This window comes from Dermacentor andersoni, chromosome 1 (assembly GCF_023375885.2).
Source record: "Dermacentor andersoni chromosome 1, qqDerAnde1_hic_scaffold, whole genome shotgun sequence".
Taxonomy (NCBI): Eukaryota; Metazoa; Arthropoda; class Arachnida; order Ixodida; family Ixodidae; genus Dermacentor; species Dermacentor andersoni.
This window is the reverse complement of record NC_092814.1, coordinates 183,173,669-183,382,800: the sequence shown is the minus strand read 5'-3', so window position 1 is coordinate 183,382,800 and position 209,132 is coordinate 183,173,669. Positions and strand designations below refer to the sequence as shown.

At 44.8% G+C, this 209,132-nt stretch overlaps 2 protein-coding genes across 5 annotated transcripts; both read right to left on the bottom strand.

Annotated features, from left to right (window-relative positions):
- Nucleotides 1-13,419: 13,419 nt before the first annotated feature.
- On the bottom strand, nucleotides 13,420-73,551 carry Nubpl (NUBP iron-sulfur cluster assembly factor, mitochondrial). Of its 3 annotated transcripts, none has more exons than XM_050195235.3 (11): nucleotides 73,339-73,550; nucleotides 69,936-70,089; nucleotides 69,821-69,855; nucleotides 55,468-55,558; nucleotides 47,127-47,166; nucleotides 46,477-46,567; nucleotides 44,490-44,583; nucleotides 23,615-23,821; nucleotides 18,664-18,746; nucleotides 16,086-16,169; nucleotides 13,420-13,697 (listed from the first exon to the last, which is right to left on the bottom strand). In XM_050195235.3, exons 1-10 carry the CDS (start codon nucleotides 73,462-73,464, stop codon nucleotides 16,116-16,118), a joined length of 975 nt encoding a protein of 324 aa, XP_050051192.2. In that variant the 5' UTR covers nucleotides 73,465-73,550; the 3' UTR covers nucleotides 13,420-13,697; nucleotides 16,086-16,115. The 3 variants fall into 3 exon arrangements, with proteins under 3 accessions (XP_050051192.2, XP_054918817.1, XP_072144522.1); XM_055062842.2 differs by lacking the exon at nucleotides 13,420-13,697 and adding an exon at nucleotides 13,705-13,966 and having other exon boundaries at nucleotides 73,339-73,551; XM_072288421.1 differs by lacking the exon at nucleotides 13,420-13,697 and having other exon boundaries at nucleotides 15,535-16,169; nucleotides 73,339-73,549.
- A 5,667-nt stretch (nucleotides 73,552-79,218) lies between these two features.
- LOC126547243 (uncharacterized) lies at nucleotides 79,219-174,932 on the bottom strand. Of its 2 annotated transcripts, XM_050195193.2 has the most exons (13): nucleotides 174,721-174,932; nucleotides 148,330-148,376; nucleotides 145,488-145,634; nucleotides 143,755-144,004; nucleotides 138,638-138,951; nucleotides 138,094-138,171; nucleotides 134,493-134,600; nucleotides 125,045-125,136; nucleotides 114,423-114,710; nucleotides 105,466-105,642; nucleotides 104,908-105,028; nucleotides 99,125-99,209; nucleotides 79,219-82,345 (listed from the first exon to the last, which is right to left on the bottom strand). In XM_050195193.2, the coding sequence occupies exons 1-13, from the start codon at nucleotides 174,863-174,865 to the stop codon at nucleotides 82,062-82,064; spliced, it is 2,136 nt and encodes a 711-aa protein (XP_050051150.1). In that variant the 5' UTR covers nucleotides 174,866-174,932; the 3' UTR covers nucleotides 79,219-82,061. The 2 variants fall into 2 exon arrangements, with proteins under 2 accessions (XP_050051150.1, XP_054918813.1); XM_055062838.2 differs by lacking the exon at nucleotides 174,721-174,932 and having other exon boundaries at nucleotides 148,330-148,717.
- Between the last annotated feature and the right edge of the window lie 34,200 nt (nucleotides 174,933-209,132).

The window sequence follows — 209,132 nt, the reverse complement described above, 5'->3', positions numbered from 1 at the left end:
ACGTGGCGCGAAAAGCCTTCACCAGTGGTTCAGCAAGGAATTTATACTTTGAAATTGAGCCTTTAGGCCACGCGTTCACACGCGCCAGTGCGTTCCGACAGGCTGCGCAATGCTTTGAACAAGTGAGACGCAGAAATAATTTTTTTGTTTTTGCGTAACAACTGTTGACGGACGAATGATGACGGAATATAGAGCAGCTATACAAAAGCGATGACGGCGGTTTGTCACACGGGGGAAAACAGCAATCATCACATACAGTGACAGTTCTTTTGGTTTTAGATAAACTTCCGGCTAAAGCATATGGTTCTGTGTTTTGTTCCTCGACTGATCCAACAGTAGTAATTGGAGTGAATTATGAAATCATAATCAAATTTATTCTCACTATATATGCGGGTGCGCATGCAATGACCACTAGCTATTATAAGAATAAGAGTTAGCGGAGACCAACGTGGAATTAGGAGGAAGAATACATGTGGCGGAAGTATCACATTTCCTTTACGAAAAATGACAAGATTTCAATACTTCGAAAACGGATATGTTTTTAACACTGTTACATCGTTCATTATTGCTTTCTTTTTTTTTCTAGCTGTATACTATCGAGAAAATAACTATTTAACGGGGAACAAAATTTAATCAAGTGGATATTGCATTAGACAGTTCTCGTAATAGTCATCTGAACTGCGGAAAGAGTCAAGCAAAATTGTTCGCGAACGGCGTGTTAATTGTAAACGGCCCTGTCGCAGCACAGCAAAAATCGTCAAACGATCTGAGCGCAGGCGACTCGTGGACTGTACAGTTCTAGGAAAACATTTCAGTTGGATGTTTTCACTGGGGAGGGTGGAAGAAGCGATTATACGAAGCCGAATTGTGAAGATATGTCAAAATCTGCAATTTTTGTAGCTATTGTCGATTGGTCTGAGAATAATTAAGGCTGCATGCCAATCATAAAATGGAGCATTTCTGCTGTCGACGTGGATTTGATTGGGAAGAACTAGAGTTAGATCAAATTCTTCCAATTTTTGCTCAATGAACTAATGACATTCAACAATCAAGCAGTTAAGAATTAATAAATTCACGGTATATCATGAGTGTTTTTTCAAGCGCCGTCTCCTGTGAAGCATATCTACCATTTTCGTGCAAAGCTCCCTGGAAAGCGTATTGACTGTGTATGTATGCACGCACCTATCGAACTTTGTGCACATATAGACGTGATGCTTTGACGACAAACATTTATTAAAATTCAAATTATTTATTTCTGCCTTGTAAAGGTACAGATAGCGGAGTGTTAAGAATGGCCATACGGGGTGGCAACGTGCCAGCTTTCAGCCCGCTGCACGTGTTCCAAGCCCACCAGTCGAAGCGCCCTTCCGAGAGCTGCGGTCGGCAGGCAGCCACGTGGCGCACAATCAACTCCGGAAATTGGTACTTGGCCGCACCACCCGAGACGGAGCAGTTCTACGAAGCCCTCTGACGTCGGCACTGAAAGCTGGGCGGTACCGAGAACTGCGGATGACCGGCAGCCACGTGGCGCGCGATCAACTCAGGAAATTGGTACTTGGCCGCACCACCCGAGACGGAGCACGGTTCTACGAAGCCCTCGGTCGTCGACTCCGGAGCCTTTGTGTGTATGGGTTCGCACCTGTGTGTTTGCGTGTGTGTGGGCGTAAACGATAGTGTGGGGCGGCGGCAAGTTTACAATGCTTGGACGAACCTTCCCGACCATTCGTGCTCCGTCCACGTCCGAACGATGACGTCGAACTATGACGTCAAGCGGAGAGCTTATAAGCAGCGTTTGCCGGCTGCTAGGGTGTGCTCGTGTCGTGCTCGTGTCGTGATCGTTGTCGGGAGCTGAGTGCTCTGTCATGCTCGAAATGCAGTAGTGAGCTGTGTGCTCGTAAACTGTTTGCTCTATGTTAGTTTTGCGGGCTCCATATGGGAGTCGCGCTAGTCTGCCAATGTATCTTGCTTAAACTGTTAATATGTAAATAAATCCTGTTCACCGAGTTCCTGTCTACGACCTTCATCTCCTTCAAATGGTGGCAGCGGCGAGATAGTCCGACGACTCCTACATCTGGTTGACAGCGGTAGGACCGTCCGACAGACAGACAGACAGAAAAACTTTATTCATAGCAAGTGAGTTTGGACTCCTCTGGGTCCCTGGACCACCGCACGGTCCCGCACTATGTCGAAACGTTCATGCTCCTTTTGTTCATGACGTCGGCAGCCCGAGCCACCGCAGTAACCTGCGATGTCGGGTCCGTCGACGAGAGCAGGACCTCCCAGTCCTCCCAGCTTGAGATGGCGGGCTGTCCCTGCGGGGGAGGATCGGCAGGGCAGCCAAAAAGGATGTGGGAGAGTGTGGCGTGAGGGTCTCCGCATAGGGAGCATGTAGGGGAGATGCCACAGTAGTGGGATAGCAGCTGAGGGGATGGGAGAGAGCGGGTCTGGAGGCGTCTCCAGAGGATCTGTTGGGAGTGCGTCAGGGAGGGGTGGGGAGGAGGGTAAGTCCGACGGTCCAAACGGGGTATTTGCGTGAGCTCCGCAAAGCTGTGTACCCGCTCCCTCGAGAAACCCGGATCGAGGCTGTCCTGAGCCCGGCAAATTAAACCTCGGGCCAGTTTATCGGCAGCCTCGTTTCCGGGGTTCCCAGAGTGAGCCGGCACCCACCGGAGCTCAACCCTGCGTGGTAAATTCTGGGTGGGGATGTTCAACAAGTTCCAGGCAGGGCTGTGAATTCTGCCTCTGGCAAAGTTGGACAAAGCAGTCTTTGAATCGCTAAAGATGTATTCAGCATCCGAAAGGGCAAGGGCTAAGGCGATGGCGGTCTCCTCTGCTTCCTCAGGTGTAGAGCCCGAGGGAAGATGGTGAGTTAGGGGTTGGGGTAAGGTTGGGTTGTAAGCAACTGCTACAGCTTCATGCGTTGTACATGCGGCGTCCACCCAGATGGCTTTCTCGACTTGTCCGTAATACTTGTGGAGGGCATTTGCGCGAGCTACGCGGCGAGAGATGTGATATTGGGGATGGACGTTTCGAGGAAGGGGTTTCACTACAAGGGGTGTATGAATGTGTCGAGGAATGGCTATAAGGGTTGACTGATTAGCGGGTATGTTGATGCGAAGGGAGGCGAGGATATGGCGGCCAGTGGCGCTCGCGGCAAGTCTTAAATACTGCGTCTGAAGGTGCGCCTCAACTAGTTCAGGAAGCGTGTTATGCATGCCTAGTGCAAGGAGTTTCGCTGTGCTAGTGCTGCGAGGCAGGTTGAGGGCTGCCTTAGTTGCAAGGCGGATCATGGCGTTCACGCGCTCGGTTTCCGTGCAGTTCAGCTTGAGATATGGAGTGGCGTACAGAATGCGGCTAAGCGTAAAAGCATGTACAACTTTCATGTTGTCTGCTTCGTCTAAACCCTTGTGCAGGGAAGATACGCGGCGTAGAAGCTGCAACACTGATTGCGTGGAGGCCTTCAGTGTTTTAAGGGTATGGTCATTGCGTCCGGAATCCTGCAGGTAGAGGCCAAGGATGCGCAGGGTGGGAGTGATGGGGATAGGGGATCCTTGTAAAGTGATTTGGATGGGTGAGTTAGCGGCAGATTTTGGTCTAATTAGGAGGAGCGCGGACTTAGAGGGGGAACATTCGAGTCCGATAGATGATACGTGAGCGGAGATCGTGTCGACTGCTAATTGTAGAGTTTCCTCAATTTCCCCGTCTGAGCCATGAGTGGTCCATGCGGTAATATCATCAGCGTACAGAGTATGTTTTAGGTGTGGGATGAGATTGAGCTTCTGGGCTAAGGGGATGAGAGCAATGTTAAATAAAAGGGGGGAGAGGACCGCGCCTTGCGGGGTTCCAAATTCACCGAGTGTATAAGAGGGTGTGCTGAGCTGATCAATGTGCAAGGAGGCAGTGCGGCCAGAGAGGAAGGCGCGAACGTAGTTGTAGGTCTTAGGGCCTACCTGTAGTTCCTGTAGTTCCCGTAAGATGGCAGCGTGTCGAATTCTGTCAAATGCCTTAATGAGGTCAACCGCCAGGATGGCTTTAGTAAGATGGGGGATGGTATCATCAAGCACATCGTGCGTAATTTGAAGTAGAGCATCCTGCGCAGATAGATGCGCACGAAAGCCGACCATACTGTGGGGGAAAAGGTGATTTTCTTCCATGTACGTTGTCAGTCGGGCAAGGATTATGTGCTCAAAGGTCTTGCCGAGGCAAGATGTAAGAGAAATGGGGCGGATGTTCTCGAGGGTGATGGGCTTGTGAGGTTTTGGGATAAATATAATTTTTCCATGCTTCCAGGGGGCAGGGAGGGTACCTGCCTCCCAGCACTCGTTAAAGTAGGTAACGAGGTGAGATATGGAGACATCATCAAGATTTCGGATGGCAGCATTCGTAATTTGATCTTCCCCGGGTGTGGTATTGCGCAATTTCAATAGGGCTGCGCGAAATTCAGATTCTGTAATAGGAGCGTCAAGCTGTGGTTGGGGTGAGCCCGTGTACTCGGGATGTTTGCAAGGAGGACCTGGGGTGGTATAGGTGCATTTCACCTGCGCGAGGAAGGCGTCGGTGTCCTGCCGATGATTATGAGTGAGGCGGCGAATGCTAAGACGCGTCTGAGTTTTAGATTGCGTGGGATCGAGCATATGGCGTAACAGGTGCCAAGCACGGGTTGTGGAGAGATTGCCTCGGAGGCCGTCACAAACCTGAGCCCAGTTAGCTTTGCAAAGAGTGGCACTATGTTGCTCTATTTGGGATTGAAGCTGGGTGAGTTTTAGTTTTAGTTTCCTGTTGTGCTTTTGAGTTCTCCACCTTCGCGTTATGTTCTCTTGAGCTTCAAGAAGGTGGACGAGCTTACTGTCGATAACGGGGGTGTCTGGGGTAGTATCGAGCGTTTGGGTATGTTGGCGAATGTCTTTCTGTAACTGAGTAGTCCAGGTGTCTAGGTCGAAGGGGCCCTGTGCTGGCTGCGCTTGCCTAAATTTACGGAGCTGATCCCAATTAGTGTGCCTAGCGGTAAATTTGCGCTGAGGTCGGCGATAGTTCACCGCTATGCGAATCATGTGGTGGTCGCTGCCTAGTGTGGCTTGCGTTCTTTCCCACTGTAGGTGAGCCAAGTTTCTACCAAGCGTGAGGTCTGGGCTAGTATCGGCAGTAACACTGTTACCAACCCGCGTAGGTAGGCTAAAATCATTAAAGATGGTCAGGTGAAGTAATAGCGTATTATTGTATAAAACTGTGCCTCTGTGGTTGGTGCGTCGATAGCCCCAGTCCACGTGAGCGCAGTTAAAGTCACCGGCAACCAGTAGGGGGTTTGATCCGGCCATTTGGGTTACGGATTTGAGGAGTGGAGCAAGTAGGTGAATCGGCTGTCGTGGGAGAAGATAGCAGTTAAGCATGAACAGGGGAGATTGTGCAGGGGTGTGGGGTAAAATTTCGATGAAGGTGTGAGCAATAGGAGAGGTAACGTCGTGCTCCGCGTAATGCAAGGTGTTACAGACGTATGTAACCACCCGAGGAAGATCAGTGGAGTCAGAGGGGATAACAGCGTATCCTGGCAGTTGCCTGCAAACATTGGCATCCTGGATAGCGATAATGTCTGGTGGGGACAAAGAATTGGCGATAATCTGCTGCAGAGGGTCGCGCTTTCGCCGAAAGCCCCTGCAATTCCATTGAATAATTTGTAAGGAATTATGGTGCCTCGGAGGAGCCATGTTGAAGGGTGGCGGGGCGAAGGAGGAGTGCAGAAGGCGGGACTGCGGGAGGAGAGGCCGCTGACAGTCCAGATATAAGGTTAGCTAAACGCTCCTCAACCTTGGCCATGATGCTAGATATGACCCTATCTATTATACCGGTAATGGTAGCTTCAATCATAGTCTGGCACTGTGCAGTGACCTGCGCAGTAATGCGCTCTGTGAACTTGGATTCTAGGTTTTGGGCGAGGTCCTGAAATTTGGCTTCCAGGTCTATAGGTTGGACTGGGCTCTCATCAGGCCTCCTCTTTTTCTGAGGAGGTTGGTCGGACGGGTTGGATGAGGAAGATGGGGATGGTGGAGTGGGGGGTAGAGCAGGGGTGGAGGTAGAGAGGGCTGCCTTGAGCTGCCTTACCTCATCCCGCAGAGCCTTCACGTCCAAGTCCTGGGAAGTCATGATGTTCGTCTTGGCAACCTTGGAAGCCCATGTAGAGGTAGACTGGAGGGTCGTGCTAAGCGGGGGAAAGTCCTTCTTGGTAGGGAACTTTGACTTCTGGGGCGGTGGGCTAAGTCGTTTGGTGGCGGTATTTCTTGCCTTGCACGAGCCTGTGCCCGTGAGGTGCTGCCCCCCACAGAGAATGCAGATCGGGATGCAGGAGGGAACATCTTGCAGCTCATGCTTATCCCCGCACCGCGGGCAGAGACCACTCTTGGGGTGGGGGCACACGTCGTGTCTGTGGCCCGGTCGACGACAGTTTGTGCACGCGTCTGGACTTCCCTTGTACGCCGTGCATCTATGCACTACACTCATGTAGCGTATGGTGTGAGGGACTGGGCCATGCGCAAATGTAATCAATATGGAAAGGGTCCTACCCATTCTGCGGGCTGCGATGATATCAGCTTCCGGGTTGCGAGTCTGGAGGTCTTGTAGCATCTCTTCCGGTGTTTCCGCCCAGTAGGCTTGCGAGATGACTCCGCGCGCAGCAGCGGGCGGCGGTGCGATGTAGGCGGCGACGGGGTAACTGGTTTCTTGAAGGATCACTTCCTTGATTTGGACGAGGTGAAGGGCCGTTGACTCGTGAGGTGTAGCGACCGTGAAGGTGTTATTCGTCGGGTGAATCCGGAGGTGAAACTCTCCTAGGTCCCGGTCAGCGGCGGTGACTCGCAGAGCTTTCATGAGTGGCTGCGCCATGGCTCCGTTCAAAGCGAGGCCTCCTCTTGGTCGGAAGACTACCCTTATGGTGCCGGGAGGGAGTGAAGCAAGTTGCTTACTTCGCAATGCGATTGCGTGCGTCACGCGCAGCTGTTGTTGTTGAGCACGGTATGTCGGCTTGAAGGTCGCAGGGGCAGTGTCGGCCGGAGCACCGACGGCGGGCGCGGCAGGCTTATCTCGAACAGGGGCTGCATGAGGAGGCACAACCAGCGTTTCCGGGCTTGGTTTGCCTCCCTTGTACGCGCGGAGTATCGTGGTCCACTCACTGGGTCTGAACGTTGTCGGGTCGAGGTCTTCGCCTTGCGATTGCACCTCCATGGCTGTTGGGGGTGGGTGCGCTACCAGTGATTGGCCTAGCCTCTAGCGAGGCAATACCCAGTGCGGCGGCTGGCCAGGAGCAGACTTTCCGACATCGATACGGTCCAAAAAAGTTCGGATGTAGGTTTAGCGGTCGGCAGCGGCGCAAACGGAGGGGATTCGTGCGTATTCCGTGGTGACTGGCACACACAGCGCACGGCACCTCGGGAGGCCCGGGCGGGGGGCGACGGGCAAAGCTCGCGCCTCGGGAGGCCCGGGCAGGGGGCGACGGCCAAAGCTCACGTCGGATCGGCTCGGAGTGCGCGCCGACGGCACGTACGTTCTCTTCGGGCAGATTTCGGGGTCCGGAGAGCGCCGACGGCACGTCCGCTCACTTCGGGTGGCTGTGGTCGAGTCTCCGACCGTCCGACGAATCTAATAGGAGGCGCAGAAAAAGCTGTCAGGTATAGATTGACAAAGCCGCAGCCCCCCTTCGCTTGGCAGAACCTTTACAGCGAGACTTTTAAAACAAAGATAATTGCACACGGTAATAACAGTTATACAATAATGAGCAAGAACAAAGAAAACAAAACAAGATTAGACAATATTTAGACAATATTCACAAAAAGGAAAACAGAGCCTACGTGGTAACAAACATAGCACTCAAACTACTATTCGACGCATTGAAGAGGTCAAAATTATTATATATATTAGCTATATACATGTTCGTATAGAGCTACCAATCCCTGCAAAATATAGAACGCAGATTTTCATTACACACACGCACGCACGCACGTGCACAACACACACACCAAAAGGAAACAGTGACGCGCTCACATGAGGCGCCTGAAAAAAAAAAAGAAATGGAAAAGTGTGGGGAACCGCGGTCGTCTTGCGCGGTCGCATCTCCTTCTCCCAGAAGAAATGAAGAGGTTCTTGGAAAGCAGGGACGGGCGATTCTCTCCGTCAGCATCAGCTCCCACCAGCGAGAACGGGGCGAGAAAGCGAAGCGGGACTTTCTTTGCTGTCTATTTTTTCTTCGTCAGGCGCAACGCCGCCTGCTCGCTGGGGCGCAGGCGAGTTTCCGCCAAATGGCGCGGAGGCGCAAGCAGGGGCGCGAGTTGCAAGTTGTTCCTCAATTTTTCTGTTGTTGCATTTTCGTAGTTTACGTGTAATACTTTGTCACCGCGGTCTCGACGTTATGTATACCTATACATTTGTCTCGTGGCAGTCTGCGTGCTATTTTGTTTGTGCAACAATGTGTTGTATTAATTTATCGCGCTGCCTGGGTGTTTCTTTTTTGTTTCTTTGCAATGATATTCTGAGCCAAGTCAGTAAATCTATCCTTCCTGTCCTCATGTTTCCTTGGGCGGCTCTAAAGCGTGAATCACGTGGCAGAAGTTGAACGCACTAATTTTCACTGAAAATGCATGTGCAACGACAAAATAATTATTTTGTGTGTGGCTGTGTCAGGATCGGGATTTCTTGCACACGAATGTAAAAAAAGCCCACTGTAAATCATCTGCATGGTTCACAGAGTTATTCATTACTATATTATTTGTTTGTTCGTTTGTTTCAGTTTTTATGAGCACTGTAACTATCCAAGCTTCGCTCTCGACGGTGACAGAGAAATGCCAGAGCAAAGAACATGGGAACGGCTGAAACAGAGCCTCCCAGGCAGAGCAGACCAGCTCTGTCCTTTAGCTGTATAATACTATTTCAGGGAACAAAGACTACTTGCAAATTGTTAACACTGCTGCACGAAAAAATTAATGTATTTTATGATTGCAAAATAAACACCTAAAAAGAGAAAACATTGCTTCACGCGCGTTTCTTTTGTTGCGTGTTGCGTATTTACACTAACGAGTACAGAGAGGCATTCAATTATGTTTCACTTGTGAATTGCGCGCATATCGCGTATATTAATTGGCAGCGCGAGTTAAATGTCTCTAATAAACTATATATCGTTGACCTGAAAACGCAACACACAGCAAAAAAAGAAAAACCAGATGTGTTTTTAATATAAAAAATAATAAAAAACACCGTCCGCACCCGACCGATGGCCAACGGCAAACCGATGCTTACGAAATATCGAGCCGTAGTCGGCCCGCATGCAGTGTGCACTCGGCCACGTCGGCTGCAGTGGTCGAAGTCACTTGCCGATGGTCGGCGGACGTGAGGCCAGTGTCATTCCCCGATACCGGCCCTCCATCGGGCGCCGAGGTCGGGCCAACCGTTTTGCAGTCGACGTCGGGCCGATATTATAACGGGGACTTTCTGTTGCTTGAGTAGAGAGTGACAGCATCGGGCGATATGGTTTCAGCCCATCTTGACATAAAACATAGTTCTGCGTCACTCGTGGAATTTTGCAAAGGCACTCAGGGAAAACCTGGAAAACCTAGGGAATTTGGAAATATCAACTTGGTAGACACCCTGGATGTAGGACAACATATTCTGCCAGAAATTTCAAGTGCACAATAAACTAGTTCCACTGTACACAACTAAATGAAACAATGACACCCATGGCTCATTGTCTGTTGGCTTTGTTTTAAACGATAATGTGAGCTCTTCGATTTCCTTTATTCTTGCTAGTTCCTGTTTATATACATAGAATGTGCTTAATTACAGCTAATTAATAATAATGTGTTACTAAAGAACTAGATTATTCTTGCTTTTGTCTTCTTCAGATATGGTAATTTTTACTGAATTGTATACCAAAGTGCTTGTCTGTTGAATAGCTTAAGCTCTGCAGTATGATGTGTGTGTATAATTATAGCCACAGCATGGCATATTCTATGTCAGATGCTTCATCATAATCTATATAGAAGGAAATGCAGTGGTGATCTTTACTGGGACCACTACATCAATCTATGCATTAAAAAAAATGTCTTATTTGTGATTAAGTCATTCCTTGTCAAGATTTCTGCCACTGCAGCACGTGTCAACCACAGTCACCTGTATCTTAATTGTCCCTCAAGCAACCTATGTGCAGCAAAGACCATTGCTTGTGTACTCTAAGCTACCTAAAAGCCATGATTTATAAATCTGCATTGTGAAAACAAACTGGTATTCTTTATTTGGTCTCTCAAAATTATTCTGCCTCATTTTGGGAAGTCCACCGATTGTAAACACAGAGATATATGTAACAAGTAAATTTCAAGTGTCAACCAAGTTTGTTCCACGTACTTCTAATGGCTGTAAAGAAAAAAGTACTTTGTTTCTGCTTATTTAGTTGTGAATAATATCGGTATGCCACCATAATATCGGTGATGCATAACTTGAAAGCATAATGTATAGCATGCATGCCTTAATTGCTGGAGTAGGTGCCATAATGTTATGAAGGATTTTCTTCTGGATAGGAGAAGCTACATCTGCAGCACTGCGGTGCTGGTTTTTTGATGGTTAAGCTCCTCCAAACTAACTCGTACTTTTGTAGTAGATATGTCGCATTTTTTTTTCAACTGCATCTGCCATTTTAGTGCAGTGGCTATGACATTGCACTGCTAAACTCGAGGTTTCGGTTTCAATCCCGGCCGTGGCAATAACATTTCACAAATTCTGAAGCTAGCGAAGGGCCATCGGAGTCGGACGTAGTGATGAGGTAGGGGCGAAATGCAAAAGCTCTCGTGTACTGCGGTTTAAATGCATGTTAAAGAAAGCCAAGTAGTCAAAATTAATTTGGAGTCCCTCAGTACGGCGTTCCTCATAATCATATAGTGGTTTTGGTACCTGAAACCCCAGAATTACAGTATTTTAATATGTACAGTTTTTATAGGTAAAGTTTCAGAGACTGAAGTGGTAATTTGCTGTTGCTGCCTTTTGGCAAGGCCACCACATTTTTGTAAAATTGAAAATACTTGCTACTAGAAGCCACTAGTTAACTTAGAAATTTTCCTCTAGCATTGTTACATCGACAACTTAATCAGACGGGATCGATATTCACCCGGGTGCTGATGAGGCACGTGTGTCTGAGTGTTTATGTGAGTGACCTGTGTTGTGTGTGCCGAAAGGAAAGAGCCACTGCAGCTCACATACTTTGGGACTGTGCCAAGAATCCGCACGAAGCTACAACGATGACAACGATCCCGCCGCGGCTCGAGGCCGCAACGAGGTGCTATGATCAAGAGGTTCAAGCCCAGGCCGTCGAGCAGATCTCAGCGGCCCCCGAAAGGCAACGACCGAGCGAAATCGGAGGGAGGCCGCCACCCCAAAAGAGGGGGGCGGAGTAGAGGCGCCACACGCCGGGAAGACGTCATGGCCACATCACGGTGACGCCTCCCTTACAGGGGAAGGCTAATCGTTCTGAAGGCATTCCTAATAAAGTTGCTTCGCACGCTCGCTCGCTCTAGCATTTCATGGAGCCTGCCAGTTATGCTTTTGCTTCTTTTTTGGTTCTATCTTCATTGTTATGATTTGTTGTACTATGCACTAGCGGTAATGCTGGAACCTGCCAGGCAATGTTGTGTTTGATTCTCCCATTTTCTTCATTGGCCTTGCAGATTTTGTAATTGTAACCAAGAGATGCTTTCATAATGTGCATCAAACTAATCAGCTTCCAAGTTTCAAATTTCTCTAATGTTTTCTCTTCTTTCTTTCTTTTGTTCCTCATTTTTATTATTTTCTACAGCATCACGCGTGTCACACATTTTAGTGACACACGCTTTAAAAGAAATAGCAACACATTGGAGTGAAGGGTGGGTGGCATCCCATGCTGGTGGACACCTGTCTCCTTTGGTTCGGCTAGGTTCCTGGACTGCTCTGTTGCAGAAAAGTAGCCATCAGTGCTCGGTGTTCCCAGGTGGCATGCCTCCAAATGACTGACTGATCTCAAGGCTGCTTAGCTTTAGCGATCTGATGAGATCAAGTGTATATCATGTGACATGGATGGGGATATCCAGAAACGAGAAGCTGTGTCTGCAGTTTCATTGCAGTTTGCTTGTAAATAGAGCACAAAGCATGATAACACTGCATGTAGTCTACTTTGCGGCAAAGTTAGTATAAGCTACTAGAATCAGTCGTAAACCTGGACAGAACAGTTGCAGAAAGTTCACACAGACAGGAATAAGAACCTGCACCCAATGCAAGAGAATCTTAAAGTTGGTGGATGGAAACTTTGCAGGTATGATGCGATGTACGATATGCAGGCAATATTGTGGAGATATATAGCATAATTGTGCAAGTCACAGAAGTCGATAAGTATGTAACTTCAAATAATGCTTACTGAAATGTTGAAATAATTGTTTGAAAACTAAAATGTAGCATATAATCAAAAAGTAGGAAATATGTTAATTGTGGATGAAAATTTCAGTGTTCCATTAATTGCAGCATGCTGCACAGAGTTAATTGCAATTCATGTTGCAAGTTGAATACCTGGCAGGTACTATTTTGCGAAGCTGCAGCGAGCACCAGAAAGCTTCAAGTTTGAGGCACTTATGTATATGGACTCCAAAACAACTCTGTTGTGTTATTTGCACCTGAAAAGGCATTCAATGTGAGGCTCAAATCTTAACTTCCAAGTGTGTTGGTTAATGCTTCTGACATGTTTTATCAGGTTTAACTCTCAAGGTATAATCAAGTGAGAGTTTTAGGTGGTCCACAAACAGTTAAAACATTGGTGTGTCAAATGAATGCAGTGAAATGGTCAAAGAAAGAATAGTTTGTCTTATCCTCATAAAAGTCAAAATGGCTACATTTCATAGAGTGAAAAGGGGTGGCTAAATGCTCGTCTGTTAAATACACTGCACAAGGAGCTGCTAATTCTGCACACGTGGATGTCATTTCTTAGGTTAAAATCTGTATCTCAGCCCGAATACACTTGACTTATTTAAGGGCATTCGAATGCTCTTCACTCAGACGCACCGAGCAAAGGCAGCTAATTTGGCGAGCTTGAAAGCATAGCAAAACTGCATCATTTAAACGAGAATCGGTGGCATACGCATGGCGCAGCAATCACTTCTCAGGTCTCGTCCAGATAGCAGCTAGAACCGGCTGCACCCTGCGACTTCTACAACACCAGTCAGAACCTTGCCACTAGAACCACTATCGCCTACCACTGGATAAGGACGATATCCCAGAGCCCACGTCGTATGGCCAATGGGCCCAGTGTGGATCGCGTGTGCAGCATTGCCGCCGTCGGGCCAAGGGTGTTTCCAACTGCTGGCCCAAAACCACTATATCGACATGCTGTAGCGCAAGTGTAGTTCGCGACAGGCGCAGCCAGGCAACACCACCTAGGAAACTGTTGTTGAGCAAGGCAACAACAACAAAAAGCTTTATTACCACTGGCAATGTTGCCGCCCCCCACTACCTTGACACTTGTTTGGCCTGCTGACAGTTCTGACACCTAGAACGACTCTTGTCGTACGTCTTGGCGATGTTGTAAAGCTTGTCCAGCACACCCTGGTTAGCATCTTCCAATATACAAACGAGTTTGGGGGCACACGTCCAGTCGTGGCGAGTCACTAAGGTGACTGCCTCCCCTAAATGTCCTGCTTGGCCGGTCCTTCCTACACGGTGAACATAGTTTTCAATGTTGCGAGGAAAGTCGAAGTTGAAGATGTGAGTCACATCCTTGATGTCCCACCCTCGGGCTGCGACATCTGTAGCGATCAATACTCGCACTTTCCCACTAGATGGATGGATGTTACGAGCGTCCCCTTTAGAATGGGGCGGTGGGTTGCGCCACCAAGCTCTTGTTATTTTATTGCCTAATGTCTGACCTATGATGAACTTAAATGAACTTTTCTGATGCATTCGCTATATACAGATTTGTTATCTGCAATGGAGAAAAGTTAAGAAAAATACAATTATGAAGACGATTATGCACAGTAGGCAGTAATTTTTGCCTATGTGTTGAAATGTTTCCCAGCATCACTAACAATGACATTGTTGATGTGCGAGATTGAGTAGATCTGTTCCAGTCCACTGCCCTTTATAGTTTTATGGCAATGCCAGCAGTCGCCTTGAGTTCAATTATACAACGTGCAGTTCATCGTGAGGAAGGTATTTTACGTGAGCATTGGTCACTAAGTTTTGCGTGTTCTATGTAAAGAGTAATTTGCTTTATCCACGTTCATTATATTTGGGTTTGACTGTATATGAGCTAATGTAATGAAGCGAAGCCAAGCAAAAGGCATCATACAGCTCCAGCAGCATCTGCTAATAGCACCTACTGTAGAGTATCCCCAACACTTTGTTCATGGTTAGGTTATATTAGAAAGTCATTGGGACCACAAGAAGTATAGACAGGCTTTTTTTTTCAACTCGCACCTATAAAGAAACTAGCACAAAGTCCATGAAACATGATATCTGAACATGGGTTCATGGCACATGGTCCATGAACATGGGTTCAAATTTTCAGAAGGAAATGAATATCTTAACTGTTCTTTTCAACACAACACTGATACATTTGCCCTGCATTTCAGGGGCAGACCTCTCACAGCCGCTGCCCATCTGAAGATTCCCAGTTTGTAATATACCCATTTAATGGTTGTCTTCTTGAACTATGGGTACTCTAAATTTTAAAATTTAAAAGTTAGTTATTATATAGCTTAACTATTGAGTTTCCACTGGTTATGTCTTACTTATGATGTTCATTGGCATGTTACTGAGGAAGACTATTTTTTAGACAATATATTTAGGAATATATTGAAGTCATACCCGAAACAACTGGTAAATTGGTGACTTATCAAGCATAAAAAAAGAAAGAACCAAACTTAACAAGACATTAAAAAAAGGGGGGGGGGGGTCAAGAAATCCAACTGCTCTTCATGTTTCCATGCAGTGTTTCAACAATTAACGATGACAGCTGCCATCAAATAATTGTATATACACATATACAAGACATTATTATATAAATTAGTCTTATAGTCTTTCTTGAAGACAAGTTGTCCCTTGTGCACCAATTCCATCATCCTTCCAGCTAGTTAACTGTAAAAACAACTATGAGAAATATATGACTGAACAGTGAAACTGGACGAGCTCTTTAGCTGTCACTACCCTGCTGCGGTTTCTCAGTGACTATGGCCTTCTGCTGCTGGGCATGACGTTGAGAGTTTCAATTCCTAGCTGCAGAAGCTGCCTTCCAATGGGGGCGGAATGCAATAACGCCCACATACCAAGCATCAGGTGCATATAAAGGATTCGGGTGGTCAAAATAAATACGGAACCCTCTGCCACAGTGTATCTTGCATAGCTCCTGTGTTACTTCGGGGGGAACATTAAACCCCCCCAGTCAATCGTTAAAATTTGCATTCACAATGCAGAGCAGAATATAGTAATCTAAGATTAACGAATTTTGTAAACGTCTTGGTTGAAGCTTCAAAAAGAAAAATAGTTTCCTGGTAAAGTTCTTGAAGACTTTATTGGAGAAAAAGAAATGGAGGGCCCTATCCGAACCCGTTGATCTGACAAATTCCTGTATTAGCCATAATGATTCTTTTTTGTTCTCAATTGAGCTAGGCTACTGATTATCCACTGCAAGCACCGCCACATTAACATACAGCCTTGTTCACTAGCATTGACATGCCACTCCCTAATGACACACTCACATCAAGGTAAAACACGGGGAAGGCGGGAAATGAAAATTCAAGACGATGAGCAAAATGTGAACAAGGTAAATGCGGGAGCCTTGAAAAGCGAGTCTTTTTCAAGGCCTTGAAAAAGACAAGTCCACTTGTCGAAATGTTGGCTCCCGCTTTTACCTTGTTCCCATTTTGCTCATCGTACTGACACCAAGGTGCCATACAGCTTGGCAAAATCATGCAGCTGAAAAAGCAGAATTACTGCTCCAGTTGCAGCTAATGGTTCCAGAATATGCTATAAATTCTGAATACCCTCTACTGCCTTCTACAAGCATGACACATTTGTATACTTGTTGGCCCAGTGATAATTACATGCTCAAATCATTCCTAGTTCAAGGTGACTCAAATTGGTAACTTCTGGATAACTTTTTGGGCCATGTCCTTGTAGGCTTGAGACTGCAAAAGAAGAGAAAAGATTGTGTTAATGATGTCAAAGTAAGGCAGATGATTGAACAGCAGCAAATATGAGTCAAACAAGATAATTAAATACAACAAATTTTAGCTATTAAAGTTGTGCTTACAAACAGACACAGATATTAAAAAGTTTTAAAATTGTTCGGACAGTTCTCTTCGTGATTAATTTTATTTTTCTCGTTTCATGAGGAACACTTGATTAATAACATTATTAATGATTGGTTTAAATACTCTTTTTCTTTTTCCCAAGAACTGTAAGGGAGTGCAATTCACTAGCAAACCAGCAAGTACTGCAACCTTCATTGTCTATGTTCATGTTGATTTTACAGATATGACTTATGCCTATATTGTTCTGTTGTCATCTTATTTATTGGATCAATATTTATGCATTTGTAATGTTGAGTTGCATATGTCACATAATGTCAGATTGTCTTCATTCTGTTCGTGTTTACCTAATATGTTCAGTCTACAAAAGTTCTATATAATTCTTGTTGTATATTTTTCCAAAATGTGAAATGCCTCTATTAGGTGTATGTATTTTCTATGCCAAATTTTTTTTTTAACATCTTGTATCTGCCGATTCCCACACTACTAAAATTTCAAACAGGGATTGTAGTATTAATAAATACTAAATAAATACTACATAAAGTAAACAAACATTCTTATAAAGTGGAAAAGCTTGTTCCACAGATCAGCTCCAGGCTTTGACTTCACACTGAAGTTATGATGTCATTACGACAGTTGAAGATAAGTGGTGGAAGAAGCAATCTAGATGCCATGACATGTGTTTATGTTTGTATCTGAGACAATGCTTAAAAGCACTTCAAATGCAAGTTTCACACAAAATGAGTACAGAAGAAGGTCTACTTGAGTAAGACCGAATTTGTAAAAATCTGATGCTTTGCATAACAATCAAAACAGAGACATTTGGCAAGTCCTGTACCAGGGATATTCAGTAAATTAAAGGAAAATATCATACACTCAATAACTATTCCAAAGTGATCTCTATATTCCCGACATCATAGTGCAGAGGTAATATTATTATTTTTCTTTTATTTGCCTGGTTTGCCACACCGTATAACCTTAGGATGAAATTAAATGTAAGCATAAAGGCTAGCTTCATGCGAACACAACAAAAGCAACTTGTAGAATATTGCGTTGTCCATGATCCACCTTTCATAGTCTTCAGGTTAATCAGTTCTTAACTTCACACCTCTAAGTACCCTTTCACAGACTGTCTTTATTCCAGGGACTGTCTAAAGTAGATGGCGGGCATCTACCATCTACTTTGGACGTGTCCAAAGATTGCCGTGGAGATGCCGTCTGCAGCGACAAGCCGTGTACAGTACTTTGTCTGTGTACAGGTCGGTTGTGATTTGTGTGAGAAGATACTACCTGACCCGCCTCCCTGCAGACGTCCCAAAGCCTTGGTTTGGCTGCTCGGGATGCTGTGGGTATTTCCAGATTAATTTGGACCACTTTAAATTACCCTACATGCACCAACATCTCATTACATGAGCATATTTGCATTCCAACGCTGCTGGAATTTACCCGCCATTGGCAGACATAGAACTCATGACCTTGTGTTCAGCAGCAAAACACTACAGCCACTGATCCAACAGAGTGAGTATTAGTTAGGAACGTTTTCTACTGTTTTCATGCGCTGTGTTATTGAATATAGCATGGTATCATCAATTTCAAGAAGGAAATAGCATACGGTGATAAAAATTCAAGTCAAGGAATATTCAAAATAACCACTAAGATTCATCACTCACTGATCAAACTTTAACTGAAAACTTGGCATCAAGCCTACTAACATTCAATATCTGTCTTGCTCGTTTAGAAAGCAGCCCCAGCACTATTGTCAGTGTTCAGCCAGTATAACTGTTTTCATGGCACTTGTGAATCTTTGAGGAAGCTCCCTTGATGATATTGATGACCATAAAGATGACTGTGAAGGTAACAAAAGTGAAAGGCCACAAGTGTGGCCTGTAGGAGGCAGTCAAAAAAAAAAAAAGAAGAAGAAAAGCAGGTAATGTAAATGTTGGTCACCACATCATACTAATCTCTCATGGACTTCCTGAGGCGATTCACAAGAAACATGCACAACTGTCTAGTAATGCGTACTCTTCTCCAACACACTGATGCAAACCCTATATTGGCTGTCAAACTTGTTCAGTTATTGAGGCACTGAACTGTTATGCCATGACAGTTCAAGGGAAAAAAAAAGAAGAAAGCCCTGTAGAAACATTCTCGATCTAAAAGCACTTTGGAGTGAATGTATATAACATCTTGTCTCTACCACTTCTGTGATGTGAGGCATCTTTGACAGTTCCTCTGCTATTGGGGGAAAGTTGCAAAGCTTTCAAGCTATGGCTAAAAAAGAACAGCCAAATACTGATATTTTGCAATGTGCTTTCATTCCACTATAGAACTCTAAAATACGTGTTCAAGGCACAAATGTCACTCCACTTGCCTGAGGGGAGTTTGCATTAGACACCACAATTGGCTGGCCATTGTCAGAGCTCTCTCTTATCTCTATGTCAAGTGGTACGTCGCCTACAAAACAGAAAAATGTGGCTTATTGTCACGATTTCCAAAGAGCCAATTCAAGAAGATGTGATTAGCATGCCAGAATAGAGAAGTGCATTGATGGACATCAAGTGAAATCAAGCCTATTTTCTTTGCAACCATCCAATAAATACAGTGAAATGCCTCATAATGAAACACTTGGGACCTCGAAAATTCTTTACACAAGTCTCTTCGTTGTAAAGGTTGCACACTGTACTGCTAGCAATAGAGCAGGCCAAGCCCATTCAGCAACAGGAAAGCATTATTTAGTATGAATTCAAGAAATAGTTAGTAATTTAAGTAACTTGTTTTCTTCTGCACACTTCATTTGTCAGAATGTGCTGCTGCAGCCGATGCTGTGACAATGTGCTGCTGCAGCCGATGCTGTGACAATGTGCTGCTGCAGCCGATGCTGTGACAATGAGGTCTGCAGCATGCTCAGCAGTGAAATAGAGTAGTGACCCAATGTACCAGTTAGAGAGCATCGAATACTGCCTCGTCAAAATTCTTGGTTAGTCTACAAGCTTGATCTTCATCACTACTGCCTTTGTCAACCTTTGCCTCCTTCCTGTCCTTGATGACCTTTTTGTTTCAATCAATCAATCAATAAAGTTGATTTCACCAGAAAATTCTGGATGGCCTTCAGGGCTAAAAGCTGCTCTAGGCAGCTTGACTGGGTCCCTGAAGACCCTTACATTGGCAGCATACGACGTTCACAGCACATATACGCATATCGGATCATAATTATAACATATGTGAGTAATACTGCTTATACAAAGTTTATGTAAGGATCACTTGAAGTTAACAAACAGAGTTACAGTAGGATTCACATTAAATGTTTAATACAGCATAAAAATCATCGTATGAAGATTTTTGACTGCAAAAAAAAAAAAAAAAAAAAAGTAAATAAAAATAAAATTCTGTTTATTTAACAGGTTTCACAAACAATAAAGAGTAAAAATAACAGACTGATGACAGCACTGATAACAGATATCGCGCAACGATGACAAAACCAAAACAGAATGCAATAAGTACAGGATAGGCAAAAGCCACGCAAACAAGACACATGCCTGCCATTCCAAAGATAACTATGCAACAGCTATTTGCAACATTGATGTGAAGAACTGACATAGCTGCCATTGTCTAGCAGTAGTTAGTTCAGGAAATTTGTTTAGAATGGATGGTAAATTGAAGTGGAGTGCCTGTGAGTTGTAGGTGGTCCGGTAACGAGGAACAGACCATGTTAAAGTATGTCGCTTACGCCTATTAAGGTAATTAGGTGTTAGGTTTGATATAGTTACGAGGAATTCTTTATAAGTGTTGGAAAAGAAGAAGGATCGCAAAATCCGAAATTTGTATAAGTGCTGTACCCATATGATACTGTATTCCTGAAACACCATTTCAGTTGAAGCTAGGTAGGAAATGTTTGCAACATGGCGAAGAATCTTTTTTTGCAAAAGCAAGATTTTATTTAAGTTCTGTTTAGTTGTGGTAGCCCAGACTAGACTACAGTAGTTAATGTAGGATGCGAATAGTGCGTAATACACTTGAAGTTTTACCTTCGAGGGGAGTAAGCGTTGACATCGTGATAATGCTCCAGTAGTTGGTGACAGTTTCCTACATAGCTCTTCCACATGCGAGTTCCAACTAAGGTGAGCAGAAAATGTAACGCCAAGTATCTGGTGTTCGTTTACAACAGCAATAATCTGACCTTCATATACAAAAGGGCTTAACTTGGAACTACTTTACTCCTTGCACAAAATATAATAATTTTAGTTTTTAGAGGATTAATCTGTATTTCGTTAAGGCTTGACCACGTGGATAGCTTTGAAAGTGTGTTATTACATTGAAATACTAGATCATTTATGTTTGGCCCAGAAAATAGTATGCTACTGTCATCGGCATATATGACAAATTTTGCTGATTTTTCAATATTTACGGGGTCATTGATGGACACATTTAACAAGAGGGGACCCAGAATCCTCCCTTGTGGCACACCTCTTGAAATAGGAAGAAAAGGCGATTGGAAACCCTGTAAACATACATTCTGCTGGCGGTTTTTTAAGTAAGATTTCAACAAATCCAAAGGTTTCCCACGAATTCCACATGCAAACAACTTGACCGCAAGAATCTCATGACTGAGGAAATCGAACGCCTTGGAAAAGTCAATAAAAAGGCCTAAAGTGTGAAATCTGTTATCTATGTTGTAAACTATAATTTCTTTCATTGTTAGTAGGGCTGTTTCTGTCGACCTTACGAAAGCCAAATTGCGCATCTGATATGATATGTTTGTTAGAAAAAGAAAAAAGGTTTACACGTACAAATGATTTTTTCTAAGCCTTTGGAAAAAAACTGGGAGAACGGATATTGGCCTATAGTTTTTCATGGACTGATGATCACCTCCTTTGTGTATTACAGAAACGCTTGCTATCTTCATTTCTTCGGGGAAGGCGACAGAAGTTAGTGCAAGGTTGAATATATGCTTTAGCACAGGAGAGATACATGCAATGATGTATTTTACTGGATTTATCTGCAAGTCATTTATATCTAAGGCCAGTCGTCATTGACGACTTGACAGTCAGTCGTCATTCGTCAGTTCCAGGAAGGAGGGGTTGCCATAGATAGTACAGTGTCCGAAGTTTTCCGCACAGTGGCCCTTTCTATGTGCACCGCCACTCTGTGGTGGCTATGGAGCGAATTGGTGGTGCCAATAGGTGCAGTTGTTGTAAAACAACAACAAACGCATCCTCACTCCCTTCTCTAAAAATAAAGGAATTTCTGTAAACCAGGGATGAACCCACCCACATACTCCGATGGTCAAGTGCAAGCCTCTGCCACTGAAAAAAATTACTGGCTACACCACTGTTTGAAGCACACAGTATGAGAGTCATCACATTGCAGAATACATACGTGGAATATAGCACTTTTGATATTGTTCACATGATGCAGGATTTCATAGCCTGTCCAACTTCTGTATATGGGAAAGACCGACAATTTTTCAGACTACAATTTTTATTACCAGCATACAACAGGAGTTACAGTTCCGACTTGTCCAAAATTTCTTATGCTACCCACTGCACAAGCTCTTCTTTTTACATGTCAAGCCAATCAATTTATGTTTCCTGCTCACAGTACACAGTCAAAAATTTTATGCATTGCTATGCCAGTCTGAAAGGGCATGTTGAAGTATACTTTCAAGCCTGTGCTCTTTTGATCTTACACACTAATATGTGGGCATAGTTATATTTAATTAATGATCAATGCTATTCCTCCAGAACAAACAATAATCTTTATTACGAGAATGGGTGAAAGAAGCGCAATGCCATCTCAGCCATCTGTGATTCATTGAGCTGAATTATGGGGTTCTACTTGCCAAAACTACGATCTGATTATGAAGCACGCCGCAGTGGGGGGACTCCGAATTAATTTCCACCACCTGGGGTTCTTTAACGTGCACCTAAATTTAAGCACCACGGGTGTTGTTGCATTTCACCCCCATCGAAATACGGCTGCCATGGCCGGGATTTGATCCCACGACTTTGTGCTTAGCAGCGCAACACCAAAGCCACTAAGCAACCATGGCGGGTCAGCTGTGATTACTGGCCCTCTTTGTTATTTGCAAGGTTCCATCAGTATAGCTAATCACTAAGGGATACCATTCTATCATTGTGGAAAGCAAACGATGTGAGGTGATTTTCAGTGATAGATGAAATGCACATAGAAAAACTACATTGCAACAGTGAATGATGACACCAACATATCACACACAAAAAAAAAACATACCACTCTTCAGCTTTGTAATTGTTGGCATCATAAATAACTAAGTTGTAATTCTTTAAAAATTTTATGAAAGAAGACACTTTAGTAGCTTTAAGAGTGCTCCAACAGCTTAATAAAATGTGTGGCTTCTGCAGAAGTTGCTTCACAAACATTGGCATCATATAAAATACGCACTATCTTAAGCACAGCTGATGGATTATGCTAAATCTGATGCACTTTTCCATGGCTGAGAACTCCATGACTTGCTTCACCAATGCGTTCGTCATGTTAAGAACAAGCTGCCATAAATACAGCAAGACACCTCTACAATGAACGCCTCTGCAACCCAATGACCTGCAAAACAAAAGATCCCAGATTCCTATGTCTCAGCCAAATTCTTATTGTTTGCATGTATTGCGGACGCCTCTAGAGTGAAGACCCTGACAATGAATTTGCTTGTACATTGGAGAAATTTATGCCTCCCTGAAGGCTGATTTGTTGCTCTACAATGAATGCACATAGCTGCACTGCCACTACCCTCTACAGACACCACTGAGATGCGGCGCATAGTGAGCACCAGTCGACACCCCAACAAAAAGGGAGGGTTTGGACTCCACAGTTGCAGCTATGGTAGCCCACCCATTTTCCAAAAAAAAAAAAAGAAAACACAACAAAACAAACAAACAAAACGCAGCCTAAATGGCCAAACACTCTGACAAGTAGCCGTGAACCTCGATGTCATAGTGTCAGCTGTAGTTGCACATTCCATTGGCAGAAGTGTGCAGAAAAAAATTATTGTCTTCTTTCACGAAGTACTATCTCTTGAATTTATGTTAAATAAAATTTTTTGGTGAATGTGCTTAGCCTGCTCTCCTGAGAGCAGTATGGTCAGCAATATTTACAACACAGTGACTTGTGTAACCAAGGGCTTTGGAGGTCCCAACCACTTTGTTATAAAGGCATTAGACTATGCACCACTAATTTTCCAATCATAGTTGCTCACACAGCTAATGTTCACACCAGACATGCATGCACTAGGTTAAAAGATTCGATCTCCTAACTGCACAGAGTGACACAAAGACATAGTAACAACACACCCAAAATGTCGAGTGCCATCTCCCTGGCAAGCTCAGTGGCACCATCCTTGCCAAATATGTGCGACTCGTGGCCACAGCTTGGACAGGCTAGCCGACTCATATTCTGCACCAGCCCAAGGACAGGCACGCTGACTTTTCGGAACATCTCAGCCCCCTTGCGTGCATCGATAAGTGCAATCTCCTGAGGTGTAGTCACTACAATGACCCCTGCATTGATAAAGATAGAGTATATCAATGCATGAATGCCCCTCAATGCATGAATGCCCCTCAATAAGGCAAGCAGGTGCTGCCCTACACAACTTTCACAAAATATGTCCACACATTTTACTGTGCCAGGGTCAGTTTTCTTTGGTGTCATGACTACAATAAACAGCAAGATGAAGTTCCCGGTAAAATATATCAACATCAGTGACTAACAACATGACACAATGGCAATAGAACACAATGACAAAATGGCCACCACAAGACAAAAACACACTAATACTCAGATTTCAGGCCACATCCATTCTTTGGTATTTAAAGGTCAAGGAGAGATAACTGGTTAAGCACCTGTTATTGCTAGCAAGAATTTATCTTCTTTTTCTTTTGAGGAGCACTCTGCCTCTCAAGGCTACAGGTGAACCTTGGGATAGTTCTATAGTCTTTCGAGTAACATAATTGACTATTTAAGAACTTCAAATTTAAGAATAGGGTGACTCAGTGTGGCTCCCTCACTTCTGCTCGGTTTACGGAAGAGGGGTAAAGACATTCCTTAAAAGGGCATCTACCACCTCTGCTGCTAGCCAAGTGCATCTGGTTGCTGTTAGTGGAAAATGCTTGGGTTTGGTCATCCCCGTGAATGATGGATTCTAGAGATGGCCGGAAACCCACAAAACCCAAAAGAAAGTCCAATGGATTGCAAAAGTCAAGCAGTAGTACAGATAGTACAAATTTTATTCCATATCACTCTCTTCAAGCAATGAGTGCTTCACTTGAGGCCTTGTCTAGCTTTCTTCTGTCTGATAAAAGTGCTTTTTGATACTGTCGCACTATGTATTCACTGTTGAGCCATGCTACGAGTACAATCCACTTAAATATGCACCTTTTCCCTGGCACTACAGCATGGCCTACACAGTTAGTATTGATTCTCTTGGCATTCAGAACATGTTTAGGGGCCCACAGCTATGACAAGCTTTTGAGTTTTTCCGTGTAATATTCTTATTTTGGCACTAAAGGTTCAACATGTAATTTAGAACTTTCAGACCACAGGATAAACTTCACAAAGACCAACGCTGAGTAAAGTCAGGTTGAGGGTTGAAAAATGAAGCTAGAGCTTATACCTAAGCTAAAGCATATACCTTAAACACAGCTGTCTGTTGTATTTGAGGTATGTTTTGGTTGTATATATAAAGTATACTGGGTGTTGGACTGCCCTCAAAGCATTCAAATAATTAAACAAAACATTGCAATAGACATGAGAAACATTCTTTATGTGGCAGCATTCTATCTACACTGGTGTAAATTTACAATGCAATAGTGATAGACTCAATGATAATTTATGCAACATTTATTAATTAACTTCCTGACTGTGCTGTATTTGATGTATGTTTTGGTTGTATATATAAAGTATACTGGGTGTTGGACTGCCCTCAAAGCATTTAAATAATTAAACAAAACATTGCAATAGACCTGAGAAACATTCTTTATGTGGCAACATTTTATTTACACTGGTGTAAATTTACAATGCAATAGTGATAGATTCAATGATGACTTATCTAATATTTATTAATTAACTTCTCGACTGATTGCTTTAGGCCACATGCTGTAACAGCAGAATTGAGGCTGAATAGTGCTAAAGGCATGTTCAATTAGTAGAGACCCTAAGAGTAGCACCAAAGTCAAAAAGGTTTGTCCCCAAAGTTAGTTGCAAAATCCATTGATGCACCATATGCAGCTGACAGCATACATTTTCAAAGCACAGAATTAAAGAAAAAACATAATTTTGTTACATCTCCACCAATGAACCTGTAATTCAGACGTACAGTGTGATGGTAGCACTGAATTTTTTGCTTCTTGGGATGATGTGTTATCAGACAAATTTCTGTGTTTTTGCGGATCCTTTGTGGTTGGGTGAACTTTTATGGTTGGGTGTGCCTTTCCCCCACTGTACATAAGGAAAGCTTTGTGGGGAAATGACATGTGGAATGCCTTTCATCGCGAGGTAGGGAACATCTCAAAAGTGGTGCTAGACTCGGGACTCCTACTCGGTGAACATGCCTTGAGCAGTTACTAGCCTCAATACTGCAACCAAAACATGCACCCAAAAGATATTATTTTGGAGGTTAAGTAATAATTATTACAAACTTAATGAGTCAGTTAAATGATTATTACATAAATTATTATATCCGGCAGCATGAATGTGTCCCTCCCAAAAATGAACTCTTTTATCGCTAGTGCACTGTTTTATATAACTGCTTGAAAATATTTAGTGAAACACACTGTCTGTGGCTCCTGTAAACATGAACCAAGACTTGTCAACTAGTAGTACTGGTTGTTTGTGCCGTACCAGAAAGCTGGGAAAGCTAGTGAGTGCTAACAAGAAGATAAGACCAGAGAAAAGTGTTAATACTTATGAGACTATAATGCCAGGTCTATAATTTAGGTTTTTATTTCTGCATGTTAAACATCATCATGAAAAAAGAAAATAAAAAAAACTGTTTCAGTGACAAGCAAAAATTTGGAGGACACTTAAGCTTCGCCTTTAAGAGTGGAACACGACAGCATGTAAAGATCCCTGACTGCTCCTCACGCTTCCCGGCAACTGCAGCATATCTAACCGTAATGTTTGGGCTGCCTTCGTGCATACTGTTTGCCACGAGCGTTTCTCGTAGAAATGCAGCCTCTTGCGTGGGCCGCGATGCGCCTCCGCGCGCTGCTGAACTCTGAGCGGGGCGTGACTCTGAGGTGGACTCTGAGCGCTGCGTGAACGGGCGCTGCTCAGTGGACTCTAAGATATTCACGCGCCGGCACGTGCAAATGGCGGATGCCGTGGCCGGTCTATTTATTTTATTTATTTATTTATACAATACTGCAGGCCCAAATGGGGGGCCAAGCAGGAGGGGCAGAATACATAAATATTTACATATGCACGTATATATTGTTACGTGTGGAAAGACACAGACGAGAGATGCTATTTACACGCTATTTACACTGGAGCCAGGCAGCCAGGCTGACACTCGCTCGTGCCGAGGGCACCGACCAACTTCTTCGTCGTTCTCGCGGCTGCTCGTCTCTCGCGGAATCATATCGTAATATTACCCCCCGGCGGCAAAAGCACCGTCACGGCGCTGTTAAATATCCAAGGGGCATGGAGAGTTGTAGGGCTTGAGTCGGGCAACGTGGACAATGTCACTGGTTGTCACAGCGGAGGACGTCGTGGGCGTGGCTAGAACGATTTCATAGGTGACATCGGTCACTTTGCGTATCACGCGATATGGGCCTGTGTAACAGAAAAGCAGTTTTTCACAAAGGCCGACTTTACGCGATGGGGACCAAAGCAACACGAGGGCTCCGGGCACAAAATGGACATCACGGTGACGGAGGTCGTAGCGCTGTTTCTGCTTGTCTTGAGACACTTGTAGACGAGCGCGCGCAAGTTGGCGAGCATGGTCAGCATGGGCGATTGCATCACGGGCATAATCGCTAGTTGAAGCTGTGGCGGACGGAAGCACAGTGTCCAGTGGTAGCGTCGGTTCGCGGCCGTACAAGAGGTAAAACGGGGAAAAGCCAGCAGTTTCGAGACGGGAAGAGTTATATGCAAAGGTAATGTAAGGTAGAGCCAGGTCCCAGTCACGGTGGTCGTCTGAAACGTATTTGGATAGCAGGTCTGTAAGGGTGCGGTTCAAACGCTCAGTGAGGCCGTTCGTTTGGGGGTGGTAGGAGGTGGTAAATTTATGCTGTATTGAGCAGGCACGCATGATGTCGTCAATGACTTTGGCCAAAAAGGTGCGGCCGCGGTCTGTAAGCAATTGACGCGGAGCACCATGCATCAATATAATATCATGTAGCAGGAAGTCCGCAACATCAGTTGCACAACTGGTCGGAAGAGCACAGGTTACGGCGTAGCGGGTCGCGTAGTCCACCGCGACTGCAACCCACTTGTTTCCTGATGTAGATTCCGGAAATGGGCCTAGAAGGTCCAAGCCGACACGATGGAAGGGCTCGGCAGGGATGTCGAGCGGCTGCAGGTAACCAGCGGGGAGCTGGGAAGGCTTCTTGCGTCGTTGGCAAAGTTCACAAGCGGCGACGTAACGTCGTACGGAACGGGCAAGGCCCGGCCAGAAAAAACGGCGACGTACACGGTCATAGGTTCGAGATATGCCGAGGTGTCCTGCCGTGGGTGCGTCGTGAAGCTCTTCTAGAACGGTGGAGCGGAGGTGTTTAGGTACTACAAGCAGGAACTCAGAGCCGTCTGGATGAAGGCTACGACGGTACAGAGTACCGTCGCGGAGGACGAAGAGGCGTAGAGTAGCATCTGCCGGAGATTGTTCAAAACGGTCGATGAGTGCTCTGATGTAGGCGTCACGGCGTTGCTCGTCGGCGAAATGAAGCAGCTGGGATACTGAGAATACGCAAGAAGCACTGCAATATTGGAGGAGTCAGAGTCGTCAACAGGGTAACGCGACAAACTGTCAGCGTCTTGGTGCAGGCGGCCAGACTTGTACACCACGGAATATGAAAATTCCTGTAGCCTCAAAGCCCAGCGACCAAGCCGGCCTGTAGGATCTTTTAGCGATGAGAGCCAGCAAAGAGCATGATGGTCAGTGACTACGGAATAAGGGCGACCGTAAAGGTAAGGACGGAACTTTGCAACTGCCCAGACAACAGCAAGGCATTCGCGTTCCGTAATGGAATAGTTGCGCTCCGATGGTGCTAGGAGGCGGCTCGCATAAGCAATAACGCGATCCTTGCCACGCTGACGCTGGGCTAAGACGGCACCTACGCCATGACCGCTGGCATCTGTACGTAATTCTGTAGGGGCATCAGGGTCGAAGTGGGCGAGAATGGGTGGTGAGGTTAGACGAGTGACGAGACGAGAGAAGGCGGCGGCTTCTGCAGTACCCCACGAGAATTGTACGCCTTTCTTCAAAAGATTAGTTAGGGGCCTAGCAATTGTCGCAAAATCTGGAACAAAACGACGAAAGTACGAGCACAGCCCTACAAAACTTCGAACGTCTGCGGCTGTCTTCGGAACCGGAAACTCTCGGACAGCGCGAGTTTTGTCGGGGTCAGGCTGTACTCCGGAAGTGTCAACTAGATGGCCCAGAAGAGTAATTTGTCGGTGGCCAAAACGACATTTCGATGAGTTAAGTTGCAGCTTCGCCTTTCGAAATACATCAAGTATAGTTGTGAGACGCTCAAGGTGAGTGTCGAACGTTGGCGAGAAGACGATGACGTCGTCGAGGTAGCAGAGGCATGTGGACCATTTGAAACCTTGGAGCAAGGAGTCCATCATACGCTCAAAGGTGGCAGGGGCATTGCATAATCCAAACGGCATTACTTTAAATTGGTATAGGCCATCAGGTGTGATGAACGCGGTTTTTTCTTTGTCCATATCGTCAACAGCAATCTGCCAATATCCCGAACGAAGATCAATAGACGAGAAATATCTGGAACCGTGCAGGCAATCAAGGGCGTCGTCTATACGTGGGAGCGGGTAGATGTCCTTTTTTGTAATGCTGTTCAGGTGACGGTAATCAACACAGAAGCGCCACGTGCCGTCCTTCTTCTTAACCAACACCACAGGTGACGCCCAGGGACTCGATGAAGGCTCAATGATGTTTTTATCGAGCATTTTGTTCACTTCATCTTGAATTACTCGGCGTTCCGACACAGAAACTCGATACGGTCGTCGGTGAATAGGCACAGCATCGCCAGTAAGAATGCGATGCTTGACCGCGAGCGTCTGGCCTAAAGGGCGATCGTCAAAGTCGAAAATATCGCGGTAGGACGATAATACTTCGCAAAGGTCTTCAGCCTGCGTAGAGGACAGGTCCGTCGCAACCATTTTCTTTATGTTGGGATCGACGCCCGAGGCTGGCGCGATGGGCATGCTAAGGTCGCGAGAACCATCGGTCGATAACGCTGCCACGTATTGGTTGTCGAGACAATCAACGGTGGCAAGGCAACCTTGCGGTAGAATTTGCTTTGCCAATCCAAAGTTACAGACAGGCATTCGAGTGCGGTTCCCAGTAATATTAAGTATACTGTGAGGCACTGTAACGTCATACCTTATTGGAATGTCGGGCAGAGGAGTGACGAGGTACTCGCCATCAGGAACTGGTGGGAAAGACAACAGTTCAATGTAGGCTATTGACTTTGGCTGCAGGCGAAGAAAACCGGTGGGACGTAAGCGGCAGTGGGGTGCGTCAGAAGGTTCTGCGAGCATCGGCAACTCAAGGCGAAGGGTACCGGAAGAGCAGTCAATAAGAGCAGAATGTGCGGAGAGAAAATCGAGGCCGAGAATGAGGTCGTGGGGGCAATGAGCAATTACGGTGAAGAGGACAGGAGTGTGGCGGCCGGCGATGCTGACGCGTGCTGTACACATGCCGATGATAGGCACAGTACCGCCATCCGCAACGCGTACGACGCGGGCCGACGCTGGGGTGAGGAGCTTTTTGAGTCGTCGTCGGAAGGCAGCACTCATGATTGAAAGATGTGCTCCTGTATCGATGAGTGCCGTGACAGGATAGCCGTCAACGTCAACGTCAAGAAGGTTTCGGTTCGTGGGTAACGTGAGCAGAGGATTTGAGGGCAGGGTCGATAATGCAGCTTCACCTCCAGAAGCTGCAGTGCCTAGTTTTCCGGCTGGATCCGGGAGGCGATAGGCGGCGAAGAGAAGCGACGGGGTTGGGGCGAACGAGACTGGTGGTGTCGAGGTGAGGGCGAGCGGCTGTAGCGAAGGGTCGGAGCAGGGACATCAGCAGTAGTAGGTTCATGGCGGGTGGCATAGGGTACAGAAGGTCCAAAGGTGCGGGAATAAGTGGGGGCGTAAGTCTGAGGAGGTGGTGGCCATCGGTTGCGGCAGTGATGGGCGACGTGGCCGATGCGACAGCAGTGGAAGCAGATCGGCCTGTCATCAGGTGTACGCCATTCGGACGGGTTGCGGCGAGATGTGGCAGAAAAGGACTGCCGGGGACGAGGAGGGCCGCTAGATAACTGGGGAACACTGGGTCGAGACGTGGAACACACGGTGTTCAGACCCATGTTTTCAAATTCCTGTCTGACGACAGCCTGAATCATCGCAATGGTGGTTGCTGGCGGATCGGGATGCGGCGTGGAGAAGGCTGGCAAAGAGGCGGCCTCGAGTTCGCGGTGAACAATGCGGGTGACGTCGTCACAGGTGGTAGTCTGACGTGGTCGACCCTCACATGTCGACGTAGCAGCAGTGTTGGGTAGGCGCGCAATGTGGTTTGAGATACGGCGGCTCTTAGCCTGTTCAAGGCGACGGCATTCTTTTATAATGGCATCGATAGTCGACACGTTGCCGAAAACAAGCAAATTGAAAGCGTCGTCGGCGATGCCTTTTAGCACATGTGCCACTTTATCTCCTTCGGACATATGATCGTCAGCTTTACGGCATAGAGCCAAGACGTCGAGGATGTAGGAAACGTATGGCTCTGTACGTGACTGAACACGAGATGCAGGAGCCTTTCTCGCGGCAGCCTTGCGCGCAATGCGGTCGCCGAACAGTTCCCGCAGTTTTTCTTTGAAACTGTCCCAACTGGTTATTTCGTTATCATGTGTTTGAAGCCACACGCGTGGGATGCCGCCGAGATAAAAGATGACATTGGCGAGCATAATCGTTGGGTCCCACCTGTTATTAGCGCTGGCATGTTCATAAAGCTTGATCCAGTCGTCGACATCCCGTCCCTCCAGGCCAGAGAACACACCTGGGTCACGATGTGGGGTAACCGTGACGACTGGAGCAGTCGGACAAGCCGAAGCCGTTGCGGAGGCGGGTTCGTCACCGGGAGGCATGGTGACAAGCTCGGTGTGCCGACCACTTCGGAGTTCCGTGGTGAGGACGGGGATCGCTGACCTCCACCAGAAATGTTACGTGTGGAAAGACACAGACGAGAGATGCTATTTACACACTATTTACACTGGAGCCAGGCAGCCAGGCTGACACTCGCTCGTGCCGAGGGCACCGACCAACTTCTTCGTCGTTCTCGCGGCTGCTCGTCTCTCGCGGAATAATATAGTAATAATATATACATACACACATGAAAAGAAAATACAAAAGCAATGCAACATATGTAAATATCAGAAGAAAACAAAAATGAAAGTGACGACTAATAACATTAAGAGAAGGTACACTTAAGGAAGACAACTTGACAAACATTAGAACAGTATCACACGCATATATTGTCACGTGGTAGTGACGTTAAAGAACACAGTAGCAGTACTGTGAAAGACAAAACTAGCTTTTATTGGGCGAACCTGTGCCCACAAAACAGGCTACACTTAAAGCACAACGATAGCGGCGAACACAGTCGGCAATCGTCGAAAATCTGATCAGCGGGTCAAGTGCGTCGGCTTTTATAGAGCAGTCATCGAATGTTCCTGACTAATCGTTGGGACCCGCGTGCCTTCCACAGAGTTCTACACCATTCGCGTCAGGCGATGAAATCAGATAACACAAGGTTCGGCGACAATAGACCGCGGATAGAAGCATCGATAACTTTCCAGAAACTTCGGATACATGCAGGCGCGTCCCGCGCTGTGTGATAGCATTCGTTAGGCGGAGAAGCGTGGTCGCCCGATAAAGATAAGTACACGTGTCAATACCCCCCTCTTAAAAAAAGCATCGACCCGATGCTCCAACCAAACGAAAGTAATAAACAAAAGCACTCGTAGCAAAGAAAACAACAAAAATAACGAAGCTCGTCAGCGTCCGTAAAAGGGTTTAAGGCGCACCACGTGGACCACTTCAGATCGTGCGCGGCGCCGCTGTGAATGCGAAATGCCGTCTGGCGCGACCTCATAGTCCAGAGCGCCAATACGTCGGATGACCTTGTAGGGTCCGAAATAGCGTCGCAGTAGCTTCTCACTAAGTCCTCGTCGGCGTATCGGGGTCCATACCCAAACACGGTCGCCGGGCTGGTACTCGACGAAGCGTCGTCGGAGGTTGTAGTGTCGGCTGTCGGTCCTCTGCTGGTTCTTGATCCGCAGGCGGGCGAGCTGGCGGGCTTCTTCGGCGCGCTGGAGATAGATAGCGACGTCAAGATTGTCCTCGTCAGTGACGTGGGGCAGCATGGCGTCGAGCGTCGTCGTCGGGTTTCTGCCGTAGACCAGCTTAAATGGCGTGATCTGTGTTGTTTCTTGCACCGCCGTGTTGTAAGCGAATGTCACATACGGCAGGACCACGTCCCACGTCTTGTGCTCAACGTCGACGTACATCGCTAGCATGTCGGCGAGGGTCTTATTCAGGCGCTCCGTGAGACCATTCGTTTGCGGATGGTAGGCAGTTGTCCTCCTGTGGCTTGTCTGGCTATATTGCAGAATGGCTTGGGTGAGCTCTGCTGTAAAAGCCGTTCCTCTGTCGGTGATGAGGACTTCTGGGGCGCCATGTCGCAGCAGGATGTTCTCGACGAAAAATTTCGCCACCTCGGCTGCGCTGCCTTTCGGTAGAGCTTTTGTTTCAGCGAAGCGGGTGAGATAGTCCGTCGCCACGACGATCCACTTATTCCCGGATGTTGACGTCGGAAACGGCCCCAACAAATCCATCCCAATCTGCTCGAATGGTCGACGAGGAGGTTCGATCGGCTGTAGTAACCCTGCTGGCCTTGTCGGTGGTGTCTTCCGTCGTTGACAGTCTCGGCATGTCTTGACGTAACGGGCGACGTCGGCGGTCAGACGCGGCCAGTAATACCTTTCATGTATCCTCGACAGCGTCCGGGAGAATCCGAGGTGCCCAGCAGTTGGATCGTCGTGTAAGGCGTGCAGTACTTCTGGACGCAGCGCCGACGGAACAACAAGAAGGTAGTTGGCGCGGACTGGTGAGAAGTTTTTCTTCACGAGTAGGTTGTTTTGAAGCGTGAACGAAGATAATCCACGCTTAAATGCCCTAGGGACAACGTCGGTGTGCCCTTCCAAATACTCGACAAGGGCTTTTAGCTCCGGGTCCCCTCGTTGTTGATCGGCGAAGTCTTCCGCGCTTATTATTCCAAGGAAGGCGTCGTCATCCTCGTTATCTTGCGGCGGCGGGTCAATGGGGGCGCGTGATAGGCAATCGGCATCTGAGTGTCTTTGTCCGGACTTGTATGTTACAGTGATGTCGTATTCTTGTAGTCTGAGGCTCCACCATGCCAGCCGTCCTGAAGGGTCCTTTAAGTTAGCTAGCCAACACAACGCGTGATGGTCGCTGACCACTCTGAATGGCCTGCCATATAGGTAGGGGCGAAATTTCGCTGTAGCCCAAACGATGGCGAGGCATTCCTTTTCCGTTGTGGAATAATTGCCTTCCGCTTTTGACAACGACCGGCTAGCGTAAGCTATCACGTGTTCATGTCCATCTTTTCTCTGGACTAGGACGGCACCGAGGCCTAGGCTACTGGCGTCAGTGTGGATTTCGGTATCGGCGTGCTCGTCGAAGTGCGCAAGTACGAGCGGCGACTGCATGCGTCGTTTCAGTTCTTCAAATGCATCGGCCTGCGGCGTTTCCCACTTGAACTCGACGTCACATTTAGTTAGCTGTGTCAGCGGCTCAGCAATGCGTGAAAAGTCCTTGACAAATCGCCTGTAGTAGGCACACATGCCAAGAAATCTACGCACTGCCTTCTTGTCGGTGGGCTGCGGGAACTTTGCGATGGCAGCGGTCTTCTGCGGGTCGGGGCGGACTCCAGACTTGCTGATGACGTGGCCTAGGAACAGAAGCTCATCGTAGGCGAAGCGGCACTTTTCTGGCTTCAGAGTGAGGCCTGATGACTTGATGGCCTCTAGTACTGTTGCAAGCCGCCTAAGGTGATCGTCGAAATTTCCGGCGAAGACAACGACGTCATCCAAGTAAACGAGACAGGTCTGCCACTTCAATCCTGCTAAAACCGTGTCCATCACGCGCTGGAACGTTGCAGGCGCCGAGCACAGTCCAAATGGCATAACCTTGAACTCGTAGAGGCCGTCTGGGGTGATGAAGGCGGTCTTTTCGCGATCTCTTTCGTCGACTTCTATTTGCCAATAGCCAGGCTTGAGGTCCATCGACGAGAAGTATTTAGCGTTGCAGAGCCGATCCAATGCGTCGTCTATCCGTGGGAGGGGGTATACATCCTTCTTCGTGATCTTGTTCAGTCGACGATAATCGACACAGAAACGTAGGGTTCCGTCCTTTTTTCTTTACCAGGACAACAGGGGATGCCCACGGGCTTTTCGACGGCTGGATGATGTCGTCGCACAGCATTTCGTCGACTTGTTCTCTTATAGCTTCACGTTCCCGCGTCGAAACTCGGTAAGGGCTCTGGCGTAGTGGTCGAGCGCACTCTTCGGTTATTATGCGATGCTTTGCGACTGGTGTTTGTCGAATCCTCGATGACGTCGAAAAACAGCCTTTGTATCGTCGAAGCAGACTTCTGAGCTGTTGCTGCTTAATCGCGGGGAGACTTGGATTTATGTCGAAGTCTGGCTCGGGAACTACGGTCGTCGGGGTAGATGCAACAGAATCCGAGAGGGCAAACGCATCGCTGGTTTCCTGAATTTCCTCGATGTATGCGATCATCGTGCCCTTGTTGATGTGCTTGAACTCCTGGCTGAAGTTAGTCAGCAACACCTTTGTGTTTCCTCCGTGCAGTCGAGCGATCCCTCTTGCGACGCAAATTTCACGGTCCAGCAGTAGACGTTGGTCGCCTTCGATGACGCCTTCTACGTCAGCGGGTGTTTCGGTGCCGACCAAAATAACAATGCTGGAGCGAGGCGGGATGCTCACTTGATCTTCGAGCACACTCAAGGCGTGGTGACTACGAGGGCTCTCCGGCGGTATCGCTTTATCTTCCGACAGCGTTATTGACTGTGACTTCAGGTCGATGATTGCGCCGTGTTGGTTCAGGAAGTCCATACCGAGAATGACGTCTCGTGAACACTGTTGGAGGATAACGAAAGTGGCAGGGTAAGTCCGGTCATGAATGGTTATTCTTGCCGTGCAGATTCCAGTCGGCGTGATGAGGTGTCCTCCAGCTGTGCGAATTTGAGGGCCTTCCCATGCAGTCTTAACCTTCTTCAACTGGGCGGCGATGTGTCCACTCATGACGGAGTAATCAGCCCCTGTGTCCACTAAGGCGGTAACTGCGTGGCCGTCGAGAAGCACGTCGAGGTCGGTGGTTCTTTGTCTGGCGTTGCAGTTGGGTCTTGGCGTCGGATCACGGCTGCGTCGTGTTGAACTGAAGCTTGAACGTCGCGTCGTCAAGTAGTCTTTCGTCGGTGTAGTCCTAGTTTCCTGACTTCGTCGGGGCGGCGGCGTGTCGTCATTAGGTCGTCGAGATGGTTGCTTCGTCGTCTTCGTCGGCGGCGGAGGATCTTCGTCAGTTCGACGAACAGCAACCGCACCTCCATCGGTTGCTGCTTTTAGTTTTCCGGATATGGGCTGACGGACCGGCCGCGGGCTGGGCCAGTGTATGGTCGGCGCTGCGGCGACAGGTAGCGGCCTGGTGACGGCGAACGGGAAGCTCGTCGAGGGCTCCACTGAGTGGCGGCGAGGTAGTCGGCGATATCGCAAGGTCGTTCGCCAATCTGTGGCCGCGGCGCGTTAACGGCGAAACCTCGCAGTCCCATCTCCCGGTATGGGCATCGGCGGTACACATGGCCGGCTTCCCCGCAGTGGTAGCAGAGCGGGCGGTGGTCAGGAGCGCGCCAAACGTCTGTCTTCCTCGGGTAGCTGCGCTGGGCGACGGGTGGTCGTGCGGGTGGCGGCGGCGGCGGACGACGGAATTGCGGCCTGACAGGGCCCTGGCGCGGTCGCGGAGGGGGACCTTGACGGCGTGCGACGGCGGCGTAGGTCATCGCTTGCGGCTCAGGCTGCGGCAATTCAGGGGCTACTCCAAGTTGTTGTTGGAGTTCCTCACGCACGGCGTCGGCAATCGAAGCCACTTGAGGCTGTGATGATGGGAACAGCTTTTGTAGCTCCTCCCGCACGACAGCTCGGATAGTCTCGCGTAGGTCGTCGGTGGCCAGTGACTGAACTCCGGCGTAGTTTGTCGCGTTCGTGCGGCGGTCGAATTGCCGGTTTCGCATCTCGAGTGTCTTCTCGATGCTAGTGGCCTCGCGAAGAAACTCGTCGACGGTCTTCGGTGGGCTTCGTACCATACCGGCGAAAAGTTCCTCCTTTACACCACGCATTAGTAGCCGGACTTTCTTTTCCTCGGACATTTCCGGGTCGGCGTGGCGGAATAGGCGGCTCATTTCTTCTGTAAAAATCGCGGTGGTCTCGTTAGGCAGCTGCACTCGGGTTTCGAGTAGTGCTTGGGCTCGTTCTCGGCATACGACGCTTGTGAATGTCTGCAGGAAGCCGCTTCGGAAAAGGTCCCAGGTTGTTAAGGTGGCTTCTCTGTTCTCGAACCACGTCCTGGCAGCGTCTTCCAATGCGAAGAAGACATGTCGCAGTTTGTCGTCGCTGTTCCAGCTGTTAAATGCAGCGACCCTCTCGTACGTCTCGAGCCAGGTTTCCGGGTCCTCGAATGTTGAACCGCGGAACGTGGGGGGCTCCCTGGGCTGCTGCAGCACGACGGGGGATGCTGGGGCTGCCATTGGGGTGGACTTGGTGGCAATCTTCCTGTTCGTCTCAGGTAGAAGTCCGTGGTCTGGGGGCAGTCCTTGCAGTCGGCGGCTAGCACGCTGGTCTTGGGCGACGTTGGTTTTGTCCTCGGGCTTCGGGCTTGGATCGCGGCTTTGCGGGGGCGTTCTGTACATGAACGCACAAGCACCTCCACCAGATGTCACGTGGTAGTGACGTTAAAGAACACAGTAGCAGTACTGTGAAAGACAAAACTAGCTTTTATTGGGCGAACCTGTGCCCACAAAACAGGCTACACTTAAAGCACAACGATAGCGGCGAACACTAGTCGGCGATCGTCGAAAATCTGATCAGCGGGTCAAGCGCGTCGGCTTTTATAGAGCAGTCATCGAATGTTCCTGACTAATCGTTGGGACCCGCGTGCCTTCCACAGAGTTCTACACCATTCGCGTCAGGCGATGAAATCAGATAACACAAGGTTCGGCGACAATAGACCGCGGATAGAAGCATCGATAACTTTCCAGAAACTTCGGATACATGCAGGCGCGTCCCGCGCTGTGTGATAGCATTTGTTAGGCGGCGAAGCGTGGTCGCCCGGTAAAGATAAGTACACGTGTCAATATATATGAGCACTTGCAACCACTATCGAGAGAGGGAAAAAAAGAGAACAAGTACCAGAAGTTGAACGAGCGACCATTGCAAAATACTGAAAATAATAGAATAAGGAAGATGTGGAAAGTATCAAACAAAATTCATGTGTAAAAAAAAAAGGAAAAAGAAAACAGTAACAAAAAGGCTTGCCGACATGGCAATACCCCTAGTATTAAAGACACATGCGTTCAATAGAATCGGTGTATATCAATTGTGATAATGGCAGGCTGTTCCAATCTGTTACAGAGCTCGGGAAGAAGGAAAACTTAAATAGGTTAGTTCGGGTGTTATAAGGAGTTAAAGAATCAGCGTGACGATGCCGTGTTCGGCACGCTGTAAGTGGTTTAACATAAGCCTGTTTTTAAGCAAGAAAAGAAATTTCAATTGTATTTTCCTTCGTAGTTGTAGCGTTTGAATATTATGCTGATTCATTAGGCTAGTAGGAGAGTCACTCAGTCTATATTTAGAAAAAATAAACCTGACAGCTTTACGTTGGACCATCTCTAAAGAGTTAATGTTAATTTTCTTATAGGGATCCCACACAATGCATGCATATTCTAGTTTCGGTCGGATGAGTGAAGTGTAAGCCAGTAATCTAGTACCAGAGGGAGTGTGCTTTAGTTTGTGTGTGAGGAGACAAAGCTTCCTGAAAGACGAGTTACATACGTTAGAAATGTGGCTATTCCAGCTGAGGTCACTGGTTATTGTGATTCCAAGATATTTATATTCGCTGACCTTGGTCAGCAGTTCAGAGCTGAAGTTATAGACAAACGACATTTTTTTTTTTTTGTTATGGACATGTAAACAGTTTTTTCTCTGTTCAATTCCATGCCCCACCTTCTGCACCAGGAAAGAATGTTTTGAAGGTCAGAGTTCAGAATTAATTGATCTTCGTGGCAAGTAACCTCGTTAAACAACACACAATCATCAGCAAATAGTCTAACTTGAACAGGATGAGAAATTTCGTTAGTGATGTCGTTTATGTATATTAGAAATAGTAAAGGTCCTAGCACGCTACCTTGAGGCACTCCCGAAGGTTACTGAAAGTTCATTAGATGAGGAATTATCAATTGAAACAAACTGCTTGCGATTATAGACAGATAAGCCGCCACCCAGTTAATAATAAAGGGTGGTAGGTCTATTGACTGTAGTTTTTCTATAAGTTTATTATGAGGAACAAGGTCAAATGCTTTCTTAAAGTTTAAAAATATTACGTCAATTTGGCTTGACTTGTCAAGAGCACTTGCAAAGTTGTGTATAATTGTGGTTAATTGTGTCACAGTAGAGAAACCCTTCCGGAAACCATGCTGATGAGGAGACAGTACGTTGTAGACACTTAGGAATTTGGTTATTTCATTAGCTATAATATGTTCGATTAACTTGCAACATGATGAAGTTAATGATATCGGACGATAACTAGTTACTAGGGTTTTGTCACCTTTTTTTCGGTATGGGAACGACACATGCAGTTAGCCAGTCTGTAGGAAGATTAGCCGAAGATAACGAGGAACGGAAGATAACAAGAAAAGGGGCTAATGCTTCAGCATATCTGTGCAGGAAAGCGTTCGGTATGTTGTCTGGTCCTGGAGATGATTTAACTTTGAGGTTCAGCAGCATCGACACTACACCCGGTCGCGAAACAATATCAGAGGTCGAGTTGCATGACATGCAGTTAAGGTTTATACCACCATCAATATGGGAAAAAAAAACACTCTGAAAATAATTATTGAAATACCCTGCAATACGTTGTTTTTCGACAATGACAGGGCCCTCGTGAACGATTTGGTCAATTGACTTGGTTTTTGTGCTTAGAAAAGCCCAAAATTTTTGGGGTGCCGTTTGAATGAAATTTGGCAATTTATGGTGAAAATACCAGCGCTTAGCTTGCCGTACTTCTTGGTTTAGTTTATTTTGGATTTCGTGAATTGAAACACGTGAGGCACATCGTCGTCTTAAGCGCTTAACTTTTCTTCTAAGGTGCAAGATTTCTCTCATTGTCCAGGAAGTAGTCTTGGAAGTTTTTTTAGTTTTATTAGAAATAAAGTTGCTAAGGCAGTGAGTAATAATTTCTTTAAATTTATCCCAAAGCACAGTAGCATTGTTACTGTGAAAGTTATCAAGGCATTGTTCAAGATAATCCAAGACACTTTCGTCTCTGGCACGAGAAAAATCTTTAACAGTGGTTGTTTTACATTTGTTGGTGTTTAGCCACTTCCAAAGAACAAGAAAAATATACCGGACTTTGATCAGAAATTCCAGGTTCAACCGAAACAAAGAAGTTTTCTAATGAATGTCTTACAAAAACGAGGTCAAGTATGGTTGCTGACGTACCATAGGTGCACGTTGGCTGTCTTACAACCTGTTGTAGATTGTGAGACAGAATGATGTCATGCAAGTAACCTAAGTGTGAATTAATCCCAGTGCAGGGAAACCCGTTCTCCCAATCAATATCTGGTAGGTTAAAGTCGCCTATAAGTAGCACTTTATCGCTAGTGAATGAAACCATGTGTTCAAAAAGATCACGAAAGAATTCTGGGGGCGAGTCAGTGCTCGATAAACTGCAAATAGCAAAAATGATTTATCCCAGCAAGTAAGCTTTATTGTAACATATTCCAAGTTATCGGCCTGACATAACAGAGTAGCGGATATAGTTTCTTTTACCAAAACTGCTACCCCGTCCCCTCTAGTACACTTGTCATGGCGATATGCTTGATAAGATGGAGGAAACACAACAGCATCTTCAATATTGTCATGCAACCATGTTTCTGTTATCACAACTACATGGAGATTGTAACCCATGATAGTTGCCTCAAGGCTTTCTGATTTATTAATGACACTGCAGGCATTGATGTTTAATATTCTCAGTTCTTTAGCACCAGGGGAAGTGTCAGCGGAAACAAGTAAATCATTTTTCAAAGTATTCACATGGCCGTCAATTTTGATCCTCAAGTTCTTACTGTTATCCCATGTGAAAAGCTAATTGTTAATACGCATCTTATCATTAATTAAGCCAACTTTCTTGCCTTGTTCTCTTTCACATTTAGCACTATCCCACAAGAGTTTACGTTTCCTTAGTGTGCTGCGCAAGTAATCGTTTTGAATCGATATTCGACTACCCTTTAATCTGTACGCACTTTTTAAGACAAGCTGTTTTTCGGTAAAATCCTGGAAGTAAATAATGACTGGTCTCTTGTTACCTTTGTTACCAAGACGATGAATTCGGCCGACAGATTTGCAAGGAACAGCAAGCTTTGAAGAAAACACCTCGTCAAGAACTTTATTTTTAAGAATAGGTTCAGTTTCACCGGCATCCTCCGGAATGCCAAAGAATTGGTAGAAACGCTGGAAAAGGGGTTTGTTTCAGTTTTCGCGTAACAGAATTATGTTTTCTCGTATATTCAAATTACAATCTGATGCTATCATGTCTGTAGGTTATGTCCAAGTCTTTACGATTTTTCTACATATTTTACCTTGAGAAATACAATTAGTTCAGCAACTTCCTTGTGCCACATGGAGGGCCTGGGTATGGGTGGTTCAAAAATCTTTTTGCCGAAACGACGTCCAATGCTGGATTTTCTGCAACACGGGGCCCTTAATGCTCTCGCGTTAACAACACACTTCAGTTACAGACATCGAAGTTTTGCTACTACATATTACTTGAAGAAAATAAAGGGGGCGGGGGGGCGGGGGTGCTAAAGTTTATTGACTTTCTCAGCAATAGGGTATGCAGACATGTCACACCTGCACCTTTAATGAGCAGCCAATTTATGAAAACGCAACAGTGCAGATGGAATCGACCTGCATAAAAGGAGGCAATATGCTGGGCAACCAAATGAATATACCATCATGCTGCACTATGGTTAGTCTTATTATTTTTACTTTTTCATAATGCATTGTGTAACTCATCCAACACCATCAGCTGCTGTTGTAGAAATTATTGCTTTCTGAGTTTTTTTTTCTCTGGCACCAATCACTTTAACTTGAGACCATAGCCATAACACTTCCATTAGCTGTGTAGTACCCTGTAAAAAGTGGGTAATGACAGCTCTGCTGCAGCTAATGACAACATAATCCACAACATGAACAAAATGGGGGTGAGGGAACACATCATCGCCCTGAGGTGGGATAGTCTGGATATAACCATCATCACTTTCATGCAGTGCAGTGCTACATGCTGCAATAGGACTACTCTAGTCAACGGTCACTTGTACTGATATATTTTACTGACAATTAAAGGTACAACATTAGCAAGGAAATCAAGCACAAAAGACCCAATAACTGAAACACCTGCTGTTGTGCCCTTTCCAGTCTTCGATAATGACCTAGGACAGAAATGAAAGATCATAATGTGGCAATAGAGCAGCAAGATCCTTACAAGTTTGGTGGTATTGGTCAAGCACTCGCAGATGTCACCCTCCAGTCACTTTGAAAAATGCAAAACTGTTTAGGCACTCCACTTATCTGGAATGTGTTAAAGTTGATGTGGGTTACATTCCTTAACAAAAAAATTATAACTGTCTGCTCGTAAAATTATGCTTGGACATTCTGATTTTATAGTAAAGTAGTCAAATCAAAATCTGTGCTAGAAGATACAAAAGGGCACCTAATGCAGTGATGGCGCCTTGAAGCACGACACATTTCACTACACTTGAGCATCTGCACAAAGGCGCTATGGCCATCCCCTACAGGCTGCAACTCAGTTGAAAAGAAACCTGCTTTCTATAAGATGAAAATTTCATCAGTTTTATATTCCAATACAAAATAAAATAACAAATGCACATGTTTTTACAAACTCAGCATTCCTGCCTGATCTACGAGTGCATCTTTCTTCTGTTGCAATAGTAGTTGGTTTCAAAATGTCATGTTCTTTTTTTTTTTTTTGGTTGCTGAAAAATAGTGAAAGTTTGCACACATACTTTTTGATGCATGCATAGTGTGAGAGAAGTTACTTATTTATATCTACACTCTCCTTAATAGGGAGTTATAAAAAAAAACTGTACAATGTATCACATCCATGTCATTAATCAGGTTATCGAGAAATCCGCAGAGTACAATAAGCCTCTCTATATGGCTTTCATAGATTACTAAAAAGCATTTGATTCAGTAGAGACACCAGCAGTCATAGAGGCATTGCATAATCAAGGAGTACAAACTGCTTACGTAAATACCCTGGAAAATATCTACAGAGATTCTATAGCCACCTTAATTCTACACAAGAAAAGTAGGAAGATACCTATAAAGAAAGGGGTCAGACAAGGAGACACAATCTCTCCAATGCTATTTACTGCGTGCTTGGAAGAAGTATTCAAGCTATTAAACTGGGAAGGTCTAGGAGTAAGGATCGACGGCGAATACCTCACCAACCTTCGGTTTGCCGATGACATTGTTCTATTCAGCAACACTGCGGACAAGTTACAACAAATGATTGAGGACCTTAACAAGAGTGGGGCTGAAGATTAATATGCAGAAGACAAAGATAATGGTAAATAACCGGACAATGGTACATGAGTTCAAGAGTCTGTGAAAGAGTGCGTTTACCTAGGTCAACTAATCACAGGGAACCCTGACCATGAGGAGGAAATTCACAGAAGAATAAAAATGGGTTGGATCGCATACGGCACAGATTGTGAGCTTCTGACTGGGAGCTTACCGTTATCATTGGAAAGGAAAGTATACAATCAGTACATTTTACTGGTGCTGACATATGGGGCAGAGACTTGGAGATTGACAAAGAAGCTTGAGACCAAGTTAAAGACCGCGCAAAGAGCGATGGAACGAAGAATGCTAGGCATAACGTTCAAAGACAGAAAGAGAGCGGTTTGGATCAGAGAGTAAACGGGTATAGATGATATTCTAATAGACATTAAGAGAAAGAAATGGTGCTGGACAGGTCATGTAATGTGCAGATTAGATAACCGTTGGACCATTAGGGCGACAGAATGGGTACCAAGAGAAGGGAAGTGCAGTAGAGGACGGCAGAAAACTAGGTGGTGTGACGAAATTAGGAAATTTGCGCGTGCTAGTTGGAATCGGTTGGCGCAGGACAGGGGTAATTAGAGATCGCAGGGAGAGGCCTTAGTACTGCAGATGACATAAAATAGGCTGATGATGATGATGATAAAAAAAAACATTTTTCACAGAGGCAGCTTAAAATACAAGCACATGAAATTGTGAACATACTTGAAATTGCAACCTTTGAGATAAATTCCACCGGCTGAGTTGCAGTCTAAAGCAATGAATTAAGCGGTAAAATAAACTACGGCATGAAATTCGTTGCAAAAGAGTAGCATGTGAAAGAGTAAACAAAAGATAAAGAAAAAAGAAACGGTAATTTTATGCTCCCAAGAATAAAAGGTCCTGCCCCAAAATAAATGGTAATTTTTGAAAGAGCATACAAAACTCTGTCAATGCCTGTAATGTTATAACAATATCAATAGAAACCAAAGACATTTTCAAAAGCATTACCTGACACTGGAATGTTCTGAGAGATGGAAAGCTGCGTGTCTCCAGTTCCTGGTGGCATATCAACAACAAGGTAGTCCAATGGGCCCCATGCTACCTGAAATATGTTAGGAGTCAATCAACACTACAGAAGCAAAATTTTCATTTCAGTTTTTAAAAGCATATATACTGAAGGCGCACAAACATCAATAACTATGAGATCAAAACTCTTCTAGCTTGTTCACACTAGCGACTCGCATAATTGCGCGACTGAATTGGTCACAAATGATTGCCTTGGTTGAAAAGCTACTCTTTTGGGTCAGTTTTTCTCTGCTTGATTTTTTAGTCATGCAACTGCAGTCACAAACCTACTGAACCAATCAGTGGCACAGAACCAGGATGTCTCTATATGCTGATGCTTATTTTATGTGGCGATGGCAGTGCGAGCAGGTGTAAAATGGAATCAATGGAGAGACATTTCTGTGTGATTACGGGCAGGTCGGCTTAGTTGTTGTTGTGGACATCGGTCGCCGTGAGGCGCTCCTTCGTCACCAGTCCGTCAACTGCACAACCTCTGTCAAATGCCGATCTCAATGAGCCCTTAGTGGTGCTCCATTACATGTCCACTTAACCTGCAAATGCAACATCAGCAGCAGCCTGGCAGCCTAGGCCTATGATGCTGAGATGTTTGGAATGTCATACCTTCCATAGTCAACCAGCCCATTGTCTGCTTATCTTGCATTGTCTAGCATCATCTGCCACCTCTCACTACTTCCGATGAAAGGATTAATAGCATGAATATGTCATAGTGTTTGCGACACTTTAAACTACACAACATGCAATAAAAACTAGAAACAAAAGAAGGAAACACATTTATGCTTGAGAGGTGTTTATCATACTTGGAACCAATGCTGAGACTGGTCCAAATGGACATAAAAGAGCAATAGAAAACTCCTCAATAAATATGCACCAACAATAATGGTTCTCATGTAGGTCTTTGGACATTCTGGGGCCTGCAATAACAATCAGGGTGTCAACAAAGCCCTTCTTTCTCAGTGAGCACGCTACTTCGTTTCCTTTCTTGTTGCTTGTACCAGATACTGTAAGTTGTCCCCACACACCAAATGACATGCAGGTGTAACTAAATAGTAATTTTTTGCAGGAGCAGCGGCATTTTCCCTTTGCAAGACTGCTGAACCTGCACTTTTTGTAAGCACTCCTTTTCACCAGTTGGTGAAGTCCCCTTCACTTTCCCAGGCCAATAACAGGACCCATTATGGGTCAAACAACAGGGTCCACTAAGTAATGAAGGATATTGGGCTCACCCACTAAAGACATTTGCATTTACTAGCCTCAGAAAAAGAGGAAGTGCTCACCTGCAACTCATGGGACAAAGTGATTTAGTGAGTGCTGTGTCATATCTTTCATGGCCAAATAGCAAGAAATGCCACCTACGCTTTTCCTTTAAGAGGGTTACCTACTCCCCTCCACATACTTAAAGCTATATAGGTATGTGCCCATCCTGTAATTTCAACATGCTGGAAGATGTTTGCCCAGGGACATGCAAATTCTGTTAAGTCTTCCCCAACCCTCCACCTTAAACAGACAAGAACAAAAAAATCCTCACTATGTTTATTTGCCCTACAGCATATTTGCGATCTACTCGCTATACAAAGTATGTCCCATATGCCTGAAAATGTGAAAATGATGTGAAACTTTCAAATAAGTAATCTACTTGCTACACTGAGCATGTTCCATATGCATGGAGATTTGAGCAATCTACTTGCTATGCTGAGTATGTTCCATATGCACGGAAATGTGAAAAGGATGTGACACTTTCAATTAAGGTCAAAGTGAGTACTGTGATAACATGTAGCAGTGTTTTGAAAGCTAGAAGCAAAACAAACAACAATATCTGCCTCCAAAGACAACAGAGCTGAAGGGTGCCACATAAAGTTGACTAGAGCTCACTACACGGAACACAGGAAATTTAAAGACAATTTGAACATACCTGCCTAAGCAGTTTCTCAATGGCAGACATGACCATAAGTCCTCGCCACACAATAGGCATCTTGTTGTCGACCAAAAACCCCATGGACATGCTGTATTGACCAAACAGAACAAGCTCATAAACATATAGTAATGCAATGAAAGCAATCAGTTAAGCTAACTAGTCTAACAATGAATATTACAAAACATTTAACATAGGTCATTACATACTGGCAAAGAAGCAGACATCACAGCCAACAAGTGACTTTAGTCTGAACACCATAAAGAAATGTAAAAGTGGACAACAGGGAAGGGTAAGGTAACAGCACACATTCACTAGCGTCTAACAGATGAGGTAAATTTACCATTGTGCTCTGAAAATATGCTGATGAGATACGACCTGATATACTTAAACGGCAAGAAATTCTAGAGAATGTGAAATTCTAGATAACATGGAATACTAGGCTTCATGCACTATCATTGCAATGGTCTGTGGACATTATACGATGATGTATGACAAGATGCATGCAATGAAAAGTCACTCTCCCCATTCATCCATTATATGTTCTACAGCATCTGAAGAGCCATTACATCTCACTGATAGCACATGATGATGCCACATGCTTCTGTGGAAGTACACTACATAAATCATCGAGACAAAATATGGCTCACCACTTAATCCCATAATTGACCAGTGGTTTCATGAGGTTTTCTGTGGAAAAAAATAGAAAATAGTCACTTGTGTGCTACAAAAAATCATTGTAACACAACTGTTGAGGGGAACTAGCACAAAACAAGGTACACACTGAAGAGCGGATAAACACAAGCTCTACTTTCAACTATTTAATAGCAGGAAGAGGTGTATGTGTGTGTGTTATATCTTGCCACATGTGCACACAAAGGTATTCAACACTATCACACGATGATGCATGCACATCAACAGCGGGTGCTCAAGAATACAAATTCTGTGGCGTGCAGTGCAACTGACAGCCCACTTGTGCAAGAGTCTCTGTTCTGTTCAATAAAATAGACTTCCAGCACAAATATTAAAAATTGTTGCCGCTCTTGCCTGAAAATGCTGTCCATGAGAAGCGAGCCTCCCAACCACATGCAGTAAGCACTTCAGAGGAGTGGTTTATGCTGTACCTATGTCTTCCAGTAGAATGTATATCAGTGAAACCAAACGTTGCATGAACGACAGCTTATGGCAGCATGCACAAGAAAGAGGACAAGGATGCACATATGGTGACCAGCACGGATTACTGTGTGTTGCTGCGAGGTTCACATATCGGGGACAACCATTTCAATGGCAGGAGTGGTAATACCTCTTTCGAGACCCACGTTGGAAGCCCATCTTATTGAAAAGAGCAGACTATTGCACAAGAGAGCCATCAATTGCACTGCACACCTCAGAATATGAATTCTTGTGCACCTGTCTGATGTAGACACATCATCATGTGATATTGCTGTATACCTTTTGTGTGTATGCATGGCGATATTATATATATATATATATATATATATATATATATATATATATATATATATGAGAAGAAAGGAAACTGAGGGGCCCAATCTTTATTTGTCATATCATAAGAAGCCAACAGACAGACACCAAGGACAGCATAGGGCAAATTACTTGTACTTATTAACTGAATTAAAGAAATGATAAATTAATGGAAATTAAACTGGATGAAAAACAACTAGCCGCAGGTGGGGAACTAACCCTCGTCTTCGCATTACATGTACGATGCTCTTACCAATAGAGCTTTCCAATCCACTTTCTGAGATATTTGTTTTTCTGCTAGAACTAAACCTGGCAGCGTTAGCCAGTGCCACCACTTACAAGCCTTGGCGGCGGATATGGAACATCCTTTCTGCCACATTTACTTTTTGGGTTAAGGCAACCAGTCGATAAACTCACACGTGCTACCGAAGGCATCAACACTGCCCGGTTTGAGACCCTCGCTATGTGATGAACGAGAAGAAAACGAACCAAGCGGCCCAATTTTTTTTAGTCGCATCATAAAAAGCCAACTAACTAAGACACCAAGGAGTGCATATGGGAAATTACTTGTACTTATTAATTAAATCAATGAAATTATAAATTATTGGAAATGAAATTTCCTTCTATTTTTCATCCACTTTCATTCCCATTAATTTATTAATTATTTAATTCAATGAATAAGTAGAAGTAATTTCCCCTATGCCGTCCTTAGTGTCTTTGTAGGCTTCTTATGATATATATATATATATATATATATATATATATATATATATATATATATATATATACTTCTTTTTTTTCTTCTCTCGAAAGAAAAAAACCGTTACAAAGACGCTGACTAAAAGAAGAAGATGTGCAACGGACTGGCCCTGTTCATCATACATGTTCTTTTATTCCGCGTGTTTGTAGCACTGTTCTTTCTTCAAGTACGTTACACCAACTCACCCACATCAAGCTTTGTTTTCCCTCTGTGACGCACTTCCATCGGCAATTTTTCACGTTCTACAGAAAACTGTAGAAACATTGTATCCAGGCATTACATGCACTGACTGTCTTAATTGTAAAATTAAGATGTAGATAATGATGTCCTTGAAAGCATGCCTGCAAGAGGGCACCAGCCATTCCAATTCAGCTGCTGTTTAATGTCTAAATATTTTTGTGTTTTAATGACATGTTCAACAATTGTTTTACATTACAAAGGACTAACTCTTGGGGTAGTTGACCTTGCAAAACAGTTGAAGGGAATTAGTGCAAAAAAGACGCACACACAGAAGAGCACAAGTGTTACTTTCAACTTGTTAATAGTAACAAGAGCTTGTGGAGATCTTTATATATATATAGTTAAGGTGTTTATTTGATCGGACTAGGAGCAGTGCAGCGGCGACAGTCTAGGCAGAGTATGAACTCCGAGCACAAGCGGCATTCACGAGCAAAAGCGCTGGAGAGGACAACCCACTATATCGTTCCAATCCTTCTCTACAATTACCCCCGGGAACGAAAAGGGAGCCACCTGACAACGTAACAGCTTGACACTGAGTGGGTCATAGTAGGTCTTGAGGCGGTTGATGTTGACAATGTCTCGTCCACGACGGCACATGTCCGAATAGGGTTCAATGGGCTTGATCACATAATTGACCGGAGATGTGCGTTCAACGACATAGTAGGGGCTTTCATACTTGGGCAGTAGTTTCGACAAGAGACCAGGTGCAGTGGAAGGGACCGAGAGCCACATAAGCACTTCGGGGAGGAACGTTGGCGCAGAAGTTGTGTCACTATGAACGTTCTTCTGGCGCACTTGGTCATTTGAAGTAAAGGCCCGTGCAAGATCGCGACACTCTCCGGTATGTCTGGCTGTGGCAGAAATAGGCGCACATTCAGATGCATACGGCTTCTATGGAAGGATTGTGTCGATTGTGTGCAATGGGTGCCAGCCGTACAATAAGAAAAAGGGTGAAAAGCTAGTAGTGCTCTGAGTGGCGGTATTGTAGGCGCGGGTTGTGAAGGGCGGAATGGCATCCCAATTTGTGTGCTCCAGGCTACGTACATTGTGAGCATGTCGCCAAGCGACATGTCGTAGCGTTCTGTGAGGCCATTGGTCTGTGGATGGTAAGCAGTAGTTGTGCGGTGCACAATGTGGCACTCTTTGAGGATGGCTTCGACGACTTCCGACAAGAAGACATGTCCACGATCGCTGAGCAACTCCTGTGGTGGACCATGACGCAGTATGAATCGGCGAAGCAGGAAGGAGGCAACATTGAGTGCTGTAGCCGCTGGGAGGGTGGCAGTTTCGGCGTATCACGTGAGGTGGTCAACAGCCACGATGGCCCAGCGGTTACCAGCAGATGTCAGGGGAAGTGGCGCACACAAATCAATTCCGACGTGCCCGAACGGCCGGGTAGGGCAAGGTAACAGTTGCAGCCCGGCTGGCGAGAGGCGTGGTAAATTCCGGCACTGACGATTGGGGCACGAGCGAACAAACTTCTGAACATAGCTGTACATCCCGCATGAGCAGTACCGCAGTCGAATGTACTGGTATGTTTTCAATACCCCAAGTGTGCGCACTGTGGATCAGAGTGAAATGATGCGCATATTCCAGAACGCAGCTCGCAGGGTACTACTAGCAACCATTGGCGGCCATCAGCGGTGTAATTGCGCCGGTGGAGTAGGTCTTCGCGAATGGCAAAATCGTTGGCTTGACGACACAACGCGCGAGTGGTTGGTTCCACTGATGGATCAGAGAGCAAGTCTATCAGCAAGGCGATCCAGTGGTCCTTGCACTGTTCGGAAGCGATGGTGCGAAGGTCAATGGAAGAAACGGCAAACTGGGATACATAGCAGCGGAGGTGACATCAGCAAACGGCGCAAGGTTGCAAACGCCTCACCGCACTCTGACAACCATGAAGTGAGGGCCCGCTGTTTCCAAGGAGCTTCGTAAGGGGCAATATGATGGTGGTGAAGTTTTGGATGAAACGTCTAAAGTAGGAACACAGACCTACAAGACTGCAAAGGTATTTGACGGATGTAGGTTTAGGAAATTCAGCAACAGCTTGAAGTTTGGCTGGATTGGGGAGAATTCCATCCTTCAAGACGACGTAACCTAGCGTGGTCATCTGCCATGCTGCAAATTGGCACTTCTTTAAATTTAGTTGTAGCCCGGCATTTCTCAAGCACGTCAAAACACGTCGGAGGCATTGAAGGTGCGTGGGGAAGTCCGGAGCGAAAACAACGTCGTCAAGGTAGCACAAGTATGTATGCTATTTCAAGTTGCGCAGAACAATATCCATCATGGGCTCAAAAGTTGCGGGTGCATTACAAAGTCCAAACGGCATGACGTTAAATTCGTACAAGCTGTCGGGCATGACAAAAGCTGTCTTCGGTCAATCGTCATCTGCCATGGGTACTTGCCAATACCCTGAATGCAGATCGAGAGGAGGAAAAAATTCTGCTCCTTGTAGGCTGTCAATGGCATCGTCAATCCACAGTAGTGGGTAAACGTCCTTGTGAGTAACTTTGTTGAGGTGCCGAAAGTCCACACAGAACCGTACAGAACCGTTTTTTTTTTCACAACAAAGACAACAGGTGATGCCCATGGACTGTTCAAAGGTCGAATCACTTTGCATCGAAGCATGTCGTCGACTTGCTCGTTAATTACACGATGTTCTGGCGGAGACACACAATACGGGCATTGCCGCAGTGGCGGCTGGGAGCCAGTGTCGATGCAATGCGTAAGAGTGGACGTCCCGCCCAGGGAAGTTTGCCTGACGTTGAAAGAATGAAGCTCTTCTAACAGACCCAGAAGCTGGGAACGTTGGGCTGGCGTCAGGTTATCAGCAATGGAGGAAGTGTACTGTACTGTAAGTGGCGCAGTGTGTGTCATCGGGCATGCCCACAACTTGTGTGGCTTCAATGGCTTCCATGCTGCCAAGACATTCCCCTCGCAGCAGCATCACAGTGCATGGAGACAGGTTGCTAAAAAAGATAGCGCTGGATCCCTCAGTGACTTCTACGGTCGCAAAAGGTAGCAGCAGACCTTTTTTGGGTGCAAAAGCGGTCGGATGGAGAAAGTAGTGCAGTGGTGCCGGAGAGGCTGCTGCAATAGACGGACACAACCGTTGACGATTTCAGGGGCACTGTGGTGTTGTCTTTGATGAGTAGCTTGTTCAAAGCCGAAGGACTGTCAGCCAGCGCCAAATCTGACACTGGTGAGAGTTTTCTTTTGGCGCGTGCGCAATAAATCACAGCATTGTGGCGGGAGAGAAAATGCCAGCCTAAGATGAGGTCACGCGAGCATGAGGAAATAATGATGAATTTGACGATGTATAGAATGTCCGCAATGACAACACGACCGGTTCGTGCCGCTATGGGATGAATACGCTGGGCGCTGGCTGTACGGAGGGATAGTGCAAAAAGTGGTGTCATCAATTTTTGAAGCAAATGGCTAAGTTGCGTAGTCATAACGGATACGGCGGCTCCAGTGTCCACAAGCACAGATGCATAAACACCGTCCACAAACACGTCTATCACATTCGATGGGCTTCGTTGAGGGCTTGCAGACTTCGATAGTGCTGCAGCTCGTGCCTTGTTGACTGCGACTAGTTTTCCTCCTCGCAACCGAAGGGACGAGGCCGCACAGGCGATAGTGAGCGACGACGTGGAGAAGGTGAATGGCGAGTGACAGGCCTTGGGCATACTGTCGGTGATGTGTCAGAAGGTGGGTCATCCTGTGCGTGGGGAGAAGCGACAAGATGACTTGTCAGGTACGATGCGGCGCTAGAAGGCTGCACATGATTGCGAAAGCATGCCACGTGGCCGGCGCATCCACACGCAAAGCAGATGGGTCGACTGTCCGAAGTGCACCACCTATTCGCTGTGGCAGGTCCCATCCATAACGCAGGAAGCATTGGACGGCGTGGCTGGTAGAATGGTTGCGCGGCAGACTGCGGTCGCGGTTTAGACACGACGTCGGCGTAGTTGAGAGGCGCACATTGTGGAAGTAGTTGGGGCCAGGCGATGACATCGGCGTAGCCGAGTGGTGCAGGCGCATGGATCTGTGGGGGCCAGGTGACGATATCTGCGGAGCTGAGAGGTGCAGCCGCAGGAGCATTTTGGCAGAGCTTAGGCGAAGCCACGTTGATCTCCTGCTCAATGGCACGGCAGAGCGAAGGCACAAAACGTGAGGAGGGCTCCTGCATGTGCTGCGGCTGCGCAAATGTCAGCAATGATAGTTGGCGGGCAACCTCCTCACAGATGAACGCCTTCATTTTCTCAAGCAATGCAGAGTGGTCCGAAATTGTAGCCAAACCAGCGAGAGGTTCGTTGTGCGATGAAGAGCGATGGGTCAATGGCCACTGCCACTGTAACTCTTCATAGCTTTGGCACTAAGTGATGATTTCAGCCACGGAGCAAGGATTCTTGGCAAGCAATACGTTGAAGGCGTCTTCGATACCTTTCAGTACATAACTGATCCGCTCAGACTCCTCCAGGGTCGAATTCGCTTTCTTGCATAGGTCCAGGATGTCTTCAATGTAGCTGGTGAATGATTCACCCAGCTGCTAAGAGTGCGCCCGCAAACGCTGCTCAGTACGCAGCTTACGAACAGCGGGGCGACCAAATACATTGACAAGGGCGGTCTTGAAGGCGGACCAGGTCGGGAGATCTTTGTGGTTGTTATACCATAGGCTGGCGACACCCGCGAGGTAGAACAGCACATTGTTCAGTTTGGCTGGTTCATCCTACTTGTTATGCGTGTTGACCCTCTCGTATGTGGAGAACCGGTCCTCCACATCGGTGTCAGCCGCGCCAGTTAAGGTGGCAGGGTTGCGGTGACGAGGTACACAAGGACACGTGGTTAGTGCAGGAGGAGGTGTTTGCTAGGAGGCGTCCTGAGGCATGGTAGATGGCAGGGTTAAGGTGTTTATTTGATCGGACTAGGAGCAGCACAGCGACGACAGTCTAGGCAGAGCATGGACTCTGAGCACAAGAGGCATTCATGAGTAAAAGCTCTTTCACATTCCTGAAGAATGTGAAAAAGTGCCACTGGAAGTGCATCAAAGAGGAAAAGAAAGGAGAGAAGAAAAAAAGAAGACAAGGCCCTTATGGCATAAACATGATGCATTCCCTTGGGTAAGGAAGGGAAGGAAGGAAGAAAAGGCAGGGAAGGAACGTCGCTTGCTTACGCTAGTTGAGAAAATGGGGGAAAGTGTCCATGTTGGCAGTGAAGCTCACCTCCTGGCAGCATGGGCATAGAAACATTTCAATTTTTCCCATCTCCTCTAATAATGAACCAGTCTGAAAAATCCTTGCAGTAGAACACTCCTTAGATGGTGCTTAACAACTTTCAGTGTATAACTGAAACTTTCTGTGGGGCCTGGGGAGGGGGCCTTTTAAGTGCAATGTTCTAGTAGACCTTGACATGGCCTGCCAAATGTCTGTGTGCATACAGTTGTATTTTATTTATTAATGACTGTACATGGGACACTACTGAAGTCCACATGAATTCAAGCCTTGACGGTTGGCCACAATTTATATATCACCCATTTAAAAGAATTCCCAAATTTGAAGGAACTGTTTCTCAAATCTCATGATGCAAGTGCCACAATTACACTGTCTTGTCATGTGTACCTCCATGAACAAATAAAATGTGAATGGGACAATTCAAACAGATCGAGCAAAATAACACGATAACAATTTACATACAACTAAACAACAGTGTGGTTCGGTTTAACTCGCAAGAAGTGCTTCATCTCACACTGAAAGTTAAAATTAAATATTTTGCTATATTGCTCTCTGCATATAAATAATTGCATTTGCATTTAGTTTGTCCTTAACAGCACAAAGTGCAGTCCAATGTGACTACACATTTCAGTAAAATACAGACAACATGTCTACATAAAATATCAATAAAGCTGGCATATAAAGCATTAGCTATATATGCTGAAATCAAGGAGACAGGTACTCATTAGTAGAAATCAAGAAAAGGGGTGAAGGACACTAGTAATAGCACAGTAATATGCAGCCATTAAAGATGCACTTCAGTATGGAACACATGATATCCTGCTCACACTCATATGGCAATTTGTAGTAGTCAATGAGTGTCTCAAATGTAAACGAACAATTCTGTTGTTCCTTTGCTACCACTAAATATGAGAAATAGCAAAGCAGCTTGTAGGTCACCAGACAGCGAGCTAAGCCCTTGGCACATTAAATGTAGTAAAAGGAATGACAAAGTGGCACTAATACAACAAAGACTACCTTACTAAAGACAAAGACTAACGCAATGTTAACATGCCACACGGTCTATTTCATAAAACATAAACATTAAAGTAGTCTATTAAACATTAAAGTAGTCTATAGGCTCAAAATACATGCAAGCATGGAAGTGGAAGCATGCAGTCATTATCTTGAACAGCAGAGGAAATAGCAGCTCCCTCTGCTAAACACTGACACAGCAATGGGAACTTCCTTTCATTTTTCGTATGTGCAAGAAAGAAACAGCTTTCAACGCACGTTGTGTCAATTCTGGTTCACCACTCAGGTTCATCATGCGTGGAATGGAGGGTCCATAGACATCTGCATCGAGCAGCCCCACAGTTGGCCTCTATTGAAACCAAGAAAACCAAGCAGAAAGTATGCCAATTGAAATACTGTGACCAAGCACTAGACTTATATTCAGCCAGATAGGCCACACTCACAAAAGAAGAAAGCAGCAAACAAACATCATTGTTCAACAGTACAATATACATAAACGTTCCTCAAGGACCGAAAAAATTATAAACATTAAAAAATTTTATACCTCCATGCATTTCCTAAAAGATTTAGGTATACTGTACTGTCTTCTGCAGTATCACACAAAATGAAGTGCTCACCAAGATGAAAATAATATAGCTATAAATTAAATGACAAGTCTCAATGCTAATTCTATTTGCCAGCATATCCTGAATGAGTTATTCAGGATATTCAGCTATCAGCTATTTCCCCGCACATACTAAATTAGTTCCCAAAATGCTGCACTTTGCCAATCATTTCACTGCTGTGGCATGCAGTGCCTGTGCCACACCAGCCATTCGATGCAACTACGCACACCATGCAGGCCCAGTTCACCATACTCCCCACACTGACAGTGCAGGCTTTGTGCAGAAATATGCCAGGCATATTGTACACGAGCAAGAACCTCAAACTGGGCTGGTATGAACCCGTTTATATCTAACCCAGGAGTAATTTAGATCTTATTATTCTCTTACACTGCCACTCTGCTCCATGTCGTATGCAAAGACATGTGAATATCAAAACAGAAGAATCTGTTTGAACCATTATTTGTTCATAGAATTAGGGTTCAGTGTTCGAACTTTTTATTTTCTCAAAATTTTGGATATTTCTTTTGTCTTTATTTACACATGCAAGTATTTTTTTCACTGGATATATTTTTCTAAATAATTTTTCCCCGAAAATTTCTTGCATCGAGCTTACAGCTTTTTGATTATGTGAATGTCTGGTTTACTAATTGATGCTGCGACATGTATGGTTGTGCATACTGCTCTTCAACACTAGCTGTATCTAACATGTGTAATAACAAAAGTTTTCAAGCAGCCTATGGAAAGGGACGCAATGCCGTACGATGATATCAATATACAAGAATTCAGAAAGAGTATTTGATATTCAAACAGAAATAGATTTGTAACACTATGCAGAAATATGGGATGGCAGGCACAACCCCATGTCACCCTCACTGAGTTCATATACCACAGTGACTGCTGCAAGAACCCAAGCCTGGGCTCCTCTTAACTCATTTGTGCATCCCCCCTCTCCATTTATTGCTTGTCATTTTCGTCGAAGTGACATGCAAAATGGAAGCAGATAAGCAAAAAAAGAAAAGAAAGGAAAGATTACTTGGGCAGGAAGATGAATTCGTGCAACCTTGACCTCACCAGACTCCTTGCATCTAAGCGCATGTATGATTGCAGCTGCATGGCAATCACCATCTTAGCTGTTTGGTGAACTTCATTTCCCTGACTTCTTCTGGTTAGAAGTGAATATCTGAGAAAACAAATTTGTCATACCTTTCCCACATTTCTAATATTCAAAGTTTCAAATATGAATTGAATACTGCACATTAACTATTCATATTCATATCTGAAAAGGAACTTATTCGGTATTTTTCAATCCAAAACTAACCACATATTTCGCAACAACCGACTGTTAAAGACTGGTTACAGTTCTCTGTCTGCTAAACAAAGTACTGCAAATTATCAGAAATGTGACGACAAAAGTTTTCGAAGCAATGCAGAAACAAAATGGGTATTGGAAGTTTTGTTTACAGGTTTCCAGCAGAAGGGTCTACTTTACAACCAGTGACTTTTGCGTGTATTGTGTCACTTAGTATATTTGGCGGTCTAGCAATGTACCAGTTTTATCTTTTAAGCTACAACCAGTGATGCTTTCCTTGCAACAGGCCCTTTTACATGTGTCTACAGTGCACAAGTCCTTCAGCAGCTCTCCTTCCCCTCTTTCTCCACTTCTGATCTCTTTGGGAGAACCATTTATTTTGCATTTTTGGAAAGCTAGCCATACAGCAGTGATTCTTTCCTGGAAAGCTTGTTTGCAACAAGGCTCTAATTTTGTTGAGAGGTTAGTCATGCAGTTTTTTAATGACAATTAGTGATATTATGTTTAAACTGATCCTTTGTCCCTAATAGCCGTCTTTTTTTGTACTAGTCAGTATAGGCATGGTGCCTAATTATACCAAAATAAATATTCCTGCTCTAAATATATGCGTCTGCGTTTGACTATTCGATATTCAATACTACTTCATTTTTTAACTGAAAACGCTGAACCCTATCTATATTATTACCCAGTTTATATTCTCATGGCAGAGAAGATTGCAAAGTACTCCACAATATAGGTCATACATTCTCTCAGCTATATGCCTTTTTCTTTTTCCTTTTTTTTCACCACTTGCCAATAGGCGTCTGCTGTGTGTAAATTGAAGCACATATAAAACAAAGTATCGAGAGTGAAAAATGATGCAACAGGTTGGTTTGCATCCTTTAAATGCATACATACGTGTTTACAGATCTGAGTACAACCAGCTAAACAGCTCATTAATAAGCAGCAAATGAAAGACTGGTACAACTTATGTGTGATTGCAACAATGAGAATGGAATGAGGTGCAAATATAAAATTAGTTTGGTTACATAATTGTATGTATCACCAGGGGAAAAAATAAATGAATCCTTTAAAGGGACACTTAGCAAATACTAAGTCGATGTGGACTGTTAAAATACCATTCCAGAAACCACGCAGTGCTTGTTTTGTGCCAAGAAAAGACTTAGTTTACGAGAAAATTGCGTCTGAAGGATCTGCATACCTTAAACACAATTCAAATCACTTGCTCCCGAGTGGGAAGTGGTGATGTTCCATACACCATCACCGACCTTTGCTGCAGTCGGTGAGTAAAATGGCACCAGAGAGACGCCGCTACAGTTTGCTATGTCAAGCGCAAACACGCGGCCATCAAGGAACCGAGCCAAGACAGTGCATTGGATTCGCCGTTGCAGCTGTTCTTGATCGAGTGGCGTGGACCGTTTGGAAATCCCGTGACATCACATGGATGCGACATTCTCTGCTACTTGCAGTTTGTGCAAGTTTTGCGAGCCATCAAAGCCAGCACAGCACTATGCGATAATGAAACTACTGGAACATGAAAGCGCAGGTGGCACAGAGTGGAGAAATTGAAACCTTTTGACCACCTGGGTAACATTGACGAATTCTTTTTTATAAATATCAAACAGAACTAGACAAGTGCATTTTCTTTCATTTTATAAAGCAATACAATGGTCTTTTTGTTATGTGTGGTTGAGTAGCAGCGAAATAAAAATATAATGAGGACTGCCTTCGTCATTGTGCTAGTATGTACTTGAATGTCCTGGGGGAGTCTCTAATTGTGTCCTACATTTATCTCAATTTCTTGATTACTAAAGCTCTGGTTGCAATAATATTGATGCCTTAAACGCTCTCGAGCGCTAATCTATCACTTTAGCTTGACTTAATATTTGCCTTTAGTGGCCCTTTAATGATAACTGATGGAGATTGATCTCCACAAGCATCCAAGCAGGCTATTACAGAGCTGCAGTAATGGGGGCTTCCAGGTTAATTTTTACCCGCTGTAGTTACTTATATGTGCACCTAAACCTAAGTACAGAGGCAATTTTCATTATAACTACAATACCCTTTGCTATTAGTAATGATATTGCCAGCTTTGTCTCTTAACACATACATCTGATTCTTGTCTATTGCTAGTTTCTTCTTCACTGCTTTCAGGCTTCCCCCGTTTCTAAGAGCATGCTCAATTCTATCCATATTATACTTCCTTACGTCAGCTATCTTACGCTTGTTGATTAACTTGGAAAGTTCTGCCAGTTCTATTCTAGCTGTAGGGTTAGAGGCTTTCATACATTGGCGTTTCTTAATCAGATCTCTCGTCTCCTGCGATAGCTTACCGGTATCCTGTTTAACGAAGTTACCACCGACTTCTATTGCACTCTCCTTAATGATGCCCATAAGATTGTCGTTCATTGCTTCAACATTAATTAAGGTCCTCTTCCTGAGTTAAAGCCGAATGCCTGTTCTGTAGCTGGATCCGGAATTCCTCTATTTTTGCTCTTACCGCTAACTCATTGATCGGCTTGTTATGTACCAGTTTCTTCCGTTCCCTCCTCAAGTCTAGGCTAATTTGAGATCTTACCATCCTATGGTCACTGCAGCGCACCTTGCCGAGCCCTTCCACATCTTGTATGATGCCAGGGTTAGCGCAGAGTATGAAGTCTCTTTCATTTCTAGTTTCGCCATTTGGGCTCCTCCACATCCACTTTCTCTTATCCCACTTGCAGAAGAAGGTATTCATTATCCGTAAATTATTCCGTTCTGCAATCTCTACTAATAACTCTTCCTTGATATTCCTAGAACCTATGCCATATTCCCCCACTGACTTGTCTCCAGCCTGCTTCTTGCCTACCCTGGCATTGAAGTCGCCCATCAGTATAGTGTACTTTGTTTTGACTTTACCCATCGCCGATTCCACATCTTCATAGAAGCTATCGACTTGCTGGTCATCATGACTGGATGTAGGCACGTAGACCTGTATGACTTTCAATTTGTACCTCTTATTAAGTTTCACAAGAAGACCTGCCACCCCCTCATTAATGCTATAGAATTCCTGTATGTTACTAGCTATATCCTTATTAATCAGGAATCCGACTCCTAGTTCTCATCTCTTCGCTAAGCCCCGGTAGCACAAGACGTGTCCGCTTTTTAGCACTGTATATGCTTCATTTGTCCTCCTAACCTCACTGAGCACTATTATATCGCATTTCATCATTATCAGCCTAGTTACGCCCACTGCAAAGCAAAGGCCTCTCCCATACTTCTCCAACTACCCCGGTCATGAACTAATTGTGGCCATGTTGTCCCTGCAAACGTCTTAATGTCATCCGCCCACCTAACTTTCTGCCGCCCCCTGCTACGCTTCCCTTCCCTTGGAATCCAGTCCATAACCCTTAATGACCATCGGTTATCTTCCCTCCTCATTACATGTCCGGCCCATGCCCATTTCTTTTTCTTGATTTCAACTAAGATGCCATTTACCCGCGTTTGTTCCCTCACCCAATCTGCTCTTTTCTTATCCCTTAACGTTACACCCATCATTCTTCTTTCCATAGCTCGTTGCGTCGTCTTCAATTTCAGCAGAATCCATTTCATAAGCCTCCAGGTTTCTGCCCCATACGTGAGTACTGGTAATACACAGCTGTTATACACTTTGCTCTTGAGGGATAGTGGCAACCTGCTGTTCATGATTTGAGAATGCCTGCCAAACACACCCCAGCCCATTCTTATTCTTCCGGTTATTTCAGTCACATGATCCGGATCCGTGGTCACTACCTGCCCTAAGTAGATGTATTCCCTTACCACTTCCAGTGCCTCGCTACCTATCGTAAACTGCTGTTCTCTTCCGAGACTGTTAAACATTACTTTAGTTTTCTGCAGATTAATTTTCAGACCCACCCTTCTGCTTTGCCTCTCCAGGTCAGTGAGCATGCGTTGCAATTGGTCTCCTAAGTTACTAAGCAAGGCAATATCATCAGCGAATCGCAAGTTGCTAAGGTATTCTCCATCAACTATTATCCCCAATTCTTCCCACTCCAGGTCTCTGAATACCCCCTGTAAACATGCTGTGAATAGCATTAGAGAGATCGTATCTCCCTGTCTGACGCCTTTCTTTATTGGGATTTTATTGCTTTCTTTGTGGAGGACTACGGTGGCTGTGGAGCCGCTATAGATATCTTCCAGTATTTTTACATATGGCTCATCTACACCCTGATTCCGTAATGCCTTCATGACTGCTGAGGTTTCAACTAAATCAAACGCTTTTTCGTAATCAATGAAGGCTATATATGAGGGTTGGTTATATTCCGCACATTTCTCTATCACCTGATTGATAGTGTGAATGTGGTCTATTGTTGAGTAGCCTTTACGGAATCCTGCCTGGTCCTTTGGTTGACAGAAGTCTAAGATATTCCTGATTCTATTTGCGATTACCTTAGTAAATACTTTGTAGGCAACGGACAGTAAGCTGATCGGTCTATAATTTTTCTAGTCTTTGGCGTCCCCTTTCTTATGGATTAGGATTATGTTGGCGTTCTTCCAAGATTCCGGTACGCTTGAGGTCATGAGGCATTGCATATACAGGGTGGCCAGTTTTTCTAGAACAATCTGCCCACCATCCTTCAACAAATCTGCTGTTACCTGATCCTCCCCAGCTGCCTTCCCCCTTTGCATAGCTCCCAAGGCGTTCTTTACCTCTTCCGGCGTTACTTGTGGGATTTCAAGTTCCTCTAGACTATTCTCTTTCACCTTATCATCGTGGGTGTTACTGGTACTGTATAAATCTCTATAGAACTCCTCAGCCGCTTGAACTATCTCATCCATATTAGTAACGATATCGCCGGCTTTGTCTCTTAACGCATACATCTGATTCTTGTCTATTCCTAGTTTCTTCTTCACTGCTTTTAGGCTTTCTCCGTTCCTGAGAACCTGTTCAATTCTATCCATATTATAGTTCCTTATGTCAGCTGTATTATGCTTGTTGATTAACTTAGAAAGTTCTGCCAGTTCTATTCTAGCTGTAGGGTTAGAGGCTTTCATACTTTGGCGTTTCTTGATCAGATCTTTCGTCTCCTGCGATAGCTTACTGGTCTCCTGTCTAACGGCGTTACCACCGACTTCTATTGCGCACTCCTTAATGATGCCCATAAGATTGTCGTTCATTGCTTCAACACTAAGGTCCTTTTCCTGAGTTAAAGCCGAATACCTGTTCTGTAGCTTGATCCGGAATTCCTCTAGTTTCCCTCTTACCGCTAACTCATTGATTGGCTTCTTATGTACCAGTTTCTTCCGTTCCCTCCTCAAGTCAAGGCTAATTCGAGTTCTTACCATCCTATGGTCACTGCAGCGCACCTTGCCGAGCACGTCTACATCTTGTATGATGCCAGGGTTCGCGCAGAGTATGAAGTCGATTTCATTTCTAGTCTCACCATATCGCATCTAATGGCCGCTAATTCCTCCAATAACACTGCTAGACTCGCCTCACTAGATAACAATCTAGCGTTAAACATTGCCAGGTTCAGATTTTAATGGTGGCCTTCCGGATCCAGAGATTCTTAGCATCCTCTGCTGCATCACAGGTCTGACTGCCGCTGTGGTCAGTTTCTTCGTTGCTGCTGGGGACTAAAGGCTGGGGTTTGATTGTTGTATTCATATAGGAGGTTGTGGCCAAGTACTGCACCAGGGTGGCCAATCCTGCTCTGGTGAGGGAGTGCGTTACCGGTTCTGGTCACCGGGGTCAGGCCGCACTCCAGGCCTGTTTATACAATTTTATCAACACGCACATCTTTTTTTTTAATCTGGTAAAAAATCGCGCGGCACCGGGATTTTAACCACGGTCCTTTTGCAAGTGGGGCAGATACTCTACCTCTGCACCATCGCTGTAACTAATATGGATAAAACGTTCAAGTGGCTGAGGAGTTCTATAGAGATTTATACAGTACCAGTGGCACCCACGACGATACTTGAAGTGGGAATAGTGTAGAGGAACTTGACATTTCATAAGTAATGCCGGAAGAAGTAAAAGAAAGCTTTGGGAGCTATACAAAGGGGGAAGGCAGCTGGGGAGGATCAGGTAACAGCAGATTTGTTGAAGGATGGTGGGCAGATTGTTCTAGAAAAACTGGCCACCCTGTATATGCAATGCCTCATGACCTCAAGCGTACCGGAATCTTGGAAGAATGCCAACATAATCTTAATCCATAACAAAGGGGACGCCAAAGACTTTAAAAATGTTAGACCGATCAGCTTACTGTCCGCTGCCTACAAAGTATTTACTAAGGTAATCGCAAACTGAATCATGAACACCTTAGACTTCTGTCAACCAAAGGACCAGGCAGAATTTCGTAAAGGCTACTCAACAATAGACCATATTCACACTATCAATCAGGTGATAGAGAAATGTGCCAAATATAACCAACCATTATATATAGCTTTCATTGATTACGAGAAAGCGTTTGATTCAGTCGAAACCTCAGCAGTCATGCAGACGTTACGGAATCAGGGTGTTGACGAGCCATATGTAAAAATACTGAAAGATATCTATAGCGGCTCCACAGCCACCGTAGTCCTCCATAAAGAAAGCAACATAATCCCAATAAAGAAGGCCGTCAGGCAGGGAGATACAATCGCTCCAATGCTCCAATTGAGGATAAGAGTTAATGGAGAATACCTTAGTAACTTACGATTTACTGATGATGTTGCCTTGCTTCGTAACTCAGGGGACCAATTGCAATGCATGCTCACTGACCTGGAGAGGCAAAGCAGAAGGGTGGGTCTAAAAATTAATCTGCAGAAAACTAAAGTAATGTTTAACAGCCTCGGAAGAGAACAGCAGTTTACGATACGTAGCGAGGCACTGGAAGTGGTAAGGGAATACATCTACTTAGGGCAGATAGTGACCGCGGATCTGGATTATGAGACTGAAATAATCAGAAGAATAAGAATCGGCTGAGGTGCATTTGGCAGGCATTCTCAGATCATGAACAGCAGGTTGCCATTATCCCTCAAGAGAAAAGTGTATAACAGCTGTGTCTTACCAGTACTCACCTACGGGGCAGAAACCTTGAGGCTTAGGAAAAGGGTTCTACTTAAATTGAGGATGACACAACGAGCTATGGAAAGAAGAATGGTGTGTGTAACATTAAGCGATAAAAAGAGAGCAGATTGGCTGAGGGAACAAACGCGAGTTAATAACATCTTGGTTGAAATCAAGAAAAAGAAATGGGCATGGGCAGGGCATGTAATGAGGAGGGAAGATAACCGATGGTCATTAAGGGTTACGGACTCGATTCCTAGAGAAGGGAAGCGTAGCAGGGGGCGGCAGAAAGTTAGGTGGACGGATCAGATTAAGAAGTTTGCAGGGACAACATGGCCACAATCAGCACATGACCGGGGTAGTTGGAGAAGTATGGGAGAGGCCTTTTCCCTGCAGTGCGCATAGCCAGGCTGATGATGATGATGACCCTTTGCTACACTGGTCACACAAACATAGTAAGCTCTGCAAAGAGTAAAGGTGTGCGAATAGTTATTTTTGAGACCAAATCTAATAGTTCCAGAAGCAAATCAAACATTGAATACTTTTAGAATAGTTTTCGAATACTGAACAGCCATTTTCACAATTATTACAAACAATGTTTGTTTCTTAACATTAGTAAGTTTCTGTCACATTACATTGCACATTATGAAGCAGCTTCCTCGCATGCACAGGGCTCCTCAAAGAGTGCAAAGAGCTTAGCTGGTAAAGTATTGCTCCCAGAGTGATGTAGCCTGCTCCACTATGCAAGTTCTCATGTTTTATGCCTATACTATGCCCATGGGGATAAAATTTATTGTAGCCTTGCTCCAATTTTACATTTAATTGTGTACAGTTGACATACTGAAATATTCAAAAAGTATTTCAAAATTATTCATACTTACAGATAGTGACTATTGAATTCGAAGACCAAATTGAATAGCACACTATCTGATTTGTTATTTGAAGGTTTTTAATATTCCCACACCCCTAGCAAGAGAGAAAAAAAATAGCATAAATAAGAATAATGAATCTGGGTGCAGCCCAGAAATGAAGCATCCCTTACTATGTTAAAGTTATCATGCAGTATAACATCAATGGCTTGACATGAATTTTTCATAACCACTTCGCCTTTTCAGCAATGGCTAGTAGACAGCCATGTAAAGTAGCAGCTGCTGAGCTTCAAGAACCAGTGGCTAGCAGACAACCTCTTCAAGTACCTTTCTCAAGGCAGCTGTGCTCTAATAATTTAAGTAACTTAAAGGGTCCTTCCAATGCCTTTCACAAAAGTCACTTATGTGGGGTTTTATGGTGCAAAAACATCTGAGATTATGATGCGTTTGCTTTCACAAAAGGTTTGGAATGTTGAGCATTAAAGGGCATCTCCTCATAAATATTTTTCCATAAAAAGTTCTTCAATTAGCCATAAATTAGTGTAAATATTGACAATGAAATGCTGCCGCTTCCATGTCCTCATGGCCTTCCCCTCCTTCTTGTCATCCTTACTACGCCTGAAACTGGTGGTCGTACCCCATAGATTGATGCAAATCATGCTGCACCTATCATCCTTCTGAACTTTGGTACCAGCATGATCTTCAAGATCTGGTCCCGCTGCTCAATCTTGAAAACTATAGCAGCGGCAGAATGGTATTATTCTGTACCAGGAGATGGCACTACTACCTTATAAGCGACAAGGCTTCTCCGTTCTTGCTTCTGGTGAAGGCACTGCTTTGTCATGACATCTGAAGATGTTTGGCTGACAGCAATCATGTTTATAAGTGTGGAGCAACACGTAAAAGTAGCGGGCCTTTCAGGAAGTTAGGAATGGAGATCACTGAGTACTAATTTGAACACAAGGACTGAGATAGAAATTAGTAAGCAGGTCATTGCATGTGCTGGTCACTGCTCCTGAAACCCTCCTTCAGGATGTGAATGGCAGCTGCAGTTCAAGGGTGCACCACTCCTTCAAGTCAACAAAACAAGCCATAGTAATGTATGTGCACAAAGTAGCGCATAATATAACAAAGAATGTGGCCAACCAGTATAATGTTACAATGTTGTTTTGAGTCCTAAGGAAGCTTGCGTAGTAGGGCTCAAAAACCAGCAGAAGTGATGGCAACAAAGGCTGCTGTAGTAAGAAGCATGGAAAGACCTTCCATAACATACACTCTTGGAGTGGTTAACAAAATACCACTGTCATGCAAAAAGGTCTATGCAGGCCACTGGCAGATGTGTAAAAATCTAAGCAAGAGAACATGAATTGCTTCTAAATAATAGCATTAATGTGGTGCACCTAGCTGTGCATTGTAAAGGTTGTGAGCACCAACCACTAATTAAAGGCTCTAAGCACAAGCACAGACAAAACAGCATGCGAAACTATGGAAGTAGGAGTGCGCTAATATTTGAAATTTTGAATAGGAGTAAATAGGAGTAAATTCGTATTCAAATCAACAATTCACTTTTTGACGAAGTTATTGAATATTCACTTCTGTGTGAATACTATGAGAGATAATGTTGCAGTCCACAGGGAGAAAAACAAATTCAAGTGGAGTGTCTACTGAATAATTCTACAGCCCAAGAATCGCGGTTGTTGTGTAGATGCACCAGTTCCGAGGAAATTCACGTGAAGACAACTTCTGCACAAGAGTTTCCAGTCATGAAATAAGTCACTTTAGACAGCCTATGAATTTGTTGTTTCAAAAAGGGCAAATCACTATATTATTTGGCCAATTTCACCATGTCTGGATTCTCTAAAATGATTTACAGTGCTGCAGAATTACACCTAGCTCCTTCAACAAATACAGCAGTACATTAAATGCATGTGTTTCTGTGCTGTTCATATCGTTATTGTCATGGTGCATGAGATACAATTACCTTTTAGTTGGTTCGCATTTATAAGCTTCTGACTTGGCCTGCCATAGAGTTGCGAATGGTATAATGCGCATAAAAATAATATAAATAAGCCTTTTTTTGCCAGACGTCCGGACTCAACACAACCTTTATACCATTTAACTTAGTTTAGAAATCTGAAATATTCAGTACTCGATTTGATGTTTGAAGGTAATTTTTCTTGAATATTTGCATTAGATTTGATTAGAAAATTTAATTATTCGAACATCCCTACATGTCTTACACATTGTTAAGTAAGGGCTGGACTATGCGACTCAAACAACTGTATGCTTGAGTAGCAATAAAACAGAATTTTTTTAATTGCCTTATCTGAATGCTGTTTGCTTGTATCTAGTCAACACATGTGTAAAAGTAGATGCTAAGATATGCAGAAGACAAAGATAATGATAAATAACCAGACAAGGGAACATGAGTCCAAGATCGCAAGTCAGTCTCTAGAGTCTGTGAAGGAGTATGTTTACCTAGGTCAACTAATCACAGGGAACCCTGACTATGAGAAGGAAATTCACAGAAGAAAAAAAAATGGGTTGGATCGCATACGGCAGACATTGTGAGCTCCTGACTCGGAGATTACCGTTATGATTGAAAAGGAAAGTATGCAATCAGTGAATTTTACCGGTGCTGACATATGGGGCAGAGACTTGGAGACTGACAAAGAAGCTTGAGAACAAGTTAAGGACCGCACAAAGAACGATGGAACGAAGAATGCTAGGCATAACTTTAAGAGACAGAAAGAGAGCGGTTTGGATCAGAGAGCAAACGGGTATAGACAATATTCTAATAGACATTAAGAGAAAAAAAAAAAGAGGTGCTGGGCAAGTCATGTAATGCGCAGATTAGATAACCGTTGAACCATTAGGGTGACAGAATGGGTACCAAGAGAAGGGAAGCGCAGTAGAGGACGGCAGAAGACTAAGTGGTGTGACAAAATTAGGAAATTTGCGTGTGCTAGTTGGAATGGGTTGGCACAGGACAGGGGCAATTGGAGATCACAGGGAGAGGCCTTCGTCCTGCAGTGGACATAAAATAGGCTGATGATGAAGTCTTGAAAATCAAGCAACTGGAAGTGAGTAGTGTCCTGCTTAGTTATCTCTATGAGGATAGCTATAGGGGCTTGTTGGTATGGCATATCTTATTTTGTTGTAACGCAAGCTGAACAAGCGCTGTGTGTGTCAGATGTGCCTTTCTGTTGTCCGTGTTCAGCTTTCACTACAACAAAATAAGATACTCATCTCTAACTTAGTCCTTATTTTCAACTTCATGTACCATTGACTTCCATTGTTCAGTATGAACCAACTAGCCCAACAACAAGTGTTCTTAAAGGGCCTTGCACCAGGCCCCATTGTACATGTTGGTTATACATTAGCAGTTGTAAAAAGCCATCCAAGGAGCATTCTGCTACAACAATTCTCCATAATACTACTTCTTATCGCTGTCCTAACCTGACAGGCACTGCTCTAGCTAACACTAACTCCTTCTCACTTACACGTGATCGCCAAGTCAGCCATTTAGACAAGTGGGTTGTTAGAAACCCCCCTTGAGACTGTTGCTGTTACATATGCATAGCATACAGGCATAAACTCATTTTGCATATTTTTGTATTTCGTGCCACAACTTCAAAACAAGGAAAAAAAGCTATTGCATATGTATTTTAATGTGAAGAACAATTTGACTATAAACCATTACACCAGTAATTATTAATTTAGCTAATTACTTTGTATTAATTGGCTAATTACCAATAACAAGAAATACTACAGTTCGCGGAAGACTGCTGCAAAGAGAACACCATTGGTCCCATTCTTGTGTCCCATACCCTGATTTTTTTAGAGCTCGGCTCACATTAGCTGGGACACCCTGTATATTTTTTCAAATATTTTTAAAGCGTATTTGTCGTTTTGTTACCACAATCTATACAAACTAAGAGGCATGTCGCTAGTCTGCTTGGAGAAAATAAAAAGTAACATACTTAAAGGATTCTTTTCTAAACTGCAAAGTTTATATGAAGTCACCCTTTTCCCTTTAGACAATTAAAAAAAAAAGCTAGACAGAATTATTTTCATTTCTAGTTGCATAAATGGAAACGGGGGTCTCTAAAGAAGAAGAACATGGTGTTACCAATGTCATCATATAAGTATAAACTAATGCTATTTCCAATTTAGTGAAGCTCAGGTGTCATGTTTGCAGTAAATGCAAGCATTATCACATTACTGATGATAATGAAATCAGCAGAACTCTACAAGATCATGCCATAGACTATTTGCTGCAGAAAATTTACAAGAGGCCAGAGATATCTGCATGCAAAGAAAAACTTACAAAAAGAAAGTGATTTACAGCTAATGCAACAAGGCATCTCCGTGGCACAGCAGAAAGTTTACTCGCAACAGTAGTCACTACATGAAAAAATTGTACTTTGCTCAACAAGGCTCCTTCAGAACGCAAGGATTGACAAATAAGACTTCTGCTTCCTACTATTGAAGGCAATGGTTCATGAGCACATGAAGTGTAGTACAGTTCAGAAATTGAACCATGCATGATAACACACTTGTGCTAACTGTGTGAAGTTCATGATGACGGCGATTAGAAGTAAATTATATTGCTAGTCTAAAAGCAAAACACTGGCAAAACACAGTGTGTGCTTCACTTAAGCTCCTGTTATTGCTACTTAATGAATCCCAAGTCACAAAATTTACGATGTCATGTGCACGAAACTTTATTTTTCTGTTCTTTTTTTTTTTTTTTTAGTAGCAAACCTGCAAGCAGTTCCAACTACTTTTGACTCACCATTTCATGCAAAGAAAGAGCCAAAGCCAAGTTGACTGTAAAGAATAAGAAACATTTTTGCAACTATAAAAGCAGGAACGCATATGCAAGGACTACAATCAGTTAGTTGCATCACCTGCAGTAGTTGATTTGCCAACACCACCTTTTCCAGATGCCACCAGAACAACATGCTTCACACCTGCAACTGGAAACTTCTTAGGCAGTCCTTGTGATGTTCTTTGCTGACTTCGTTCTGCTCTATTAGCACTTGAATCACCACCAAAACATCGCTATATAATTTGGAAGAAAAGAAAAGAGTGATTATCACAAATTTTTTCCAGTTGAACCCAACATTCACATTAGGTTCTGTTCTGATAGTTCTACACAGGCTAACACACCAACAGTCAAACAGCATCAAGTATTTCATTAAGTCTTAAAAATTATTTATATGCAAGTCACAGTGGTAAATATGATAAGTCACTGTTTTTTCATTCTGCCTTCAATGGCAGAATTCTGCATTCTGTTGTAGATGAACTGCAATAAAACTGACCCTACTCAAAACAAACTGTGCTCTCAGAAGAAAGTTAGCTTCAGTCATCAGGGACAGTTGCTCCTGTTAGCACTTTGTTTTTCAGAGGAATTATTCAATGTGACTTTATTGTTGCAGTGAGGAAGCAAACCAAAATTCTGTTTATCGAGCACATACTGGCTGCTTCAAGGAAGAAAAGCAAATTTTCTTGAAGTAGAGATGATAATGTCTTGTTTTCAGCAATGCATTAGTGGGGGTGGACATCAATAAATATGCACGAATCAAACTAAATATAATCTAGTAATAAACTTATTTATTACTTTATGCTGCAACTGCAGAATTGCAGACGGTTAGTCTTCAAGGCATGTCCACTTAGTAGAATTTCAAGATTAGCACCATTTTTCAGATATCTATTACCAAAATGTGCCACAAATACAGTGGTGCTCCATGTAATTTGTGTCAGAGTGCTTTATGTGAAAATAGCAAGTGGACATGCCTGAATACTGACTGGATTTGAATCCCACAAAGGTAACATCTGCCCTAAGCAAATTAAAATTAGTGAATTTAGCTATTAATTGGTGAGTGTCACACGTTTCCTGGTACTCACTACTGCTAACGATTTCAATTGTAATTTATTTGCACGAGAGTGAGTCTGCACTTGGTGGTGTGCTAGGCAAATTAGAAAGGTAACAGCCCTTGCACATGAGCACCTGCAAGCCTGCCACCGAGAACAGGAAAAATAAACAAACAAATGAATATAAAATAATGAGAGTGAGGGAGTATTGGATGAGAGGGAGAAGGAGATTCTTGATGATGGGAAGGAAAGGTTGGGGTAAAGTGCAGCGCAGTAACTGTCTCTCAGCAGAGGACACCTCAACCGCGCTGCACAGGGGGTAGGGAATGAAAGTAGAGGGAGAGAAAGAGCAGCAGAAACAGCAGCACACCGCGGAAATGTGACGGAGCTAAAGGCGGTCGGCGAGGCTGACAGGGAAGTATAGTGGAAGTATACAGAAAAAGGGGGGGGGGATGAAGCAAGAAAGGACATAAGGGAGGCACGAGGGAGATGATGATGGCTAGAAAATGAGAGGGCAAAAAGAGACAGCAATTATGTGATGAAGGCTGAGAAGTCGGAAAAGCGATGTAGATGGAATCAGGGGAGGATCATGGTGTCATCAAAATGTGTTTCTGCCTCTTGCTCCACTATTTCTTTTTTCTGTACCATACCATTTGGCTATGCTTATGTAAAGAGAAGACATCGTTTTAAACACATATACTTTTGTGTGATCCTGCTCTTAAGGACCAAGCGACTTACTGCTGCTCATGCAAAACGATTGGGAGCTCAATTAAGCTGCTCTAGAGTGGCATTTCCTCTGATCTCTTATGCTGTACCAAAAGCATGGAATAAACTTGTATTTCATTGTATTATCAGTACTAGATTATTTTTGAGGAAATTGTCTCTTCTCCATTGAAACAGGTAACAAAGTTGGATAACATTACCAACAACACATGCAAGTTCACAATGTAAATGCCACCAGCGCAATACTCAGTCTCCTTTGTTGGTGCGTTAAACAGCCCTGTGACAATATTATTTCAAAAACGACTTCAGCAGCTTCAATACCATAGATTATTTTGTTCATGAGCCAATATTAAACACCTAGTAGAAATTTGACAGGGGGGTGCAATACAATGTTTTATGTTCGTGGTGGTTTGGGAAGCACTGGACTCAAGCAATGCCACAAAATTTCTCATGTTGTGCATTGGAGAGTTCAGCTCCAGGTAGTCATCTTTTGGTCTCAATGTGCATAAATAAACAGAACGGCCAGCCAGAGGTGCTGCATGAAAAAATATTGCAGGATGGTGTGCCTGCCATTGCAGCTGGGGTTGTAGAGTTTCTCACTGGAGGACCATATGCTTCTCCCATCGACGAGAGTGGATTCTCGTGCTATTTGCAAGGTATGTGCTTCTCATATTGGAGGACCATATGCTTCTCCCATAGACGAGAGTGGATTCTCGTGCTATTTGCAAGGTATGTGCTTCTCATATTGGCAACCTATGAACATGTCTGTGTTGACAAGTGTGCATGTACGCCCCCTTGTGACTTGCGTATTCACATACTCTAGCTCATTGTCCGAGTGTGTACCTACTGTTTGCAGTTTTTTTCAACTCAAAGTTCACACAGTGGCGGGCTAGCAGGCGCATCAGCTCAATGATATTCACCTTTAGGTCTAGCCTTGTATGCCACTGTATGGACAGCAGACGTAGTGCTAATAAATTACTAGTTGTTTTAGCATCCTTACATAAATCGAACAGAAAACAAACATACAGGCGTCCTCGTGACACAAGGACGCATTTGTGTACACAAATACACAACTTTGCACAAGCGTGTTTGTTTATATATTGTTTCTGTGTTTGCTTTATTGCAATCGATCAAAGGGTTTAATGACTTTAGATAACTGGAATATTTTGCTTGCTTGAAGTAGTGCATGTATTGCCCAAAGGGCGTTTTCCTGTTACTTCGGCTGAAGTAATGCGCCAGATCCACGGCCAATACAACACACCCACTTTTTGTTGGGCTCCACTTTTGACCTTGCTTTTTTGTCTTGCTCTACTCTATCAACGCAAGCTACCAGTGGTGTTTAAGAGGCAGCGAAAATGTCAAGTATGCGGCACAAATGCTTAAGGTCCAGGCTTGCTGAAATCACAGTAGACCGCTCATGTTATCATCGGGTGGTTCACACTGCAAATAGCTCGGACGATACGGCTAGTCACCTGCTCAATTATCACTACTTCAAGTAACGCGACAACTGTCAATCACATTACTATTTCTCGCATACAGAACAAAAAGTTGGACTTTCATTTTGCTTTAGCAACTACGCCCTCTTCCAGGGTTATCCAGTACAATAATGTTAGCGCGCGAATGAAGAAAATCTGAGCAAGACCACTATGACATTCTTTCCAAGATTGCCACAATGCCTGCAAGCTGTCAAGCCCGTGTAAAAGCTTTACGCACCGATGGTACGGTTTGAAAATAGCTGTAGCATCCAGGGACGACGTTTGTATTTCGTATTGTGTAACTGAGCAAATTAAGCGGCCTTCCAAACAAATGTACTGGAAAAATGCTCCTAATAGCCGCCATTTAAAAAAAAAAAGAAAAACGTTGGCCGGTGTTGGATTTAAGATCGCAAGACCGAGGCCGCATTGACGTACTCAAGCACACGAGACCTCAAGCCATTGCTCAAGCATATATAGAGTTTCCTTGTAGGAAACTCTATGACCTGAAGCACGGGCGTGCGTGGGCCGGCCATAGAATAAAGAACCAACATATTACTATTTGTGTGCGGGAACGCACTCAGCAGTTTATTTCCTTCCTCCATAGTACTCGGAGAACACGGTGAAGGGACGACTGATTACGAACGTTAGGTGCGTATGTTGTTTTAGTATTTAGGCGGGATATTTGAAAGGGCGGCGTTGGTGCGACCCGGTCGACGGAGTGGATAAGGGGGGTTAGGCGTTATTTTGATTTGAAAATTTGAAAAATGCGTATGGGGGCGAGCTCCACCACTGGAAAAGCTGGCGCCACCGTCGGCGTGACGTGACATGAGGGATCACGTGGACACAGCGGGCGGGCGCATCGGCCAGCGTCGGCTGCTGCGGAAGCGCCGAAGCGAGCTGAAAACGAAAGTTCCACCTGCGCTGCGGTTCTGATTTAGTGGTGAGGCTTTCCCGCCTTGGGTGTCTGCTTGACAACATTTGAAAACACTATAAGCGGTAGTGACTGCCTTTGGAGGCGTGCAGCGTGGTAGGCTACTGCTCGGTGCCGGACGTACGCAACGGAGCCCGGTGTCAGCTAGCCTTATTCGCACGTAGCCACAGGACAACAAGCTGCGTGAAACTTGGCTCGCGAAACTTAGAACCGGCTAACAGCCATCGGTTACAGCTCGGGTATGCAGCAAGCACAGATGCGAGGAAGATTTTTTGCTACGGCGCCGAGTCTGCGATGTTCGGTGAGTAGCAAACGTGCTACTATGCTACTATGAACTTGTTGATGCTAGATACTGGCAAGCTCACTAGAATGGAAAGGGAGCGGTAAGAAGCACATTAAAGAAAGGCATGGCATATATGCATGGTCATGTTTGTGTTGTGAATTAATGCACTGGATTACGCTAAAGAAGCAGCGGGAAATCGCACGCTGAAAAGATCGATACACATCCAGTGCGACGCAACTTGAGAAATAATGTTGAAACGTCCAAAAATTTAGAAGAAGAAAAAAAAAAGATAGAATCGTCGCGACGACACATCACAGTCGTTGTAGGCGTCGAGGTCGCTATAACGAAATTATTTTTGAACAGTTCTGATAGCGTACAGGCAACAATGGTCGCTTGTGTCAAATGCTCATATTCTGCAGCCTAAAGTTCACGGCACGGTGAGAAAATGCGCAGGCAGCGAAAGCGAAACATTGTGCGCGGACATGCGCATGCAGACGCGCAGTCTGTCGCTGCAAACTCATATTTCACGTAGTTTGCGAACATATTTCACGTAGTTTGCTCACAGCGCTTGCCTATACCTTTCACGCAAGAAGCCGGTTTGGGAGACTCCATCGCGGCGACGGCGCGCAGTGGCGTTCACTGCGTCTGTAAACGTCTGCAAACGATTGTGTGCTTTCAGTTTGCCCAACAGTATTATTTAGACAGTAAAAAACTTCCCTCGTTCCAGCGTACTTACAGAAATGTCCAGGTGGGCTGCCGCGTGGTGTTGTTATTGAGCGCCGTAAGCCAAACCTGTGAGGAGCGGGCCACGTGATCCCTCATACTACGCAAGGGAGGCGCTTCCGACAGATGGCGGCTCCGTAACTCCTCGTCCCCAATAACACAGGGCAAAGTGATACCACTGATCGATGATAGCGTCACATCATCATCGTCTCCTCACAATTTCTTTTCACCTAGGCACATACTACGTAACAATATTGTCAAACCATCGAAGATTCACAAGTTCCAGTTAAGTCTTCGTAAAACTCTGCAGCAAATGCGAATGGCACAGCAACACCGTTATCTTCTCGCGAAAGTCCAGTCAAAATTTAGCTCAAGAATACAAAAACCATTGATGCTGTCGCAGAAAAAAAAAAAATTGAAAACAGCTCACACACGGACACACCATGGTAATTCACTTCAATGGCATATCTACCATTATGTGCAGTTTCTCTCATATTATAAATATGGAAGCGAAACTTGGGCTACCAAGTGTATCGTGGTTCAAGTTATGGCTGATTTCGAACTTTGCGGAAAAGCTAAATGCACTGCTCTTCACTGGCTGTACCAAACTATAAAGATCTATTATTATTAAATTATTTTGCTGTTTCACAGCATTGCTGATCCAGTCAGTGACGAGCTCTATCAAAACTAAATGGAATTTAGTTTCGAAACAAATTTGCAGCAAGAATATGCAAGACCTAGCTGCTTCTAATATTTTATTTATTTATTTATTTATTTATTTATACATACTGCAGCCTTAATGAGGCTATTGCAGGAGTGGGATGAACAACAAACATTTATAAACAAGCTTGCGTGAATTGTTTCAGTGGTAGTGAACGGATGTCGCTCGGTAATGAATTCCAGACTTCAATTGTTTATGGAAAAAAAAAACGGTGTTTAAAAGAATCAGTGCGGGCAAAAAAGGTGTAGATGTTTAGAGCATGGCGACTCCTCGTACATGAGAGTTTGGAAAAAGTCAAATAGTTATCTAGAGAGGAGAGGCGAGGAGAATTGATTAACGTGTGAAGGAATTGTAGGCATTGAAGTTTGCGACGCTCTGTAAAAGGAGTGAGACGAAGTAGGGGAACAGAGTTAGACGGCGAAAATTCCTTGTCATATCTCCTACAAACAAAACGCACTGCCTTTTTTTTGCACAGATTCTAGTTTTTTGATGTCAGTGTTTGTATGGATTTCAGAAAGCGCAGCTAATATATAGAAACTTACCGACAAGTATGAACTCCTTTATCAGACTAATAGATGTATTTTATACACGAAATACAACGAGACTCCATTGCTTAGGGAGTTCCCTACTAAATGTTTAGTAAACAATGGCCAACCCCCGTGAGTACGCAGCTTCTGCCATGCTTCCGCAGAGGGCCTGTAACGTAACTTACGCAGCGAGTGCAATGAAGGGGGAAAAAAAGCCGAGGACACCTAAGCACTTCTTATGAGTTGTGAATGCGAAAGCCTTAATGTCCAATTGAACGCCACTGAGCGGTCCTTCGAATTTTGCACTGTGAGTAATTTATTGTCACTCACCCCTCCACTGCCGGCGCACTCTGTTGAGAAGCGCGTCCGCTGTGGAGTTTTCTAATGCGCATAGATTGTTTTATTGCAAGTTAAACTGGAGTCAGAAAACAGTTATGTCTAGTCTTGCCCTATAAGCGGTTGCATTTTAGGTGGTCTGTACTACAACAGTGGCCGTCGTGGTACTTGTATATATAATGTGCAACACAGGCAGAACCAAGGCAGGAGGGGGGGGGGGGGGGCTCTAAAGGGCCACCCCCAATATCTCCTCCTGTCCCTATATATACCACCATGGAATGCAAAGTGAACTGCAACGAAAATGGAGAATCATGCTCTGCGTCTAAAACATAAAAATCCTGGCACTGCCCCCGACTAGAGGTGCAATCATGCAGCCAAGGTTGAAACCAAGGGAATCCTCACTTTTTGACCAGAGTTTGTGGGGCTCTGCATCACGAGTTTATAGCATACTACGCTATATGTAGATTATTAAAGAGTACTGACAAATTTTGTCCCGTTTTTATTACTTTATTATGGATGGCCCTCAAACCAGTAATTACGTTATCTATAGCTTTTAATACGACCATTTCATTATGCACACCAGGGCAGTGCGGCTTCAGATGTGAAAAAGGTTACCCATTTCGTCACTGAAACCTGTTGTGGTACCAGATACCACCAATGCATACACACACACTGTGGCCACGGCGCCTTAAGACAAGTCTGTTCAGTACTCGACAGGACAATATGGAAGAGAGCATCCCCTGCATTTCCAAGAGAGGCGAACAGTCGGTAGGGCCAGTTTGGCAGCTTTCGGCTGACTGCTGTATGTCATTGAATGCCCTTCAACCACCACACCCCGCCAACTGGATCGGCTTTCGGTGATGTGAGAAGTAACCGTTTTCACATCTGAGGCCACACTGCACAGCGTTTTGAGCAGGCGGTAAAGTACTGTAATGATTCATATGTGGTGCTCTCGAGGAATTGAGGCTTTGCACTGCATCTATGGAGTCGACAGCTACCTAAAAAAGCAAGAAAATTGGGACACGAAATTTTTGTGTCAATACTCCTTTAAATGAAATGTTCCGAGTTGTAAAGAGCACATTCTGTACAAAAGATGAACTATGGCACAGGGGGGGGACCAAAGTTCCCAACAAAATAGCTCATCACAACAAGACCATAGCTCCCAACAACAATGCCCCTGCTTGCAGAGTGCAAGAAACTGGTGAATATTTCTGCAGGAACTCTCAACTCTCACTCACACTGCTCACTGGTTGAACCTCTTCTGTTTGCAGGGCTGCAGTACAAGTTAGAGTTCCACCATAAATCACACAACATTTTGAAAAGTTTCAAGAATAGTGCTTCTAGCAGTGGCTTAGCCAGGATATTTTTTATTTCTTTCGTATTTTAAGGGGGGGGGGATATCTTGGCGTACAGAAATTTTGGGTTGGCCACGTGCCTGGTGTGCACACCGCCTGGCTATGCCCCTGGCTTCCATGGAGCTTTCTGAAGGAGTGCCTCGGAACTTTTTCGTTGCACTTCTACCATGAAGATTCCATGTGACAAACATATGTAATCTGTAGGTGGCAGCCACCAATAAACCATGCAGAGACTATACTTGTACGACTACAGGGCTTATAAACAGCAGCATACTGCTATTTCACAGCATACTCTTGGTGATTACATGCCTGCCTGGAAAGAAGCAGAGACCCGCATCGTATGATTCATGTGAGCACGGATTACATAGTTCTTGGGGTCAGCCCAGTTGTCATCATACCATCTCGGGATCAGCCCAAGTTCTTACTGCCCCATATCCAGGATCGGCCCACCTTACGTGGCAAGAAACAGTGAGCAGACTTGCAAAGCCACATTGGAGAAAGCATGGCAAATTATGTGTTAATAAAGAATGATGTGCTTGAAAGCATGTATATATTTGTTTCAGCAAGAACGTTTAGGAACAGTTTGTTGTTTCGCAGCATAATTCCATAAAGAGAAGAGCAGGTAACTTGCATGTCTGTAGGGGTAGTACAGATAGCTATGCTTAAGCAAATTCATTATATAAGTGTAGTCCTGTGTGGGAGCTATTCAGCAAAACAGCAGCAGCAGCAATCAGGCTCAGCAAAGTTCAGAACGGTTTACAAAAAAAAGAGAGCTTTGCTTTAAAAGAGCGCCTTTCTCAAGCCTTCTGCTCGATCATTTCCATGTTACAGCGTCCACACTGCAGAGTTATCTTTTACACCAGAATGAAACAGTAGATAACTTCTGTGGTGTCCTCCTTGGCCTTCGTTTCTGCATTACCCTCCCTCATCTCATCTCACATCTCCACCCTCCTTCACCATCACAAATTTTCCGGCACAGCTCCTCACCTGCATGAGGTTCAATGCATGAGGTTCAGGGGAACAGAAGGTGAGTGCACACCCTTGTGAGGGGTACCCATGTCTTCTTGTAAACAATACAAATACAAAACACTGCAAATGCTCAGTACAATAATGTCGAAAGTGATATCATCACTGACAAAAGAAATGTTACATTCATGGAGTACTATTTCATTCCTGTTCCATTACTGTGAAGCTTTGTACAGAGAATGTCTTCTGCAGGTGCACAAAAAATGAATGACAAGCTTTGTGTACTAAGGTATACAACTTTATTTTGTGTGTTTCATACAACACAGGACTAGGAAATATCATTGCACATGCATGCGCACACAAAATAAAACAAGTGCCAAAGAATAAATACCACAGTGCAACTGAAGTACATACATGGCAGAGTATGGCAAAATATGAACAGCAAAAGAAAAAAAAGCAAATGCCAAGTTCACATTTAGCGCAATCTCAAAGCACAGGAGTCTTAGGACAAGTGTAGATATACCCCAGTCACAGCACTAAATGTAGGCTGCAATCACATCAGGGATCAAATGAAGAATACACAGCGTACACACTGTTGTCATTTTAACCTATGACACACAGCTTTAAAGCATGTGCAGAACACAATACTAATTTTATGAAATGAGCCTTTGATAAATGAACTAATGTTTTTGCACACGAATTGCACGCTAACTTGGGCAAGCTAGCTCTATGCAAGAATTCACAATAACTGCGCTACAATCAAATCATACTTTTTTTCCTTTTTCTTGCACTCAAATAATGTTTCCATTAGCAGTGACATGAACCACACTATTTTTGTTTTACAGTCAAGGTGCAGTAGGATAAATGCAAGGCAACAAGGTCTTAAAACACAGTAACACTGCCTGCAGATGCATTACATAACTGCAAATGAATATGCCCTTCATGTGCTACCTAAGCCACAACGAAACCCACCAAATGAACACACACACATTTGCCAAACACACACACAAACGTATGATAAATTCAGCACACTACCACAGCCTCACTTGTAATAAATTTTCCTATAGCTACTATTATTACATTATGGTGAATATTTCAAGCTTCACAGAAGCCAGGATTTAACAAACACGATGACTGCATTTCAATTTTTTTGCTACTCTTTCTTGGTTGTGTAGAAACCTCACAAATATTATTCAAGTAACAGCAAAGAACATTTTGTATATGAACACTTTGATGTATACATATATAACTGTGTGCATATGTGTATCTATCTATATATATATTTTTTAAAAGCACAATAAATTGACCAAAGTACAGTGTGATAATGCCACATGTAAACACAGTCTTGGTCTCTATGGTGAAAATCATTCTACAATGTTATCAAATTCTGTAGCATGTATATGAATTGAGTGAGGAAATAATGAAGTTACAGCCTCTAAGGCAACTTATTACACCAAACCGGGGGAAAAGAACCACCTCAAATGACAGTGGAAGTGCAAATATCTACATATGTACATAATCCGTTTTTCGAGATTTCTGCCTTCTTGGAAAGCATCAGTGTTGCCACCAGGGGGTTAACACTGCATGAAGAACAATGACAAGAAACTAAGCAGCAGTTGTAGTAATCGGCAACCGATGAGTAATGTAACACGGCAATTCACTGATTATTACATGTACTAAAAGTATTTGTGTTCCCAGGCACCACAAACTGATATCACTGGCTGGCTTGCAAGGCTTTGAAATTATACATATTTCTGCAGAAGAACAACCCTTCAACAAAGGAGACAGTCATCCTGGAATGCGTTCTCAAGGTATGCATTGTTTACACACAACATAGACAATAAATCACATCATTTGCATTTAGGAAATATGCATAACAATGCTGCATGATGACAATACAACCAAATTTCATACTTTTAGAGCTAGAAACTGGTTTTATCGCATTCAACTATAGTCCACTTCTTTGTACATAGCTAGTTGCTTGCCTGTACAAAGACAACTCAATGAATTACTTCTTGTAGCACCAGCTTTCATTTGCCTGCTTTATAAACAGGAATGGTAGAACATCATCAAATACCAGAAACTGACTATTACTTCACACATACACCTATAAAATGAGAATCGGGTTTCATATATTGAATTACGTTTAACTGCAATGAAACTGCACCTCACTCTTGCTTAGCAAGTACAGTTTTTCATGCTGTACATGGCCTGGTCAAAGTCTTGGGCAAAGGCAAGGCCTCCATCATATATTAATGTAAACAAAACAAGCTATGAAATAGGTACGGAAATATAAATTGGAAAAACAGACCAGCCTGCTTTGCAAAATGGTGATCGCAGCAGTTAGACAAAATTTGCATGTCAACAAATTCCATGAAAAAATTGACATGCAGACTTAGCATAAGTGTGAACATTTCCCCTTCCATATAAAATTACATTCAACTTCAGTGTGTGTAACTCGCACACTGCAGCCAGTAATGTAAGCTGTAAGTGGGTTCATGCAGCAAAGTTCTGTGTTGTGTTAAGCCATTGATATAGACATGCTTTTGAAGAAAGCAAGAGGGTTCATTGAAAGAAAGAAATGGCAATCATTATTAACATAGCCCTGTATGCAAGTGCTACGGCATGCCAGCCAGCCAATACCAATGAAGAACTGCAACCACTGCAACTGGTTACCCATGGCAAGGATTTCAGTGTGCTGCAACTTTAAATGTGAGAGCCAATTCATAAAAATAATAAAAGCTACACAGAACAAACCACAGCAATCAGTGCTTTTCACTTAATACAAACAAGAAAAAAAGAAAAAAAGCAGAAACCCCATAGGCAAGCTACGCAAGGCATGCAACTGTCAACACTATTGAAGTCACAAATCACAGTACCCCAATTCACTACCTCACTGCTAGGCAGCCCATATTTTGAGTCATGCACACATTGTGTGAACACGCAATTCCTTCTTTCTCCATGTTGCTGCCCAAACAGAAGGGTAAGGACACACAGAGTCTGTGCGCAAGCACTTAGAGAGAAAGGTTGTAGAGTCTTGGCTGGTACAATTGCATTCGGTCAGCCATGCAAATAAGTTAAGGTGCCAAATGCCACTTCACAACAGTTGGACGGTACTACTAGCCATTTCGCCGAGTATGGTTTCTTAGTGGCAAACGCTGGTGTCTTGAGTGGTTGGACATATTTCGTTCATAGGAACTTGGTTCTTGCCTTGTCACGTTCGTCTGCACTGCAGCAACATTTACATTAGTTCCAGTGGCCTTTGGCTGAGTAGCATTGCGGGGATGCCGTTGCCTCAAGTGGGGTGGAATGACCGATTCTTTGACATACATGATCTTGGTACTCATAACTTCGCAGTCTATTTGCACCATCGGCACATGTTCCTTTACCATGTGTGTAGATTCTGAAATAAGTGCAAAGAAAAAGAGGCTGGCAATTATTAACAGGTGGCAAAAAGCAAGCAAAGACCTCTGAATGAACTTCATTATAATACTAATAATTAGGTCAACGAGGTCCTCACAATATTGCACATAAATATACTGCTGACGGAATGCATGCTTGGGAAAAGGCAGGGTGCAGCCCGTACATGAATAATTTTATTCTGAAATATTTAGGCTCAAATTTAGGTGTGCAGCCCTTAGGCAAGAATATATGGTATACAGTACTGATTATAGAATGTTCTAACACAAAAATGAATTACAAACTCTCAAGAGCCAAATTAGTGTGCACAACAGCTCAGCTTGCCTTAAAGGGCCCTTCACGAGGTCTGGCCATATTGCGATGACAAGCGCAGAGCATCCAATGCACACTAACAATCGTGTTTGCAAAGTATTACATCGCTACGCGCCGTGGAAAGGTCTGAAATTTCAATCCGAATGCTGTTTTCCTTTTCCTTCGCGGCGACCGTGCTCCAAGCCGGACGGTGACATACTCGTGTCCCTGCGCCTCCGTACTCGTGACTTCGAGAATTATTCAAGGCAACATCTGTTATTTGTGTGATCGGTTGCTTGAATTGACGAATTGAAGTTTAGAGAATAAATAAGACACACAAACGGAACGTGTGTGTGTTTTTTGTTTTACTTCGCACCGAAGCAAAAGAGATGTACTTCTGCTTCGTCTGCTTATCCCCACAGTTGGGCAGTCACGAGTGCAGGTACCAAAACTATGCCATTTTCTACCACGTTCCAGCGCGTGATCATGCTCTGCGATCCGCTTGTGTCTGCCTCAGTATTCGTGTAGCACTGAATTATACCGGTAGTCATGTGTCCTTGTGCACAGCGCGCAAAATCGTGTGCTGCGTGAAACGAGAGAATCACAACAGCTCGTGCGCGACGCCGTCAGTGGAAGTGCACAGTGCTGCAAGAAAGAAAAGGAGAAAAAAAAAAAAGAAACGAGGAGAAAAAAAAAAAAAATGAAGGCGGTGCCCACAGGTGGGCATGCGTCACGCGATCCTCGAGGTCCTGTATGGGAGAACGCAGGGAAGGAATTTCACTTGCGGAGGCTAGATGGGGCAAGTGGAGAGAGTGTCTCACTTTGCAGTGGAGCTCGCCTTCTGAACTCATGGGTTCGCGGCACTGAAATATTTCTATCTCGGCTATTAGTGAGCCGATTTGAAATTTTTTTTCAGCAGAACAGTCCCTAGAGGACACATAACAACTTCCAGCATATAACCAAAATTTGCTACGGGGCCTGGTGAGGGAGCCCTTTAAAGGGCCTCTTTACCAGGTCTGTACATTTTTAGCTCACAAGTGCAATGCATACAGTGTGCAATAATGATCGTGTCTGCTTAGTTTTACATCCCTACGTGCCATGGAAAGAACTTAAATTTCAAACCAAACGCCGTTTACCCTTCTCCTCGTGGACGCCATGCTTCCAGCAGGAGAGTCGACGTGATATGTCGCATGCCTAGGCCACAGCTAGGCATGCGCCGTGGTAGAGGCGCAAGCGTTATCACTCTTTGGTTGTGCTTAAAAGTGCTGGAATTCAAGCTGGCGCGCACTTTCATTCCTGTAACATGGAACCGGGCAATTTGCCCGCTGCTGTTAAGTTGATGGCTAAATAAAGCTGTATTGTTTTCGCTCCACCGTTGCGCTGTCCTTCCGTCAGACACGACATAGACTGGCGACGAGGGTGGGATCCTGCCAGCAAGGAACAAGCTCCTGCCTGACAGCAACGTAATTCACCTGCTGACGGATTATGCACAGATAGTTGAAGAGCAGCCGGTTGGGACGGTATGGCGAAGGCGACCATGAGTCTGCAGCTACGGCAAGTAGAACATTTCGACAGTTCTACGAGCGATTAAACTAGCTACGAAGAATGCGTGCACGCATACCTTCGAGCCAATAATGTTCCAGAGGGTAGACGCGTACATCAGCATATTGCGTCCACAGACGAATTCGCTCCTCAAGTTGCTCGCCACTTCAGATAAGCCGTCCTTGAAGTCCCTGGAAAGCTTGTGCGAGCTGCTTCGTAAACATTTGGCCCCTGAATGGTCAGTCATAGGTGAGTGTGCGAAGTTTCATCGCCGAGGGCAGAAGGAACACGAAATGATACCTTAGTATGTGGCGGAGTTACGGGCATTGGCGCAAACATGCGAGTTTGGTACATTTCTTGACGAGCTGCTTCGAGACAGATTTGTGTGCGGTTTGCTCAGAGTCGACATTCAAACACACTTGTTTTCGGAAGACAAGAATCTACGAGCCTTTGACCGTGCAACAGCTTTGGAAGCTGTGCTCGCTAATGCTACAGCTGCTCATTCAAAGCCTGAAAGCGAGTTTGGGGTGCATCAGTTGCCTACCAGGGGAACAACGAAATGCTTCTGCTGTAACTCAGCTCACACTGCCAATGCGTGTCCGCACGTAAATGCGACTTGCTTTTTCTGCAACAAGAAAGGGCACATTCAAAAAGCCTGCCTAATGCGGCAAGGAAAATTGCAGCTGAAGCTAACAGTACAGAACGTTCGGGTGTTACAACCGTCAGAACCACCCCTGCAAAGTGTTGCAACGAAAGAGGTAGAGACAGGAGACTCCATCATGCTCAGCTTAATCATCGAGGGTGTTCCCTTGCAGATGGAGCTTGATACGGGAGCCGCCGTTTCGGTAATGTCCCTAGGTCAGTTCCGCTCACTTTTTCCGGCAGTACCTCTGAGGCAAACTAAGTTGATGCTCAGGACTTATACGAGCGAACCTGTGAAGCCATGTGATGTTTGTTTTCTTTGAGTTGATCACAACGATCAGTGTCAGTGCTTGTTGCTGTACGTGCTTCCCCAGAGCGGGCAAGTGGCTTCAGCAAGTGCACATCGATTGGAGCCAAGTTCGCGGCCTGCAACAGCTACAGGGGGGAGACATTACTAAGCGCTCAACGACTTCCCGAGCTACAATCCTTGCTTGACCGCCATAAGGACCTCTTCAGGAACGAGCTAGGCACCATCCGAGGGGAGAAGGCGACTTGTTTTCAAAGGTGGGAAGACACCAAAATTTTTCAAAGCTAGAAGCATTCCGTTTTCTCTAAAGAGTACTGTTGAGCAAGAGTTGTCTAGACAAGAACAGATGGGCATATTGACACCGGTAACGAGTAGCAAGTGTGCCACTTCGGTGGTGCCAGTTTTGAAGCGGGACGGGTCAATAAGAGTATGCGGTGATTACAAGCTGACACTGAACCCCATACTAGACATAGAACATTACCCCTTACCCAAGCCTGACAAGCTGTTTGCAGCCCTCGCTGGTGGACAGCAATTTTCTAAAATTGATCTTAAGAGGGTGTACCATCAAGTAGAAATAGATCGAGAGTCAAAACAGTACTTTATGCTTAACACCCACAAGGGTCTTTACGCCATGAATCATCTACCCTTTGGAATTGCTTCGGCACCTGCAATATTCCAAAAAATAATGGATAATATCTTGAAGGGCCTCGACTGTGTTTTGCTACATTGACTATATCCTAATTACGGGTCACTCAAAGAAAGAACACTTGCAGAACTTTGACGCAGTTCTCAAAAGACTATCAGAACGCAGAATTTGCGTCAAGCCATCGAAGTGCGAATTCTTTCGTGACGAGCTGGCTTATCTGGGCCATGTAATCAACAAACACGGCATCCAACCAACGGATGAAAAACTGGCCGCGATAACCAATGCACCGCGCCAACTGATAAGCACGAACTTCAATTGCTGCTGGGCCTCATCAACTACTATGGAAAGCTCGTTCCAAACTTATCCACCATTCTTTTCCCCTTAAATAGGCTCTTGCAGAAAGACGTCGCCTGGAATTGGAACACGGGTTGCGATCGCGCCTTTCAGCACATCAAGCAGCTGCTTTCGTCAGCTCCTATCTTGGCACACTATGATCCAGGCCTGCCCCTGCAGTTATCTTGTGATGCGTCCGCCTACGGGGTAGGTGCCGTGTTGTCGCACATTTTTCTGACGATCAGATAAGGCCAATAGCATATGCCTCACGCACCTTGAGTCGTGCTGAGAAAGGCTATAGGCAATTAGAAAAAGAAGCCTTAGCTCTTGTGTTCGGCGTTAAAAAACTCCATTATTACGTGTATGCAAGGCATTTTGTTTTGATTACGGACCACAAGCCTTTGGCTACAATTTTTGCTGGCATGCCAGCAATTGCCGCCGCAAGACTACAACGATGGGCAGTTGGTTTGTCGGCCCGTTCTTTTTCATTAAAGTTCCCGCCTTCTGCACAGAATGCTGACGCAGATTGCTTGTCTAGGCTGCCAATAACACAACCGACGATCGAAGAGCAGGAAGAATCTTTTTATGACCTATGCTTCGACACTACGCCGATCAACAGCAATGATATTGCTCGTGAAACTTCACGTGATGCTACCTTGCGTACTGTGACCCATCATATCCTGTCAGGCTGGCCGCATAGTGTCCCGAATGAAATCAAACCATTCTTTCATAGAAGACTAGAACTGTCCATACATCGAGGATGCATTATGCTGGGAATGCGTGTACTTGTTCCCGAAAAATTTCGCACGTTTATTTTGGACGAGTTGCACCAAGGTAATCCAGGTGTTGTTCGCACCAAAGAACTAGCAAGGAGCTATGTTTGGTGGCCTACTATCGATAGTGACATAGAGCGTTTCACCGCGTCTTGCACCGCTTACGTGTCTAATCGTAATCTGCCGCCTAAAGCGCCCTTGCATCCTTGGGCACGGCCTATGTGCCCTTGGCAATGGTTGCATGTAGATTTTGCTGGCCTGATAAACGAAGTGACGTACCTCGTGGTGGTTGATGCACATTCAAGATGGCCAGAAGTGTTTCCAATGCAGACAACCACCACTGAAGCAACCATTTCATGCCTACATGAACTGTTTTGCAGATTGGGATTTCCCGAGACTTTAGTGTCCGACAACGGCACTCCGTTTATTTCTGCAGATTTCCAGGAGTACCTGCAGCGAGTAGGAACCAGACACGTGAGAAGAGCTCCGTATCATCCCAGCAGCAACGGTCTGGCAGAATGTTTCGTCCAGACGCTGAAGGGTGCACTTCGGAAGTTCAGCCGACCCATATCACCATCGGAGCTCACAGACTTCCTCCTGTTGTACCGCAACACTACGCAAGCGACTACTGCAGAGGCACCCTCTCTTCTGCTGTTAGAGAGGTGCCTCAGGACTAGGCTAGACCTCGTCAGGTCCTTCATTGACGAGCAAGTCGCCCGCAAACAGTTTCAGGACACCAGTCGCCGCAGGCATCATGCGACTACGTTCAGTGTAGGAGACTTCGTGCGTGTCCGCAATTTTCGCCAAGGACCAAGGTGGTTCAGTGCTACTGTTCTCGCCCGCACTGGTTCAGTGTCGTATCGTGTTAGTGTTGTGACCCCCCCCGGAGTGTGTGTGAGTGTGTGCGTCACCGTAACCACATCATATGTGCTCCGAACTCTGGTGACACGGTGATCACAGCCACCGACTTCCACTATGAAGACCACGTCACAGCTGGCACTAGCGCTAGCAGCACCACCGAGCCTGTGGAACAGCCGTCGAAACCCAGGGAAGCCGCCGAACAAGGTCGCCACTACCCACTACGTCAGTACAGACCTCCCGACTGCTACGGCACCTAATCCTACGACGGGACAATAAACAAGTGTGGGGGAGATGATATGTCGCGCGCCTAGGCGACAAGGCGTCACAGCTAGGCATGTGCCTTGGTAGTGGCGCAAGCGTTATCACTCTTTGGTTCTGCTTAAAAGCGCCGGCATTCAAGCTGGCGCGCGCTTTCATTCCTGTAACATAGAACCGGGCAGTTCGCCTGCCGCTGTTAAGTTGATGGCTAAATAAAGCTGTATTGTTTTCGCTCCACCGTTGCACTGTCCTTCCTTCAGACACGACAGACGTCAATCGCACAAGCGCACCTACGTACATGGCAATGCTGTGATGTCACTCACAGTGACACGTGACTTTGAGAATTACTCAAGGAAATGTCAGTTATATGTTTAATCTGTTGCTTCAATAAACAAATTAAAGTATAGAGAAATAATAAAACATACAAACCGAATGTCTGCGTGTTTTTGTTTTACTTTGTGCCATAGTGATAGATTTGAACAGTCAACTGATTCTTTAACAGTGCCACGCGAACATTGACTGGCCAACCAGCCAGCGCCTTCTAACGGTGTAAAACGACGAGAGCAGCAAGAGTGGCGCATGCGCACGACGTTCACTCAAAGTGCAAGTTTCGTCTCCTAGGCGCTTCCCATCAGCACGACACAGCCCCTGGCACGATTAATTTGGTGCAAGCTTCCTGGCTTATTGGAGATCGCAGGAGCGTGTGCTTCTCGCTTGCATCCATTAAAAAAAAAATTTATTTTTAGCATGTGCTGCTCTAGTGTGCATGCACAGGAAAATACTGAACAAAACGTGCAAAGCTGCAAGGCAACTGTGTCATAGGGGCAAGAAAGAGTAGCACAGGAGGCGATTATCAACTTTTCGACCTAGTTTCAAACATGCTGCATCAGCTATTTCTCCTTTCTTGTGCGCTTTGTTCTTTGTCTTTCGGTGCATGTGGCCTACAGCAGCATATTATTGCAACGTCAAAAACTGGTCGTAGTGCGCTATTGAGGAGGCACAGCGGCGGGTCGCCTTTTTAATACTGAGCACAACTGCTACTTCTTCTTCTTCACTGCGCCTTCACAAAAACGCTCATGCCTACTCGCGTTGTCCTCTTCTTCATCGGAGTACTGGCACGGCAATATGTTATAACTAGGATGCGTCAGGGCTCCCGTGCACTTTCTGCCTCTGATAAGCAGGGAAGCTTCCATGACAAGGGCAGTGCCATATGGACCTGTGGGAAGGGCGTAGCAGACGAAACTTGTGCTTCAAGTGAAGTTTGTGTGCATGTGCTACTCTTGCTGATCTCGTCACTTTGCGCCGCTAGAAGGTGCTGACCAGCTGGCCAGTCGATGCTCACGCGGTACTGTTAAAGAATCGGTCGAACGTACTTTAATTTCGTCTGCTTGTTCCCATGTCGTGCAGTCGTGCGCGCAGATAATGAAACTAACTTATTTTCTACCATTGTCCAGTGCCGCAATCACGCTCTTTCATCCCTCGTGTTTGCCTCAGTGCTCGTGATTGTGGCACTGACTTATACCACTAATCAAGTGTTCTTGTGCAGAGCCTGCAAAATTGTCTGCTGCGTGAAACGAGACAAACGCAACAGCTCGCGTGCGAGACCATCACCGGAAGTGCGCCACTCAGTAAAAATGCGTGCGCAGGAGAGAGAGAGAGAAAAGAAGGCGGGGACCATGACATAATTGTCACGCGATCCTCTCCAGCTCCAGTATGGCATAACGCAGGGAAGAAATTTTGAATGCGGAGGCTAGACGGTGCAAGTGGAAAGAGTGTCTATGTTAGCGGTGACACTCACCTCTTGAAATCATGAGTTTGCGGCACTTCAAATATTTCCATCTCTGCTATTAAAAAACTAATCAGAAAAATTCTTGCAGTAGAACACTCCTTAGAGGGCACGTAACACCTTCCAGTGTATAACCAAAATTTGCTATGTTGCCTGGTGAGGGGCCTTTTAACTTTTTTGTTACCACGAGAAAATAGTCGTTTCCTATAGGTCTCGGAAAAAAAATATTTACCACTCCAGATAATATTTCAGCACACACTGCAGCATAGCATATTGTGCATAATGAAATGCTCTTTCCAAAAACATATGTTGCCAAACAAACAAAAAATATTAGGTAAAACATAAAAATTCTAGAATGCACCATTTTTGCTGCCAGTTGATAAAAAACAACAATAAAAAAACATGATATCTACAAAAATATGAACATCAAATAAAATTCAGAATATACATTTCAAAGATAAATAACCCAGAAATAGTGTCTGAAAAAATGAATGCTCAGTACACTGCAGTTCTTCAGATACAAAAAGAAACTAAGACCAGTTCATCGCTCACACCATGCGGTGAAGCAGTTCCTGGATTTTGTGAAGCATAGGTGCACTCCACAATTTTTCCACAAAACATATGGTTTTTGCTCAACTTTGTGGTCCTCGGAACACATTTTGCAGTTCTTCCTCTTCTGAGGATGGTTCGGTGAGAAGTCCAAGGAACGTACTTCACCAGTTCGTCTCGAGTCATGCACATCTTCAAGGACCGATCGCTTTCAGCGTAGCTGGGCAACTACAAGATTATACATCCAAGCATATCTGTTTGCAATTTTGCACAATGCCTTGATCACCTCTTCAGAGAAGAATAGTAGAAAGAAATCCCACGCCTTTGTAAACTGTCTTGTGCTGATCCGTAATGCTGAGCTGATATGTGCTATGGGCGGCTTTCTTGGCATAAACAGAAGTTTCCTTGCTGCTGATGGCAGCACATTATGACCAAGCGAACTATGCACCCTGAAGGTAATCAGTAGAGCTCTCAGGTCGTGAGAAAAGATAGGCAAATAAGTGCACATAAGGAAGGAAACCGCTCAAGGCCGTAAAGGAAACTCGCCGGTAAAACGCTGCGGATGTCCCATGCCGGCTCAAAACACTGGCGCCGTCATGGCTTGAATATGCTTTACTGTCCATCTTCAGAATCATAGCTAGAGTCCTCATCACTAAATTCAAGTGCAGGTGCAGCATAGTTTCGAGCAGGACGCTTTTCTCGCGATGCAGCCACACAGAACAACACCACGGGAGCGACTTTCGATAACTGTGCAGCGACACCGGCAGCGCCCCTAGCTGGGATTTTACGAGAGAAGCTTTACCGAAACTCTTGGAAAATAGTTGCAAAAGCAGAGTCCACATGTTGGACATGCAGTGGACCTTCAGAAAAACACTTTAGTGGGACAAAACGACTCAGACTCCAAACCAAAGCGTACTAGTGAACAGGTGGCGTCAGTTTCGGTTAATTATCACCGCTCAGCGCTGTTGGACGGCAACGCCGACGATATTATTTAATTTGTGATGTGCTGGGAGTCATTTGATTACAAACTTTTGATGCTAGTGCGACGTAATCATGAGCGGCATGCTTTTTGTCAAGCCCGACAGAAGGTGACAGCCATGCCTCTTCTCGCTACAACATACGCACATTAGTTCGCAAAAAGGTCCGTCAAAAATAATGACATCGACAAAGGGAGAAAATTGAAACTGATTATGAAAGTGCAGTGCCTGTGACTGGATGGCTTTATATGGATAAGAAACGGTTCCAATAAGTCAAAATTGGCAATCTAATGCATCTTTCACCGGTGAATGATTTGAATAGGCATGGTAACGAAAGAGTTAACTCTTTTCTTATCACTAGAAATGTGCTCGTTTTTGGTGTTCATGTGTTTTTAATGCTTTATTTCAAGACATATTAGTAGTTGCAACATATGCCATAATACATAACATTGTATCCTGACTAGGGATATCTGAAACTTTCGAATAACAAATTGAATAGTGTCCTATTCGATTTGGTATTCGAAGTCAATAGTCACTATTTGTAAATGCAAATATTTTTCTAATACTTTTTGAATATTTGAGAATGTCAACTGCACCCAAATAAACATAAAATTTGGAACCAATCTTGAACCAATAATTGTCAGGTTGGGGAGCATTGACAAGCTTCCTCATACTTGATTGTTTTCAATCAGCTTTTCTGTGCAAGCAAGCTGGCCTAGTTGTGCACCTTGAACTGGCGCTGGGGTTTTCACGTGGTTTGTAGAGTACTTGAAGAGTACTGTGCAGTAATGTACAGTGTTGCACAGTATTGTGCAGTAATGAATAAGAACATTTGCGCAGGTGGTTTTCAAAAAGTAAGAGATCAGATTGCTAGTCAAACTTCTGCCGAAGATTGGTATGAAATCGACTGTGCTCTCTTGTGTAGTGAAAACTTCACGCAACGGGAAGCATTGCTTGTAATAAGTTTTACGTATGTTGTCGAAGTACTAATGCATAAAGGTCACCCACACCGGGAAAAAATAAAGGTTCACTTTATGTTAGTCAATCATCAAAACAACACGCATTCCTGAGCATGTACCGATATTTGAGACATCGTTAAAACAGCATAAATGTTGAATTGGAAAATTAGACAACCTGAATGAGGCTGTGTCTTCACCATAGCTGCCATTTAAAAATTATGTTGCAAAATAGACCAAAGTGCAAATTTTCTTTTGTTTGATTGGGGAAGTGCTAGGAGAACTGCGAAGCTAGTTTCGATGATACCTACTGTCGAAGTTTTATTTTTCCAGACTCATCAATATGCCAAAACTTGTCAAATTTGACCAATAGTTAAAGTGCAGCTGTTATTTCATAATGTCCCGCATGGCAAAATTTTAATGGCACAATTCAACAACATGCCAAAAAACCGTTTACCAAATTGATCGATTTCTTTAGGCCCGCCAAGAAACGAGGTAATGTACAGTACAAAGGGATACCCCCCCCCCCCCCCCAAAATAGACACTGATATGGCTCCACAGAACTCTTCGTAATTGTATTGTCAAGTTCTCCCACTAGATGGGTATAGGTGGACACTTCACACGCCAGTAGCCAAGTCGAGATCACCATAAAATGTGGTATGGGTTTGTGGTGACAGTTATTCCAACTGTTGTCGCGCTACTCTTATGAAATATGACGTATGTTCGTACTGAACAGCGACTCTGCTAGGGATTTTGATTCCTCCTTGAAAAAATTACCAAAGAAACACTTGAAATGGCTCAAAAAACATTTATAGAGGAGGTACTGGGCTCTATACGAGATTTTGAGTGGCTTGGTTGGCTCCAAGAGGAGAAATGAGCGCTAAAGTCCATCATCCTTCTGGACCTTCAACCAGTCGTGCCTACAAGATTGTTGAAAACGCTCAACAAAAAACCAACAAGTGTTTTCACACAATCGACAAGATTTCAGAAACTGCTGGCATAAGCTGGAGCTCATGTAAGTGGATATTGAGAGTGGAATCGGACATGAGATGCGTTGATGTGAGAAAAACAAGACAAAGAATACTTGTCTGATTTTGTGCCACGATTTCAAAAATCTCGCCGTAAGTGACCAAGGCCTTCTTTTGAAGACTGTCATGGGTGACATAAGCTGGTGCCATGGGTATGACTCCGAAACCAAGCAAGTTTCAAGACAGTTGAAGATGTCTACTTCATCCAGACCGAAAAAATTCAACAAGTGCACTTGTGGGAAGACTATGATCTTTGTTTCTTTTTCTTTTTCCTTTCTTGGTTTTTGTGGGATTGTGCAGCAGGCTTTGCTCCGCCTGAACAAACTGTCAATCACCAATTTTATTTGGAATTATTAAAAGCGATTAAGAAACAATGTGCACAGGAAATGTGTAAACATGTGGAATGTCCGTGGCTAGTTCCTCTATCAAGACAGTGCCGTAGCTCTAACTGCTTTGGCTGACATGGTAATTAGCTAGCCTCTTAGGGATGGGCCGACATTATCCATGCACCCTAATCATAGGACCGAGCTCCTTAAGATTTTTTTTCATTTTAAAGAAGAAAGTTCAATAAATGAAGGAGATTTATACTGTGCACGAGGTAAAGACAACTTTGCAGGAAGCACTCAGCGAGCATAAAGCTTGAGGAGCTCCAGAGCTGCTTCGAACAGTAGGAGAAAAGGTTGAATTCTGTTGGAAATTAGGTTGAATGGAACTAAGTGTTTTTTCTTGGCAATACGATCACTTTCATGAGATTTCATGCAACTCGGCAGCAGAAGCGTCACTGTCTACGGGCGATAGCAATTCTAGCAGTTCTAGTCACGATATCTTGGCACTGTGCCAGGGACGCTGTTCCTTGTATCCCCAAAAGTGATTGACTGAGAATACAGCTCCGGAATGCCTGGCTCCAGAGAAACATGTTTAGAAACTGTGAATGATCAAATACAGCAGAACCTCACCATTGGCGTAGCCAAAGAGGGGGGGGGTCGACCCCCCCTCTTTTCCCATGAAACAGAAAGTTTCAGGAGGTGGGCTCCGAAAGAGCGTCATGGATGAAAGGGAAAGCTTGAATGTGAAAGCAAGGCGAGGGCTTGTGGCGGTCCCAAGGGGAAGGAGGGGGCTGTCATGACACCGTTCCTAGAACTTAAGTTTATCCAGTTTCCCCGCAACCACTGTCGTGTCTATAATAGTAGTGTTTCCTTGCCTCTCACCCCCCCCCCCCCCCCTTGTATGGGAACTGCGAGCGAAGAGTGGCAAGGCTGTTATTCCAACACCCTCTAGACTAGAGGGTGTTGGTTCTACCCATTCTCTGCCCCCTCTCTCTGTTCTCTACCATTCTATCTAGCGTCCCTCTGGACTTGGGCATAGTAGAAAGGTAAACGCTGCAATTTCTGCAGTGGTTTTGCGGGGGGTGACGGATAGTTACAGCTGTCAAGAGGCTAATGTGGCGATCAACGGCCAGGAAGCTCCGGAGGGCATTGTGCGCATTCAATGCGGTGCACAGGTCCAAACGAGTTGAGTTTCTGGCGTCTTCTTTCCTCTCTGCCACGCTCCTTCCATGTATATATACGTACTGGACCCCCCCACTCCCCTCCGCAGGCAAACATTCGAAGAAAAAAAAAAAAACAAAAAACAAAAAACAGGCGTCGCTTTAAAGGAATGCCGATTTGCAAAATATATCAAGGACAGGTGTACTGGGCCAGGGAAGCTAAAAAACTGCCACAACAAACAGGTGGGAGGACAGGTAGTAGAATGGCCTTGAAGTCCACACAGAAACAGAAATATAGGAATGTTAGCGGCCGCCGTGCCATTCAACAAACCTGTGAATGTTCAAGAGTGTGACAGTGACTTATGGAAAAGAATGCAAAGGAGGGGAGTGGAGTTATGGATACGAGGAGGGGGGGGGGGAGGAGCATAAAAGGTGTCAAGAACGAAGCTGGCGGATAATTATGGACATAGGGAGAGCGTCTCGTGAATGCCCGATCGCTCAACATCAGACAGCCGTAGCCGGTCGCCTAGCTAAGGTTCACCTACCACATCGTAACACATGTTGCTGGCTGTGGAGAGCCCATCCTAACAAAACCTCTCGGCAATTTTCAGAATATACGGGTGCCAGAAGACACGCCGCTTTCAAATCTCTCGGAGCTACTGGCCCTTATTTTGCTGCGAACAACGGACGCCGTAATTTTCACACAGGTTTCTAACCAGGAAGCAGCTGTTGTTAGGACTGTCTGCTTCATCAGTTCCAGAGTGTGATGAAATAACAACATGCGTCATGTGATGACTACAATACCATGATTGCAAGTTACTTCCAAACATCTCTTCAAACAAGTCGGACAGCATGTCACCAAAGGTGAGTGAAACTTGCATCATATGATACTACCGACATTCTAGCGCAAAACTTGGTTCCTTTATTTCTAAATCTAGAATAATATAGCATGCCCACAATGCCGAAAGCTTGAGTGAGTGAGAGGAAACTTGAAAAATAGTGTCCGCCATCTCCTATACGTAGCCGTGGCCCTACCACACACTAGAAGGTCTGGCTGGAAAGAACGGAGATCTCCATTGTTACCTGGGCTACAACAAGTCTGGCCTGCAAACGAGAAGACACACGATAGTGTGCTGTTTTGTTTTTGTATGGCCCCGTTTTAGGCACTGTTCGTTTTTCATGTCATGTACCTGCTCGATCATCGACATACATTATACAAATGCATCAATTCATGATCAAAATTGTAGTTTTTTTTTTAATATCCTCATTTTTAAATATAGCATAAGGATGATAGCATAATTTGATGTGAAGTGGCTGCAAACGTGCATTCTCATTGTTAAAGCATTCTTGTCCGGGGAGTGCTAGGATTTCATCTTTGCGTGGTATACAACCTATATATATATATATATATATATATATATATATATATATATATATATATGTAGAGAGAGAGAGAGAGAGAGAGATGAAGGAAGAGAAGGAGTGGTAGCTGTTGGCGGAAAACCCCCCCGAAATAAATTTCTGGCTACGCCACTAGGCCTAGCTGCTTCGACATTCTCCATAAAGTTTCCTGCTGTTTGGTCCCATGTTTTTAATTTAAGGATACGCTGCTGTCAGCAATGGCACCAACTCTGCCTTCATAATCCTTGCTGATAGCATTGATGTGCAGAAAGCACTGCAAGGGTATAAGCATTGCATGTCTATTCCTGAAAGTCAGCTTTGCCGTACTACATTGATTTTATGCAGTCAAGCATATGCAATGTATTGTGATGAAGTATACCAAGAGTGCAAAGGGGACACTGTCACGGGACGTGAAATGTGTTCCTTAATTACACATGCGTGCATCCACTGTTTCCTGTCACAATACAAGCACTGAGATGCTAAATAAGTGTACTTGCAGGCCTTTAAAGCTACTTTGTACATGGCTGCGGCAACTGAGCACTTCAGGGCAGTAAAGGAATGCATTCATTTTTTCAGACTGCCATATTTTTCAAACGTTTTTGCGGTCCCAAAGGAGTCAGAAAAATCGGACGTTGACAGTAGCCATAGCCATGAAATAGTAGTAGCCATGAAATAAAGCATAGCCTACCAAACTTTTCACCGACTTCGTTATAGCCGATCATTCCTAATATCAGTGTTTACTATATCGAGGTACGACTGTACTCTGTGCAGTGAACCGACCTTCAACACCAGCACAGTCTTATTAAGCATCCCATTCTGCTGTGGCACTTTGCTATGTATGTGCATTTGCTAGTAGACTGCATGCCCTGCTGTTCTGGCTCCCCCCCATTTTGGTTGTTGCTGTGACCACTCCCTGCCAAGAGGCACATGGCGGCAGTGCATGACTGTGTTGTGTTTCTCACTAATTTCCAAACTGGTGAAGCACCTTCTCTTGCCAGCTTCTTTCAATTTAGGAAGATGTGCATGCTCATACAAGGCTACCAACAGCTTCAAGAGGTGCAGCAAAGGCAGGTAGCAGTCGACGACTGATTTTTCGGACACGCTTGATTTTTCGGACTTTTTCCCGGCCCCAGGACATACCTCATAAAGTCAATGTATTACGTGGCTCAACATTTCGGACACTCTAGGGAGGGCTGTTCAATTTTTCGGACTTTCCAAGCGTTAGCCGGCCAACTGCCGCGCATTTTGAGCTGTGTCGCCGCCATCTTGTTTGTTTACATTTTCCTCCTGTAGCCTCAAAACCGGTGCCGATCATGCATGGTGGTTCCTCAGCTACTCGGATGCTGGATTGAGGCTATATGCTAGCAGCTTCCGCTTCCACAGCTGTCTGGCAGTGAGCACCTCATCGACGACCTTCGCACTGCAGGCGTCGAAATTCCCTCGACCGTCTCGTTTTCGGAATTCACGGACGTGGACAGCAAGTTGGAACTGTGCGCTGGGCTCATGGATGAAGAAATCATTTGCCAAGTGCTTGCAGAGTCCGAGAGCGACGACGACTCGCCTGCAGCAGCACAGCCGACGCAAGCTGAGCTGATGCAAACGGTCGCAACTCTTGTTGGCTTATGGCGACATGACGACCCTCGCCGAAATTCAGGCGGACCTGCTTGCACGCAAGCGAAGCATGGTTCAGAAGACCATTAATCACTTTTTCCGGCCTCTAACTCAATAGTAAGCAATAAATTGTGTTTTTTGGGGGCACATTTTTTTTTCGGACTGTGATTTTTCAAACATTTTCGCGGTCCCTTGAGGGTCCGAAAAATCGGTCGTCGACTGTATACTTCATAAAAGGCGTCCAGAACATTTCCAGCGCTGCTGCGCGCTGTGAAACTATTGCTGTGATGTAACTGGGCTCTTTTAAGTCATTCGAAGAACATTATGCTGCCAACAATTAATGGGTGCATGAAACCTCTGCGACACTGATGAATTTTGTGAATAAGCATTGCTGCACTCACTGGAACTTGCTCTGGAATGACTTAATTAGCCTGTCTTCACACTGAGTACACTTTCCAATGGTGCGAAAGGTGTTTTTCAGCTCAGCACATCAACAAAAGTGGTGTAGACTTGTAAACAATGAAAGGTGAACATTGTACGCATTGCAATAGATTAGAAGCACCAACTGGGTAAATTGGAGCATGTTCAAGGAAATGAAACGGCATCAGATGACAACGGGACAGAGAAAGAAGAAGCAATAAGCAAATTAGTATGCATGTATATGATGGGCTGCTATGGTTTAAGTGGTGTGAAGTGGGGAAGTCCCAGGTCTAAGGCCACAACTACCTGTCCCAGCCAGTCCTGCACTCTACTTCAGCCTCTTCCTAGGCAGTGGTGTCAGTGTTGCTGTTTGGCGCATCAGCTGATGGGGCACGAGTTCCCACAGCAGTCAAGTAAGATATTAGGGTCAGTAATGACCCAGTTAGGTCACAACTGCATTTTACTATAACTACACTTTATGGAAGTGCAGTACGGTCCACTAAAGGGAACACTCTAATGTACGGCTCTCACATTTCTGGCCTCTGACTAAAAGTGCAGGTTGAAGCTATCTCAGTGGACTGCATAGGTGTGCAGACAGGTGCCAGAGCTACCAAGCTGGAAGATTCTACATTTGTTAAAGGGAAAAATTTGTGCATGCTCTGCATTCATGCGTTCCCTTTAACAGTGGAAATTTAATAAAGTTTTCTCTCTCTCTCTCTTTAACAGTGAACTGCACTATACATACATTAATTGAGATTCTACTGTATAAACCTTTACTCTATCAAAAATCAGAATTGCTGTGTATCAATACATAACTATTTTTTCTTATGCATTGTAAATTAAATTATGGGAGGTAGCACACAGTAACAAAGCATCATGACATGAAGAGACTCACCATTGAATGTTCCTGCAGGCATGACAAGTGACATTCTTGGCATTCTGGTCCTATTTTCAGAATTTGCTGATAGGAGAAGATAGTCCTGAAGTACAAAAAGTCAAAGGACTTGAGACATGGCCTTATGATGACACGGCATGTATGAGTGAGCAGTAAAAAATGATCACATAGCAAAGAAAAAATTTAACATTTAAAGTAACTGTAGGTTTCAACAGACATCACAGGAAGGAAGGAGGCCCACCATGTCTACCCATACAGTGTTTGTCTTGGCAATGGAATGGATATGAGAAACATCAACCGAAAACGTGAAACACTGCCCACTGATTGACTTCGTGAAGTAGCTGATTAATGCACCAAGACACATGCAAGACATACTGTGCACTAATCAGAATAATGCTGCGATAGGAAATTAAAAAATCAATTTCTCTTGTAGCATGAAAGATAAATAACCTAGACCCTCAAAGTAAATTCTGCTTGCCCATAGTACTTTGTTCACATAAAATTGTCCTTTTTGGTGAGCAGTGCTCAGCATGGCTACCACAGTCTCATGTCTCATGTGCACATCACTGAAGCTCCTTGTGCTGGTGCATGTGTCGTTCTCATGTACAGAGGCATTGCTTGGTGGTTAAGTACTACTATGGCGTCTTCATATAAAGCAATAAACTTCAATATTATGCCTCTCTCACCATCCCACTAACAATAGAGGCCTCACTTGCCTTGGTTATACTTCCCTACTCATATGGCTGCACGACTGTTGAGTCATAAAATTTGAATAATGGAGTTATGGCCCAAGTTTCCAGTAAAGTCAGCCTTACAGTTGCTTACAAATAGTATGTTACGTGAAACAAAAACTGCCAAAATATACTAAAGTTAGAGCAATAAAGATAAAGTTGAAATTTCTTTCTAAACCAGAAATAAAAAAAACATCAGGAAACGGGTCATCTCTTCAAGTTATCCACTAATTAAAAAATTTGGTAATCATTAATTTGTTCTGTTAGGTCTCTGTTCACAACAGAAGGTTTGGAGCTGCTGACATTTGATCTCATACCAGCTTTTAAAACACAAAAAAATTCCTTCTAATCCCTGCAACGCAAGCAAATTGTTCACTTTTTTCCCATGGGAGATTGGAACTGAGTGCCTAGGGAACACGGAGAGCCACGTGTGCAAGAAACATCAATTGGCAACATCATTTGACGTCTCCCAGTCCGCACTATGAAAGCTGAATTATATCTCCCCTATTATGACACAACTAGTCTGACTTGCGCCATATATGTACTTGCCTTCGCCGCTGATGTTCTAAGACAATGCCTGTTACTAGCTGCATGGCTGACGTCAAGAGCTCTGCTTGGCCATGTGGTGAATTGTGGCGTACTTCTTAAAAACTTTCTCTCTCTCTCTCTCTCTTTTTTACTGTTGCCTTTTATATGATCTAAACATGTCATCCCGAGAAAAGGAAGAAACTTTAACGCCGGTTGTTGCAAATATGTGACATACCGAATGAATGCAGTCAATGCCCTAGCAATATGTTTTTTGGCTCAAGCTCCGGTTATCGCATATTCGCCGCAAACAGTTGCTGCCACGTACATGTGGCACCATCCAGGCGCAATAGCGTGCGGCTGGCAAACATTGTTTGGAGCTGCAATCAATAAGATGCTCACAAACTTTACCATTATGCTATGTCCCAAATTCATGACATTCAGTATTTGCGGCATTGAACGTCTGTAGCAATGTGATGTCCAGTGACCTGGAAAATGCCTTGTTTTCAAGCAGGGAATGGATGCCGAGTTCTTTTACAAGAAGAAAGGGTTTTGCATGTGCCTTCTATCAAAAGATAAAAGTGATGACAGCTGCCTCAGCAACAGCAATGAAGACAATAAATCTATACTCCTAAACATGAGAGGAAACAGTCACCGCTCAGTCAGCGTCTAGCAGTGATAAAAACGAGGCTGAATGTGATGCTATTGCTGTGCCGGCGGCTGGTAAAGCAACCTCTTAAAGGGACAGTGAAACACTTTTTTAACTAATCACAGAAGGACCTCACTATTAAAGTATGTCACCTCACGAATCTCCTCCTACAAAAATTTTTCATTGCTTCAAGCATAAGTGGAGTTGGACGTAGTCATCTCACTAATGAGCAGCTTTCTCCCTCATTTTACCTTCATAAGCGTGCTGCAAGCTAGACAGGGGAGTAGCCAGGGTGGCAAAGCAATGCCCAAAAACTAGTGTTTCTCCCTCATTTCACCTTCATAAGCGTGCTGCAAGCTAGACAGGGGAGTAGCCAGGGTGGCAAGGCAATGCCAAAAAACTGAGTGTCTTGATGGTGAGAGGGCTTGTAGCGTCACTCCGTGGCAGTCGCGGTAGACTGCGCTACACAGTACACCGCTGTTATTTTAGAGGCCATGTGCAGCAGACACAGTTATGTGCAATTGCCATGTGTAGAATGGCAGTGCAAAATGAAATGTTCTTTCTGTCCTTTTGAGATTGCAGACATATATATTTTTCATTTATTTATCTAAAAATATAGTAATACAGTAATAGTATTACTGGAAATGTTACTTGTTACTCGTGCTGGCAACACTGTCCAAAGAAACAAAGATAGCTAAGACATCTAGGTTCTCGGTGGCTCTTTCGTTTGATGCTGTGCTCATGTGTTTTTCGTTCGTGGTGTCGAATCAAGGTGTTTCGTCGAAGCCGAAAGGGTCCTTGCTGTCGATTACCTTATTTTGATCGGTCTCAAAGATTTTAGCGATGAAACCGCGGTAATTGTTGCACAGTGTCTGCCAACCTGCCCAGAGGGCCGCATCTGATCCTTTTTTTTAAAGACAAAGAGCCTTTCAAGCGAGCCGGAGGTTAGAAAAAGGGAGGCGTTTGTGTGTAGCGGGCCTCCGAAAGGTGCAAGCACTTGTTCGCGGCATTGCTCCACTGGTACAGGTACGATGCTCTACTGTTTTCAAGCTTCATAGGCAATTCCGCACTGCGACTCATGTTGTGCTATAATGTATTCAGAACTTTTTAGCCTACACAATTGGTGTCGTGAATTATGTGATATATTGTGAAGCTCATACAAAATTTTCTGTGCACTCTAAGTACATATTTATAGAATTTGATTACAAGGGCTACTACATGAAGTAAAAACATTGAATGAAATTATTTTCTGCTGGGCCATAAGTACTGATTTCGAGATGAAAAGCATAACAAATTGGGCCATTCCAAGCGGCGCCCAAGAAGTTCGGGATAATCTGTGTTTGAAGTATAGATGTCAAGCTAAAGAAAAGAGCGCACTACAAGCAATTGTGGACCTTGACTAAATAAAGCAGATGCTGATGCTTGCATAGTACAGACGGAAAAAAACATCTTCACAAGTCACTCCTGATGTTTTCTGTCCAAATGGTTTAATGCGCTTCCCAAGCCTTATTACTGTAGCACACTTGTGCTTTACAGAGAATACCTGTCTTAGTCATACTTGGTACTGATTGTGTCTATGCCTAGCAAGGACTTAATGCAAGGTCCTTGCCTCCTTTACAGAACACAAGAAATGCAGTGCAGGGGCGCGATCAGAGATCTTTGTTTGATATGCGTTCTCTTCGGTTGCTGAAACGTCACAAAGTGGCAGTATGCAACATTTCTGAGATCGGGGCGGAGAGAGCAGCCAATCGGCAAGCGGTGAACTCCCCGGAAGTTTACTTCCCTCGTCTGCCGTCTGCTTGCAAACAGTATATTACAAAACGAAATGTTTCTCGTCTTCCAATGAATGAAATCTTTATCTAAAAAATGTATTATTTTCTTCTCAAGCTTAAACATGTTTTAAAATAGTAGTACGTGTGACTAGTTTTAGTTTCTCTGCAGCGTCCCTAGGTGGTGTCGCACACAGCGAGGAGAAAAAAGAAAAAGAAACGACTGGAACAGTGACGCACTTTTCAAAAGGCAGCAACAACATTCCAGTGGCTTGCTGGCACCAATGATGGGGTCGATTTCGCTGTACAACCAACGCACTATTTGTTTCGAGAAACGAAAGCGACGCCGGAATTCATGTTCTGCCATTTCTTAAAATGCGTTTCGCACCACCACCCGCTCTCCTTCCTCCTCGAGCAATGCCAGCGCAACCACCTAAGTTCCCAACGCAAGCGTCATTTTTCTCAAATTAAACTATGGATTGGATCCGAATGTGCTATTCAGCTGCCGAAGCCGCCGTTTGGATCCAATCCAATCCACCAGACATGCCATGCGAAGCCGGTCTCGTAACAAGCAATGATCGCTCCAAACTTCCCAACTCCCGTCGCGTTTGGTGCCTAGCAGACAACGTGCTCGGTGGCAAGATGATTGACAGGAGCGCGTCATCCTTTTGACGTAACCAAAAACGTGGCCGCGCCCCGCAGCTGGCGATGTCAGCGCAGAGTAGGTCAATCGCACATGCCAGTAACTGAACGAACGCGCCGAACAACGATCTCCGATCGCACCCCACATCTCACCCCACATCTCACCCCTCATCTGCTGAGCCACAGTGCACGAGGTGAAAGAAATTCAGCAATTCTGGCAGCTGTTTATGGTTGCTGTCTATGATGTGTAGCTGCTAAGGTTGTGCAGATCTCTCCTTTGTTCTAAACCGACATTTCTTTTGCCTACCATTCCATGGTTTCGCCTGGGTCGGTCATCGGTCGCTGGTTGAGTTCTCAATGAGTAGATTTGCACTCACTTAAAAAAAATTATGCTAGTACGGCGGTGGGATTCGACCCTTGGCCGCCTAGTGCAGCAAATCCCGATGCTCTAACGATTAGGCCACAATTGCACATGCACTTCTTTTGTGCCAATGTCAACTAGCTCTTTTATTTGATTGCTGCATGTTGATGATTACAATTCCCGTACTATGGCATATCCACAATGGGGGATTGGCCAAGAAGCATGCCTGCATGTTGATTATGATGACCATGATTTCCATACAATGGCACATACCTACAGTGAGAGATTGTCCAGGAAGCAGGCAGTATAATGGAATGTGCCCACAATGGGGGGGATCGCCTATGAAGCGGGAGGTACAGTCACATGCAATATGACCTGCAACACCGGTGCCAGTGGTCGAAGGGGCTCCAAGGCTGTACGGCTGGGCAGACACAGGGTAAGTTCCAGACCTAAACACGCCTTCAATTAGTGGCATTTATTAAACCGCTATTTCGCGTGTCAGAGCCACCGCGCCGCCTTGGAGCCCCTTTACCCAGGAACAAGGGTGTTGTAAGTGATATTGCACGTGACTGTACATATAGTGCAAATGCCAACTAGCTCTTTGAGATGATTGGCATGTGTTGATGGTGATTATGATTTCCATGCTATGGCAGATAACCATAACAGGGGACCGGCCAAGAAGTGGTCGGTACATTTACAATAAATAAGAAATGAGGGAACACAAGCCTATAATAAGATTTGCCACCTTGTGTAGCATGGGTACACGAGAGCACATGCGCACGCCTGTTTTCGTTACACCAAAGACGAAGGAATGAAATGGGCAAATTCAAAGCATTTCATTAACTGCTCCACAAAAGCTTTGCTTCCATAGATTCCAACATGTGCATTGTACCTGCATAATTTTTTTTCTCTATTTTTCACTCATGCCCTTTCCACAAGGGAGTTAATTCTTTCTTAATTCTTTTTTTGCTCCACAACAGCACATAGCAAGTTGCACAGTGGTAAGCAAAGAGACCAGTTGGTGTACTGGTGACATCGCGAAGGAACTACGTACAATAGCACATGATAGAAGGACAATTTGATGATACACAGAAATGTCACTTTACCCCAGAGAATGAGACGAAGTAGAATGTGTCATCTTTCCTCTGGATTGCCTCGTAGAGTTCTTCATAACTTCTCCGCAATGCCTGGTAAAGCTGGAAATAGTCTTCACCTCTGTTGGCCTCCCTGCCAGAGCAAATAGTAAATTTCAAGTTAATTCAGATTAACAAGTTAATGCTGGATGACGAAATGCTTCACAGGGCTAAGTTATGCAGATGTATGCATTCAGCTGCTATGTACTTCCAAGGCCCGATCAAGTTATGCCAGACAGAATGTGAACAAGTTTCGATTTTCGCACTGTGTGATATCAATGTGTGATATCGAATAATATCAATTTTATCACTGTGCAATACCAATTTAGAAAACATGAAAGGTTAATAATCACTGCTCTATTGGTACCAAAAGTACCAAAAGCCCAAGTGGTTATAACAATTCTTACAGCGTTCGCCTGCTTCAGCTCAAAAAAGCAACTTTTTAAGCTTTGCAGTGATTCGACAGTTTCATGATGCCAAATTGTGGTAGCCTACTGAGTTCCGTGGTTGAAAGTGAGAGGCACAGCGTACCACTTCTCGGCGTAGACTCCACTGCCACCGCCGCCATACCGAGTACTAATCCAGGTCTGCAGGCGAGGCTTTCGGACCAGTGGCTGCTGTGGTAGAGAGGGCTTCTTGCGTTGCTCTGTCAGTCGTAGGTTCATGTGCTCCACATGGTTAGCCCAGCCACGCAGCTGGCTCTGCAGTCTGGAATGTGCAGCCCACAGGCATTGCTTTCATTAGTGCCACTAACCAAAGACACCAAGAGAAAAGTTGCCATCTATACGCCATGAGCTTTGAGACTGACGAGTGCACAAGCTTTTGGCATGCAGAAATAAAGTAAAACCTCATTAAACAGTACCCGCTTAACAGTAGTTTTGTTTTAAAAGTAGAAGAGTCAAATCCCCGACTCAGTGGCCATTGATCATAATGCGTTTTGTTTCCGCATAAACAGTACCAGCTTATTGCGTACCTATCGGTTAACACGTAGTGTTTCCACTTTTCGTCGTGCAATCACGGCGGTAAGTTGTCATTGCAATCATGGCAGTAGGTCGGCCCAGCAGAACAACGAGCCTCAGAGATCAGAACGCAAATGCAGAGAACGCTTGGAAGGGTGAAGCCACATCAATATCGCATTGGCAACGTGCCAGAGAGTGTTGCGGCCTGTGTCGTGACGTCGTACAAGTTAGGACTCACGTCATGCCGAAGCTCGGACAAAACCCGGGTGCTCAGCATAGAAGAAAAATTGGACATTGTTTGTGCTATCGAACGTGGCATGGCAGTTGGCGCTGGCACGCGAGAGGAATCTACCATTGGCTAGGGTTGTGTGGCCTTTGGAATGCAGAGGAGAAGTGAAGTTGTTCAACAGTGCTGCTGCGACCATGAAAAGATGTCCGCTATGAGGTTAGACTTTTTGCCATCGTTGCCTCTGTTATTGCTGAAGTGTCGCCTAACAACAGTGATGAGGACGACACGGGAAGCGACAGCACGGGCGATTCAGGCCCAACAGTGGCAGATGCTGAGATGAGGGGGCTGGGGGAAAAGCTGGCTCGCAGCTTAAGTAAGCTTGAGGCCGATGTCGTCGGTGCTCGGCTGTTGTGGCATCACATGAAAATAACACACTTTTGTCGCGCGAAGTGAATAAATACTGCATGTTTTTGCTCTTCCATCGCACTCTCTCTGAGTTCCATTTTGACAGGCAAGTGGGCGAACTCGCATTATTTCGGTTAAGCAGTACTACCATTTAGTACGCACTTTTTCCAAGGTCCGGCCAATAATGGTTTAATGATGTTTCACTGTACAGTGAACTCTCGTTAAGATAAACTCGGTTAAGCCGAATTCTCGCACATCGCAAACAACATGGGAGCATTTGTTTGGTTTTCCATAGACTCAATGCCAAAAAATCCGCTTAAGACAAACCGCCTCATACATGCTCTTCTGTCAAGACGAACATTCTGAGTGACCACCACTGCTACTGATCATGAAGGCTAGGGTGCCTCGATGTGCCGTTTCAGTGATGTTTCATTTCGTGAACGCAGGTGATGCTCAAGCTTATGGGCGCTATAGCACATATGAAACTATTGGCCCTCGGTGTGCCTAAACTGTCCGCATTGCAGATTGTATTCAAGACAGGGTTTGCGTGGCCGTGCCCTACACAGCAGCTGCTGGAGTCCCCTTGTAAATGTTCGCTTACTAACTAAATTAACAAGCATGGTGTCAGCATGGACAGGCAACATGAACAGATCAAGCCCGACGACTGTGGACACTCGCTGTCAAAACGCTGGCGTGACGAATCGCAGCAGCAGCAGCGAGCGCAGTCACTTTTGTGCTGTCTATCGCTTCAACGCAAGCTGAGCAGTGAGAAAACAATACACGCAAAGCTACGAGCCATCGGCCCACCTAGACTGTGCCCCCAAAGCAGATTGCATTCAAGATAAAGCCCGAATGTGGCCGAAGTACAACACCCCCCTCACTCCCTTCCACGGTGCCATGCATGCGACGAAAGACAGTGCGCTCCCCCCCCCCCCTCCCCTTCCTCCTTTGCACTCGCGAGATTGAGCCGCCATCGTCGGCTCACCGTCACACGCTTTCACTCGCACACATAGCGTACGACGTGCGAGAACGATGTTATTACGAGATAAACCCAGTACGTTCGTATCTCCAACAAAACCTGTAGCAATTGCCAGAGGAGATCAACCCAGCGCGCCTCTGCCTACCTTCTTCATCCATGACACTTCACCTCGTTTCTCCTTCCCCATTTCGCCTCAACGTCACCTAGACTTTCCTCTAGGCTGCATTGCTTTGCCGCGCGCTCAGCATGCTCCTTTGTACTTTCGCCAGCTCGGAGCCTGCACTGATTACCTGCGATGCGGCAGATGCCTGCTTTAACTCCCTAGCGAACTTTTTCCAGCAGCACGAAGGCACGGAAGGACTTTTAAGGTCATTAGGTGAGATGGCATCATTTGTGGCTGCTCGCCGATTTGCAAAGAAGCACCAAACATCCATCACGGACTGGATGAAACCAAGCAAGAGTATCATTTAAAAACAGTTTTCTGTTAAGTTCAGCTAAATAAATGCTTTTTATGTCATTTTCCCCTTTTTTAAGCCTACTTCATTTACAAGTTTGAAGCAAGATATTTGGATGCACCTGGTTATGTTGCCAATTATTCTTCTGATAAGGTGAACTTCTGATAAGACGAACAAATTTTCATGGCCCCTTTACTGCATTTGGGTGCATTTCAACCCATTTATAAAGAGAATGCATATGCAATAAAAATTGTTTGATATATCAGGTAATTCGATATACCCAAACTTGCTTCTAACAAACTTAAATGAACTTTTGTGATGCATTAGTTACAGTATATACAAGATTCATCATCTCCAGTGGAGAAAAGATGCAAAGAAAGCATTCATTTTGCTTATTCAACAAGTTGGCAAGGCCGTGGGAAGCGCGGCACAAAGGCAGGCATGGCGAAGCGGCTCGCATTTTGTTCCCCGAGGATTTTGTTGTTGAGCTGATGGTGCATGGCCTGCTCATTGTTATATCTGATATATTGTTAAAACCAGTATTCCTACAAGTGGATTCCACTGTACTAGATGTAGTTTTAATATGCTGTTATTGCCAGTGAAAATTCATTCCATGTCACCAGCAGTAAATGTTGTGACGCCATCTGGTAGCTACAAATCTAAACACTTTTGTGACTCCATGGCCTCCGAGATTGTGCGCACAATCTCTGATACCATGTTTGCTCGAATCTAGGCCGGCCCCGATTATAAGCCGACCCCCTAAAGTCCGAAGCCAGAAAAAATAAAAAAAACTCACCTCGAATGTAGGCCGAACTAAGAAAGTGAGGACAGCGTTCACAAAATGAAAACAGCATTTATTTAATATGAACATGCTGAGCTCACTCTACGTTATCATCGCTGCTAACCCAGACCACATTGCGTGCTTTCAGACGCGCGCAAGCTTGTGTCTGCAAGCACAGACAATGCGGCATGGCTCGCATGCATCGAAACACGGCACAATCTCGGTGAACAACTCCTCTCTGCTAGGGGGCACTTATTTTCCTTATTGCTGTCATCTCGTTGCGGCACATGCAAAAAGCGTCCCCCGATGCCCCTCCAACGACGGACATTTTTCGCATCGATGCCGAAGTCCTGCCCATTTTGAATGTTTGATGATGCCTCTGCGGCTAGCACAACTTTTCGTTTGAAAGCGGCACTATAGTGCATCGCCTGTTTGGTGTCATTACGATAATGTCACGCTATGGGCCTTTCCACACGCACAGAGATGCCGCACGCCGATACGACACAGGTCAAAATAGCGACGTCGCTTGTGTACTTCAGTTGGCTAATGGTGCGGCTAATAGCCGCTGAGATACAGACATTTCTAGATGGCACTAGCTATGCACCATATTTATAATATTCAATTACAAACTGGTGCATTTCTTAAAATCTTCGAATCTAAGCCGACCATAAAATTACAATAAGTACGGTACTTTGTATTAGTGTGAGATGAGACTGAGCGAAGGCTCATTTTAGCATGTATTTCTTGTTGTGCTGGAGGAGAGCAGGTAGCAAGTGGGAATTCAGACTGAAGAGGGCACATTGGTTGCTGCCATGTTGTTAAGTTGTTAAGCAATCACGCGTTAATGGGCCCGTGCAGACTTTCAGGCAACAAGCAAAATTTCTGCAAGCAGCAGAAAGTGCTGCATCCTTGTCGATGTCTCAGGATGCTGTCAACTGTGTTTTCGCTAGGTTTCTGGCCATACTGTAGTGTTTTACGCAAACAACGGCAGTGTCGGCTGTTGGCCGCCATTTACTCACTGATGGCATTAAAGGGCAGTGATGCTGTACACAACTTAATTCATACCTCGCTCGGGGCCGGTAATTGGAACTGTGCTAGAGAAATGCGAACCCCTCAGATGCGATTTTCTCTTAAAGTCAACATTTTCTTTGCACGAAACATACACTGCAGGGTTTCTAGAATGGTATTTTAACAGTCCAAATTGATATAACACTTGCCTTTAGTGTTCCTTTAGGAATGGAATTCTTTAGGAACTAAAACTGATGGATGGGTGGTGTATTTTGCTTTTTCTACGAAGATGTGGAATGCTTCTGTGAACAATTGTAGGGGCATATTCATATCAGCACGGTCAAAGAAAAATGCACCAGCTGCTGGCTGCTTCTGTTTCATGAACAAGATTCTGTTTATTAATAACCAGATTCTATATCGATTATTCAATTTATTAAGGATCCTTCTTGGTGCTTTTTAAATTTTTTTTAGTTGTGAGACATTGCTCAACCTTGTCAATTTGTACCCCCTTGAATCCCTCTGTCCAGTGCACGCACAACTTAGGCCACTTGCCCTGAGTGGCTGGGGACATGCCATTTCAGCCTTATTTTGGATAGTGTACATTTGCCGTGGCCACTAGCACTGGTGCAAATGTGGAGCCTGCTCCAGAGCCCAGGTCTCCAGAGCCCAGGTCTCCAGAGCTGCACAGCATGTTCGGCTGCAACATGTTTCTACTGCACAGCAGTTGCTTCATGTGCTGTGTCATGCCAAAATGTCGCTGGCTCACATTGTTAGAACACCGTCCAAGGCGCTTGAGCACAATGCAAAACCTCGCTATACCATTCAATGCTTTGCTCTTCAGGTCAAACTGCTACTTTTGCGTGTCACCGCAAATTCTAGTACAGTGAAAGCTCGTTAATTCGAACTTTAATAATTCGAATTTATGGATAATTCGAACTGTACGATTTGATCCGGCCAAGCTCCACAGAAGTCTATGTATAAAAAAGCCCGTTAATTCGAACGAGAGACTGTTCCGCCACGGATAATTCGAACTACGCGCCACCGTGCCGGCGGCTTGACGCCTGGCACACGGCCAGAGAAACGTGCCTACTGCCTACACAATGCTGCGTCGCCTCCGGAATGGAGAGAAGGGCGAGAGAAGGCAAAATCGGGAAAAATCTAACCAGCGCGGGGTCGACCAGAAGGCAGCGGCGGCTGCCTTCTCTCCGTTCTACGTGACCTCCGAGAATTTCTTGCTCATCGCGAACCTCGGAGGCTCTGCAAATCTTGTGTAGCTGTTAATGTTGTGTGGCAGATGGCGCGGCAAGCACCAAAACACAGCGAATCAAGTGCATCGCAGCTGCGCTTGCAATCAAGAACCGACAAATCGGGGCCTTCGCCACCTTCACATGTTGAGTGTCTTTGTCTCGGCAGTCTTCATCAGTTGTGCACGTCTGTTTTCAGCTTAGGAGGTACCGGCCGTCGCGATTCATTCTGATGGTGTTAAGCCTCGGCTAACGTTCGTTTCAGTGGACATCGGTGGTGTGGCACAGTTGGACCCAGAGCTTCGACTTGAAGATGGCTTGTGCCCGCGGCACACGCCATCACCGCTGCCAGTGACGAGGAGGAGAAGGAAGACGAAGCGCCAGTGCGGCCCTCCACTGCGGAGGTCATGGTTGAATTGAATACTGCTCGTCTCTTCTTCAGTTTTGAAGAAGGCGAAGAGAAGAGGAGGCCTTCCGCCCCATTCACTCGTTAGAGCGAAAAGTGTTAGCTGTAGCCTTCAAGAAAAAAAGGCAAACTACGATCACAGACTTTTTCAAGCATTAAATTTCTGACATGCCCTACTGCTTCTAAATTGCAGTGTACTGTTGTTCTCCTTCACTTTCGTTAGTTCGAACTTTCGTTAATTCAAACTGAAGCGGCTTCCCCTTGCGGTTCGAATTAACGAGCTTTTACTGTACGTATACACTGTGATTACTGTGACTGTTCTAAAAAAATCTTGCAATAATCTTGCGTTTGGAGGGAAGCACGAGAGAGGAGCCTGGGGCTGACACACGCACACACCTCATACGTGAAACGCTTCTCAGTGTTTGCAAGCAAAGTGCGAAACTTATATTGGAGGCCATGCTGCACTTTGCGCTGCTGCCACTAGACGGTGCAGCATCTCCAGAAGAAAGTGTGAGAGAGGAGCCCAGCTACAGTACACGCCACATACATGACGAATTTTACCAGTGGCAATACGGTGCATCACTACATTGCATTAATGCTAATCACATTTAACATCAACATTCATCATGAGATGAGGAACATGAGGAACACTTTGGGTGTGCGAATAGCGATTTTTGAAACCAAATCGAATACAAATTGAATACGAATTGTATAGTGCCAGATGCAAATTGAATAGAACATCGAATACTTTTCTAATAGCTTTTGAATTATGAATAGCCGTTATCACAATTAAAATAACATGATGTTCACATCCCAGTATTCTTAATATTAGCAAGTTTCTGTTATAACATAGTATGTTATATGAAGCACTGTTTATTAAAAGCACAAATGGAACATTAGGAGCAAACAATAGATACTTTGCCTGCACAAGGCTCTTCAGAGAGTGCGAATGATCACTGTACAGCCTGTAAATTATGGCTACTCAATTGACGTAGCTTGCTTCACTACACAAGATTATGTTTTATATCTTCGTTTTAAATTTTGTTTATTTGGGCACAGCTGACATTTTAAGGTACTTGAAAAGTAATACAAAAAATATTCGCAGTATGTCTATACTATGCCCAGGGGGATGAAAAGTTACCGCACTTTTGCTCCAACTTTATGTTTATTTGGGCGCAGTTGAAGTTCTGAAACATTAAAAAAGTATTGGAAAAATATTCGCATTTACGAATATCGATTATTTGATTTGAAGACCGTATCAAATAGGATACTATTCGATTCGCAATTTGAAGGTTTCGAATATTCACGTGCCCCTAATGGCTTCCGCCAGAATTTTACTGACAAGATTATGTAATTACTCAGACGAAAGAAAGCTGAGCAAATTGTTGGGCAAGCCGAGTGTCCTCGTTCTTTTTGTGTCCATGTTTTGGACTTCTGCCTTTTGTTACCATGCACCTCATGTAATTACTATAGGTGCTTAAAGAGCAAAATCTTTTAATTGAATAAAATACAAATATTTACAGAAGACAACTTCCAAATATTGAATCAAATACCAAATGTTTCCCTCAAGAAAGTGAAATATAGAAATTCCATAAATTCTAGCAACAGAAGACTTAATTACGCTATTTTACACATCTAATTCCATTAACAAATGAATGTCAGGTCAGCTGAAATGCTTGAAAATGAAAAACAACAAACATGTAATTGTATCTGGTGCACCATGAAAATGACCGTAATGAAATAAAGGAACAACATGCCACCAGATGCACATAGTAGCATGCTCGTTGAAGGAGCTTGTGGGGATGCTCGACTCTCACGTGTCCCCTGATGTTTTCCCCGCATGGCTCTCACGTCTCCTGTAATTCGGCCTCTCCTCGTGGCTAACTGCCAGCAGCAGTCGGTATGGTTGCAGCATATTACGAGAGATGGCGCGAGAGTTGTGCTGCTAACGCCACCCAACGGTGGGGTTACTTTCACACGACAGGGAGCGGGCTCTTCCTCTTTGGCTTGGGGTTGGGGAGCAATGCATGCGCCAACCCGCTTCGCGGGGCTGTTCCGGGACAGGCTTAGGAGCAGGATGCTAGAGTGGATAAACACGATTCGAACGCGCCTGCATTCACATGACCATACACATGAACGATTAGGCTTTGATGTCAAGCATGGGAGCGAACATATTCACTCGCTATGCAGTCACGGTGAGTCGGACTTCCACGATTTGTCACGCGCCCATTGGCATGTTCTGAGTATACTAATTTGGCTAGCAGGCATTAGTGTATGAAAGGTGTAATAAATGCCCTGTGATTGTTTGCACTACTGTGTTGTCGTCCCCTTCTTCTAAGGGCCTGTGTAAGATCCCCACAAGCTATGTGCAAAACTACATTACCTTACATGGTTTTAAGGAATCTAAACTTCGTGAGATTAGCCAAATAACTTGCTTTGTGTAAATCAAGATAGCAAATTCGTAGGTTGCCTAAGACAAGGTGCATGTTTAACCACTGAAACTATTGTGCAGGAGTGGTGTCCGTGTGTTATCTGAAACAGGTTCATCTGAGCAACAACTGCTGCTTTCTTGTAGCAGCATTATTCAGAATTAAGAGTTTCCATTTGCATTAACATTTTTCTTCCCATAGGCTGCAACAACTCCTACTGTCCCTTATAGTAGTTGAATGGAATAAGAATTTGGCAACTTCTAGCAGTGAATTCTCTAATCAAATACGAACCAAATAGCAAAGACTATTCAATTTGTATTTGAAGTTATCAATATTTGCATACCCCTAATAATTACATTAGAGAAAGTGCACTAATATAAATGGGATCCTACAAGCTGCTCTTGTAAATTGTTTATGCCTATGTCTCAAGTTATGGAATACTTTTTTAGCAGCTGAAACTTCAAAAAACCACAGAAACATTGTGCTAAAGCTGCACTATTAGAATGACATCATAGGAAATTCAGCTACACCTCCTTCAAAAGTAAGGAAGACTTCTCCCACATTGTGTTACGTGTCTGCTCTAGAAAAATCACCTGAGGGACTCAGTCTGGTTGATGGAGGATGGACACTTGAAGGACCCATTGTGTGCAGTGCTGTGAGCATCCAGGGCACCCAAAAATTCTGCCGACTGGTCACCGCCATTGCTCGCAGGAAGCTCCCCAGTATCGGACATTGGTGGCTGCAGCTCTGGGACAAAGTTGGTGCTCTCGACAGGCAGGTCAGACTGAGACCAGAGAAGGTGGCGCCCCCAACGTGTGTTCTGGGCTGCTGGAAGCACTGGCGGATCACTACCGCTTCGCACTGAGCTGCGAAACAGGCCACTGCAATAGCAAGGCACAAATAACCATAAATGTTATAAGCAAGAAGAATCAGGTGAATTGAAAGGCTAAACTTTTTTAGTGACAACCATATGAAGCCAAGAAAAGCATAAGGGAAATTAACTTTTTCTTAGATTGAAAAGTACAATTTACAAAAATAAAGTAAATGAAAAAGGGAAAAAAAAAAGGAACAGCTTGCCATGCCATGCCCAGTTAGCTACCCCTCTTTGAGGTGGCCTCATTTTTTTTTTTAACTCACCTTCACAAACCTGTGAATCTTGCAAATAGCAAGTGCTGCACAGAGCAAATGCTGATGGAGTGGATAAAGAACACGCTGCAGTGCATATGCACTAATGCTGCAAGCATCACACCTCGATGTGGTATAGTGCACGAGATGCAAACAATCGAAAACCATAAGCATGTTGGAACGCACTTCCAGGCAGAGCAAGGTGAGTGAGCATCATGTGTGCTAAACAACAACTAATCTTTTATTAGCTGTGATTCTCTAGAAGATAACATGTGCTCTTGGCACTACCCCCAAGGCGCTGTTCTGCGTCGCAGCAATACTGCCCCCCTAGTAAGTGTGCGAACAATGGCGCACTCGTATGACACAATGTGGTTCATAAGTTCATCTGCAACAGAGGTCTTGTACACTGTCCACTCCACGTGTACCTTTCGACAACCTTTTGGGCCTGTCCTATCGGGTCTGCTGGGAGTCCTTGTGGTGATGAAGCTCGAGGTGATGCAGGTACTTCACTGTCGCAGTTTACGTGCGGTAGTTTTCCGCGGTCCAGCAAAACCATGTTGTGAAGGCCACCTCTGTCGATCGTAATGTGCTTGTTTCCATGTTTCAACACCTTGAACGGCCCATCACACGGGGGCCAGAGTGGACGGTGTACGACTTCGTGCCTCCCAAACATGTGCGAGCAAGAGGAGAGATCATGGTGCACATGAACAAGCTGTGCTGCTGGCAGACACAGAGGGAGAGCGCGTAGCTTGCTCATGATGTGGCGTAGTCGGTGCTTGCCTGGATGTTTGCGTCCTTACTGTCAGCAACAAATTCCCCTGGAAGGCGAAGTGTTCTTCCGTATACCAGTTCTGCCAAGCAGCACCCCTTGTATGCTTACAGAGCTGTCCTAATTCCCAACAGAACAAAAGTCAGTGCCTCCACCCAACTGTGACTTGCAGTTGCCTTCAGGCTAGTCTTCAGCTGCCGATAGAACCTTTCCACCATACCGTTGACTGTGAGATAGTAGGCAGTTGTTCTGATGCGGGAGGTTCCCAGGAGCCGTGTGATGTTCGCAAATAGGACAGACTCGAATTGCATTCCGCAATCCGTAGTCACTCTTGGTGGTACTCCGAACCGGGCTACCCAGTTGTAGATGAAAGCATGGACAACTGTATCAGCAGTCATGTCTGGAATGGGGACGGCCTCCGGCCACCGCGTGAAATGATCATAGCAACTGACAAGCAAGTAATGGTCCCACTATGTCCACATGCACATGGGCAAATTGAGCATCCGGCACAGGGAAGGATCCCAAGGGGGTCACAGCATGGTGCTGTACTTTGGAGCGCTGGCATGCGAGACACTCTCGTGCCCGGTGTCGGACATCCTGTTTTTTATTCCCGGCCACAAACCTCGCTGTGCACAACCGTTGAGTGGCTCGAATCCCCGGATGCGACAGGCTGTGCAGCACGTTATAAATCTTGAGGCAAAGATTCAAGGGCACGGAAGGTCTGGCCTTGCCTGAGGACACTGGGCATTCACTGGGCTGTGCGAAAGGGCATCTGCAACAGCACTGTCCACCCCGATGACATGGTGTATATCCGTCGTTAATTCTGCAATGTACGACATCTGGAGGAGCTCCTGTGCCATGTGTGCACCAGTATCCGAGTTCATCGCACGCTTACGCATAGGTCAGTGGCTTGTAGTCCGTGAGTACAAAGAACTCTTGCCCTTTTACACAGTGGCATAAATGTCGTATAGCAGCGTATATAGCTAGGAATTCCCTACCAAAGGTGGTCTACCATTGTTTGGATGGGCTCAGTTTTCTGGAGAAGAACGAAATTGGTCTCCACATTCCGCTCAACTTATGCCGAAACACAGCTCCAATAGCTGCATCGGAGGCTTCCACCATTATGCATTGCGGTACTCCAAGCACGCACTTTGCCATATTGATAACAATGCCATGCTCTGTCAGTCGCTGCAGCATGCAGCGTAGATGCTTTTCGCGCTCTTTAGGAGTGTGGCTAACAATCAGCACGTCATCCAGGTACACCTAGCAAAAGTCGAGGCCTCGAACAACCCCATCCATGAACCGTGGAAAACTTTGGCCTGTGTTCCGTAAGCCGAAAGCCACACATAGAAATTCAAACATTCCAAATGGCGTTGTTATTGCCGTCTTGGGAACATTCTCTGGTGCTATGAGTATCTGATGATACGCTCGCATTTTTGAGAATATGTTAGCACCATGCAGGCAGGAGGTCATGTCATGAAAGTGTGGCACTGGGTAAGGGTCCGGTACAGTCACCCAGTTCAGTGCTCGATAGTTCCCACAAGGGCGCCAATCACTGTCCGTTAATTTTGCAACCATGTGAAGAGGTGACGCATATGGGCTGGACGAAGGATGTACTATCTCGAGTTCCATCATGTGAGCAAACACCTGTCGGGCTAGCAGCAGCATCTCGGGTGAAAGGCGCCGTGGTCGTACTACGTAGACCGGTGGGCCTGTGGTTTTGATGTGATGCTGAACACTGTGCTTCACTTCGGCTAATGCCTGTGGCTGTCGAGTCAGCTCGGGGAACTCTTGTATTATGGCAGTGAAGTACGATTCTCCGGATGCATTGAGCAAGGTTGGGCTGAGAGGAGGGTGCCAACACGGCTTGCCTTGTACCGCTCCACTACAAACAGGACCCTGAAGCTGCTTGTTGCGGACATCAACCAACAGACCGAAGTATTGCGCCTAATATGGCGAACTTGACACCAGCGGCTATGAACGCCCAGTTAAACGTTCTGCTGAAACCGAAGTTCAACGTGAGTGAAAGATATCCATATGTTAGTATCACTGTATTATTGATGGCTTGCTGTGGTGATACCTTAGGATTTTTTCTTTCGATTTGTGATGCCGGTATCACATTCACCCTGTGTGGACTAAGAAACGAACTCCGCTGTTGCAGTCGGTAATAAAGAATACCGAGGGACGACTTGAAGCTACGTAGGAGCACTGGTCACCCTCAGTGCTTGTCACGTCTGTTTCCCCGAGTGCGCGCAGGGTGGAACACAGTTATGCGCAGCATAACCACCTATGATACCAGCATATATTCTGATGTTGAGGTTATGATAGTGGTGCGTTTGGCTCACTATATGTTTTCACACTTCTGCTTGTGCGTAAAGCTGAAAGCGTCTCAGCGAGTCGAGAAATCTCGTCATGCATTTCTTGAAGTTTGTTTCGAGACTGTTGTGCTTGCAAGACAGCCAGTAATGTGGGCGGGATGATCGCTACCAGCTGGTTGGCAAGCTCAGCGACCGTGGGCAAACCTTTCTGCTCTGACGCAGTGACAACGATACGGACACTTGAAGGTACCTTTTGCAAAAAAGTTCTTTGCAAAAAGCACTGCTCCATCTAAGGTGTTTTTTGTTTCACTGAGCAACTATTGCATGTGCCGGAAGAGCTGACTAGGAGTACAGTTGCCAAGGTCCATGCTGCGAAGCAATTGCTGCAGTCGCTGTGGTCCGGAGGGCGTAACTCGGCCGACGAGGGCTTTTTCAGCTTTGCATATGCATTTTCGGCAGGCGGTGCAAGCAAAAGATCCCTTATTTTACTGGCTATGGCTGGAGGGAGACTGCTTACTACATAGTGGTATGTTGTAAGGTCTGCTGTGATGCGTCGTGCTGCGAACTGCGATTTGACTTGTATGAACCAAAATGCGGGGTCCGCAGTCCAAAAGAGGGGCAGCTTACCGCTGACTGAGTAGACTGGTGAAGGGGCATCTGTCGCGGACGTTGAAGTCATAGTGACGTTAGCGCACCAACTTGATGCTGCGGCACGATTCCGTGTCACCAATGTTGCAATGCGCTTCTCAGCAGAGCAAGGCAAGTGGTCATCACGCATCCTAAACAACAACTGAACTTTTATTAGCTGTGATTCTCTCGAAGATAACTCTAAATGTTCCTTGTACATGCGCTCTTGGCACTACCCCAAGGCATCGTTTTGCATCCCCACAAGCATTTCACGGCACCCAATGGAAGTAAAATAAAACCTTGATACATATAATAAACTTCGACTTAGCAATACCCACAATGCAACTAACTTGTCTAATTGGTCAATTTTTTTTCTGCTGAACATTACATATGTATATCCTACAATTTACCGAAGTGTAATGTTATTCTGCAATTTCAATTTAACGAAGTCTATGCACATTTTGTGCATATAGCAGGAGGCTCTGTGACAAGCAAGAAACATCACCCTATAGTAAGCTCAAATATGCATGTCAATGTTGCAAGCGAATGACGAAAAACACAGGCCATTGAATACAGGATGGAACACACTGCTATGCCATCTATCATCCTGGTATGGAAACTACACTCGACGTGCCCGTTTGTGCTCACGGTGCTGCAGATCTGCTTCCCAAAGACACCAGTAACCAGCCAGAACAGGAAGATCCCAACCAAAAGCAAGCATATGAGCACCACAATCTCAGCAAAAAGAAAGGAATGCATACAGTCTAATTGTTGTGCGGTGTCATCATGAACAATGCTATGGTGATTCTGACCTCACAACTCATTTCACTGCAGGAAAAAATTTGCAGCCTAGAATTGGCTGCAAACATTGATAGTGGCGGTGGTGGTGGTAATGATGATACATGTATACAATGGCACCATGCGACGGTGGCTGCTAGCGGTAGGTGTGGTCTACAAAGAATCTTTCCTTTCAATGCAATCTCTACCAGATGAACCAATGCCTTTTCTCCCATAATTACTGGTTGAGATTCTAGCAGGGTTCTGTTCTTAAATGCTTAGTGACAAGATGCTATACATCAGGACTGTTTTAGAAACTTGTAATTTTTACGGCTCAAACACAAATATTGCCTGTTAAACAACAACTATAAACATTGTGACACAGGACACAGCAAAAGAACCACAGGACAGAACTAACTAGATGTACTGACCAGCCCAAGTGATACTAGCCCACGGGTAAATACCTCAAATTACAAATTTCATGATTTCATAGTTTTTTTGCTGCAACTAAGACTTCATTAACATCAAGGTATTACAGACTCTCTAGGCACCACGAAAATGTCCAAAAAATTGGGCAGTCCAAAAAAAAAAAAATGAAAGCATGTATTTTACTACCTCTAAGGGCTCAAGCCACCACAGGCATGTCCGAAATAGCTCTGAAGGTGTGCCAGTACACTTATTAGGCATATCGGTGCTCTTATTATGAAAGGAGATGGCAGGTGCACCTGTGTATAATTAAGGACTACATACTGTGTCCGTCGACAGTCACCCCTTTCCAATCTTGGTAGCCTTCACTGTATATCATGGAATATGCTTGACTGCGTAACACCACTGTATTGCGGGGAAGTTTGCATTTAGAAACCGGCATCATGTAATGTGTGACTCTTGTCGTGCTTTCCGCACTCTGAAGCCATCGGCGAGGGTCGCAAAGAAAGAGTCAGCGCCACTGCTGACAGTGGCAATGAAAAAAACCTAACAGCAGGAAGCTTGGCAGTGAATGCTGAAGCAGCTAGACCTAAGGTTGCTGCAGTGGCTATGGCTGCTGGCAGATCGGCATGTGAGATAATCAAAATGGCAGCAGTGGTGGGTTCGATTAACACTGTTTTGGACCTGCAGTCATGACAAAATGTCTGGAAAATAGGACAATGAAGGATTTCAGCGTCTGAAATTCCAAACGTCCTTATTCCAGACATCCCTGGGGTATGTGGCAGTGCCGTGACGGCGTCCGAATTATTGGGCATGTTCACAAGTCGCTTGTTGCTTGTTCAAAGAAGTCATGGTACAACGGTTAAAATGCTTGCTTAAAAAATTCAACTTATGGTCTTTACCTTCTTCTAAGAAGGGTGCCTAAGCTCCTGGCAGTGATTGTAGCTTCTGGCCCTCATAACTGCTATTGTACATGGCGATGATATTGCAGTATCCGTGAGGGTGCAGTCATTCTAGGTTATCTTTTATTATTTAAGCCCCAGGCTAGAGTTTAGCTCCTGTGTAATTGGCCACAGCAAGTAAAACACAGAGAAACTCTCCTCCGCAGTAAACATGGCAGCTCATCATTACTCAGCCACCACAGCACATTCCAATGCAAGTGCTAGCATCTTAAACTGAAATTGTCACAGACCTGCGGGTGTCTCAAATGCTGGATGTCGATCTCAATTCATATGATTTCACCCCATTTTATTGGCAAGAGCAGTGCTAATGGTAAGTAGCATCATAACAAAAGGTAATGTTGTGTAGTACAGAGAAACAACTTACTGTATGTAGCTTACCACATTATGTTCATGTGGAACATTAAAAAATTGTCTTCTACAGATCATGACCTCTCGAACGAATATTCAATTTTGCATGTCCAAAATATCCTATAGTACATTGTTTTGGAGCCATGACAGAGAAAATAACTTTATCATATTGTTACGGTGCAACCAAGAATGGTACCAGTCAGAAGACGATTTGATGTGTAGAGGTGGAATCGCTCTCGACAGTCATCTTATTTATGCATTGTCTCTCGTGTAAATATTGTAAATACATCTTTATATGTGACTTCTGCAACACAACAAATTGGTGGAGGTGCCGAGTACCCACGAGAAACAACAACAGAGCTCCGCAGTGGTTGTCACCTTGGACTGGACAACATGATGGACGAAACAGGACCCGACATGGCGCGGCCCACAGCAACGCCTAGAACCCCAACGGTTGTGCTGGCTCAGCCGCGAGATCCAGGAACGTTCTGTGGCATTGACCACCTTGACGACTAAGACTGGATCACCACGTATGAGCGTATAAGTGCCCATTACGTTGCTTGACTTGGTTTTCTACCTAAAGGGCACTGCGAAGGTGTGGTATGACAACCACGAGGAAGAGCTTAACGAGTAGGACACGTGCAAACAGAAGCTGAGGGACTTGTTTGGCCAGCCCGCCGGGCGGAAGAGCACTGCTAAGAAAGAACTAGCGATCTGCTATTGTTTACAGGGCTAGTTGTTTACAGGGAATATGAAACCTGGTTACAGCACAGACGAAGACAAACACAAAATGCATGGGACCAGCGTCTGGTTCTGTGCATTTTGCATTTACGACTTCCTCTTCTTTAGCACAATGTTTCATTATCACTTCTTGCATATGTTTATATCTGACAAAGCAGTTAAATGCAATGAATCTATGCAAAACATTTACATTTAGTTTTGCTTCAGCACATTTTTTGCTAATGTTGGCTCCTCCTGCATTCTGCAGCGGTTTAATGATTTAACCCTTTCTCTCTTCTGTTAAGAAATGTTTTCAAGGTGATGTAACGAAGAGTATCTACAGCATTTATCGCTATAGAATCCAAGCTCACATAGGACTCTTAAAGACAAGCTTATGTGTAAATTTGTTTAATTTAGCTTCTACATCAATGAATAGAAGAACAGCACTTTAACAACATTTAATTATAAGTACTGTATGCATCAATCACAGAATAGGCGAGTTAATTCACAATCATCGGCAACCTTCGGTTTGCCGATGACATTGTTCTATTCAGCAACACTGCAGACGAGTTACAACAAATGATTGAGGACCTTAATAGAGAGAGTGTAAGAGTGGGGTTGAAGATTACCGTATTTACTCGCATAATGATCGCACTTTTTTGTTAGGAAAAATTAACGCAAATTCAGGGGTGCGATCATTACGCGGGTTAAATTTCCCGAGAAAAAAAAATTTTTTTTTTTCGTCCCGCACTTGCTGCGGGATGCGGATGCGGGACACCAAAACAAAAATAGCGGCCGGCGGAGCAAGCCAAACGCGCCGAACGCAATTTTTTTTTTCTTCTCGTGAATGCATTACGTGCATTTAAACAGTTTCTTCCGAATCAGTAATGAATAATATCGTTAATATCGGCAAGTTTGCGGCAATAACGTAGCCATGTTCACTTTGAGGGGGCAGAAACAGATGGGTGCGTTTAGCTGCCGGCGACATAGAAACACATGGCGGGCATGCTGTGAAAACTGCGGCATCTGTCTTCACTACTATCCTAATACTGCACGTTTGCGCTAAGGGTGGGTGAATATCTTAGCTGTGTTACAAGCATTGGCGTATGAATAAGGTACACTTTCAACGTTCAGTGTAAACGTGGCTACTATCGTTGGCGCTCGCGATTTGTTGCGTGCCCTCGAGTGCAGATGAGAAGAATCGAAAGGCGCCTTTTTTTTGTTGTTGTTGACCAAAACCATTATAAAGCCTACACATAATAAAGGCAAGTTTGGTTGTACCTCTTTTTGTCATGGAAGTGCGGAAAGTGATGAAAGTAATGAAATAAGGCATCTACTGAAGAATGTTTGGTGCGTGCAGACCGCTTGGTTTGTCTTGAAGAGTCATTCGCGTAGCATTCGACAGATGGTAAGCGCGATCATTATTAGCTAGACTTGGCACTTGACATATCACTGCAGCAAGTTCGGGGTGCGATCATTACACGGGAAATTTTTTTAAAAATTGAATTTTGACGACAAAATTCAGGGTTGCGATCATTACGCGAGTGCGATCATTATGCGAGTAAATACGGTATATGCAGAAGACGAAGGTAATGATGAATAGCCGGGCAAGGGAACAAGAGTTCAAGATCGCAAGCCAGCCTCTAGAGTCTTAAGGAGTATGCTTACCGAGGTCAATTAATCACCTGGAACCCTGATCATGAGAAGGAAATTCATAGAATAAAAATAGGTTGGATCGCATACGGCAGACAGTGTCAGCTTCTGACTGAAAACTTACAGTTATCACTGAAAAGAAAGGTATACAATCAGTGCATTTCACCGGTGCTGACATATGGGGCAGAGACTTGGAGACTGCAAAGAAGCTTGAGACCAAGTTAAGGACCAGGCAAAGAGCGATGGAATGAAGAATGCTAGGCATAACGTTAAGAGACAGAAAGAGAGTGGTTTGGATCAGAGAGCAAATGGGTATAGCCGATATTCTAATGGACATTAAGAGAAAAAAATGAAGCTGGGCAGGTCATGTAATGCGTAGGTTTGATAGCCGTTGGACCATTATGGTTACAGAATGGGTACCAAGAGAAGGGAAACGCAGTCGAGGATGGCAGAAGACTAGGTGGAGCGATGAAATTAGGAAATTTGCGGGCGCTGGTTCGAATTGGTTGGCGCAGGGCAGGGGTAATTGGAGATCGCAGGGAGAGGCCTTCGTACTGCAGTGGGCATAAAATAGGCTGATGATGATAATGATGACGATTAGATTAGGTATGTTCAGATGCACGTAAACTGCAGGAACTAAAAAGAACTGAACAATACGCTACCTATGTGCAAGATGGATAATTTTATTTAGCCTTTTGTAATCTGCACCAAAGAGCATGACTGCTACTGAGTACAGTTAAACCTCACTAGGATGCAATTTCTACAACTAAATATGTAGTGAATTCAATTAACCTTGCAATTACTCTTGAAAACCTATAAAAAACACTTACTACCCCCCTTTAACGAAGGTGAATTTCCCCGCTAGTAGATGCAACAACCCTTAGAAAGTAAAAACACGGCAATTTAGCCTAGCATGTTGTCTTTGAAATGATGCTGATCAATGTTTAACAGTCCTTCAAGATGGCAGTACACATCTCACACATCTTAGATGCCAGATGGCAAAGTGCCTCAGATCTCCTCCTCCACTTCAATGCTGCACTCTGAACCAGTCAAGTACCATGTTGTATGCACGATATGTTGTAAACGTTACAAAATGTTGCTTTATCACCTGGTAACAGGTCATAAAGCAATGACAATAAAGAAGTCCCGTTTAATTTTACTACAACAAGGTTTAGCTACACCATGTAATTGGCTGTATCCTGCAGATAGCCACAGTTAACCCCTAATAAAAGAGGAGAAAATTTCCTTCCAACAGTAGGTAAATATTTTTTACATCTTGCTACTGCTGCTAATGTAAAATGTTGGTCACAGTTTGCGTTAGTGTAATTACAAATTACTCAACAAGTCCAGTAGTGAATACTGCATGAATACTGCCAGCAGGAACTTTATGCAAGTGGCATAAAGCAAGTGAAAAAGATGAACACCTATAACAATACTATATGCTCTAGTAAAGAGAACAGAAAACGACATGGAGTGATCTGTGGCCTTACCTGAGTGGAGCAAGATTGAATGTCAGCATAAACATGACAGCCATGAGAGCAGTTGTTTTTTTAATATTGGAGGATGGCAGCCTTCTTTTTGCCTGCAAATGAACAAGTACAAAATCCTGCTTTTAAGCACCTGGCAGACTCCCATTTACAGCAAGAAAAAAAGAAATACTACAAGGGCAAAGTTTCAATTATGTTGATTCGTAAAATGTACACAGTCATGAGTGGTTATCTTCAAAACAATGGTGTGTCTGTTTAACACACGCTGCACAGCAACAAGCCACCATGAATATCTTGTAAATAGAAAAGTTCATAAAGGTAAAATTAGGTGCTGCAAAAGAGGCAGAGGAATTCCTACAAAACTCAAGTTGGCAACCCTGCACTTGCAGTGTCATTGCAAGCACCATACGCCAATATTACTTATATCACCTGCTTTTCCTTATTTAGAATAATGTTTCTATATAATCTCAAGCAGATAGCACAGTTTCACCTCTTCAGGTGGCTTACTATTTATTGGGTTTAATTTTCCAAAGCAAAACATTTTGAACAAATTTCGGCCATCCACTTGTTCAAGACTGTTCTGCAATTAAAATACAGGGCAAAAAATTTGCTTGAGCAGTTGTCTTTTATGCCAACACTGTGAATACTAACAAAACTTAAATACATGGGGGCTTTGCTTGTATTCACCCTGCTCATAGTTTGAAAAGAGAGTGCGCATACTAACAAGACATGTTTGTGTACTGGAAAAGCTTGGTCCCAGCAAAAGTCTATAATACGAGTCAACCATAGAGTATTTCATATGACATGAACCACTCTTTAAAAAAAGAGACGTACATCTCAAACAAACGAAACCAAAGGCACATTGCTTATAGTTGTGCTGAGTTACTCCAAATATTTTTGGAAGTGAGATTAGCTAATTAAGTTCAATTGTACAATTTTTTCACTATTTGCTTTAGGGCTTAAAGGGTCTGACAACCAACCAAAACGAGTAATAAAATTTTGGTGGAAATTAAAAAAACATGCTTTATATTGACAGACTCAAACTGATGTTCATGTTTTAAAAAGCAAATATAATTTTACATTGGCATAGAGATTTGCAAAAAACTGCATGCCAGAATACTCCACTGTGAAATTCATACTAGCATTGTAGCCCCACCATGTGATGATCACCAACTGGCGTACATATGTTAGCTACATTATTAAATGTAGCATGCTTTTTGCTTTAAAATGCATCTGTAATATAAGTATCTGCACTTTCTTTCATGCTTATTATGATGCAAACAAAGTTCATGTTTACAAGCGGTGCTGTTTTTGTGACAAGTGCAACCGCAAAATCATGGCATTTCACATTGCACGGTGGTGTGCTCATGTACAACAGGGTCCATTATGAAAGTAATGTGAATGATTTCATTATGACGCGACTATCCATGGCAGAGCGGTAAAACCACTCGGGAAATGTGGCGAGGGTTCTGCCCTGCCAACGCAGCCAGTTTACTCCAAGCAGTGTGAGTGGATAACACTACGCGATGGAGCATTTGCTTGAACAGCGATATGCTATCAAGTTTTGCGTGAAGCTTGGAAAGAATGCAACTGAAACATTCCAGATGCTTCAAAATGCCTTTAAGGATGACTGCATTTCAAGGTCACAGTCCGGGAGCTGGCACAAGGCGTTCAAGGAGGGCTGGGAGGAGGTCGCCGACAAACCCCATTCTGGACACCCAACAACGATCAGAACCGACGAAAATGTGGATCGTGTGCGCGAAGTTTTGCGTTCCGACCGTCGATTGAGTATCCAGCAAATTGCTGACGCCCTCCACATCCACATTTGCGGTACATGGGATAGTGATCGAGGATCTGCAAACGGGCAAGGTCTGCATGAAGCTTGTGCCGAAAGTGCTGACTAAAGATCAGGAAGAACTTCTGAGTTTTGCGCTGTGAAGAATTGTTGGATTTGATTCAAGATGAGCCGGACTTTCTTAACTCTGTCGTAACTGGAGACGAATCCTGGATGTTCGAGTACGACCCAGAATCGAAAAGGCAGAGCAGCGAGTGGCACACAAAACCATACCCTCGCCCCAAGAAAGCGTGAAGGAGCAAGTCTCGCATCAAAACGATGCTCATTGTCTTCTTTGACACCCAAGGAATCGTACATTTTGAGTTTGTACCGCAGGGAGAAACTGTCAACTCAGCCTTTTACCTGGAGGTGCTCAAGAGATTGAAACACCGGGTCGCGCACGTGAGGGCTGACATCAAAGACATGGTCAAGCTCCACCATGACAATGCCCCCAGCCATACGTCCTTCATCGTTATCAACTTTCTGGCCTGGAGCAACACCCCGGTGGTCCCCCATCCCCCTTACAGTCCCAACTTGGCTCCGTGTGACTTTTTTTTGTCTCCCCGACTGAAGAAAGGGCTGAAAGGAAAGCATTGGGAGACCGTGGAAAACATCCAAAAGTATGTTACAGCATTCCTGAGAGACATTCTCATTGAGGACTTTCAGGGTGCCTTCCAAGCGTGGCAGACACATCTCCAAAATATTATTGATGCACGGGGAGAGTGTTTTGAAGAATTTTAACCATTTGTACAGGTCCCGTCAATAAGTCTATTTTTCCCAGAAAATGCGCATTACTTTCATAATGGACCCTGTATGTACGTTAGCATGCATGCAAATTTCTGGTCTTGGTATGACAGTGGTCTCAAACTCATCTTTGGTATCAGACTGCATCCAATCCACATAGCTCCCTCCCCCACAAGCACAGACTTTCACGGTGCTTGCCTACAATTACATGGAACATTTTGCAATGCAGTCAGCACATGGGAGCGGGAGCCATGGTTGACACCGCATGCCAATGGGTCAGCGTGGGTGTAACAAACGGTGTAACGTGATTCAAGGAAACGACGGTTCACAAAACTGCCTACTATGGAAGCACGAGCGAAAGTGCATCTTCTGCCAATGTCTTCCTTGGCATATGCCTCTCCTACTCATTCTATTATATGTTGAAGGGGGAAAGTCTTATCACACCTGCACCTACTTTCAAGTAGAAGGTTGACCATAGTCACGTTTAGTCATGCCTAAACTTGTTAGTGTGCTATTAAAAGTCTGTCTGAGCTGGTTATTCCATCGACATTTTTCTGGCACGAGGACTGCTATGTCTACTTTGCTACGAAAAGGTACACTGAGAGTTGGGCGAGTCAAGAAACAGGCAGCAGCACGGTTGGACATGAAGGAGAGTGTGAACTATTCAGTGGGGCCACATGAGTGGCACCTGAGAGCACCACAAGGCCGCGTGTTTGAGACCCCTCCCCTATGGGATACAAAATAAGACTCGTTCTGTTGTTAAAGGCTGCCAGCACTGCCAGGAGAGCACTACTACTAACATTTCCTACCACTTTCTAACTGACTGTAAAAATCATGCGTAAAAGTTTTTTATTAAAACCCTGATATGGGGGCCTGGCTCAAGGCTTCACTTTGAAATGAAGACAGCAGTTTGGCACAAAATGACAGAATCACAGAGATATTATCATATAAATAATCCAACAATTCAGGATGCATGAAATGCATGATGATTGCCTTGATAAACAAAAGATAACTGCTTACGGTCGAGCCACACTTGTTGTCAGCTTTTCTATGCCAGCACACAATTTTGTAATCACGCTAACTTTTCACTGTTTCCAGCACCAGGCTACATAAGCAACACTGTGACTACAGATAAATAATTTAAAATGTTCCACGACGTTTTCTGTGTTATCGCTGCAGAATTGGGCACTATGCACGGTAAGGTTTTCGTTGAATTAAATAAATTAATACCATAAAAATTTATTGTAGGCCCCTCTAAGTTACATTTGATAAATTGCATAGCATGCCCAGAAACATTAAATGAAGTTGTTTTGATGAGATTCTCTTTTGCATAGTTATTTTTTCCAAGCTCTGAAGAAAGGCCATAAAATGTAAAATGTCAGTGCATATGTACTGCAGTGGCCTAAATTGTGTTCCGAAAAAATGAAGCCCACATGCCCGTTGCAAAAAGAAAGTGATCAGCTGTGGCATCCACCATAAACCAGACAGCTAAGTCAGCACTGCTATCATGAAGTTAGAATTCTTCCATGCTCCTAAGTGAGAGGACTGAAAATGAGTTGAAACACACTTGTCGGCTGAAGGCATGCAGGCTTCATTCTTGGGAAATACAATTTACAGCCCTGTAATCTCGTAGTTGCAGAACTGTGAAAGCGGTAAAAATTAAAAAAAAAAATGCAGGCTTTCTATACAGCTTGAAAACATGGTGAAAGTTGACGTCACAAAATAACTTCATTTGGTGTTCCTGAGCATGCTTTACAACTTTTGAAGCACAACTTATGCCCTAAAATGAATAGTCTAAATTTTAAATTTGAACTTAATTAGTTAACTAATAACACTTCAAACAAATATTCAGAGTAACTTGGGGTGACTGTGAACAGTATGCCACTTATCTCTTTCACCTCAGATGTACAACTTTTTTTTAAAACTTGGTTCTAGCTATGTGAAACATCTAATACAGTAATGATCAAAATAAGGAGGCATGACTGTATCTTTTGACAGATGCTTACAAAAAAGAACATTTTCAATGAAGGTATATAAAACACAAACCAGAAGCTCTTCCGATTAACCTCCTTGCCTTTCCCATCCAATTTCTCTCTCTTTCTCTTTTGTAACATCTTTTGTAGGAGCATTCTAACTCTACTCTGGTAAACAGATTGATGTGTTAATGTCTCCCGCCGTGGTTGCTCAGTGGCTATGGTGTTAGGCTGCTGAGCACGAGGTCGCGGGATCGAATCCCGGCCACGGTGGCCGCATTTCGATGGGGGCAAAATGCGAAAACACCCGTGTACTTAGATTTAGGTGCACGTTAAAGAACCCCAGGTGGTCAAAATTTCCGGAGTCCTCCACTACAGCGTGCCTCATAATCAGAAAGTGGTTTTGGCATGTAAAACCGCATAATTTAATTTTAATTTAATGTGTTAATGTTATAAGTAACACAGAGGCTGCAAGAGGTGCCAGATTGGAGGGCTCTAGAATAACTTCAACCACTCTGGGTTCTTTAAAGGGCTATGCTAACAATTAACACTAAACCAGTTTTAACTGGTATTGTTTCAAAACTCCCTTTTCTTTCATTTGGCCAAAAAGAATCGGCTACTAGTTCAGGAAATGAAGGCCAAAAATATTGTTATCCAAAGCATTTTCTCATAAATGGGCCACTGTAGCACAACAAAAATACTTTAAGCTTGTTAGGTTGGAACCCCTTCCTCCTCCCTATGCAGATTACCACATCAGCAGTTGTCTACAGGCCGGTGAAAATTTCTGCCTTCCAATAAAGTGCATATACATGTATCCCAATCTGTATCCCTTTAGGATGCCATGTGACACACCTTTGCCGATAAATGTTTAACAAGACCCAAGTTGACACGGCAAGAGATTATTAAATCGGGGTGAGCTAGTGCAAAAACTTCAAAACGGCACTGTTGCTATTTCCATTTTCTTTCTTACCAAGCCTTCTCCTATGACTAATATCAGTTTTGCTATCGAGTAATTTGCTAAGACATCTTCATATTTCACTTTCGTGCCCCTTTAACACGCACTCAGAAGCCCGGTAGAGAAGTGCGTTTGCATTCTACCCCCATCAGAATGTTGGAGTGCAGCCTGTGCAGCCTGTGAGCTTGACAAATTCGACTTCGCCCTGCCATCTGCTGGCCGCCTGGTTAGCTCAGATGGTAGAGCGGCTGCCCCGGAAAGGCGGAGGTCCCAGGTTCGAGTCCCGGACCAGGACAAATTTCTCTTCAACTGCGAGGCTTTTCTTTTGAGGAACCCGTAGGAGTTCCCTTTGTAGCAATTGCTACGATTGGGTGGATGTCTCATTCTCCCTTAATTAATTACTTCTCTCCACCTTGCGGGTTTCTACAGAACTATTACGTCAAAATTGAACAAAGTTTGTAAATACACGCTTGTATCCACTAAGCAAAAAATTTAACAAAAATTATGATATAAAAAACGTATTGCCGTCTAATAGGCCCTATCTCCGAAAATATCTAAATTTTTAATTGAACAGGTATTCCACTACAAAAATTTAACTGCAAGCACTACAGTTCAGCGTGCCGGGCGGTGGCCGACAATGTTCCGGACTGGCTTGCGTCGTCGCCACTCTCAAAGTCCACTGAAAAGGCAGCATCCTCAGACTCGCTGCTGCTCGATCCATCAATAATATCAGGTGCAGACGCAGTAAAATCGCGAGGCCTGCGATCTTTCGAAGTGCGCGCGCCGCTCCTGGAGGTGGCCATTTTTGCTTTCTACTTTGATGATCGCGAAATTTCGGAGTCCATTCAAAAATTAACACCTGGCGAGGAAAAAGTGAACTGCTTAGAAAACAAAAATATAGTTCTCCTTCACAACCTATGGCACAGACTGTTCATGAGCAGCGTGGAAGGTCTCGAAAGCGGCATCGCTTGCTGCTCGAAAGCGGCAAGCGATGGCAAACCATCGATAGTGGGTGCCCATTTTCGCTATCTACTTTGACGATTGTGAAAACTTCGAAGCACATTCAAAAATCACTGCCTGGGGGGGAATTTCGCTGCATCGCCAGCCTCGCACGCCTTTCTCCAGTCTCCCTTCGACTCATTTAAAACATGAGTCCAACAGCGCTGACGGAGAAGGGGTGGAAGGGAGATGGGAGAAAGCGCGAGAAGGTGTGACTGTGACGAAGTTGTGCCGTGCGGGGCCAAGAAATTCAAGGGTTTTCAAGGGACAAAAAGAATTCCAGGACTTTCAAGGGCCTTGAAAACATACTTTTCAATTTCAAGGGTTTTCAAGGATTTCAAGGACCTGTGCACACCCTGTCAATATAGTTGTGTCACTAGTACTCAACCCCTTATAATAAAAATATGACTTGATTGCATTTTAAGATGAAAGAAAATGCTACTAGTTCACTCCTATTCGATTCCTTGAGAAAACAACTCGTTATTACCTTTGACGACACAGCAGGTCGTCAAAAGGTTTAGGTTTCACTTGACCTTGCACTGCCCACGCTCTCATGTTTTGGTAATTTTTGTATCGAATAGTGCTGCACTTGTTTTGCTGGCTTGCGAAACTCATACTAAAAAGGCAATCACATGTGGGCGACATTCGATGCAAGACAGTTGCTGTTTTGCCTCGCTGTGGGACAACTACACTCAAACCTCATTATAATGAAGTTGAAGGGGGAGCCGAATATACTTTGTAGTATACATTATTGCCATTTACTACAATATATGCCCACTGCAGTGCACAATTGTAAACATGGAAATAAAAAGACAGCTTTGCGGTCCACAGAACCGCTATGTGACTACGTGTGCCGATGAAATTTTAATAATAATAATAATAACAAAAAAACTTCAGCATGTGCAACATCCAACTTCTTAGCACTTGACGCCGAAAACATTTAGATAACTGCCTTCTATTCCAATGTGATGGTCTTTTGCTTCCGCTTTCCGCTTGGTTCGTTATGGTTGAGCAGCACGTGGCACACAGCACAGTGCTCCGCTGTGCGATCGAGAAGGCAAGTGACCACATAAGCTTGGCTTGGCTGGCTGGAGACCTCCAACAGTGCATCGATGCCAAGGCGATCTTCGGGGCTATGCCCAGCTGCCAGCCCACGCGGCACACCACAGAGAGAGACACCAGAGAATGCACTAATCTTTCACAATGTTGCGCAGCTTGCGCAGGCAAGTGGGCACATGCAGGCGTGGCCTGGGCGTGACCTCTGAGACTGCGCTGGGGAGATCTCAGAGGCAACGCCCAGCTGCGCCTGCCTGCACAGGAAAAGAGGAAAGTGAATGCACTAATCTTTCACAGCCACACAGCATGGCACAGCTCACACAGGCAATATATGCAGCTAGGTGTGGATACCGAGATTGCACCACGGATATCTCGGAGCATATTCCTAGGGGTGGGCAGCGTGACCTGGATGAAGGACAAAAGGAAGTGGACGATACGAGCGCAGCACTTCCTTTTGTCTTTCATCTGGGTAGTGCTGCCCGCCTCTAGGAATAAGTTCCAATTCGCCAAAGTCACCAACTCGCCCAGCTTGCTATGCTAATATCTCGGAGGCCATGCCTAGCTGCGCCTGCGTATGTGGCAGTGCACCGCAGTAAGAGAGAGAGGTCAGTAGAGACAGTGTGATCGTGAGCTGCTGCTTGTGCGCAGTTATGCACGGTGGCCAGAAATACAAGGGTTGCTTGATGGCGTATTCGATGCGGCGACGCCGGAGTACTGCCATGGCGAATGAGTGCCGAACCCAGCAGAAAGCGATTCGACTCGCAACGGCCGGGTATTTTCATTGTTTTGGAGACGAACCTAGTTCGTTATATTCATTGGCAGGACAATTTCACTTCACTAAAAAAAAGTTTTAAATGCATGGATCTCTATTGAGGTTTCAAGGGGAACTTAATTTACTTCATTATATCCATTATTTTGTTATAATGAGCTTTGAGTGTATATACATGGGTGCAACATCGTGAAAGAAAGTAGCGACAAATTTTCATTGTGTGAGTATTACAATTGTACGGCCATAAAAAAGTCTTAAAACATGCCACAAGGCCAAGGTTTTAACCACCACCAAAGGGAACTAGATCTAGTTCTATCATCGCCAGTAAAAATGTTCCGCAAGCGATAAATGCTATGGCGCCATCTGATAGTTAGAAATAAGAACGCTTTTTTGACTCCATGGCCTCCGAGATTGTATGTGCAATCTCTGATACTTTGTATCAGTGTGAGGTGAGACAAAGCAAAGGCTCATTTTACCTTTTATTTCTTGCAGTCATGGAAGAGAGCAAGTAGCAAGAGCGAATTCAAATTGAAGCAGGCACACTGGTTGCTATCATGTCTTTTACACAATCATGAGGTCACAGGCAGGTGATTGCACAGACTTCTGGGTGACAAGTGAAATTTCTGCAAGCTGCAGAAGATGACGCATCCGTGTGATGCCTGGGATGCTGTCAGCTGTGTCCTCACTCGGTTTCTAGTTGTGCTGCCATGTTCTATGCCACAAACCGTAGCACTGGCTGTCAGCTGCCGTTTTACTCACTGACGGCAGTAAAAGGCAATGAGGATGTATGCAGCATCACATCTGCTCACTTGTGATGGGCGATTTTAATTGCGCTGGGGGAATTCGGACTCTTCAGAAGCAATTTTCTCTTAATAAACTAAGTGTTTTCTCAGCACAAGACATGCACTGTGGGGTTTATGAAATGGTATCTTAACATTCCATGTGAACTTAATATTTGTCTTTAGTGTACTCTTAAGATAAGCACTGTAGTCACGAAGCACAACCACTCACCGAAAAAGCTGCACTTCGTTACACACCTTACTGCTTATGATTACCTGACAGTCCTAAAGCAAACCACAGCCAAACATTGCGAAGTCCACCAAATAAAGGTGTACACTCACCTCCAATTCTAGCTGGGCTACCCTGTGACGAAGGTGGGTGTTTTCATCTCTCAACCTGGCATTGTCACTGGCCAACTCCCGCACATCAAGCTCCAGCTTCTGGAGATACTGCATGGCAGTGCAGAAAATATGAGTGGAACTTCAAGGTTTTGCATGTTGTGCTGAACAGTAAAAGAATACACATGAGCAAGAAGTTGCTCTACCAACTTAGCTATGGCAGCGGTTGTCCCCACGTCCAGATTCTTGGGTATTATTACAGTATTATTCTTGGGTACACAGCCACAGCCACCACACATGTAATGCAGAGGCTGTGTGTTTGACTTCCACAGGTGGCAAGTTATTTTTTTGTCCACTATCATTTCCTTGCACCTTATTTCTCCACTCCAAATAAAATGACAAATAAATTCTTCTATAATTTCCCTTGGCTTCATTATCTGTTGGCTTCATGTGGTCGAGACTAACAAAATACACTAGAGTCATTCAGGTTTATACTCTTCACACTTTCATTCTGGATAAGTCCCCATGATGATGATGCAAAATCAACCAGTAAATGCCTTGGTTTAGAACACCAAATTGACTAAGTTAATTAAGAGGAGAGCAGTTTATTACCTTTTTAATGCTTCTGAGATTGTTTATATCCATGAACACTTAAAGGGGCTCTAAAACACTTTTCTAACTAATAATAGAATTACTTCACTATTAAAGTATGTCGTCTCACAAATCTCTTGCTGAAAAAAAATTTTTTAAATCCTTCAAATATAAACAGAGTTGTATGTAGTTATCGTACAGATGAGTGGCCTTCTATCTCATTTCGTCTCTACTAGTGCACTGGAAGCTACACAGAGTATAAGCCAAGGGGTGAAAGCCCAGACCAAAAGTTGAATGTCTTGGCGGTGGGAGGGCTTGTCATGGCACCCTGTGGTGGCCGTGGCAGACTAGGCTAAGCAGCATGCTACTGCTGTCTCGGAGGCCGTGAGCAGCATATGCAGCTATGTGCAACTGTTTCTTGTAGACTGGCAGTGCAAAGATTAAATAATTTTTGTCTTTTTGAGATTGCAGACATATGTTTTCTCAATTATTTAAGTAAAAATTAGAAATAACAGTATTACTGAGAATGTTCTTGTGATCCCGAAATCAGCCAACAGCTGTTTGTGGGTCCAGGTGCTTGCAATGTTGCGGCATGACGAGAATGCAGAGGCGAGAACACGCTATTTTTTTCCATGTTTTTGAAAACGCGAGGCTGTAAATTCCCTGCTACAACAATATTTGGCTCACATGTGTGCAGGAGCCTCAGCTAAAGATGGGCAACATTTTCTTACGATGTTCAAAAAGTGTTTCAGGGCCCCTTTAAATATCAAAGCTCCCCCCCCCCCCCTCCCCCCCGCAAATATGTGCACCACCCACGGTCAATTTTTAAGAATACTACAAAGTGTGCAAAAAAACTTGGTGCTTTATACACGTACTGTAACTCAATGCCAAGTAGCAATGCAGTCTCTGAAATACTAATTACATTGTAGCTTTTACACAATAGTTTTTTCCGGTACTTAGAAATGTTAACACTTTCCATAAGGAATCGCTAAAGACAAAGACGAAAGGAACACATATGACAGGATTGGCGCTACTTCCAACTGGCATTTATTTCAAACAATCATCTATTTATGCTCTGAGCATCAGGTACAACATGCACTCATCATCATACACACAATTGTATGCTCAATCAGTTCATGTGCCTAGATACCTCGAAAGGAATGTCACTTCTTTTTCTTGCAAAACCAAAAGTGGACAGCTGACGCACTTGTCACCAGCTTTTCTTATAAATACACTAAAAGAAAACACAAAAACAGAATGCAAAATAGTTAAAGCGTATTCTATAAGAAAAGCAGGTGATAAGTGTGTCAGCTGTCCTCATTTGACGGCGTGCAAAATTTGCGTTTGACCACGTTATTAGGTACTTTTAATTTTGCATGCTGTATCATTTAGTGTGACACCTTACTGGTGATGGACTTAAGGCAATTAGGGTCAGCTGAAAATGATATCAACAAAAGTGAGTGACCCAGAATAGAGCCCTAGAAGTATTGCTTTTTATACCTTATCACCAGTCCTATGTATGGTAACTGCTTACCCTATATTATGTCATGCTTAAGCATAAAATAAGGGTGACGACTGGACAGTGCAAAACGTCGAATTTACGTAAGCGTCCTGTACTCCTTGATTACGTATTGCCTCTATGACTGCTGTTATCTCTACTGAATCAAATGCCTTTTCATAATCTATGAAAGCCATATAGAGAGGCTGATTGTACTTTGCAGATTTCTTGATTACCTGATTGATGACTGATGTGATCCATTGCAGAGTATCCCTTCCTGAAATCGGCCTGTTCCCTTGGTTGACTAAAGTTCAGTGTTGGCATTATTTTATTGGAGATTATCTTGGTGAATATTTTATATATTACTGGAAGTAAGCTAAGGGGCCTATAATTTTTCAATTCTTTAATGTCTCCCTGTTTGTGGATTAGTATAATGTTGGCATTCTTCCAATTCTCTGGGACCCTTGAAGTCGACAGACAGTTCGTATAAAGGGCCGCTAGTTTTTCAAGCACTATGTCTCTTCCATCTTCTGGTAATATATCTGCTCCTGCAGCTTTTCCCTGTTTCATATCTTGCAAGGCCCTTCTAACTTCATTACTAGTTATAGAAGGAGCCTCTGTGACCTGTTCATTACTACTTCGAATGGAGGTATCGTGGCTGCTTTGGGTACTGTACAGGTCAATAAAGAATTATTCCGCTGCTTTTACTATATCTTTGAGATTGCTGATGATATTACCCTGCTTATATTTCAGTGCATACATCTTGGTTTGTCCGATGCCAAGTTTCCTTTTGACTAATTTGCGTCCATCTTTTACTGCTTCCTCAGTCTTTCTCATGTTATAATTTCGGATATCTCTTATTTTCTCCTTGTTGATTAGTTTTGACAGTTCCACGAATTCTATCTGATCTCTTGAGTTGGACAATTTCATTCTTTGTCGCTTCTTTATTAGGTCCTTTGTTACTTGGGAGAGCTTACCTACTGGTTGCCTTGGTGCCTTAGCTCCCACTTCCAATTGCTGCTTGCTTCTGAAGCAAGCCTAGTTACGGATTCATTCATTGCCTCTATGTCATCTTCATCTCTGTTTTCTAAGGCTGCATATTTGTTTGCAAATGCCAACCTGAATTGGTCTGCTTTTACCCTTACTGCATCTAGGTTGGTTGACCTAGGTAAAAGTACTCCTTCACAGGCTCTAGAGGCTGGCTGGTGATCCTGAACTCTTGTTCCCTTACCCAGCTACTCATCATGCATTTAATAGGCTGCATTGGAGTAGGGCCCAAGCTAAAGCTTCCTTATAACATATTGCACTGGCAATATGTAAACGTACTCCTTCACAGGCTCTAGAGGCTGACTGGTGATCCTGAACTCTTGTTCCCTTACCCAGCTACTCATCATGCATTTAATAGGCTGCATCGGAGTAGGGCCCAAGCTAAAGCTTCCTTATAACATATTGCACTGGCATATACTAGCATTTGAAGAAATTGAGAAAGCAGCATCTTTTTATAGAGAAACTCACCTCCTTCCTCTTTTTTCGTGATAGGCAGGCAGATTCCCTGTTTTTGATCATCCTCTGTTGCCTTTTTAGTGCTTTGCTCTACAATAATGCAAGATACATCATGAAAAGCAGCCTTTGGAAATGAATTGTGGCAATACTACTGGTATGGCACTCTTATTGCTTAGGGCATGTAACAACTCTGAGTGCCTAATAATAATAAGCACATGTCATACCAATGTAATGCGAGCAAATTTTCAATGGTACAATGCAAACTTAGTATTACATACAGCCAAATGCACTTAGTGAGCAAAGTACATGCAAATACTGGGCAATGTGAACAAAAATGTTCTAAAAAATAGCAGCCCGAAAGAGATATGTGAAACAGATTTTGCGGTAGGCCATGCATGTGGCTAGTTTACTTTTTCTTCCCCTTCAACGTCTAGTTACATGTACAGTGAAAACAGGCACACAGATGACAAATTCTTTTGCACAGAATGCAAAGAGCATAGACACCATTATAACATGACACAAAGGCATAAATTACTAAATCTGAAATAACACTCACATCACTAAGCTGTTGCAACAGTGTGGGTGAAGGTCCAAAGATGACAGTGGGATTGGAGACTGCGACAGGTTCAGTCTTGACAATGGGCAAAGTCGCAGGCGTAACACTACTGATGTTGGCTGCAGGAACCACAGTGTTGAGGGAAGGAATAGTCACCTTAGCCACTTTTGGTAATGGCTGCGGGGTTACAATCTTGGGCGCCACAGCTGTTGTCTTGACACTGCTACTGCCTGTTGATGGTGTCTTAATGGTGAGCACTCCTTGTGCTGTCAGCTGGTTAAACTCTTCCTGAGTCAGCATCAGTGTCTGTTGTGCTGTCAAAACAATAACCACAAGAGGCACAGCAGTTAAATGGATGCCAATCATTGAGCCAACAACTGCTATCATATGGTACTGCTGTTAACACATCTTTTCCCCAACAAGCCCACCACAAGCACAAAACAGGTTTATGGGTTTGTGTTTGAACAGGCTAATCACTCACCAATTAATCAATTTCACCAAGCTTAAGGTACTTCTGCCAGCAAGAAAAGCCAGCAGTCTGAGTGCGTGTTATTTTGATAACTGTGTGACTAATATAAAGCTTAACTTTATTTTTCTCACTATGGGTTGCTTTTATCCATCAACATTTCGACAGCGCATGTACAAATTATTATGAGCAATCCTTCCTATCGTGTGGGGTTTTCATTCACACAAGAGCAGGCAGTCGACTTCAGACAGACCTTTGACCGAAGCTTGACTAGTAGTCTACTTCCTTACATTTTGAACACTGCCTGCACAAGTGACCTTATTCATTATTGTACAACATTGTGCAAGACTCCGCATTACTGTACAGCACTGTACAGGAACTGAACAAAGCATGTGGAGCCTCCAGCACCAACTGAACTCACACTAGACCACCCTGCTTGCACAGAAAAGCTTATCAAACAACAATCAAGTATGAGGAGGCTTCTGTATACTGCCTGACCTGACAACCATTGCTTCGTGAGTAAAAATAAAAATGCTCCCTGAACTTACCGATTTTCACATTTGCGAAGTGCAGTACTGCTTTCCCGAATAGCATGGGCATCACTATGGCTAGTATAGATGCCAACATATCTTCATAATTTTTTTTTTGCATGATCTGATTTGCAACTAGAAGCCCGGGTGCATGTATTGTATATTTCAGACTTTTTTTTACTCTCAGTACTTATACTAAAATAGCAACTAATTACTTTCAATCGTGTTCCTTGAGGTGCTTCTTTGAAGTTTCATATAAGAATTCTCAATAACTGCCCGAGAAATTATTATTGCTTTACATCCATTCAAAACACCAGAGATCAAGCTATAATTTTATGTATTGTGGTGCATATTGCAACTACTACGTCCTGAAATAAAACATTAAAACATAAAAGCACCGAAAATGAGCAATTTCTAGCAGTAACTGAGAGAATGACGGAATATACAATACAAGGCGTCCCAGCTAACTTAAGCCACAGTTTAAAGATATGCACATGCCACATAGCTGGACAGAACCAAGGTAATGTTGTTTGCCGTCCCTATGAGATACTCAAATTATTTATTTTTTCACTCCGCCTAATTAGATCATCAGTCTTAATGAATTAATCAACTTCTCAAATATACAAATTAGATGAAAAGTGTCAATGAGAAAATTGTAGAGCAACATGAAAAACTCCCGATACAGGTTTCTGTTGCTCAATACGTGCTACACAAAAAGCATTTTTTTGAGCTTGAAAGAAGCCCGTGAATACACGTAAAGTGCCTAGAGCGGCCAATCGTGCAGCAATTTTGCGTGCATTTGCGGGCTTCTTTCAGGCTTGGAAAAACACTTTTAAGTAGCAAGTATTGAACAACAGAAAGCTCTATTACCGCTGTGATGCCCGCGCATTGGCAACAGAAGTTTAAGGCCCTCCAGATAAATATATATGCAATCTGTTGCGCTGTGTCTTCATCCCCTTCTGTTGTCCTATGCGCTGTCTTGCACTTTACCTAAAGCTATGTGCAATAGGTCAATATACGCACCAACCTTTCATCTTGTGATCTATGAATTTTAATTCGAGTAAATTTTGTTTGCGGCAGAAAAAAAAAAATTGAAGTCCACAAGCAATCTCACCAGTAGGCACTCCCAAACTGTACCTTCACTGCAAAACTCGTGCAGGCTACAAGTGAATTCTTGTCATGCTTATGAGCTCGTTATGCATAAAATTGGACAAATGCATATTTATGCGCAGTATATACCAGTAAAGTATCAGTTTACACTGTTTAAATGTTGATGCACCCGTAACTACATTTTAAGACAATACAATTGTGCGATGAAAGTAAACCATGACTCTTAGAGGTCATCATCACAACCGGATAATTATTCGACACAAGATATTGTGCATGGCGCTGATTCATGTTTTGTAAGTACTACAGATATTACGAGTTATGCAAGAACCTGAATCATCGACACTCAGCACCAACTGTGGCATAGAAGACAAATGTCCAGAAATTTCCAGCTGGTAGGCTACAGTCTGCTGTGAGTGTTGTAGGGGTTGAATGACGGACTTCGGGATGAAAAACAAAACTTGGGAGGTTTATTTTACATTATATACAGAGAGGTGAGAGCCAAGTAACAGTAGTACAGTCATTACGGGCCGGCAGCAACTCGGACGCTGCGGCCCGCGGCAAGAAGTTCAGGAGAGGAGAATCAGGGAATGCTCTGGGATCTCTCTAGAATGCTTCTTTTTAAACCCTTCGAAGACTGGAAGTCGCGTCATGTTCGGCCAATGGGAGAGCCCGCTCCGATGACGCCACCTTCGGCCAATGGTAGGCACCCGTGCGGTGATGTCACACCTAGCGGCTCCCCGCGGTCTTGCCTTGCTGTGGTGCAATGCTCTCTTCAAAGGCGGCGAAGGGGGGACGATTGGGCTCCATTGTCCGAGGGCCCACCTGCTCCCGGTGGTACGGCCCCGCTGTGGTGGCAAATGCCTTCTTCAAAGGCGACCGGTGCGACGCTGCCAGGCCTTCCCGGTACATCACAGCCGTTTGGCTTCGGGACTCACGTTACCTGGAACAGTGCCGGGCTATCCCCTCGCTTTCTGGAAGAACCAAGCAGTGAATAGCTACCGGCGGCGAGCGAAGTGGGGGCCTTCAACTTGTTTGCACGTGCGCTTCTCTGGAATGTGCTTTCCGTGTTTCTGCATTCCTTACTTAGCAGTGGCGCGATTCGATGTGGTCTGGGGAACTCGAAGTAGGCCCAGGAAACAGCCCCATATCTAACAGTGTCCATGGGCCTGATCAAGCACCATTTTTGTTTTGGTGAGAAGCAGCAGAGAAGAAATCAACATGTGATTATTATGCTTCTGCGTATGACAGAATGAGGCTAAGTTAGCCACTATATTTCACAGTAAAAAGCTCATATCTATGCCGTGTTTGCCAGCTGACCACCCTGAGGCCCCTAATTTAGAAGTGGTGGACAGACGAACATACGCCGTTGGCAATGTATTTATACTGATGTCAAGTGACACAGCCCACATTTGCTTGGCAAATAGCCACAGTGCATATGCGTGCCAGGAAGATAGCCAGCTCTGCATATGTGTTCTGCAGTGAATACATAGTTTGGGAGTACCTACTGGTGAGATTAGGTGTAGACATTTAATTTTTGTTTTTCTCACTTCAAACAAAATTTACTCAAATTAATATTTCCAGATCACAAGCTTAAGGGTTGGTACGTATAATGAGCTATCCCACATATCTTTATCTGGAGGGCCCTAAAGCTTAATTTAGGTCTGAACATGGTCAAAAAAGGACATTTTGTCTAATTTAGAAGTAATTTTCTTGAGAAGTACTTGATTTCATTAAGTCAAACACTATTTTTAGCATAAACTACAGCAACGGGGGAGAACAGAAGATCTTAAAGATATTTAAGAAAACAAATTTTGAAAATGCACAATTTTTTGCTTTTTAACTGAGCCAATTAACCGATGAAAAATAATATATGTGTTCACGTATGACGTCACATGAAAGAACCACACCAGTATAATATTCTAAAATAACATTTCTCATTATACCTAGTTTCACACTTGATTAAAAAAATTTAGTTCAAACCAACTTTTGTTTCTTCGAGCAAAATTCAAAGAGTGCTTATGCCACCGAAAATATTTTTGCAAGAAAGATACTCTGGCGAAACCTCATTCACACAATCATGAACAAGCCCAATTTTTTTTCCAAGAGAACCGACGATGGTCACTTTTGGGGTCTAGGATGTTTCGCATGGAAAGCCCCATTGTTATTCCAGCAATCATTTAGCTTAAATGCATAAAAAGGTGCTTAGTTAAAAGTGGGACAACAGCGCATTTTTACTGTAAGTTTGACAGCACTTATCTCAAAATTGGCGCTACTCTCAAAATTTGTTTGTAGTGAATGTACCATATGAAATCACAGCTTTCAATTCATATATTGCAATAAGTGTGTTAAATAGCTAAAAAGTTCATAAGCAAAATGTTTTGAATAAATTCTACCTTTTATTTTTAGTGGGTGTAATGTCTGCCTATTCAAGTAATCCTGCTCAATCAGCAGATTTGCACTATATTCCACAGCAATGAAAAAAAAAAAAAAATCTGCTAGCATAAAACAAGAAAAAAGAAAAGAGGAACACCCTGTATACTATATCATAAACGCTGACACAGCGGAAGGTGAAGCTTCTAGAACATCAAATGGCGGCTAAGGTGGTGAATGCCATCCTCCTTTCCTGCCACTGCCCTCTCTGACTATGGCGGGTTTTCCCAATGTCAGTGGTGACAACGGAAGCACTGAATGCCATGCTCCTCTATCACCACCCTTATCTGCTCTGGCAGGTTTCTTAGACGGTGGCAGCAACGATGGTGCAAGCAGCGAACGCCCTTTCCTTCTATATTCACCCTTTTCCACTCTAGATTTTTCTGAGGGTGATGACGGCACTCATTCCTTAAAGAATGACATCAGCCATGACAGAGGCACCAGCAATTCTCACTCTCCCCACAGCGAGATACCCAGTTTGCATCCAACCATGCAACATGGCAGCCAAAGAAAGCTATTCGCCTGGAGAGTCTTACTACACTCCACAGGCAAACACCAACCCATGTCTTCGAAGCATTCACCTCTTTCCCCTGCCGACCTTGGAGGCGACGATACTGTTACCACAGAAGGTGCCACATTTGGTGATGTCACAGGAAACTGTGCTGAGCTTGGCTTTGATGCAATGGAAGCAGCTGAGACAGCTAGAAAGTACCCTGGGCAATCCAGTAGATGCGGAGGAGTGCTAGAGCCACTCTGCGTGGGTGGGGTGTCAGGAGGTGTGTCGGGCACTGAGGTTGGGCCTGGTGCTAAGATTGGATCAGATGCATGGACCTGAAGGAGCAAAAGATTTGAACAATCAATCACATAAGAGAACACACACAAACACATACATCATTTTAATGTACCATAGAGTCTGAAAAATACACTGGGTTTGAGATCCACAGATTTCCATTTTGTTATTCCTCTTTCAATTTGGCAGTAATTTTTCTAAGTTATGTCGAAAACCAGTGCCATGCCATCATTGCTGACTGCCATGGTCAGCCAGGATGGACAAATGCTGCAACTGCAAGCTGTGCTACCACCTAGGACAACCAAGTATAAAACAAATGTCTCCTTCAAAAACCACAACCTGTACTTGGGCTTCACCACAATTCAGAACTGTTTGCCCGCTATCCATGAGGAGATGATTTGATCCTTTTATAGCTCACAAAAGTGTTTGAATTAGAATCGTATTGAAAAAAATGAGTAACAGCGCAAAGAATGGGACATGCAGACGGAGCCAGACGAATCGCTTCATCTCACTCAGTCTGCACGTCCCATTCTTGTGCTGCTACTCATCTTTTTCAGACATGTACTAAGCGGCCCAAGATGGCACATTGTCGCAGAATTTTATTTTTTGCAGAGCCTCGCCATGACAAAACAGGAAACATTTTGTATGGTTAAAATTCTTTTTGGAACCTTTATTTCTGGCACACACATATTGTTTTATTTGGACAAAAATGAAATAGTTTAAACTAATAAAGTATTCTTTCAAAAGATTACCTCATTTCGCAGTATAATAGGTTGAATATTTGAAGAGAAAAGGAAGGTAAGAAATTACATCTCTTAGTGCCGTGCCAGAACACCAGCGTTGGTGACGAATTTAACAGAATTTTGATGTATTTCGGCTGTCATAGTGCAGTAAAAGTTCTCCAAACTTGCTAAGTTCAGTCTTGGCTGGTGTAGAAACTTCAAAGTGTCGTCGCCACCCATCTTTCATTTTTGATGGCTTTTGGCTTACCAAGTCTCTTCTCACAGTGAAGGCGGCTTTTTTGGTGTTGTAGAAGGATATTTTTACAAATACAGCTCAAGCTGCTTTTCTGTTTAGCGTCCCTTTGGCAATTAATCTCCACTTTGAAATTTTCATTTTTCAAAATCTCATCTATACAGCTAAATTTCCCATGTATGGCCTTCTAAACTTAACTTCTCCATAAAAAAACTAACCAAAATCCACATAAACATGCATTTTTCCAATTGCCATGAAAAGTTTAATGAAAACATATACAACTGAAATGGCTGATGTGAGTGGGGTAGGAGGAAATTACCAACATTCCCATTTAGATGAACCTTTCTGTCCTGGTTATGACTTAGTGCTATAATATAATAATACAAGCACAGCATATACTAATTCATGCAGAAAGCACTCAAAATAGACTTGCATAGCAAGCACAGATTTCTTACCGTGTAAGTTTTCCTTATAAATCCTTCTAGACAGAAGGTTCATTCCTTAGCACATTTGACAAATTTTTAACAGTACTACAATAAACAAACTTACATTATTAAGAAATGTGTCTGGGTCCGGATAGCTGCATGGAGACTCCCGGGAGCAAGGCTCCATTTTTACGTCAGTTGAGGAGAGGTTAAATTCATTAAAGCTGAAGGCTTTGTCACCCTGTGAACCACTGAATTCTGGTGTAGAGGACTGCAATGAGAGAAGCAAAGCGAAAACCAATATTTCTTAGGAGTCTTTAAATCATGTTGACAGCTGCACAGAAGAACCATACTAACTTGCACAAATATCAGCATAATTATATAAACTCCAGTCATACTTCACAGCACCTTTAGCACACACAAAGCTATTGAGCATGGCTAACAGAACGGCAATGCCGGTGCCACAGAAGTGTGTTTTTTGCAACAATTCTCTCTCACACATGTGCTTTTAGAATGGCAGTTGTTGTAAACAATAGCCACATATTTCCAGCAGAGATACAGAAAAATGCACGCCCATAACATCACGTTGCTCCAGTAAAACTTCATTATAGCTAGTACATCCCTTGCTATGATAAGCAATGGCACCAATTGCAACTAATTATTTTATTCTTATGGCAAAGAAGCCCAATACTATAGTGAATGACAAAACCAGACAAATTCTTTAGTGGCCACTGGCCTTGGCCCTAGTCCAAACACCAGTGGCCTGCACGACTGTTTTTAACATGGCCTCTTACAATGACCACCTATCTTAAATACCAGTTGTACATGTAAGTTACCAATACACCACTAATGTTCATGGCAGATTTCTGGTGATATTCACATCACCTATCATCACAACTAGCCCTGCTGGTTTTGATTTGCACTCTCTATTCTCCCACCTGGGACAGTTAGGTCCTCTGCTGATAGGCTAATAAAGTTTCATGAATGTTCAAAGCAATTTTGTTGTCTGTAGTAAGATGATGGTATGACTACCCTTATAAAAAGGTTCCTACTATATGGTAAACATTTCACTCATTCCCATCTAGTTTCCTATAACAATGTCCTAAAATATCACAAAGAAAAAGAAACCGTACTACAAGTATGATGGAAGTGCACACTGGTGCAATCATAATGAGCTGCAACGTCAGTCAGTTCACCACACTTGGAAAGGCAAGGCACAAAAGACAAGAAGCTGACAAACTTCCTTCGTATTTTTTGCATCCCTCATATGTTGTACTGAGTAGGCACCATTAATGGTGTTCCATGAGTGAATGCTATAGTTGACGTGTAACATGTACTATGCCATGGGAAAATGAACATATACATTTCTACAGATAACCAGGGATGCAAGGCTGATTCCTCTGGCATTAACAACATTCTGACAACACTAAATAATGGAAGTGTCTGGCAGGAAGTTGGGCTAGTTGGATTTCTGATAACTGATGTATTTTCAGTGCTTCAGAAGCTATAGTCTAGAGAACCAAAAAAAAAAAGAACTCCAGGGAACCAAAAGGAAAAGGCCTCAGGATTTGGACAGATAAACGGCTAGAAGTGCCGTATTTACATGACCTGTCTCACCGCCTCAAAAAGACAGCCACCAAATGGAGGGTTCCTGTGCTGTTCTCGGCACTGGACAAGCTGGCTCGTATGTTCCAAGTGTCGTATGTGCCAAGTGCCGAGTGTATGTGTCGTATGTGCCGAGAATGACAAAAAGCACAAAGGGCCTGTCTGCTCAAAAAAAGCATGCCACCCCTTCCATTGCGTGAACTACTGGCATTGTTTATAGCATCCCCCTGTCAAGTGGCAAATGCGACATACGTAAGACTGGGCGCTGCGTAAACAACAGATTGAGGAAACATTGTGTGCAGGTACGAACATTAGCGAGATTCGGCCGTTTAGCAGACCACTGTAAGCAATGTGGGTGCACACCTTTGTTCCATAGCACACCCGTTACGGGAAAGTAGAAAGAAGAAAAATGCAAATTGATTCTTGAGGCCTACAACCTCAAAAAACAGACTGATAAACGTATTAGCACTGCCTCTATCTTAGTGACAATGAAACAGTGTGACTATCTGCGTCGAGACTTGCGTGATACACATCTGCGACGTTTGTTGGCTTCCTATAACATCTGTGACGAGTGGGTTGATGCATGCACCACACTTATAGTTCTTTTGTCTTCTACCATTGTCATGTTGGTGTATTTTCTGGGATTAAAATCCGTTGAAGACCAGCATCCTCCCTGTCCTGTTCTCTGTTACTCTGATTTCTTCTGTTTCTTCTCAAGTACTGGAAATGCATCAACTGAAAGAACCTTCAGCTGCTATTTTGAAATAGGAAATAAAACCAGCAGCCACAGTGAGCTAGACTTGCAATAGACTTGCAAAATTAATTGTCAATAAATGATAATATTCAGTTCAAGGTTTCAGCACTTTGCCAATGTACACATACAAACTTCAGCATTCACTGCATGATTCACAGCTTAACAAACTACAATAAGTGGAGTAAATATTGAAAATATAAAAGGAATGACAAAGGGCTAAAGGGACAGTAAAGGCACACATTGACTTAATCCAAGTTGTTTTATCACCCTTGCAGAAACCTTGCAACATTTTATTTAAACCAGGAGACAATTCAATTGCAGGTCAAATCGTGGCTAAAAGTGCTGCAAAATTCTTCCACTTAGGACAACTGAATTGAGCAAGATGGTAGGGACGCATGCATTTGTATATGGATTTCATATACAAATGCACACATGCATCTTTTGCAACAAGAGCGACTGCACATTAACCTCAGCTCAAAGGCAGCCACGAAATGCAAGCTAACCATGCAACACTCACTTGTTGCACTAAGCTGTGTTGACACCAAAAATTACGTAATCAGCTCAAAAGGAATGATCTGCTTATCGAGTGCACTTTAATTGTACTTACATGGAGAATGTGATCATAAACATCATCATCACTCATATCTTTGAAGACTGCAATTGAAAAAAAGAGAATAATGAGGATTTGCCACTTATAGACAGTAACAAATATGTGCCACTTTTGTACAAAAACCAAATACCCATTTGAAGCAAAAGGAAAAAAAAAAATGCCAAGTACACACAAAACAGTAAAACAGAAGAAGCAGCAGCCCCGTAAATAGCCAAATCTCAGTGGCTCATTGGAAACAAACATATGTACTTTGTTAACTGTAAAATAAGCCATGGGAGAAAATTGATAAGAGCCCTGAGTAGTAGGTGGCCTAGCAGATGACCATAAAAGCTTGACAATAAACAGACCGGAGAATCCTGACCGTTCATGTTCCTACATCAATGTTCATTGTGTGTAACTTATCGCAGCTAGAAACAGCTTACAGAAGCCAAATATGATGCTTGACTCCCCATTTTACAACATAATAACTTACAATAGAAACATGCCACAAATTTGCACCAATAACTTGAGACATGAAACAAGCCTGCCTTTTTTTTTTGTTACTGTGCATGGTAAGACAGCAGGCACATGCAGCTTGAGCACACTTTCATGCCGTTTACTTTGACCGATGTTTCTCGCAGAGAAAGCTAACAAATAATCACAATTTGTAATTTCTCATGCCACAAACATTCAAATGTGTTTTTCTTTTCACATGTCTGCATGAATTCAATACACCAGAAACCATTCTTCATTACATATATAGTATAAACCTAATCAAACAAGGTGAAAAGCAATTTTCTGATCATGAGAGCTTATAAAAGAATTTGAGGGAAGCTCAATTTACAGAAAAAATACTGGTGGATCCCACGCATCTGTGGGAATCGATGATAAGCAAATATTTCTTTGGTGTTAACACACACAAAGCAAATGTTATGCAAATGTAATGCTTTTAATGAAAATGTTTGTCCAAATGATGCAAATGCAATACAATTTCATGCAAATGTGATGCAATCGTGCAAGTGTAACACAATGATGCAAATATTTCGATGTAAGGTCAGTGTCCACATTAACCCTTTAACAAGACATTCAAAGGTCTAGAAAAAAAAATTTTTATTTTCTATCTAAATATGCAAAACATATCAAGAATAAGCATAATAAACAAAAAGAAGAAAAAACATTTGCAGAAATTTTTTCCGCAACAGGGGAAAAACCCCAGGCAGGAGCTGGAAGGAGGCTTCACCCCAAGCCACCTAAGGCTTCATTTTCAATTTGTAGAGACTGCTGTCATCATATGTGAACCATATGTGTATGTACATTTCATTTGCTTTACATCACATGTGTGACACCACGGCAGCTGGATATGTTGCATTGGCCTGTCTCCTCTGACCTTGCTTTCAGAATACAGTGAGTCGCATGCCAAACTCCTTCCTCGTCCAGTGTCCCTGCTTTAAACCAAGGAATAACGCTTACTGCCTGTCATTCAGTGTTGGCCTAAGACATTTAGCCAGAAACTTAGGACTCTATACTGAAACTCGACAGGAAAAAAAATTCTTTTTTTAGTATGTTGCCTGTAGGCAACACTCGTCAATAAAGGGTTAACGTCAGGCATGTACCCAGGGCTCCCCTCCCCCCGGAATTGAGCGGAATACCCTCCCCCCCCCCCCCCATGCCACCACTCCTCACACACATTCCTAAAGCACCGCCAAATCAAGCTTGATACTTGACAGCTATTCCGCGGTTAAAATTTTGCTGCCTTTTCCTCTCATTTTAGATGGCGGTAGTTATCAGCATCTCCTGGGGTGTGAAGCCCAATTTCGTTATCGATTCGGTGCCCGCGCGGTTAACTCGAGATGTGTTCAGTTGTCACCATCTATTGCAACGGTCAGGCACATCACTGTTGCTTCGTTAGTTCAACTTTCTTTGTTTAGACTGATCCCGGGACCAGGAAAGGGATTCAATTCGTAGTGAGCTGGTCTGTATACTCGTGGAACAAAATGTGGCTGGACAAAATGCCAGTTGTATTTAACTTTTCCTTTTGCTTCAGTATTTCCTCCAGTGTTGGCTCGCCATGACGCTGGCAGATCATCAGAACCATGTACCCGCGATATGGGTTAGATAAGGTGGAAAATAAAATAATGCGAAACAGCGTCCATCATGAAACCCTGCAACAACCATTAAACCCATAGGCAATATGAATGTCACCCATTACCTTGTCTCGTTTTCCCCTAATTGTACAGCACTTTTCATCCTAAATTGGCAACTGAAAACAAGAGTCTCAAGGAGTTGAAAAATTAAGCGATCTACTAAGGAAGAGAGCCAAGGCAACAATCAAACAGGAAGGAAAAGCAAAATTAACAAATGTAACCATTGTTTGTGAAAACATTTATGGATCAACATCTTTTTATTAAAAATGGAAGTAGAGAAAATGCCAGCGGAAGAGGAGAATGGTTCCATGTGTTTTGAATGACGCTTCTACAGTAATCAGTCGAGTCGCCTGACGTAGCCATTTCTCTGCTGTGCTTATGTGGGTGTTTATCTAACCTTCCACCATGGGCGCAGTACGTCTATAGAACCGCAGTGTCCTGCACTCTACGTGTTTGTACGGGGCTGGCGGCCATGCATCTTTACGCAACTTCCCAAATAACAATATGAGTCGGTTTTCACACTTGGTAGAGCAATAAACGAGGAATCCAAAAGAACTCCGATTGCTCCGCAAATATGTATTTCTCTATAATTCTTCCAAAGATAATTCAAAAACGCTACTAGAGATGTTTATTTTACAGTTTCGCTTGTTTACTTGTTCTTGGCAGTGTTTTTCCCGCGCTTCTTTCCTATGCGAGTGCATTTGATGTGGTTCCTTGTTTGTCAAGTAAAGGAGAGGTGTATCTCACAGGTGTACCTGTGAGATACACCTTATCTTATTTCTCTTTTACGGGTATACGCGGCAATCGGTGAACATTATTCACATTTGTACTAGCAAAGATACCCCCCACTCATTTGCATAGGCATTGCTATTTTGATCTATGATATTTTTCAAAAGAGTTTATTTGAAATAATATTGGTTGAACATTACAAATATTCTGCTACCTTTTGCACTTCTCAAGGCAGCATTCGTATTGTAATTAAGATTATATTTACTTTTCACATCGTCAGAGGTTGTTACTATGGTGGCTTTTCAATTTAAAAATATGTACACAAGGCGATGCCTAGAAGTTTCATTACGTAAATCGAGTAGGCAGTGAAGTGAATAAGAGACGGGAGAGTCGGCGCTGGTGTCGTGCAAGCCGTTACCTATGGTATGTGCATTGCTATCGGGGATAGTTGATCACTTCTCAGGGAGCCGAGTCGGTCTGAGGCACTTGCATTTCACAAGATAGCGATAATGCAGCCTAGAACTTGCACTCATCACCACTGGTTGGTCGCGTATAGACCTCACAACCACAGCTGGGCGGGACTACTACACCTGTTAAAAGCCAGTGAAATCTGTACTCTTCGAAGTGCAGAAGACGCCGCGAACACACACAATTGCTATTAATTACAACGATTGAGCTTGTCCAGGTGGCCAAACCGAAACGTGCCATGCGTCTCAATGCACTGGCATGCCCGCGATAAATTGGGCCTCAACAAGGTCGCGCCGTTGGAAACTGCAGGCGATTCGTATCGGATGGGTCATTCGTTCTACTTCAAGCGCTGGTAGATGTGTTCAGACCGCCCAAACAGTGTTTGTAATTGCATATGACACGTATTTATGCCTTAGGAATAGATGCCTTTCTTTGAGTAAGTGAGTGAATAAACTTTTATTTGGTCCAGCAAAGCGCGATAAAACGCGCACCGGGCTAATCCCACGACGGGACTGACAGATCTAGTCTGCCGGCCCGATCGCGGGCGTGCTGGACGGCCAGGATTTGGTCCTCAAAGACGGGACTTCGCAGGAGCGCGTCCCACTCTTCCTTGGTGAACTTCGGGCCCAGCGATCCGCACTCCCAGAGCATATGAGGCAACGTAGCTACCTCACCACAGGCCACGCAAGAACAATTCGGATAAATCTCGGGATATATGCTATTAAGGGACGCCGGATTTGGGTAGGAGTTCGTTTGCAGAAGTCTTAGTGTGACCGCCTGCGGCCTGCTTAGCTTGGAGTGAGGCGGGGGGAAAACCCTTCTCTCTAAGTAAAAGAGTTTAGTGATTTCGTTGTGTGTGAGAGGAGCGTCTGTGTGTCCGGGGAGAGAGTCGCCCGATCCGAGGGCAGCGCGGTCGGTAAAGTCACGCACAGCCTCGTGGGCAGACTCGTTGAGGTTCAGAGGAACCCCCTCAATCGCCCCGACGTGTGCAGGGAACCAAAGGATCGAGTGCATGGAGGTGTTGCCGTGTTTGGCGCCTTTCAGAATTTGAACTACCTGCCGCGCTACCCGGCCTTTCTGGAATGCCCTGATGGCGGCTTTCGAATCGCTATACACCCTGTCTCTCCGACCGTCTTGCATGGCGAGTGCAATGGCCACTTGCACGGCCACCTCTAGGTTCGTCGTCCGGACGGAAGCACAGTTGACCTTGCCCAGCGTGTCAACAACGGAAACCGCAAAAGCCTTGCCGTCTCAGTATGCAGCTGCGTCCACGAAGCTTGCTGCGATTTTGTCCTTGTTTATTTGCTTTAGTATATTCAATGCTCTTGCTTTGCGACGACCTGCGTTGTGAACGGGATGAACATTGCGGGGCAAAGGGGCGACCACGATCTTCTCCCGTATTTCTCTGGGGATTTGGGTGTCTTCAGCCAAGTTCTTGGTGGGTGCGAGTCCGATCTCCTCGAGGATACGCCTGCCGGCCGGCGTGGTGGACAGCCGAGTTAGCTGGGCCCGTTCCTGAGCCTCGGCTATCTCCTCCATAGTGTTGTGTATGCCGAGCTGAAGGAGGTCCTCTGTATGCGTTCTGACGGGCAGCCCGAGGGCTCTCTTGAAGAATTTTCTAATGAGGGCATTAAGCTTTTCCCGCTCGGCTCTGAGCCAGTTGTGCATGGCCACCGTGTAGGTGAAGTGACATAGCACAAAGGCGTTGATGAGCTGAAGCAGGTTGTCCTCCTTGAGGCCACGATGTCTGTTCGTGACCCTTCGGACGAGGCGAAAAGCATTGTCGGTTTTCGCAATTATCTTGCGTAATGCAGTGCCGTTGCCGTCGTGTGATTCTATGAACATGCCTTTCTTTGTCTTCTTTCTTTTTTTTTCTTTTTTAAATGCCACTCGGTGATTGTACATGCATTGCAGCCGCAGTGTCGGCTTTCATTCTACTGTGTTATTGTACGGTCCTCTTTGGAGAACAAATATTTTTCTTGTTCTTCAAGCAGCACGTATCTCTGGTGTGCAATTCTGCGCGTACAGTTTTCCAACAGTAGGTCTTGCGAAACAGAGACGTAAAAACATATGTAAACTTCCTGCTTTCCACTTCAAACAAATAAAACATATGTGCCCTATCCGGCACCCTGTACTCAGATTTACAGGAAGTATTCTTATAGAAGGAGAAAAAGAACTGCAGTGCAACACTTCATTCATGTTTCCGTCTTCCTTGCGTAACAGAATGCAGAGTAATTGTACGGGTTCTTTTATTGCGGTCGCACGTCGGGTGCCGATAACAGTTTTAGGTAGCCATTATACATGCTTGTAGCAAGTAGGTGACGCCCCCTCGGACATAATCTTGGTTCACCCGCCAAGCTCGGCGGCCTGCTATAGCTCGGCAGGCAACAGTGGTCACCCGAGCCACAATAAACACCGACGAGCACGGCAGCTCGCCGGTCAGTAATCTTTGAGCACCACCACGCTGAGAAGCCCTCCCTTGTTCACGACACGGGGTGGATCGTGACAATGCTAATCTTTGGCCCGTAAGTCGTGTGAAATTTTTTGCCCAGTCTATGCTAACAAAAAAAAAAAAAAGAAAGAAAGAAAAAAGCGGCGTGGTAGCCTAATTAGTGGCTACATAGTGGATATGGCATTGCGCTGCTGAACTCAAGCTCACGGGTTCAAACCAAGTCGCAGTCCGATGATCTTCCATGGAAGATCATCGGACTGCTCTAAGCTCGGCGGGTTTTTTTTTATACCAGACACGCTCGAAATGAAACGAGCAAATCTGGCTGAGCAATCTGAGCAAGCCAGGCGAGCTGGCGATCGCTGGGAAACGGTATGGCCTGGCTCACTGGCCGTGGGAGCCGAGGCCGACGGCCCTTGCGATCCGTTCGCAGCTCGTAGTAAAGCACCCATATTCGTCAACACAATCAACGTCTGCACATTTATGTCGCTCATAAGTGACAATACAATTAGTTTTTCCGACCCCGTTGGTAGCGATGAGAAAACACGCCAGGCGAGCCCCTTGGCGTAGACGATCGCTGCGGCGGCTGCGCTGAACGCTTGCGGGTCAAAATCGCGCCAACAGTTTACTATATCGCGCAACGTTTTATAACATGCACGCTTTCGATGTCACCTTATGAGTTATTTTGTGTCGGAAACAAATTTTAACTTATTTTTGTACCGCCGACAGCGGCGAATGATGTCAGCCGTCACGACCAGGTAGAAAAAAAGAAAAAGACACCGGGACGATCGCAGCGGCGAGAAACGTGCTCGCCGGACCCGCCCCGACGGCAGCGCAAACTCGTGACGTAACGTTTTCTCGGTTGTTTACAATCCCTATAGAGTTTCTCACTACATTACCTAGAGAGAGATCTGGCGCTGCTGCGCTGTGGCATGCATGGGAATGCCGGTATATTGTGGATTCGGATTGGCATCGTTCTCGTAGAGACAGGACACCTTGAAGACGCGCTTGGCAAGTACCATTCCGTCTGTCACAATGATTCATTTTCTACTAGAACACCACGTGAAAAGCTGTTTTAGCTTTATTATTACGCAAAAACATGTTTTGTTTAACTATGAGAACTTGTTATTGTGTGTACGACTACATGTTACGTAAAAAGTATCAGCGGGCCGCTAAAGTTGGAGGACAGACGACAAGGTTCGCGCTCGCTTTGAAACAGTTGGTCGTCTGTTCTTGCTTTTCTTCGCTTGGTCATGCATCGTGGGTGAGTAAAGATGTAATATGCGTGAATGGAAACATGTTATGAAGATTTTACTTTGAGAACGCGTTATTTGCGTAGCCATATCCACGTTTTAGACGAAGCCTCTTACAACACCAGCCAATACGAGCCTCGCAGACACATATACCGTCATTCCCATGACGGCACGGTGCCCCCTTTAGAAACTCCCATAGACGGTGGCGCCAGATTACCCTCTAGTTGTTATAGTGAGAAACTCTATGACAATCCCTCCTTGATGTCGATGTCGCGAGGTGCTGCGTTTTGAGCTTGGCGGCGCGCACCTACTTAAAAATTGATTTTAAATATGTTCTACGCTATATTCGACGTTGATATTTTGCAGACGATGTGTCTGTGCCCGCATAAATCGATCTCACTCGACTTCGAATTTTTTTGTCAGTACTCCTTCAATGTAAGCTACATAGTGTTTTTCATAGGTTTGCAGGAGCAAAGACTTAAAATACAGAAATAATGTGTGCTTTTCTCAACTTTTTGTCGCCGCGAGGTAGCGTCACGTCACAGAAGCGCTTTCCGTACGTCTTCCAGACGGCTAGAAACACCGCGACGCTGTCTCCTTAACTGTTTACGTAGACTGTCTCCGATGCTGGCCACAATTGGAACACATCCTGTATTATAGGCACTATACCTATATTCTGGACCTTCCGCCATATTCTTCGAGGCGTGACGTGACTACCTCGTGAAACGCAAGTGACTCAGCCCGACTCGGCTGGCTGAGCAGCGGCCGAATATCATCGAAAGCGTTGCGCACATGTTGCGCACGACACAAGAGCTGCTTGCGGGATGCAAGCGCCGGCGCTGCCATCTCTGCCTACTCGCACCGCGCGAGGAAAAGGTCCCTGAATAAAACTGAAAGGTAGCGACATGCTTTTATCTTGCCGCCGCCGCTGCTGCGAGGAGGCAGAAGTTCTGCGTTCACCAATTGGCTGGGCGCCGTCACGCGGTATTTTTCGTGCCCTTTCCTCTATTTTTTCTTCTTTTCCGCGTCTCGGCCCACGCGCCACCATGACAGTTGGCCGTCTAATTTCCGCGGCGAGGATTTCGCAATGGATTTCGGATGTTTTGGCTAAGTTTCATGGCTAACCGCGTCATTGAAGAACTCAGTTTATGTTTTGTTTTATGTTAGGGATTAATTTTACGAGTGCTGGAGGTGCAAACGTGTACGAACGGAGCTTTTTTTTTTCTTCGTTGCTCAGGCATGGGTGAGCTTATGCACGGGTGCTATTCTCGGTGCTCGTTCAGATTTGTTTTCCTGATCGCGCAATCAGGTGTATAAAGCTATGGAGTGCGTAGGCTGTGTTCTGTCATATATCGTGCTAGAAACGTAACACGTGTTATTGTTGTAGTACTGAGAGTGCGTAGCATTGTCAGTCCATGGTTTTGTTAGGTGCTGCAAAATATATTTTGCGAGGACAAGCTGTTCACACCAGTGCAAACGATTTTGACTATTATGAGTAGGCTTTCTCCGCTTCGCCGTCTCAGCAGGATAAAGTGGTGCACGAGTTTGTTGGCTCATATTGACTTGGAATTGCGCAAAGGGGAAAGTGCTCATTGATGGAAACCATTTCTATGTGTAACTTTCATCCTTGCATACGCTTTGTTCACAAACGAAGTACAGGTTCCACTGTAATGTTTGCGCTTGAGAGTCAACGGCACCAGTTTGTCATAAAAGCGTAGGACCAGTTTCACTGCATAAAGAGATGCCAGCGTGAAGACGAAACCACGACAATAGCTGAGATGCCCCGTGATGATTGCGCACGTTTCTACGTGACGCCCGCGTTATTCAGGCGAATATGTCAGGCGCCTTGCAATCGGTCATCATGGTACTAAGATGACTATAAATTATGAAGCTGTATAGGCTGGACACGCGGCAGTCGATTGGGTGCACGCAAGTACACATGTACGTACTTCGAGCAGCGCAAACGCATCCGAGTTGTTGTATCGGCAGCTACATAGTGCTGCACACATGCAAGCGCATCGCCTTTAGTGTGTACCGGCGAAACCTTAATTGCTGCCCTTTCACGCCGGGCAAGTGTCTTTAGAAAGCCAAATAAAGAATCTGATCAATTAATAGAAATAACTCGCGAAGCGGTTTGATGTGCGCAAGCCGCGACATTGTTTTTGCCTACGAGTTTAATGCATGGCCGTGGACGACATAACACTCAAACAAAGCTCTGGCATGTACATAAACATCGTGCACATTACGTATACATTATTGGCGAGACAAAGAATTCTGATTTTGTGCTAGTAATCGACAATAAAAGAAATTTGTCCACCAAACTAGCCTCAAAAGCCTTCTAACTGGAAGCAGGCAGCCAACCCGAAGCCACAATACAAGCTCGCAGTTACGCGCCGAAAAAGCACAAAAGACATCTGCTTCTGCCAGTTTCATAGCGTTCAATCATCGCTCCTAGCACAGCACACAATAATCGAGCCTTAAATACGGTAAAAGTTCCTGGGCAAACACCCAACAACAATTTTTAATGTCGCACCTCGTGCAACTCTATGGGCGGCTTCCGTGCGAACGACCAAACTGCGAGGGAGAGCTCGGAGAGAAAGAGCGAGCTGCGAGAAGGCCAGGAGAAGGAGAGGCCGGGCGAGGAGGAATGTCGCGACCTTTTGGTTTTATTCAGGGACCTTAAGTGAGTAAACCTCAAGGCGCCGCCTGGCGTGCATTTCTGTTGTTGTTAAAACGTTTATTAAAATAACCATAAAAAGTTTCCGCCCCCAGGAAGTGGATCCATCAGGGCGGAAGGAGGGACGAAGGAGAAGGTTAGTTCAGATATTATCGACCATTTTTGAGTCTTGTAGAAATCGAAGTAATGACTGGAATATGAGGCGCCGGCTCTCGGGGGCGCCAGTGGGAAGGCGCCAGGCGCTCAAATCCTGTAGCCTCAGAGTAAGCGGAAGGGTGGCTATCGCTCTTCTACGGTTCTCGACAAGCGCCGAGCAGACCCAGAGTATATGTTGCTGATCCAGCAGCTGATTCCGTGGACAGGTAACGCAAAGTGGCTGATTGCCAGGTTTGGAGGCGCATCCTGGCGCGGCGCGCTGGTGTCACTGCCGTCTCCGTGACCATGCGTCGCAGGCGTGTGGCTTCAGCACGGGTAAACTTCCCTGGCAGAGGCGTAGGAGTTTTCTGGGAGGATGTTCCAGAGCGCGGCCCTTCGAGCCGCCTTCGCCTCTGCCAAGACTGTGTCCGGGTCGATGGGGCATGAGCATCAGGCACTTGTGGCCGAGTCTCTCAGGGGCAGGAAAGAATCTCCCTTGCCAGAAAGTCGGCCATTCGGTTGCCAGCGACCCCAGCGTGACCTGGTACCCATGCGAGGCGTACAGTGTGGCCAGCCTCGTCGGCGATTAGCATCGCCTTGTGTATCGAGTGAACAGTACCATTGCGCGAGTCCAGCCGGGCACAGGCCTTTATGGAGGCCTGCGAGTCTGTGTAAACAGTGCGATGCGTGAAGGCTGCAAAAGGAGGATTAAGATATTGAAGCTAGTTCCGCCGTTAATGGCTCGTTGCAGGAAGGGCTTTTGGGTCAGACTGTAGAAGTTATAGCCGTATACAGTACGAGAATTTAGTTGAGCATTCACGAGGCGACGGAGAGTTCGCTCCTCACTTCCCCAGTTTTTGAACGCGATGCGGCGGATTAGGTGGTGTATATGATACCAGGTCCGAGTGATGTTGCGAAGCCATGTTGCTGCGCCACCATGTGCATCGACGTAGATGCCTAGAACTCGAACACTGTCTTGCTGAGATATCTGCTCGCCATCAAAGGCGAACGAAAATTGCGAGGCAGAACGGGCGGCTTTCGTGCCCAGTACTACGAAGTTAGTTTTGCCAGCAAAAGGCATGAGTCCGTCCTCCTTCAGAAATGCGGCAATGGTGTCGAGCCCGACTTGAATGGCACTGGACTGGTCGCCGTTGGAGCCCCCGTTGGTCTATATTGTCACGTCGTCCAGTGAAGCGAAGTCCAGGTATCTCGGCCAGGCGATACACACTCGCCATCGCTTGGATGTGAAGCTTTTGGTTACGTATATTTCCGAGGGCAGCTCTTAGGCGCCCGTTCCGGTGGCGAGCGTCGGCGTAAAAGAGCGAACCAGAACAGCGAAGGATGAAACCGAACGCGGAGCACAGCCCAGCTGGAGATGAAAGACTGCGATAGCGGAGACAGCGCGGAGGAAAGCGGAGGAGGAGGGTGCAGCACAACCTTGAGTCGGGAAACGGAGGAGTACGGTATGGCAAAAGTGCGAAAAGCGTAGGGCCGCGCAAGACGGGCTTGGCGGTGAAGATGGTTACGAAATGGCGCCAGAGTAATGCGTGTCGTCAGTATGGAAACAAAGCACGGAGTCTGTCTAGCGGCTGCTGTGAATCTCACCCACGCGCTGCCTCTCGCGATCTTCCGTTTAGCGAGGCAGTCGCCCCAGACTTCCCTCCGTTTCCAACATAACGCACGAGACAGATTACCTGCGCCAGTCAATATATCGCGAAATAGTAACACGCATACAGCTGCGCTCAAATTTCGCGTAAGGAAGTATCGCCGGTGAATCCCTTTTATAAAATAAAAATCCACCGTTGTCATAACTTCCGATGATGCGAAAAAGAAATTATGGGGTTTTACGTGCCAAAACCACTTTCTGATTATGAGGCACGCCGTAGTGGAGGACTCCGGAAATTTTGACCACCTGGGGTTCTTTAACGTGCACCTAAATCTAAATACTACGGGTGTTTTCGCATTTCGCCCCCATCGAAATGCGGCCGCCGTGGCCGGGATTCGATCCCGCGACACCATGGCCACTGAGCAACCACGGTGGGTTGATGATGCCAAAAGTCATTAATCTTGATTACAATACGAACGCAACAGGAAAAATTGCAAAAATGTCGCAGAAGGTTTGTATTGCATGGTCAAGCAATATTATACAATTTCTTTTTATACACACAAGCAGCCAAAATTAATCCGGAACCCTCCACTGCGGCGTCTACCACAACCCACTGGAGACTTTTAAGAACGGCCTGCTGAGGTGCCGACATACAAAGTTTTGCCAGCCGGTTTTGCCAGCCAGGTGCGACAGCGGCGTCGACATTTTCTGGAAAGCCACCGTCATCCTCTAGCCAAACGGCGCCACTAAGTCTACATAGCGCGGAGGATAATACGCCGCGTCAGCGACTCTCCGTCGCGGGATTGCCGAGATGAGTTCGACGAACCAGGCTTTGTTACTGAACACGCCACCGCCGACCTGGTCTGGCGTGAGCGAGGGAGTTCCCGAGGGAACGTATTTGGCGGCACCGTCCCACGCACCTTTCCAGACGTAAGTCCCGAGTTCTGCGAAGATTGTCTGGCCTCGGTGGGGACCATGAAACCTGTGCGGAAGTGTGTGTGTAAGCCCTCCGCTAAAAGGCGGCTCGGCTACGATAACTGGTCGAACGTTTGTCCCTCACCTAGGGATCTAGGGAGAACGGAGTGCTTATAAGCAGCTGTTTGTCGGCTGGTAGAGTGTGCTCTGTGATCGTGCTCGATAAGCAATGTGTTTGGAGCTTCGTGCTCGCATGCTGTATGCTTCGTCTTGCGTGCTCCATCTGGGAGTCACGCTAGACTGTCGAATGTATCCTTTGTTCTAATGTAAATATCTGTAAATAAATCCTGCTCGCCTAGTCCTGTCCTACCAAGTTCCCCCCTACGACCTACAACCCTTACAACTGGTGGCAGCGGCGAGATCATCCGACGACCCCTACAACTGGTGGCAGCGGTGAGATCGGCCTACGGCTCGTAGACAGCAACGGCAGCTCCTGGACTTTGGCACATGGTGACCGACCGGTATCCTGATCAAGTTGGAGGCGACTTGGGATTGACCACCTCTTGCAACTGACTGGATACGGCGGAGAAGGATTGGTGATATGGTGCTGCTTCAGCGGGTAAGCGTTTCGTTTTGGCTGTAAGATTTACCAGGCTTCAATTTCCCTGTGTTTGTAGATTTGATTCGCTGGGATCTTTTACTTGCATTCTGATCTGCGTGGGTATCGCAGCAAGTATTGTGTGACAGCAGAGCCAAAGCTTAAAGTAGCGACCATGGTCCTAATGTGTTTGACGAGAGCTGACCTGTTGTGGTTGTGTGAGGAGATCGAGGTAGACGTAGAGGACTTGACGGAAGCAGAGATTCGTAAAGCCATTCTCTAAAGTGACAATTACTTGAAATTCATAGAACAAATGGGCAAACGAATTCTAAGCAAAAAACGGGAACAGGAAGTAATTAGGCAAGAACAGGAAAAAGCGAGGCAGGAACTAAAAAGAATTTCGCAGGAAGAATGCCTAACAGACGTAACGAAGAAGTACGTTGCCGCATTGAACAAAGAGATTCAAGGTTTGGAGCAGGAAATCAAACGAAGTCAACAGCGGCTTGAGAAATCTGTAGGCTGGACGCAGCGAAAGTGGGAGGAAGTCGATAGCAGATTTTGGCCGAAAGCCCAGGAAAGGAGTAGCACCTGCAAGATTAGCAGCACGTTCATAGGTCAACTCGAAGTGCTAGCAGCTAACGATGCCTTAGTGGCAACAGAGGCCGTTAAAGGCCGTAGTGAGAGCGACGAGGTGCTGTGCCAACAGAGCACTGTAGAGACAGCTAGACCAGCTGCGAATGAATTGGCACAGTTACCGCGCGTGTGCGTCGCATGTAATGTTAACGAGGTCGTTAACGAAGTAGAGAGTACTGCTGACCCGACAGACACGGGCACCCATGTCGAATCAGATCTGCGTGCCGAAGTGCAGTGCCAGCTGGACGATGCAGTTGAGGGCAGTTTGCAGGATTGCGAGCTGCGTAGCTCAAGGGAAAATAACTGCATTGTTCAGGGATCGGTGCAACTCTCCGCCAGTCTAAGTAGCCAAGAGAGGCATGATTTAGTTAAGAATCATTCGGGCTGTGCGGGTGAGACAGCGATCGAGACCGACGAGCTGTGTGCCGATGCACAGCGTGAGCTGGGCAATGCAGTAGAGGGCAGTTCGCAAGAGCGCGAGTTGCATAGCTCGAGTAAAGACTGCTGCATTGTTCCAGAGTCGGTTGAGCTGTCCGCCAGTCGAGGCAAAGAGAGCGTAGATTTAAAGGAAAATCACTCAGACTGTGCGGGTAGGAGCGATCCGGGCCGACGAAATGTGTACCGGCCAGCACGAGGCGCGAGAAGGCGACATGAGAGGAAGTTCAAAGAGAAAGCGCCGTAGGAAGAAGCACCGTAAAGATCAGAATGCGGTAAATAAAGTAGGGCAGCCAAAGATGGCGACAGTCGCAAAAAGCCAGGGCGTGAGGAAAAGAAAGGTGCAGTCGTCGTTGACATGTGCGCATCAAGCACGTTCGAGCCACCGGTCAAAAAGAGACCGAGAAGCATGTTCTGCACGGACGCGGACAAAGGGCACGAGGCAGTTACGTACCTCGTCGTTCCGTCGTTCTTTTCGGAGTGCAGCATGTAGTGCGAAGGAGCGCAAGGTGGCAAGACGAGACGAGGTGGTAGGGAGTCGCGACGCGGTCAGTCGAGTTCGTGATGAAAGCGTGGCATCAGGACAGATGGACAGACAGGTGGACTGGGCGGAAAAGGCCAAGCAGGCCCAGGGCCTTACTTGAGCCCTAACCCTCAGCCACGTCCCTCTTTACCCTTCCCCCTTTCAATAAAGTTTATCACCACCACCACCAGGACAGAAATTGGCATGAGACTGTAACGTCTTGAAGGAGCTGATAGCGTGTCAGCCCTCTTGTTGTTGCTGGATAGCCAGAATAGCGTTCGAACCGCGACCACCTCGAGTACGGCTCAAAAGTATGAGTCAGACGTAAACGTTTGGAACGGGAGGCCAAGAGAGCTTCCGTAGAAGTGAAACGTGTTGTTTTTTTAGCATTTAAAAATTTCGCGATTTAAGATTAGAGTTTCTTCCAGTATGTAAGGCATGAGCTTTATGTTTCGTTCGAGAGGCTCTGAGATTTGAAAGATGCGTTTTAGGTAAAACTTTAGTTTCGCGAGGTGTTAATTAATGAGTAGATATGTTTTCTTTCTTGTGTGTGAGTAACGTGAAAGTCAAGGTTATCGTTCATAGGCCTATGGTAACGCGTGCGTGTATTAGTTAACCTTCTTTCTTTATATAAGTGTTTTTCAATTTTCTAAGGTTAAGCGCGTAGGTTTTCAGTAAGTGCGTAATTTGCACTGAAAAGCGTTCTTAGTTCCATTAGCGTGTGTCCTGTGCGGACGGAAGGAAGCAGAAGGTTTATGACTGCGTTACTAATGTGTGTTTAGGGCGGCCGTGTTCTGACCTCTTTAGTGAGCGTGCGTAGAACTAGTTGTTAGAAGACGCATTTTTTAAGGGTTTTGCGGAGTGCGTAAGTTACGCAAGTTTAGTCGTTCGTTTAAGGTACGTGTCCCGTATGGACTATAGAGAAAGAAACGAAAGTAAGCGTGATGGAACGTTTGCGTGTGACGCAAGCACGTGTTCGGAATAGAGACCACAAAGCTAGCGCGATTGTGATTACGTACCTGTGGAGTTGACCAGACTGTTCAGTGGCAACAGTACGTGCCATAAGTACGCCACTGCGATAGGGTAAGAACAGGCTGTTCGTGAAGATAGGCTGCTTAAGTTATGTTCGGGTATTGGTGGTTGAGCGCCTCGGTTTAGTTCTGCGTAAACCTTTGCTCTTGTGCAGCACGACAGTCAGATGTGGTTAGGCTCAGGGGAAACGTGAACGCTTGCTTTGGCGGCACAAAATTTTGGGGTCAAAATTTGGGGTTCCCAGTTGAGCGGCTTGCATGGAAATTTTGATAGGAAGCCTGGTGGATTAACAGCTGATTCCGGGCGTTTGCACGCTGAGTGGTATTGTGTTGCCGGGATAGACTCTTCTGTGCCGGTTGTTGTGAGATGGTTGCAGGCATTCTAAGTGCGCAGGGGTTGCAGAGAGCAAAGCCATATTCTTGCTCGCCAGCCATTCTCTTCCTGCCCAGCGGTTGTCAGCACTGGCCAGTCGAGATTTTCCGGGGCATGGAGGCGCTGTTAAGAACGGCCTGCTGAGGGGCCGAAATACAAAGTTTTTCCAGCCAGGTGCGACATGGCGTCGACATTTTCTGGAAAGCCACCGTCATCCTCTAGCCAAACGGCGCCACTAAGTCTACTGTGTGCGGAGGACAATACGCCGCGTCAGCGACTCTTCGTCGCGGGGTTGCCGAGATGAGTTCGACGAATCAGGCTTTGTTACTGAAGACGCCACCGCCGACCTAGTCTGGCGTGAGCGAGGGAGTTCCCGAGGGAACGTATTTGGCGGCCCCGTCCCACGCACCTTTCCAGACGTAAGCCCCGAGTTCTGCGAAGATTGTCTGGCCTCGGTGGGGACCATGAAACCTGTGCGGAAGTGTGTGTGTAAGCCCTCCCGCTAAAAGGCGGCTCGGCGACGATAACTGGTCGAACGTTTGTCCCTCACCTAGGAATCTAGGGAGAACTGAGTGTTTATAAGCAGCTGTTTGTCGGCTGCTAGAGTGTGCTCTGTGATCGTGCTCGAGAAGCAATGTGTTTGGAGCTTCGTGCTCGCATGTTGTATGCTTCGTCTTGCGTGCTCCATTTGGGAGTCACGCTAGACTGTCAAATGTGTCCCTTGTTCTAATGTAAATATCTGTAAATAAATCCTGTTCGCCTAGTCCTGTCCTCCCAAGTTCCCCCCTACGACCTACAACCATTACAACTGGTGGCAGCGGCGAGATCGTCCGACGACCGCTACAAGACGTTCTCGTTCTCATTTTCGCTGCTCTCACTGCGACAGACCGAATGATCTCGACTTGTGTGCACATAAGAAATGAGTCAAGTTATCCCGTTAGAGGGGTTCAAAATTCATCGTCCTCTTCCCAACTGAGATGAGCACCGCTGGTTGTTTCGTCTTCCAGGATGATCACAACAGCAGGACCTTGGTCAAGAGCATCGTCGATTATGTGGTCCAATTTTTCTCATCTCATCTTCCTGATTGAGAACATGCTCCACATATTTCTTCCATTTGTCAGCAGTCACTTGCGCGATGCCTTACCACACAGAGGCTCCACATCTTGAAGCTTAAATGTCTTATTTCCGCTCGCCACGAAGCCCTTGGCGTCGCTCCAAACAAGCTCTATAGGGTTCAGTTGGCAATGGTAGGGTGGCAGGCGCACAACGAGGTGACTAGTAGCTTCGGCGATGCAGTCCATACGGTATCGGTCCCCGCCTGTGTTTACGCTGTCGACAAGCTTCATGAGCTCCGCTTTCACTATGTCGCTACTCCACACAACACCTTTTCCCGACAGCCATGCCTACATGTCCTTTTTGAGGCGGCTCATGCGCGGCACTTTATCCTGCTTCACAGAACGATATAGCGCGTTATCCATGACGATAACACTACCTGGTGGTAATTGTGGAAGAAGTTTATGTGAGAACCACTTTTCATGGTGGTCTCCGTTAATTTCGTCGTGGTAGTCGCCCGAGCTCTTCTTAGCTCGGAAGACTCCCGCAGCGCATTCGACAAAACCGTGTTCGTTGCCGCAATGCGCCACAATCAGTGTGCCGCCTTTGCCACTGGGTTTCTGAAGACCAGTAGAGAGTACGGATCGACGTGCTTCGTGCGCAGACTGGACGGCGCCCGAGCCCCCTCCCCAACACACACACCTAAAGTGCCATTACTAGAGCATTTTCACCCATATCATTTGAGGTGTCTTTTGACTTGCCCCGACCTTTTCACTTAGAATTTTATTGCGGCTAATAGCTTACTGCATCATTGTTGCCGCGGACGTGCATGGCTTTTAATTCATACCTTCGCTTTATTTCTGCAAATCCTGGCAATAGGAGGACAAGCGCATTAGAAGCACCAGCGCGGCTGCCTCATCCATATTTTCTCACTTGAGCATTCTTTTAAATTTACACTGTAAACAATATGCACATACACAATATATTTATATATATACACAGGACAATTTTCATTATATTTTTGAAAGAGAAGGAGGTAGCCAATTAACAATTATCTCTAAAGGTATGGATAGCCTATACCTAGAGAATGAATATGTTCTGCATGTTCACCTCGCTTCAAATTGCTTTGCGTGCTTTTTTTTTACCCTGAAAAACACCTTAGACTTCCGTGAACCCTTCGGCAGAATATTTTATCAATCGCGTGTGAAATGTACGTTTATGATATGTGTGTCAGTATTGCTTCTCTTTCCAGTAAACAATGCTAACGACTCGGGACAAAAAGAAATCTAATAATTTACAACATTTATTAGGGATGAAAACATCGTCACTTGACTGCAGAGGTCATAAGTATATATAGGGTGTCCCAATGAACTATCAGTCCCGAAGATTTTCAAAAAAGAGCAATGCGTTACTCGAAGAAAATCTAGTGCATATTGTTTCCAGAACAGCGGAGTAGGTGCCAGTAATTTTTGCGTAACTGAGATTCAATTAGGTCATTGTAATTAATTATCGAACTCGAGACGTACTATCCTAATTATCAAAGTGTCAATGAGGTATTTGTAGGCGTAGCCAAGTGTCATCTAACTGTGGTAGTTTCAGCGACGTACTAATTGCGTACTAATTTTTTACGATTGATAAATAAACTCTGAGAAATATGAAGAATATCACGCGACTGCGCTACCACCCGCATCATAAAGCAGCGCGCTCGAACATGCTCCCTCTGAGTTAGCCAGGACGAAATAAAGGAAATAAAGAAAAACATCGCGATCGAGCTAGTGCCTTATCTGCCGCGCCCCGGCCGAATTAACACGTCGCATTTGGTGTTAGTTGGAAACAAGCTGTGATAGCTGTTGTCTTAGCCTACATAAAGTGCATGGATGGTATTTTCTTGTTTTTTGCGACAAAACCTGTCACCATAAAAGTGAATTGACAACGTCAGTGCAAGGGTTTAAAGGTGTGTTTTGTTTCGTCCCAGTCGCCATGTATTTCTCTATTCTCTAATAAGCAGAAGGAAAACAAGATCCTTGTCTTCGGAGCTGCAAATGGCAACAAGAGGAAGGCCGCAAATATATGGAAGGGTGGTGCTAGACTAAACGCATCGACTATCATAACAAATTATGGAAACCTGAGACAAACCGGCAGCATCAAAAAACAGCGGCGGATGATTCCATCTTTGAGACCTAGCCTAAGCACGGATGTTCTACCATTCATGGCCTCAAACCCACATGCTAGCGTATGGGACGTGGCCGCCCAGTGTTGCGGCTAGGGTGGCGTTCTGGGCACGAAATCCACCAAGCACATCGACTACGACGTCAAGCTGTAGAAAATGAAGGAAAAAGGGTTTTCCTCCCCACAGTTCTACCTTCTGGACTCGCACCTGGATGGATGGACGTTATGAGCGTCCCCTTTGGAACGGGGCGGTGGGTTGCGCCACGAAGCTCTTACTCTTATACTGCCTAATGTCCTACCTAGGTTAAAAAAAAAAAAAAAAAAACATTGTCGTTTCCCTACTTTTCTTCCACCAATCTTCCTAACACCTCTTACTAATCTCTATTGCGGACATGTTTACTTTTCCCCTGCTCTTGTTAAACCTAAGGGCTTCAAGGAGGCCAGTGGTGCCTAAATCGACCGCTGGGCAGACGTCTTCACATTCTAATAAAACATGCTCCATCGTTTCCCTAGCTTTACCGCAGCAAGCACATGCTATATCTCGCTTTAAAGGTGCGTGTTCCAAGCCATCCCGATCTCGCTTCGAAAAGTAATGAACTTCCCTTTGACTTATCATAAATTGTTTCTTTCCTGATTTCGTTTTTTCCTCTTAAGTAGTTACTCATGGCAGGTTTCTTTTCCATTGCCGCCACCCATGAGATTATTTCAGCCTCTCTGACTTTCCACTTGACGTTGTTTGTTGCTGTGTTGCCCACCCTACAGGCCGCATACTTGTTGGTAAGTTTCCTAGTTCTTTTTTTCCACTGCACCTTAGTAGAAAGGGAAGCGCTGCAGTTTCTGCAATGCTTCTGAGGGGAGTCACGAATAATTACAGCTGTCAAGAGGCTAATGTGGCGACGCCCAGGAAGCTCCAGAGGGTATTGTGTACATTCGGCGCAGTGGGGTGAAAACGAGTTTCTAGCGTCACCGTTCCTCTCTAATTTAACACCTGCAGACGGGCTAGATGGATCATTGCAGATCGAGGAAAAATAAGCGCACGGGAAGACACACACGAATAGCCGAGCGCCTGTCCTGTGTCTTTCTCGGCTGTTCGTGTGTGTCTTCCCGTGCGCTTATTTTCCCTCGATTTCCTAAGTCGCCGCTCTGAACCACTCCACCCCCCCCCCCCCCCTCCGACGCGGTGTGTCTGGTGTTAGGATCGGCCTGCAGCTATTTCAGCCCGCTGCAGGTGCGTCGATCGTTCCGGGGTGGTGGCACCCTTCAGAAAACCAGCGAGGACAGCGCTAACCAACCGTGAACTTCCTTTGGAGAACTGCGGACTACGGCAGCTCTGGAATTTAGGGGCGCCGGCTGGGTTCGGGCGTCACCACCTGACTACGGGGACGCAAGACAGTGGATACCACGACGACTGCGCTGCAAAGGGCGTCTGCCCTCGTGAGAGCACTGAAACTGTGCGGCACGTGTGTGTGAGCCCTCCTCCTCCAAAAAGGCGTGTAGTCTGTGATGACGTCGAACGGAGTGCTTATAAGCAGCGATTGTAGGCTGCTAGGGTGTGCTCGTCGTCGTGCTCTGTGCTCGAAATGTACTCGTGAGCTGTGCGCTCGTTTGCTGTATGCTTTGTCATGCGGGCACCATTTGGGAGTCACGCATAGACTGTGTAAATGTATCCCATGTTCAAATGTAAATAAATCCTGCTCGCCTAAGTCCCGACGAAGAGTCAAGGTTCTCCCTACAACTACGACCGCCAAATCTAATACTGGCAGCAGCGGCCACAGCAGCAGCAGTGGGAAAGTCGAAGGAAGAGGCTAAGAAAGCTTCGCTTTAAAACAACCCCGAAATTGCGGCGGCGCTGTCATCGCCTTTTCCTGAAGCTCCGGTTGTTTCGGTTGCGCTGCTTCCGTCGTTCTTTCTCCATTTTCTTTACAACACGTCTGTGCGGAATATGATCACTGTTCAGGCCAGTGAGTAGCAAAACGAGATACCGCAAGGTGGCACGCCTGTCTAAGCTCCATGCAGCTGCGGTAGGGTCTCAGAGGCGTCATGCGTCCAGCTGGCAGGCGGGGGTCGCTCATTCAGGTGGGGGCGACGGTGGCGCCACCAACATTTGAGTAAAAGATGCCTCAGCGAGGCGCCCGCGCTGGACTCACTCTTCTTACCTCACAGAGTTTCTCACTATATTACAGTGAGAAACCTTCTGTCCTACTCGCAGACAACTTTCTGAGGCTATGAAGGGAAAGCTACGGGCGCGTGGCTGCTGCACATGTGTTACCGCGCATAGTAGTCCGGCAGCGTTTGACAGTGCTTTTCGCGTGCGACGTTATCGCGTTTGCCCAGACACGGAAGGGAACAGACGCAAAATAAACGAACTTTTACATTCAGTGGTGTGTTCTGTCTTATTTAACTGTTGCTAATAAGGTGTTTTATGTTTTCGCTTCCCCAGCCTAAACTTACGGTGGATTAAAACGTGGGACTCTTTACAGAAGCGATCTCACTTGTGCGCGTTTTGCCTCCGTAGCTCTCGCTTCATAGCCACAGAAAGTTGTCCGCGAGTATAGTACACTCTAATGATGATGATGATGCCTTCAAAGGCTGGCGCGTACCCACAATGAAACTCGCCGCGGTGGCTTAGCGGCTATTGTGCTGCACTGCTAAACACGAGGCCGGGATCGCACGAGCTAAGCACGAGGCCGCCGTGCCCGGGATGAAATCCCGGCCACGGCGGCTACATTAGAGACTTTTAGCGTGTCCGGTATTCGGGCAAGCGCGGGCGGTTTTCCGGTTTAGCGGGGGCGTCAACGTGAGCGGCCAGATTGGTGGCGCCAGCTGGTGGCGCAAAGCTCAACCACACAAACACAGAGCTAATTACTATATTCTGCTTAGCTGCTGGCGTAAATTTTCGACAGTGGCGTAATCGTGTTCACAATTACGCCGCTGCCAAAAATTTGCACGAGTGGCGAAGCAGGATATGGTGAGTTACTGCAGTTTTAGCCATGCGTTTGTCTGGTTGAGCTCTACAACACCAGGCGGCTTCACCACTCACGTTTACGCCCCGACCATCCGGTAATCCGCCCAAACCGCTCCCGTTTACCGGAATAGCGTACAAGCTAAAAGTCTCTATTGTGATGGTGGCGAAATGCAAAAACGCCCGTGTCCCGTACATTGGGGGCACGTTAAAAATCTCCTGGTGGTCAAAATTAATCCGGATTCCCCCACTACGGCGTCACATAATCAAATCGTGGTTTTGGAACGTAAAACCCCAGATTTCAATTATCCACAATGAAAGCAAAAAGAAATGTGTGATTGATCAGGCAGGTGCAGGTGAAATAACTTGTGTTTGGATTGAAAGGAATAAAGAATACTATCAAAATGAAAGGGAATAAAATAGTAAAACTAACGATAATATTAAATATGTCACTGGAGGTCACAGAGGAAGCTTTCTATGGCAAAACATACACTCACATACGTGTGCACCACGCTCCAAAAGTTAACAGAACAGCAACATTCAAGAGCAGGCCAAGCTGGTGCGGAGGAATTTACAATGCCCTCTTTATAGGGAGGAGAAACGACAAGGCAGTAAAAATAGATCAAGCGAGTCGACACCAGACCAGACCTGTGCACACGAAAAGTTATGAGGCACCGCAATTTAATTAGTTTTACAGAATTTCCAGATGGGAATATGAAGTTTTAACATTCAGATAAGGATGTCAGACTGGATTCTGCCATCTGAAGAATGTGCCTACAATACTTGGCCTTGGCCACAGTGATAATTGCTGTAAGCACAAGTACAGCATGAGATGTCTTTTGGCAGGGAATCACCCATTCCTTTCAAAAAGAGGCCTTTGTGGCTGGACACACAAGAGTAGCCATAGGGGATGCAGATGAGGGAAAGCTAGTAAGTAGAAGGTTCTTATGAGAATTAGTGTGCACAGTAAGTGAAGGTAATGAATGGGCAGCGATTATTGCTAATAAAAAGGTGTGGCTTAACTAATCCCAGCTTTTCAATTTCCCTCACCCTACCCAAATACCTAATTATTTGCCTTCCCCATTGAGGCAGGAAAGTGAGCTACATAAACTCTCTCAAGACAAGCAATTGTTGCCCTGACGAAGACAAATCTTGACAAAACGATGTTTCCAGGCTGAGGCTGCCCTTGTTGGGCCACTGCTGATAACTTGAAGTCTCCATCTTCCTGTAAACCCCTTTTTGTTAGCATACAGAGAGGGATTTGACAAATAGCAATGTAGAAATAAAAATGTCTATTGACGTCATTTATACAAGTTACTGAGTATAATACTCCAGCACCACACATAACCTTAATGATCAAGATCTGCGACAGAACCAAGCCTTATAACACATTATTTGAGACAAGTCTGCAAGTATTGTAAAGACAAGGCAATGTTAATTCCATGACTGCAAGTCGTGCAAAAAATTAGGTGCTCCACATGCTCCCTCAGTAACCAGCACTGCAGTGCAGCAACAAAGCCTTCTGTAGAGGAACATTTGGGTGGAACAGGTTCCAGGAATGACTACCATAAAATACTAAGAAAGTTCCAACATAAAATTTAGAATCAGAAAAACGCAGACTCTACTTGGGTACTGGGCTCCATAGCAGGTGCACAGAATCTGAAAATGTACTATGGGATTGGGCGCTTGCATGCAGCAACAATAGTGCCCTCAAACTTGTTTCGAACAAACGATAAATGCTGCATGCAGATGGGATGTATGAAAAATTCACAAGCAAGCAAGCAAGACAGTTCATAGACAACAGCCTTGGGTTGCACTTTTGCCAAGATAATGCATCAAACGGTATAGCAAATGGAGCTATAGGATATAGCAATAAGTAACACACAAGTTCTTGAAGCCCTGTCTGCATTTTCTTTAGAACCCAGAAGAAATAAAACCATGACAGCTATTTTTATAAAAATAATTGAACTGGTATTTCTGAACATGCTCAAGAACTCCATTTGAGATGTTGCATTTAAATCATTCAACTTCCCTTTTAATTAATGACTTAAGCTCCTAATAAAAATACCTTAAGTTGCCCAGGAGGACATGCAACAATAATTTATTGGCTGCATTCATGTAGCACACATAGTTTTAAAAGCTTGGGACACAGCTGAAGCACCCTGCATAGAAATTGGTTATACTCAGCATGCTTCTGAATAACCTGAATGATCGTGGGGGCAGCCTGTTCTCTGGGTTGACTGAAGTCAAGCGCTGCTTTGATTATATTAGAAATTATGCTGGTGAATATTATTTCTAATACCAAAAGTAAGATGATGGGCCTATATTTCTTAAATTATTTCACATATCCCTTATGATCTTAAATAACGTCAGCATTCTTTCAAGTCTCTATAAATCTGTATGCCTATGAATAGGTGTCTAAATTACATGAGCATGCAGAATGAAACTGTTTATTGCTTTTTCTCATTACTAAGTTTTCTGTTATTCAAGGTAAGCTTTCCTAATGTATGTTTGAACTTATAGAGTTCAGAGAAAGCTATACCTCAAGGCAAACAGAAGTTTCCTATTCAAATACACTTCAAATGTAGAAATGCTGTTAGACGATCGCTCAAACAATCTTGATAGAAATTTGTTTATTTAAGAGAGAAATTTTAATTCTACCAACTCAGAAAGCAGAACTTTGATTTGGGGTGTCAACTCATATTTTTTTGACAGCACTTTCCGAAAAGTAGGCAAGCTAAAAAAAAAAAATAAGCAATAAGTTTACTGATTCGCAACTGTGTACCAAAAAGTGATATCGTCATTCTATAAACTACACCTGTTCGAGTATCTCGTGCACCTGCTTGCGAAATTGCGCTCTTTTCTTTTTCTTTTTCTTCCGAGTTATAGCTGGTACATCGGTGCTTCAGATTTACTCTCTACAACTGGTAGATTTTCAACTTTAAAAAAAAAATTAACAGAGGTTCCTCATTCATTCAATCCGGTCCAGACGGTGGCGAACAAAACGATTTGTCTGTTCCCGCATATTTATATAGGAGCTCCTGAGGTAAAGCTTCGTTTGTAACTGGGTTTGAAACATTACGAATTTGTGGGAATAACTCTTTTTTTTTTTACGCCAGCCAATGACAGCGAGATTGAAGAGCTTGTGCATTCACGTTAACAGGGCCGACCAAGGAAACCTGCTTCGAGGGAATATGTTAACCATCCTGTTCGTGCTTGCAGCTGCTCCACGCTTGGACGCGAAAAGTAAATGGAGAAAGGAACGTGAAAGTGCGACCATCCACGCAAGACACTTTCCCTTGTCACTCAATAACAGCACAACGTGCCCGATCCTTTGATACAAGCTGCCGAAACAAGGCAGCACCAGCGGACACTTTTTGGTCAAGTAAAAAAAAAATATGCAACATCATACATAAAGCCCGATTCGGTCAACAAGAAAAATCTACAACGCGTACCACGATGTCGGAAGAATTGACTCGCGGAAGGCGCGAGTATGCAGCTGTTACGATCACAGGCACCGCAGATTTGATTGCATAACTATGGCTTTCGGGAGAAAGCTATGTACAATCACAACCGCGACCTCTTGGCAGCAAACGTAAAGTGAGCAGAAAGGGATAAAACAGCTATCCGAGTGCAGCCGGAAACGTGCTTTCTGTTTATTTTTAGCGGAAACGCTGCCTTCGGTTTCCTTTATATTTTTTTTGCCGAGCTATAAAACCATGGACAGCTGCATGTTCGATGCAAATAAGCACACTAACGACCACGCACACAGGCACGATCGCACACGTTGAACGGCCTTCAGAAATCAAAGCGCGACAATAAGGAGACAGAAATAGCTGCGCGCTGGCAAGATGATCAACCAGCGGAACGATTTTCTGTTTCACTCATGTCGAGAGCAGCCGCCGCAGCCAGCGAAAGCGTAAAACGAGAGCGAAACACAAGGAGGATGCCGGTCGGCAAGTCGGTCTACAGGTCACATTTTATCACTCACACACACACAAGTAGTTGCTTTTCTCAAAAAATGAAGGGAAATACAAAAAATAAAACCCCACTACGCCAGCAAGGTGTGCGTATCTTAGCAACGTGGTGGGTAACAGCGGCGGCGTGACGAACGAGATGCCGTTTAGAATGGCTCATCATTCGGCGGAGTTGAAATAAAGGCTACGGCGATGGGATGACTAATTTCGGTCATCGCAAACACACGGCAAATAAGTCAGACAAATCTCGTAATGAAAAATGTAGTGGGTGTGACTTACTATAGTTGTAGTCCTCTTGAGAAAACATGTTGTCCGCGAGGAAACTTCGGTCGATCTCCTGTTTGATTTCCATTAAACCTCCTGTAAAGGGCAGGAGCTCGGTGTCCATTTTTAATAATAAATCCTCAGTGAGATCGGCTATCATATAGCATGCTAACGACGCACACCGGCAAGCACAAACAGTGAGACGTCCACAACATGGACGACGCTATTCTAAAGTTCAGTAACTAACGGCGCTGAGATCGTGAGCCAGTGGTATCATCATCAATTAACTTCGAAGATTGAAATATGATTGCAGAAAGCAGCAGAAAGTACAATTTACTTTGTTCCATAAAATGTCTTACTATATAAGGAGAAACTCTATGCTTTGTTCACCTTATGCAGTGAAAAAAACAAATGTCTTTTTTTTTTCTTTCTCTCCCCCCCCCCCCCCCTCTTTTCATTTTGAGCGATCGAATTCGCCAACCGCACGGGCGTCGCGACAGTCGCTCTGACTAGTTTGTACTTTTCTATGGATTCTATGGTTGTTTGTTTATTCCGTGGTGATACAGTTGTTCTTTATTCTATGGTGATACCTGATACTTCTGATACTTCACTACTGCAGTTTGGCTCATGGAGGAAAGAAACAAAGTTTGACTGATTATTTATTCTCTTAATTTGATGTCAGCTGCGGATGCTCCTGTTCAACGTAACACAAATTCATAGTATTTGACGAAGCTTGTTTTTATCACGTTGTGTACGGGTTCTCATTTCGGCTAAACAGCAAACGCAGACGGCGAGATCCAATTCAAACAAGATGCGCGCACGCCTGAATACGCGCAATCTCACGCACACCAAATTTTAAATAGCCATCATGTCATTCTGAACTTAGTTTGCAAAATGTAAGTACATGCCACGTGTAGATTATTATTTTTGCATTATGTTTTGAGTATTTGTAGCGTAGTGGAAGATTGTTCTAGCTATTTTGAGAATAATGGCGATGTCCGCGATGAGAATATGCTCTTTTGTCACTTTTTTCGCCCAGTTTTTCCTGCCGTCAAGCAGTTTCACAGGTTGATCGTAAATGCCCAAAGGAGGTTAGCGCTTGGAGCCTGCTTGGAGCTGTCGACAGATATGCCTTCTTCACAGGCTATGCGGTGCAGTTTACCAGTGACGTTACCTTATTAGACATTACAGCAGGACCACTATCCAGATTCTAGCAAAACTCCCCGCTGTTACAGCCAGAAAGGAGGAAAGTCGGCTTATGAACTGCTCGGGACACGTTTGCAGTTCTATATATTATTTTCCACTTCCCTGCTGGTCGCTTTCTTTCTGTGGCTTCATTTGTACATGAAGATGTCTGAGTGTGTTGGTTAACTCGTATTAATTGTGGGCGGCCGTGGGGGGGAGGGGGTGCTGGGGCCCGACCAGCTTTCCGAACCCCACCCATATATAATATAGCCTTTAAAATAACAATTGCACTTGAAGAAACTTCGTGTTACCTCAAAGAATTGTTCACAGAAGTGACGACCTTGTTGGTATACAGAGTGTCCCAACTATCATGCACCAAGATTTTAAAATATGCAAATGCCACGCAGCTAGACAGAACTAAAATAATGTTGTTTACCGTCGCTTGGAGATACTCTGATTATTTTTTGCATTCTGCGGAATTACATAATTAGTCTTAATTAATTAATCAACTTCTCAAATATTTAACTGACAAGTGTGAATGAGAAAATTGTAGAGCAACACGAAAAACTCCTGATACAGCTTTCTGTTGCTCAGTACGTGTTACATAAAAGTGTTTTTCAGAGCGTGAAAGAAGCCCGTGAACACATGCACAATTGCCGCGCGACTGGCTGCTAGAGGCACTTTGTGTGTATTTGAGGGCTCATCAGTTACACTTGAAGAAACTACATGTTACCCCGAAAAGTTTTTCACTAAGTGACGACCTTATACGAGTATATACAAGACCTCATAGTAGGAGACTGCAATTTCACAGCCTTAGTTCCCTTGCACCACCGACAGACGCCAGTCTCTCGGTGGTGCAATCTTCCTTCGTGTAATTGCACACTATAATCCAAGTTTATTTCTCTATGTGGTACAGTTTGTTTGAACATCACAAAGAGCAGACGCATAGCAAAATATGTACTATATAATAGTCTTGGCAAATATGATTGTCTTATACTTCACTATTACTAATACTGCTTCGGCGAAATGCGAAAACACCCGATTACTTAGATTTAGGTGCACGTTAAAGAACCCCGGGTGGTCCAAATTTCCGGAGTCCTCCACTACGGCGTGCCTCATAATCAGAAAGTAGTTTTGGCACGTAAAACCCCATAATTTTTTACTAATACTGCTTCGCCTTTTCGGCGAAACTGCAGCCTCCCTTTTTTAAATTATTATTATAATTCTTTTACTTAAGAGTCCGAGTGTAAGTGCTTCTGCGCATGCCTGCTATTGATACTGATTTCGAGTGAATCCGGCTTGGCCTCGTTTAAATTACTGAGTGAGTTTTATATGCTTATGAACTCTGCATGCAAGTGGCGATGTTTCCATCCCTAATAAATGTTGTAAATTATTAGAAGAGTTCTTTTTTCATGAGTCATTAGCATTGCTTTCTGGGAAGAGTAGCAATACTGAGACACATATCATTCGTGTGCAAAGACTTTGCTGAAGGGGTCACTGAGGTCTGCAGGTATTTTTTTTCAGGGTAAAAAAAAAGCACGCAAAGCAATTTGAAGCAAGGTGAACACACAGCAACATATTCATTCATTAGGCATAGGCTATCCATACCATTAGTAATAATTGTTAGTTGGCTACCTCCTTCTCATTAAAATATAAAATGAACTTTGGCCTGTGTATATATTTAAATATATTGTGTCTGCTTATGGTGTTCACTGTGGAAATTAAAAAAGAAATGTTGAAGTGAAAAAATATGGATGAGGTAGACGCCGGTGGTGCTCCTAACGTGCTTGTCCTCCTGTTGTCAGGATTTGCAGAAATAAAGTGAAAGTATCAATTAAAAGGCATACGCGTCCTTGCCAACAATGATATGGTAAGCTTTAAGCAATATTAAAATTTTAAGTGAAAAGGTAGAGGCAACTCAAAAGAAAGCTCAAATGATGTGAGTGACAGAACTCTGGTATTGACACTTTAGGGAGGGGGGGGGTAGCTTTCGGCATCGCCGAAGGGGGGACAGAGCACCCCCTCCCTCGGATAACTTTGGGAGGGGCTTTGACCACGGAGCCTCCCGTAGTCTGTGCCTATGGGCGGAGGGACTGATGCAGCAAGCTGTAGTGTATTGTCTGTCTGTTGTGAGCGTGTGTCCGTGCTATAAGTTTCTCAGAGCAACTTGTGGACCTCGCTAATCAATTTTCCTGGGTTTAACATCCCTGATGTCTGGCTCCTGTGATGCAAACAGCATGCTTGTGTAGTATGTTTGCCCGGCTTCTACCTGCTATTCCCACAGTCCTTTGATAAATGCACTTGAGGCGTTCTGCTGTAATTTGTATCTACAAGTTGTATGGCACCAAATGCAGCACGATAACGTTCTTTTTTGTCAGAGCTGAAACCACCATGTGATTAATTCAAAACAAGAGAAAGGTTCACAAGAAGATGGAAGCTTGAAGTGACTAACAGTGCTAGAAGAAGGAATGTTGCTGAAGCCAACATTTCAACAAGGAGCTTGTCTTCATCAAGGCAGCAACTGCCCTGACGAAGACAAGTTCCGTTATTTTAATGTTGGCTTCAGTGGCATTCCTCTTTCTAGCACTGTTAATAGTGTGAATACCTTTATTTGAGCACCAATGCATGGGCAGAGCACTGGTGCCCATAAAACAAAGTTATTGAGTAGTCAGCACCGCATGCACCATTGCATGTACCCATTGGATATAGATTTGTTGACCGAATTGATGACTGTCGCGCATACGACAAAGAGATAGTTGCACAAAGTACCTCCCAGCTTTGTTGCTGGTAGCATGTAGAGACATGCCACCCTGAGAGAGGTCATGAGTTGAGTAAGCCTATGGTTTTTCATGAACCTGCAGGGCATGTCCTGTGTGGTCGGGTTTGGTGTGGTGCCACTGTTGGAATTTTATCAGCCAATTCACTGACCCCCATTTTAATGTGTTCTGGCAACAAATAACATTCTAAATCACTGGCTGTTTGAAAAAAATTCATTGCATTAATGTGTGGTGACACTGTTTTGTGATTATGCTCCATTTTTATGCTCCCGATTCTTCTTATGTGAATTTTCTTGCATGAGCAATCACTGTAATTTTGTTGTTGCAATGCACCAATTTTATGACGACTTTCACTATGCCACCAGTGTTGCCAACTGTCCTGAATTTAGTGAGACAGTCCCAACGTTAGCGTAAACGTCCCAAGTTGGGATGGCAGAATGTCCTGAATTTTCCTTCTCTTAGTTGCTGAATAACAGTCAATAAACCAGATTTCCTTTATATAAATGCTGGCAACTCGAACAAACATTCTTCTCTTTTGTTGCATTGCCATAAACATAAAGGCAGTTCAGTTTTTGTTGTGGATTTTGTTATGTTGTAGGCCCTCACTATTCACAGTACTTTTATCTGTATTGGTAGCCATGTTAACCAGGCAAATACGGCGCCTTTCTTGTTTTTAAATTGCGATATGGTAGGACTACCAAACTAGGAAACTTTGTTACATGTACAGTCTAGCGGCTCGGGTTCCTGGCAATGACAGTGTTGGTCGTCGTCAGCTGACCCCCCACACCCTCCGCCCCGACTTTATCCACTCGAAAGTCGGCAGCCCTAAATTCCACTGCTGCTGCAAAGCCCAGTAGTATTAGTCCTTATCGGGCTGAAGGGCAACTATGGTATGAAGCATGTCGATGTTTGAATGATATAAAACCCACTTAGGCTTTGATATCAAAATGCCGGGAGGAGAAAATATAAAGATTCCACAATTGGAGCGGGATTGAGCGTATACACCCCTCCCCTAAGTTTCCCGTAAAATTCACTACAAGAGCGTTCTCCTCAGCAATCTCAATGTTGCCTTGAACTCAAGTACATTGGGAAAGCGGTGAGAACTTGCACTTTGAGCATGGTGAAATCTGTCTATTTGGGAATAAAGTCAGAGTAATCACAATAATTTATTTTCCAGTGACTCAACAGCTTTACATAAACCACAACGAATTGTTTTTGGAACATGCATTGCACTCTCAAAAAGTTAGTAACTTGTGCCTTATCACATAAGCAACCATATGAGGATCTTTTTCCCAAAAGGAATAATAATGGAAGTTATCTTTCTCAACGTGCTAAACTTATGACGGATTTCATAGTACACTGATGATATTCGTAGTCTTCGCCTCTTTTTCTCCCTTCAAGTGCATCCCTACTGTAATGTTTAGTCTCCTTCGAGACTCTAATAAGCTTTATCTTTGATATATTCAAAAGAAACGAATATTCAGTAACTTTGAATAGTCGCTTCTTTAATTGAATGTGAATCGAATAGCATGGACTGTTCGATTTTTAATTCGAAATTTCGAATATTCGCACACCCCTACCTTTCCAGTATATCTTGCACTGAAGGTAATGGCAAATGGCCCCTTGCTACTCAGAGTGAATTGTGCTGTTTTGTTGACGTGAATAGTAGACCGTGAGATCACGTGCAGTTGTGTGCAATGCCCACAGACACAGGACACAACAGGAATTGTAGCATACATGTTCATGATTTAAAAAAAACTGTCAGTAACGAGAGCATATAAGAAGGCTTGGCAGGATTCTGTTGTTTTGGAGATGTGCCATACAGGGCAAAATGCGCATAACCATTTACATTCTCAGTCACAGAGTCTTTTAACGCCTGTTCCTGAAACAGATGGCATGCTGTGCTACTGATTGCCTGGCAGCTTCACATAAATATCAGCATCCCAAAATTTTTTGCAAATAGTTATAATAATAATAATAATAGTTATTTCTGCCTCAAGAAATACAGACAGGGGAGTTGCAGAAAAAGCTGTCATAAACAGCATGACACGGCCGCAGCCCCGAAATACAAAGCAGCAGCGACAGGGAATCTCATCACAGACATGACGGCTTCATGTTAAAAATATATATATATAACAGTATAGCAAGAACATAAGAAGACCAAACAAAATCTTATCTGCACTTACATGCACACAAACCAAATTACTTCAACATAAGCGTGATTACACCTATGTAATCACGCTTGTGAATATGCTTTACATTCAAACAGCATTTCTGAAAACTCTGAAGGGTACAGGTGCAAGAAAACAGCGTGTGAACTTCAGTTTTGCCAAATCACCAGAGAACAATATGTTAGTGCTTGATTATTTATTTGCAATGTATACATTTCGGCTAATTGGTATTGAACAATTTAGGAACTGCATTGCTTTAGTGAATTGGGGTCCTGCATACATAGCAGACACAGCTGAGTGTGCTTACCGCAAATTCCTGGAAATATTTCTTCCATTATACAATGACTGCTTCCATGTTGTTGACATAATGCCATGTAAGAATGCTCATCAACCCAGGATGACCCGTCACCTAACACGACTCGTGAAAAAGAAACACAAGATGTTTGCAACATTCATTAAATCTAGGGATGTGGACGTACTAGTGGGGTACAAATAACTATGCAACCATTTGAATAGAGAAATTAGGGTAGCTAGGATCACTTTCTACAACAACCTATTCGATAAGCAACTTTCTAGCAACGCCAAAGAAAAATGTAGGTGCCTAAACTTGCTTTTAAATAGTAACACACAAAACAGGAACATAGCAAGTTTAATGATCGATGGCAAGGAAACGTCAGGTTCACACCTCGCTAACTCGTGTAATAAATTTTTCTCCAAAGTAGGCCATAGCCACTTCAATGCTGACATCTCTGGTTTTCTAGCTGATAAACTAATAGCATCCCATTTTTTTAGACCAATGGAAGTTTTCACAGTGTGCAGAAACTTAAAGGATACCTGTAGTCTTGACGTGCACAATATTCAAAATCGTCCAGTGAAATGTATTCTCGACATAATTACGCCATGCCTAATGTATATATTTAACATTGCACTTATGAGAGCTCAATTCCCTGCTGATATGCATCTAGCGAGAGTAGCCGTGATTTTTAAAGGAGATACATACAAACACTTCAGGAAAGTATAGGCCAGTGTCTATACTTCCATATTTTTCTAAGGACTTGGAACAACTAATCCGCATTTGTCTTCACAACTTTCTTCTTAAACATTCTGAAATAACTGATTGCCAATATGGCTTTACACAAAACAGGTCTATGGAGCATGTACTAGTTCAAAAGAATACATATTAAAGAATTTCGAGACACAGCTTCCAACTCTTGGCATTTTTGTTGATTTCAGTAAAGCCTTCGACTGCTTAAATCACAATATTCCTTTTGCAAAATCGGAGTGCTATGTCATACATGGGCAATGCCCTCAACCTAATTAAATCATGTGGGTTTGCAGTCTCAATCAAGCATGATTAATCATTACTCTTCACAGATTCAGAATTTCGTATGGCGTCCCTCAGGGTAGTATTTTGGGGCCACTCTTGTTCAATAAATAAATGATACTAACATCAATACCCATGCAAAATACTTTATACATGCACACGACACCAGCCTATTCTCTTCCAATGATATACAAAGCTTAGCGGGTACCACAAACCGCATGCTCTCATCACTTGCCTCATGGTCATCAGTTAATTCACTAAAAATAAACGAAGAAAAAACTAATGCAGTACCCTTTCTCCCTAAAAGAAAAGTATTTACCGCCCCTCGTTATACCTCAGTGGAACTATGATAGAGTAAGTGGACACCTTCAACTCACTGGAGGTAACGTTTAGCAGTACGATGTCATGGGATGCCCATGTTAATAATCTTTCTTGAACACTTTCTAGAATCATCGGAATCACTTTGCGTAACAGGCATATTTTGCTTACGAGGTAACGTTTAGCAGTACGATGTCATGGGATGCCCATGTTAATAATCTTTCTTGAACACTTTCTAGAATCATCGGAATTTGCATAACAGGCATATTTTGCTTATCAAAGCTAAGTTATGTTGTATTATGCATTTATTTATTCCCACCTAAGCTATTTTCTCATTGTCTGGGGCAACACAACAATGTCTAATATTCTGAAACTCCAAACCTAGCAAAAGAAAATGCTGCGCGTTATTGTCAATGGATTTTACGATTTGCATACTAGGCATGTTTACCTACATTATGATATTGCACCTGTTAACAAATTATTTGACTACAGATTTGCATACTTTTTTATAAAACAATAACAAGAAAAAATTATTCATTTCCCAAATTCCACTTCCATGTTGCCATTCATAATATGATATCAGAGTAATTTTGTATTACCAAAGTGTAGAACTAACTATGGGTTTTCTAGTTAAGCTATATTGTGCCAAAGTTCTTGAATACCTCATTTCATGACCGACTAAATACTATGTCATTGCCATCCGGAAGAGCTTTATTCAGCAATCTATGCTATCGGGATGTCAAATGTTAACTTTCACTGTGTCACTCTGTGTTATAACTTTACAATTACTTGCATTACTCTAAAATTATAGTTTTAGAATAGGGGCCCTAAAGGAATAGCGTCCAAGCAACTGCGCATGCGCGAGACGCAAACTGCGTTTGGGTTTTGCGTCGGGCACGCTATTTCACTGATTTAGCGGGACCCCAAAATATTTGCATAACCTAGCACCAAACTGGACTCGATTCGTAGGAACGCACAACGGAGTCCGAGGAACTAGCCAAGATGAGAATCACGGTAGAGAAACTCACTAAAAGAGTAGGTGACCTCGAAAAGGAAAACGCTATGCTAAAAAGGGAGAAGAAAATAGCTAACGCAGTCAAAACAGCTAACACGATTAGAACCCACCCATCCGTTGAAAGCACTGTGGCGATGCAGGTAGATGACACCCGCTCCCCACCTCTGAAAAGGAAACCAGGCGCGAACGCGCCGCAAGAGCCCACAATGGCACATCTATGCAAGAAAATGGACGACTTCCAGGCGAGCTGGGAGGCAAAGTTCGCAGCAGTCATCCAAGCCATCCAGGCGCTATCGGAAGAAAGCCAGAAACACAGGGCCGAGTTGGTGAGCATTAATAACTGGCAGAGGGAAACAGAGCAGAAGGTACATGGTGGTTCTCAGACGGCTGCGACCCTAATACCACTGGGTGATAACACACAATTCAATCATGGCCAGTCACAATAAACACACGATTTGGCAGTGGAATTGCCGCGGGTACCGTCGCAAAAGGGCAGTCCTACAGCAGCTCCTTCTTGGCAAAGACAATCCGGACGTAATCGCTTTACAAGAAACTGCGGGGATGGCAAAATTATCGGGCTACATATCATTTAGTACAGATGATGATGGAAGATCCGGGGTAACCACCCTGGTCAGGAGAAACTTGGCAGTCGTTAAGCACGACACAGAGGTTATCAACGTAGACCACGTCCTTGTTGAACTCATTCCAGTAAAAAAGAAAGAAGGCAGCCTCTTTGTTCTCAATATCTGTAGCAGCCCGAAACAAAGGAAGGCCCGATTAGGACCTCTCCTCCAAAAAACTCTGCGTATTGCCAACAGGCAAGCTTTGGTAGTGGTGGGAGACTTTAACGCCCAACACGCTACCTTAAGAGGAAGCTTTAGCTCGGGTGCTCCTATGTAAATACATGTAAAAGGAGAATTCGTTTTTGTCGGCAACCACTGCACCAAATTTGACGGGATTTGTTGCATTTAAAAGAAAAGCTTAAAATCTAGTGACTGTTGCTTTCAAATTTTCGATTTAGGTCGTCAAATTTTTATAAAAATTTGGCAAAAATCGCATATTTTCAGAAAACGAAACTATCAAAACTCAGCAAGAAAAAATGGTATCGCAATTCTGTGAATTGTACCTGATAGCACATCTAAAGCGGACAAAATTGATATGTTACACATGAACCTCAAAAAATGGAGTAATGTGTAATTACAACTATTTCAGAACCCTCGTAAACAACGTAACAAATTCACGTAGGATGTAAACTGACATATCAAATTTGTCCGCTTTGAATGGTCTAATGGATGCCGTTTAAAGAATTGCAATATCTGTTCTTGATGCAGAGCTATTACCTTGTAAACTTCGTGCTTCTATTTTTTTCAAACGTCTGAATTTTTGAAAATCCTTTCAACAATATTCAAGCCCTAAATCAAAATTCCGCTTCCAACAGTCACTAGAATTTAACTTTCTCTCTCAAATGCAACAAATTTCATTAAAATCGGTCCAGGGGTTACCTCAGAAAAACGTTTTTGCGTTTTTACATGTATTTGAATAGGCCGCGTCGGAGTTGGGCCCGAGCTAAAGGGAACTCTGGCTGGATGCACAGCAAGAGGGGCTCACCGTAATGACCGACCCCCACTAGAACGGGGAATAGTGTCAGCGTAGACACCTCACCTGACTTCACATTCGTCAAAAACGTGGGAGATTAAACCTGGGTTAATACCCAGGAAAACCTAGGTAGCGATCACTTTATTCTCGAAACAGTGGTGAGCGCAGGCCCTGCCAGGAGAAAAGGCAGAAACCAGCTAATTGTTGAATAGGATGCCTTTCGCGAAATAAGAAGCGAGACGGCAGTGAGTGAGATAAGGGATATTGATGAATGGGCTAAGAAACTGGGCCAGGACGTTAAAAACGCAACCAAGGAGATAACGGAGGACTCTGCACTGGAGATAGCGGACAGCCACCTCCTTCATATGTGGGAAGCTAAGCTCAGCATGGAAAAACGGCTCAGGAGGCAAAGGTGGAACCGCAATCTCGGGAGACGGATCGCTAGGCTCAATAAAAATATAGAAGATTACGCGCTCAAACTAACCAGGCAGAACTGGGAGTCCACCTGCGATAGGATGGACGGAAATATAGGCCTAGCTAGGACATGGAATCTACTCCGCTACCTGCTGGATCCACAGGGCTGCAAAACAGCGCAGCGACAGAACCTTCGAAAAATTCTTCACTTGTACGAAGGTACCGAGGTAGATCTAATGAAGGACATACATGAGAGGTACATAGGGGACACTAGCAAGGAACCCCTACCTAACTATGAAGGCGTGGGCAACTTCAGCCTAGACGAACCCATCAGCGAGGCGGAGGTCCGGGCGGAGATTGCCAAGCTCAAAACCAAATCAGCTTCAGGCCCGGATGGCGTTAGCAATAAAATGCTTCGCAATCTAGACGATAACTCTATAACTGCATTAACTAACTTTATGCAGAAGTGCTGGGAAGAGGGTAAACTACCAAATCAGTGGAAAACCGCTAAGGTGGTGATGATCCCAAAACCAGGCAAGAAACTCCAGATAGAGAACTTAAGACCTATCTCTCTAACCTCTTGTGCAGGCAAGCTTTTGGAGCACGTTATTCAAACGCGGCTCAATAACTACATAGAGGATAATGACCTCTATCCGCATTCGATGGAGGGCTTTAGGCCCAGGCTCTCCACCCAGGACGTGATGCTGCAACTAAAACACCAAATCATCGATGCGGAAACGGGGGACGCAAAGGCAATCCTAGAGCTTGACCTAGCGAAGGCCTTTGATAACGTCACACATGAAGCCATTCTTGAGAACCTTCAGGACTTTGGAGTAGGCGAACGAACCTACAATTACATTAGGGACTTCTTGTCAGACCGAGAAGCAAAAATACAGATTGGAGAATGCCAATCGGATGACATTAAATTGGGCAGCAAAGAGACCCCACGGGGCTCTGTGCTCTCGCCCTTTCTTTTCAATGTGGCCATGATCAAACTCCCTGAAAGACTGGAGGCTATTGAAGGACTAAACCACAGCATGTACGCTGATGACATCACGTTGTGGATAGCTAGGGGCAGCGATGCCCAAATAGAGGAGACCCTCCAAAGGGCTATCCAGGCAGTTGAAGGTTACGTCGGACCTAGGGGACTTAAACAAAAATCGGAACTGCTTCTATACCAGCCGAAAGGCAAGGCCAGTAAGGAGGAACCGCAAATCTCCCTCACAGCTGGGGGGATCCCCATTCCAAAAGTGGACAAAATCAGAGTTCTGGGACTTTTGATTCAGGCCAACAGCTTTAATGGCGAAACAATAAGGAAACTAGACGGCTGCGCACTGCAGACCATGAGGCTGATCCGCAGGATTGCCAACAGGCGCTCCGGGATGAGAGAAGCGAATCTAGTTAGGCTAGTCCAGGCCTTTGTTATAGGTAGGATAGCTTATGTTGCTCCCTTCCTCAGTTTTAGGTCATTCGAGAAGAAGATTGAGGGCATCATACGTAAAAGTATAAAACAGGCGCTGGGGCTTCCCATCCGCACTGCAAATGAAAAGCTTTTAGCTCTAGGGCTCCACAACACTCGAGGAGATTATTGAAGCAGTGAGGATCTCGCAGTATGAGAGACTTGCGGGAAGCCCTACGGGCAGGAAAATCCTAGCTAGGCTAGGCATACACTATGAGGGGCAGGAAGGCATCAAAGTCGACCTGCCGCGAAGCGTGCGGAACCGACTAATAATCCCACCACTACCTCAAAACATCCACCCAATCCATCACAAGGAACGCAGAGAGAAACGGGCCGAGGCTCTTGAGAAGCGTTTCAAAAACTCGAAGGACGTGCTCTACATTGATGCTGCAGACTACGGCAACGGCCGCATGGCCCTAGCTGTAGCGAGCGCTGAAACTAGATTGATAGCCAGTGGCACAGTTCTAATGGATTGCTCTCAGATTGGAGAAGAATCTGCCATAGCACTTGCAATTGCAAGTACTTCAGCCAAAATTATAGTCAGCGACTCTAAGGTTGCGGTGATGAACATTGCCAGAGGCAGAATTTCTCCCGAGGCGAACAGAATGCTGCAGACCTGCAGAGATAGCAGGAAAATTGAAATAATCTGGGCACCTGCGCCAGGCACGTACCCAGGGGGGGGGCCCGGGCCCCCCCCCCCCCCCGAAATCAAGTGGCATACCCCCCCCCTCCCCTTCGCCACCCTCGCCACCCACGCCACCGCTCCTCCCACATTCCTAAAGCGCCGCCAGATGAATGTTGATACTTGGCAGCTGTTCATCGGTCAGCATTATGCTGCCTTTTGCACTCCTTTTAGATGGCGGTAGTTATCGGCATCTCTTGTAATGTGAAGGACAGTTTTCTCATAGATTCCGCACCCGTGCGAATAACTCGAGATGCGTTCAGTTGTCACCATCTATTCAACCGTCACGCGCATAGCTGTTGCTTTTGTTAGTTCAACCTTCTTTGTTTAGGCTGATCCTGGGACCAGGAGAGGGATGCGGCTGTTACTCAGCTGATCTGTACTCTCATGGAACGAGTTGCGGCCGGAGAAAACGCCAATTGCGTTTAACTTTTCCCTTTGCTTCATTATTTCGTCGAGTTACAGCTCGCGGCGATGCTGGCAGATGCCCGGAACCATATACACGTGATATGGGTTAGATGAGGTGGGAAATAAAATAATGTGCTAGAGCGTCCATCATGAAACCCTGCAATAACCCTTAAACACATAAGCAAGATGACTGTCGCCCGTTACCTCGTCTGTTTTTCCCTAATTGTATAGCACTTTTCGTGCAAAATTGGCAACTGTAAACAAAAAATCGCAAGGAGTTGAGAAATTAAGCGATCTACTAAGGGAGAGAGCCAAGGCAACAACCAAACTGCAAGCAAAAGCGAATAATAAAAGAAAGTTAACCGTTGTTTATGAGAATATTTATGCATCAACATCTTTTTATTTAAAAAGGAAGTAGAGAAAAGGTCGCCAGAAGTGGAAAACAATTACTTGTTTTGAATTACGCTTCCACAGTTATCGGTCGAACCGCCTCACGTAGCCACTTCTCTGCTGTGCTTATGTGGGTGTTTTTCTAACCTATCGCGGTGAGCGCAGTACGTCTAGAATCGCAGAGTCCTGCGCTCTACTCGGTTGTATGGGACTGGCGGCCGCACAGCGTTACGCAATTCGCGGAACTGTCAAAACTGATCAACAAGGTGAAAATAACTGATATTCGAAACTATAACATGAGAAAGACAGAAGAAGCCGTAAAAAATGAACGCAGCCTGAAATCAGAAAAAAGAATCCTGGCATAGGACAAACCATGATGTATGCACTAAAATATATAAGGATAATATCATCAGCAATCTCGAAGATATAGTGAAAGCAGCGGAAAAATTCTAAGCTGACCTGTATACAGTACCCAGAGGAGTCACGATACCTCACTTAGAAACAGTAATGAACAGGATACAAAAACTCTCCTATAACTAGCCATGAGGTCAGAAGGGCCCTGCAAGACATGAAACGATGAAGAGCAGGAGGAAAAGGTGGAATAATAGTCGATTTAATCAAAGATGGAGGAGACATAATGCTTGGAAAACTGGCGGCTCTTTATACGAAGTGTCTATCGACTGCAAGGGTCCCAGAAAACTGGAAGAATGCAGACATACTAATCCACAAAAAAGGAGACGTTAAAGAATTGAAAAATTATAGGACCATTAGCTTGCTCCCAGTATTATATAAAATATTTACCAAAATAATATCCAATAGAATAAGGGCAACACTGGATTTTGTCAACCAAGGGAACAGGGTGGCTTCAGGAAGAGATACTTTACAATGAATCACATCCATACCATCAATCAGGTTATCGCGAAATCTGCAGAGTACAATAAGCCTCTCTATGTGGCTTATATAGATTACGAAAATGCATTTGATTCAGTAGAGATACCAGCAGTCATAGAGGCACTACGTAATCAAGGAGTACAGAACGCTTACGTAAAAAGCTTGGAAAGTATTGCTACGTGCGTGTGGTATTTGTTTGTTTGAACGATGCGCGTGGGCGCCATCACTTCAGAAAAGAGGAGGAAGAACGAACTGGGCTCGCGCTGTGAATCTAACCGGTCAGCGCTGCAACCGTTGTTGTAAATATAATCTGTAAATAGTTTCTCGTCTTACTGACTCGTCCTTCGCGGAAGAATATCTACAGAGGTTCTATAGCTACCTTAATTCTATAAAAGAAAAGCAGGGGAGATACCTTATCTATAGAGAAAGGGGTCAGACAGGGAGACACAATTTCTCCAAAGCTATTCACTGCGTGCTTAGAAGAATTCAAGCTATTAAACTGGGAAGGCTTAGGAATAAAGATCGACGGCAAATATCTCAGCAACCTTCGGTTTGCCGATGACATTGTTCTATTCAACAACAATGCAGACGAGTTACAACAAATGATTGAAGACCTTAACAGAGAGAGTGTAAGAGTGGGGTTGAATATTAATATGCAGAAGATGAAGATAATGATAAATAGCCGGGCAAAAGAACAAGAGATCAGGATCGCCAGTCGGCCACTTGAGACTGTGAAGGAGTACGTTTACCTAGGTCACTCAATCACAGGGAACCCTGATCATGAGAAGGAAATTCACAGAAGAATAAAAATAGGTTGGATCGCATACGGCAGACATTGCCAGCTCCTGACTGGAAACTTACAATTATTATTGAAAAGTAAGGTGTGCAATCAGTGCATTTTGCCAGTGCTGACATATGGGGCAGAGACTTGAGAGCAAGTTAAGGACAGCGCAAAGAGCGATCGAACGAAGATTGCTAGGCACAACGTTAAGAGAGAGAAAGATAGCGGTTTGGATCAGAGAGCGAACGGGTATAGACGATACTCAAATTGAAATCAAGAGGAAAAAATGTAGCTGGGCAGGTAATGTAATGCGCCGGTTAGATAACCGTTGGACAATTAGGGTTACAGAATGGGTTCCAAGAGAAGGGAAACGCAATCGAGGACGACAAAACACTAGGTCGAGCGATGAAATTAGTAAATTCGCGGGCGCTAGTTGGAATCAGTTGGCGCAGGACAGGGGTAATTGGAGATCGCAGGGAGAGGCCTTCGTCCTGCAGTGCACATAAAACAGGCTGATGATGATGATGATGACGACGACGACGACGACGATGATGATGGAGGTGGTGCCCCCCCCCCCCCCCCGAAAAAAATCCTGGGTACGTGCCTGACCTGCGCACGCCTCCCTCGCTGGGAACGAGGCGGCCCACGAATTAGGTCGAGGACTTGCATTCCGAGCTGGTGGGCTAGCCGAATTCTTCACGGGGCGGGACCGCTTAGTGTGTTACAGAGAGATCACACAACACTACAGACTAGGGCGGGTTAAATATCCTCCGGCTGATATATCCTTAAACAAGAGCCAGGCCTCCACTTGGCGTCGCCTGCAAACCAACTCGTTTCCAAGCCAGGTGTCGTGCAGCCTCTACTGCCCGGGTCAGTACTTCAGCCAGTGTAAGCTATGTAAAGCTAGGGCTAATCTTAATCACATTCTGTGGGAATGCCCACAGGCTCCCTCCGAGGGAAGAATAAAGTCTTTAGAACAATGGGAGACCTTATTACTCAGCTCCAATCCGGAGATTCAACTGAAGACCGTCCGACTGGCCGAAACCGCCGCTAGGGTCCAAGGACTCCTGGCCGTCGTCTAGGTGGGAAGGCTTAAAGCCTTCCCTACATCTGTTGGACAAATAAAGTTTTACAATCCAATCGTGGTAACGCGTGAAGTTCGCAAGCTGGGAGAAGTAACTGCGGGTGTCACTTTCTCTGAACTAGCGTATGTTATGAAGATTGATTCATTAGACGCCGCTGATTCCGAATTCGATTCTGAATTTCATCGCTCGTAGGCCTAACACGGCTCAGCTTGGCTGGTGAAGGCACGTAAAGTTGGTTACTCAAAACTAAGTGGAACTAATTGTTTAACCTCTAAATTGTAATTAAACGTGAAAACATAAAATACAAGATTACTATTATCATAGAATGGTATATTTTATTTCATTAATTCTAGTAGCTTTCCTTTGACGCCGTAGTGGCGCTGTCAGCGCTAAACATGGGAAGGTAAAGTGCGTGTCAGGAGAACAAGGTAAGGGATACAAAAACGCAAGAGCTGGTGGGATGAATATGTTAAGAAGGCCATGAAGAAACGTCAGGAAGCCTCCAGGGAACACAGGTATTCGAAAAGTAAGGGAGAACCTGAAGCAGAAGTATAGAGAAAATGGGTAAACTACATAAAATGCAGAAGGGAAGCATCCTACTTGATCCATGAGAACATCAAGACAAAAGGGTCCCAATGGCTGTCCGAAGTAAGCAATAACAAAGATAAACGGGCAGCTAGGAAATTCTGGCTACATCTGAACTCCTTGGGTAATAGGACAAGCCTAGAGCAGAGGTATATAGTAACAGCTCAAGGTACTCGGTTAAAAGGAGAGGAGGCAATGGAGCATATAGAAACCATGATGAGGGAAAATTTTACAGAACAGAGAAATGGTGCATGCAGTATGTCGGCGAGGGATAGTTTGGTCAATTCACTGCTTTCGCTTGGACAAAGAGTGGGAAAGGGCCGAGAAGAGGGTACCAAGTAGCACATCAGCATGCCCGGATGGTATTCCAATTATGTTAATAAAGAAATTGGGCCCGAAATCTAAGAAAGCATTAAGGGAGGTGGTGAGCAAAATGCTAATGGATAGTAAAGTACCTAACAAATGGAGGCTAAGTAGGATGAGAATGATATATAAGGGAAAGGGGGACAAAGCTGACATAACTACCGGCCTATAACAGTGACGTCAGTGGTTTACAGGGTGGTAATGCAGATTGTAAAGTACAGACTGCAGGCATGGGTAGAGAACGAGGGGGTGCTTGGAGAGCTACAAAATAGGTTCCGGAAGCACAGGAGGCTAGAAGACAATCTGTTCTCACTGACACAGTGCATTGAAATAGCTGAAAAGGAACACAGACCCCTATGGCTGGCTTTTTTTTGGGGGGGATATCAAGGGAGCCTATGACAGTGTACTTCAACAAGGCTTGTGGGGCATTCTGGAAACTTTAGGAGTGCAAGATGGAGTAACCAATTTCTTAAAATATATCTATAAATGTAACCGGGTGAATATACAATGGGAAAAGCAGGTTTCGGAGCCTGTAATGATTCGGCGGGGGCTTAGGCAGGGGCGTCTATTGTCACCTCTGTTGTTTATGCTGTACCTATAAGTATTAGAGGCCAAAATACAGCAAAGCGGACTCGGCTTCAAGCTATCATTTTTAAACAAGGAAAATTGATTGAACAGTCATTACCAGGACTGATGTATGCGGATGATATTGTATTAATGGCTAACAATACAGAAGATCTGCAGGGATTGATGGACATATGTGGTACAGAAGGAGACATATTAGGCTTGAAGTGTAGCAAAGAAAAGGCAGCAGTAATGATTTTTAATGATAACATTTGCGCCGAGCATAGGATACAGGAGGCCACGCTTGAGATAGTCGATAAGTACAAGTATCTTGGGGTGTGGATGAATAATGGGATTGAGTATCTGACAGAGTACGAAAAATATGTAACGACTAAAGGTAACAGAAGTGCAGCGATTATGAAGAGTAGGGCACTGTGGAACTACAATAGGTATGAGCTAGTACGAGGGATATGGAAGGGGGTAATGGTTCCGGGCATGACTTTTGCCAGTGCAGTTCTATGTATGAGAGCAGAGACCCGAGCACAGTTCGAAACTAGGCAACGTGGTGTGTGTAGGCTCGCTCTGGGAGCACATGGCAAGACACCAAATCTTGGGATGCAGGGGGATCTGGGATGGTCTTTCGAGGGCAGAGGTTAGTAGCAAGATAGCATTTGAGGAGCGATTGAGAAAAATGGGGGAAATGCGGTGGGCTAGGAAGGTTTTCAGTTACTTATACACGAGGAATGTTGACACAAGGTGGAGGTAGCGAACTAAAAAATTGTCAAGCAAATACTTGGGCAGCAGTGGGGGGACAGGTAAAGAATCATCTGTCAAGAAAGAGGTTAAGGAGACAGAAAGGTGTATGTGGAAAACAGAGATTCAAACCAAATCAGCATTAGAGACATGCAGGATGCAAGAAATAGCCAAAGAAAATATTTACGATAACTCTAAGGGAAGCTCGTTGTTTGAGGCCAGGACAGGTTTACTGCGGACTAAAACGTACTGAGCCAGATACCAGGAGATAGACTTGTGCGGGGCGTGTGGAGAGGGAGGAAACGGCTGAACACTTGATACTTGCTTGTAAACGACTTCACCCTGCAGCTGAATGTAACGGGGAACTATTCAAAGCTTTGGGGTTTAAAGACAGTGAAAGTAAAATAGACTTTGTCTGATTGGTGGATAATATCAACGCAAAAGTAAAGGAGTAAATACATAGGTTGTGGGGATGCGCGGCTCTCACGCGTCCCCTGATATGTTGTTTTCCGGCACAGCGCGTCTCCTGTAATCCGGCTTCGCCGCGTTGTCTGGCGCCCGCGGCCGTCGGAGTGGTTGAGGCGCAGTACGAGAGAGGGCGCGAGTGTTGCGCTGCTAACGCCGCCGACAGGCGGGGTTACTTGGGCGCCGATAGACAAGGCGCTTCCTCTTTGGTTCGAGATCGTCGAGCGGCGCGGACGTCCCGCGCGGGCGCCGATCCATGCTTCTGCGAGACTGTCTCGCGTGGCCGCCTTCGAACGCGCCACCGTTCGCGTGACCGTACACGCGAACGACCAGGCGTTGGGATCCAGCATGGGGCGAACATATTCGCTCGCTATCCGGTCGCGGTGAGTCGGACTTCCTAGATTTGTCGCGCGCCCATCGGCATGTTTTGTGGATAGCAACTCGGCTAGCAGGCATTGATCTATGATAGGTGCAGTAAATGCTCTTGTGATTGTTTGCACTACTGTGTTGTCGTTATTCCTTTGTCCCAAGAGCACGGAGGAGAACCCCACAAGGTATACATGCATATAGTACCGTTCAAGGCTAGGTGGAGCGCGCCGCCGCCGCCTAATTCAAAGGGTTGAGCCTCATTCATCCACCCATCCATCCGCAAACGCCAAAACCCTATTCTAAACCTCTTCAGTCCTGCGTGCCCCAACGCTAACACCCGCAAAACTCTTTGGGGCCCCTATTCTAAAACTCTTTATTGTTGCCAATTACGAGGCATACGCTTTCTAAAGCGAGGCTTTTTTGCATTTTCCTTCTACTTTCCTACTGCTTCTGCTGCTTTGGCTGCTGCTGTCGGCACACCGCGTCATGGAGACCATATACATGACCTCCATACATGGAGTCTCCATATACATGGAGAGAGCATGGTAGAGAAGAAAAGAAACGCGAGGAACTCGTTTGGATCGCACCACGCCGAATGTGCACAATGCCCTCTGGAGCTCCTGAGTCATCGCTACATTAGCCTCTTGACAGCTGTAATTATCCACAACCCCACGCAAGCGCAGGCCTTTCTACCAACGTGCAAGTCCAGAGGGAAGTTAGAATGGAAGAGAGAAGGCCGGGAATGGGTAAAACTGACGCAGTCGCGAAAAGAGTGAATGCCACTCGTTTGCCACTCTTCGCTCGCAGTTCCCAAACAAATACAAGGGGCGGGGGGATAGGTAAAAGGTGACGTGAGAAGGCAAGGAAACGCCGGTTAAACTTACGTTCAAGGTTCGGTGCGTTTCTGCTGTTTCTGAAAAATAAAACCCTGCAAATATGTCTAGCGGACAACTTGCGCAGGGCGTGCAGATGCAGAGCCGCATTAAAGCGTACCGCAGGGTCTAGGTGACACAACGGAAGCAGTGGCACGTCAAAGCAACACTTCTGTGCTCGCCGCGATAGCTTTGCGGCCATGGCATTGCTTGAGGTCGCGGGTTTGGCAGAGGCAGCCGCATTTTGACGGGGGCAAAATAAAGAAAGGCTCGCGCACTTTGATTTAGGGACACGTTAAATAACACCACGGTGCCAAAATTAATCCGGAGTGCGCCACTATGGCCTGCCTCATAATCCGATGGTGGTTTCGGCACGTACAGCCCCATAATCCATTTCAAGTGTAATGCTTCTGCCACGATGTGATGTGCATATGAGGCAATGACAATGCTCAACCCTCTCAGAGGTTATGAAATATGGAGCACAACATTTCAAGGAAACACCTTTCCCTTTGTGTTTTGTGGACTACGCAGACAAACAGCAGTGGTGCACGCAAGGTAACGTTTAACATCAATTCGCCACTCTCGTGTTGACAAAACTTTGAAGAAATTAAACATTCGCCGTCAACATCACTGCTAATCGTCAATCAAAGCAAATAGCACAGAAAGCTTCGCCTACATCGATTCCCACAGTGCGTGGGATCTGCATAAATTTTTGTAAATTAGATTTGTACTTATTTTAAGTCGAAGCTTTCTTGCCTCTTTCAACTTTCCCACTGCTGCTGCTACTGCTATGGCTGTCTTGCATCTTGGACACTGCGTCGGCGGTTGTTCAGAGCGTGTATATACATGGAAGGAGCGTGGCAGATAGGAAAGGAAACGCGAGAAACTCGTTTGGACCTTTCCATCGCGTCGCCTGTGCTCAATGCCCTGTGGAGCTCTCTGAGCGTCGCCACATAAGCCTCTTGACAGCTGTAATTATCCATGACCCCCTGCAAAAGCATTGCAGAAACTGCAGCACTTACCTTTTTACTAACATGCAAGTCCAGAGGCAAGCTAGATGGAATGGGAGATAAGGACATCACTTATGTAGCGCTCAAGAATTAGGACACAGAAGGAAACAGTACAACGCTGTGTCGTGTTTGCCTCTCTGTTTTCTTATTATTGAACCCTGCAAAGGAAGTGGTTTGTTAGCCTTAGACTTAGAAAAAAATTTGAAAAAGATTTGGAAGCCATTCATCATGAACTTTCACGTAACAGCTCTCCTGCTTCATTTGTGGCTTAACTGCAGCGTCACCTATCCCACCCGCCTAGTGCTTCCTCTGCCACGCTTGTTCCTCGTAACCGTGCTGCAATACCATATGCTTTCGGTATTAGCGAGGCCTTAGCCCGCGTGCTTCGTTCTTTTGATGTGCACCTTGCACATGCGTCAGCAAAAAAAAAATAGCTGGCAGATCCCACCCCGTGTGGTAATTGATGTTATGCGAAGCAGTGTGCGGGGAGCCTACCAAGTTAAGGAAACGACCATGAGATCACCAAGACGTAGGCGGCTGTTTCATGACCTACATGATACACGTCATGATATTGATGTCATGACCTATATAGTATATGTTATCATACACTCTTGCCATACTATGCCAGTTTTAGTAAATACCAGTTCCGTCTCGTTCGGAAAGACTTCTCCGATGCATGACACAAGCACCCGAGACCGTGAACTGTTTGGTGTACCTCCCTCCATACGCGACTAGTGAATTCGCGGTAAGCGTTAAAAGCTTTTTTCATTTTCTTATTTTCTTTTTTTTTCACACTACTTTTAAGTGCTGTTCAAATTCGTTGAAAGTATATCCTGTATCTAGCCGCGTTCATGGCCGCTTGCGTACTGACTCTACCCACATGCCTCGCGCTGACTTTCTAGTGAGAGCCCCCCCCCCCCCCCACCCAAAAAAAAAAAAACATTGTAGCCTTAAAGGAAGAGAAAAAAGTGGTGAGAAGGTTTGCAGTATCACGCAAACAATAAGAAAAATAGCGTAGCGACAACAGTTGCAAAGTTCAATTACAGATTTTCATCAAGTCAAAGAAAAAGAAAAGGTCGTAGTTTGCGTCCATTATTTCTTCTACATATGCACTGATTTTCGTTTTCGCGGGTTTCCGTTTGTACTCCTGTAGATCACGAGCATGCATTCGCAACGGTGAAAGGTCGCCGGTACGCCTGTGTGTTTGCCTAGCCGAGTTCACGGCCGCGTGCACACGTGAGATTCCGGAACTACAAGGCCGGAACCGTTTGGAAATCGTTCTATATTGAGTTACCCATCGCGAACAGGAAAACACATCGATCGCGGATAAATTTAAGAAGGTTTCAGGGATGTAGGGCCCTCTGGGCTGTACTTGTCGACGATAAGGTAGCCTTGTCGCGTACGGGATTATCTGACTGAGCTATGTCGAATGCTCGGTTGCCATAGTCGGAAGTTCGAATTCTTCTATAAGATTTTTTTTTTAATTTGACGATGGTTAGCTCGAAATTCAACTCCTCCAGTGCACAACATCTGCAGGCTTGGAGTGACTCCTGACACCGGCAAAAGTTGACGACAGCGAGTGGGGCTATATTAATCCAGGTACAACCAAATTAGGAAGGCCCAGCTTCAACAAAGACACTCCCTCACCATGACAGGAATTGACCTCCCTGGTGCAGTATTCGGCCACTGCCTCCCGAATGATTCCTACAATTAACCCATGGCCCTCAGTCCCCAGCAGCTGCGGAGCAACTGACCAAGGCGGCGGTCAGACCTGTAACGCAGCAGAGGGTGCTAAGAATCTCTGGGTCCGGACAGGTCGCCAATGGAAACTGACCCTGTGAACCTTTAAATGCCGAACTCTGTCGAGTGAGGCTAGCTTAGCAGGATTCTTTGAGGAACTATCAGATATTGTTTTGGGATATCATCGGCCTTAGTGAGATTAGAACTGGTGAGGCTTATACATTGCTAAATAACGGACATGTCCTGCGCTATAGAGGTCTGCCAGATAAGAAGCAATACGGGGTATGATTTCTAATCCATAAGGACATAAAGTCAAAGCAAATCTGCTTAAAAAGTATAGATTATCAGCAGAAGCATTCAGGCGAAAATTCAGAGAGGTCGAGAAGACCAAAAGTGAGTCGTACTCAGATTTCGCATACACCTTGGAGGTAAACCAGAAAGAATGGCTTAGAGAAGAGGGTGCACTCCGCGACGCCGAAAAGACAATGCAGTGCGTTGCATTAGAACAGTTCTACCGCTGGCTTCCAGAAAACATCAAGTATTGGGTTCAGGATAGGCCAGGCGTGGACACTATCACGAGAGCGGCCGATCTCGCTGAAGAGTACGTAACTCGCCGTGCGTTCGAAGGCAAATAAGCTCCTAAGAAGGAGATGAGTAAATACAGACCCGACAAGCCAGAGCGATGGCCAAAGTCGAGTCAGTATTATCGTCATCATCAGCCTGGTTACGCCCACCGCAGGACAAAGGCCTCTCCCCTACTTCTCTAACTACCCCGGTCGTGTGCTAATTGTGGCCATGTTGCCCCTGCAAAGTTCTTAATCTCATCCGCCCACCTAACTTTCTGCCGTCCCCTGCTCCACTTCCCTTCTCTTGGAATCCAGTCCGTAACCCTTAATGACCATCGGTTATCTTCTCTCCTCATTACATGTCCTGTCCATGCCCATTAACTGTCATTAACTCGCGTTTGTTCCCTCACCCAATCTGCTCTTTTCTTATCCCTTAACGTTACACCTATCATTCTTCTTTCCATAGCTAGTTGAGTCGTCCTCAATTTAAGTAGAACCCTTTTCGTAAGCCTTGTTGGATCTCTTTGGACAAAGATTCATCTCTAGCGCTGCCACCAGTTGTTGGATCTGGAGGACAATCCCAATTGCTGTCCCCCAGATTTTGAACCTTGCCGTTGGGTGCGGGAGTTGACCGAGGTTGAGGAGGACTTTGAGATGAAAACTGGAGGTTTATTTACAGTGAGAGCACAAAGAAATTAGCAGTCATAAAGTCATTACGGGCCGGCAGCAACTCGGACGCTGCGGCCCGTGGCAAGAAGCTCGAAAGAGATGAATCAAGGAATGCTCTCTTGCTGCTCCCGGTCTCTGGCTTTTAACCCCTTCGGTGTCTCGAAGTCACGTCCCGTTCGGCCATTCGGCGAGCCCGCTCAGGTGGCGTCATTTTCGGCCAATCGGTGAGCCCGCTCAGGTGTCATTTTCGGCCAATGGTAGGCGCCCGTGCGAGTGTAGGTCACATTCGGGTCAGAGGGTCACTCCTTGGGCTCCAATTGTCCGAGGGATTATTTGTCTGCGGTATTGCCTTCCCGGTCTGCAACTGCCTTCACAAAGGCGGATGGGGGGATTGCTGGCATGGCTTCACGGTGCATTACAGCCGTCTTGCCTCGGGACCCACGTTACCTGGAACAGTGCCAGGCTCTCGCTACACTTTCGGGAAGAGTCAAGCAGTGAATAGCTCCAGATGCGGCGCACGAGGTGGGGACGCCAACTTATTTGGACGCGCTGCGCCTCTGGAACGGGGTAGATCTGCTTCTGCGTTCCTTACTTAGGTGTGGCGCGATTCGATGTGGTCTGGTGAACTCGAAGGAGACTCAGGAAAAGGTCCCGTATCTAACAGCCTCCAGGTTTTTGCCCGTAGGTGAGTACTCGTAAGACAGAGCTGTTATACACTTTTCTCTTGGGGGATAATGGCAACCTGCCATTATCCCTCAAGAGAAAAGCCCGCCAAATGCACCCCAGCCCATTCTTATTCTTCTGATTATTTCAGTCTCATGAACCGGATCCGCGGTCACTATAAACCTGCCCTAAGCAGATGTATTCCATTACCACTTCCAGTGCCTCGCTACCTATCGTAAACTGCTGTTCTCTTCCGAGACTGTTAAACATTACTTTAGTTTTCTGCAGATTAATTTTTAGACCCACCCTTCTGCTTTGCCTCTCCAGGTCAGTGAGCATGCATTGCAATTGGTGGCCTGAGTTACTAAGCAAGGCAATGTCATCAGCGAATCGCTAGTTACTAAAGTATTTTTCATTAATTCTTATCCCCAATTCTTCCCAATCCAGGTCTCTGAATACCTGCTGTAAACGCGCTTTGAATAGCATTGGAGAGATTGTATCTCCCTGCCTGACGCCTTTCTTTATTGGGATTTTGTTGCTTTCTTTATGGAGGACTACGGTGGCTATGGAGCCACTATAGATATTTTTCAGTATTTTTACTTACGGCTCGGCTACACCCTGATTCCGTAATGCCTCCATGACTGCTGAGGTTTCGACTGAATCAAACGCTTTCTCGTAATCAATGAAAGCTATATTTAAAGGTTGGTTATATTCCCCCACATTTCTCTATCACCTGATTGATAGTGTGAATATGGTCTACTGTTGAGTAGCCTTAACGAAATCCTGCCTGGTCCTTTGGTTGACAGAAGTCTAAGGTGTTCCTGATTCTATTTGCGATTACCTTAGTAAATACTTTGTAGGCAACGGACAGTAAGCTGATCGGTCTATAATTTTTCAAGTCTTTGGCGTCCCCTTTCTTATGGATGAGGATTATGTTGGCGTTCTTCCAAGATTCCGGTACGCTCGAGGTTATGAGGCATTGCGCATACAGGGTGGCCAGTTTTTCTTGAACAATCTGCCCACCATCCTTCAACAAATCTGCTTTTACCTGATCCTCCCCAGCTGCCTTCCCCCGTTGCATAGCTCCCAAGGCTTTCTTTACTTCTTCCGGCATTACTAGTGGGATGTCAAATTCCTCTAGACTATTCTCTCTTCCATTATCGTCGTGGGTGCCACTGGTACTGTATAAATCTCTATAGAACTCCTCAGCCACTTGAACTATCTCATCCTTATTAGTAATGATTTTGCCGGCTTTGTCTGTATCGCATACATCTGATTCTTGCCTATTCCTAGTTTCTTGTTCCCTGTCTTTAGGCTTTTTACGTTCCTTAGTGCATGCTCAATTCTATCCATATTATATTTCCTTATGTCAGCTGTCTTACGTTTGTTGATTAACTTGCAAAGTTCTGCCAGTTCTGTTCTAGCTGTAGGGTTAGAGACTTTCATACATTGTCGTTTCTTAATCAGATCTTTCGTCTCCTACGATAGCTTACTGGTATTCTGTCTAATGAAGTTAGCACCGAATTCTATTGCACATTCCTTAATGATGCCCATAAGATTGTCGTTCATTGCTTCAACACTAAGGTCCTCTTCCTGACTTAAAGCCTGATATCTGTTCTGTAGCTTGATCCGCAGTTCCTCTATTTTCCCTTTTACCGCTAACTCATTGATCTGCTTATTATGTACCAGTTTTTTCCGTTCCCTCCTCAAGTCTAGGCAAATTCGAGTTCTTACCATCCTATGGTCACTGCAGCGCACCCTGCCGAGAACTTCCACATCTTGTATGATGCCAGGATTAGCGCAGAGTATGAGGTCTATTTCATTTCTAGTCTCGCGATTCGGGCTCCTCCACGTCCACTTTCGGCTATCCCGCTTGCGGAAGAAGGTATTCGTTATCCGCATATTATTCTGTTCTGCAAACTCTACTAATAACTCTACCCTGCTATTCCTAGAACCTATGCCATATTCCCCCACTGACTTGTCTCCAGCCTGCTTCTTGCCTACCCTGCGTTGAAGTCGCCCATCAGTATAGTGTATTGTGACTTTGCCCATCGCCGATTGCACGTCTTCATAGAAGCTTTCGACTTCCTGGTCATTATGACTGGCTGTAGGGACGTAGACCTGTACGACCTTCCATTTGTACCTCTTATTAAGTTTCACAAGACCTGCCACCCTCGCGTAAATGCTATAGAGTTCCTGTATATGTTACCAGCTATACCCTTATTAATCAGGAATCCGACTCCTAGTTCTCGTCTCTCCGCTAAGCCCCGGTAGCACAGGACGTGCCCGCTTTTTAGCACTGTATATGCTTCTTTTGCCCTCCTAACCTCACTGAGCATTATTATATCGCATTTAATGCCCGCTAATTGCTCCAATAACACTGCTAGACTCGCCTCACTAGATAACAATCCAGCGTTAAGCATTACCAGGTTCAGATTCCAGTGGTGGCCTGTCCGGATCCAGAGATTCTTAGCATCCTCTGCTGCATCACAGGCCTGACTACGGCCGTGGTCAGTTGCTTCGCAGCTGCTGGGGACTGAGGGCCGGGGTTTGATTGTTGTATTCATATAGGAGGTTGCTCCAAGTACTGCACCAGGGTGGCCAATCCTTCTCTGGTGAGGGAGTGCATTACCGGTTCTGCTTACCGGGATCAGGCCGCACTCGAGGCCTGTTTATGCAATTTTATCAACACGCGGATTTTTTTTTTATGCGGTGGAAAACTGCGCGGCACCGGGATTCGAATCACGGTCCTCTTGCACGCGAGGCGGGCTCTCTACCTCTATGCCACCGCTGCATCAGTATAAATCAGTATAAGTCAGTATAAATCAAAGGAAATTTAAGGTCAGGTTCGGTGAAAAGTAGTGACGAGAACAGCAAGGGAAAGGAGGAGTCACCCAAACAGAAGACAGAAAGGCAAAAGAAAAAAGCTTTCGAGCCAAAGAAACCAGTAGTTTGCTACAACTGCCAGCAAACGGGGCATATGTCCGTGGGGTGCAAAAATCCAAAACTAGTGTTACGTCACTAAGTAGTAACGAGGAAAATCTAAAATTGCTAGAACCGTACATTCGAGACCTCGTGGTAAACGGCAAACCGTGTCGGGTGCTTCGCGACTCGGCAGCGACTATGGACGTGGTGCACCCATTGTACGTGGAAGAAGGCCAGTTCACGGGAGAATGTGCTCGGATAAGGCAAGCCGTAGAGGCCTCCAGTGTTTGTCTCCCTGTGGCAAAGATTCGCATCGAAGGCCCTTTTCGAGTACTGGCCACTGCAGCCGCCGTCTCGGCACATCTCCCACCGCGGTATCCGTATTTGTTTTCTAACAAATCCGAGGATTTGCTGCGACGCAGGTGAATCGGGTTTATTGATGGAATAGTACAAGCCCTAACTCGTTCCAAGGCAAGGGAGCTCGCGGCCAAGGCAGTGTACGAATGTCCAGTGGTGGAGGAAACAGGTTTGACGGAGGATTCGTCAACCAGCACCAAACAGGGCAGCCCTATAGGGGATATTGCGGAAAGTACACTAGCTATTGAAGAAGTCAGGAAAGCACCGGAGCCCGAAATGTCTCGAGAGGCAGAATGCAGAAAAAAGTTATTGAATGTAAGCCGTGCCACATTGATTGCTGAGCAGGAAATGCGCAAGGCCGAAAGCAATGCTAAGCATTACTATGACAGGACGGCACGAACACGGCGCTTTGAAGGTGGGGAAAAGGTAATGATCCTGAAACCCTCATTGAAAAACAAACTGCAGGTTCAATGGGAAGGACCGGTTGACATAATTCAGAAATTATCTGAAACAAATTACGTGATCACGGTACCGGGAAAACGAAGGATACCACAAGAATACCACAGCAATCTACTTAAACCCTACCGGCAGAGGGAGGCCATTGTGACATGTCACTTAACCAACCTGGGGATATGCCTGTCGACTTTCCGGTGTTAACGTCAATAACGGGGCAAAAGACATTCACGAGACCATTGACAAGCTAGTAGAGCAGGCGGAGTTGAAACTCAATGAAAGGACCGAACTGAGGGAACTCGTGTTTAAATTTAAAGACGTATTTTCAGACACACCTGGCAGGACCATTGCGATCGTTCACGATATCGAGTCAACCTCATCGGGCCCAGTTCGTTCGAAAGCTTATCGCGTTTCACCTCGTCAACATCAAGTCATGGCCGCTGAAATAAACAAGATGTTAGAGCTAGGTGTAATCGAGCCAGGCGAGAGTGATTATACCTCGCCTTTTATCTTGGTTGAGGTCCCATGAAAGGAGCTGCGACCGTGTATCGACTACCGCAGGCTCAACTTAATCACGAAGGACCAGAACTACCCAATACCGCATATCGAGGAAAGGCTTGAGAGTGAGCAGTGCTAATTTAATCTCTACGTTCGATTTAGTCAGAGGGTACTGGCAGGTTCCGTTGACCGATAGGGCAAGCAGGCTGGCGGCGTTTATTTGCCCGATGGGAACCTTTCGGCCGAAAGTCCTGAGCTTAGGATTGAAAATGCTCCCTATTGTTTCTCTAGCCTTGTGAACCAGGTGCTACGGGGAATGGAGGACTTTGCACTTCCGTATCTCGATGACATAGCAATCTTTTCTTCATCATGGGCAAACCATATGCAACACTTGCGAACCGTGTTGTGTCGTCTACGAGAGGCCAACTTAACTGTCAAGGCTCCCAAATGCCAATTCGGGGGCGCGGAGGAAGCTTATCTAGGTCATGTAATAGGGCAAGGCCATCGTCGGCCTTCAAAGCTTAAACTGGCCGCAATAGACAACTTCCCGCAACCACGCACCAAGCGGGACATCAGGTCATTCCTTGGTTTGGCAGGTTATTACCAAAGATATATCCCGCGTTATTCCGAGATTGCAAGTTCTTTACCAGATGCTCTCAGAAAAACAGAACCGCAAACGGTGACGCGGGATGACGCAAAAGAAAAGGCTTTTAGTATGCTGAAGAAAGCACTAACGAGTCAGCCAGTGTTGAACGCGCCTGACTACTCCAAGCCATTCATTCTTCAGTGTGATGCCAGGGACCGGGGTATGGAGGTGGTGCTTTGCCAAAAGAGAAGACGAAAATGAACACGCCGTACTGTTCGCCAGTAGAAAGCTTTCAGTTCGTAAGGAAGCATACATGCAGTGCATCAGAAAAGGAATGCGCCTGCGTGGTATGGGTAGCGCAGAAGCTAGCTTGCTATATCGCTGGTTAAAGGTTCACCATAGAGACTGACCACTGTCCCCTCACATGGCTACAGTCTACGTCTACGAAAAACGGCCGTCTTCAGGGCTGGAGCTTGGCTCTTCAATAGTACATTTTCGACATTCTCTACAAGAAGGGTAAACTTAACGGCAATACCGACGGTCTGAGTCATTGCCCCTAGATTAGCGAAAGCATCATGCTCACTCTGGTCTCCGTGGCATTTTTACGTTTTTTTTTTTTTCATACGTGTTTTTTATTATCGCGAAGTTGTAGTTGATTGTTAGCCGATTTTAGTAACCTCGTCTTAACGCTTTCAAGAAATGGCTGTCTTTAGTGTTTAGGGGGGAGGACGCGCGAACGGGATGGGAAAGCAGTAGCGGGTTTTCTTTTTGTTCGTAAAGCCTGGTGTGTCTTGAGGGAGGGTGGCCTTGTTCTCGCTTGCTTTGTGGTTGTGGGTCCGGCACTCTTCTGGAGCGATTGCTTGCCCAAACAGGAGACGAAAAGTTGCGAGACCGGTTTGCAAGTCTAGTTTCACCGGACCGGACCAGGGAGAAAAGGCATACAAGAGCGCCACGAGGACTGATGAATGACTCCCAGGAATCTACAAGCTACGAACCAAACGTTCGACACCCCGGAGGGAAATTCTGCTGTTGAAACGCCGATTTCTCGCCCAGTGGCTGCTGGCCCCTACGCGTCGGGATCTTCCTCCCCCGCGGGAGATGCTGTTACGATTAGCGTGTAACACCCCGGGCAAAAAGGATGCTCAAAGACCACGCCTAATCGAAACGGAGGATGTTTCTCTAATTTGCTATGGTTGTCTCGAATGGTTGCCGTTCTGGCAAGCGCCCCGCAGTGATTACAGGCCGCTTTCTGTGTGTGCGACTCTAGGGGAGAACCCTTTTCACCAACTGTGCGACTCTAGGGGAGACCCTTTCCGCGAACCAAACAGGACCCGCGGGTTGCCGCCAGAGGAGGCAAGCACGTGCAACGTCGTCTAGGAGAAAGGATCAGCCACCCATCCTCGACCACACTTTGTGCATGTCACGTGCCGTTGACGTGAGCAAGATCCCGCCTATGATTTTAGCGAGCCTATTTAAGCGGCCCCGCGATGTATTTTCAATTCATTCTATTCTTCTATATCCTTCACCAACCCTTGAATAAACAGTGCAACTTTCGCACTAGAAATCGTCTCGTCTCTGCCTGGTCGCAATGGTCTACCGGACGCTTGCAGCCTGCCGACAGCGCCACGCTGCCCGATAGTAACGCCGGTCCAGGTTCGAGAAACAGGCGTCGCAATACCTAGCAGCAAACTCCATGGGTTCGATTCTTGGTAAGTTAGCGTTTGGTTTTATAAACTCGCGAGGACGAGCTCAACAGCCGGAACGCCCTCATGCGACGTCTTCGGAAACGCCGCTTGGATGACAGCTCGCCGCCAAGAAGCAACTATCGGCTACATGTCCAGACGTCAACTAAGCCCTACACCTCTCCTATACATAGAGGACGTGCCCGCCCTGTGCCACAAAGTTGGTGAGACGAGATCCGAGGCCGATAAGGTCGCTCACGTGCTTAGAGGCATAGCAGCTAGGCGACGAGTTCGATTTGCTCGTTTTAGACAACGTTAAGGCTACTACTGACGCATAATCAAGAGAGAGAAAGGGAAAGGTAGGGAGGTTAATCAAGGACGTGCCCGGTTGGTTACCCTAAACTCCGGGACGGGGAAGAATAGATAAGAAGAAGACAGAAGAACAAAAATAAAGAGTCAGTCATTCACAGAGTCAGTCGCATAGGAATGTCCACTGTCACAAGCGCTCGTACAGTCTAGCAGCACAAGCGATAAACCGCCGCAGCATTTCTGGATCACTTTGCGCGTCTCCCGAACACTGTATACACCGCGACATCGCCTTTCCAGGAGGCCTCGTCAGTCACATATATGACGACGGGATGCATATCGTGTGATGCGAACTTGAGGCGGAATATGTGGCATCTTTTCAACTTCCGCTCTCCGACACTTCGACGCCGACTGTTACACTGCTCCAGGCAGTTCGCCAGGAATTCGCCAACATGGGTCTGTCGTCTGCTGCCTGTTCTGCCAACCACGCTGATACCGCACTAGCCTCCGCAGACACGCCTTATCGCCGCACGTACACCTTTGCTCGTTCCCGGAATCTGAATGAATGGCGAACAGCTGCCGAATGAATGGCTAACTCATTGCTTCCGTCGCGGCCGTACTGGTCACATAAATCGCTATTGCCGTGGTCGCCGCTTTCCACTCCAGAAAAGTAGACCTCGTAGCTTCTGGAAGTCAAGTGGCATTATTGACCTTTTCCACCAAACCTTGTGTTGCTCATAAGAGGAAGCTTTAGCTCGGGGCTTACCTGTTCAAATGGATGCAAGATGTAGGAATGTTTTGTGAGACAACAGCTGTACCGAATTCTATGTGTTGCATTTGAGAGCGAAAGCTAACTTCTAGGGAGCAGAATTCTGATTTATGGCCTATCATTTTTTACAAAGCTTTCCGGAAATTGGTGTGTTTAAAAAATTGAAACAAGAAGTTTACAAATCCGTAATTCTGCACAAAAAACCGATATCGCCATTCTGCATACTGAATCTGTTGAATCTGTTCAATAATTGAACGCTTACGTGAAATTGTTACAATGCTTACGAAGGTTTTGCTAAAGTTCTACTCACAAATTAGTGGTATTTAGAAATTAGCGCTCTTTGGCCATCATTGGCCCTTTTCGCCAGAAAAACCTCATATATCATCAGAGTGGTATTTTTCAGAGCGGTGTATAATATGTCAATTTTGTCCACTTTAAATGTCTTGATTAGTCTACGAAATGTGATATTTTTGTCACAGGGTTACAGAGTTGAAAACAATTATTAGTTCTTTTTTTTCAATTTTGTAATTTTCAACATTGCTTTAATGACGATCAAAATGATATATATATATATATATATATATATATATATATATATATATATATATACTTTCACGCTTGGAAAAACCCTTTTATGTAGCACGTATTCAGCAACCTAAAGCTGTTGTATCGGGAGTTTTTCATGTCGCTCTTCAATTTTCTTATTAGCAGTTTTCGTGTAATTGTAATATTTGAGAAGTTGATTGATTATGTAATTAGGCGGAATGAAAAAATAATAATCTGAGTATCTCCAAGCGACGGCAAACAACGTTACTTTGGTTCTGTCCAGCTACGTGGCATTTGCGTATTTTTAATGCTTGCTCAAGTTACATGGGACACCCTGTGTGTACTGCTAAGGATAACGAACAATACGACCTGTTTTCCGCTTGTCAATTTTGCTTCACCAAGCAGCTGCTTCCGCAGGGGAGTACTGTGGACCACCTTTCCGTCCTTCAAGAGCACCAGGTAGAAAGAAACTTTAGCACTGGACGCTGCCTGCCGTCCGTGCGGGTCTCAGATGTCGGCGAGTTGTGACATCTGGGAACTGTAGTCTGACCGCCTCGGCACTTACGCCTCAGCAGGCCTCCGCGGCGTTCTCGCATCCTACCGAAACTTATCTGACGTTGGCAATAAGCCTTTGGGCCATACTTCTATTGCCTCCATCGCATACAGACTAGCGATGTCATTCCTGTTCCCTGACGTCCTTACTGGGTGTCTGCATCTGACACGTGATGCGTTCAGTCCCCACGGGCGTCCCGTGCTGTGTTAGCTAAATAGAAGTATGGATGGTGACGATTTCGCGTGGAGTATCGCCACCTCAACATGAATATGAAGAAAGACGCCCACCCTTTCTGGTGAATTTATGATGCCCTTGATTGCCTCTATGGTGCCTCCTTCTCGTAGTGGAAACAGCGTGAGAAATGTGGATACACATGCACACACTATTACTTCTCAACACGGCCAGAGACGCTGATCAGACGTTTGCCACGAGGCAACCCCCCACCCATCCAGCAGCGCCTACCAAGAAGTCAACGTAGCGTTGACACCGACGGCTGACAGGTCCACAAAAGGCACCCTACCCTGCCACTACCTGACAGCCTGAACTAATGATGAAAAGTGCCCTCGTCAAATGCTACCGAAACCCCGCGCCGACCGTGGATTCCCAGGTTGTTATATACTGCCACACATATTCCATA

What these genes read in the sequence shown, in the direction of transcription:
- LOC126547243 (XM_055062838.2), bottom strand. Translation starts at nt 148,605, where the DNA reads ATGGCTTATTTTACAGTTAACAAAGTACATATGTTTGTTTCCAATGAG. An exon ending in TTTATGATCACATTCTCCAT is followed by an intron (nt 145,635 to 148,329) that starts GTAAGTACAATT and finishes CTCTCATTGCAG; the next exon opens with TCCTCTACACCAGAATTCAG. An exon ending in AACCAGACTGAGTCCCTCAG is followed by an intron (nt 105,643 to 114,422) that starts GTGATTTTTCTA and finishes TGCACATTCCAG; the next exon opens with ACTGCAGAGCCAGCTGCGTG.
- Nubpl (XM_055062842.2), bottom strand. Translation starts at nt 73,464, where the DNA reads ATGGCGGCTATTAGGAGCATTTTTCCAGTACATTTGTTTGGAAGGCCG. An exon ending in TGAACCAGAATTGACACAAC is followed by an intron (nt 47,167 to 55,467) that starts GTGCGTTGAAAG and finishes TTTTTTCCACAG; the next exon opens with AAAACCTCATGAAACCACTG. An exon ending in CTAATGCAAACTCCCCTCAG is followed by an intron (nt 16,170 to 18,663) that starts GCAAGTGGAGTG and finishes CTTCTTTTGCAG; the next exon opens with TCTCAAGCCTACAAGGACAT.